We start from the raw sequence: 288,358 nt of genomic DNA, 5'->3' as shown, positions 1-288,358 counted from the left end.
CCCAAGGTCTCGCTCATGCTAGGCACACAATATGCCACTATATCCCAGGCCCTTCCTTTTTAGGCAGAACTCACTCATTTGCCCTAGGCTGTCCTTGAACTCCACACCCTCCTGCTTCAGCCTCCTGAGTGGCTGATGACAGGCCTCTGCTGCTGGACCTGGCTTTTGAATGTATTTTCAAATTTGGTCAGTATCGGTGATAGTGTCTCACAGATCTGCAGTGACAAAATGTCACCTTTTAATGGTTGCTGTTACATTCTGGGCTCTGACCTAACAATCTGTATAGAAAGTTTGTTCTTCCAAATGTCTCCTTTTATTCATATCGTTGGCTTTTACCTGCCAATGGAAGAATATATGCTTATCCCCTCCTTGCATGGAAATATTCTGATATTGAAAATTGAGATGTTAGATGTGGTGGTTTGAGTGAGAATGGTCCCCATAGACTCATATGTTTGTGTAGCTAGAGTTTTCCTGCCTGGCCCACAGTCAGGACAAATCTCTGTCATCCGCCAGTCCCACGGCTGTTCAGACCGAACCAAGTAAACACAGAGACTTATATTGCTTACAAACTGTATGACCATGGCAGGCTTCTTGTTCACTGTTATTATATCTTAAATTAATCCATTTCTATAAATCTATACCTTGCCACGTGGCTTGTGGCTTACCGGTGTCTTCACATGTTGCTTGTCATGGCGGCTCCTGGCAGTGTCTCCTCCCACCTTCCTGTTCTCTCAATTCTCTTCTCTGTTAGTCCCGCCTATACTTCCTGCCTGGCCACTGGCCAATCAGTGTTTTATTTATTGACCAATCAGAGCACATACAGGCCATCCCACAGCAGTTTGAATACTTGCCCTCCAGCTGATGGAACTGTTTAGGAAGGACTAGGAGGTGTGGCCTTGTTGAAGGAGATGGGTGTTCAAAAGACTCTGCAGTTCCCAGTTCTCTTTCTCCGTCTCAGGGACATGGTCAGATTGTGAGTTCTCAGCTGTCCCTTCATTCTGCCATTAAGAGCTCTGACCCTCTGAAACCGTAGACCCAATTAAATCTCATAGTGTTTTATCTTTTTTTTTTTCCTTTTTCTGGAGCTGAGGACTGAACCCAGGGCCTTGTGCTTGCTAGGCAAGCGCTCTACCACTGAGCTAAATCTCCAGCCCCTCATAGTGTTTTATCACAGCACTAGAAAAGGGACTAAGACATCAATCAAGAAAGCCTGAAAATCCACTCACCTCTTTTCCAAGGTGACAAAATGGAATTGTGTCTTCCAAGAACAGGAAGGGTTAATTTCATAGTGGAAATATTTTAGAGTTTTTCTCCTCAAAAAGTACTTACTTCTGCATGCAGCATGGCCATTTCTAATCAGCTTCCATATTAACACTTAGCACATAAGGAGAATAACACATCTAATATATTACTCTGTCTATAATTCATTGATTTTACTCCAGAACTAAGCAGAATGTTTAGTTACACTAACTTTTAAAATCTTTGTGTGTGTGTGTGTGTGTGTGTGTGTGTGTGTGTGTGTGTGTGTGTGTGTGTGTGAGAGAGAGAGGGGGGGGGAGATATGTCTATATGACATGTATATGTCTGCATAATGCTTGTGTGAGACTGTGGGCAGCACACACAAGCCGTGGCACATGTGTGGAGGCCAGAAGACTACCTCAGACGTGGGCCCTCATCCTCCACCTTGTCGGAGCCTGGGTCTCTTGTATTGGTCGATGTGTACATGGGGCTAACTGGCCCACAAGCTTTGGGAGGTTCTCCTCTCTGCCTCCTGTCTCACTGTGAGATAACTGGGACAGCAGCTGCAGGCTACTGTGTCTGCCTCTCTGTGGGTCCCAGGGATCTGAACTAGGGTCTTCATGCTTGCCTAGAAAGTGCTTACCACAAAGTTATCCCACCAGCCCTCAGCTGGCTTTAGTAGCAGAGCTTTATCAGGGTGGGAGCTGGCGCACTGATTTATAATGTCCCAAGAGCTTTAATATGATAGCCATCTCCTAACGCCACTGCAAGGAACACACATTAAGTCTAAATCACACTGGTGCACAATGGGAGCTTTCATAATGTATCAGTTCAGGCCTAATTGGATTTGTCAAAAAGTGAAAAAAAATCCAATTGTTTCCTCCTGTCCCTTCCTGTGTGAAGGCTAGAGAGACATCCATGTTAGTGTTCTCTGCATTTGTCACAACTGCTCAAAGCACACCTCCTAAGCTTGCGTGTTCCGAGTCAGATTTCCATATCATTAGAATACATTAAGCTACAGCCTTCTAAAGTGTCACTTAAGCTACTTCTTTGTCACAGAGTCACCCAATGTTTGCAAGCCAGTAAGGCAAGGTGGCACTCCTAGAACATCTCAAACACTGGACTTTAAGACCAAGCAACCCGAAGTGCTACTTTATATGTAGCACATGAAGAATGGAGAGTGGGGCGGGGATCCTTGGTCCTGCTCTGTCAGCTTTTGACACTCCAACACTCGGGGGTTTTGTTGTTGTTGATTGTATCCAAGTCCCACATAGGTTGGTAGGTTTATTTCTTCATTATTTCTACATATTGGAGCATAATGGGTTGAAGTTTGTATATGTGTGTGTCTGTGTGTGCGTGCGTGCATGCATGCGTGCATGTGTGTGTGTGTCTGTGTGTGCACTGTGTGTCTGTGTGTACGTGCGTGCGTGTGTGTGTGTGTGTGTGTGCGTGTGTGTGTGTGTGTGTGTGTGTGTGTGTGTGTGTGTGTGTGTACAGTACAGCACATACGTAGACATCCGAGGAGAACCTGCTGACTTGGTTTTTTTACTTCCGCCATGTTGAACCTGATGATCTAACTGGAGGTCAAACTGGACAGCAAGCGCCTCTACCCGCTGAACCCTCGCACACCTGACCACTGCGGAGACGAGCGCTTGTCGCCATCAGTTTCTCAAACCCCTTTCTGCTGCTGTCGGCGGTTTACTACAGCCACGCTCAGAAAGGTCCTGTCTTCTCTTGATGAAGCAGCTGGAGTGAAGGAGGGTGTCTAGTAATCTGTGAGTTACAGTTCATAAAATCAATACCAAAGTTGCCTCCCTGGTTTAACCAAAGTGCAGAATTTCAAACAGGCTTTATTAACATTTGAAATGATTTCAAAATAATCATTTTAATAACTTCACATTGATTTTTATAAAGTTTTGGGTTGCAATGATCAACTTTAAAATACTGCATCTTGTGGTCCCGTTCTATGAGACAAGCGCAAGTTCGTACTGGGAAGTTGCAACGATATTAAAATGCTGTTAAGGCAATGAAGTCCCTGGTTATACATTGCTCAATATCTTCTTTGGATTCTTGCCTAACAGGAACACTCCAATTTCTATGAAGATATTAGAAGATGTGATAGAGTCATCTTTCATAAGAAGCATTCAAGGAAGACATCTCTGGAATTCCTGTTTTCCTCCTGAAAGTACATTTAAAAACCAGTACGTCACAAACAGCTTTGGGAGGTCTGCCCTGCCCTCTACTGTTCCTCAAAGTAAATGCAGCCACCATCCACATTTACTTTATGTGCATGATGAGAACCAGAGTGTTTTGCCAACTGTGTGTTGGCAAACACCCAAGAGTGTTTGGGGTGAGCACTCTCAGCCTGTCAGGCAATGAGTAGACATACACCATCTTAACTCCTTCTTAATATTCATCATGATCCTATGAGACGAATAAAATGCTTTTGATCCTATTTCACATTAGAGGAACTCTGCCCAGAGACACTATGCAATGTGTTGAGGACACACAGCTAATAAAGTTCTGCAGCTCTGGTCCAGGCTGACATTAAAACACACAGTCATTCCTCTCTGGCTCATTGCCTCAACTTATAAGTAGTTATAGATATGTGTTGCCATCCTTGTTGCAGAACACCACACAGACACACATGCAAACGCACATGTTCAATATGGCCACAGCACACACTGAAGACAAGAAAGCCACGCAAATGCTGGCTAGGAAAGCAGACTTTGTGGGTATAGATAATTTTTTTCTGGTCAAATGGGCATTGAGGCCATGGCATCTTGGTGTTTCCAGCAATGGATATTGCATAGCAATTTCTTCTTTTTTTTGTTTTAAATTTTAAGTTAAATTTGTGTGGATGACATGGAAGGGTATGTGCCCCATGGTACAAGTGTGGAAGCCAGAGGAAATTGTCCAGGGCTGATTGTCTCCTTTCCACTCCTCGTGGGTCCTGGGGCTCAACTCGGGTTGTCAGACTGTTTGGCAAGCACTCTTACCCACCCAACCATCTCCTCTTTTCTTCTCTCTTGAAGACAAGGTCTCACTGCATAGCCTAGGCTGCCTTCAGCATTGTGCTTTTCCTGCCTCAGTCTCCCAAATGCTAGGATGAGAGGCTGAGAGATGCTCAGCAGTTAAAAGCACTGGTTGTTCTTCCAAAGGAACAGAGTTCAATCCCCAGCACCCACATGACAGCTCATTACCCACTATAACTTTAGTCCCAGGGGGATCCAATGTCCTCTTGTGGCCTTCGTAGGCATAGTACCCAGACATACATGCAGGCAAAATATCCCTACACATAAAAAATAAAAAAATTTTGCTATGCGGTGGTGGCATATGCCTTCAATCCAAGAACTCCAGAGGCAGAGGCAGGCAGATCTCTGAGTTCGAGGCCAGCCTGGTCTACAAAGTGAGCTCCAGGACAGCCAGGGCTTGTCTTTAAAAGCCAAAAGAAAAATAAATAAATAACAGTTTTTAAAAATTGATAGAATTATACACATTCACCCTATGCCCAGTTGGCTGACCATTTCTAGGGTATCATCTGGCTCCATTGATAGTGAATTTTTACTAGGCAATCACTTAACCAACTAAGCTACAAGGCCACAAGAGAGTGTGTTTGCAAATATTAGGCGCTGGTGTTGCTGTAGAAATTCAAAGGAGCTGCATAGAAACCTTCCATTGTTTCTAGAAACTCTGAGGTTGACAGATGAAATCCAGCACAGCCTGATGGGACACTTCCCAGGGTTATTTATGATCACAGGGACTAATTCACTGACTGATGTGCCCATGCCTTTGGGAAAGCCATAGGTTCCCTAAATGAGTCATTTCCAGCCAGCCTGGACTACCAACCAGAGCAGCTTGTTTAAGAGCAATAGTTATGAGATTTAACAATGATGAAGATGCCACTTTGTGTCACTGTGACTCACAGGGACCAGAGCTATGGTGTTCTGGGATCATAATTTTTGGTCTTTGTTTCCTATGTATTTGAAACATTTCACCAGAGAACAATGTTAGGTCATGGCAGGTGCAGAAACATCATTTATCATCTAATGCCAGGCTTCACTTGGTGTTTCTTAACCATCACGCTGTCAGGATGGAGTACAATATATGCAAATTTTTTCCAAGGGAAATTTCACTCCCAGTTCCCACCTGCACCTCATGAAAGCAACCTTCCTGTTTTGATAGCAGATCGCCTAGTGTCATTTACCCTCCAAACACATCTGCTAGCTGGGACAGCAGGGACTTTCCCAGCTCTGGGCTACTACTGGGAACTTCCATGACATGACATAGGGCTGTCCTAGAGCAGAAGCATTGGGGTGGGGGACAGGGAATGGGAGGGTGGTTTAAGAACAAGCACTGTAGAGTGGCAGTTCAGAGCTCTGAGCAGACTGCCCAGGAGGACTAATTCCATGACCCGATCTCTCTCTCTCTCTCTCTCTCTCTCTCTCTCTCTCTCTCTCTCTCTCTCTCTTCCCCCACCCCCGGTTTAAAATCTGGCCCAGCCCTCAGGATGGTCAAATCTAGTAGGCAAGGAGGCTACAGATTATCAGCAAAGGACAGTTGTTAGGCTCCCAGCAAGTTAGAGTGTAGGGAAGACACTATGAATAATGATTATGGGAACCTGCAAAGCATAGTGATACACCTGGACCTCACCAGGCAAGGGAGCCATCACCACTCCAGGCCAGAAGGAAGGGAGGGAGGGATCGAAAAGGAGAAGGAAAATGGACAAGAAGAGCTAAATGGGGTGGAGGAAACAGCACTGCTTTTCTATAAATTCAAAACCAATTGAGAGTTACACCCAGTAGTCGGACTGACATCTTGTCAAGAACTCCACCCTTATAAAAATGGTAAAGACAGTAGGTAAATAAATCTTCAGATATTAGCTAAAAGGACCTGACACTTCAGACAGTACAGAAAAAAACCACAGGCTCCCCTGTGGGGTGTAGTGGGGAAACAGTCTCATGAAGTAGGACACGGAGAAGCCAGTAGGATGTGTGCCCCATCTTCCCTAGGAAACCATCTCCCCAAATTGAAAGTTTCTTGGTTACACATGACCTTTCTGTCTCCATAACTTGCCCATCAGACACTCACTCTGTCTCTTCACTAAAGAAGGAATGAGTGAGTGAGTGTAGTGGGTAGCTGTTCCAGCTTTGACCTGGAAATACTACCCCCAGTGAGGCTTCCAGTAACTGTCACGCCTACCTATGGCCTGCCCCTGAGGCAGGACCAAGATAGAAGCCCTTAAGACTGGAGATCCAGATGTGCCAGTTCTCTTGGTTCCTGGTAATCCTGGATGTTCGATGGTAGGCCGAGCAGAGTTCTCCAGAGAACACCGCTGGACTGCACTTCACCTCTCCCGGATCCTGTAACCTATTCCTTTACGTGTTGTAAGTAAAACCCTCAATAAACCTCCCTTTTAACTACATGGAGTTGCCTAAATACCTCCCCCAATAAGTGAGTGAGTGTGTGAGTGAGTGAGTAGGTGGGTGAGTGAGTGGGGGAGGTGTGTGTGGGGTGTGGGTGAGTGAGTGGGTGGGTGGGCGGGTGAGTGAGTGAGTGGGTGGGTGAGTAAGTAAGTGGGTGGGTGAGTGAGGGAGTGGTGGGTGTGTGGGTGGGTGAGTGAGTAATTGAGTGAGTGGACAGGTAGGTGGGTCAGTGAGTGAGTGAGTGGTGGGTGTGTGGGTGGGTATGGTGATATTTTATTTGTACTGAAATGTGATTTTATTTGTATGTTAATAAATGAAGTTTGCCTAGAGATCAGAGGTCACAAGGTCACATAGCGAGCCATAAGCAGAAATCAAGAGTGGTAGCACATGCCCTTAATCCAATCACATGGCAGGCAGAGTCTCTGTGTGGTCAAGGACATAGCCAAGTGTGGTGACATGAGCCTTTAATCCCAGTACCAACCATAGAGACCTGGAGGTCTGTATAGACAGGTAGTGACAAGGAAGTCATGTGCCTGGACTTAGAACCAATGAGAAGGCAGAACAGAAAGGCAATAAAAACACAAGTCAGACAAGAAGAAGCTCTCTCTGGGGAAGTGACAGCGGTGAGGTGGTAAAATAAGGCAGTTGTGGCTCTTTGCTAGTTCTCTGATCTCTTTGGCTATTACCTCTATATTTGGCTCTGTGTTTCTTATTTAATAAGACTGTTTAGAAATTTGACTACATTTGGCACCCAATGTGGGGCATGAACCCATAACCCTGAGATTAAGAGTCCCATGCTCTATTGACTGAACTAGCCAGGCTGGCCTTGAACTCATGATCCTCCTGCCTCCACCTCCTTCTGGCCTGCAGGTAGGTGAGTGAGTGAGTGAGTAAGAGCCAGGCACAGAGTTCTAGAAAACACCCCTCCTGGTGGCAGGAGAACTAGATCAGTAGTTAAGAGCATTTGCTGCTCTTGCAGAGGACCCAGGTCCAGTTCCTAGCCCCTGCATGTTCACAACCATCTATATCCCCACTTCCAGGGGATCTGACATCCTTTTCTCACTTCTGGGAGCACCAGGCACATGTGCAGTGCACATACATACATGCAGGCAAACACTCATACATATAAAAATGAATAAATCTAAAAAACAAAATAATTCCCCTCCTGTATGGAAACACAGAGCAAGGAAAGAGAGGTGTTTCTGTAAGGGTCTCATCAAGGGTTGTTCACTGGGAGCCAGGGTCCCATGATCTAGTCTAAGTTTTTTTTAAGACCCTCAAATTTTTATAATTGTCTACTTAGTAAAGTTTTATTTAGAACCTGGTTTGTGCCGAGGAAGGTTATAAATTCTGGAAGATTCAAAGAGTAAAGCAAAGATGTTGCCTTCACATGCCATGGAGGACAGAGACTCGTTTATGATATTACAAATGATACAAATAATGAAGAGATCTGGAGAAGGGTGAAGAGGCTAGTCCTTCGCTACAGCAGTAGGCCAGGAATGTCAATGAGTCGAGCAAAAGAATAAGACAAAGATATCAGCAGGGACGTGGGAAACTAGAGACCACATCGCAGTAACATCTTTCGTTGACATAAAAGTATAGGTACTGGATAAAACTATCAGAAATGAAAGGGCTAGCAAGATGGCACAGCAGAAAGGGCACTCATGGTTCTTGCAGAAGACCCAGGCTCAATTCTCAGCAGCCACATGGTGACTCACAACTCCCTCTAACTCTAGTTCCAAGGGATCCAATGCCCTCTTCTGACCTCTGCAGGCTCTGCACCCATGTGGTACACATACATGCATTCAGCCACACACACTTAAAATAAAAACAAATATTTATTTAAAAATCTATTTCTCTTTCCTCTTATCCCATTAAAGCAACTAATCAGGTGTGATCTAGAGGGGTTAGGTCAGACAAGTGGAAACCCATCCAGAAGTGCCTATCAGGCTTCCTAGACTACAAATTCCACCCTTAGGAATCTATCCTGAGGGAATTAATCAACAGAAGCAGGAAGACGCTCATTGAAGCATTAATCATACTAACAAAATAATTAGAACTTGCTTAAATATCCAGCCATGAGGGAAAGGTTAATACATTATAATCAACTTGCTCAACTAAATATTATGAAGCAATTAAACGTGACAATTAGAAAGTCTATGTGACAAGATGGGAATTTTACTAATGTGTTACTGAGTGTAAAAAGTAGAATATAAAAATATGGTTTCATAGTAGTTAGCACTCCATAAAATTACACCATGTGAATGAGACAGATAGGCAACAAAAATATCAAAACAACTTGTTAGGGAAGGGGGATGCTTAAAATTTGCTTTTTCTTGTGTTTGGAGAATTATTAATGCATGTGTTGTGCATAAAATTAAACTTCCCCTGGAAGGGTCTTAGTTTCCGGTTAGAAAAGGTGATTTTCTTTCTCTGTCTCTGTCTCCTCTCCCTCTTTCTCTCTCTATCTCTCTCTCTGTTTCTGTCTCTCTCTCTCTGGTTTTTAGGATTTTTGAGACAGGGCTTCACGTGTAGGTCTGGCTGTCCTGGAACTCACTCTGTAGACCAGGTTGGCCTCGAACTCTACCTGCCTCTGCCTCCCAAGCGCTAGAACTTAAGGCATGCACCACCATCACCAGGCTAGAAAAAATTATTTTCAAATTAAAGTAATTTATGTGTATTTATTTCCCAACCATTTACATTGTGAAAAGAGGACTTCAGATATTCTGGTGTTTACAGCTGGTAGAAAGCGCAAGGATGCGCCTCAGTAGTTTCTCCAAAAAGGGAGAGGGAGAGAGAGAGAGAGAGAGAGAGAGAGAGAGAGAGAGAGAGAGAGAGATGGTCATGCTGGACGGCTCATTCCATTTCAAGATTTCAATAGAAAAATAAGGGGTTGGAGAGATGGCTCAGTAGTTAAGAGCACTGGCTGTTCTTCCAGAGGTCCTGAGTTCAATATCCAACAACCACATGGTGGCTCACAACTATCCATAATGAGGTCTGGTGCCCTCTTCTGGCCTGCAGGCATACATGCAGGCATACACGCAGACAGCTTAAAAAAAAAAAAAGTAAGGTTTGGGCTGACCGCTGGATTCTAGACAGTTGTGAAGTGACAATCATAGTGACCTCATTCTGACCCTGGAGAACCTGTTACTCTTTCTTTTTAAAAGATGTCTTTATTTTTATTTTATGTGTATGAGTGTTTTGCTTGCGAGTATGTCTGTACACCACTTGTGTGCCTGGTGCCTACAGAAGCCAAAACAGGATGTCAGATTGCTCTGGAACTGGAGTTACAGACAGTTGTGAGCTGCCAGGGGGTGCTGGGAACTGAACCAGGGGCCCCTGTAAAAACAGCAAGTGCTCTTAACAGCTGAGCTTTCTCTCCAGCCCCTGGGCTTTTTGTTTGTTTGATTGGTTGGTTGGTTGTTTTATTTTTTTTGGGGGGGGGTTTGAAACTCCACTTAAAATGTTTTAAACTTTAATTTTAATTTATTTGTGTGTATACATATTACATACACATACGTGAGCATATGCCCCTGTGTGCATGCAGAGACCAGAAGTAGACATAGGGTGTCTTGCTCTACCATTCCCTGCTGTATTCCCTTGACACAGGGTCTCTCATGAATGGGGAGATAGAAAGGAGGAGCCCTAAGCAAGCTGGTTAGTTAGTTAGACTAGTGTAATCCGTGAGCTCTGGGTTCAAGTGAGACCTTGCCTCAGTGGATAAAGTGGAATGCTATTGAGATTCCCAGCAGCCTCCACATAGGTACACCACACACACACACACACACACACACACACACACACACACACACACACACACACACGTGCATTTACATTCATACATGCTTGCATTCCCCCACCCCAAACATGCATTTACACATGCATGCAGAAAAGAAAGGAAAAAGGAATAAGAGGGTAAAGGTTTGAGTTCTCACTAAGACAGAGGAGGCCAGAGGATGAATTGTGGGTCAAAATGAGCAGCAGAGACAGGATGGCACAAAGAGGGCAGCTACAAACTCTGCAATTACGAAGGGAGCTGGGGTGCTTCTCGGGACAGGCAAAGTCTGGTACAGGCCAGGCCTGCAACTGGAGAGGTCTTTAGGTACAGACACTTGCCGGGTAGGCTTCCTTCGCTGCTTGTCCCTCCTGCAACCTGGTGGGTGCCCTGCATAAGACATGGTCTTTCCCGATTCCACGGCTCTCTGCCCATGCCCCTCCTCTTCTTATTTGCCTGCCCGCTGCCCACTGCCCGCTGCCCACTGCCCGCTGCCCACTGCCCGCTGCCCACTGCCCGCTGCCCACTGCTTTGGTCTTTTAAGGCTTAGCTCAGCCCATTCCAGCTTCTCCCCACCAGAGCCCAGCTGAGGGCTTCCTGCTGGGGTCCCCATAACTCTAGCCATGGACCTCCTTCCAGAAGCTGTCACATGGCTGCAATTATTTTGGATGCCTTTCTCTTACTAATCCTGAGCTCCCTGCGGGCAGGAACCACGTTCTATTCATGTTTTCGCCTTCTGCATGGGGCCTGACATAGAAGATGTGTTCAAAAAGTCAAGTGAATGAATTTAAAAAAAAGTTTTCCCCCCTCGGATTCGGTTGAAGAGGCAATTGCAGTCACTTGCGTCAGACAGGCTCCATTGTGCTTGAAAAACACTTTCGCTTCTCCTCCTACGACCAGTGACTCATTCTTGGGGCAGATTAACACAGTTGTGAGGTGCAGAACTTCACTTTCTCAAATCTTTTCAAAATCTGTTTTTTGAACATTCTCCTCCAAAGACAAGAACACAGGGAGATTTTTTGGAATCTTTGCACTCGGAGTTGACTGATAGAATACTAAAGATGTTTGGAACTTCGTCTCTGCAGAGCATCCAAAAGAGAACGGGTGGGCAGGTGGGTCCCAGAGCCAGGCATTCACCTTGGCTCCACTCATGGCTCATAAGCCTCAGGGCCATCATCTATCTCACTCAACATCCACAGCATCTCCATGTGTCCTGGCAGGTGAGGAGACCAAAGACAAGAAAACACGGTGCAATGATAGCCTGTTTGTTCTGGATTGAATAAAGGAGACACCCACTGAAACTGAGTGTAGATTCTATGTATGTATGTGATCTGTGCACATGTTCATGTGGAGGTGTGCCTTGGATGTGCAATTGCATGTGCACATGTGTGTGCATACATGCAGAGGCCAGAGGTCAATGTCAAATGTTTTCCTTAATTGCTCGCCACTTTATTAATTATCGTTATTTTGGAGTTTTTTTTATTTATTTTTTAAAAAAGATTTATTTTCATTCATTCATTCATTCATTTATTTTATGTGTATGAGTGTTTGCCTGCATGAATGTATGTGCACCATGTGCATGCCTGGTGCCATGGGAAACAGAAGAGGGAGTCAGATCCCTTGGAGCTGGAGATTGAACCCAGGTTCTCTGCAAGTGCTCTTAGCTACCAAGCCATCTCTCCAGCCCCATCCTTTTGGTTTTTGGGTCTCATACAACCCAGACTGACCGTGAACTACTATGTACCTAAGGTTGACCTTGAACTCCTGATCCTACTGTTTCTGTCTCCTGAGTGTTGGGCCTATAGGCATTCACCACTACACCTAGATTTCCACCTTATTTTTTTTTTTTTGATACTGAGTCTTTCACCAAACCTGGCACTCACAGATTCAGCTAGGCCAGCTGGCCAATGAGCTCTGAAATTGCCTGTCTTCATCCGTAACTCCCTATGCTGGGATTACAGATATGTGTTCTACATCCAGCTTTGACGTGGATTCTGGGATCTGAGTCCAGGTTCTGCTTGTGTGTCAAACACTCTACCCACGGAGCCACATCTAGGACATGGATGCCCATCCTTGACAAGGCCACATGTGGGTAAGGACAACTCACCAAGCCCAAGCAACCCTGGGCAAACATGGTGTTCTAGTTTCTGTTTTGTTTGTGATAAAACACCGACTGAATGCAACTTGGGGAGGGGAAAGGGATTATTTGGCTTATGGGTCACACTCCATCACTGAGGGAAGCCAGGGCAGGAACTCAAGGCAGGGATCTGGAGGCAGGAGCTGAAGCAGAGGCCACAGAGAAATGCTGCTTACTAGTTTCCCTGTGGCTTGCTCAGCTTGCCTTCTTATACAACCCAGGACCACTTGGCAAGAGTGGCACCACCCTCAGTGGGATGGGCCCTCCCACATCAATCATTAGTCAAGAAACTGGCCACAGGCCTGTCAGTCTGATGGAGGCAGTCCCTCAACTGAAGTTCTCTCTTCCCTGGTAACTCTAGTTTGTGTCAAGGTGACTAAAACTGGCCAGCACACACAGTTTGCAGTGAAGGTTATGATGAGCACCTGCCCCAACAGACAGCCTCCCAGCCACCAGCCTCTCCTCTTTCCCGTGTCCTCTCTGCACCTTGACTGTGGTGCCAGTAGCTTTTTCTCCTGTCCACCCCCACACAAGGACATAAAAGCCCCTTTCTCCTAGCTCGCTGCTTAATTACAACTTACTGCTCCTTGTCCCAGCACTGCCATGGCAACAAGTAGCATTGGTACAAGAGTCAAAATCGAGAAAGGTTGCCTAGCAACAGAGTAGTAGGATGCATTCAAGGATCCTGGAGGCCCAAGTTCTAGTTTGGGTTATGACTACCTGGGACACAGGAGCTAAAGACCCAACTCCTCTGTGCTTCGATTGGTTTTGTTTGTTTGTTTTGTTATTTGTAAAACAAAGGTAGTAACAATAGTCTCAGAGAACTATTGTAAAAAGCTCCTTCCACGCATTCTGGGTCATTGTTGTGGGGGAGAAAAACGGCGCACGCACGCACGCACGCACGTGGACTAAGTCAGAAAGGAAACAAATGTCAAAGACAGATTGCTATCTGATGACCGTGCCGCAAGAGTGGTAGTCTCCCTGGTGCCGTGGTCACTGTCCCTTCCTTACCGTCTCTCTGGTGCTGTCTCTTTGAGGGGTCACTGAGACTGTCAGTCATAGTTCAAATGTAGGTGTTATTTGGCTCATCAACTTTATCTCTAGAAATCTTGGTTATGGAAATGTTTTCAAGCTGAAAAACTGGACATGAACCCAGGAGGCCATCAAAGAGGGACACAGCATGACAGGCAGTGGAAGCAGGGGGCTACTGTGCAGGTTGAGAATATCATTTGTCCTTATTTACTATTTATTTATTTATTTATTTATTTATTTATTTATTTATTTATTTTGAGACAAGTTCTCAGGTACCTCAGGCTGGCTTCAGATTTGCTGTATAGTCAAGGATGACCTTGAACTTCTGGTCCTTCCTCCTACTTTCATCTGAGTGCTGGGATTCTAGGCATGCACCACCATATTCAGTATAGTGCTGTGCTGAGGATCAAGCCCAGGTCCTGCGCATGCTGGGGAGGTCCTATACCAACTGTGCTACATCCTCAGCTCTTAGGATTTGGGGCCACTGTATGCTGCTAATTAATCACTGTGATCCCCCAAAAGCCCTGTAAAAATGTGTGTCTTTTGAACAGCAGAATACTAGGAAATAAAATGACCATTATGCGTACATACACACACATATGTATATTTTAAAAAAGAAAACTGTCTAGGAGGGAGGTAATTCTTTTTTTTTTTTTTTTTTTTTTTTTTTTTGCAGTGGAACATACCTTTAATACCAGCACTCAGGAGGCAGAGGCAGGTGTATCTCTAAGTTTGAGGCTGCTCTGTTCCAGCCTAACCAGGGCTAATAGTAAGACCCTGTCTCTAAAATCCAAAATAAATAAACCTTTTTGAAAAAGGAAAAGAGAAGAAAAGAAATACCAACAGATGTTGTCTAGGTTACAGAGTGACCACAAGCAGGGACAGAACTAACTGAGCACAAGTGTCCAGGCGTGCAAATGCCCTCCTTTCTCCTCATAATTACGTTAAAGCGCTGGTGTAGATATAGATGAGAATATAGGCAGAATGGAGTCTTTGGTCTGTAGTAGAGAGCTATGACAGCACAGAAGGAGGAACGTGAGGCAGGAACAGAGTGAGAGAGGAAGGATTGCCACACACTGTATGGCTAGTTCAGGTCTCTTCTTCTTCTTCTTCTTTTTTTAATGCCAAATGCTGTTTATTGAAGGAGGGAGGAGGTCTTAAATACAGGCTTACAGGACAATGGGAGAACCCCAGAGGGCAGAAGTTCACTACCGATGTTTTACAATCTTGCATCTAAGCTGTTAACGCCCATTATGCAGGATACACAGACAAGGAACTTCCCTTAAGCATTCAGGAATTAGCATAGGGAGGATATCAAGGTCAAGGTCAGCAAGCAAGGCAACAGTTACCCAAAACGGAGGCTAGGGCCCTACAGGTCCCCCTTTTACTAAAAAATGAGCTTCTGACTTAGGTTGCGTGGGAGAGGGAGGTAATTCTTTATCCAGCAACACAGCAGGGGTCTCTAAAATATGATGTGTAGTGAATGAAGGCAAATCACAGACAGACACACTCTTCACAAAGATTTACCTACCAACACATCTCAAGAAGCCTGGGAGGACTTGTCACAGAGTGAAAACAGTTACTTCTTGCTGCTCCCAGAAGAGACGACAGATGCTTAAATATCCTTAATTTTTGCATATGCTATTCCACCCACCTGAAAAGCCAGTCAGTTGTCCTTCCCTTCCTGTGAATGCCTGCCTATCCCCCTGGGTTCCGGCAAATACCATTACCTCTCTGCCTATCCCTCAGGGCTCTGGCAGATACCGTTACCTCTCTGACATGCACCCGTGTAGTTCACATCATTCTCTATGTTCTCATTGTCTCTATCACAGTGTTGCCATTTTAATTAGCTGCTTGTGGGTTTCCCACAAGCCTCCCCAGTAGACTGTGCTTTAGGGCTGCAGAATCATCTTTTTATTTCTCACTCCAGGGCCTCCCTGGGCTCTCTAGGGAGGCATTAAAAGGAGAGGTTAAAACACGGGTGGAGGCAGCTGAAGCTACCTCTGCTGCCGTGGGTTCATGTCGACACAACATGTGAGTTTGTGTGTTCAACAAGCGCGCTCTAAAGCAGTGGCTCTCATCCTGTGGGTTGCGACCCTCATGGGCATTGCATAATCAAATATTCTGCATGTCAAATACTTATGTTATGACTTATAACAGTAGCAAAATTAGTAATGAAGTCGCAACAAAATAACTTTATGGTGGGGGGGGGGGTCACCACAACATCAGGAACTGTATTAAAGGGTCTCAGCATTAGGAAGGTTGAGAATCACTGCTAAGGGGAGAGTCAGAAAGCCAAGCAGGGGTAGAGAAGAAGCTGGGTGGAATCTGACCATAACCTGAACTCAAACTAACGATGTGGGTACGCCATTCACAATCTGGACAGCAGGTGGCGCACGTGGCCTAAATTTCATAGGCCATTCCCTGAGGGATCACAGAAAGAAGGATGTAGGTGAACCAGGAAGATGGAGATGTCATCCTCCAGCCCCATCTTTGTCCAGAGCCCAGTGAGTAACACAACGTAAAGGTGGACATCGGATCCTCTGTGCAGAGATGTGAGGTCCTAGCTTTTGCCTTCCCCACTTCGTTATCACCCCCCTCCAGTCTGCCCATGCTGCCCTCTGAAACCCCACTCTCCTCACAGAGCACCAGCACCCTCATCCCACAGTGACAGTAAGAGTGAAACTGTCCAAAGGGACCTGACAGCACTGACCAAAGGAGCAGAGGCTAGCCCAACACTCACTTTCAAGATGTGTGCTGGGATCATCTGGGAAGAGGGACCATCAATTGAGGAGTTGCTTCTTCATCAGATTGGCCTCTAGGCAAATTGTTGGGATATTTCCTGATTAGTTATTGATGGGGGAGGGCCCAGGCCACCCTGGGCAGGTAGTCCTGGGTTGTATAAGAAAGTAGGATGAACGAGCAATGGGGGACCAAGCCAGTTAGCAGTGTTTCTCCATGGTGGTCTCAGCTCCTGCCTCCAGGTTTCTGCTTTGAGTTCCTGTACAGTGTCCTTCATGATGGATCTGGAAATATCAGCTGAAACAAACCCTTTCCTCCCCAAGTGGCTTTCAGTCCTGGTCCTTATCACATCAGTAGAAGGGTATCTGATGGTGAGAAGAAGTGTTGGGCCTGTCAAAGGTGCAGGAAAACCGTGGGTAAGGAAAAGGAATACCTTTCCAAGAGAGGGGAAGAAGGTTCACAAAGAAAAGAGCCAGGCCAACAGTCCCAGCTGCCTTGGAAGACAAGGCAAGTTCAAAGGCTACTGGGGCCACAGAGAGGATTCAAAGCCCGTTTGGGAAGCTTAGTTAAATCTTGTCTCAAAAAGTAAAAAAGACAGTAGAGAGGTGGCCAAGAGGCAGAGAGCACTTACCTAGCACACGCAGGGTCCGTGGTTACCCCCAAAATGTTTCCAAAAGGAGAAAGTGGTCAGCTCAGCCTTATCAGTCCCCCATACCCTACAAAAATCCTTCTGAGTCTTGAGCTGTTGCTCAGTTGGTAGAGCGCTGGCCTGGCATGCACGAGGCCAGGGTTCCATTCCCAGTACCGCGTGAGCTAGGCATGATGGCTGTTTAGTCAGGCTTCCGACTGCTGTGAATAAGACTATAGACAAAAGCAACTCGGGAAAGGAAGCTTTATCAGGCTTACACTTTCACACCATAGTCCATCACTGAGGGAAGTCAAGGCAGGAATTTGAACAGGAACCTGGAGGCAGGAACTGAAGCAGAGGCCATAGAGAAATGCTGCTTACTGCCTTCTTTTCCACAGATTGTTTAGTTATGTTCTCATATAACCCAGAGGCACCTGCCCAGGAGTGGCACTGAATACAGCGGCCTAGACCCTTCTACATCAATCATTAATCAAGAAAATGCCACACAGACTTGCCTATGGGCCAAACTGATAGAGACATTTTCTTAAGTGAAGTTCCCTCTTCCAAGATGTCCCTGGCTTGTGTTAAGATAAAAAAAAAAATCTCACCAGGACAGTCACACATATCTGTAATCCCACAATTTGGGAGGTAGAAGCAGGGGGATTAGAAGTTCAAGGTCATTCTTGACTATATAGTGAGTTTGAGGCCAGCTTGGACTACATGAGACTCTGTCTCAATAATAATAATAATAATCCTTAGGTCCTTAATGACCTAACTGGAGCTATGTTGGTGGAATGTAGAACCAGAATCCTGGTCATACATAGAAGTGGGAGAGGATGGAAAATGGAAGTAATGAATAGAGAAGAGCCTCTGAAGAAGTGCTAGCAAGAGAAAGGGGGGGAGCAGGAGAGGAGGAGCTCACCATGGTGGCTAAGTCACCCATGTGGAGACCGAGGTTAGCAACATGGAGAGCAGAGATAAGTATAAGGGAGACCAAAAACCCGTTGCTGTAGTCTCCAGAGCGTGGGAGGTAGCAATGGTGGGCTGGAAGAGGATGCCATATGGGAGACACAGGCGTCGGAAGATCTGCTTCAGAAGTGGTGGGGCAATTCCAGAGGACTCGAGTGTAAGGCTTTGAGGGGATCAGAGTTTAGACCAAGGGCACAGAGGGCATCCCGAAAAGGATAGACTGCAAGGGATATAGAGGCTGAGATGACTTACAATCGAGTTCCTGGCTATTTAAAACAAGCCTGAGGAGAAGCTTCTCCAGCTACTCTCCCTTTGAGGAGGGTGGGTACCAGGTCTATTAGCTGCAGATGGGAAATCTGCTCTCCTCAGAAGCTCTGGGGCTAGCAAGCAAGACAGATGGACTGGAACCAGCATTGGGGACCAGCAAGATGGCATAGCTGGGAAGGGTGCTTGCCCTGCAGGCCTGGTGATATTGTACAGGCCTGCTGGCGCGCGTTCAAACCCTGGATCCCACAGCAGGAGAGAACCAGCTTCTAAAAGTTGTCCTGTGACCTCCATTGGCAGAGGCTGTGGCATGCCTGGGCCCTTATTCTCACAATGTACACACAGTAATTAAATTATTTTTTCACAAAAAGCAAACAGCCTTAGAATGCTGACCACACACTGTCCAGGCTGGTAAAGTCCAGGGAACTGAGTCCGTAACATAGAGACACTATTCACAACATCGCATCATTAGAAAGTGACCGCATCTCTCTACCCCGAGAATCAGGGTTGTTCTGTTTCCCAGCTTGCCTGCCTTCCAGATTCTCACAGACTCACAATGAACACACACTCTGAGACTGCCTTCCCCCAGCCTCTGCACAGCACATCAAGTAGTTTCCATTTTCCACGTTGTTTGTCTTAATCCCAGCCAGCTACCCTTGTGTGAGGTGAATAACTGCCTCACTTGGAGGCTCTGTTTTTGTTGTTTTGCACGAGTGTCTAACCTCATGCATTTGCACGCACGTAAATTATGCAGATATGCACACCTGTCTGTATCAGCCTACAAATGTATCTCAAGACCGGTTGATCACTTCTTAATCTTTCTCCTTAACACAGAACAATTATCAGCAAGCTAGCTGAAACCCTACCCTGTTCTCACCCACTCAGGAAAACAGGCAATTGAATGAAAATGGTGTTATTGTAAAAAATCACATTGAATCTACTCCAATTTATAACAAAAGCAACCCATTTGAAAACTCTGCCTTGGTTAATGTTCAGAGAGCAAATGGCATCCTGCAACAGTTTGGGCCCAAGTGTGGCCGCCAGCAAAGCATGGTGCTGAGGTTGGGGTCTGTGGGCTAGTTGGGAAAGGCAGATTTCTGAAACAGTATAGTGGGAACATGGCTAACCATGGAGGACACACATCTCAGCAGGAAGTGGCACCTGCCTCTTGTTGGAGGCTGCCACTCAAGGAAAAAAAAAAAGAGTCTATTTTAGATAGAGCAAGGTGCACAACTGGGGTTTTGGGGACTGCAGTCCATGCTACAGTGGCTTAAACCCGATGCACAAAGTGAAAATCCACAGATGCTGCTTGCCAAAAAGGCCTCTTGGGACCTGTGGAAGTTTTGTGACTGTTTGCATGTGTTTGGGAACCCAGGAAGGTTTTGAACCAGATGACGTCATCCAAATATACATTGGTTTGGAAGTTCCAGTGGAAGAACCGGGGAAAGAGTAGAGACTGGAGAGGGTGGTGGACGCCAGGCAGGGAGAGGTAGACAGCACCAATATGGTGGTTGACCATTGCAAACTTGGGGCCTGAAAGGAGAGGCAGTGGCCTGCTTCGAAGGTTTCCCCCACTTCTCTGGGCTGGGAGGTAGCTTGGTCACACGGGTGACCACACCCTTCCTGCAGTCTGTAAGACTGTCATCACCTCACAAAATGTCATCCTGTGACTAAGAACAGGGTCACTGAGTCAATGAGGTTTCCTAAAATGAGGGGTTTGGGGTTTCATGCCTGAAATTATAGTAAAAAACAGCACTTGCTGACAAGCCTTGGGACCCACTTTGAAGGCAAAGAGAACTGACTCCAAGTTGTCTCCTGACCTCCACACTCTCATTGTGGTAAAGAACACCCCCCCACACACACAATATATACACGTAAATAAACAAACAAATAAAAAAAATTTAAAAAGTAAATAAATGAATGTAAGTTAAAAAAAAAATAAGCAAAATCAATGTGAGGAACAGATTCCCTCGGACAACACTTTTGCCACTTAGTGGTATTGAATTAATAGGGATTAAGGATTCCTATGGGCTCAGTTTACTCTAGGATTCACTTTTAACCCTGTGACCTTTAGTGGGGGCATAGTTTATCTGGCCTCAGCTTTTTTACCTAAAAAAAAAAAAAATGGCATAAAATTTCTATCTTGGTACCTGTGGTAAAGAGTCAATGGATAAAACGTGCAGTGGTCCTGATGGGGTGCCTAGACAAGCCTCAGTGCATCCCAGTCTTCATCTCATCATCCAGTGAGGTCCTTTAAGAGTTAACTCCCAGAACGAAGGGACTCCAAACAGGCACTAGAAGTCATGGATTTGGAAGGAGAAGCTAGTGGGTAGACTTCCAGGCAGAGAAAGAAGTAGGATGAGATACTCCCCAATAATGCTGACTAATTCCCCTGGAATTAAGTGTAGGACAAAGGAGTGTAATTCAGTGGATCTCAAAGAAACAATGCGTGTGCCTGTGAGTCCCTTTCCAAAGCCTCACAGCCTCCTCCAACAGGGTGGGGCCACTGTGGGTGGGACTAAGGGCTTCTTAACAATGCCCTGAATTCTAATCTCACAGAAAGAGCAGGGAAGCTGGAGGGCAGAGTAGGCCTGGGATGGACAGACTTCCCTGTGACTCTCTAGCTTTGGGCTAAAGAGCTCAGGTTTGGGGAGGTTCCCAAGGTTCCTTGGCCAGGATGAATCAAGTGACAGCCTAGGCTGATTCACAACCCAAGAAGCTGGCAGCTTGCAGCAGACCAGCCGGCCGGCAGCCCAAGGGTGAGCTCATTAACCACAGGGACCCTAAGCGGTGCATGTTGCCCAGGCTGGCTCAGTCTGGGAGGCAGAGTGGCTCCATGCCTGAGTCAGGGCAGCACCAGCTTTCAAAATCACTGTCTCTAGGGAGTTCCAAAGGCACTTGTCACTGAGTTCTTGGTGGTCCCAGCATCCTGCCACCTTCCCTGCAAAAGGCAATTCATAAACAGGCTGATGGCAGGTGATGTCATTCTATCCGTTAGTGAGAAGAGCACATGACTATATTCATGGAGAACTCCAGCCATGGTCAGACACCAGGTCCCAGTCTGAGGTTTTGAAAATATGGCTGCCATTACCAAACCAGTTGGAGACCTTCCTGTCTGTGGTCCAGAAATCCACAAGGCACAGCTGGCCTGCCTGACCTCAAAACGGCTTCTAGCTGGCTTGCCTGCCTTAAAGAGCTTCTGTCCCTGGTGGAGGCACACAGCAAGACAACCAGAACACACTCATGCAAGGCCAGGGGCAATGGCACATACCTATAATCCCAGCACTTGGGAGGCTGAGGCAGGGTGATCAAAAGTCCAAGCCCAGCTTGTGCTCTACTCTGAGATACTGTCTCAAAAAATAAAAAAATAAAAGTTAAACAAAGAAGAAAAAAAGGCAGGAAATCATTCACATACACACACACACCATCTGTACACACACATGCATGTACACATACACATACAGACATTCACATAAATGTATATGTATATATATGGATATATATTATTTATATTATCTATAAAAACCAAAAAATATCCCTCTAAGGGAAGGAAGTCATTTGAGTTTCCATTCATCTGATGACCAACCGGGCTACAGAACATCAGAGATTAATGGTGTCCCTTACAGACAACCACACACTGAGAAGGTGCCTCTTGGGTGCAGGTGACTTGAAATAGTCAACATTTGCTATAACTTGTTCTTCCAGGGAAGTGTGGCAGCCTTGGGTGTGTGAGTGCGCCGTTGGAGTCCACACTTCTCCTGGGAAAGGCACCTGCTCTCTCAAGCATCGCTCCTGCGCTCAGAGTGCTTTGATGACTCACGTTAGTGAAGCTGCCTTTAAGATAAAGCTTGCTTCCCAGAATCCTCTTCCAAAACCCTGCCATAGGGCTGTCATGTCATTAGCCCTGCAGGGGCTCAAGAAGGCTGAATCCTGCATCCTGTTGGGTAACTTTTCCTTACTTATTTCCTTCTCCTCCTCCTTCCTTCTTCCTCTTATGGATTTATTTCTTCTGATGAGCATATGCCATATACTGGAGGGCAGGATGACATGGATCTAGGCGCTTTCCTGACTTCCTCCATGACTCAGGCGTGGTTTAGCACCCATCTTCCTAGCTAAGCTTGGTGGTGCAGGATGGTGATCTCAGCTACCTAGGAGACAGGCACTTTGGGAATGGAGAGCTGAATGACAGCAACTCCTCTGAGTCCCTCTTTATTAGGAAATCTCGTGTGCTTGGCTTTTATGTTCTTAAGAAATGGTGCTGGGGGGCGGGGGTTGGGGGGGTGGAGCATGACAACTTTCCATTCCAAACTAGATAAGGTAAAATAAATTTGTGTTGCCATGAGTTTGTGATTTTAGCACTTAATTTTGTCAAGACTAGGGTGCTAGACAAGGCAGGAACAGCATGGGTCAGCCTGGGCCATCACTGGCATTGCCTCTGATAGGCAGAAAAGGGTAATAAGCCCCTTTGACTGGTCTACCCCCCCAATACCCATGATTCCTGCCTCCTTAGGATTCCCAGACTATGTCTCACAGATCCTGAGACTATGGGGCACTCTTAGTGACTACAGGGGTCACCAGACCTTCATAAGCCATGTGTGATGTCAAGCACAAATCCTTTATGTAGGACTGAATCTTAGTAAGATTCAGGCTGTGCCCTGGTGCTGATATGTAGCTAAAGGGGTCCCTTCCTGTTCCTAGACAAGACCCAGGGTTTCCTAGACCCCAGTCATAGCAAAACCTATGGTTCAAGGCTAACTCTGAGAAGAGATCAGAAAATTGAGGTAGCTGGGCATGGTGGCACATGCCTTTAATCCCAGCACTCAGCAGAGGCAGGTGGATCTCTGTGAGTTTGAGGCTAGCTTGATCTACACAGTGAGTTCCAGCACAGCCAGGGCTATGTAAATAGACTCCATCTCAAAAAGAAAAAAGGAAAAACCACACACACACACACACACACACACACACACACACACACACACACACACACACACACACACAAAGTAAAGAAAGAATGAAAGAAAGAAAATTGAGGTAGCTAGCTCTAAGACAGGAGGCTAGGGAGGACCTGGGATGTGGTAGACAGAATGAGAGAAAGGCCAGGGGTGTCATGTAGTTTAAAGATGTTCCCTCCAAGTTGAAATCTTCCTTCCTAGAGAGTGGAGGGAAGAGAGAAACTCTCCAGATTCATGAAGCTAAGGAATAGCCTAAAAGTCTCTGCAACATCATGAAAATTAGCAGCCTCAGGAAGCTGAGGAGGTTGCAGGATTCACACACGCCCTCTCTGGGTTGTCCAACAGTCCATGATTACCAGGGAAGATGGTCTCAGGAAGCTGCCTGTGAACTACACTTGGAGCTCCAGGGATACAGTTTTCCAAGTTGTTATCGTGTGAGGGTGGGCCTTTGAGTCACCTGTGGTCCTGGAGGTAACCACAGTAGACTCACTGGTTCACCAAGTTAGTTTTGGGTGAAATGATTTCTTGTTGATGCCCTCTCTCAGGTGAACAGACATTTTTTCATGTCTTTCCGGGGAGGCGGGGGGGGGGGGGGGGGGGGGGAGGGGGAATATCACACAGCAGCTAAGGGCCTAGAAAAATGATTCTGACATTGGGAAGGGAGGAATCCTCTCTGAAATTAACAAGACAGTGTGCTCCTAGCAACCATCCTCCATTGGCCTGCCTGTCTTTAGAAGCTGCCAATTTATTGCCTATCTTCTCCCCAAGTTGCCACCTGACATCTGCTGATCCAATTCCAGGTCACAAATTTCAGCCAGTTACAAACTATTATCTCTTCATAGAGGCAATCTTGCCTAGTCCATGGGTTTCTAGAAAGGACTTTGGCTTCTATTCTTTCCCCATTGTTGAATGTTCAAAATAACTTTCCTTCAAGCAAAAGTGGCATCTCCCATGGAAACGTTGACTGACTTAGAGCCACTCTTGGAAAGTAGCTAGTCCTCAAATCTCAGTGCACACTGCATCTTGGGGACCATGGGCTCAAACAGGAGCCTGGCCTCCTTGAAGGCCTCCACCCACATCTTCCTTCCTAAGGCAAGAAGTGCCTGATTAGGGCTTGTTTTCTTTCTCAGTCAAGGGTTTTGTATTTCGCCTTTTGCAGAGAGAAGTTGCCATGAGCTAGCTCAAGGGGATCTCAGCTATGAAAGAGGATTAGGAGCCGTTAGGTTGGAGGCAAATGGCACATATCTCCTATCCAGAGCCTCTTAAGATTTCCCCCCTTCCTGGAGTTCTGCTCTCTTTCCTGTAAGATCCACAAGAGAGGCACAAAAGAGACGTAGGCAGCTTCTCTCTGGAGCATTCTTACTGCCTTCACATTGCAGTGTGCTAAACATCATTTGGGGAAAAAGTCCACGCTGTCTTTTTATACTTGAAGAAAAAAACAAACAAAAATCTGGAAAATAAAGATCAAAATCCTAGCTAAACATCAGGCTCCCAGCCGGGGTGGTAAAGTGTCTGAGATCCGAACTGAATCCGAGTTGACAACCTGCCCCACCGCCTGCCTTGTCCAGGAGAGGGTGAGCCAAGGAGTTTCTCTCTCCCCATACTTCAGCTGAATGGCACCTCAGAAGGGAGCCTTCAGACAAGGTACAGGGAGACACCCGAGAGGAAGACCAGGAGACAGGAACCAGTTCTGGCAGCCATGGCCCCGAGCCTGGCTCTTCCCCAGGGCTGGACTTCTGGCTGTGTTCTTCTGGGAGGAAGGGTGAGCAGACAGCTCAGCTCTGACTCACACAAAAGAGGGCTCATTGTTTTTCCCTTGGCCGCATAAGCGAACTGGAGCACAGAGGACAGGCTCCAGTCGGGCCGGCCTGCCGCATCTGGGACTCAAGTCTCACTTCACTACTTCCCCATGGTGGACACGTCAAGCCTGGCACCTTCAACTGGAAAAGAGGGCCAGCAAGATGCTGATTTAGCAAGTTGTTTCCAAGTTTAAACCAAATGCCATAGAGAAGAGAGCCATAGACCATGCTGCGGGGGTAGGGGCAGGGCTGGTAATGCTGAATTCAGTTTGCAAAGTTCAGGGCTGCTTTCATTTTTATCTAATTTTTACAGTTTCTAACTCTTTTCTTGAAGTTAAGAGGAGATATCTTCAGCGTCTTGGTATCTTCATCGTCTGCATAAGGACACACACACACACACACACACACACACACACACACGTGCACACACACACACACACACACGCACACACACACACACACACACACGCACACGCACGCACACGCACACGCGTGCACACACACACACACACACACACACACACACACACGGCATCCTCCAGGAAGCCATTTCGTTCATATCACCTGTTTATCTCCACAACTGTGTTCATGTCCTGTACCCCAAGAGCCAGGGTGAGCATTTCAAACCACCCTGCTTCGGTATTCAGCTGACACACTTTAGTGTTAAGGTCTTCAATTTCATTGGGTCTTTCTCAACCACCTCTTGTCTCACTCAAAAGGGGCGTTGAGGTCAGGATGCTCTCCTGCATGTGAGACTTTTGCTGGGATTGCTTCTTCCCCAGGGCCCTGCTCTGAGGCTTTGGCTGCAACCAGGACCCCAGACTGTCCCTCTTCTTATGCAGAATTCTGAAACAATCCACCCCCATTGTGACCTTGGGGCAGAGGTAAAAAATGTCCTCCTGTCCATAGCACAATCAAATTCTTACTGACATCTTCCTCCCTTATGAGTTTTTACCAACATGCGAAAAGAAATGGTGTGGGGCTTATTTGGGGGGGTTTATTTTGGGGGGTTTATATTTTTTGCTGCTGCTGTTTTTTGTTTGTTTGCTTGTTTTGCCCCTTTCTGTTGTCAAGTCTGGCTGCATTGCCCTGGCTTCTGGTTTATCTGTTTGGTTTAGTTTCATTCTTAGCGTGTAGCGGTACTGTCCCCAGCCATCTGTGGTGGTGTAGATGGGGACACACTTTCTTGTCACCAGGACCAATAAAGAGTTAAAACAGGATGCACACGCCCTTCTCTGGAGACACCAGTGACTGAACAGAGCCTGTCTGCTGGGGCTCTGCTCTGGAGGCCAGGATAAAAACACGCATGACATGCTCCCATAGCTCTGGGAAGAGAGCCGGGGGGTGCTACTCTCCTTAACTCAAGGATGGGATGCAGAGCACCTCTGATTCCTTCCCCATCTCTAGAAATAGGGTAGAAATAGGAAGAATGTGATGTACACATGCACATAGTGAATTCCTGGTTGAGAGAAATGCACATTTCTCACCAGATTCCCCAGAGCATTCAGGGTTTATGAAAAATGGGGCTGGGAACAGGGTTGGTTTTGAGGGAGGTAGTGACATGTGAATGAATCATGAGCAGTCACCCTTGATTCACTGGTTTTCTCTCTTCACATCCACTCTATCAACCACACTCTCCCTTGAAAATATACCGTGAATCCATCTTCTCCTCGTCATGCCCACCGGCCCCCTCCAGTCCTCTCCCTCTCTCAGCCGAAGTGTGCCTCATACCCCCCCCCCCACCTCCCTACTCCCACCCCCGTCTACACTGTTCTCACCCATAGAAACCAGCCTGAGGCTTTCAAACCAGCTTCTATTTCTTGGTGGTGTTGGGATCGGTCTTAGCTGCTTTTCTACTGCTGTAACAAAACGCCATGACCAAAGTAACTTGTACAAGAAAGCATTCGATCAGGCTTATGGTTTCAGGAGATTAGAGTCCATGATGGCAGAGCGAAGGCGTGGCAGCAGGAACATCAGAAAGCCCATCTTGGTCCACAAGTAGAAGGCAGAGAGAGAGAGAGAGCACTGGGAACTGCAGAGGTTTTTGGAACCTCAAACTCCCCCCACCCCATGGGGGCCATTCCTATTCAAACTACCACAGGATTCAAACTTAAGACCTTGCACAGGTACTAGGCAAGCACACAGCTGCTTGGCTCCAGCGTAAGCCTTGTAAAGGAGAAGCAGATTTTACTCCTCTATGGAAATGCTGACAACTTACCTGCTCATGCAAAACAATTCCAAAGGCCTTATGACACTTCAATCTGCTGGTTCCATGCTTGCTCCTTTTCTGACCTTGTCTCCACAGCTCTGCCCTTCTCTAGCCTCCTCCATAGCCCTAGTTACTTCCTGCCATTTCTCAAACACTCCCCACAAATGCCTCAGGACACTTGCACAGCACCACCTGCAGCTGCCACCCTTGCTCCCCAAATGTCTTGCCCATGCTAGCTAAAACAGCATCCCAACCCTAATTTTCTCTAAACCTTTGTTTTCTTTTTGTGTTTTTGCTTTTGAGGTGGGTTTCTTTGGTTTGTCTTTGGTATGGCGTTTGTTGTTGTTGTTGTCTTAAAAATTTTTTAAATCTGAAATTTAAGGTCCTAATATTTATTTATATTGTGTGTGTGTGTGTGTGTTTGTGTGGGGGGGAGAGAAAGAAACTAGGTATGTGTACCACATGCATGTAGGTGCCTTTCAGAGACTGAAGGGCATTGGATACCCTAGAATAGGGGTTGTGAGCCATGAGATATGAGTGGTGGGAACTGAACCCAAGTCCTTTGCAAGAGCAGCAAGTGTTCATAACCACTGAGACAACTCTCCAGGCTTTTTTTCCTCTTTTTTAGATAGATCTTGTTCCATATCCCTGGCTGATCTGGTTTTCCCTATGTAGCCCAAGCTGGCCTCAAATTTATGACAGTCTTCCTGCCTCTAACTCCAAAATGTAGAATGACAGGAATTCGTTGCCATATCCAGTTGTCTTTTCCTATTGGCATCAAATTATGTACTTTTTGTTTGCATATTTTTATGCATCCTACTCATGGAATATAAGTAAGGTCTCAGCTCATCATTGCACCTGCAAACTCTAAAACAGTGTCTGGCAAACAGAAGCTGCTCAATGAACAGTTGTCAAATCACAAAACGAATGAACCAGGCATTAAGTGCAAATGCAGAGAGGTAATTAATGATAGTGTTATCTATAAAGTGCTCAGAAGCACATGGGAGGAAAAAAATCAATGACTCTGCTCTTGGAAGGTGAGGAGAAGGCCTTGCTTTCAGGGAAAGCTTGTGCAGGCCGCCAACCCTTTCATCACATTAAAGCACTAGGCTGGGGAGTAGAGCTTTGGAGAAAGGGGAGGAAGGGGAGAGTGCAGGACCTTTAAAAACAAAGCAAAGTCAAGGAGCAAAAAGTAGCACCTGCTGGAAGCTACAAGTAGCTAAAGTAGCCACAAGTGGAGGAAGTCAGACTGTGGCAGGGAATGAGATACCAAGGCTCAGGCTGTCCTGTTGAAGACTCTGGATGTTATCTTGTAAGTGATGGGAAACCCGGGAAAGATTTTCAGCAGCATGGGGTGTGCGTAGAAAAGCTGCTCTTGTAGAGGATACAAGTTCTGTTCCCATCACCCACATTGAACAGCTCATAACTACCTGGATCTCCAGCTCTAGGGGGATCTGTTGCCCTCTTCTGGCCTCCATGAGCACCTGCACTCACATGCACATACCTACACACAGACTCACACTCATAAACAATGTCAAAGAATAAAACCATTACAAAGAAAAATGCCCAGTATGATAGCTCATGCTTGTAATCCCAACATTAGGCAGGCTGAGACAGGAGGATTATTACAAGTCTGATGCCAGTTTGGGATGCATATTGAGTTCTAAACCCTGCCCCACCCCTCATACCCCAAAAGAAGGAAGGAAAGAAGGAAAGAGAGAAAAAGAAAGCATGCAAGCTGGCCAGCCATGGTTAAGACGAAAGACAGAGCAAAGAGAGTCCAAACACCAGGCCCTAGTGTCTCCAACCCCTTTAACCCTTGCCCTCTGCCCTCTGAGAAATGACAGTCCAGAAACCTCCAGGCAGTGGCCCAGGCTGCTATTTCTAACTAGTTGGTTATTGTGTGTGCACAGTGTTGGAATAGATACCAGGGCCTTGCACAAGGCCTGTGAAGTGCTCTCGTGACAAGCTACATCCCCCTGCCTCAGTTGAGTAGCTTTGAAATTTAAATGTGAGTCTGTTTGTCACTACTGAAGGAAAGCTGCTGGAGTGAGCAGCAGTGTGGTTCTTTCATGAACTGAAATAGCCAGCCAGCCACCCATGATGCTCCTTTGGGCTAGAGTGTTTGAGGAGGAACTGTGGGAAGTAGGAGGGTCTATAAAGAGGTAAGAAGATTAACTGAGGGAGGGCTTATGAGTCACTAAAATCAATGGCATCTCAAGAGTCTGAGAGCTGACTATTTTTCTTATGCTTCTCTTGTTACACAGTCGTTGTCATTCAACAACCATCACCTGAACAGCTACAGTGTGTGACACTGTCTCTGGTGCTAAGCAACAGGCAACAGGAGCAGCCCCAAGTAGGAGGCTGTTCAGACTGTACTGTTGAGAGTGAGCACAGTGCTCACTTCCAGGGCTCAGCCAGAAAGGCAGACATGGCAAGCTAACAGACAGGAGCCCAAAGCACAGCAGCCTTGAGGCAGCTTGGAACTCCAAGTTTGTAAAATGGATCTGATGATACCTGGGGTACTGCTATGTTGCTTAACAAGACCCCAGGATGCTGTGGCGTGCCAAAGCAAGAGGCAGCCCTGGCAGCCTATCCACATGCTTGCTTTCACTGTTACTTGGTGTCTCATTTCATAGATATTTATCCAGGACTTTATCGTTGTTGCTCCATCTAAACCCATTATCCTCTGTCTCCATTTTTCAACTTCTCTGAAGAGAGGAAGGCGCAGAAGAGCATTCACCACGTCAGAACAACACCATTTGTTGACTTGCCTAGACATTCTACCCGACAAATAGTTCTGCTTTTCCCACAGAGGAGGAAATCCATCTCATCAAATCAAAGGACACAATGCTTTCTCCCTCAGCACAAAGCTGACACTGCTGGCAGCTCTTCTAGGTGACCACTAATGGCCGCACAGACCTGGGCAGTGCATCTGTGACATAGAGGTAGATCTGTCCAGCACCCCCAGCCCAGCTGAGGTCACATGTGTAGGTAAGACTCAGATCTTTCTCACTGATACCCCAAACTTAGAGAGCCTCAGCTCTGCCCTGACTTCAGAAAGAAAGATTGTTAGGTAACAATCTGGTACACATGTACACCACTGTGGTGGTTTGAAAGAAAATGGCCCCCAAGGGAAGTGGCATTATTAGGAAGTGTGGTTTTGATGGAGTAGGTATGGCCTTGTTGGAGGATGTGTGTCACTGTGGAGGCAGGTTTTGAGGTCTCCTTTGCTCAAACTATCAAGTGACACAGTTCACTTCCTGTTGCCTGAGGATCAAAATGTAGAACTCTCAGCTCCTTCTCCAACACCATGTCGGCCTCAGCATGAGGCAGTACCTCAGCATGCCGTGCCGCCATGTCCCACATGATGATAGTGGACTAAACCTCTGAAACTGTAAGCTGCCCCAATTAAATGTTTTCCTTGATAAGAGTTGCTGTGGACATGGTGTTTCTTTACAGCAATAGAAACCCTAACTAACACAACAACCTAACTACATACTGCAGTATATACTTGCATACACACCTGTACATACATACATGAGTCAGGATAGCTGCTCCTAAGCAAAGCCTTTCTACAGTGAACCTTGAGTGGATCCTGGCTAAAAAAGCTCAGAAACATTCTTGGTACAAGCAGAACATTTGAATGTGTGCAGAGTGTCAGATGATAACTACAGAATCAAGATTAATGTGTTATGTGTGGGGGAAGCACAATGTGAGTGGGAGAGAGGCTTAGTTGAAAGATATAAATGGGAAATACTTAGAGCATGTAGAAATTAACTTCAAACAGTGTAACAAGAGAGGAAGATGATAGATAAGTAGATAGATAAATGATAGGTAGATGATGATTGATATAAAGATAGCAGATACATAATCAGCAGATAAACAGATACACATATAATAGATATATGTGATTGATAAACAGATAGTACAAATATAGAAGGAGAGTTATAATTGTTAGATTCAAATCCAGCCTTTATTAGTCTATTCTTTTAATTCTTCTTGATATTTGAAATGTTTTCATAAGGAATAGAAGTGAAGGCTGGAGAGACTCAGGAGTTAAAAGTGCTCACTGCTCCTGCCGAGGACCTGAGGTCAGTGCCCAGCATCCATATCAGGTGCTCACTGCTCCTGCAGAGGACCTGAGGTCAGTGCCCAGCATCCATATCAGGTGGTTCACAGCTGCCTGTAACCCCAGTTTCAATGGATTTGATACCTTCTTGCCTCTGAGGGAAACTTGAATGCACATGATGCACATAAATTCACACAGGCACACACATATACACATATAAATAAAAAATTCAAAACATAAGGGAATACAAATCTTTAAAAAGAAAAAATAGAAGTGAAAAGAAAAATGAAGCATAGTTACAAAATGCCGAAAAGCTGAGCCTCTCATCACGCTGTTCATTCCCTTAATCTGCACATAAACAATTAGCTTGAGTGGGGATGGTGAAGAGAGGGATGGGAGAGATGTGCAGGTGAAGGGGCGGTAGCAGAACCACCGGCTTTCAACATGGTGAACATCACAGAGGGACCTCACCCTCTTCAGCTCCCTGCCCTCCATGTTCTCACACAGGCTTTACCAATAACCGACTCAATGAAGGGTGTCCCCTGTCTTCTACTTGTGTAAACTGAGGCAGCTTAACTAAAGCAACTGAGGTTAATGACCTGAAGTCACGTGGCATGTAATTGCCAGAACCTGGGTCAAAGCAAGTCTTCTGGTAATGGGCCTTGTGTTCTTTTCTGAGTATCATGTGTCTTCACATGAGTTCTCATAGGAGCAGATCTTGAGACAGGAGTTCAAATACAGTCAGGATTTCTGGGAGGCGTAGGGACCAGTACTGGGTGAACAGGAACCCTCCCCCTCCAGAGAACACACCCCCAGGAGCGTGCAGTGAGCTAGTTCTCTCAGTGGGTAACTAGAGCACAGTCTCCTGGGAAACAGTATAAAGTTCATGCCTCATAATTATCCCACCCAAAGGGCCAGGGAGCTGGGATATTTATGCTCCAATTACTGAGAACCATTGATTGAATTGAACCATTGGCGGCTGCTCCCAGAAGCCTTCATCTCCCAGCACTTTCCCACTGCAGCAGTTCTAGGGCAGGAAAGTTCTTAGACCCAGAGACACAAATTTCAGGTTGGCCCTAGGTACCCTGGCTCTGTGAGGTCTGGCAGATGTGCCAAGCATACTGACAAGGTGGCTCTGGTACCCACCTCCAATTCTTAAAAGCCAAGTGCAAGAAACAAGTATCTTCTCAGACTCTAAAACTATCCAGGGCCATGAGGGAAGACTTCTAGGCACCTTTTGTGCAGGTGGGACACATCTGTGGGTCATATTCTCAGAACAGCAGTCACAGACCCTGACCTGAAGAGCAGAAACACATAGACCTGTATGTGCGCCCCATATTACTGGGTTTGAACTTTGAGCCATGTAAGGTTAAGTATAAACCATTCTGAGAAACTCAACAGCTGTTTACTGGTGTGAAAAAAACAAACAAACAAACAAAACACATGAATGACACTCCTCATACATTCAGATTACCCGATGATGGCACTCAGGGTCTGAAAATAGCAGCCTGCAGTGAGAATGGGACCCAGTGGTGTGATCCAGCATCCAGCATCCCTTTCCCCTCTCATTATTTATGCCGCCTGCTGCTGTGCTGCAAAGCACCAGCCGGATCCAGCAGAAAATAGTTTACAAATGGGAAAATACTGGGCAACAAGGATTATTTAAAATCTGTTTTTAAAATCTTACAGCCATTAGAGTCTCAGTAGCACAACTGAAAATATTTCGCCCACAAGTCTGCAGCCACCAATAAATCACACTACTGTCATTTTTCCATGTTTCCTTCCAGGGAAAGACAAGACTCTGGAGGAAGTGAACAGTAAAAGAACACATGGTAGAAAGGGATAGAGGGAGGCAAGTCACCCAAAGGAGATTGATATTCAGATTTTTTTTAGAGAGGAATTGGCCAGTCTTCTTGGAATTTTAGTGAAAGAAAGTCTCAAAAGCAGACCTTGGCTGCTCTGCTCAGTGCCGACTCAGGAAGACGGGCTTTAGTCAGTGGATTTCAAATGTTTCCAACTCTGCTTGACAAGATCAGGGTATCTTAGTTCAATGATATTAGACACATAACTTCTCTAGCTGCGACCTCATGACTCCTAGTAGATCTGCTGACACAAAGATAACATTCCAGTCACTCACTGTGTCTAATATCCATTGTAACAGTGTCTCAAGAGAACCCAGGAGAGACATGCATGCGTGCGTGAATGTGTGCGTGCGTGCACGTGTGTATGTGTGTGTGTACATATAAGCTGCATACACCTGTGCACATGCATGAAGATGCTAGAAAAGAGTGCCAGGTGCCTGCCTCTGTATCTCTTTGCCTTATTGCCTTGAGGCAGGGCCTCTCCCTGAACCAGCAACTCACTGTTTTTCTCATAGACTGTGACTTTCACATCTGCTGTGGCTCCCTCTGCACCTTGCCTCTGGGGAGAGGAAGCGTCATGGCGCCAGGACAGACATCTGTTTTACATGCTATGTGCATCTCTCTTACTAAGTCTTTATGTTGGCACTCGTGTCTGTCCTGGGCCTTCGATATTTTTCTTTACTGGAAGATAGTGTCTCAACCCCTAGGGATTGACGAAACTGAGTTTCTAGGTCTTGAAATTGGGGGTCCACATTAGGAAGACCAAGAAGAGGTAACAGTTCCCAATGTAGCTTTCCCAGGCCTGGCTGGTGTGTGTGATTCTGTGAGCAGCTTTTTGTCTCTACCAGACTCATTATCATGAGTGTCAACTATTCTTTGAGTACTTAGAAGCTATTTATTGAACACATTATGTGTCAAGGTGCTTTTCAAATGTGGTCCTTCCTCAGGAAGGACCTGTCTGTATTAGGCAGGGTTCTCTAGAGGAACAAAACCAGTATCATGTGTATACATTATAAGAGGGATTCATTGGATTCACCAGCAATAAAATAGCAAAGGATTTGTGAAGAGCCTATGCACATTCTCTCACATGCTTGAGACAAACTCTGTATGACTTACATCCAATACAACTCCCAGATGCCGTGATTAAGAGTGTATGGCATAATATCCCCTTTAAAATATTCTCAGTCTATGGAAGGTACAGCAAATTTTGCAGTCAGATGGCTGATTATATTATTTCATTTCATCCCAACCAGCCTGTGTGAATAAATATTGCTATCCCCTACGCTAGCCAGGGTTCTTTAGAGGAACAGAACCAATGGAGTTAATACATATTAAAGGCTGGTTTACTAGGTTGGCTTTCATGATACGGTCTGAGAAGTCTCACCCTGGAGAGGCCAATAAGCCAGCATTTGCTCGGTCCATGAGGCTGGGTGTCTGTCTCTACAGTCCCAATCTAGCATTGACGGCCTGGAGGATTCCTGCAAAGCTGCTGGTGTTCAGTCTATGCTGGAAGCCAGAAGAAGCTGGTTCAGTGAAGGAATCAGCAGCAACGGGTAGATGAGCTTGCTTGCAGTGAGAGCCTTTAAGGACAAGCAGATAGACAACAAAGCTTCCTTCCTTCACCTCATTTTCATCTGGGCTGCCTACATTTAGGGCAAGTATTCCCATTCCAAGTAATCTAATGAAGAAAATTCTTCGGTGCCCAGCAGATGGCCTTTTAGTTGATTCCAGACCCAGTCAAGCTGACAAAGATCAACTATCATACCCTCCACCTATTTAATAGGTAAGAGGGCTTAAGTAATTGCCCTAAAATCATACAGTTGGTAAGCATGGGATTACTATTACTATATACCATTCTATCATGCAAATATGCCACAGTTTACCTAAAGGTTGATTTTTAAAAATTCTTCCTTTTTCTTTTTTTCTGACTGTCTGTTAAGTAAGTCTTCCTATGTAGCCCAGGCTGGCCCAGAACTTATTATATAGCCCAAGCTAAACTTGAGCTTGGAATCCTCCTCCAAAATGCTTGGGTGACAGGTGTTGCCATCATGCCCAGCTAGTTTTTGATTCTTTAACTCTGTAAGGAACACTTTAATGCATGCATCTTTACCTTTCTTTGGCATTAGCTCTTCTTGCTGTATTTCCAGAATGCCATGACCAAATCCAAGAGAATGAATATTTTTGTGTCTCACTGAAGTAGTTTCCAAAAGGCTAGCAGAGACAGCCATTCTTTTTTTTTTTTTTTGTTTTTTTGTTTTTTTTTTGAGACAGGGTTTCTCTATGTAGCTTTGCGCCTTTTCCTGGATCTCGCTCTGTAGACCAGGCTGGCCTCGAACTCACAAAGATCCACCTGCCTCTGCCTCCCGAGTGCTGGGATTAAAGGCGTGCGCCACCACCGCCCGGCGAGACAGCCATTCTTAAGCTCCATGTCAGGGGTCCAGGTGTGATGAGAATGGAAACCAAGGAAGCAAATGGTGAGGATGTCCATCTCTCCTCTAAGTTTTGCTGGTTGGTTTGTATTTTAATAGAATACTCTCAGTCTAACCCAAGAATACCCAGTTCAGCAGCAAGCCCTGTATTCCTCTGTGTGTCCTCTGTCACTGAGATGCCCTTTCTTCTGCCCTTCTCTTCTCCATAACCGATACCTACTTACTCTCACATCTAATAACCTTGTTGTGGTGTGAGAGCTCATAGTTGTCTCATGGGAGAGATGATCACACTGATCTATTAGGGAGTGCACTGTAACTTCTTAATATAGGTTGCTTGTAGATGTGTCTAAGGAACGGCAGAGCAGGCACTCAGGGTGGTATGTATGATGAGGGTGCTTCAGGAGGTGGCATTTATAATAGCCATGGTTAAGGAGCCTAAATGTCCAACAGCACAGGGTGGTTAAATTATAATGTACTAGACAAAGGAATACCATAGAACTCCAAAACTATGGTAAACAATAAAATGTTTCTTAGTTTGAAAGAGTCATATATACCAGTCAGTTAACCACTTACAGAACATTTAATAGGACTACATTAGAATCACATAAAAAGCATACATACATGTATGTCTGCATAAAAGTATGTGTGTGATGTATGTAAAATATCAGTAAGATAAAAAGATCTGGAAGGATAGATACCCAAGTGTTTTCTTTAGGAAAATGTGTGTAAGGATGATTTTTCCCCCTAAGCCTATTTTTTAAATTTGCATACATTACTTACATCATCTTTTAAAAAAGATTGGGTGCATACGCCTTGGAGAGAATGAACAAGCCAGTGGATGTTTCCAACAGTGCGGCAGGTGGGTGGGGAGAGAACGTAGAGACTAGGAGTAATGCTATCAACCCTCTATCCTCAGCACAGATCGGGGGTCCTTCCACCTATTCCCCTGCCCAGCCTCTCCTTGGTGTGTGCTGAAGGAGAAAGGGGCTCATACTAGCATGTCCCTTTGCAAATGGCTATAAAAAGCAAGTTGAGTTAGGGTTCTGTGAACTCCTACCTACTCTAACATATGCTGAGCGATTCTTTTGTGTGCTTTTGTTAAAAATGCCTCTTAAATGAGCTGGTGCCCATATGTCCCAGGAACTGAAAATGTGGCTAGGTAGGCTGGCACAAGCCCTGTTGCTATAATTCACTTCCGTGGGTTTCTAATGAGCTTGCTTAACCACAGCATGAGTTTTCCAGGCCAAGCCATGATGTTGACCAAGAATGAGGAAACTTCTCTCCCCTGGATACCCCAAGGGAGACAGGAAGAAGGAAGACCTCAGCTGATGTGTGTGTGTGTGTGTGTGTGTGTGTGTGTGTGTGTGTGTGTGTGTGTGTGTCTGGGTGCCTATTCTAGAGTGTGACAGTCATATGCTGATTTTGGAGACATGTTGCATAGTATGAAGAAGATGGAGCCTGGTGTGGTAGCATATGCCTACAGTCCCAGCACTCAGGGATCTAAATCAGATTCTGTGAGTTAGAGTCCATAGCAAGTTGAGCACATAGCAAGGACCAGGCTAGCCAAGGCTATATAACAAGACCTTGTTTCAAAATAAGAAAAACCAAAAAGATGAGTGATGAGTGAGAAATGAAGCCACAGATAAACAGAGCTCAAGTTGGAATTCTTATCCTGAAACTCATTAGCTGGGTGACCTTGGACAGCTTCCCGAATCTACTCTGTCCTGTGTCCTCCTCTGTAAAAGATGAATGGTCATAAAATATTATGTGCCCTAAAGTCACTGTGAGGATTGGAAAAGACTGTGTCTCAAAGGCACCCAGGAACGTCTGCTCATTATAGAAATGATGGTGTGCTTTCTCCAGTTAGTGATGCCCTCATGAGAGGCAAGAAGCCGCAGAGAGATGAGAGCCCTAGCAAGGGAAGGCTGGAGTTTTCTAAGAAAGAAGATACATGGAGGTCCAGCCCATAGACACAGGATAGTCAGGAAACACTACCAGGGAAACAAGGCATCAGTGCTAGGGGCCAAAGAACTGGTATGAGAGGTCAAGAGCAAGGGCAGAGGCGTGGGGGCAGAGGAGGGGGAGATAAAGGCCAGAGGTGTTCACATACAGGGACCTGGGTTCCTGAACTTATACTACCAACATTCTTGCAATATCACTATCAGGTAGATACTGTGATTAGCTTTGTTTGTCCAAAAAAATGAGACTCAGAGAGGTCCATTCATTTGCTCAACAAAACACAACTAGTAAATCATGGCCCATAATGCCTCAGTGTGAAGAAACCCTACGGTGGCTGTTCATGCCACGTTCATCACTCTGGTGGCCCTTACTCAGCAGTTTTCTTCAATAAACAAGTGCAGACTAGACTGGCCTCTAAAGACACATAGAAAATGAAGATATGGCAACCGTCCTTGGGGAAACCCACAGCCTGATAGAGGAAAGAAATTTAATAAGCCGTATTGCCAAACAGACTCTAACAAGCAATAAAAATGAGGGAATCTGTCCGGAATTTCGAGTCTTCTTGGACTCCATTATTGAAGCCCACTTGAGGAGAAGGAAGCTATTGCCAGATGGAAAGTGTCGAGCATGTGATGGCTCCCATACTGTGACTGGAGACAAGGAAGAGAGAAGCTGTAAAACAAGGGGCTGGAAACACAGTGTGGGACCAAGTCACAGTGCCAGTCTGAGAAGGGGGCACTTCATTCTGAAGATGAAATGGAGCCACTAAAGATTATTGAGGCTGAGAGGGAAGCTCAATGTTAGAGGGCTTGCTGAGCATGTGTGAGCCTTTGGGTTCCATCACCAGCACCACCAAAGAAGTCTTTTTTGCTTAGTTTTGTTAAAACAACAACAACAATAACAAAAAAACAAGGGTCCTGATTTGTTCTCTATACCAGAAAGGCCTGAAAACAACAGGGCTTTAGATAAGGGGTAGAATGTGAAGGCAGGTAGAGAAGGGTTGACCAAGGTACCATGTGTAGGAGCTAGGGGTTTAGATGTGAGAGAGAGAGAGAGAGGAGGGATTAAGGGAGCTCCAAGCCTCTACTTCCTCTGCCTCCATAGCATGCACCTGAGCTTGCATTCCAGAGGCAGATGCTCAGGAGGCTTTGGAGATCCTACTGTGCAAGCCGGGCAGTGGGGTCATGTCTAGACAGGCACAGGAACAGAGGGATATGACAGAATACAAATCTGTCTAGTCTATATGCCAGTCATCTGTATCTATCATCTATCTATCTATCTATCTATCTATCTATCTATCTATCTATCTATCTATCTTTCTATCTTTCTATCTTTCTATCTACCTATCTATCTATTATCTGTCTATCTATTTATCTATCATCTATCTATTTATCATTTATAATCTATTTATCCATCTTTCTTTCATTTATTTATCTATCATGTATCTATATATTTATATATCTACCATTGACCAACCAATCTATCATCTATATCTCTCATTTATCTACAATCTATCACCTGTATCTATCATTTATCTATAATCTATCATTTGTCTTTCATCTATTTGTCTGTCTGCTTATGACATGGAAGTAGAAGAGAGACTATAAGGAAGGAGGAAAATACCCAGAGGGAGTAGGGAACCAGATAGTAATAGGGAGAAGAAAAACAATATATAGGATATCTTCTCTTTTGAGGAATCCAGATTTAACAGCATATATGCATACACATAGGAAGAGAAATGGCATGGGCATAGGAGAGGGGCTACTTAGGGATGAAGGAAGGGACCAAGGAGAGGAAAGGAAGAAGGATACGGAAGGTACTAGTCAGGGCATATGTGAGACGATACAATGATATGTAAGTCTGAAAATGTTATAATAAAAACATAAGCAAAGGGGTAGAGAGGCTGGGCGGTGGTGGCACACGCTTTTAATCCCAGCACTCGGGAGGCAGAGGCAGGTGGATCTCTGTGAGTTTGAGGCCAGCCTGGTCTACAAAGCAAGTTCCAGGAAAGGCGCAAAGCTACACAGAGAAACCTTGTCTCGAAAAACCAAAAGGGGGGGGGGGGGGGAGAGACAGCTCAGCAGTTGAGAGCACTGGCTGCTCTTGTAGAAGACCCAAGTTCAATTTCCAACACCCACATAATGGCTCACAACCATCTATAACTGTCGTTCTAGAGGACCTGATGCCCTCTTCTGGTCTCCTGGGGCATCAGACACACATAGTGCAGGCCAACACTCACACACATAACATAAACATCTTCTTTAAATAAGCAGGAGAGCCAGAGCCTTCCTGCCCCACTTCACACCTCACTCCCTGCGCTCAGGTCCTGTCATCTCAGCTCCCTCCACACTGCACTGTGCTTAGCTTTGCAGACAGTGGAGTGGGTGGCCAGTGATTCATAACTACTATTTTCTCTCCCAGGAGCACTGCTTCCTCTGTATTCCAAGGCAGTGGCAACTTTCCAGTAAATACTTTTTAATGGTTTGATTGATTGAGCAATAGAGGAAAATATCCAGTGTTAACCTCTGACCTCCACATGAACATGCATAAAGCTAGCACATCTATACCGAACCCCCAACCCAAACACACACACACACACACACACACACACACACACACACACACACACACACACCTCTCTTTGGTTGGTGGATGGAGGGACTAGCAAACAATTTAGTAAATTTTAATAGATTTGGGGAATCTCATAAATACTAACCCACTAATGTCCTACCATAGAAGCAAGTATCCTTTATCATTATCACAAAGGTTCAGGGACAATCAGCACTATTCTAATTGTTCCCAGGCGGACACCACCTGATACAATACGGAAGTTTTAATGATTTGCTCAAGATCATAAAGAGAGTCAGTGGGAAAATCTAAGATAATGTCTCCAGTTTCCCACACCTTGTACTTTATCCAGGCTAATGGTCTTCACCTCTCATGTGGTACTAAGGAAGAAAGAGGCCCTTGGAAAAAGAAAATGCCACTAGCAGAAGAAATCCATCATTATAGATGCCCTCCTCCGTGTGCGTGCGTGCGTGTGTGTGTGTGTGTGTGTGTGTGTGTGTGTGTGTGTGAGACTTTGAACAAGTAATTCATCTTGCTGAGCCCCTGTTTTTCCTTCTGTAAATGCAAGATGACACAGCCCACCCTGAGGTAGGGAAAATGTCTCACAAGGATTGCTGCACCTACATGCCTGGCTATGAGAAGCTGAGTGTTTTTCCTCCCCTGTAGCACCTGAGATGGCTTGTGTGTGGTAGTCAGGAGTGGACTCGCCGCTGAGTGTATCACTAATGTCAGGCATCTTCTTCCTCTATCATTTTCCTTTTTTTTTTTTTTTTTTTTTTTTTTTGGAGACAGGGTCTCTGACTCAACCAGCAGCTTGCCAATTTAGCTAGACTGGCTAGCCAGCAAGACTCTGGGATACATCTGCCTCTGCTTACCCTAGCATTGGGGTTACAGACATATACCACCATGCCCTTTTTACATGGGTGCTGGGGATATGAACTCAGGTCCTTTTGCTCGGGCAGCAAGTGCTTTACCCAATGAGCTAGCTCCTCGGGCCCTAATATTAGCCTACTCTTAAATCATGCAAACACTTAAAAATAGATGAAATGAAGAGATCTTTTGGAATATCTCCAGCTTGGAAAAATAGCCTTTGTTCGCTGGGGATTTAAATGATGCCTATATATACATATGTATTGAGACCCAGGGACATATAAAATCTGACATGAACAAATGCTGTGCATGTGGAAATGCCAGCCACTCTGCTGTAAATCTGCTCTGGGGGAGGACAGTGACATTACCAGGAGATTTTTCTCTATTTGAAAATGTTACCATTCACCCAGGGAAAGCCGGAGGACGGCAATGGGGACAGTTGGAACCAAGTGCTCTGACATTTCCTTGCCGACAGACACTGTCAATGAATTTAGAAGCCATACTGCTTTATATGGCACTGAGTTAAGAAAATGGCCTATTACAAGGAGACCAAAGAAAGGCTGTCCATGGTTTCTGCTACATTTCTTTTGTCACAGACTACCAGAGAGAGGTTAGATGTAGAAATGTCAGGGGCTGAAATCACAAAGCCCATCCAGGGCTCATTTTATGATAATGGCTTCATACCATTGAGTTCTGTGTGCCCAACACAGGCTTACATACTCTTCTTGGGCAACATAATTGAGTCCCCACAAAGTCCTGAGAGAAATATCACCCCACTTCCCAGTTGAGCAAACTGAGCTGCCAGGAATGAAGTGATCTGTGGGCTCCCTGAGCCTGGGAGTAGCAGAATGAGGCTCCAACCCACAGGGTGGGTCAGGACAGCACCATCAAAAGCATGAGAGATGGGTTGGGAAGTGGGCAGCAGTAGGAGAGGGCCCAAGTGTGATGTGTAGGCAGCAGGGCTATCTGCCGTGAGGCAGCTCTGTGATTCGTCTGAAGCAGGAGAGTTTAGCAGTAGTAGCACCCACTCACTGCTTACAGACCCCGTCTTTTTTTTTTTTTTTTTTTTTTTTTTTTTTTTTTTTTTGGTTTTTCGAGACAGGGTTTCTCTGTGTAGCTTTGCGCCTTTCCTGGAACTCACTTGGTAGTCCAGGCTGGCCTCGAACTCACAGAGATCCGCCTGGCTCTGCCTCCCGAGTGCTGGGATTAAAGGCGTGCGCCACCACCGCCCGGCCAGACCCCGTCTTTTAAAGCGCTCACAAAACTATACACATGATGCTATGGTTTCCATTTTCCAGGTACAGATGCTGGTAACGCTGAGGCACTGACCTAGCACACAGTAGGTGCTCAGAATGTGGGAGTTAGCGCCCAGGTGCAGAGCCGCCTTCTCGGATCGCTCACTGTAGTCACTCAGTCAAGACCATGACACCTCAGGCTTTCCTGAGGACTGCTGGGCCCTTTGCTGCAGGTTGTCTAGTCTGCACAACCTGCCCGCCCCAGACGCTAAGATAAAATTTCCACACTGACCACACACTCCCTCTAGTGGCAGTGCCATGTACCCTTCCTCAACTACTTGGATTTTTTTCCTTTAAAAAATATTTATTATTCGTGTATATCATGCTGTTAGAATGTGGGCATCCCTGTGCCACAGCGTGCATGGGGCATTCCTTCCACTGTGGGATCGAACTTGGGTCATCAGGCTTGTGAGACTAGCATGTTTACCTTCTAGGCTGTCTGGCAAGCCCTTGTTTTCTTTTTCTTTTTTTTCTTCTTCTTTTTTTTTTTTTTTTAAGTTTTTTGAGACAGGATCTCTCTGTGAAGCTTTGTGCCTTTCCTGGAACTCACTCTGTAGACCAGGCTGGCCTCGAACTCATAAAGATCCACCTGGCTCTGCCTCCCGAGTACTGGGATTAAAGGCGTAGGCCACCACCGCCCGGCTTTTGTTTTGTTTTTCAATGAAGTATTAAAATGCAATCTTAAACTTTGGAGAAGAGATTTGAATAACTATTGAATGAAATATGTATGCTGCTGGTACAGCAATACTGATCATCAGAACTGGTGTGGAGACGCAGGAAGTGTCCTAAGAAAGCAGGATGGTCTCTGCTGACGACACCTAAATGTTACTGGGAGATACATGTGCCGGCATGACACTCACTTTGACCTGAAAAACTCCACAACCAAGCTTGCACTAGACATAACTACTGACCCCGGTTTTCAGATGTAAAATCGAAAACAGTGTATCTGGCAAGATGCAATGGCATCATCTCAGAAGCTGTCTGACCTGAACCCAGAGCCTGAGCTCAAAGAACCCTGAATCAATCCTGACATCTAGGATGCAAGCCTGTTCCTGACCTATAGAGCAGGGTGACCTGCACTGTGCTCTGAGCGCCACAGCTCCTGGGAAGTAGACTGCCACATACCCTCACTACCTAACAAGCAGGGCTGATTTATCTGCTTCAGATAAGACACAAAGGGTAACTTTCTCTGATTCCTTTTCTTTAAAATAAATATTAAGCATTTACTTTATTTGTATTAGTGGAGGGGGAATCGCAAATGCCACGGATTGCCTGTGAGCTCAGAGGACCACTTTCGGGAGTTGATTTTTTTTTTCCTTTCACTCTGCTGAGGTAGGGTCTCTCTTTCTCTGGTTGTCTCTTAATGGTTCTGTGCTTCCGGCTAGCTGGCCCACGAACTTCCAGGTGGTTCTCCTGTCTCCTCTCTCACTGTAAGAGTGTTGTGATTACAGATGTATGACTCCACACCTGGGATTGAATGCCCTAAACCTACTCTCCAGCCCCTGACCTGCCTTCCTTATCCACCTGTTGCTCAGTTTGTCTAGTTCTTAACCTGCTGTCCTAATAAAAACCTGTATTTTCCTGAAGCAGCGAGCACTTTATACACTCACAACCAGAAGAACAATTAGCTAATTTTGGACTTGCTTTCACTATAGCTCATAGGTCAAAAAAAAAAAAAAAAAAAAAAAAGAAAGAAAGAAAGAAAGAAAAAGAAATGCAACATAAAAATATATATTAAATATGTTATCCAGAAGGCGGGGTCCTCCACTGCATTATATCAATAGGTTCTTCTTAAGCAAATCAACTGCACTAGCGATACTAACACAAACAAAAGGCACCACTAATTCAAACTTTGCATTATTCATTAGAAAGATACCAAAATGTAGGTAATAATATCATGTGATACGTAGTACAAGCTTGTTCAAATGTATAGTGTAAGATATGTTTAAAAATAAATATCCAGATATGTACAAAAGATCCCTTCCTAATCTTTACTTAACTTTTATTTTTACTTACTTGTGTGTGTGTGGGGGGGGTAGGTGGCTATGGGTATGCCAGTGTTATGGTATGTGTGTATAAGTCAGAGCACACCTTATGGGAGCCTATTGTCTCTTTCTACCATGAGGGCCTTTGGGATTGAACTCAGGTTTTTGGAAGCAAGTGCCTTCATCCACGGAGCTATCCCACAGGACCCACGATTTGTTTTTCCTTTAAAGTTTGAGTACTTCTTCATATATCATATAGTAGAATGATTTTTGGTGCAAATATTTTCTCAGCATATTATTTGCCTTTTATCTTCATGTTGTTGTTTTACATTTTAAACTAGTTTGGTATTAATTATAGTCTCTAATTTTAAATGGTTTTTTAATATCCCTCCTTTGCATCAGCACTGAGACACTTGCCCCTGGGGAAGTGCTAACATTCTGTTTTATTTCCATTCACTCTTTTTTTTTTTTTTTTTTTTTGGTTTTTCGAGACAGGGTTTCTCTGTGTCGCTTTGCGCCTTTCCTGGGACTCACTTGGTAGCCCAGGCTGGCCTCGAACTCACAGAGATCCGCCTGGCTCTGCCTCCCGAGTGCTGGGATTAAAGGCGTGCGCCACCACCGCCCGGCTTCCATTCACTCTTAGGGGCTGAGTTTGTTCCCTTCAGGCAGGACGTTGCTACCAGCCTCCACTGTGGCTTTATCTTCGGCACAGCAACTGCACCTAAATCTACTGCCATTTCAGCCAGCAATTGCAACTCCGCAGTTATCAGCCTGCTTCTCTGGCAGTGGCCTGTCTGCTCAGGCTGCAGCCTGGTGGGAATTCTGTTCCCGCAGGCACTGGTTCTAAAGGTTGTTTAGTTGTGGTTAAAGGTAGTTTAACTAAATCTCTATTGTTCTATTTATAAATAAGACTAGAGATTCAAAGGCTGGGGTGAAAACCTGCTAGCTCAGAGAGTTGAACAGCACCTAGCTAACCTTCTCTCCTTACTGGTGTCTCCAAAAATCATGTCCTTCTGTTCCACCAAAACAAAAAAAGCCATGCCACTCAAAGTCCCTCCTTACTCCTTCTGGTGTGTCTCTCTATCTCTTCCAGATGCCCTCTGATGCTATATGATTAGTTTCTGTCAACTAGTTGCTATGACCCAAGGTTAATTTTATTTAATTAATGTAAATGCTAACTTGGGGTTCACAGCGTGATCAAATATCCCCCAACACTCCATTCCACCCCAGGGGAGTAGGTCCTTCTGTTTAGGGTACATGCTGCTGTTCATATCAGTCTCGGAGTGATAAAACAGTGGGGTTTGTGAAGATAGAGCTCTCAAATCAGAGCAATTGGCCCAAGCTCCCACTTCACATGAAACTAGGCTTTGGGTGCCAGCCCTTTGCTCCACTGTGCATTCTGAGGCAGCTTTCTTCACCATCTGGGGACCTCACTTTGTTCTCCTAGAGACAAGATGCATATGAATGTTAGGATATAACAGCCAAATGCCAAACTCAGCCTGGAAATTCCTTGCTTTAGTCCGATGTTCAAGATGATCTCATTTTTTAGTGAGTCAGGAAAGGGAGTGGCACTATATTCAACTTCTCTTTGTAAATAACAGTTGGCTAGATGTACCAGAAACTTGGTAGCTGGTAAAAGAAGACTAGAGTGCGCCTGTTTAGGGAGACAGAAGGCTGGCTTTTGTCTGTCTATCTTTCTCTCTTTTTTAAACTCTTTCTTTTTTCTTCTTCTTTTCCTCTTCCTTCATTTATTTAGTTTTTTGTTTTTGTTTGAGACAAGGTCTTTTATAGCAGTGGCTGACCTTTATCTTGCTATGTAGCTGGGAGTGACCTTGAATTCTTGATCTCCTTGACTCCTCTTCTAGAGTGCTGGGTTGACAGGTATGTGTCCTACTGCCTGAGCCTATTCCACTTTTTTTTTTCATTAGATTTTTTATGTGTATTTGTTTACAAAGAATATAAATGATTTTGCCTGGTCCTTCTCTTGTGAAAGAAAAGTGGGTGTAGATTGCAAACGGGCAATATGAGCAATAGTAGTCAGGTAACCTTGTTCGGGCTCATCTGCCTCATACTGCTGATAAATGTTGAGCTTTGGCTTGCAGGGAGGATGAGCAGACATGGAGTAAAAACCTCAGCAGGGAGCCCGACAGGTAGTAAACCCTCAAAACCACCATCTAAAGACGGGCAAATTAGGCTTTGTCTAAAACTGTTGGCTTTAAAGCACCAAACCTACATTTGAACTAGGAATACCCAAATATTTGATCCATTAAGTAATGCCTAAGATCACAGAAGCTTCCGGTTTCTAATGCTACATTCTTTGACTTGCTGGGTGTTTTAGGCACAAAGAGTCACACATGACACTCTGAGCAGGTGCCACATGTCTTACTTGTCCCAGCCGGAAACAGTCAATTGCTTTTGACATGAAAGACGATGGTGGTCTCCTAAAGGTGTGGAGGGTTTACTGCTGGGCTTGTATATCTAGTGATGGTACACTAGACAGGCTACAAGCCACCAGGCCTTAACCCAGTAGTACTAGTCAGCTCTCCATGTAGCAACTGCAGCATGTTATGATCCTCTCCCATGGGTGTGTTTTCAAGAGCCTTTCCCATAACACCTTTCTGCTTGTGTTACAATCATCTGTGGCCTAGATGTGAATGAGAGCATCACTGCTCTCACAACTACCTTGAGCCCAGACCTGCATGTCCAGAGCCAGCCAGCCAACTCCAGTAGCCAAGAGGGAAGCCAGTTCTGCAGAGGGTGTTCTCCAGAATTTGGAGCTTGCCTCTGCCTTAAATGTCCCACAAAAACTAGAGAGTTAGTTGGGCTAGCTCTTTCACAAGTGTAAAATTGTCACATCTGTCCTGTTGCTGTCATCAAAGCCTCATTCTGAATAGCTGTCAAAGAATCTAAAACCTTCTGGAAGGTGGTGCATAGGTGTTTTGCTTTTTTAAATGGCCTCTCCTCATAAGCCCTCCCTTGGAGCACATGTCATGTCAAGCCATCTTGACTCTGAGCTCTTCAATAACTGGTGACATTTGTCCCCTGCTCACTGTGCTGTCACTGCTCTAAGTGCTGGATATGGATCACATTATTGATTCTGGAGACAAAACTTAGCAGTGAAGGTCCAGTATAGATGAAAACCTGAGCTGAAGCAGCTTGTCCATGGCTATCCAGAGAGGGCAGACCTGGGAATCAACTTCCTCTTGCTTTTAAAGCCCACACTTTTAAAGAGATTTTTTTTAACTTTTTATCATCATCATCATCATCATCATCATTTTCATTTTTAGAGACAGGGTTTTATCTCTGTAGTCCTGGAATTCATTCTGTAGTACCCCAAGGCTAGCCTCAGATTCAGAAATCCATCTGCCCCTGCCTCCCAAGCACTGAGATTAAAGTCATATGCCACCATGCCTGGCCCTCTTTTTTTAAATTTATTTATTTACTTATTTAATTGTGTGTGTGTGTGTGTGTGTGTGTGTGTGTGTGTGTGTGTGTGTGTGTGTGTAAATGCCATGTGAGTGCAGGTACCTATGGAGGCCAGAAGAGGGCATCAGATCTCTTGGAGCTATAGCTCCCAGGGGTTGTGAGCTGCCCAGCATGAGTTCTGGGAACTGGTCTTGGGTCCCTTGCAAGAGCAGCCAGTACTCTTAACCTCTGAGCCATCTCTCCAGCTCAAAGTACATATGCTTAAGCAATATAAAGTCAAAATCTGGATGGTTTTAAAAGTCAAATCCCTGCCCCTCGCATGAGGCAGTCCCACATGTTCAAGGGGTGCTGGCTGACTGGCTGAGAAGCTGGAACTTCTTGCTCTTTCTAAGGACTGTCTTCGAACACCTGTTCCCATCCCTTCCATTGCATCATTCAACTTAATGCCAAAACACAAAACAACACAAAAGTACCTACAGAATTGCCTATCATTTGGCTCTATATATGTAGTAAAGAAACATGGACCTCTAAGGCAAAGCCTTTGACCTTCTGTATTATGGTCATGGCAAGTGAGCACAACACAACACAGAAAGTGTTTCAGTGGAGGCATTAGAATCTGGACGTTAGAATCCCCATAGACATGGAAGAAGGTGGTTAATCCTCCAGAGGGTGAGCGGCATTGTGCAGAGTTTGGGAGAAGTGATAATTGGCCGAGGTTCTAAAGTAAAAGGAGTTGGAAGAGCAAGTAGTTCCCAGTCTGTCCTGCTGAGTGATAAGGAAGGGTGGAGAGGGAAGTGGGGAGGGGCTGTCAGGAGATGGAGTTCAGGAGGGCTCTGCCCTGGTGCAGACTCTTTCTGAGTCTCAGAGTCAGAAAGGACTTGAGCAGTGAGGGACCAGGTCCTCCCCTCCTAGGGAGAATAGCCTAAGAACACAGTGGAAAAGGTGTCAGTGCCTCAATGGAAGGGAAAAGAAATAAGCTAGACTTTGCAGGAAAGAGCTAGATGTGGGCATTCTGACTCTTCGGACTCAGTGTTTTGTTTGTTGTGGTTATGATAGTATCGGTGTTGAGACCCATTGATGAGCTTTCTAAGTCTGCTTGATATGAGGGAAGCGCCTCTGACTAATCAAATAGAGGAATGTACTTCTCTGGTGATATGTCCCAAAGTCCAGTTCATATGAGAGTAATAAATATGTCTTCCCTGGAGTTGTCCTGAGAAGTACATTCACCACATTACTAAAGAACCAAGGAGTGGGAAGATGTAATGCCTCCTTTTATAGGTGGATCCTTTTCTCCTCTCTTCATGAGCTCAAAAAGATGGGATTTCAAAAGATCTGACCCCAGATTCAAGATGATGTGCTAAAGGCTTAGGAAACTGATTTTGGTAGGGTGTGGTACAGCTCAGTAACCTTCTGGCAAGGTTCTCTTCCTGGGACCATGTTCTCTGACTCATCATCTTCCACAAAGGCCATGGGTACATTTAACTGACCAATGGGAAGCCTCATATATGTGCAGGCACTGGAAAGGCACTAGTGTATTCTCCACATTCTGAGTGTGAAAACTGTGAGATGGGAGGGTATGCAATTGCCCCTGCACACACACACACACACACACACACACACACACACACACACACACACACCACTTGCTTATTGGTGGGCACTCAGGAAACATTTGCCAAAGGAGTGAATTAGAGACATGGGGAACAAGTGTGAGTCCTCTTGTATGTGGCCAAGTAAACTCGAACTCAGTGGAACTGTGTCCTTTCAGGTTGGTCTCTTCACATCAGAAAGCCCGAGGCAGTGAAGCCAGCTCCTTGTCTAGACTTCTTGGACCCAGACCCAGATATGAGAAGCCCAGTCTCTAGCCCTGGAATCCTGCTCTGGAATGAAAGTACAACCCCCAGAGGGAGATGAAAATCCATAAAGTGACCCCCTCCCCTGCCCCGAGGTATGATGTCACACTGTTGCTGGTCTTACTCTGAGGACATCCCTCTAGAGCTATGGACCCAAAGTGGATGTCTACTTTATAAAACATTTGAATTGATTGCCACTGTCCTTGTTTATAGGCCATACTGATCATTCAACAGACATACAACAGCAAGTCAATGGGACCAGCATCTGAACCTTTTACTCTGATCCTTTCTTTATAGCTAATATAATCTTACAGAATCTCTGCCCAGCTGGAAATACCCTCCACTCTCTGCAGCCAGTGAAAGGAAAATCCATGTTCTCTGAGAGCTGCTGTGTGCTGAGACTGTGTTAGGTTTGTTTTGTGATCTTTTGTCTAACACTGATTAACTTTATATGGAGGGCATTGTGCTATCTCGTAGTCATGGACACTGAGACTCACAGAGGTGCAGTCACATGTAACTGAAGAGCAACAGGACCCCATGGTGAATCTTCATGCCCCATTGACTGAGCTTAGAGTCAACTAGTGTTGCACTCCTTTGGGTGTGTCTGTGGGGACATTTCCAGAGTGGATTAACTGGGGGAAAAATCCTACCCTGAAGGTAGGCTGCTCCATCTCATGGACTGGGGGTCTAGCATAGCTCCCCCTTCTCTCCCTCACTTCCCCCTTCCCCCTCCCCTCTCCTGTCAGTAATGGTGTATCTCCACTCCACTGTGTCTTCCCTGCCATGATGGACTGAAACCACTAGCAAAATATACATTGTTCTGTCAAGTAGTGTGTGTGTGTGTGTGTGTGTGTGTGTGTGTGTGTGTGTGTGTGTGTGTGTGCGTGTGTGTATCTGTCTGTCTGTCTGTCTGTGTCTGTGCATGTATGTAGGTACACAAGTACTGATTAGCCTAGACTGGATGGTCAGCAAGCCCCGGACCCACCTGTGTCTACTTTCTCAGTGCTAGGATTACAAGTGTGCATTGCCATGCCCAGCTATTTACATGGGTTCTGGGACTCCAATCCTGGTTCTTACACTACTGGCTGAACCATCTCCCAGGCCCCTGTCAGGTATTTCACAAGAGTGAGAAGAGCAACTAACACTGGAACTTAGATTCAAAATCAGGTTGTTTGTCTTCTTACTATAACTTGCCTGAGTTCCCCCACCCCCAGGCCCACTGTTCAGAAGCCTTTGGAGAACTAGAGCCCCTGCCCAAGCTGCAGCCTGGTCTCCGTGGACTCCTGCCACAAATAACTGCCAGCACGACAGGAGTGCTATGTTGTCCCAAGTCCTGGAAATGCTCAGGCCCATTGTTCTCTCATTCACACACCTTTTCTCTTTCTCCATCTGACAAATTCCAGTTTAGACTTCAGAGTCGGCTCAAACATCCCTTCGCTACATAAATCTTTCTAATCACTGTCCAAGGAAAGAAACACCACTACCTGGATCTAGGAGGTTGTCAATTCCATGTTGAAGAATCCATTGCAGGGACTGAAAAGATAGGATCTGGTGACCTCTGACCTCCAAGGTCACCTACATAGACATGAAACACATAAACACACACAGGCATGCGTGCACGCGCACACACACACTTCAAAGTTAAATTTAATTAAAAAAAAAAAAACCCATTACAGGCACATCCTGTGTGCTGCCATACCTCCAGTCATTATCACTGCTAGGCAGATCCACCCCCTCTCTGTGAAGGCACACAGCGTTCCCTGCGATGAAACCAGGCAACTGTTTAAAGATGGCATCCTTTCTGGGTGGGATCCACCATCAGGTGAGCCGGAGTGTCTGCACAGAGCAATCTGTGAGAACGTGGGGACTTTTCTGGCTCAGCAGAAGGCAACTACATTCATTTTCCACCTATGACTAAGTAGGATCTATGCAATGCATGGGCTGTGGAACCTTGACATTAAATGAGCCTCACACTGTCCCTGCCCCTCCCACTCCCCCGTCTATGAATAGCAGGCTGTGCAGGCAGCAGGACAAGACAGGGAAAAAGGATAACACTTCCCTGGGGAGGCTGTGGCTCTGGGTTGGGGAACAGCTGGGGAGCGGGCCAGGGTCCTGATCCACAATCCACACAGGAGTGGGTGCATCATCTGTCTTCTGTTGATCTAGAATATGGTGTTGTCCCCTGCACTCCTGATTGAGCTGGTCACCAAGATAATTACTGTGATTATGAATCCAGTTATAATTAATTGCTTGCCATGTTCCAGGTCATTTTATATGCATCATCATGTTACCTTCACTAGGAACTCGTGAATGTAATAGATTTATGGTTAAAACATGGTGGTTTACATTTGTAATCCCAGGGCTCAGGATGCTGCGGTAGGAGGATTACTGCAAGTTTCAGGCTATTCTGGGCAACAGAGCAAATTTCAAGTCAACCTGGGCAAGAGAGTGAGACTCTATTGCAAAACCAAACAACAACAACAAACCCCAAATAAACAAAAAGGGCCGAGAGACGGTTCCAGGGGTAAGGGTACCTGCTGCACAAACACGAGGACCTAATTTTGAATCCTCAATACTCATAAAAAAGCTGGACATGACCTCCCAAGCTCCTGACCCCAGTACTGTATTGGGTAGAGATGGGAGGATTTCTGGGGCTTGCTGGTTGCCAGCCTAGCTCCAGGTTCAGTGAAAGACCCTGTTTCTAGGGAATAAGCAGACAGTGATAGGGCATGTCCTAGGTTCACGCCCTCCTAAAATTTAACAAACAAACAAACAAAAAAACCACTAAAACTGGTTCTATCAAGAGACTGATGTAGGTTTAAATCCTGACTTTCTACTTCCTAGGTGTGTGGCCTCTAGGCAAGAGGTTGTGACAAGCCCAGCTGGGTCTTGAGTATGTCCCTTGCACTGACCAAACTCTTGGGATGCGGTCTCCAAGATATACATGCCACACTGGGTGGCGTTTAAGGCACCTGAGGAAGACTTTTGCTCCTTTGACATTTAAACAGCTCCACTGTCCTTAGAGTGGCTGAACAACAAGTCCCCTCCATCCTTTCGTTTTGTTTTGTTTTTGAAACTGAGTCTCATGTAGCTTAGACTGACCTTGGACTACCTATAGAGCCAAGGATGACCTTGAACTCATGATCCTCCTGCCTCCGCTTCCGGAGTTCTAGAATCATAAGTCTACTCACCACTATTCATGGCATCCAACACCCTCCACACAGTCTCCACTCATCCAACCAAGTCTACTCCTTCACCTTTTCTTGATAGACTGCTTGCTATCTATACAGGAGTTTGGGGCATCAGTGAATGTGTCTCCCAGAATTTCAGTGGGCTAGAGGCTGCCTAGAGACCTAGACTGTACTATGTGTAACCACTGGGGTGGTCCTCTCTAAGCACTAATTCCCACAGACCCAGATCAGCAGAAATGGGTACCACTGCCTGTTCCTTCATTCTGCACCCTGAAAAGGCTTGGTTCTGATGGCACAATCTTTAAGAAGTTCTCACTGATCATCTATTAAAATTCTTAGCCTTCAGGCCTATTTCCATTTTCCCCTCATTCTGGCAGAGGCTTTTCCCCCAAAGACCATTAGCTCTTAGAGGGTAAGAGTGTGTTCAGAGAACTAGACAGCTCCACACATGTGCTTGGTGCAAAGTTTTTCCAAATAAAGGTTCTTAAAGTAGAGTTGGGTGCCAACTCTCCCTATAAACCCTGCAATGTCCTAGCATCTGGGCATGCTGTCTACTCACCACTATTCATGGCATCCAACACCCTCCACACAGTCTCCACTCATCCAACCAAGTCTACATGACCGGCTCACAATGCTTTCTAAGCGTCTGCCAAAGACTACATACAGCTGTTCTCCAACCCAGAGGTGCCCACCTCACCTTCAAATTTTTGCATCAAAAACATAACCAAGGTCGTGGTTGGCAGTTTCAAAGCCATTTGAGAAGGTGGGAAACTGTTTGCATAGCAGTACCTTCTCTTTGTTCTTTAAGACAGAAGAGTGGAGAAACTGGTATAGACTAACCCACCAGCTAGGCATGGGTCCAAGTCTTCCTCTCTATCTTTTCCTGTGTTCTACAAAGTCACTTCTTTTTTCTACCTCAGTTTCCATTTCTGTAGGCAAGTTTCATAATAATGCCAGTAGCACAAGGTCACCAAGAATGATACAATATGTGTAAAATGCTTGGGGCCCAAAGTGTGAGAAATGTTCCAGAAGCCTCAACTGCTGTAGATCTTGCCTGACCATCCACTTGCCTCTGACCTCCCTTCTGAGTTCTCACAGTGTGTCTACTGTGTGTCTCCCCACGTAGCTTTCCAGTGCATATTGTCTTTTGTTGCTCACTCATACCGCTTTAGGATTTGAAATGGATTCATTCATGTAACACGCACTTGCTGTGTCCTCAGTGTGAACCTGGGCTAGGCACTGAGGGTCAGAAGTGCACGGATATATGGAGCTTGGACCCTGACCTGGCGGAATTTACAGTTTGGTGAGGAAGATAAGACCTGTACAATAAAGAGCTATAACTTAATCCAGAAACAGTGCCACTGGGAAGGTAGGTATAAGACTCCCAAAGCAGAAAGAGCTGCCTTTTTCCAGGGTGACCAGGATGCAGGAAGTCTGGACCTTATATAGAGAGAGATGGCAAGCATCAGCTTTATGAGATGTTGGCCAGTTTGGCACGAAGTGTGGCAAGGATGAGAAGCTTCTCTGGGAAACTTGGGAGTCCAGTGTGACTTTATTTTGAGGTTTGTGCAGGGAGGGAGTGGGACGTGAGGAGGGAAGCGGTCCAGGATGAAAGGCTGGAGCTATGTGCTTAATTCCTACAGGTAGGGAGCAGCTGAGGGCTTGGGTAAATCTGCCCTGCTCAAGATAGCTCAGATTTGTGCAACCAGAAGGTCAACCCAGCAGGATGCAAGGAGACCATTGGTGAGACAACAATAATGTTTTGGGTATGGGAGGGAAGGCGAGATGGGCTCAGAGCAGCAGCTGTGAGGATGGGAGAGGGAAATAGAGGTGGCCAACACCCTGAAATGTGGAGCAAGCACGGATGCCAGTGTGGTCTTCACTTGATAGACTATTCTTCAAATGTAATCTCAGCACATAGGAGGTAGAGGCAGGAAGATCAGAAGTCCAGTGTCATCTCCAGATGCTTAGAGCGTTTGAGGTTAACCTGGACTAAAGACTCTATTAAAAAAGAAAAACAGAAGGAGAACAAGAGAAGGAGAGGAAGGAGGGAAGGATGAAGAAGAACATAGGAAAGGAAGGAAGGAAGAAAAGAAGAAACCCTCCAAAGGCTTCAGTAAACACTTAAAATTCAATTCCAAGCCGCTTCTTCATTGCTCACACCAGTCTGTAGTCTGGTCTTATCTCTTTGCCGCCAACCTGTTCCAGCCGCTCAGCTCTTTGCAGTGCCTCAGGTATCCTCCTGCCTCTGTGGACTTTTGCTCTGCTGTTCCCTCGACTCAGTGCCACATCTCCCCAAATGTTCACACACAGTGTCTTTCATTCCATTCTGGCCTTCACTCAGAACCCCTCAGAGAGACCTTCCCTGATGAAAACAGGCAACACCTCTCTACCATCACCTTACATGAGCTCCTCTCCACCACCACCTTACATGAGCTCCTCTCCACCATCACCTTACATGAGCTCCTCTCCACCATCACCTTACATGGGCTTCTCTCCACCATCACCTTACTTGGGCTTCTCTCCACCATCACCTTACATGGGCTTCTTTCTACCATCAATCACCTTACATGGGCTTCTCTCTACCATCAATCACCTTACATGGGCTTCTCTCTACCATCAATCACCTTACATGGGCTTCTCTCTACCATCAATCACCTTACATGGGCTTCTCTCTACCATCAATCACCTTACATGGGCTTTGTTTTCATTTCTAGCACTCACCAATTACAAACTGACATTGTAATACATCTATGTGTTGACTCTTGGTCACTTCTGCTGGTCCTTTATGTGTCTTAATAATTAATAGATAGTTAAATTAGTTGAGGACATCAAGGGGACCCCAGAATCTCAGCCTGGATAAACATGATGCAGGTGGAGCCACCAGGAACCATAATGGCAAACAAAAGATTTATTTTTTTTCTTTGAAACAGGTTCTTGCTATATAACTTATGCTGACCTTACTCTCACTTTGTAGCCTAGGCTAGCTTTGAACTTCCAATTCTCCTTTTGTGGACTTCAGAATACTGGGGTTATAGGCATGTGCCATCATACATATGTAAAGGAACATAAGGTTAGTTTTCAATTTTACATGTGAGATGCCAGCCTATTACCCCATAGGAGGAGCCTAGAAGGTAGCTATAGAAGGTCTAGAATCCAGGGGTCTTTAGCATTTAGGAACCCACTGTTGAGCAGGTGATTACTCATGACATGACATTGGGTGGCCAGAAGGACCCAAGACCCCATCAGGAAGCATGTCTGAAATAAGGGAACAGGCAGGGAGGAGAGGTTTTCAACAGCTGCCATTATTCCTGGGGGTAAATCCTATGCCCTCCAAGTCTCCCATAAGACCCTACATGATCTATCCCTTTGCCCATAGCTCTGACCTCCTCACCCCACCCCAACCTCCAGTTCTCCAGCTACACTGGCCACTTTCAATTCCTTGGCTACAAGGAGTTTCAGAGTTGTCCTTCCTTCTCACCCGACGAACATGACTTGACCTTGCAGATCTCAGCTTAAATCTCACTTCTTCAAATTGTCCTTCCTTGTTTTGACTGCTCCTCCCCATCTTCCTCTCTATTATCAGCTTGTGCAAAGCCACAGATATGAAAAGATACACCACAGGTAACCAATAGACTGCCTATGGCTATTTGGTGTCTGTCTTATTGAGCCATATGCTCAAGGAGCCAGTGGGCAGGTGACAGTGCCCGCGTAGTACACAACAGTATGGCTAGCACCTGACACATAGCAGCTACTCAGTGAGCACTTGTTGAATGAATGAGCTGAAGCAGTAGCAAGATATCTAAAAGGAGAACAAAACATGTATAAGGACTCAGAGGCAAGGCAGGTGTCCTAAGCAGAAGGAGTGTGTTGGCTACTATCCAGTCTTACAGCTGGGTGTGGCAAGCTATTGACACAGGAACACCATAGAATCTATGGGCCAACATAGCTGGGGCCTTAGGAATGGTTATATAAAGAGTTTCCACCAAAATTTAAACATGTCATGCTGCAGAGAAGCTCCTTAAGCAGGAAGGTAAACAATTCAAAATACTTCAGGAAGTCCCTGAAACTGACCAGATTCACTAGACTCCTCCCTGCCGGAATAAGGAAAACAAACAAACAAACAAACAAAAAACCTGAGAGTTTCCCTCAGACTGAAGGAAATCAAGATGCAAAGAAGACTCTTGGGATCAGATCAGCTGTCTGGAAGAAAGAGAAACCAGCCAAGGGGCCTAGAAGGGGCTTAAGTCAGTGTTACAGCTCTGAGGGGAAAGGTATCCTGGCAGCTGGGATTCAAGGAATATTACACCACACAACAAATCTCACACAAGAGATTTATTGGGAAAAAAACAGGAGAGTGGCTGCCTCTGCTAGGGAAAGAAGCAGGAGAGAACTGAGGGGGAGGCAGGCTTATATAGAGTTTCTTGGGGGCAGAATTTTCAAGGGTAAAGATTTCCAGGGTGGGAATTGGTGGGGTTTCAAGTCCTGAGTTTGGGGCGAGCTCAGGGATTGGTGGGATTTCAAGCCCAGGAATTGAGCTCGGGCTTTTTACCATACAGTTTATATCCATGGAGTCTCTTGGAAAGGACACTCTGCAATCTGTTAAGCTGCCTGCAGGCTGTGCAGTGTGCTCTAGATCGCCGGCTTTTGTGAGTTGTCACCCACACTGGGGTGGGCTTTGGTGATACAGCTGTGTTTGAGTCATTTCTGCTTCTGTAAGTAACCCCAGTAAAACTCATGGGTTCACCAAACTGTGCTCAGGTGGATTCCATACTTTGACCTGCCGTGTGTTTCCCGTGTAGGATGAGTGGACATTTGTGTCGCACCTCCCCAGGGAAAGTTTTGTCGCACAATAGGAATTCACTTACATGCGGTCATGAAAGGGGGAGAAGAGGTAGGTGAGGCCTGAAGGCCAGTGGTAAAGGAGAATGAGGACCGGAGAGGAAGAGCATCAGCCAGTGAGACCATGCTGTCAAGGGATTTGGCAGGAAGATTAACAAGAGAGGAGAATGCTGGCATGTGAACAGAAGTCCCTTTTCTTGGTGGTTCTTAGAATGGAGAATGTGTGTGTGTGTGTGTGTGTGTGTGTGTGTGTGTGTGTGTGTGTGAATCTAGGGGAAAGCAGCCCAATTAAAAACTAGATATCCATAAACAAATAGGAGGATCAAGAGTTCAAAGTCATTCTCAGCTACACAGCAAGCTCTTGAGCCAGCTGGACTTTATGAGACATCTGAAAGGAAGAGAGGGGAGGGAGGGGGGAGGGGAAGGGGAAGGAAGGGAAGGGAGGAGGGAAAAGGGAAGGAAGGGGAGGGGGAGGGGAAAGGGAAGGAAGGAAAGGGAGGGGGAGGGGAAAGGGAAGGAAGGAAAGGGAGGGGGAGGGAAAGAGAAAGAAAGCAAAGGAAGGGGAAGGGCACCAAACAACCTTGAAATCCAGGATTTTCCTACCTCCCCTTCAGAATCCTGGGATCATAAGGCGTATGTCACCATGCCTGGTGACAGGAAAGCTTGTGACCAATTAGATAACAAAGATTAAATTCAGGGATAACACCCTGTCATGGCTTTAGACACTCCTAAGCACTGTGGGAGGGAGTGTAAATGAGCCTACTTTTTTAGAAGACAATTAGACTGGAGCTATCAAAATACCAGAAGCAACCGTTTGATCCATGGACTCCACTTTTAGTAATCTCTCCCAAGAGAACTAGCCACCAAGTGTCTAAGGAAATTATGTGAAATTCTAAAAAATAAACGCTACCCAAATAGCCACGCAGAAAGGGATTTTTCAAATGGTGGGGCATACACAGCAGACCAGTAATCAGCAAGTGGGAAATTAAAGTTGCAGTTGGCCATAGCAGCTTGGCCTGTAATCCCAGCACTGAGAGGCTGAGGCAGGGGAGGGGGGAGTCATCTTGGGCTACATAAGAATTCTAGGCCAGCCTGGGCTATAGATCGAGACTCTGTCTCTAAAATGAAAACAGGACCAGTGATATGGTTTGGTGGGTGTGTAAGGACACTTACCACCAAACCTAACATCTGCATTTGATTCCTAAGACCTGCTTGGAGGAAGGAGAATTGACTCCCACAAGCTATTTTCTGATCTCCACATGTACGCTGTGGCTTGTGCATAAACACATGCACGCAAAAATGAGTAAATAAATGTATTATATTATTTTTCAAAAACCAGATCAATCAGGTGGGGTGTGGTGGTGCAAGCCTTTAATCCCAGCATTCTGGAGGCAGAGGCAGGTGGATCCCCATGAGTTTGATGCCAGCCTGGTCTACAGAGTGAGTTCTAGGATAGCCACAGCAACATAGTGAGATCCTGTCTCAAAGCAACAACAACAAACAAATTATTCAAACAAGCAAGACTCAAAGTTTCAAAAGAAAAGCGAGAGCTAGGAATCGGAAAATTACTTACTCTACAGTGTTGTCATGTGCTCTGAATCGGGTGGGTTTTGTTTGACTTTCCATAGTGTGCAATTCCTTCTTTAATTTAGAAGGAAAGGTTTGGTGTGTGTTTGAGAATGTGCAGGAGAACTCCAGGTGACACTCCGAGGGTGGAAGAGAGAGTCCACTTCCCTTTGTGCCTCTGGGACATGTGCTGTGACTTCCTAGGGTACTTCTAATCTTTGGAAGACACACACACACACACACACACACACACACACACACACACACACACACACAGAGAGAGAGACAGAGAGACAGAGAGACAGAGAGACAGAGAGAAAGAGAGGCATAATTTTGAAAAGTAAAATTTCAACTTCAAACATCTTTTAAAATGTATGTTCATTCACTGGAAAGTATTCATTGAGTATCCACGTCATGGTGCAGAATACAACCAGGTTGAGTCCTGTTCTTTTCAGACTGTTCTCAGTGCAATGGGAGAGGCAGGCACAAGGGGTAACTTACATTAAATCATTGTCAAGGGTGTTGAAGACAACACCAGGGCTGAGATGGGTGGTGTGGGAGGCTTGTCCAGGCAGGCGTCTTTGAATGGTTGTGTCTACACTGCAGCTTGGAGGAAGACCCAGCAACAACTTGATGAAGAGTTGGAGTGAAGGGCAAAGGCTTTCAGGAGAGAGAGAGGAGCATGTTACAGGCCTAAAAAGAGGGAAAAGTGTAACTGATTCCCAGAATGCCCCTCAAAATTGCCCTTTAGGGCTCTCTTTAGATCACCTAGCTCTGCTGGGGACCCGGGGCTACCTCTTGTACACACCTGCTAACTAATGGGGTTGCTATACCATTATTACACACTCACTCTAGTACTGTTCTAAGCCAGGAGAGAGAGAGAGAGAGAGAGAGAGAGAGAGAGAGAGAGAGAGAGAGAGAGAGAGGATGCTGCTATCCATCCTGAGCTTAAATGTAGATATTGGTGCACCCCAAGAATGTTACCCTTTAAAAATTGATTACCTGTTGTGATACACACTGAACATCACTGAACCACACTGAAATGTACAAGGGAGGATGGCACCCAGACTGGCCATGTCACAACTTCCCTAAAACATTTATCCACTCTGAATTGAACAGAGCAGAGAAGGTGAGGTAGAAACCCTGCTTCATGCCATTCAACACTATAAGCTTTTCCAAAGTCCAATATGGAGTAACTGCAGCTCCCTCCTGGGGAACTTCAAGCTCTCCCACCCTAAGGCTGATCATATAGACTAGTCCTGCACAAGGTAAGTACTGCTGTCAGAAGGCTGACAGAGCTCAGCCAGGGAGCCATGAACCTAGTGATGGGTGGGACATGCAAAAGAAGCAAGACCTTGTGTGGGCAGGAGAGCAGTGTTTGGGTCCATAGGACGGCACTGCAGGATGAAGGGTCGGCATGAAAGAAAGATACAGAGCTGGATAGCACAGTGTTTCCAGGAAGCAGCAGGTTCCTGTGGTTAGAGGACCAGGGCATGCCTGGTGATGAGGCTGAGAGTCCAACAGAGTCAAGGAGTGAGGAACAGCCTGGCCTGGGAATGACACTGGGGTTCCTGCAGGGAGGGTACCCTCAAAGAAGTCTGCCAGGAGAGAGGGGAGCAGGTCTGGGTTTTAGAAGCTCCTTCTGCTGCAGGTGCCACAGCAGAAGGTAGGCAAGATTCTTGTTTGGGACCTTCTCTATCCAGATCCGTCCCCACCCCAAACCCCACCCCCAAGCCTGGTTCCTTATATCAGTGAGTTTAACATCAATGAGTTTATAACAGAGAAAACAGTACCATCCGTCATTGTTCATCCCTCCCAGCATGGTGGACCTGCATTTATTTCCACTTGCTATTTTTCCAGGGATAAGAGTTTGGGTATTGATGCTATGGTCCCACCACGCCCCTTGCATACCTCCAAGCCCTGCCGAGGAGAAGCCTTCAGCTAAGTTAGAGCTGAGACCTGGCTTCAGAGTCCTTCCCAGAGAAGCCACAAAAAAGCTGACCTCTCACTTGCCCTGGAGACTGTCCACTCCCAACTGAGCTATTTCCTAAGCTGTGTGTTCTCCCTGACTTGATATTTCAATTTGAGAAAGCTCTGTTGTTCAGAAGCTGCTTTCCTAGCTGCAGATCAACAGTGGCTAACATGGAGCCTGGGAACGGGCCCAGAGTCCCCAAATGATTAATGTCCTGTGTTTCAAGACGTCAAAACACGGACAACCAGAGCCTGCAGATCGCTGGACAGCACGGTGAGATGGCAGGCCAGTCCCTCAAGACTTTTGGGAAGGGAGATGCCATAATTCCACTCACAAAGTCAATGAAATCGAATCCCTCACAACTGAAACCAGGTCTGTGCTCGGATATCCACTTCCAGGAACTGTCCCAAGTTCCCATGCCACTTGTCTGCTGCCCAGTGGTTCTGGAGAAGCCCATCTCATCCAGGTCTACTGACCCACTCCACCAACCCAGCTGGGGTGACAGTCACATACCAGTGGCTTTGTTTATCTGTCACACATCAGTTGCTTTGTTTATCTAATTGTCGGCCTGTTTTGGAAATACTCTCCTAGACTCCTGTGTGAGTCATAGGTTAAGGAGCATGAGTAATTCCTCCGGCACGCCTGGAACAGAAGGGAAGCCTTCCCATTTGATTTCCGGTCCTAAAAAAAGACAAACTAGTTCATCCAGGAGGCTAATGAGTTTTGACAGTTAGGGTGGCCTAGCTGGCCTGAAAAGTCACCTTCTGTGCTCTAGAGTTCAGAAATGTCAGTGTCTCCTCTCCTTCTCTTCTGAATTACAAAAGGACACCTGAACATCATTTTGCTGGGACGAACTGTGCCTCTGAGGCCAGCTGATGCCACTTTGTGAGCCCATGGAAATCGAGGGGTAGAACAACCAGCTCTGTCTCCTCTTGCTGAGTTGCTGGTGGGTCTGGCCTCCTCCTCCTCCTGGGTTTGTTGTTGTTGGCGCCGGTGGGTTGTTCGCCCCCTTCTTACTGAGCAGGGATAAACTCAGTAACGCATCCGCTCCCACTGGGTGTGGTTCTCTTTGTAGCCAGCATTGACTTCCTGGAGTGAGATGGAAAGAAAGTGGCTCCATCTGCCCTGGTTCTGAGTAAACTTTGGAGAAGCCCGGCTGCTTCGCGGACTGAAAAACCCAACAGCTTTTCAACTACAATGAAAAGATAGAGTGAACATCCAGTCCCACTCTAGGGGCCAAGTGATGGGGAATGTCCATCTTCTATTTGACATAATTTTGTACAGTTTTAATTTTCCACAGTGAGTGTGGCTGGAGGGGAAGAAACAGTCGTAACTGTTTATTTGGAATCGTTGCATTCCTTTTGTTTACTGATTGTTTCCTAGCAGCTGTGTGACTTTAGACAAGTCCATTCACTTCTGTCTCCTTAACCTGTGAGATAGACTTAACAATAGAGTGGTTGAGCAATGCGTGTAAGTGCTCACAGGCCTCGCTCCCAGTTGCCCTTAGGAGGTCGCCATGTGTTGTTGACACTGCCCGTCAACGCCCATCACCAATGCCAGAGACTCCTCTGAAATATGCTGCTGAATTATTTAGGCTAGAACCTTCATTCTTTTGACTGAAAGGAAGACTATCGGTCCTGATGAGGGAGGCGTTCCATCAGGAAGATATTGGCAGATAAAATTGAATTCACTTGGTTCTCAAGTGTCTCTCCAACCTGGTCTCCGGGAAAGCACTGAGAAGACCTCTGGGTTCTCTATACTTTCTCTAAGAGCAGGATAGTTGGGTGCACCTCACCAAGCCTTTCCGAAGGCCTTCAGAACACTCTGGATGAAGCTGGACTCCTTCCATGCCCTCTAGGTCCCTTACCACTTTCCCTGCCTAGCTCTCTTCAGGTCCTTCTACTTTCCTACTAAATGTTTGAGCCCTGTCTACTCCCATGGCTTTGCACTCCTCCTCCCCATCCCACGTCCACTGCTGTAGTCTATCATCACAGGTCTCTACTTAAGATCGCCTCCTCACAGAAGCCATCCCTGGAAGCCCCTCCAGTTATCTACAAAGTCCCTGTTCTGATTTGGGTATAAAAAAAAACCGCTAAAGCAGTAGGTCAACGCCCTAATGCTGTGACCCTTTAATACAGTTCCTCATGTGGTGCTGATCCCCCAACCATAAAATTATTTTGTTGCTGCTTCATAATTGTAATTGTGCTACTGTTATGAATTGCAATGTAAATATCTTATATGCAAGCTCTCTGACATTTGACCCCCAAAGGGTTGAGAACCACTGCCCTAAAGCATTATTAGTCTGAACCCTTGGTCCCCAGCTGATGGCACTGTTTTGGGAGATGGGGGCCTAGCTGGAGGAATGGGCCATGGGGTAGGGAGGTCCTTTGGGTTTATAGTCCAGCTCTGCTCCATAACCCATCTCTGCTTCGTGTTCCACTGAGTTGTGAGGAGGCAAGGAGGTCCCAGCAGCAGGCTCTGGCTGCCCTGTAGCTCTCCTGCCATGCCTTCCTTTCTACATTAGGCTGTATCTCAAACCATGAGGCAGAAGAACTCCCCCAATTAAGCTACTTTCTTAAGTATTTGGTCACATCAGGAGAAAAATGGCTTAGCTAGGTTTGCCCATGTTTTACAGCATTGGACAGAAGAGCTAACCCGGGGATCTGCTTCCTCCTGGCTCTTCCTCTCCCTCTTTCCTACTGGACTGAGGCTTCCAGGAGGGCAAGGACCAGCATATGGTAAGTGCTCAATAAACATCCCACAGTAAGTCCTCAAGGCTGAGCTGTGAGAAGAGGGTGGGAACAGAGAGGCAAGGAGGAAGGGGTGCGGAGTGGGGGGTGTCGCGAAGGAAAGGAAGCTAGAGACGGTGCTGAGAGGAGCAGACAGGAAGAGTGGACTTAGCCATGGATGAAATGTGCATTCAGCATGATGGTGCTGGGTCACTACACCACCACTAGAGCCAACGGGCAGGAGGGCTCCAAGCAAGCGACTGAGGAATGGCATTCAGTGCCCCAGAACACTGCTGGCAGGTGCCAGAGGCCACTTAGCACAGTGTCCCACCAATTAAAATTAATGAAGAAATGTGTAGAAGTGACAGTGAGGATGAAGGCAAAACTGTGAAGCTAATGGAGCTTTTCTCCCCTTCAGGTTTTCAGCTTTTGCTGTTCCCTTCCTAGCTGCCACTGGTGTTCCTGAGAGACGCTGTTGAGCAGAGGAAAATCATAAAGGGCTCTGGAGCCAGAGGGCCCCGAGTGCAAGTTACCTGCCTGTCACATGACTGGGGCTTGTCCCTCTCTCAGCCTAGCATGACAACATTGCCTCTCAGGTCACTCTGATTCTGGGACACCTCTGAAAAGACTGTAACATATAGTGTTTGGGGGGTGTTGGTTCTCACCCGCCCCCAGAATAAAATTAAATAAATGGCTTTAAAATCTGTTGAGCAAGGCTTGGTAGCTAGCACATGCTTTAAACCCAGCTTTAGAAAGGCAGATGCAGAAGGATCTCTGTGAGTTTGAGGCCAGCTTGGTCTACACAGTAAGTTCCAGGCCAGCCAAGGCTACATAGTGAGTCCCTATCTCAAAAACAAAATCTGTTAAGCAAAGATTATTTCACTCATATAAAATAACATTTGGAGCAGTCTGAGTGCTGGACATATTTTAAAAATTAGGGATGGCTTATAGATACTTGGGCTCTGCAGTGTCCCAGAGGAGCCCAGATACCCTTTACCTCTAGCCCTTAATGGAGCATAAAGGACCCTTCCGATCTGTTCTTCCTTAATACTGGGGAGCCTTTCCTCTGTAGGCTGAGCTGTTGGAGGTAAGGTAGCCTAATGGGTAGGCTATTTCTGCAACTATTTGTTGAACACTCACTGTGGATTGATTCTGAGAGAACTGTTGGGGAGCACAGGGTGCTCAGAACATGCATCTTGCTTCCAAGCCTCCCTTCTGTACTATTGTCTAGGGCTGGCTTATAGCAGGAGCTCCTGAACTCTAGTGGGGTTAGAATCCCTCAGAGCACTCATTTGAAATATGCCGTTTGGGCACACTGACAGTTTCTGACTTTGCGAATGTGAGTCGGGATCTAGGAACTTCCATTTCCAAGTTCCCAGCAGGGACTGCTTTGTGTTTCAAGGCTCACACTTGGAGAATCAATGGAACTTAGAATTAGAGGAGAAAGGGGAGAGAGTTTTGTTATTTTTGTTTTTTTCTGTTGATTTTTTGTTTGTTTTGTTTGCTTATCTTTTGAGGAAGATGCTCTGTGATGGTGCTGTGAACTTGACAGAATATAGATCCTCTTGGGAAGGATTATCTTGATTAAAATTAGTCTCTGAGAATGTTTTGGGAGATTATCTTGATTCCATCAGTTGATGTGGGAAGACCCATCTCAATTGTGGGTGGGAACATTCCCTGGGCAGGAGATCCTAAACCATACAAAATGGAGAAATTGAACTGAGCAGCAGCAAGCAAGCATTCCTCCCTCTCTGTCTCCTATTTGTGGAGGTAACGTGACCAGCTAGCTGCTTCAAGCTCCTGCTGCCTTCCTTGACTTCCCCACCTCAGCAGACTGGACCTGAACTTGAGTCAGAATCAGCCCTTTCTCCCTTAAGTTGCTTTGTCAAGTGCTTTGTCAACGGCAACAATAAAAGAAATCAAGGCAGTGCTTCTGTCTTCAGGTTAGCCTAAAACTGGTGCTCTGCCTGCCTCCACATCTGCAGTGCTCGGATTACAGGTGTGCGCCCCTCACACAGCTGGACACTGAGTGAGGAGAAGCTGCACCTCTTCATTCTAAGATGTGTTGCTTTCTTTGATTGGGGAGAGGGGTGGAGTTATTTCAGTTCACTGATTCCAGATGTTGGAAGGATAGAGGGATCTGAAGGCTTAGTGATGTGCTAGTTATCTTTCCAAGGAAGCAACTTAAAGGAGAAAGGGTTTATTTTGATTCATGGTTTGGTGGGACACAGTCCATCACGGTGAAGAAGACATAATGGCAGGGGTGGTTTGCAGCTTGGCAGGTGGAGCTTGCTCACACACTGGCCAATCAGGCAGGGAGGGGACTGGAAATGGATGTGGGACTATAAACCACCAGGCATCCCACCCAGCACTCCAGTTCCTCTAGCTAAGCCCCACCTTCCAAAGGTTCCAAAACCTCCCCCAAACAGTGCCACCAGCAGGATACCAAGTATTTCAACACATGAACCTATGAGGGACTAGGCCAGAACTCACATGCTGGGACCCAGGATTCCAATTCATCTCTTCCCTCCTTTCCTTCAAATCTTGATTCCAGTCAAAGCCATTCTTCCCTCCTTCCCCAGACAGAGTTCAGCTCTTCTTTCTCCCATAGCGCTTCATGCATCTCTTTATTATGACAACTATCTCTCTGGACTATTAATGTATGTATCGACCTATGTTCCCCACTGGACCATGAATTCTTTCATCAGTGGGTCTGTACTGTATCTCACTCAAGACTTAAATGTTTATTGACTGCCAGAATAACTGATTGGATAAGTGAGTGTGCTCGGTGAATATTAAACTATGTGGTGCAGGGAAGAACTATTAAAATTGATGCTGTGTGTGCAACTGGAATCAAGTGCTTTCTTGCCTCACAAAGAAGAGCTGGATTCTCTGCTCTACATTAGCCAAGGAATCTTAGATAAATCACTGCTCTAATTCCTCTGCAGTGTGCAGTAAATACTCGGGTATACAATGTGGCTTTAAAAAAAAGATATTTTTTATGTGTATGAGTGTTTGCCTACAAGTATGTATATGTGCCAGGTGTGTGCAGTACTGACAGAGGCCAGAAGAGGGTATTGGATCCTGGAGTTGGAGTTAACAGTTTCCCTTTCACCGCAGATGAACTATGACAGTAGATTCTTTTCTTTTTCAGGGCTGAGGACCAAACTCATGCACAGCTAGGCCAGCACTCTACCACAGAGCTAAAACTCCAGTTCAAGATCAATCTTTGCATGTATGTGAGGATTATCTGAAATTATAATACATTTAATATTATACTTGACACTAGAACATGTTAGATGAAATAAAATTAGATATGTGCTAGGACAAAGGAAAAAGAATTGGTTGGGCTGGGTAAATTAAACATCATCAATTAAAGCTATTTACAATGTTTGCTTAATATTTATGGTCTGTGACTAAGCAGCAAATCTTACTTGCCGATCACTTAATATACACCAAATTAATTTTGATGGTTCTATCATCAACACTAAGCTCAGTGCTGCTCTTGAGTACTCAAAGAGACTGAGCACTAAGGAAAAGCCATCCAATTGGTGTTTAGGAGCTCTCTGTTGACTTTTAGAATACCCTGCAGGAAAAGGGGTACCTAAGGATAAGGATAAGATTCCATAACATGAGAGACCTCAATGACAGACATATTTTTTTTAAAGAAGTATGGCAAGAAAAAGTGAAAAACGACATCAACTTCACTAATGAATATATCTATTTTAAAAATGTATTCATCCATGTTGCCAATGTTCATCAGATTTAAATGCAAAATACCAGTTATCCCTTTTTTTTAAAAAAATTTGTTTTCATTGTTTTTATTTATTTATTTATTTATTTATTTATTTATTTATTTATTTATGTATGTATTCATTCATTCATTCATTCATTCATTCATTCATTCTTTTTGTTTTTTTTGAGACAGGGTCCCTCTGTGTAGCCCTGGCTGTCCTGGAACTCACTTTGTAGACCGGGATGGCCTTGAACTCACAGAGATCCACCTGCCTCTGCCTCCCGAGTGCTGAGATTAAAGGCCTGTGCCAACACCAATACCCAGCTGTTGTTACTTGTTTATTTGAGACAGGGTCTAGCTTTGTAGCCTTTGCTGGATTAGACCTTGCAGAATCCTGCTTCTGCCTCTCAAGGGCTGACATTACAGGCATGTACAGCCAGGTGTTCTTAAGGAGGGAGTTATTTCTCTGTATTCTGTGGGTTGTCCCACTAGGGATGGGTTTCTAAATACCCCCCTCTCTTTCCTCCCTTCAAAAATTCCAAGTGTTTTCTTTCAAAGATCACACACAATGTTTCTATTTTAAAACTGAAGCTGTTTTAAAGGAAAAATATTTTAAAGCAGGCAACACCCTTGTGTGAGGGGGAAGAACTGTAAATAAATCAAGTTCTAATGACCCAGGCAGGACAGAGCAGGCATGACTTGGAGTTGCTGAATTGGTCTCAAAAACAGGAACACAAAGGAAATGGATGAGACCAAATTTAAAAGCACAGCAAAGTCCTCATTAATGCTGAGCATGGAAATCATACTTCAGCTTCAAATGTGCTGAAGCAGAAATAATAATAATAATAATAATAATAATAATAATAATAACAACAACAACAACAGGAGGCACTCTGGGCCGTCATCTGTAGAGAAAAATGTGAGTGATGCCCTATACAATGGCCTTCTGTGATCATCTGGACTGCTTGATTTGGAAGGAGGTTTAATCTTCAGATTCCTTCTCAAGATGAGCTCTTCTGCACAGACTCACCCAGTGCATTCAAACCTGCACCGAGGACCAGCCTACAAACAGGAGCTTGCAGTCTGAAGCTTCCAGCTGCAAGGAAATGCTTCTGCATCACAGTTAGAAACAGGGTTAGAAACTAAGCAAGAAAAGGAACTATGTAATTTATAATTTGCCTTTATTTTTTTTTTATTTTTTTATTTTATTTTTTTTTGGTTTTTCGAGACAGGGTTTCTCTGAGTAGCTTTGCGCCTTTCCTGGAACTCGCTTTGGAGACCAGACTGGCCTCGAACTCACAGAGATCCGCCTGGCTCTGCCTCCCGAGTGCTGGGATTAAAGGCGTGCGCCACCACCGCCCGGCTGCCTTTATTTTTATTTTTAGGGGAAAATGCATTTTTCAAGTTCAGCCAACCCGATAACTCCCTCTCCTCCTTGCATCATAAGAAATGAAACAAAATGTTTGTTTACATTTTGAAGACCATGAATTCAGTTTCAAACCAGATTCATTTTTTTCTTTCTATTTTATTTTTTAAAGATTTATGTTTAATCACGTTTGTGTTTTTGTAGAGGTATATGGGGAGGGGGCAGGTATATGCCCATGAGTGTGAGTACCTGTAGAGGCTAGAGGTGTCAGATCTCCTGGACCCAGAGTTACAGGTGGTTGTGAGCCACCTGTGGTGAGTGCTGGGAATTGAACTTGGGTCTTCTGGAAGAGCAATATGTGCTCTTAACAGCTGAGACATTTCTCTAGCCCCTATTCTGTTTTATTTTGGTGTGTGTGTGTGTTTGTGTGTGTGTGTGTGTGTGTGTGTGTGTGTGTGTGTGTGTGTGTGTGTGTGTTGCATGTGTGTACATGATGTATGTGATGTGGTGTATGTGTTCAAGTATGTAGGTGCAGAGGCCAGACAAAGGATGTTAGCTGTCCCCTGCCCTCCCCCTCTGCCTTATTACCTTGATACAGGGTCTCTCACTGAACTGGAAGCTTATAATTTTGTCTAGCTTGGTCAATCAGCAAGCTCTGGAGATCTGCCCATCTCTGCTATAAATGCTTGGCTTACAGTCAGGCACAGCCATAACATGCTTTTTATGTGAGTATTGGGGATTTGAACTCAGGTCCTCACACTTGTGGAGCAAGCACTTTTACCCCACTGAGCCATCTTCCCAGGCCCTCTTTTTCTTCCCCCCTCCCCCTCTCTTTCTCTCACATATTCCAGGTTGGCCTCAAACTCACTGTGTGGCTAGCCTTTAACTCCTGATCTCCTGCCTCTACCTCCAATGTCTGTGTCTGTTTATCTGTCTCTGTCTCGCTGTCTTTCTCTTTCTTTTTGTTGAATTTTGAGAAAGGGTCTTGCTGTGTTTCATAGGCTGGCCTTAAACACGTGATCCTCCTGCCTCAACCTCCCCATATCCAACTTTAGATCCTATTTTCTTTCTTTCTTTTTCTCTTTCTTTCTTTCTTTTTTTTTTGGTTGTTTTTTGTTTTCAAGACAAGGTTTCTCTGTATAACCCTAGCTGTCCTAGAACTGTAGATCAGGCTGGCCTTGAACTCACAGAGATCTGCCTGCCTCTGCCTCCTGAGTGCTGCCCATCTTAAGTCCTGTTTTCCAACTGTGATTATCCATAACTTTCAACATTGTAAACAACCATTTGTAAGATGATGCTTTGGAAACTTGAAAACACACTCTAATAATCAAAGAACATCCTTTTAAGTTGTTTTTTTTTTCTCGTAGGAGGAAAGTAAGTAGGAATAATATTAATAGGAATTGGTAGGAATTAGGGATAAAAATATTTTTATAAGTAGGAATTAGCAGCACTTTTAAAAACAAGTTTTTGTTTTTGTATTTTTAAAATCATGTCTATGTGTGTGTTATACGCACGTGTGTGCTGGTGCCATTGGCGGTCAGAAGAGGGCAGCAGATCCTAGGGGGCTGGGATTACAAGCAGTTGTGAGTTGCCTGGTGTATGTGCTGAGAACTGAGCTCACATCCTCGGCAAGGGCAGCAAGTGCTCTTAACAGCTGAGCCATCTCTCCAGCCCCTCTGCGGCTCTTCTTAAACAACAGCACTCAACTCTCCTCAATTTAAAACTGAGCTAGATAACTTCGTACATAGACATTAGATAGACAGACAGACGATTGTAGACCCAGTGCACTTAGTGTGCTAACTCAGTCCATGGCCATTCATCCCTAGATATGGAAAAGAAATTTCAATTGTGCACATGAAAACACGGAGGAGGAAGAGAGGATCGATCCAGTGTAGCCCAAACCACAACTTAACACACACACTTCTGTTGGTTTAGGAGGAATGTCAAATGTTGCCTATTTTTCACCAGAAGGCAAACAAGCTGCAAGTCTCTGCAGCCAGACATAGAAAGCATTGTTTTGTGGAAATGAAAGGGAGATCTCAGACATGCTGGGGCAGGATTATTCTTCCACTGCTTTTTAATTACAATTACCATACTAAAAATAGTTGCATTATCCTTCATTCACATAGCATTGCTCAATAGCCCCATTTGTGGACTATGAAAATATTTGATGCCTTACAAATGAAGACAGCTGGATGCTTAAAACTCGGTCTGAAGTTTTCAACACAGCAAGAATCTTAATGTATTCTTCCCCCTGGTACAATCAAATTGTTGTCCATCAACTATGTTTTTATTTCTGGGATTAAGCAGGGTAGGGGAAAGAAATTTTCTTTTAATACAGAATTTGTCAACTTTTTTTTTTGGTTCCATCTACTTACTTGAAAGTTAATGCTTAAATATTATATTTTAATATATAAAAAGAAGGCAAGGCCAGTCTTCCAAAATATGGCAACCTGGCCCTCTGTGTCAGGGGAAAGGAACAGACAGATGAACAAGGTGGAAGGGCATGAGAAGGGCTAGTCTAGCCTCATTTCTAGAACCTGCTGTTCTTGAGAAGCACGAAGGCATCAAGATGTTGGCTTCAAGGGAAAATGTACTGTTCTTCGTTGGAGCCAGCCTGGGGCCCTAGTAAGGGGATAGAATGTGGTATGCTAGTGTGGAGGGTGCTTAGCTCTGGACACTCCTGGGTTGTCAAGCTAAGGAAAAACCTGACAACGGTGCCACCTTGAACTCAGCCTGGACTTAGAAAGTCATTAGACAGTTCTTGGTGTTTCTCAAGCAGTCCACCGAGGTGAGAGGGACTCTGAGGCTTAAAACAGATCTCCTTGGAATTTTCCAGGGAACACAGCCACACCAGGGCAAGTCATCTCAGAGCCGTCCAGCCGGAGGGTGGATAACTGGTGACTTTAAAGAGAGAAAAACCAGAATAACACGAAGCGGTGCCAGAAAACACAAGGGGTGTTCTGGGATACTTGGCTCTCTTTGTTTCCTCTTCCAATTATTTTTATTATTATAAACAACTGTGCAGAAGGTTTATCCCATAACCTCTTCAATAAAATTCCATTATTGAGATATCCTTAGAGATTCTTACAGATTTCTCCTTATGTATACATCTTCTTTACAAGGTTGGAGTAAGTCTACGATGGGAGACTTACTTTCTCATAACATTGATTATTATATTATTTTCTTTGATTATGTATATACATTTATATGTATTATTATTTTTTTTTTTATGGAACAAGGTCTTACAATGTAGCCCTGGATGTCCTAGAACTCACTATGTAGACCAGGCTGGCCTCAGACTCACAGAGATCAGCCTGCCTCTGCTTCCTAAGTACTGAGATTAAAGGCATGTACCACTGCTTCTGGCTGTATTTTAAGATTTTTTTAAAGTTTATTATTTTTCCTTTTAACTCTGTGTATGTGTGTCTGTATGTACATGTATGAGTGAGAACCCTTGGAGGCCAGAAGAAGGCGCTGATCTCCTAAAACTGGGCCATCTCTCCAATTCCATATTTAAGATTTTAAAGGACGGTATAACGCTTCATTCAGTTGATGCAGAGATTTAGATTCTCAAAAAAGAGGGGATAGCAGGGTAAGGTGAAATAACAGGGCAGCTATTTTAGAATTGGAAGCCCCAGAAGTTGCCTCTGCTAGGGTGAGGGGTGCTGGAGGTGTATGTCTGAGTTCTGTCTGTATCCATAGAATGTAATGTGGCTTGCTTCCATATCCCTTGACTGTTTTCTTTTTATTTGTGCATTCAAACAGTACTGACTTCTGTGCATGTGCTATATTTTGGTTGCTATGGGAGGTACAGACTGACCCAGTCCTGTGTGGGCAGAACTGGCCTCATGGAGCATGGAAGACAAGAGCTGACAAATGCAGCTGGTGGGTTTGGAAAGAGGAAGTGCGGGGTGCTTAGGGGTGGATTTTTGCAGGAGGAGGTCAGGGCCTCACTGAGCAAGTGGCCTTTCAGCATGAAAGCAGGTGTGAGCCCACAAAGACAGTAGGGAATTTTCAGGCAGAGAGGTTCAGTAAGCAACATAGTTTGTGCTGATGACTTTTAAACTTTGCAAACTAGTCTGCTTCCAAGACTAAGAATGGGTTATCTGATGACATTTCTCTGCATCTCTGGCAGTTGCACAAATACATGACTCAGCAATATTCAAATAAAGGAAAAGGCCCAGCCAGGGGTAATAATAGTAATGATATAACCACATCAACATGATTCTGCTCACACTCAAGATCTGGAGATCTGGATCCACACTCAGTTTTGCTGTATGTCTTTCTGCTAGCAGAAGCACTCTTTGATACACAGACTCAGGGTCACAAAGTCCTTGAGGACCACTTACCAAAACTTGTCAATTCTGGTTCTATATTAAATGAAAATTCATATAACCTTTTGTTTCTAAAATATGACATATAACAAGGAGAGAGGGAGGGAGGGGAAGAGAGAAGGAGAAATTCCAAGAAAATGTATGCAAGTTTCATTGTCTGTATGTGCAAACTGATTCTTTGACAGTGAGGCTGGTATGGATGTGGGGCAGGACAGCTGCGGCCAGTTCTAGCTGCCTATACCACATTACAGAAAGCCCCGAGGTCCAAACATTCCAAACAGTGTTCTTTTTGAAGCTGTTTATATGGAGACTGGAGAGATGGTTCAGAGCTTAAGAGCATTTGCTGCCCACCCCCCACCCCCAGAGGACCTGAGTTTAGTTCCAAGCATCCACATCAAGAAGCTCACAATGGTCTGTTACTCCAGCTCCAGGGGATCCTATGCCTTCTTCTGGCCTCTGCAGGCACACAAAGACACACACATATACACAAATAAAAATCAACTGTTTATATGGGCTGGTGAGGTGGCTCAGTGGGTAAAGATGCTTGCCAGAAAAGCCTGACAACCTGAGTTCCATCCCCAACCCCACAGAAAGGTGGAAAGAGAAGGATCAGCTGCGCACTTTTCCTCTGACCTTCATATCTGTGCTGCAACACATGTGCTAAATACATGCATGCACACACATACTGTGATTTATATAATGGCTTATAAGAAATGCAAAATGGAAACAATGTAAATATTTTCATGGGTGTAATTTCCCCATATAATAAAGTTGGCTGCAGACACCATATATCATGTTGTAGAAGGAGGCTTTAAGGCCTGGAGAACGTTCACAATACATTAGCTTTTAAAACCTGGTTTGATGCTCCACACCTGTAATCCCAGCACACCAGAGATTAAGCAGGAGGGTCCTCACAAGTTTGAAGCCAGCTTAGGCTACACACGAAGACTCCATCTGAATATATTAACTTGTAAAGATCAGGGTACCAAGCAAAATGTCAGTGTAATAAAATTAGCTCAAAATACATAATTACAAAAGAAACTTGGCAATGAATATTTTTCTAGAGATTATACCAATTTCATGAAATGACATATTTTTTTTCATGTTTGTGTTTTCCAAACTTTTTGTCACAGACATGCATTGGTTTTATAGAGTGGATAAAAGCAATAGATATTCCTGTATTGTTTTGATTGTACATAGAAGGGAGAGGGTTAGGTGGAACTTCGGTTTGGTTTGGTTTTGTGGTACTTAGGGCTAGATTTAGGATATGAGGCATGCTATGCCCCAGATACATCTCCAGTTTTTAAGGTACTAAATTGGTTGCTTTTATCTGAGTGTAGTAAGGAACCAGCTCCCTGAAGAGGATGCATACAGGCTATGTTGCTTTATTTTATTTATCTGTTTCTTAGTGTCTATTTTATTTTTAAGTGTGTGTGTGTGTGTGTGTGTGTGTGTGTGTGTGTGTGTGTGTGTGTGTGTGTGTGTTGGGAAATGGGTATGTGTACATGAGTACAGGTGCCCGCAGAGACCAGAGGCATCAGATCCCATGAGCTTTTGAGACACCTGATATGGACGCTGAGAACTCACCAGTCATCTCTCCAGCCCTGTTTGTTTGTTTTGAGAGAGGTTCTCATAAAACCCAAAGTGGCCTCTAATTCATTTAGTAGAGGAGGATGGCCTTGAACTTTTGCTTCTACTGCCCAGAGCTGGGATGATAGGGGTGTAATACCATACCAGCTGTTGATTTTATTTAAAAACACTAAAGGAAAGACAGGGCCAAGGAGCAAAAAACCTTATAAAGAGTAAGTCTTTCCAAGAAGTAATTTTATACAAGGACAGGTTCAAGTAAAGGCCTTAGAGACACCACTTAGAGACCAACTGCTAGCTTTTAATTGAAATGTGCATGGTGTTTTCTGAGTAGATAGTATGTTTATGGTGCTGGTATTTGAGTGACCTTCTTGTTTATATGGTGTGTGTGTGTGTGTGTGTGTGTGTGTGTGTGTGTGTGTGTGTGTATGTGTGTGTGTGTGTGCGTGCTCATAAGGAACTGTTCATGGAGGTCAGAGGACAACTTTCAGGAGTCAGTTCTCTCTTCCTACCATGTAGATTCCAGGGATTGAACTCAGGTCCCCAGGATTGGCAGTAAGAGCCCTTATCTGCTGAACCATATCACTGGCCCCCATTCTTATAAATTGAATCTTAAGTACCTGTGGGCTACATTTTAGTAGAGAGATAGAGTTAGGAATGATTTTCATGGGTTTCCATATGGCTAGCCAGTTGTTTCAATGGCATATATTGAAAACTCATCTCATTTTATTTTTTTATTCTTTGAAACAGGGTTTCTCTATGTAGCCCTGACTGTTCTGAAACTCATTCTGTAGACCAGACTGGCCTCAAACTCAGATCTTCCTGCCTCTGCCTCCTGAATGCTGAGATTAAAGGCATGCACCACCACCACCCAGGTAACCCATCTCTTTTTAAAAATAATTTAAATTTTACTATATATTCAATTTTTTTATGTAGTATGGGTCTATTTCTGGATCCTTCTACTGGTCTGTTTTTATGCTAATAAAAGATTATTTCAATCACTTCTGTTGATTGTATTATTTGGTGTTCCTAGGGATTAAACCTAGAGCACCTTGCCTGCTAACTAAGCATTCTACTATAGGTCTATAGCTCTTTTTGCTTTTTATTTTGAGACAGGATCTAAGTTGTCTAGCCTAGCCTTGAACTCACTCTGTTGCCCAGGCTGGCCTGGAGCTTCCTACAAGTGTGTATCAGACTCCTAAATAATGTGGATTACAGGCCTATGCCATCAGACAGACCTGGCTAATTACCACTGCTTTACATTTTGCTGTGAGAATATGTCAGGTCAAATACACCCAACCTATTTTTTTTTTCAAAACCATAGTTTTATATTTTTGAGTTACTACATTCCTTATGTGACTAAACACTTGGGTTTGCTGTGCTAACAATATTCTTCCTTTCTTTTCTGTTCTAGAAAGAGCAATTTACTGCTGTGCATTCTAGAAAAAGGGGGCCAAAAGTTTGCTTTTGTTCTGAAGACTGTTGTGTGGAGCGTCTGTGAAGAAGTGAGGCAGCTGAGGGATCTCCAGCTTCTTTTAGCCACATGGAAAAGCCCCTTTCACACTGCAACACCAAGAGCTGAGTGTCTTGGCCAGGTCTGCTAACATGAGCTGGTCTTCAGCCTCATTACATGGTCTAGGACACATTCCAAATGAGGGATCCCTGCTCTCCAGTTCGGAGCTGCTGGGTCATTCCATTCAGAAAAGAACCAGGGAAGGCCTCTCGAGAAGCCTTTGATAGAGCTGCCAACACCTGTTAATCTGTGAATGCCTGATGTTTAAAAACTCATTTTTAAGTCTGGCCATGGTGGCACATACCTTTAATCTAAGCATTTAGGAGGCAGAGGCAGGCTTCTTTGAGTTCAAGGCTAGTCTCATCTACATAGTGAATTCCAGATGAGCCAGGGATATATGTGAGACTTGTTTCAAAACAAACAACTAAACCATAACCAAAACCAAACCAAAACAAACAAATAAAACCCAAAACTTATTTTTGTATATTTCACATGTCAGCCTGTAATTCCTTTCTCTCTCTCTCTCTCTCTCTCTCTCTCTCTCTCTCTCTCTCTCTCTCTCTCTCTCTCTCCCTCTCTCTCTCCCTCTCTCTCTCTCTCTGAAACACACACACACACACACACACACACACACACACACACACACACACACACACACACTTTCAACCTGGTCCGCAGAGAAGAGGTAACTATTCATTTTCTAATTTCCTCTTAAATAATGAATGTCCTCAAGCCATGGCTTCTGCCTGCTCTTGGCACTGTGCTTTCTTCTCATTCCTCCCTCTGATCTCCAGTTTAGGCAAAACTGGCTTTCCCAAGGTAAGCTCAGTGCCGTTTAAATCCAACCAAAGCCCCCCTTCTCCAGGATAATATTCTCCTTCACTTCACTTGTGTCTATTGAGACTTCCCTGCAGTTTTCTATTCCAGCCTCTTTGCTTTCTGGTTTCTCCTTTTGCTCACATCACCGTTTTCTCCTGCTCTGATTCTTCTTTCGCTTCCCTTGGCATTTGGAGAGCATGGCTCAGTTTGGGCTCCCTGTTGGAGGACTGCCCAGGCTCTCCTGTTCTCTGGCTCTGGTTGAGTATATCCATGACAGCTCCGCTCAGTGGGGTGGAGGGTGAGGCACCAAGAACAGAGCGGCAGCTCAGGTCTCTACCAGGACTTACTGCCTCTCACTGCAGGACTCCACAAGCTCCCATACCCCTTCCCTGGAAGCTCCCACTCTGCACATCTCCTCAATGTGAGAAGACATCTCACTCCTGAAGCCTCATCCTGGGTGTTCTCCTTTGCTTTTCCAAGGTTGATTGGAGATTTTGTCTCATGACACCACCTATAAGTTGGTGGCTCCTTGATCTATACACTCTGGCTCTGAATGATCATTGCCAGAGTAATTGTAAAAATGCAATTTAGCAAAGTAGAACATGAACTTTGAGACAGATTGTCTAAGGAATCTGGGATTTCAGGATGTGTCTGCACCTGAAAGATGAGAATAGAAATGCCTATTTGGGTGTGTATGGGGGGGCACTGTGAGACTTGATGGAGACGATACATATGAGGCTTTTAGAATAACAATCAACTCATTCTTCAACTACAGTAAATATTGATGCAGCCCAATCCTATTCAATTCCCCCCAAACAAATTTAACATGCTCATCTCAAGAGTCTCCAGCTTTCATGCTTATGTGATTTCTGGGTACTGCCATTGTCTTCTCCAGTCAACCCAGCAAACCTGGAATTTGATTTTGAGTGCTTGACTTCAGAGCCTAATCTCCCACTAGACCAGCAGTTCCCAAAGTAGATTGCATCTCAGATCTGAAAGATGTTGAATTAGATTCTGTCAGACAGAGCCTCAGGATTCTGTATTTTTACAAAACCCTTCCTTGGCAATTCGAATGGCTTTGGCCACTGCATTTGAAGGCACTGCAGATCAGACTATTCATCCTCACTGACTTCACCAATAAATCTGGAACAGCATCTACTTCATGCGTGTCAACAGTGATACCTAGTATAATCAGCTCTTTACTGTGCACCAGGAACTATGCTCAGGATTTCCACCTATCACCTCACTTACCTCTCATCAAGCCCCTATAGTAGATAACAGAATATCCCCCATTCCACATACAAAGAAACTGAAGTACAGAGAGATTAATCAGTTTGATTTACAGGGTCTAGACAGCAAGTATGGAGGGTAGGTATTCTAGTTAGCATTTCTGTCGGTATGATAAACACAATGACTGAAAACAGCTGGGGGAGAAAGGGCTTATTTGGCTTACCCACTAAAGTTCATCATCTAGTGAAGCCAGGGCAGGAACTCAAGACAGGAACCTGAAGGCAGGAACTGAGGCAGAGGCCACAGAGAAACACTGCTTACTAGCTTGTTCTTCCTTAGCTTTTTCGTACAGTCCAGGCCCACTTGTCTAAGGAAAAGTACATCCCACTGTGGGATAGGCCCTTCTACATCAATTAGCAATCAAGAAAATGTTTCACAGGCCAATCTAATGGCAGCAACTTTCAATTGAAAGTTGCTCTGCCTTCCTAAGTTCATTAAATTGACAACCAAGATTAGCTATCACACTAGGTATGTGAACTTTGGGGATTGAGATGAGGATTATGTTAAACATATTTAAAGAACTTGGTACACACAGGTGTTCACTAAATGATATCTTTTCCTTTCTTTATAGCCATGTGATTTTATTCATGCTCAGGAACTGTAGATTGAGAGCAATTACTTTGACTTTAGCTGTACTGAAAGAATTCACAAGTTCAGTGTTCTGGAAGGTAGAAAATAAATGTCACAGTGGGTGCCAATAGAAGATACTTGTGTTTGGGTTTCCAGCAGGGAGCAACTCTAAGGAAAATATAACTGAATATGAGAGAACAGGCCTGCACAAGGAGAGACCATCTCTTGTCTACTAAGGATAGGAAAAAGCAAGATAATAACTCTTAAAAGAATAATCAAGACACATGGAGGGCCAGGGTCTTAAAACAGGCCCTCTTACCTCCATGTGGCCAGCTGTTTCCTGTGTGGACCCTTTCTGTGATAAGACAATGTATCAAGGCAGATGCAGCGATAGTTACTTTAAAATTCTCTTTGTTGATTCCAGTGAATTCCCACCCATGTGACTTTCCTTCCATCCCTTCTGGGCCCCAAAGAAAGTCTAATTTCTCTTCTATTTGACAGCTCTTCAAATATGTGAAGAAAGTTACCTTGTACTCCCTGGGGCAAAAACTTCTGTTTCCTTTAATCTTTTCTTATGTGACATAGTTTACAGTCTCATTATATCCTGGTCTCTTTCCTTGTGCACAGTGATAATTTCCGTTTGCCAAGTCTTAATCGCAGACAGTACTCCATGTGGGTACTGCCCAAGATGGCCAGTCTAATAGCTCCTATCTGGCTTTCTATCAGACTTTGAGTGATGCCTTCTGAGATGGCATTCTTTCTCTGGGCAGCCACAACTCTTTGTGGACTCAGACTGAGTTGTGACTTAGGGTTCCCCATCTTGCTCTTTCATGAATCCCTCTCCCTCACCCTGTAGGCTTCCCAAGATGGGACCCCACACTTGCTCCCATTATGGAGACCTTTGTTTCATATCAAATTTAGCTGATGTTATATAATGTCTCTTCCTCTATTGGCTTTTCATTACCTGGAAAATGGAGGCAAATCTCCTAGTTTTTCATTCTGGACAATGGGTACAAATCCCCAGTCTGGGCCTAGTTGGGAGTCATATCATTTGGTAACTGGTCTGATATGGAGCTTTTAGAATGTAAATGAAAGCAAAACACATTTAAAACATGACTGACACTGAGTCAGCCAGTTTGTCTAATCTGTAGAACGGGGAAGGAACTTCTCTCTTCACAAGGGGGTTGTGAGGATGCAGGGAGAAAAAGAGGGAAAGCTTTTAGCACAGTGCCTGGCAACAACACAGTAGAGAGATGCTGTGGGATGCAGCAGCCTGCATCTTCAGGTTACTGGTACTTATCTAGCTGTGAGTCCAATTAATTAAGTCAGCATCCAGCCCACATTTCCATCTTGTATGTAATATCTTTTCCAATGCTGTGTTAAGCTTCTATTTACACAGAGTGGTCCCCTCCCCAAACGGGCCAGAGACAAAGTAAATCTGCTTTGAAACTCGGGGAAACTGGGAAGTTACTCATGAAGTTGTTTGGCCTTGAAACCCATCCACATTTGGACAAAGGTTGTGTGCCTTGCAAAGAACTAGAGATGGGTCACACGGCTTTACAAGCATTGAAATGCTGTCTTGAGTTCCAGGAACTTGCCTGGCTAGAATTCATTCTATAGTCACGGAGGCTGGTCCACTTCGCGTAACTCAGTCGACTGATTTAATGCCCTTTGTTTGTGGATCCAGCTCACATTTGCAGAGCACTTTCTGGGTGTCAGCCCCATCCCCGCCACTCCACCCAGCCCCCTCCAGCAGTTGCTAAAGGGGAGCAAGCATGTGTCAAAAAGTAGACAGTAGCTTTGTTATTAGGGAGTTCAACATTTAGAAGGTTTGCCAGTTCTTTGGGTTTCCCTAGTAAGCGCTGGGGAGGTAAAAATAAGACTTCTCCACACTTCCAGCGTCCAAGCCGCACGATAGGTTTCATTATTTATTTATTTATTCGTCTCAAAAATCTCTGCATCTCTTTCTTTCTGTCCTGCTCCCTTGATGCTTTTGCAAAGCAGATGCCTTGGCTGCTGGGACCCTGTCTGTAACATGTGACAGAATCTCGCTCAGGTCTCACCCTATGGCCCAGGCTCGCTTAGAACTCGCGACTACCTCCCCTGCCTCAGAGGCTTTCCCAAGACTGGGATTACGGATGTGCGCCACCACCTCCTGGAGACTTCTCTTTCGAACGGGATTGACAGCTCCACCGGGCGCTTGGAGGTCAAGACAAATAAAAAGAACGCGAGATCGCGTGCAGTCGTCGGACGGAAAAGTCTTCTAGAAACGCTGGGTATTAGTGCTCTGGTTCCGACTAGGGCAAACCAGGGGTTTCAGGAAGGTTCTGGCGCTGTGTTCCTAAAATGTGGTTTCCTAGATGGAGCTGGAGCGGGGTGGACGAGGAGATGCAGCGTTTACTCAGCGTTCTGCGAGCAAGGAAGGGGACGGAGAAGGACGGAGAGCTGGAAGGCAGGTACCAGCCCTGGACACGACCCAGTAGCAGGGGGACGACAGCGAGCGCTCGGAGTCCGAGCCGCTGCGGCCGCTGCGAGCCGGAGACCTGAGGGGAAAAACCGAGGGCTGGGGCAAGAAACCCAGAGAGCTCACCGATTGGTCCTCTTCTCGGGGCGTGCGTTTCTGTCCCCCAAATGATTGGTGAAGGGAAAGTAGCAGGTAAACCAGCCCTGCTGTCTTGTCATTGGTCAGTGGCTTCTCTATCGGCCAAACGATTGGCTAGCGCGACATGGAGCCGAGCGCTGATTGGTCCGGATTGGCCGCCAAGACCGCTCCGTTAGCGCGCTCTGATTGGCTGGCGGGAAGAGGCAGGTATCCGGGCTCCGCGGCTCCTCCATTGGTGGGCGGGGAAGGGGGGTTGGGCACAGCGATTGGTGGGCGGGGGGCCGGGCCTGGGCCGGCGGGGAGCGGATTGGTCGGAAAGTAGGTTAGTGGTGCGACATTTAGGGAAGGCAGAAAGTAGGTCAGGGACGGAGGTGCCTGTTTACCCGCGCCGGACTTGCCGCCGCCACCGCCGCGGGATCCGAGTGCGGGTGCGGGCGCGGGCGCTCGCGGCGAGCCACGGTGAGTGTCCGCACGGCTGCGGGCTGCGGCCGTCCCGGGGCGTCCCGTCGGGGGTCGCGAGCTCCCGGGCCGGCGCGCCGCCCCCGCCCCCGCCCGCGGCGCAGCCCGGCCGCCTGGAGCCCTGCCCGACGTGCCCGCTGCCGGCCTTAAAGGGCCCGTGCGACTCCCAGCCCCCACACGGCCGCGGGGAGGCTGCGCCCCTTAAAGGCGCCGCGCCCGCTCACCCCCATCTCTCCTGCCTGGGCTGCGCGGCGGGCGGGGGAGAGCTGGGGGGGGGGGGGCCGGGACGCTGTCGGTGGGCGCGCCCACCTTCCCCGCGCGGGCATCACCACCTGGCCCAGGAGGGGGCGGCCGGCGGCCTCTTAAAGAGACAGCCATGCCGGGCTGTGGCGATGACCCGAGCCCGGAACGAGCTCCGGGATGCGTCCCCGGGAGCTTCTGGGTCCCTGAAGGAATGGCTAGGACGCGGGCAGAACGATGCTATGCAGTGCCTGCCCAGCCAACCCCTCGGCACTTCCCTCCTCGGAGCTGGGTGGGGGCGGGGAGGGCGTCTCCGTCGAGTCGGGGCGTTCGCGTCCGCCCGTCCCTTTGGCCGGTTGTGGGGCTGGCGCGGACCCCGGTTATGCCCTGGCGGGCACGGACCAGGCCCGCTCCAGTGCGTGGACAGCCGTCGGTCCTGCGCCGTCCGGTACCTGGGTGGCCCTGGAGGATGAATCTTCCCTTTTGGGTCTGCGAGCAGGTGCCCGATGGCGTGGGGACGGTGCCCTGCTCCCGGGTGGGTGTCCGGGAAACCTGCGGAGGGCGCAGCGAGGCTGCCCTTACATGCGGGTTTGGCAGGTAATAGGGGAAGAGAAAGGTTTCCACTGGAGATTGCCCCGGCGTTGACAGCTTGGAAAGCTCGGGTTTGCTGGGAGAAGTGAAAGATAGAATTTTAACGCAGACTTGGGGCCACATGGCACCCATCCCCGGGGGTCGCAGAGCGGGTCGCGATCGGTGCCGGGGGAAGGAAGGGCTGTGTTGGACACGGGCGTCTGTTGTCAAGTTTGTGCTGGCTGAGCTGACATGATCACCCCTCACCTGTTCCCCCAGCATCTTCTCCTTCCGCCCTCACCTAGCCTAGCTTTGGCCCTTGCGGTCGGGTTCTTTTCTTGTCTTAAGTTGTTACTTTTCAGCAAGAAATTATTAGTCAAGTTTTTCACCCAGCTTCCAAAAATCAGATTCTGTATTCACAAGCAACTACTTTTTGACGGTACCGGTATTGCCATGATCTGCGTGTTTTCTTTTTTTGTTTGTTTTGTTTTGTCCAGGAAAATGGATCATTAAATGCCCCCCTTTTTTGTACAACCCTTGCTTATCATTTGTCCTTCTGACATTTGCTGCCGTGCCCCCTTTCAATCTATTTTTACTTAACAACTATTATTTTTATTCTTAAGTTCCCATTGATACCAGGATCTGTCAATTTGGGTTGGTGGATTTTCTAATTAATGTACCAGTTGAATCATGAGCTTAAAATAATCGTTGCTGCTCCTGAGCAGTTTTGAATAATCTCAGGCTCCCTGTGCTTGCAAGAAAGGGGGAAAATCACTGCTGTTAAACTGGATTTCCATACCAGGGAAGTTCCAAAAATAAATATTTTTTAAATACAAAATTTAATCTTTCAGATTCTACTTTGTTTCTGGGTTCACATTATTACTAAATCTTTAAGATGGTTTGTTGAACATATTTAGAAGGGTTAGAAATTTTCCAGGCAGATTTGAAATTGGGTGTATCAACGGAAGCTGGATCGGTAGCGACAATTTGGTTCTATCTTAGATGTCGCCAATGAATAATGATAATGTTAAAACAGCAGTTAAATTTGTACTTTGTTCCAATCTCTGCTGTTTAAAATGGGAGAGGCTCCGATAAGGTGTGGAAGAGCAGAAACCTGGGTTAGAAGGCATGTAGCTAGGTTCTAGCCCAGGCTGGGACTCTGATGGCTATGCCACTTGGAGCAAGTTACTGCGCCTTTCTGGGTTATGTTCGCCTCAGATGGAAAGTCTCAGACAGTTGAACTAAGGGATGTCAAAGGTTTCTACCAATCTTCAGTTCCACATGCCTCTAAATATTTAATATTTAGATATTATTTAATAGGGTAGGTATTTACCTCCCGGAGCTGCCAGATCATTTGAGCGAAAGTCCTGTTTTCATGAGAAAGTTAAGCATATCAACAGATGGTGTTTAAGAGGATCCATTTCAAAAGATTTATAATTGATGACGATCCACCCATATCTGCAATTTGCAGAAGAGGTTTACATGCCACGGGCCAGGAAAAGGAAGTGGCCATATTTTCAGATTTATTCCTTCCCCTCACCAGCCTCACTGAGATTCTTATATCTGAAAATGGATAAGTGCACGGAAAGACATGGCTGCATTAACAGTACTGCATATGAGCATGCAAAAATGCATGACTCTATCTACCTTTGGTGGGCAGCCTGTCTTCTATCCACGAGCTTTTTTCTTTCTGTGATTTTACCGTCACCTCACCGTGGTAGGAGAGCGTGAAGATTAAAGAACCCCTACCACTCCCAGCACTGGAGTTTCAGTGACTTCAATGTTATGCTGACTGAGGTAGGCATTTGCAGGGGAAATTGGAAAAGACAAAATCTTTTCTAGACTTTGAGGTTGAATGAGGATCTCAGGGACACAAGCCTGCCCTCCTCTCCCGGTCTTCTTTGTCATGGCCACTTTATCACAAGGCTCAGATTGACCCTAAATATCCTTTTAAATGAACTTTACTCCTCCCATCCACCTGCTCTGACTTAAGCTCCTCAGCATCGTTTTCCTTTTCAGAACACCCGATCCATTCCCCTATTACCCCCTCCCCTCTTCTCAGTTGGGAGAAGACATTCCTCCTCCCACTGAGCTCAGATGCACTGGAGCCCCTGGTTCTGGTGTCAGAAGGAGCCAGCACTTGGGTTGGAGGTGTGTGACTTTGGAGAAGTGTCTGACTTCTTTGACCTCGGTGCTGCTCCTCTGGTGCAGTGGCAACGCCTGCCTCTTGGAGTCTGTGTGAGGTTGACAGGACATGATGCATGTCAACTGCCTAGCACACAGGAAGCCTTTCCTCAGTGCCAGCTGCCACTCCCTCCCACCTCTGCCAGGCTCCTGTCACCAGAATGTCCTCTGTACTGTTTGTCCTCGGACTCCCCACCAGTGTCAGAGAACCTTTGTCTTGATTTAGGAATAGGAAGAAACAGACCTATTGTGAGCCTATTGTGAGTTTCCATGTATCCATACTAGGTGCCCCTGAGTCTGGATGTCTCCCTGATAGGTGCCTGACTGCCCCAGAGCCGAACATTCTCCTGCTCTGGCTTTTCCCCCTACATTTCTTCTTTATGCTTTGTATGATTTCTAAATCCTTTCGTTGAAATCCAAGTTGTTTTGGTCCCCTTGCAGCTTGATCTAGCTCACTTGTCTTGTCTTCTCTGGAAGTTACTCCTCCTCCTTCCTTTAGGCCATGCTGCTTTCTCGATTCTCTTTCTGTTTCTGCCAAAGATGAACGTCCATCTTCTGCTGCCCACCTGGCCCCCACCTCACCTGGAGTCCCTTATCTAGTTGTGCCCTGCTTCCTCTGCTGTAGCTGTGGCAGGTCCAGTAGTGTCCTGTAGCTAGCTCTAGTGGCCCTGGTGGTTACAGGCTTGTACACTGTCTTCAAGCCCCACTCCCCTGCATCAGCACACCACCCAGGAGCCTAGAACCCTTCATGTCCTGCTTCCCCAGTTGTCCAGCCAGGCAGTTTTGTTGCATAGTGTAGAGCCTCAGCTCTTTCCTATCCCAGCTTTTGCTTTTGACCTTCCTAACTGATGGCTGGCTTGCTTTTTCTCTGTATCTTGGCATCCTCCTGATAGGATCTCCCCTTAGCTCCCAGAGTTGCAGTGTGGGCTGAATGAGTTAAGATATGGGGCATGTGGGTCAAGGTCTTGACCACACTTTGCCGTGGCTCAGTGGTGTTGTTCCCCATTGCTCTGCCAGCTCCTCACTCTGTCATGGGGGACTCTCCACATCCAGCCCACATGCTGGCCTGCACTTGTGTACACAGGACTGTCCAGCCAAGCTGAGGGGTGGACCATTCCATGCACCAGCTCTAGGCTGGGTCCTCCCAACCTCCAAGTCTTCATATATCCCCTCTCTTCTGTTCCAGCTCAGGCACTTGGACCTTTAGGAACCACCTGTCTTGACTTTCCCCACACTTGGCTGCAGTGTCCCCAGCCCTTGACCCTTTTCTAATTCCTGGAGGTTCTACTGTGTTCTGTATCATGTTGGACTGTCCCTGGGACTCTGGCCTGTTTGTCCAGACTGAGCACTTGGGGGAGAGTTTCATTTTGGTTCCTCACAAATAATAGGCACAAGAGGCCTATTTGTATTTGTCTGGTGCCCATCCCAGTTGGAGACTGGAGAAGGAGGGATGCACACTTACTGCAGAGAGGTCCTGGGAAGGAGAGTTTGAGTTGGGGGGTGGAGGGAGATGACATGTCCTTAGTACTGGCTTCAGGGGAATGCTAAGCGCTGGAATGGGGGAATGTTGAGTGTGGGAATATAGTGACAAATGATTTTTACTTGAGTACATGCTGTCCTTTGAGTTCTGTAAACTCCTGTTTGTCCAGCGTGTTTGCCCAGTAAAGAAGGGTCTGTCTGATTTAATACTCTGGTTGATATTGTTTTGGACATAGACTGAGTCAAACGTTTGTATGTATTTATCCCTTTTACTGCTGCTTCTGTTGTGTGACCTGGACAAATTAGTGAATTTGAGTCTGATTGGCTTCAACTGAAAAAGAGGAATAAATAATTATGGCAGTAGTAGCTACAATTTATTGGGCATTTTCTGTGTGCCAGCAAATATGTCGCTTACCTTAGGCTTATTAATTTCATGTAGTCTTCGTCATTCTCTTGTGAGGTCACACCACTGTCCTTCTTTACAGATGAGGTGGCTTTGTAAACTGCCCAAGGTTACCCAGTTGCTAAGGGATGGGCCAGGGTTTATCTATCTGATAGACTCCGGTGCCTGCTAGGAGGGACAGGGTGTTAGATCCCGTGTGCCAGACATCATGCTTGGAGCCCTCTAGGCTTGCAAAGATTGGGGACCAGTCTCAGATGGCAAGCATGATGTGCACCATCCTTCTAGCAGTGCTGATGTCCTTGCCATGGTACAAGGGGCCACACATTTGGATACTACCCTAGTATCGGTTACAAGGGCTTGTGAGTTTCCTCCTACATCCTGTGATGTCTCTTTGCTATCTCTTGCTTTCTCCTGTCTTTCCGGGGCTCTCATGCAAGCCCCTGATGCTCAGCCTCTTCCTCCCCAGGATCCCCTGTATAAGATGAACTTCCTAAAGAGACTCACTAACACTGGTCCTGACAGAGACTTCCAGGAGCTCTCCCCAGGGAGAGACATCTCTCAGCTTTGTCCTCCTCATCCCAAAGACACACCCTCCCCAAGCCACTGCTGTACCCCAGCCTTGGTGGAGATAGATGTTTTTAATGCCAGTCGTTCCCTCTGAACACATTTAGATAGCAAAGGGAACAATGTTTTATGTGAAGAACCTGTTACATAAAAATGGATTATATAATGTTCAGCTCTATACCCCCCAAAAGTAATAATCACTGGCTCCTTGGAACAGCATTAACCTCAGATTGACAAATGTGAAAAGTGATGCTCTGCCCTCAGCACCTCCCTTTGAACTCTGCTGTCCTTGCTGGGCATCTGGAGCAGGCTGAGTGGGACTGGCCTGCATCTGTGAGACAGGCTGGAAGTGGCCTTTTGAGAGAGGAGATGCAGTGACGTCTTGGTGACTTTTGTTTCCCTCATGGCTAAGCTGCTTACTCCTTCTCATTTAGACCATCAGTACCACCTGTTTCCACTCTTCTGCTCTACTCTGTACTCCTTTGGGTTTTCTCCATTCAGTATGACCAGGCAGGGCCTTCTAAGATCAAATGCCCTGTGTCCAGTCTTCCTCTGCCCCTCTAGGCCACCCCTGCCCATCTCCAACCTCCATTATGAGACCCTGTGCCTGAGCTTCCATGCGACTGTCCGACTGTGTCAATCTCTCCTGTTGAATGTCCTGGCTCACGATCCCTTGACCAGAGAGGCCCTCCTCTCCCTCCCTTCCTCTGCCTACCTTGAATCTCTCGCCCCACTCCCTGCCTTTTGCTTTTCAGTCATTTATTCCAAAGCAGTGCTATTTCACAATTGGCGGATTGCCGTCTCCCGCCTAATCAGGATGGTCAGTTCTTTCACTTTTCAACAGATGATGAGCTGTCTTCCCCTCACTTCCTGTTCTCTGTCTGCACTCATCCATTCTTCCAGTGGGATTTCCTGGAGGCTCCCAGGTGAATAGTTGTTTTGAGCACAGAAGTGACCAGAAGGGGCTTCAGCTTCTGCAGGGAGGGCGGTGAGACATGCCCAGGAGCCAAAGGGAGTGAAACAGTGGGGAGCATGCCTCCTGTCAGGGAAGATGCTTTAGCAGGGTCTTCAGGGAAGACCGCACTGAGAAGGTGACTTGAGCTCAGCTTCTGAAAGATCCAGGAACAGTTTCCATGGAAGAGAGTCTGGCTGGTACCAAGGTCCTGATGTTGGAGGCAGCTTGATTGCCGAGGGAAGTAAGAGCTGGTGAGTAAGGGTCTGAGTTTCTGTGACCAGATGCTTTCTCTCTCCTTTCTCCTCTCAGGAGCCTTGAGCCTAGAGTCAAAGGCCTGCAAATATGAATTAGAGTATTTGCTCAAGTCATGTAACTAGTGGTTCACTGTTCCCTGCTTAGAAGGCCTTTTGTGAAATGCAAGGCATTGTTTATATGCTGTGTCACATGCAAACAAATTAAGGGTTGGGAGGGTTCCCTCATAAATGTGCTGCTGACAGGTGTCACTGACCGTTACCATTTTAATTATATTTAGTGCAGACTTCTGTATATTGTTTGATGTGTGTGTGCATGTTAAATGTTTTAAAAGTTTATTTGTAATGCAGTTGATGGAAGCTTGGTATAAGTTGGTCTATATTAAAAAGAAAGCAGCCAAACTAAATAATGGTTTAGTTCCCCATCAAGCTCAGAAAAGCCATTTAGGGACAGCTGTAGCCAAAACCGTATGGCTTCGTTCTAAAGCAACGTTAGCGTTAATTAAACTGCAGCTTGCACGGCCCTCGTCTGTGGTGCATTACAGTTATTTACTGCTGGCTTTGGCTGTTTATCTTAGTCACTTCTACTATTTCCAGCCTGACAGAAAGCTTTATGAAGGGAATTTTTTCCCTAACCTTTTTGCCCTTAAGAGTTGTTCTATTGTTTTATTAATGGGACAGTAGAACTCAGAGTGGAGGGCATTGTGAGCCAGTGTGGTAATGTGCTGAGGCTCTTTGGAAGGAGTATTCCTTTTGGAACTTTGATTTCTCAGGGTCTTCTCAGTTAGAAAATCCTGTGTTTTGAAAAGTAACAGGAAAATGAAACATGACCTTCATCGTGCATACCTGCTTGGAAATGGCCCCCTCCAGATTCTTCTAGAAGTACACGGCAGGGTGACGAGGGGAACTTAGCTCCCTTAGCTAGTGCTCATGGTTTTTCTTCCACAGCCCCCTACCTACCCTTATCTGCCTTTCTAAATGAGTTGAAAGGAATTTTTTTTCCTAGAATTTGTGGTCCAGATAAGAATTACATGTTCTTGGTCATCTAATCTCCCAAATCATTATGTAAATCACCTTTTCTTTGGACTCTTAGGGATAAACATGGTGACTGGTTTGTTTGCTTGTGAAATACACTTGTGAGAACCCTCAGGGACTGGGATGAGTTTGCAACCGAGAACAGAGCTAAAAGTGTGGGATCCAAAACAGTTTTAAATGTTAAATGCAAATCTATTTTCAGTATCCTGCTGGAGGGGAAAGGAGCCCAAGGCTGGAGATGATAGAATCGACTTCTGCTTCAAAGGGAAGGGGTTTTACCATAGTGGGAAAAAAAAAAGCCATCCTTTCACCAAGCGTTACCTCTCCCTTCCCACCTCTGAGTCCTGTTGTTGGCATCTTGGGTCACTCTGCCATTTGAGACATTTGATATTTAAGTGACGTTCGTGGCTGAGCTCAGCTGGCAGTGTTGAAAAAATGACTGAGGTGAGCATGCTGTACTACTGTCTGTCGTCGGTGCATTCTGGAGGGAAGAGTTCCCACACTGGGGTGACAGGGCACTTTTAGCGCTGCCCTGGTCTGGTCAGTTATGAGCAGTATGTTCATTTTCACCCCCTCACTTGAAGGCACAGAAGGAGTTTGTGCAAGGAGACACTGTGCTGGGAACTTCACTCTGGAGCTGGGGTTGCATGGAACCTCATCTTCTTCCTTGGGTGCTGGAATGTGAGCAAGAATGTCACCTGTTTATTCCCGCCATGTCCCAGGACCAGCCACTGAGTTGGTGTCTGTACAGATCAATTGCCCAATAAAAACCTATTTATTTAATCAACAGGTGAGTTGAGCTTTGTGAAAACCCCAGATGTTCCTGCCTTGCATATGCAAGGACGTATGCATGGGCTTGCTCTTATATGTACTTGAAAGTCTAGGTAGCCGTTTCCTCTGGACATTTGTATTTTTGTATTCTCCATGTTGGCTTGGAGATCAGTGCCTTTTAACTGTTGACGAAGGAGTTAACTGTTCAGCTACCATTCATCTTTATCTTGTCTTTCCTTGGCTCCAGAGCATAGCTTAGCAGTGGCTGAGCCTCATCAACTGAAAGGACACTTGCTGTACATTTATTCAGGCATAACAACACATTCATTATTTAGTCAACAGATGTCTGAAGGGCTATATGTCATGCATCAGGCTAGACCCGGGGGCAAAGCTGATTCCTTTTTTGACCGAGGAGCCTGCTGTTTTATTTCCTTAAAGAGCATCCTATGGGCTGGGGAGATGGCTCATTTGTAAAGTGTAGGATGAACATGTGTGAGGACCTGAGTTTAGGTGCTAGCACACAGATGAGGTTAGGCTTGTCCTTCTGAGGTGGATATGAATACAGCTAATTCAAAGATGGGAATGATGAGAGCGCAGTCAGAGATGGGCTAACCTAGAATGGAAGGTTCTGAAGTGTCAATTGAATGTTGGAAGATTATTACAGGCCTGTCTGTGTTTAACCCACTGAGTGACGGGGAAATAAGGAAGTCAGTGACAAGTCAAGGTTTACGTAGTGACCATTTAGATCCAGCTATCAACTCATACAGCCTAGAGTCATTTGAAAGGAGATCGCTGTTAATGGATTACCTAGATCATACAGCTATGGTTGTGTCTGTAAGGGATTGTCTGAATTGATGACTGATCTTGGGGCACCATCCCTAGGTGTAAGAAAGCTGAAGAGTAATACAGCAAGCACATTCCTCCATGGTTTCTGCCTGCAGGCTCCTGCCCTGAATTCCTGCTCTGACTTCTTTCAATGACAGATAATGTCCTGGAAGTGTAAGATGGAATTCCCAAATGGCTTTTGGCCGGAGGGCTTTACTACAGCACCAGAATGAAACTAGAACACCAGTGTGATGGTTGCTATTGATTGTCAACGTGGGAGTGGGGGGCTCTAGGCTCTCCTAGGAGACAGGCAGCTTGTGAAGGGTTATCTAGATCAGGTTAGCCTCTGGTTATGCCTGTGAGGGTTTATGTTGACTAGGTTAGTTGAGGAAGGAAGGCCCACTCACAGAGCTGGTACCATTCTGTGTGGAATTCCAGACTGAATGAGAAGGAGAAAGGGAGCTGAGTGTAAGCATTTATCTCTCTCTGCTCCTGAATGTAGATGCCATGTAACCAGCTGCCTCTCAGCTCCCTGTCATGAAATGACAAGCCAAAATAACCCCGTTCTCCTTTAAATTGCTTTTGTTGGAATATTTTTAAAAAATCAGCAGCAGCATCACCATTATTATCATTATTGTGTATGTGTTTGGGTGCACAGGCCACGGTGTGCACATAGAAGAGGACAACTTTGTGGAATCAGGTCTCCCTACTTCCAACTTCAAATGGGTCCCTGGGTTGAATTCAGGTTATCAGGTTTTTGTCATGCGGTAGCAAGTGCTTTTTCCCATGGAGCCTTCTCACCAGTCCCTTGGGAGGTTTTTTTTGTTTGTTTGTTCTTTAATCACAGCAACAGGAAAAGTAAAGAGACACCTATCAAAGTAGTAGAGACCATCAGGCAGTGGGAAGCCCATGAAATTATTTGTTATGACAATGATAATATTCCTTAACTGCTCACACATGAGCCCTGGGTGAATGATGTTGCAGTTCGAAGGAGCAGAGAGGACTAAATGCAGCAGAGGGCCAGATGGAGAGGGACACGAAGCCAGAAGTCCAAGTTAATTGACAGTTGTGTTGTCAGTTTATCTTTAGAGTTCTGGAGCATGCCAACATCTGCCAGTGTAAGTGCCTTTTAAGTGTGTGAATCTGCACTGTACTGTGACCAGATTCCTCAGTCCTGAGTTCTTCAGAGGCAAAGCATCATGTTGGAAGACAAACGTTCAAAGACAAATACGTTTTGTCTGTAGGGAGCACTGGAGTAGGGATGGGCTAACCTGCATTCTAGGCTGCTTCCACTACTTAACCACCATCCCTTAAGCAGATCACGGATGCCTCAGACTGAGCCTGCTTGTCTGTTGAGCTGATAAAATAATTCTTATCCAACCCTTCGCATCGTGGGTGGGTCTGATGCTTGAGAGAGATAATGGAAGAATGCAGGCTTTGAAGCTATCACCAGTGAGAGCGTGCTGGCCTTTACAGGTGTTACTGCAAAGCGGGGCTACCTCCAGGGCTGGCTGGAGGATGTGGCGCTGTCCACTACTTGGGTGCTGACTCATACTACTTGGTTGGCTAGAAACATTTTTGTTGTTGTTTTGTTTTTTGTTTCGAGACAGGGTCTCGTGTGCCCAAGATGGCTTCCAATTTTCTGTGTAGCTGAGGATGACCTTGAACTCCTGATCCTCCTGATTCCAGCTCCTGAAAGCTGAGATTGCAGGCATGTGCCACCACCCTGTTTGTGCAGTGCTGGGGATTGAACCAAGGATTTTGTGCATGCTGAGCAAGCATTCTGCCAACTGACCTACATCTCCAGTCCTGGGGCCATGCTTTAAAGATAGTTACTCATTTCGTACCCAGAGATGGAGAGCCAAATACCCAGACCTGGGTGGAAAAGGTAGATACAGATAGTCACTCGAATGTCTTCTCTGGGAATGTCTCTCAGCATAGTGATGGGCAGCTCCAAACCAGAAAAACAACTGGCCGGCCAGGCATTCTTGGATGGTTTGCCTGTCCTCAGGCATTAGGCAGAGATCCAGAAGAACCTCCATTAGCCTGCGATTAATAAATGAGCCAGCACACTGTCCAGGTAATATCCAGTTGCAAAGCCTGTAGCTGCCACGGCGCAGCAGAACCTTCCTTGGCGATCTGCCAGCTCTCGACTCCATCAGCATAATATATGTATTTGTAGGTATTAATAGTGGTGCCTAACCCTTGGCTGTTGACGTATGCTAAGCATCGTGCTAAGTGCTGACTAGTCTACACCTTACTCTTTATGACAGTCCTATGGAGTGGGCACAGAGTCTGACACTCAGGGGTGCCTCAGATGATGTGTGCTGAATGGGAAAACTGGGTTTTAAACCCCAGTCTCACTCCAGAGTCAGTTTTTTTTTTTTTTAAACAGCTGCAATCTTTTTTATTTCTTGAACTGCAGAATGCTTCCTATCTCAGTCTGGGGGCTTCTCACAGCACAGTGGGGCCCAGGAACCCTTTCTTTGCTTGCTAGACGTATCACCATGCAGTGGTCCCAGCTCACTGCAGCTCTCTTTTCTTCACAGCCCATGACTGATGTCCTGGCGGCTGCTCGGTGGCTGGTGAGCAAATGGATGCCAGTGAGGAACACAGCAGAGGGACTGCCTCTTGCCAGCTCTGCCAGCTAGTCCACAAGCAGCAACTGGACAAGAGATTTCTCTAGGTCTCTCAGAGTGGCCGGGCAATGTCTAGTCTGCTAGGGTTTCGGGATGGTGGTCATCAGAATCTTCTCTTAAAAGCCTTTTCCAGGGCAGGCAGTGATGGCGCACGCCTTTAATCCCAGCACTTGGGAGGCAGAGGCAGGCGGATCTCTGTGAGTTCGAGGCCAGCCTGGTTTACAGAGTGAGTTGTAGGACAGGCGCAAAGCTACACAGAGAAACCCTGTTTCAAAAAACCAAAACCAAAAAACAAACAAACAATAAAAACCCCTTTTCCAACAATGCCATCTAACATTCCCACCCGATTTGCTAAACAGTTTTTATAGGCCATGGCTCCTTTGGTCTCTGTGATGACCCCGGGAGGGAGACAGGTGTTAAGAGTCTGCATGTGTAGACTGAGGGGTTATTCTGGAGAGTGTGAGTCACTGTCCAGGGCCCCACAGCTGGGCAGTGGCAGACCCAGGCTTCCAAGCAGCATTTCTGACTTTAGCTTCCATTCTACCCAGGCTTACTCAGGTTTCCCCTTCCCCTTAAGTGTTCTGTAGACTGTATTTAGAAGCCTGTAGGACCTGCGGGCATGATTAACTTGATATGCTGTGTGCTATACTGTTACTGAATCAGTAAATAAAAGATCACATGAATGCTTCTTGTCTTGGATTCAGCCAATACGTACCTCCCTGAGAGGATAGATAGTATGCATATGTCCTTTACAGTAGATTCCTGGGCCAGAAGCCCTCCTATCTTAAAAAAAATTCCCATGGCTTTTATAGATGACAAAACATGATGTTTATATCATTTTTTAAAGAAGTTGACCATTGAGTTCTTGGTCAGGAATACAAGCTCCTGTGATAAGTTTCCATGGAGACGTTAGCCTTGGCCCTCGGTTCAGCTTGCAGTGCCTTTGCTGGAAATGGAAAAGCTGATTTCTTTTTTTGGGTTCTCTCAGTTTTCCTCTGATCAGAGCAGAACTTGCCTTTGAGGTCCTGGTAATGTGCTTTATTCAAAAGTTTTCCACGAGATGACACAGAAAGAACATTTTCATACATGGGTTTGGACACCCCTTTGAAGTGTTTAATGGCCATTAAGGGACTTTACCGGGGATGTATAGAACTGGTGTCATTCAAGCTACTTGGGCTGGTTCCTCTGTTAAGGAGACCCACAGATTCTACACTCCCACAATAGCTGAGCCCAGGTGGAGGGTGACTTCTTATGTGCCAGTTCAGAGTGAAGAGTGTCTAGGCCTGGTGTCATCAATAGGTGGCTTCCACTTGGTGGCTGAAGGTACAAACCTCATTTTCCCTTCTCCCGTGGAAAGAACCAGGGTGGGAGGGGTCCTGTCACTCTAGGGGAAGACCTTAAGTCAGTAATTCTTTGTCCCAGTGGTCAGATCTTAGTTCTCCGGACACATGTAAGGCTGGGGAATATCTTCAATTGGGAAATACGTTTAATTATGAGGCTTTGTGCCCAGCAAAGTCAATGGAGAGGAGCTGGAACATTGGGGAAGATGGTAGCCAGCCATTGTGGTTGCAATGGCGGGTGGGTGATAGAGTCTGGAGTGGAGGAGAGTTTGGTGTGGAAGAGAGCAGGGATGGCACCAGGATCAAGGACCAGAAGCTAGGCAGTCACTTAAACCAGGGCAAGTACAGCTATCTAGAGGTCAGGTTAGTTCACTGCTCACAAACTCCGCAGCCAGTTTGTACCCAGGCATCGGAAAGGGCTCTTGCTAATCCAAGAAGACTGAAGTTGTCGTGGAGGGGATGTAAGTTCACCAATGAGATGAACGTAGTTGAAAGATCCCTTGCTGAGGAGTCAGAGACCTGTGTTTGAGACAGGCTTTTCACCCATGGCCTGAGTAGAACATCTCAGTAAATGTTTTATCATCTATAAAAGAGGAGTAACTGTGATGGAGTAGTATAAGGCTAATGGATGGGGACCACTCAGCACCTGCAGCTCCAATAGAACGGATGGAGCATCTGTCTGTTCACTGTCGTATCCCAGTACTCCACCCCGTGCCTGGCACGGGCCCATTGCTGAATGGAGCATGGATATTACAAGAGGTGAAAAGGGCCTATGCAAAGGAGCTCTCCATCCTGCAGTCTTCTCTCAAAGAAGGATTCTGAGACTCTTTGCTGGTCAAGCACTCAAACCCATGTATAAAACTCAGTAGCCAGTATCAGAGCAGACATTAGAGCAGCTGTCAACTGGGTGGTGCAAGACACCTCTGCCTGTTCCACAGGATGTAACATAACTGAAGATAGAGTCCACGAAGGGGAACCAGCCTTTAAAATGACTTGGCCAAGCTGCTGGCCTTCCTAAGTTCACTCAGACTTGACTTCCTGCTTCAGAATACTCAGATGCAGTTATAAAATTCCTTTGATTTGAAAAATGTGGCTTATTTAAAACTTTTACTTTGAAGAGAAGATCTAGACAAGAAAATATAAAAATGAGCCTCGTGTTTTTATGTGATGAGAACTCCCACCCCAGAAGTAGTGGTGATTAGTTTTTATTTTCTGTTGGTAAATAAATTGAAGTTTATCAGATTAATTCATTTTGTTGCTTTTTTGTAACTTTATTATTCATTTTGTTATTTATTTGTTCACCAAGGATGAGCATCTTGCTGGGAAGAGTATGGAGTGATCATAGATGGGTTTTGCTGCAAGAAAATACGTTATTGAAATTTCATCACAGTATGCTTCCATCTCTTTCAAATTTTCATTAATAAAAAGAGGAAAAGGCACCAGAATATTAACAGTGCTTCTCACCTTGTGAGATCAGAGATGGTTTTTATTCCTATTTTTTTTCTGTGTGGTTTTCTTGGTTCAACTCTGCATGTATTGCTTTCATCATCAACGGGCAGGGGAAATTAGCCCTATAAATAAGTAGGTTCATACTTGCAAGCCTAAGATTTTTTTTGGTTTTGGCACCTGTCCTGGCTTATGAACTCTCAAGTGCTCCCAGCCTGATCCAGACTCCTTCCTGACTGAGGCAATGGGAACGTGTATGGTGACAGACGTCTCTCCTGCATAATAGCTGAGAATCAGGGCTTCTAATGCATAAGGAAGGATGTCCAGCCACACTCCTGGGATTTGGCCAGGCTTTATTGCAGTTGACTTAAAGAAATGAGTTCTGCACAGTCCCTGTTCCTTGGGTTAGTCTGCCTTCCTTCCTTCCTTCCTTCCTTCCTCCCTCCCTCCTTCCCTCCCTCATTTATATATATGTATATATATATATATACACATATATATATATATATTTATATATATTTATTTAGAGGCAGGGTCTCTCTATGTTGTGCAACTCTTTCTTCTGTACCACAGCACCCTGACTCCTGCACTGGGGCCCAGGTGCCCCTGGCTCTTCCAGGTCCTTTCTCTACATGGTCTTTCTATTCATGCTCAGCTTTGACTTTCTGATGGTGGCTTCTGAAGAGAACTCATTGTGGTCCTCCCTCCCCACAGTTTCCCTTCCCACTTTGTTGTTGCTCAGAGAAGTGGCCTGAGCAGTCCTGGGATAGGGGACACTTGTAGGCACTTGTGGTGGTATTGTGTTCCCCAAAATATTGTGCACCCTAATAAACTTATCTGGGGTCAGAGACAGAACAGCCACTAGATACAAAGGCTAGAAAATGGTGGCACTCACACCTTTAATCCTAGCATTCCAGAGGTAGAAATCCCTCTGGATCTCTGTGAGTTCAAGGCCACATTGGAAACAGCCAGGCATGGTGACTTACGCCTTTAATCCCAGAAAGTGAGCCTTTAATCCCAGAGAGTGATGGCAGAAAGCAGAAAGGTATATAAGGCGTGAGGACCAGAAACTAGAAGCATTTTGGCTGGTTAAGCTTTCAGGCTTCTAGCAGCAGTTCAGTTGAGATTCATTCTGGATGAAGACTCAGAGGCTTCCAGTCTGAGGAAACAGGACCAGCTGAGGATCTGGTTAGGTGAGGTAGCTGTGACTTGTTCTGTCTCTCTGATCTTCCAGCATGCACCCCAATAACTGACCTCAGTTTTGTTTTTATTAATAAGACCATCTAAGATTCATGCTATAGGCACTGACTGGAGAGGACATTGGGCTGCCCATCTCTCTGGGGCTTGGCCTGTACGTGGCATGGCAAGCTTAGATGTGGCTCTTGAAGGTGTCTGACTGGTGTCTGAAGTCAATTTCCAAGCTGTCGTTCATCTATTGAGATCCTGTAGTATGGCAGTCTCTGTTCCAAGTAGTGGCCAGGGTACAGGGATGAACCACTGACCTAGTCTCAGCTGAGAGGAGCTTTTAGGAGAGAGAGGAAGCTAACCAGTAGCTCAGTGAAGAAGATGATTACAGGCTATGAGACCGGCCCCAGAGGAGGTACAAAGTGTCTGTTAATAGTGGCACTGGAGGACCAGAGTTTGGATGGGAACGCAGGACTCTTAATTCCAAGGTCTGCGCCTCCCAGCTCTCCTTGTTGGTGTAGAACTGTGGTTCTCAACCTTCCTAATGCCACAACCCTTTAATACAGTTCCTCATGTTGTGGTGACCCCCAACCATAAAATTATTTTTGTTGCTACTTAATAACAATAACTTTGCTACTGTTATGAATCATAATGTAAATATCTGATTTGCAGAATGTCTGATATACAATCCCTGTGAAAGGGTCATATGACCACCGGAGGGGTTGCGACCCACAGGCTGAGAATCACTGGTGTGGAGGCATGAGATCAAGCTACCTCTCAGGAGGACTGAGTGCTTGACAGCCTGAGCCAGGCCAGGCCTGCAGGTGGAGAATCACAAGTTGAAGGCATAAGCTAGCTTAGCTATTCCAGGTGACTATCTCTGAGCTGCCCCTGGTAAGCAGCTAGCTTTTCTGAAGATCAGTAAGCCCCAGTCTTGATCTAAGAGTCCAGATTCGTGCATGCAGCAGCTTTGTGTGAGGCAGCCTTGTGTTTTCTCTCTGGTTATTTTCAGCATCTAAGGAGGCTCAGCTAGGATATTGGCTGGTGCCTTCAGGGGACTGTTTTTTTAATGAACTCCTCCCCTGTACCTCCTCATTGTCCCCAATCCCTTTCCTGATAGCTCAGATTTAGCCCTCAAACAGACTGAGAAATTACTACCTTTATTGTCCTTTCTGAAATTCTGGCCACTAGTGCTCAGAGATCTTTTGGGCATCACTGTGTACAGAGCTTCAGGTGACTCAAAAAAGCTTGATGGCAGGCCAAGGTCTGTGATTGCCCAGAGCATCTTCATGAAGTCTTCTAGACCTTCCTGTCAAATCTTGAGGCATGGTCCCTGGTCCCACTCTTTGGATTTGCTTTTCTTAGAAAGCCATTGGACCCTTAGCTTTATGGAGAGACAAGTCTTCTTTCCATAAACCTAGTGATGCTTCTTTAATAGCCAAAGAGTAAATAGCCTTGGAAACTTGTCTCATCCCTGTTTGATGCAGTGAGGAAAAATTTAAACTATTTCTCTCTCTCTCTCTCTCTCTCTCTCTCTCTCTCTCTCTCTCTCAGATTTATTTTTATTTCATGTGTATTGATGTTTTTGCCTGCATATTTGTCTGTGTGAGGGTGTCAGAAACCCTGTATCTGGAGTTACAGACAGTTGTGAGCTGCCATGTGGGTGGTGGGAATTGAACCCCGATCCTCTAGAATAGCAGCCAGTGCTCTTAACCGCTGAGCCATCTTTCCAGCTCAGTTATTTAATCTCTTAAAGAGGTTGGAGGAATCAGTTGACTCTAAGCTTTCTCACCCCCTCCTACCCACCTACTGTAACTTCTAAGTCGTTCATGCAGGGATGTTTTGATCCCCTGCTGGGCTGGAAGTCTCTGCTACTAAACAGTTGATTTTCTTGGTGGTGAGGGAGCTTGTTACCATTCGTGTTTGTTATCCTTATCTTCCAGTAAAAGGGCATCTATAATCACTGTGTATGTAGAAAAGAGGCCTACAGAAGATCTAGGGGAAGAACAATCCATTGAAAAATAGACTTTTTTCTCCTTAAAACTTTACTAGCCCAGATGTGTTAGGGTTTGTTGTAGCTTTACATTCACAGTTCCTTCTAGTTCTTAGGATGACTTTGGGGTTCAGCTGTATTCAGCAGGATGGGGGAGTTGGGTCTGCGTCTTCAATTTGCAGGCTTTTTGCTTCCTGTCTCCTACCTGGGGCCCTGGAGTTCTGGGGCCCATCTTAGTCACTGTGAGAATGTGGCCAAGAGTTTTGGGGACCCAGGTGTTGCTTAGCTTCTGGGTATCATTGCTCCTATTTGGAATGTGCCATTCACATTCTTTACAGCCCAAGCATACTTTCAGACCTCCCTTTATGGGGTCAGTATGTGGTGTGTGCATGTGTGCATGTAGGCCCTTGTAGACGCTAGAAGTGGAGGTCAGATCCCTGAACCTGAAGTTAGAGGGAGTTGCGCACTGCCCTCCATGGATGCTGGGAGCTGAACTTGGGCCCTCTAGAAGAGCAGTAACCACTCTTACATGTTGAGCCATCTTTCTAGCCCTTAGACCAGAGCGGAGCAGGGGGGTGGGCTCAGGGCTGGCGCTGTGGCCTAGGAAGCAATGCCACTGTTCCCAGACAAGAGAGTGAACCTCTGCAACAGTCTAGTCCACTTGCCCAAATCCACTGGGCAAGGCGGGGTAGAGCTGGCAAAATTGGAAAGCACACAGAAGAGCGTTCTAGGGGGATGAGGAACACTTTCCATGGAACTGGAGCTCAGCAAGGCCTGGTGCCTTTGGGGAAGGACAGGCTCATGTTTAGGAGCATCTAGGACCTGGGGACAAATAGCCAGAGCAACCAGTGAAGGGTGGTCTGTGTCTTCCCCCCTGTCACACCAGCACCCACCAGACTGACTTTGCCTTTCCAGCCCTGTGTGCTGAGATTTCCTCCCAACTTTCCTCTCATTTCCCTTGATTTTGACTTCAAGGATGGACCTGTTCTGCCCCAGCTGGGACAGCCTAGGTGCAGGAACCACCCTGTCCCCTGTCCCTTCAACATTGTATCTTCCTTTAATCTTTCCCCCATGCTTGTTAAAGATGGCTGCATACTATTCTATCTATCCAGAGAATATTTTCCGTGAGCTGGGAGCTTGTAATGGAGCAGGTTTTCGATTGCTTCTAATTTTTATTCTTTCAGCTAATGCTGCATTAAGCATCTTTGTGTATTACAGAATCATTTCATTAAGTTGGCGTTTATCTAGCTAATGGCAATGGCCCAAGATTTGACAGAATCGGATTTTCTTTTTTTCAAATAGAATGCTGTGAAAAATGTATTTTAAAAATGTACTTCATGCAGGAGCCAGTCTTTGTTGTATTTTTCATGAGTGAAGAAGCCGGGTAACTAATGTGAAAGGAGGTATAAGCAAAAAGTGGCCATAATTTATTTGTCTGTGTGGGGAGCTTGAATCAATAAATCCTCTTAAGGAGCAATCAGCCTATGAAAACCGAGGACGTTTTGTCTCCCTACACCTGATGCTTTGATTAAAATAATCATGAAATAAAGCATGGATTCCCTTAAGGGTGCTTTAAGAAATGCCCCAAGACAAGGAAGTAAATAAATTTTTTTTCTTGTTGACCTGTGATCTTCCTGCATCAGTGTCCCTAGTGCTGGGATTGCAAGTGTGGACCACCATGCCCAGCTGCAAACATCATTTCAGAGGGAAGAAAGATCACCCCTGAGTGAACAGGTGGTGGAGGGCACTGCACATGTGTGGAAAGGAAAGGCTTTGATCTTGGCTTTTTGTTGGCCATCAGGAAGTGACTAGGGTAAAACCAATAGACACCACGACTTGGTCCCTGGTACTGGGTTGAGCCTTAGGTCAACACTGGATTTGGGGTGTTGGCTTTGTTAATTTTTTTTCAGTACTGGGCTTGGAACCCAGGGCCTCAAATAGGCTGCATCCACAGTGCCTTGCTCCCGTTTCTGCTATTTCTGTTTTTGTGGACCCTGGCTCTAGGCTTTATGATTCATCTTAATCCAGCAAATGTTTACTGAGTCTACATACTAAGTAAGGTTGCAACGAGTAAACACTGGGGAGAAAGATCCCAGAACCCCTTGTTCCTGAGAAGCTTGTGACCTGGGAATGGACCCACACAACAGGCTGAAGGATGCTTATTCAAGAGATTAAAATGCCGGCCCACCCACCTCTTAAGAAAGGGAGTCAAGGAAGGTTTGTGGAGGTGGCTGATTTTTGTCAACACCTTGAAAGGGTGGGCTGAAGTGCAGGGTAAGCATTTCCAGCAGATGTAAAAGCTCAGGGAGAGAACAGGCTGTAAGGATATGAGCTGTGTTGCGGTTCCATCAAAATATTGGGCGTGTGCCCCAATGTTCACAGCTTGCACTTTAGGCTAACTCTTTTTTGGGTGCAGCTGTTTCTAGGTGTGATTCTAAAGCCTGTATGAACTGGCTCATATAATCCACACAGGGTCTCGAATGTCTGCCTTTCCATTTTACAGACAAGTAAGCTAAGACTTGTAGCAATGAGTTAACTACCCAGGATCACACAGCTAGTGGCCACGCCCATACACCTCGAGGCTCTGTGTTGCTAACCACAAAAGCTCCCTTCTCAGATGCCCTGATTGGGGAACAGTGGGCATGAGAGCTGAAAAGAAGCAGATGCTATATGCTTAGGGGTTCAGGGATGCAAGAGGAGGGTCGGAGATGGTGATGATGCGGAGTTGCCCGTGAGGCTCAGACAGAAGTGAGAAGGCCTCTAGGGAGGGCAGCAGGGCCTCTTCTGACGGTGCTGGGCACTGTTGGAGCACAGCCACTGGACTGCACTGTCCCATCGTGTTATCTGTAGAAAGCAGGGAGTAGGACAAGGGGGACAGAAGAGAGCCAGCCCTGCTCATTTGGCAGACCCAGGAGCTTTTCTGCAGCCTGATTACTTGGGAAAGCTGTTTTCATGCTGAGACCTGAGTGTGACTCCTCCCCCACCCCAAGTGCTGTGGCAATCGCTGTTTTTCCTCGAAAATTGGGCCCATGTGGGTTCTGTGTGGTTCCCTTTTTATAGCCTTATTACCTTGTCCCCATGATGTAAGAAGCTTCTCTCCCTCTTTAAGCTTTGCTGTGAAAATTGGTTCTTAAAAGGCGCAGAGAGTTTCTCATCACCTGGGTGGTGCTGTCTGTGGCAGCACTTTCCTGCACGCGCCACATGCTTCTCTGCCACCACTTGTCTTGGGTCCCTGATCGTCAGCAGTTTACTGAGAACTCTGGGTAACTCTTGAGTCTCACTAACTGTTGCCTGATTATTCCTGGGAGAGTTTGTGCTTGTAAATACTCAATCAATTCCTTCCTTCCTTCTTTCCTTCCCTCCTTCCTTCCTTCCTTCCTTCCTTCCTTCCTTCCTTCCTTCCTTCCTTTCATTTTTTTCTTTTCAAGACAGGGTTTCTCTGTGTAGCCCTGGCTGTCCTGGAACTCGCTCTGTAGACCAGGCTAGCCTCAAACTCACAGAGATCTGCTTGCTTCTGCCTCTGGAGTGCTGGGATTAAAGGCGTGCACCACCATACCTGGTGAGTAGGTACTGTGGCTTCCCTGCTTTTTGCAGAGAAATTGAATCATGAAAGAATAGGGAGGACAAGGGAGATGGCTCAGGAGGTAAAGTGCTTGAGAGCCCAGTTAGATCCCCAGATCCCATGTGGAAAAGTAGGTCATGGTGGTTTACAATGCTAATCTGAGTGCTGCAGAGTTGGAGATAGGCAGCTTCTTGGGGTGGGCTGGCCACCTTAGCGCCCTTGGCAGGTTGACCCTGTCTCAGAAAAGAAGGTGCAAGAGAACCAGAGGAACAACATCAAAGATGGTTCTCTGGCTTCCATAAACACGTGTTGACACATGTACTTGCAAACATTTGGGCTCTTGCGCGCGCGCGCGCGCGCGCGCACACACACACACACACACACACACACACACACACACACGGCTAGACAACCTTGCCTCAGATCACACAGCTAGGGGATGACAGAGCTGGGCTTCACCAGTCTTTCTACCCTGGAGCCAATGTGCATGCTTCATTCACTTAATAAATGGTTGAGTACCACATGCTGGGAACTGTTCTTGACCTAACGAATAAGGAAAGGAAGAAAAGAAGAGGGGCCCCCAAACCCCACTTCCAGCACAGGTGTAAGAGGAATCTACTGGGTCCGTATTGGGCAAAGGGTGTAGGAGGTCACCTGGGAAGCTGAACTCTGGGGTAGGGGCTGATGTTGCCAGTGACCCCTCTGGTTCCTGTCCCCTGTTGTGTGGCCACCAGTCTTGCTACCTCTAGATAAGCTGAGGGCACAACTGCTGGCAGCCTCAGTTTACCACTTGTGTGTGGGGGGTGTCCTTTCTCTGCCTCTGGCAATCAGTTCTAAAAGAAGGCTTTGATTGGCTTGTTTTGGAGGATGTGCCTATCTTTTGGACCAATCACCGATGGGCCAGGGAGGGAAGTGTTCCTATCCTTGTCCAGGCAAGCAGCCTGTTTAGGATCTGCACCAGGGCAGATGAGGTGAGTGTTTTGTGGCTTACTCTAACAGGTTTGGAAGATTGTATGGTACAGTAATGCAGGGATTCTTCGTTTAGGTTTTGTTAGAACCAGACCAGATCCTGTATGATATAGTGACTGGGAATCTGTGTATAGAGGTGGCTGGGATGGTTATGAGGCTCCAAGGAGGGCTGCTGGGACACACACACACACCCATGGCTCCTGAGTGACTGCATTTGAATTTTACCTCTAGTCAGGGGTGTCAGTTTCTGGAACACCCTTGTGGAGACAGAAAGGTAAACAAAATTTAGTGACCAGCTGGAGACTGAAAGAAGAAAGAGAGGGTTAAGAAGGGTTTTCACCCCTTGGGGGCTAGATATTCATGCTGTGGAAGGTGAGCCTGATTTTTGGACATCAATAAGGCAATTTTTGAAAGTCCTTAACTTAAGTAGTGGGAGATCCCATGTATCTCATGCTCCAACTGACTGTTTGACCTCTTACTGGTACTATAAGCTGGAAGGTGACACTGACTTCCAGTCTCTTAGTCCCTTCAAATGTTTCCTTTCTTCAGGAAGTCAGAATATGAGAGCATCAGGACTTCCAGGCCAAAAAAGGGATGATAGATAGTGGTTGGGGGGAGTGTGCATTGACCTGGAGACCCTGCTTGCCTGGTCACCTGCCCAGGGCCTTTAGGTTTAGAAATGCCAGTTCCTCCAGCATCCTTGCTGGGTAAACTTTGAAGGATTCAAGCAAAGTGACCTGATATGACTCATGTAGTAACAGACTTCTTCCTCTAATGAGAATCAGCTATGGCTAGAGGTGTGAATGGCCCTGAGGGTAGAAGTGAGGACCCCATTAGGAAGCTGTTGTAACAGTCTAGGATGGTGACAGCAGAGGAGGTGAGGAGAAATGACCATGCTAATATATGGGAATGTGAAAACACGTTTGGGTGACGATTGGATATGGAGGGAAAGGTGAGGCCTCAGAATGGCAGCTGGAAAAGTTGCCTATACTGAGATGCTCACATTGCCGTGAGCTAGTCTGGGAAGGATGGAGTTTGTGTTAGATGTGCTGAGCCTGAGATACCTGCTGTGGTTTACATAGAGCCCTGTGCCCTTGACCACAGCAAATGACTATTGGTCAAAGGAGAGGCCCAGGCTGGGAGAAAAATCTGGGTGAGCATCCAGTGCGGAGGTCATATTTGAATCAGACTAGATAGACCACCAGGAGGTGACCTCAGAGAAGAGAAGTAGGCCCCAAGGCCTCTGATAGAAAACCTGGGAAGCTAAGGAGAAAGAAGCAAAGAGAATGAGCCAGTGGAGTGAGTGGAAAACCAAGAAAGCGAGCAAGCCACGGCAGAGAGAGTGTCGAGCTAAAGTGGTGGTTGACTGAGGCCGAGAGCTCAGTGGGGGAGCAGGACCTGACCGTGGGTCTAGTGGCTTGAAGGACAGGTCACGGTCATGTGTTCTACCTTACAGATGGGTTTGTGTTTCTGCCCAAAGGGAAGTGTGTTCGTGTGTGCGTGCGTGCGTGCGTGCGTTTGAGTGTGTATGTGTGTGTGTGTGTGTGTGTGTGTGTGTGTGTGATTTAAGATGGATTGAAATGAATCTGGAAAAGATGTGACTGTAGGAGCATGGTACTGTTCAGCAGGGTATTCACTCATTCGTTCATTCATTCATTCATTCATTCATTCATTCATGCTTTACTAGGACTTACTGGTCCCAGGGGCTTAGATATAGTTTCCATTCTATAATGAAGAGAGTTCTGGAGGTGGATGGTGACAGTGGTTGTACAATATGTACATACTGAATACTGCCAAGCTGTATATTGCCAAATGGTTGAGATTATGAACTTTTTTTTTTTTTTTTACATGTATTTCGCCACAGTGTAAGGAAGAATCACACTTGAGGGAGAATTATGAACCTGGTATGGGCTACAGTGTTGGAATGGGTGGTATCAGCAGGTGGTCCAGACAGTGGAAGAAGATAACCCAACTAGAGGGGTGATGATGGGGCCTCTGTGTTTGAGGACTCACTGTCTGTCTTATCTTTCTGGACGGTAGGGTCCATCTGGGGAATCCAGGTGAGCTCAGGCTGCCAAGTGAGCCTGAGCCAGTTGGGCACAGACCTGACATCCTGGCTTTGATTCTGGGAGCCTCTGAAGGTTTCTGCCTAGGGGTGTGTCATTGTCAAGGTGTGCCTTTAGATTAATCTCATTAATCCTTCTGAAAAACTATCGCCTGTTCAAAGAATGAGACTGGGGCAGCATTCCTATGGTGAAAACCATGCTCTAGCAGAAGTTTAGAACCCAGGCATGTGGTGATGGACATTTTGTTTTCTCATCCATTTACACATTTACACCACTAAACGCCTGTGGTGTTCTAGACAGCAGATTCAAGAAGTAGGGTGAATTCTACAAATATCTCAGAAAAACCTGTAGTCCAGAACCCTTCAGCCCCCAAATAAGAAATCCTGCCATATACAGTGTGTCATGTGTTTTCACAGACATGTCACCAGTGTTCATGGAAGCTGAGGCAGGAAGCAGTACCTGGGATGTCAGGGAGGCCTCTAGGCCAATGAGTTTAGAGGGTAGGCTGAGATTTTCTAGAGGGAAGCAGAGCTGGCATCCTAGGAGAATGGCTAGTCAAAACTTAATGCACAGTGCCACTTGGAAGAGAACGTGGAACCTGCTCTTTTAGTGCTAACCCTGTATTTCCTTGCTTTCAGGTGGTGTTGGCTACAGTGTACGCTTTTGGAGCCAAATTTAAGATTTCAAATGTGGAACCCTAGGCCTTCATTGGTAAGTTTGATTGATGCCTTTTTACCAAATGATGAAGTTGAGGTTGTGTTTGGGATGAAGGACAAGCTTGTTATTATTGCAGGTACCCAGTGGACGTTATGAAGCCTGAGCCCCAGAGAAGTCTGTATCATGAGCAGAAAGGATAGTGAATTCTCACTCTAGGATTTTGTGTTTGGTATAGACCAATGGTCCTCAATCTGTGGGTCTAGACCCCCCTGGGAAGCTGAATGACCCTTTCACGGGGGTTACATATCAGATATCCTGAATATCAGATACTTACATTGCAATTCATAACAGTAGCAAAATTACAGTCATGAAGTATCAATGAAAATAATTTTATGGTTGAGGGTAACTGTAAGGTAAGGAACTATTTTAAAGGATTGCGGTATGAGGAAGGTTAGGAACTACTGGTGTAGACAGAGGTCAGAGGAGGAGAACCAACAGGCTTGGATGGATGCAGCTGACCTCACAGACAAGTGGTGCTTTGGCATTGTCTAAGAAGAAAAGGTGGATGGAAAACAGTCCGAGGATGAAATAAGATTTTCTGTACATGGCAATATGAATATAGGGTGTGAAGAAAGTGGGCCCATCCACAGACCAGCAGGAACAAAAGCTTTGAAGCAGCGCGGCCAAAACGTTTGGTGGGTCTGCTGCCATCTGACAATGACAGCCCAGGTCGGCACGCTTGTTCAATGAAGGACCAGTGCAAGTGGCCTCTGTCAGAGCTACTCAGCTCTGCTGGTCCTTGAAAGCAGCCAGGATGCTATGTAAATGAGGGGGTGTGGCTTGTTCTAGTGAAACCTTATCTACAGAAATGGGGTAGGCTGGATTTGACCTGTGATCTATTGCTTGTCAAGCCCAGCTAAGGCACTTAGACTTATTTCCAAGACAGCGGGAATCTGTTCAAGTTCTATTGAGGGAAGAAGTGACGGGGGGTGATAGTGGTAGCACACATGCTATCGTGTGGAGATGGGAGACTGCAAGGGAAGAGCCCATCTGACTTTCCGTCTTTGAGACTCCAAAGACGGGTCAAAGTTGAAAGTTGAAATTTGGTGTTTCATAACAGTATCATCAACAGAAATACAGGCACTGGGGCTGGGAAGAGATAGTTGACGTTGGTATTGATGGATTGACTGCCATGCTGAGGACTGAACCCAGGCCTTCATGCAAGTTAGACAGGTCTTCAGCCACTGAACTTCATCTGCTCGTCTGACACTGTTTTCAGAAATATTGAATTAAGGTGGCATTGGCTCATCCATAGGAAATGTCCAGTTTGCCGGTGGTGATCCAGAACTGAAGCCTGAACTGAGACAGTTACGTCTGGAGATGTAGAATGGACATCACAGTTTTGGTTGTGAGCCTTAGCCCTTAACAGCTGAGCCATCTCTCGAGCTGCACACGGTAGTTTTGAATAAGTGGAGGGCTGAGCTTTGGTAAACATGCATAACTTGGGGTGGAAGGAAGGAGGTGAGAGGCACCCAGAGGCCAGGCAAAAGGGTACTTGTATGCCAGAAGAGCCTATCCTGTAGCTCCGAGGCAGGCCAAGCATGTTGTGACCGGTCCTCCTTGCCTTTCTCGGAGCTGAGTGTGTTGGCGCTTGTGTGTACATTGGGCTTCCGATTGTGTTCTTAGGCTAGCTTTGAGGTGTGGCATTCCTAACTCTGCCACAACTTGCACTGCGGAATCCAGCCTGGGTTTGGACTCTTGCTGTGATCTGAGGGAAATGGTTGTATTCGCATAAAATGGAGGAGAAAATAGAGTAACTAAAATTAAACAGAATTACTGTGGGAGTCTGGACAAGTGTGTGGGATTTGAGGTTATTCCTCAGGCCACTGACCAGTTTGTGTTCTGTGCATCTTGACATATGCTCTGTGGTTGGAATTCTAAGCACGTTTTGACTTGGTTTGGATGAAGGTAGCAGGTCGAGACCAACAGAAGCAGTGGGTGTACCGATTGAGCCACCATTGACTGACCCCTCACCCTGTATCAAGAGCAGTCCTAAGCCCTCCATGTGCATCTTTTCATTCCAACTTTGCATGAGCTCTGCTGGGAGAGTCAGTATTCTGGTTTCAGCAACAAGGAAACCCAGTCACGGAGAAGTTGAATAGCCTGTCCAAAGTAACAAGGGATTGGGACCCACTTCTGCATGACCCTTGACATGTGCTGTTTGCTTTCTCTTAACTAAGTCTGGGATTTCTTCTCCCACTTATGTAGAAATAGATGGAGTCGGATTAACCATTGAGAGCATAGGGTAGGTATTCCTACTTTTTAGGAGCCTGTTAAAAGGGTGAGAAATGAGCCGGGTGTGGTGGCACACACCTTTGATCCCAGCACTCGGGAGGCAGAGGCAGGCAGATCTCTGTGAGTTTGAGACTAGCCTGGTCTACAAAGTGAGTTCCAGGACAGCCAGGGCTATTACACAGAGGAACCCTGTCTTGAAAAAACAGAGTAAGATATGTTTAAAAATCTGAAAGAGGTGACAGTCAAACCTCAAGCACTTAATAACATCCCAGGAAGATCATCCTTCAGTTGGAGAAGGTGGCGGTGCTGGGTTTGGAGAGAGACCGCCACAGAAGGCATGAGAGTGGAATTCCAGCGCTAGCTCTGTGGTGAGATGTCACGATTTTTCTGTTCGTGCTCATGTCAGTGTCTGCTCATCTCCAGCATCAAGCTGCAAAGGCAGGTCCCGATTTGTTTTCTCACCAGGTCCCCAGCAGCTAGCACAATCAGGCTTGGAGTATGTCATGTGCTCATTAATTATTTGTTATTTCCAGAGAACTGGGTGACATGGGATAGATACTGACTTCATTACTTTTCTCTTGCTGTGATAAAACACCATGACCAAACAACTTATAAAACGACGTGCTTAATTTGGGGCTTATGGTTTTAGAGGGGTAGAGTCCATAACTGTTGTGGCAGGGAGCATGCTAGCAGGAAATGCACTGGAGCAGTACCTGAGAATTTATATCTTGGGATACAACCACCAGGCCAAGAGAGCTAACTGAGAATGGTGTAGGCTTTTGAAACCTTAAAGCCTGCCCTGAGTGACATACCTCCTCCAACTAGGCCACACATCCTAATCCTTCCCAGACAGTTCTACCAACTGGGGACCAAGTTTTCAAATATATGCCGGGCCTTGATCTCAGTACCACAGTTATAGAGGTGACACAATATGGGCTTTCTTTTTCTTTTTCTTTTCTCTTTCTTTCTAAATTAAAAAAAAAAAAACCTTTTAATTGATTCTTTGTGGATTTTACATCATGCATCCCAATCTCACTCATCTCCTTGTCCCCTCACCTCTGCCCTCTGCCCTTGTAACCCCCCCCATAAAAAACGAAATGAAAGTATAGCCTAAAAAAAAAAAAGGAAAAGAAAATTTCGGCATGGAGGCAGTGGTGTGGCCCAGTGAGCCACACAGTATACCCCTTAGTCCAAAGGTCTTTACTTGTAAGTGTTCTTTGCAATGGATCATTGGTCTGGCTCGAGGCCTCTGACTTCTGCTACACAATCAATGGGCCCTCACTGGGACTCCTCATGGATATCCTGTTGTTGTTATGTGTCATCGAGATCCTGGAGCTTTTGATCTGCAAATCCGTCCCTTCACAGTATTCTAGCAGTACATAGATGAGGTGGATGATGGGATGGGCTAACTCATAGGCCTGATGCTGGGCCTGGTGGTAGCTGGGTTGGTCGGCCCACCAGCTTTCCCTCATCATCACTGCCAGGGCGAACTCTCAGCACTGCCTCAGCTAGCTCACCCAAAGCAGCAGGCAGCAGGGAGCAGGGCCAGTTCCCTACCTTTCCACACTCCCACTACCAGGGCCAGCTCTACTGTTGTGCCCAGACAAGGTATATGGCCCGCTCTCCCAATTGCTGCAGTTGGTAAGGGACAGGGCCGGCTCTTTGGTTCTCATGCTCCTGGGGCTGGCTCTCCCACCTGCTGAAGCTGACAAGGGGGCGGGGGTGGAGGACGTATTTCCCCCACCCATGCCACCACATGGCATACTAGGGAGGAGGCATGTGCCACTTGAGGTGGCAGGTGCCATTCTCCTGCTCTTATGTACACAGGACCGGCTCACCTGTGCCACCACTAACAGGGTCAGCTCTAGTGTGCTCTCCAGGCAAGGTGCAGGGCCTGATTTCCCGTGTGCTGCAGTGGGTGAGGGGCAGGACCAGCTCTCCTGTTGTTGTGCCCCAGGGCCAGCTCTTCTGCCCACTATAGATGGCAGGTGGTGACAGGGGAACAGGGTTTCTGTCATCACAAGGCAGACATGTCTAGAACACCAGGAATGCTCACAGTGAAATGTAAAGTGAGATAGAGAGTGAGGGGATAATTGGGCTGATAGAGGATTCAGGGAAGGCTTCTCCTACAAGCAAAGTAGGAACTGTGAGGAAACGTCGAAGCTCTTGGAGGGGAATGGGCTTGTCAGCTGTGCCCTCCACACCTCCTCTTGGTCTTTTGCTCATGATGTCATTGCCCATGCTTCCTCAGTCAAGGGCAATCTCCTGAGGTGTCTCTGGCTGTGCTCAGCATTCTGGCCCTGGGTCGTCCCTCTGGCCTACTGTGCCCGGGCTCTCCTTCCCCCTCTTCGGTCCGCTTGTCCTCTGCCCTCTTTCCATCTTTTGTGGAAGGTCCTGCTTGGCCCCTTCTTCATCTCCCTGATGTTTTCCTGGCAGAGCCCATCTGTACTCCTTTGTCCCAAAGCCCTGTAGACCTGCCTCACAGCCAGACTTTGCCCCGTCGCCCAACACCTGTCACCCTCCTCATCTGAGTGCCCCTTGCCTGGCTCCCTCTGCACTTCCAGACCCATCCTTGGCTTGTCCTTTTTCTCAGCTGGCATATCCAATGTCTCCTATGTTCTCACAATTTGTAAGACTCTTTATTTTATTCAGTCTGACTGTCTGTCTGTCTCTCTGTGTACACATGCATGCATGCAACTTGCGAGAATCTGTTCTCTCCTCCCACTATGGGGTTGAGGAAATCAACTCAGATTGTCATGTCTGTGTGATAGTCACCTTTACCTGCTGAGCCATCTCACTGGCCCTTGTCAATCATTTTTCTTCTCTTCCCCCACAGCTTTGTTTAGGATTCACAATTTAAAGGGGGATCTACCCCTCTCTTCCCTGTCTCCATATCTATCGCTGGCTCTGTCCTCTATCGCTGGTTATCCTATCCATCTTTCTCTTGCTTCATTCTAGTTCCCACTCCTGTCAGTACTAACTCACACATCTCATATGGCTTCTTCTACTTAAACCTCTCCCCAGGATCCTCCATGGCTTTAGAGGAAAGGCCACGCCCTCTCCAGAGCCGGTGGTCTTCCCGTTCCCTGGTGCTCACCACTTGCCACATTCTCACAGTTCCACCCTCAGCCCGGCCACCAATGGCCTTTACTTCCAGTGCCTTTGCCAGCTCTGGATCCTCCCCTGGGAATAACCTGGCCACTAGTCCCCAAGTCGGGACTCAGCTCCAGTTTCCCCTCTTCTACTGGACACCCCCTCATTTCCTTCCCAGACCTGGAACTGACCTTGCTCCTGCCTTCCAGAATGCCCTGCATGGCTCTCTGGTACATTAGGGCACTTAGAGGAGAGCTGTTGACTTATCTGTTATGCTCAGTAAACTGAGCTTCTTAAGGGTGGGGAACACACATACACACACACACACACACACACACACACACACACACACACACACACCCCTCCCCCTTTGTTCCCAGCCGGCACAGTGCACCTGGCTCAGGAAATGTTTATTGAAAGAGTGTGGATAGTAGAGTCTGTTTGCACAGTTAAACAACAGATTTGTAATGCGATCAGATGGACCTGGAATGGGAGGTTCATTGGTGGTTGAATTTGATGGGGCCAAACCCCTTCTTAGCTTCAAGTGCGGGGCAGATTGTTCCAGGCTGGAATTTGTGGCTGACTGTTGTGTTTCCCAACATCCTGGGACTTCAGGAGCGTTTATTCTCTATGTTCTTTGTCTCTGACTTTCAATTACGTTTTGTTGTTGTTGGTGGAATAATATTTGCAATCCAAAGTGAAAAATAGTCCATCAAGGAATTCTTAGGAATGAAGTCCACCCAGCTTTCTCTTCTTGAATGAATCGCAGATATCCTAATTAGCCCAGTATTGATTCTTGCCAGCTCCTCTCTGGTAGCCTTTCCCCCTAGTCTGGCTGGAGGGCGTGGATCCCTAGTAACCCTCTGTGGACATAGATGCTAAGGACATCCTTACTGCATCTGGAGTCTTGTGATGTCCTCTGTGAGTGTGTACTGAGGAGCAACCTAGACATGCCAAGACTCTGACCAGGCATCCCAGGCAAGTATGTGCATTCCTCCAGGAGCTAACACAGTGACCGAGTTTATAGCAAATCAATGCACATGTTTTTGTAGGGGGCCTTCAGCTTGTCTCCTTCGCTTCCTTCTTCTGTGTAGAACTGGGGTGATGTGCCAAGAATGCCGCTCTTATCTGTGTGCTCAAAGTTAGCTGGGAAGGCTTCCCAGAAGAGAGCTGCTCTAAACTCCTCGGTGCCTTGCTGACCAGGGTGCAAGGCTCTCAGCTGCTTTCCAGCCTACCAGACTGCCTTGCCATGCAGGGGCTTTCCACAGCTGCTCGCTCTGCATGGAAAGCATTTTCCCCCTGCCCTGCCCGTCCCACGTCTGTGTGCCCCTTGCGTTTCAGTGGATGTAGTGGAAAGCCTCCTTGACAAGAAAGCTAGGTCTGGAGATTGAACCTAAGGCCTTCACACACTAGGCGAGCTCTCCAGCCCTGAGCCACCTCTTCAGCTCAGAAGGCTAGGATGTCTAACCATTGTTTTTTGCATGTCATTACCCACTTAATTGACAGCTCAGTGTGTGTCAAACACTGCCAGAGTGCTTGGTGGGAAGCTACTGCATACAGAGGGGCTCAGACAATGTCAGCTGAGGTACTGTTGTGACTGCCCAGAAGATACCATGTGGGACACTGAGGCCGGGACGGAATCTGGCAGTGGCCAGGCTAGTGCCAGGTTCCAGGCTGCTCATGTGTGCTTGTGCCTGTTCTATGTCCTGTGTCATGTGTGCCATCCTCCTCCTTGCCAGCATTCATTACAGAGGTTGTCTTGCGTTATTTGTGTGTTTATTGGGCTAGTGGCTGTTTGTCCCTGTGTTGGGCAGCCCCTGTGAGCCCCAGGATGGCAACAGTACCTAAATCAATCTCTCTCTCTCTCTCTCTCTCTCTCTCTCTCTCTCTCTCTCTCGACAGAGTTTCTCTGTGTAGTCCTGGCTGTTCTACTCACTCTGTAGACCAGGCTGACCTCGAACTCCAGAGTTCTTCTGCCTGCCTCTGCCTCGCAAGTGCTGGGATTAAAGGCGTGCGCCACTGCCTCCACCACCTGGCCTAAGTAGGTGCTCCACACTGGGCTGATTGACAGCCTAAAGGACCAGTCACTCATCCATGGAGTCTCCCTTCCCGTTTTCTGGGTGCTGACTGTGAAACAGCCTGGCAGACCCTCTACTCTGTGGAACTTCTTTGGGCCGTGTCATGGAATCAACCCTAAGTCTCTCTTCCTGGGGTCTGCATTAGAACCTTCTGTCTGCTAAGGAAGCCTCTGGGCTTGGTGGAGTCTGTCCTTCTGTCCCCTCGTGTTATCTTTGTCTACCTTGATCCCCCTTGTCTTTTTTTTTTCTCTGTAATGAAAGGGGCCACTGGGCCTCCTAGGACAGAGACTCGTGTGTAGACCTGCACACACTCCCAGGGATGACTGACCATGCAAGTCATAATGACCTGTGTGCCTGCCGTCCTTGACCTTCTGGAGCCCATAAGGACCCAGGGCAGCCCTGGCTTTAGGGTTCTCAGGGTTCTGCTGAAAGGGCAAGGGAGAAACTGAAGCTACTTCCTTAAGAGCAGCTGCTTCGTGGTGCAGGTGTGTGCTGGTGATACAGATGTGCATGCTGCTGCTGCTGTGTGTTTTCCTTACATAATTTATCACTCAGCTATACCTCCTCCTCTCAGGGGACTAATGTGCCACTTTGAATAATAGATATAGCATAGCTCTTGGCTAAATAAATATTTCCTTCTGGCCCAGTCTGAAGGTACCCTCCTCCTTGCTTTGGCGCCTCTGTGACCACTGGCTCATGTGGCCATCAAGACTCTCTTCCCAGAGCTCAGTGATAGGAAAACTTCATGTAGACTCCAAGAAGCTTGTAGGGTTAGGCTGCAGAGGAAGCTGGGTTCCCCAGGGCACTTTACCAAGCTGCTAGGGCCTTCTAAGGCCAGTCTGGCTCAAGTCCAGATGACTCACACTGTTATTTAGTGTGGAAAACGAAAACAGCAGTGACTTCTGACCAGGTGGGGAAAGGGGACAGTGGGAGCAGGGAAGGGGCTGACAGCTAGGATCTGGGCCCCATTATTGGCTGCAGACTGAGATGTGCTGGAAGTGCAGATAGCCTCCAACACGCCTCCTTCAAAGACCACTCGGCACCCTGGCCTAGGCTGTGGGGACAGCCTGCTTGGGGTGTCAGCTGTGCCCTGACCTGAGACAAACCCTCAGGCTGTTCCTGTTCCGTAGGTGGGATTGTGACAAGAGAAGTACCCTTTGTGTGATTCGGACGTGTAGAAAACACCAACTGTCTAGTATCTGCTACCACAAGCCTTGTTTCTCGAAGTGTCCTTGTTAACAGTAGCCGTGGGAAGACGGGTGACGACATAAAGCCTCAGAGTCCAGCCGAAGCTGTGATGGGTCAGTGAGGTGCATGAGGAACAAGAATCACTGCTTACACCTCGCTATTATTGTCAGCACAAGTATATGTTGTTGCTTTGGCTTTGACAGAAATGACTGAGCCCTGTCATATGATGTTGTCTCGGTCTTCATTTTTCTGTCTGAGGCTGGTTTGTCAGACAGACCTTTACTGGCCTCATGCCCAGTGGCTGTGTGACCCACATTGGCCAGCCTGGGTGCCAAGTGCCTGGACAGCACCTGGCATAGAGAAGCATGTCCATGACTGCTGCTATAATTGACCTATTTTTTATGATAAACATTTAATACCCAACAGTGCGTTCCTCTGAGTTTGTTGGCAGTGAACCATGGCAATGTGTGAGCCTGAGAAGTGCTGTTCTCAGGTTGTGCCTTCGTCCACACTTTCACTTGCTGCTAGACCAGTGGGTTGACTTCAGTTTGGGGACTAGAATAAAGAAAGGTACTGTGAATAGTAAAAAACCAAAACCAAAACCAAAACCAAAAATCCCTAGCTTTGTGTCTAGTTTAGTAAAGAAGTATACAGTTTCAGAATTTGATATCGAGAACTCCTGTTATCTTCTGACATTAGTTAGAAATAATCTTTTTGTCTTTCCCTCTTCCGTCTAGTCAGGCATGGTGGTCTAGGTTGTAAACCAAGCACTTGGGAAGAGAATCACTACAAGGTTGAAGCCAGTCTGGTCTATGTAGCAAGTTCCAGGCCAGTCAGGTCTACACTGCTACCTACACCCTATCTAGAAACTACAGTAGCAAGAAAACGGCTCTCCAGGTTGTAGTGAAGGTTGGGGTGTATTGGAAAAGGTTATCAAGCAAGTAGGGTATTGAAGATTGAATAGGAGTTCAACAGAAGATAAAGCCATGAATAATTAATAGGCAATGCTGTCAATCAAGACAGCATCATTCTTTGTGTATGCACGTTAACTTCCTTTGATTTCTGTCAATATGTTGATATATTAAAGTTAGTGTGTCTCTTTCCTCTTCCCGTTTCCTCTCTTTATGCTTTTCTCTTCTTCCATCACATCCTAAAAAAAAAAACACAAAACACAGATAGAATTTCCTAAAGAATTTTCCCTTTTCCCTTTTCCTTTCTCTCCCCTCTTCCCACTGTGTCCCCGCTCCTGCCCCCCATTTTTCAACAAGGTGTCATATCATCTAGCTAGCCTTAGACTTGCTGTGGAGACAGGGCTAGCCTTGAGCCCTCGTACCCTTTGAGTAGTTTCTTTATGCTGCGGTAAGCCCTCAGAGGTCCTGTCCATCCGGGGGTTTCACCTGCACGTTCCCATAGCTGTCTCTCTCCACCCTTTTTCTTGCTAAGCACTCTTTGCTTGCTTAGCAGTGAAGAGACTGTCAGCGCCCCCCCCCCCCCCATGTTTGTTGTATGTCAGCCACATGTGCCTGGCCTTCAGTCTCCAGAACACCGAGCAGCTTTGGAAAATAGGCTGTGCCTTGCTCCCTATGTTTGAGGAAACTGAGGGTTAGAAAGGTTAGTGTAGTGGGCCATGCACAAGCGGCTGAAGGCCAGGCCCCAGTTATTTGCCCCAGCTCCCCCCCACCCCAACCCCCTTGCACTAGAGCGTATGTGCACTGTGTTGGATTTGGGCCGCTGCTCTTCAGCCTTCTTGGTGCAGGCTGCTGCTCTGCTGTCTTCCTGTTCATGGGCCCGGAGTCATCTAGAAGTGTTTGTTGTGCTTCACAATCATACATGACCACACACGTTCCTTTCCCACTCACGTTTTTCTAAGGTAGCTGTAGGCAGGGGCTGGAAACTATTGACACTGGTGGCCTCCAGCAAGTATGGGAGAGAATGCAGGGGCCAGCCTGGAAGTGGAGGGTCAGCTCCACTTCCCTTCTGCTGGGAGCTGCTCAGGAACTCTGAACAATCACCACCCTTCTCAGACTCATGCCTGGCTTTAGCTTCTAAACCCTGCCTACTGCAGGGCCCTGGGCCATAGATGAGGCTCTGGTGGGTGGCAGGAGGTATATTGGCATTGGTATCCTATTCTCTGGTCGTAAATGCTGTACTTCCCAGCAAATCATCTGACTTCTTTCGTCCCCCATATGTTGAGAAGGTCCAATACCTGCTTCCCAGCATCACTCCCAGAATGAAATGGTCTAACCTGGACTCTTGGTACACTGATTTTTGGACTCGCTGGGTGTCCCAGTTAGGGTTATCAATGCTGTGATGAACCACTATTAATTACCAAAAGCAACTTGGGGAGGAAAGGGTTTATTTGGCTTATGCTTTCAAATCACTATTCATCATTGAAGGAAATCAGGATAGGAACTCAAACATGGCAGGAGCCTGGAGGCAAGAGCTGATGCAGAAGCCATGGAAAAGTGCTGCTTACTGGCTTGCTCCTCGGGGCTTGCTCGGCCTGCTGTCTTGTCATACCCAGGACCACCAGCTCAGGGGTGGCCCCACCCACATTGATCTGGGCCTTCCCCCATCAATCGCTAATTAAAAAAAATGCCCTATGGGCTTGCTTATAGCCTGACCTTATGGAGGAGTTTTCTCAATGGAGGTTCCCTCCTCTCTGATGACTCTAGCTTGTGTCAAGTTGACATAAAACTAGCCAGCACAGTGGGTTTCTGCAGCTGGAACCTACGTACCTTCACCAGGCACCAAGTTCATCACACATCACCACCCCCTGAGATGCTCAGTGCTTAGATTTCTTGAAGCTCTTTGTTGGTAGAAAGGCCTCAAGGGAAGAAAGCATTCCACTCCATTGAGCATTATTAGTGCTTCCATCCCAGCGCCTGGCTTTGCAGCCTTTTCCAGTGCAGACGGCAGCTAGGCTTCGAGTCACGGCTGCCTGTGGTTTCTTCTCGGCTTCTCTGCAGCGAGGGCTCCATTCATCTAAATGTCCTCTCTGCTCAGGCTTCAGGTTAGGTGATGGGACCCAGAGGAAGAGGCTTGCCACCACAGTCTTGCAAAGGCTTGAGGGTGACAGTAAGGGACTCACAGGTGACTTTAGAGCAAGTCCACAAACATGAGTGCCAGTGTGCCAACTACATCCCAAGCAGAAGGGTCTCTGGGCAGAGATAGGGGTCTGTCCAAAGGTGACACACAGGGTACATGTCTGGGGCTAGAGTCGGCAGTGGAGCATCCAAGTTGCTGTGCTGGGGTAAACACACAGTCCACATATAGACACACTTCACCCTTGAGTCTTGGTGCCAGCCTGGACCTTGCTCCTGGGCCCTTATCTCACACACCTACATGGAGCCATGTTATCCAATGCCCTGGCCATCCCAGACCAATGTAGCTAAGCAGAAGTCCCAATATGTCCTTTAAAAGATAAGACTGACCCCCACCCAGCCTTGCTCTTCGTCACTCCTCCCCGTCTTCTCTGGAATCATCCAAGCCCCAAATATAGGAGTCACCACTGATTGTTCTTCTCTCCTTCCTCACACTGCCTGACAGCGCTTTTCCTCAGAGGTCGTCTGAAAGGCACCAGCCCTTTCCGCCCTCATCCAGCCCTTCTCGGCCCTAGTGACTCACCTCTGGCACACCGGTCCCGCTGCTGCCAGTGTTCCTCAGCCAGGCACGGACAGGCAGGGCCATCATGTCTCTTTCTGTTCCAGACTCTCCAGTGGCTTTCTGGCATGCTTAGAATAGAGCCCGAACGTCTTGCCTTCGCCTGCCCCCCCTTCATCTCCCCCTTCAGCACTCTCTGCTCACCCAACCTTTCGTCAGACTCTGCATCTCCTCTGATACTCTATCTTGCCTCAGTGTCACTTGCCGTCCTCTCACATTTGTGCCTGGCTCAGTGTTGTGTGACACATCTCTTCCTAGGGAGATGTAACACACATGTCTCTTCACCCCAGATAGGGAACCCATGACAGACCAAAGTACAGATACCATCAAAGTCCAACTTGGTGAACCAGTGAGTTTTATTGGGGTTACTTCAAGGAGCAGAAATGACTCAAAGACAGCTGCATCACCAAAGTCCACCCCAGCATGGGTGACAGTTCACAAAGCTGGGGACCTGGAGCACACTGCACAGCCTACACACAGCTCAACGGGTTGGAGAGAGAATGTCCTTTCTAGGTCCCTCAGTCTACACCTCTTCAGGCAGCGTGGCTGCTTTGTGATTCTTCCATGCAGCTGGTCTGGTCTCAGTCTTCTTTGCCGCTTTGCTTGTCTGAGAGTTTTCTTTGCAGCTTGGCTCTGCCTCATCTGAGAGGGACTCTCAGCTTTTATTGTTTACTCTGGTGGGGAGGGACCTAATGAATCTGGTTAGTTTCGGGGACTTCCTGATGCTATTTTGAGTTGTTTACCTTCCTGCTTGAGGAGCTTCACTATAGGATAGAATGTTTTAATCTCAGATGATTATGCAATACTCAGCCTTCTCCAGTCTGGTTTCCATTCAAGTAATTTCTCACCTGTCTATAAAAAAATGTCGTTCCCTTTCCTCAGCCCACCGACCATTGTCCCATCCCGCTATTTTGTGCCATTTCTGTTAGCAGTCATCACTACTTTGTCTTCTTGTGTACTGTGTGTTGAATTTCTCTAGAATAGAAATCCACAAGGAGGGACCTTTTTTATTGTTCTCACCCCTCTGGGGCCTGTGATGAACCTGTGGCTGAATTAGGGTATGCCTGCATGTGTTCTCAGACCTGGTGCCGTTCTGTCCCGCAGACATCTTTCAGGAGGTGAGTGATGTTGGTCAACACTTTTATTTTAGAAAGCCAGCTGGTGGCAATGTGGGGGCCGCGCTGTGGGAGGAATGTGGCAGGAAGTCTTCAAAGGCTGTTAGAATGGCCCAGGAAATCGATGCTGAGCCTATGCTGAGGGGACAGATGGTGGGACACAGAGATCCTCTGAGGACCTGTGATTGTATTGGGATAGGATGGCATGGAGGGGATGAGCTGGTGTGGAGAGAGGCAGCTAACTAACTCTCCCTGCTGTTTTGTAAGGCTATTGGCTCTCCAAGCATCACTCTGAGGAGCACTCTGCAGAACACTGGGCAGCACTGTATGGAGCACTCCAAGGAGCATTCTGGGAAGAACCTTTACAGACTTGAACTGTTTTTTTTTTTCTTCTAAGAACCCAGTCCTCTCCAGTTCTGGTGAAAAATCTCTTTATCTCTGAGTAAGCACACTCTTATGCATTCCACCAAGGTGTCCCTGGGTCTCCAACTGAGACTATTACCACACTCTCTCTCTCCACATCCCCCCCACCCTCTTGCAGTCCTGGGGATTGAATTTAGAGCTTCCCACATGCTAGGTTAGCACTCTACTACTGAGCCACACGCCAGCTCAGCTGTGAGACAGTCTGGCCGTAACTCATCCAGTAGTCTAGGTAGGTCTTGAACTTGGACTACTCCTGTATAAGCCTGTTGAGTAGCTGGAGTGACAGGCCTGCACCACTAAGCCTGGCTGCATCCCAGTTTCTTAGGCCTTGCTCCAGAGTCTCCATTTGTGATTCTGAGCCCTGTAAAGTGAAATGTCACTGTCTATAGAGGCCATCTCTCACCTCTGCCATGTCTGCTATGGGTCTCCATGGCATAGAGACAACATGGGCAGCTACATCTTAGTGCTTCCTGGGTGCAAAGCATGGAGTCAAACAGATCATGTGCCTTTTGCTTGCCCTTACCTTCCTTGAGAGTGTAGACTCAGAGTCAGGTTCAGAGTGACCCCAGCTCACTGTAGCCCTTGGGAATGCTGCTCAAGTCTCTTCAACTTCTTTTCCTAAATCTGCAAAATGGACATAATAGTGAGAGGTTCCATAGAGTTACTGTGAAAATGAAAGGAAATAACATGTTCCCAGGTGTGGTGATTTCATGCCTCTAATTCCAGTGCTTAGCAGGTGGAGGCAGGAAAATCAGGAGCTTAGGGTCATCTTTGGCTGTATAGTGAGTCTGAGGCCAGCCTAGGCTACACATGGTACTGCCTCACTCCCTCCACCAAAAACAAAACAAACAGAAAGAAGGGAAAGAACATATACTGGTGCTTACTATGAGTTAAATACTGTGTCACTAATAGCACATTGCAGATACGGTTATTATCATCACCATCAGTATCCTGGGGCTACACAGCTAAAATGCAGGGAGCACCCTGCCTTCTTTTTTCCCTGCCCCACACTGTTGCTCCCAAGCTCATCTTGTTTGAGACCTTCTGGTCCCCATGTTGGCGTTCCTGTTCTTTTTGGGGTGTGCCATTTATCCTGTCATAGCACTTGGCTCAAGCTAAGTCTGGGTAGCATCTCCACTCTGTATAGCCAACAACTTCTTTTCAGCCATTGATTGAGCAATCCTCCATGGTTGGGTTGTCCTTGCAGGATCTTGCACAGTTTTCCGTGGTAGTCATTGGCAACCCGTGTGCTGTGAAAAGCAGAGCTCTTCCTATGTGGTCGTTTATGTTAGTGGAAAAAGTAATATACAAGCAACAGCAGAAAGGATGGTGCTCCTTATCCTTGCAGGGTGTGTGTGTGTGTGTGTGTGTGTGTGTGTGTGTGTGTGTGTGTGTGTGTGTGTGTAGGATTATCTTGTGAATCTAGTAGTGTTTATAAACCCAACTCCCAATAGAAGAAAAAGTATATGAGAAAAATACCCACAAACCTGGCACTTTCATGAGCCATTGTCCTCAAGTCTGCCAGTTCCAGCTGCACCCCATGCCCAGGGTCAGGCTGTGTGCTCATCTGTCTTCATGCTTTTGCTCCTTGGCAACTGTGGAGGGCTTAGCGCTTCTGAAGGATGCTTGCGTCTAAGGGCCGCAGGACACCCTGGTAGTGTTTGGAAATACCTGTCTGATGACATTTGCTACTTGCATTTATTTCTCATAATTGGGAAATAGATTCACACACTAGAGCTAGCCTGGCCGTTTGGATGAGATGCACCTGCTGATTTGCACATGAATTCAAGCCAGAGCCTGCAGTTAGCAGACAGACTGGTGTGTGCGTGGGGGTGCTCGGCCCAAAATATCAGATGGATTGGAGTGTTGTGGTGTATAGATTATAATGGGGATAAACTTAGCTTCAGCAGAGATTAATGTTCTCAATTCATGTCAATACGAGTCTCCACTTGTCAACTTAGAGATCTGGGAGATTTCAATTTTAAAAACTATGCTCCCTTGTCTCCCTCTTATTATTCAAGTTTTTGGTTCTTGGTTTGGGGAAAGGCAATTCCAAGGACCTTACCACTGCCAGGCACAGACGTGCTTGCAGGCCTCTTCTTGGAACTTTTCCAGAGAACCGTGGAATAGCCTGCTGTTGCTAACAGCGACGGCTATGATGCCTGTCACTGCCACTGAGAGAAAGCCCCAGCATTCTCCATCCTGCTCTGGCTTTGGTTGTCAGTGCTCTATGAAGGTGGGAATGGGACTTGGGTTGCTGGAGCTGTGCCTGCCGTATATTAATTAGGTGGTTGATGGAAAGAAAGTTCTGATGAGTGGCTTACCCTTCAAAAGTTGTTACTCTTTGCTGTTTCTAGATTCTGAAAGCAGTGGGTGCTCACTGCAAAACCAAGCTCGGAGTGTTGCGTGCCTGGCTTTGAAATCCAGCTCCATCCCTTACTCATATGCCCCCCCCCCCCCCCGAGCAGATGGGCACCCTCCCTGAGCTATGCCCCCCCCAGCAGATGGGCACCTCCCTGAGTCTTGCTTTACCCCACTGTGCAGAAAGCCCAGACGTTCCATAGCATTGCCGTGGGGGCTCTTCTGTCCCAGACCCTTGCAGAGGTCTGACACATGCTCATTTCCTCTATGGGTATGCACAGAGGAATCACTGAGGGCCAGAGATGTTACTGCAAGTCTGCAAGGGGAACAGAGCAAGGCAGAGAGAGAGAGCACCTCTGAGCTAATGCTCAGGCTCTAAGCAGAGCAAAGACTAGTATGTAGATGTTATCAGTCAATGAAGAGTAGACCCCTGTACCATGAGGCGCAGTGGGAAGGACTACTGGAGATTGGAGGCTTCTCTGAGGCGCTTCCGTGCTTTGTGATCCCTGCTTCCCAGCATCCCTGCACGGCTGCTTTAAAAAGCCTGCCCCTCTAACCATATAGGTCTCAACTATGAGTTTCGGGGGCTTGTCCACATGCACATCTCTGTTCTCTTCTGGGAGATGACAGTTCACTCAGGAGCTGCCATTCAGAGAGGATGCCTCTGGGGTAGGAACTGGGTCCCAGGGCTTCTCATTGGTCTCAAGCGATGCCCTTTGAGTCCACACCCAGGTGAGCTCACAGAGAGCAGAGAGCCTCATGTTGGGAGGCAGATTGCTTCTATTCTAGCCTAAGCTCATTTTGCTTTACACTGCTTGAAGCATCCTTGTTTCTAAGGAGCTGGAAGTAATCACAGTGACACATGGCGCTCAGCAGACTGCTTCTCAAAGTGCAGTCCCTTAAGGGCTGTGCAGGCCTGGTGAGTGCCAGGGGCATTGCTGTTTGAACGGCAGATCAGGAAGCCCAGTACTGCATGCCACCTATGCTACCCTCTAGGACTTGTCGGAGGACCATTTACACCTCTGCACTGGGCAGTGGTGCCCCCTGCTGTCCAGGAAGCAGCTATGCAGCAGGGCCAGCAGTATCTGACTCACCTGTCATGTTGACAGCTGACCTACTTTTGTTTGACCTTGATTTGTTGAACACAATTAGAAACGCCTCTGGGACTGCACTTCAGCTGCCTGATTTTAAAAGTCTCCGTGTGACAGCCCTCCATCTTAAACAGACACCCAGTCCAGGCTGACGGATGGTTGGGTGCATAGTGAGTTTTGCAGTAACCTTACAATTGTATTCTATCACAAGGAAAAGGCTTAATTCAGGAACACGGAATGGTTATTTGGGACTGACTGTGAGGCCAGAGCAGCAGGCCTGGATTCCTCGCTACAGGGCAGCTTAATCAGGAAATGGCCTAGATGGCTGCCTTTCAAGTAGGTCCTTGCAGTAGCTTGGCAACAGGCACAGGGTCATAATTGGAAGAATTTGGCTCTGAGTGTCTGTGGGTGTTTACAGTGCACTATAGGGCAGGGCTTCTCTTATTTATAGAATATTTAGAGCAACAAGCAGCAGAAGGCTGAAAAGCCACTAAATCTCAATTTATTTTTAACAAATTCCATCTTTCCCTTCATCCCAGAAGGAAGACTGAGTTATTAAAAAAACAGTAAAAAAAAAAAATACATCACTGCAAAGCATGCCGAATCTAATTATGGGGTTGCCAGCATCAGCCTGCAGCCACACTTGGAGGGCTTTGTAAATCAGCCGACCATTCAGTCTGTGAACTTACATGACTCCGGCTCTTCATTTAGATGGCGAGCGGAAAGTATTGGCAAGTGAGGGCTGATCAGAAAAAGTTCTGCTCTAAATTAGGAGATAGAAGGTATAAATATAGAGTAGTGTACTTATACATTCTCAGAGCGAGATAAAATCATTCTTCATTGTCCGTTATACTTAGCTGCACACACACATATCCCGATATTCTAACTACCCATTTCAGGAATTTGGCTCACTGCAGTGCCAGTTCTGTGCCGCTCAGAGGAGCCACTAGTGTTGTGTTGTCTTCTGAGCCCAGCCCTGGATGAGAGCCCGTGTCTGTCTGTGGTCTTGTGGTGTTTAGAGCTGGAAGGACCTGCAGAGACCCCGAGGTTCAGCTACACCATACTGAAGTGGGATGCTGCTCAGAGCCTCAAAGTAAGTCTTGGCAGAAGGGGTACCTGGGGGGCTCCAAGCCTTCTAAGCTCCCAGCAGTGCCCTACTATGTGACACTCAGGACTGGTGATTAAACAGTTGAGTTTTGCATATCCTAGGGTCACAGTCTTAGAACACACAGACACTAAGATAGTTGAATAGTCACAAGGAGTTAAGGTGAGTCAATTACAGATGCACACAGATTAGTCAGTGTGCCAGAGACGACAAGAGTGGGAATTCTGGCAAAGGTGAATTCAGTTGCTTTTTGACACCCCCTCTCCCAGAGAAGCTTTATGGACACTGTAAAGTTTTCTCATGGGAACAGGTGCTGCACATTTGCTGAGCATGGGGAGGAGACAGGCATGGTACGGCAAGTGGGTGGGCATAGTGGAGACTTTAGAGGTGCCTGAGGGATTGCTAAGGGGATTTCTTAGGGATGTGGAAGAGAACAAGGGGGTAGTGCCCAGGCCAGGGTCCACTGGAATGCCCTTTTGTTAGACAGCTTGTGGGTAGCATGAGGGCTGTGTTCTCAGGCCTGCCACCCCACCCCAGGCAGAAGGATAGATAATTGGTTCTGGTCACCAATCCCAGTGGACTGGGCTGGCGTGTGAAGTGAAACCTGTGTCCCTTTCTTAGCCTGAGCCAGAGTGGGCCCTGAGGCTGAGAGCAGCAGAGGACCTCAGGAAACCTTTCCATGGAAGGTGACTATCAGAGTCACCAATGGACAATGCTGGAGGCCTGTGGCTTAGAGGAGGTGATAGGCCACACAGGAGGAGATAAGGGCCTAAATGAAGCCCACAGCAGTCATCAGGGAGAAAGGACCGGTGAGGGGAGGAGAGGCTCTTGGTGCATGTGGGATTTGGTTACCGTCAAATGGAGTAAAGGACAGAGACGTGCTGGGGCTTGAACTGTCCCTGCCAGGGGTTGGGATGGCAGCTGGGGGCAGATCAGCTGTGGGCAGATCTCGCAGCCTAGCTTTGGATTTCTGAGTACATTCTCACTCAGTGGGATTGTCGCCAGCCTAGCCAGAGGGTCGCCTACTGTCATCAGGTGTTGCCAGATTGCAGACGGAGTGCCCAGGTGTTGCCACAGTCGTGTCCATGCCTTCTTTTTCTCTTTCTGTCTGATACTCACAGCCACTTCCAGGTCCTCAGAGTTGAGATTATGTGAATGACCAGAAACAAGTACACAGAAAAGACTTGGAAAATAGCCTGTGAGCTATAGTTCAGGAAATAGATTTTTTTCTTGAATTGTATTGTTTTAGTACAAATAACATTTGTTGGCAAGTAGTTCCTAGTTCTAAATTTATTTTTAGTTTTATAGTTTATAAAGGCAGCAATGCTCCCTGGGTGCCCTGTGTTGGAGTAGGACTCTCTTCTCGCCCACCCCCCTACCCCCTGCCCTCCCCTCCCACACGCTCTTGCTGCTGGCCTTTTCTCTGTCTCTGACTTTTGCACTGTGCGTATGGGCCCAGAAGATCCCCACTGGTAAGATCCAGGTCAGGGTATGTGTCTGTGGTTATGCGATGAAGCAATGGTGGAAAGCCAGAGGTGAAGGACCCTGAATCCTTTGCCGAGGGGAGGCCATAAGCTGAGACAGCCCCCTGGCTTCTTGGGCTCATCATAGCATGTGAGGTGAGCTGACCGCTGTTTTGTACTGGAGCCCCTCCACTATCAGTCTGGCAGTGGTAACTGATGCTGAATTTAAACCCCCAAAGTAGGAAGACATCGATAGAACGATGTCCTAGCCCAGCCATCACCTGATTGCTGCCCCAGCACCCCAGTGGGTATTTAAGAAATGTGCTTGGTTCTTTGAGTCATGGCTGGTGCTGGTACCCCCTCCATTAGCACCAACTGATAGCAGAAAGTCAAAGCTCTGAGGGCTGTGTATGCCACCGCCAGTCCGAAGTCCACCCTTCTCTCCTTGAGCCTACCAGCCACACCCTTGGCTGTCCGTAGTTTGCCATTTATCAGAGCAATAGGTGCTTCAGTGCAAGGGTCACCCTAGGTCACTTTCTCTGGCCCAGGACTAGTCCAGGCAGGCCTGCCTATGTGGCACGCAATGAGCCATCTCCTGGCCTCAGGCACTTAACCACCAGACATCCTGCTTCCTCTTCTGGACACCTCTGGCATGTTGAAGTTTCTTCTTTCTTCTGACTTCCAATCTGTTTCTTGCCAGTGTTTCCTCAGTGACCTGCTTTTGCCCCCTGTAGCCACACAGAACAAAGATCTGTGAGCACAGCACGGCTCTACTTCAGAAGTGGGAAATCATGGCTCCTGGATTCATGCTCCTTCTATTCTTTTAAGATTTATTTTAAATGATGTGCATATATGTATATCTCTTTGTGGGTATGTGCATGTGAGTGCAGATGCCAGCAGAGGACAGAAGAGAGTTCTGGAGCCTCAGGAGCTCGAGGTGTAGGTAGGTAACTGAGTCATCCAATGTGGATTTTGGGAACCAAACTTGGGTTCTCTGTAAAACAGTAGTATATACTTTTAACTGTTGAGCCATCTCTCTGATCCCTTTGAAACTTAACAAAGAGATGTATTTTATTTTTAATATGTGTGTATGTGTATGCCTGGGTATGGGTGTAGACCTTCAGCCGTTCTTCAGATAACCTGCAGTCAATCTATTACTACTAAGGGGGCGGTAGCTGAATGTGTGCTTGCCCTGTGTGGGCAAGGTTCTAAGCGTTTTCCTCAGTGCACACTGTCATGAGCCTCATTTTACTGGTGAAGAAGCAAAGGTGCACAGGATTGGAGCTTGTCCAGGCCCACATAAGTAAGTGGCAGAGTGGAGCTGGGCCCAGACAGTCACTCCGGAACCTGTGCCCTGAGCACCGGTACCCCAGTAACCCACAACCTTCGGTCTGTAGTGCTAAAAATAGGTCCGTGATTAGGCTTGGGCTGGCCTTGCTTAAACTTATTTTGCAAGAAGTCATTTGAGAGGAGTCCGAGTTGAACCCTTTTCCGTGAAACCTCTTCAGAGTTTGTTTTGATAGAATGGACTGCAAGGGCAGAGGCCTCTGCTCTGTCAGCAGCAAATGGGGTCATGGTGGCTCAGCCGGGTCTCATAAGACTCCTGAAGTGATGGGATTAGATCGAGGTGACAAATATGAGCTCTGTCGGATGTACAGCAGGCCTCTTGTTAAAGTGCTTACTCATAGCTTTAGTGTCCGACAGCAGACAGCAGGGAGAGGTGTCGTGGAACAGTGTTCTGTTCCACGGAGCGACCCAGCCATGTCCAGACAGGTGGATTTGATGGCCATCAAGCTGTAAATTCTGTAACTTGGGATGCAGGTGCTTAATGTACGTTTCCTGCTGTAGGTCGTCCACTCACTCCAGGCTCTGCTGGAGGGTAGATAAAGTTGATCTGTAACTTCACTGGGAGCTTCGTTCCCTGTGCTCTGAATCAGAGGCCGAGAGGCCAGGATCCAGCCATCTTTCTCTTGGTGAGCTGCTTTCTGTGTGTTCCAGTCGGATTTCTAGACATCAGCCTTAGGACCCGAGACCTGGAGGGGAAGCATATGAAGGGCTGGCTGGGTGAGGTCTGACTTGCTGTCCCTACAGTGGGTCTCAGGGCAGGGGAGTACTTCCTGAATGCTGTGTCTACCTGAAATGGTGGGGTGGAAAGGGTGTTAGCCTGCAGCAGAGAGTTGACTGGGTACAATGGAAAATGACTGGGTACCACACAATGCCTAGTGGTTATGAGTGTAAATATTAGCTTGGTGACTTCCTTCTTCCTCCACCAGCTCTTCCTCTTCCTCCTCCTCTAGTCTGTCAACTGTTGATTGTTTTCTGTTTGCCTTGGGTAAATGGGTTGAATTATGAAGTTCTGAATGGGCATCTTGGAAATGTGTGGGTCATTTGGTTAGGTGCTGTGAGCAGACAGGGCTTCTGTGGGAAGGATAATCCTTCCAGAAAGTGGGATTGTCCATCCACAGGGCTGCCGAATGTGCGGTGGGCATTCTTGTCTGTGGTAGCCTGAGCCTGGAATCAGACTTCATGTTCCACAGAAGGGAATCATTTTTGCCCATTTTTTAATTTGTACTGAATTTTCTAAGACCTCCACTGCCAAATGTATGAGTAGCAGTGTTTTATGAAACGTTCCAGCACCTCATTACGTTGTACATTAATAATGCCTTGTGTGTAGATGTGTTTATATATTAACTTATAAAGTTAACCAACTGTAATTCATTTTCCCCTGTATTACAGACAGGGCATAGTATTGACTGTAAATATGTTTCTATAGGTTATATTATTGATAGATTTTTGTTTTAAGAGAGTGAAAGACATGTGGAAAATATTTGTGCAGATGTTGGGTGTAGTTAATCCCAGTATTTGAAAGGCTAAGATAGGCAGTCACAAGTTCAAGGTCAGCCTTGGCTACATAGTGAGACCCTGCCTCAATAGATAATAAACAAACAAACAACCCCCCCAATTTTGTATTGCTTCTTTGAAAGTAGGAAAGGAGTTAGCATATGTGTGCAGGTGTGTGCATGTATCCATATTTTATGAATTAGCTGAGGTAGCCATAGGTCAGACTTGAAATAAAAAGAAATGTTTTCATCTCTGTTGGAAATGTCCTTTTACTAAGGGTATGCAGAATTCAGAATACCTGGCTGTGCCCATTGTTTGTTGGAGACTACATTCTGATGTCCTCTGACACTTTAGAACCACAAATCTCAGCCTGAAACAGCCTGCCCTTGTCTCTGGTCATCTTTGTCATGTCTGTTTTCACATCCATGTTATGACATCCACGTGGAGGGATTCCCCCCAGAAAGGAAGACCCGCCTGCTCTCCTTTCTTAGGTTTCTTTATATTGTTTTCCTCTTGTTCTGCCTTCATTCCAGCAGAGACTCAGCCCTGTGCCAGCCTGAACATGGGACAGTGTGTCCTGAGGCCAGGCCCATGGTCACAGCTGACCCTTGTGCCCGCAGACCCACAGTCTCTGTGAAGATGACAGCCCTGGCCACAAAGTGTGTGTCGTCAGGAAGCCTGAGCTTCCCAGCACATCTTCCGGTGACTTTCCACAAGGCCTCTGTCTGTTGGAGCTGGTCTTGAGGATTTTCTGTCCTTTGTTGTTCTATCTTGCAAGTCCTTTATAGACGCTACATAGCAACGGGGTTGCAGCTAATCCCGGCATGTAATAGTAATACTCACTGTTCTTCTTAGTCCGGAGATAACATCTGCTTATTAGAAAAAGGTTCAAAGTGGATGGCAAACCCAAAGATGGAATCAGTACTCATTATCTCAGTCCCAAAGACAACCCCTGGTAAGATATTATTAAATGTTTCTATATAAGTAATTCATGTCCAACACTCACATGAAAATATGGAAAATCAAGTCTTCATAATAAAACAATGGACTCATCTCACCATTTGGATCAGTATTCTGCTGTCATCTCATCTTTTATATGTAGCTATGTAATAAGGTTAGGAATATTGTATATGTAATCTTGAGTCCTTTTAAAACAACATTTACAGGAGTATTTCCCAAGTTGTTATAGTCTTGAGAATAAGGAGTATTTCCCAAGTTGTTATAGTCTTAAGAATAATTTGAATAGTTGTTATAATATCTCATCTTAAATACCCATAATTTCTTTAAAAAATTTGTGTATGTGTGTGTAGTACCCACAGAGGCCAGAAGAGGGAATCGGAGTTGTAAACTGCCTGGCATGCATGTTGGAACCCAAACTCAGGTCCTCTGGAAGAACAGCAAGCACACTTAACTGCTGAGCCAACTCTCCAACCACATAACCCAAAGTTTAACTAACCTCTCTTTGTGACTATTTAGATGTTGTTGATTATAAGGCTGTACGAAAATCCCTATACATCCTTGGACATGTGTCTACTAAGTGAACATGTGCCATGTGATATCTTTAGATGGGACAGCTAATTTACACAAGAAATTACTAGGGCTGCTCTAGGCATGGTGGGTAACACATACCTTTAATCCTAGCTCTTGGGAAGCAGAGGCAGTCTGATCTCTGTGAGTTTGAGGCCAGCCTGGTACTGAGGAAGCCAGAGCTACTTAGTGAGATCTTGTCTGAAAAGAAAAGAAGTTACTTGGGCAAACAGATGACACCCCCACCCCACCCCATTTTTGTTGTTTTTGAGACAAGAGTCCTCTATGTAGCCTGGCTGTCCTGGAGCTCACTGTGTAAATCAGGCTGGCCTCGAACTCACAGAGATCCACCTGCCTCTGCTTTCCGGTGCTGGAATTAAAAGCATGTGTCACCACATCTAGTTTGGGATAACCCCTTTTAAAGCTTGGACATACACATAGTGCCAAATTTCTTCCCCAAAGTCCACACCAGTTTACATTCTGACTTAGGGTATATTGACTTGCTTTTTGAAAAATATTTATTTTTATTTAATGTGTACTACGCACACATAATGCCTGCCCATGGAGGGTATAGAAGAGGGTTTTGGATCCTCTGGAATTGCAGTTATAGACAGCTAGCTGCTACGTGGATGCTGGGAACTGAACCCAGGTCCACTGCAAGAGCAGCAAGTGCTCTTAACTGCTAAGCCATCCCTCCAGCCCTTGACCTGCTTTTTGATATTATCTTCACTTGATACCAGCTCTATCTTTAAGAGGTAGCCTTCACTAATAAAAGCAGAGAAAGTGACATCTCACTCATTTGGCCTGAAGAGGTTGAAGGTGTTTTCCTGTTCTTTGCGTTTTAGCCTCTGTAATTTCCTGTTCCTGTCCTTTACTTATTTTCCCATCAAAGTCTTTGCCTTTTTGTAGCTTCGTGGGAGATTCAGGGTCTGTTCTCCTTTTTCCTGCCATAGTCATAGCCAAGAGCACTCCTTCACCAGGTCTGTCTGGCTTGGGTTTCAATCCTGGCTGCCCCTTGGGGAGCAGAGGGAGGATATGAAGCTTCCTCCAGGGCACAGAATAAAAGCCCAGCGATATGACCCTGCACCCAGCAGTTTCTCAGAAAATACTCTGAGCTACATACAACTCAGGCGCAGCCTCAGACCCAGAATAGTCTCCTGCCGTAACCAACACTCAGAAAAATGAAACTGAAATTGCAAGAGGCTCCCCGCCCCTCCCGCCCCCCAATTTCTTTCAAAGGAAATCTGTTTCAGTTGGGAAGAACTTGTAGGGTCAGGGTTCATTCAGCCCTACCTGTTGGATCCGGGGCGGAGGAGACCGAGAGAGTCTGGGTTAGATTAAGTGGTCACACTCACATTGTGCTCCCAGGGCAGGCACTAAGCCAAGGGCACGTTGGAAAGTTCCATGTGTGGGGGTGGAAAGGTAATCTAGTTAACCTTTTGTTAATGGCTCCCTTGGACATGTCTGCTCCTTCCCCAAAGCCCTGGGTAATTCCTGGGTTTGGCAGCCTGGCAGCGTGGGCAGGGTCGGGGGGTGGGGTGGGGTGAGCCTGTCCTGCCCACTTCTACCACTTGGGACAGAGTTCTCGCTCAGCTCATCTTTGCTGAGTCACCGAAGCAGCAAAGTCTGTGTGGTCCTGGCTGTGTGGTTGGGCATGTCTGGACTCCTGCTCCCTGTCGGTCGGTCTGTCGGTCGTCCCTTCCCGGCTGTGTGATCACAGCAGGCTGCTTCACCTCACTGACGCAGTGCTGTCTTTTCTGTGATGTTGGTGAACAGTACCTTCCCAAATGATCTAAGGCCAGACTGAGATGTCAGGGCTGGCCATGCCCTAGGTACTGGCTTGCTGTTCCTGATGGGAACAGCGGTGGGGAGGCAGGTGTCTTGTCTGTCTCACTTCCACATAGCACTGTGTGCTCTTGGTAGGACTCAGACATCCAGACGTTCCAATCCTGCATGGCGGCGGAGGACAACGTTTTCTCTTCCTCCAGGCTTCATATAGGTGTGTTCCTGGCAAATGGAGTCCAGGTTGAAGACTGGGTGTTGCCCCATGCCATGTCTAGGCAGTCAGGAAATGATATTCCTCGTTTCTCCAGAATACTTGCAAAACTGACTTCACCATCCCACCATGTGCCCAGCCTCTGATCCTCTACCCACCCACAGGCTGTCATTAGCACCACTGTGGAAATGCACATAGGACCAGCCTTTCCTCACGCCCACATCACCACCTCTCCCTCAAACTCACTACCCTGTTTTTTCTTAACTCCCGCCTCAACACATACATACCAAAACAAAAACAAAACAACAAAGTGAAAACAGTCCTTTCTCACTCACTGCAGCAATCAGTGAAGCTGCTGGACCTGGTGGCACATGCCTTTAATCCCAGCATCTGGGAGACTGAGGCAGGAGGCTTCTCACAAGTTCAAGCCAGCTTGAACTCTACAGTAAGTTCCCAGTCAGACTAAGGTATAGAATGAGACCCTGTCAAAACAAAAACAACCCCTGCACCCAAACCTAAGTGGAGCCACGTGCTTCTCAGAGTCAAGTCTGGCTGTCTGCTCTCACACTGATGCTGTCCTGTCACTTGCGTCCCCTGGGCTCCTGTCCTCTGTCTACTAAACCTTGACCACCCACTCGCCGCCTCCTGTCTGCCTTGTCTTCCCAGGTTGTCTTGCCCTCCTCCCCTTATGCCAGCCCCACCCCCAGCATCCAATATAATTTAATTGCTCACTTTCTTTGCCTGCTGTCCTTGCCAGCATGTGTACCAAATGAGGACAAGGGGTGGTGTCCCCGCCCCAGACCAGCACTGCTGTGAAGGACAGTTCCCAGCTCTTGGTGCTGTCAGCAAATATTTGTTGAGAGTCGAATGACTGATCATGGTCCAGCATGCTAACGATGTCTTCACTGTTACAGAGTCACCCCAAAGTGAAGTTTGGTGGCCACATGTAGTATGTATGGGAACCTTGCTTTCTCTAGCAAACCTGTCCACAGCAGAAGTAACCTGGTTCTCGTGGGTGCTCAGAAGTGTATAGAGTGGGTTGCTGGAAGGTTTGCGGGGTGCTGATGTGATGTGAGGTACTCTGTACTTCCTGAGCATGGTGTTGCTCTGTCACTGTGGGGGTCCAGCCCACCACACAGCAGCAGTTACTCTCCTGGATTCACCTTCCTTCCTGTTGGCCCCTCTTCTCGAGGGAACCATTGCTTTTGCTGTCTCTAGCCCCTCTCCCTGAGCAATGCCGAGTCCCCTTAACCATCACCCACCGATGAGCTTCCTGATTTTCCTGGTCCCAGCTTGCCTTCAGGGGCTCCTGTCAGTGTTTCAGGAAACTCAGGGACTGGAGTGTGAAAACTCTGCTTGTATTTCTGAGTGCCCCATGTTTTGAATACTGCTACGAAGAGCTGACGCTCCGCTCCAGGTCTCTCTCCAGCCTTCCCACACTTGTCCTCACCCATCCCTACCTGGTTTCTTGACATCACTGTCCCTAATCTCTTCCACTTTAAGAGCCCCATGTCCCCCTGTCTTTCCATCCTCACCAACTCTGAGCTTCTTCCTCAAGTCCCCAGTGTGGGTCTGCTCCTTTGGCAAGTGCCCCAGCCTCTGAGCTCCTGATTACTCAGCCCCAGCTCTTCCGCTGAAGTAGGTGGCCAGATGGGCCCAGTGCTCCTCTTATGTTAAGCCCAGCCAGCAACAGAGGGGGAGTCCTCACAGAGGAGGAAACCACATCCATGGTGACCACCTGCCTTGCCCAGGACACTCAGCCCTCAAGTGACGGAGGTGAGATTTGATGCAGGAGGCCCCACACTGCCCACTATCCTGTCATTCCCGTCCCCCTCACTCAGCATCTCCTGACCCTGTGCCCTTCCCTTCTTACAGTGGTCCAGTTCAGGAGGATCCACCACTCTTCCTCTTCTCTCTCTTGCTGAGGAGTTACAAAGACCACTGACTAGGCCAGTCCTGGATGCACGTTTGTGTCCCACTGTCCCAGGAGACCTGCTCTCCAGCCCTCCACAAACCCCTTCTCAGCCTATCCCCAGAACACCCATGCACACTTTGGGTGTGCTGGAAAGGGGAAGGCTGCCAGGAGGGACGCTTCTGCTGTCCCTCCCGTGTGGTCCTCACAGAACTTCTCTTGTCTAAGTCTCAGCCCTTGCTAGACCCGTCCTTGCCTACCTGCCTGTCAGCAGCCCCCAGCCAGATGCGCAGAAGGCCTCGGGCTTGTCCACCTGCTCTCCCTCCTGCGAGCACCTCTCCTTTGCCACCAAATAACAGCAGTGCATTCTTTTGTTTCCTTAGAACAAGATGCAGATGTTTTCCAGAATTTTCTTCAACCTCAGGCAGTAAGTTTTTTTGGTGAAGAGTCTTTAGAACCAGGCTCTCTTCCCTCACTCCTCAGTGCCTAAACACACAAACCAACAGACAGAAAGCACTAGAAAAAAAAGAAGGGGCCAGGTGACAGGTCTTCAGTCAGCAGGCCTCGGATGTGACTCATCTATCTCCCATGGTACCCCGGGGCTCCTTGCCTGTGCCTCTTTTGAACACAGAGGCATGGTGAGGCTGGGGCTGGCTTAGCTTCTTCCCAGGGAGGAGGTGGCAGGGATGGAGGGATGTAGCTGACAGAGCCCACACGGGCGTCTCTTCATGCCAGGCTCTGGGTTGTGCAGAACAAGGCAAGGAACTCCTTTTTTAGCCTCATGACATTGTTATTCTCCAGGGAACACAGACCAACTCTGGGGTCCAGGTTGGCTGAAAAGGCTTTGGGGCACAGTCCTAGTTCCTGATGCTCAGGGAGTGAGCTGAGTGTGTGAATACCCAGAGGCAAAGGATAGTGTCCCTCGGAGTGGGAAGCCAGAGACCTCTCAAGTGAAAGCATGGAACCAGAACTTCAGAGTCTAGGCTATGACAGGGCAGCCACAAGGCTGATAAATAGTACTTCCTGGGAGGAGAATCAGTAGCAGGAGGAGGCAAGTCCCAGGGGAGGGGACTCAGAATCCAAGTGGCCTTATAGAGTAGAGTTTCCTTCAGTGTGTACTGTTTTTTTTTAATGATTTATTTATTTTTATTTTATGTGCATTGGTGTTTTGCCTGCATATATGTCTGTGTGAGTGTGTTGATCCCCTGAAGGTGAAGTTACAAGCAGTTTTGAGCAACCATGTGGGTGCTGGGAATTGAACCCAGGTCCTCTGGAAGATCAGCCAGTGCTTTTAATCACTGAGCCATCTCTCCAGCCCCAGTGTGTACTGTTAACCCATGACTGTTAAATAAAACATGGTTTGTGGGTGCATATATCTGGAGAAGTAGAGATTCTACTGTCCCTGGACCCCCACACTCTGGAATGGGGTACCTTAAATGTCCAAGAATCCCAGCAGAACAGAAATTAGCCTATTTGTCTCAGCATGTACCATCAAAGCCCTGCAGAATCAATACTCTGTGGCAGACCTTTCAGCAGGGCTGCATTGGAGCAGTTTTGAGTCCTTGTATACTCTTTTGTTCCTGGGGTGTGTGTGTGTGTGTATGTGTGTGTGTGTGTATAGGCCAGACACTGTTATTAGGTATCTTCCTTGATTGCTTTTCACCTGAATTTTTGAGGCAGGATCTCTCTATCAGCCTGGAGCTCACTGGTTGGCTGGCCTGAGTAGTTAGCAAGCTCCCAGGCTTATCTGCCCATCCTCACTCACCCCCTCACTCTCCCCCTCCCCCTTCACTCTCCCCTCCCTACCCTCATTACCCCCTCCCCATTCTCACTCACCCCCTCCCCACCCTCACTCACCCCCTCCCTACCCTCACTCACCCCTCCCCACCCTCACACACCCCTCCCCACCCTCACTCACCCCTCCCCACCCTCACTCACCCCTCCCCACCCTCACTCCCCCCCTCCCCCCTCACTCTCCTCCTCCCCCCCCTCACTCACCCCTCCCCATTACCCCCAGCTAGTGTGTGACTAGTTTGCGTGGGTGCTGGGGATTCAAACTTGGGTCCTCACGCTTGTGCGGTGGACACTTGCTTGGCTGAGCCATCTCTGCACCCACGTGTGTTTTCTTATTTTGTACCCATTTCTTCTCTCGTGTGGCAGACCGGACTGACCTGCGTTTACTACTGTCTCCTCAAATCTCAGCCTCTGTCAGGTTACTCCCTCAGACTTAGTTTCCTCTGTAACAAGGGAGATAGAACATTAGCCAATGAGAAAATAATCGCTCACACGAAGGGCTTGTTCCATGGCAGGTGGCATGCTGAGTGATTTATGAAACTCGTTGAAGGGGCGGGTACTGCTGGCATCCTTGCCCTGCAGGTCAGGAGGCCATGGCACACAGAGGCGAGGCCCTGTGCCCAGTGTTGTGTGTTGGACCCATGGCTCAAATGCCTGGTGGGATTGGGGTTTGAAGCCTGATTTCCATCTCCTCTCTGAGAATGCACTGTACACCTGCTTCTAGATCCCCAAAAGGCCATGCCCTTCTTAGATGGTTCATGGGTACTTAAACGGGAACTGGTGTCCCTAAGAATCCAAGTCATTCGGCGGTCCCTTTTCTCACACTGAGGAAATAATCGTCTCTCTGGCTGCTTGCCCACTCAGTTACTCCATTGTGGCATTCTGTCTGCTCCCTTCATCCTGGGCCACTTGAGTTGGGCAGCTGCTTGGCTGTCCATTGTATTCAGGCTGCTCCCCACACCCATGCCACTGGAAGGCTGTATGCCCACAGCCCAGACACGAGTCTTTCCTGAGTGCAGGGTGGCAGGGACCATAGCTTACTTAATCTCAACGTACTCCTTGGGAAAGGCTCCGGGAACATCTGTTTATTACTCTGCATGACTGTGTCCCTGCTGGGCTGGGAGCATGGCTTGCAGGAAGTTATAGAGCAGCCCATTTGTGAGGCCAGCCTATCCTGTGGCTCCAAGCCCTGACATTCTAGGTTAGCCCTCAGCGCCATCCAAGAGTGGAATTCTGTGCTCTTTCCTCCTTCCAGGGCATTAGAGGGCTTTCGGACAAAGGGGGGCTTTGTTTTCATCACACAGAGCCCTGTATTCACAAGTCCAGCCCCCATAGCTCCAAGTGTGATCTCATTTATGTTCAACCTCAGGGTTCCTGAGCACTTTGTGCTTCTAGTGGGACGGGGCATACAAGTGCCACAAGCGGTCTGTCCCCAGGACCTGCATAGCCAGTGCTTTTCAAGGTAAAGTACCCTGTACCTCTTAACATCTACCCATTAAACACCTGGTCCTAGGCACCACCCCTTCACCTTCAATGAGCTGTCACACCACACACACACACACACACACACACACACACACACACACACACACACACAACACACACACACACCCCAATAAGCTAATTATTTTCTCCATTCGGCTCATGAGGAATCAAAATGATGGGCTGCCACCTGCTGGAACTTTGTTGTAATGGCACCTAAGTGCACCAGCCCCTCCTGGAGTTGGCTTGTGCTGGGCCTGCCACCTGTTGCATTGGCTGTGCTGTCATGCATTTATTTAAACACTCGAATCTTTCCAACTATGCTGAAAGTGTCTTAAATGTAATGACTGTGGGTTTCCATTGTGTCTGCATTGCCCTGGCCTCTGCCAGAGGCGACAGCGTGGCTTGTTAAATAACCCTGGTAGAAATGTCTGTTATCTTAGGTTCAGGGTGCTGGCTTCACTTGGTGAATGGTTTCTGAACTTAGGTGTCGCCAAGCATGGTTGCTGGATTCCTCTGAGGCTGTCAGAGTATCAAGGGCCAGGGGGACTGGCAGAGGGGATAGGGCCCATCAGCCTCTGGCCTCTTCTCAAAGCCACCATCCTGAGGACATATCAGAGCAACTGAGCAAGTATCAAGGCAGACTGGCCTCATACAGTGGAGCGTGGGGCGGGGGTCACCTGCTGGCTCTCTAGCTGGGGCGGGAAGGCCACCCTCAGGAACACACTGTCAGCTCCTGGGAGGTTGTAGGCATGCAGAGGTGACGACAGTGCAGAGCCCTTCTAAGGCTCTCTAGGCTGTGGAGAAGATTAGCAGACATCCAGCCACTAGACATGGTAGTCTCAGCTGCCAACTCTCGTTCCTATTTTCCTACCCTGTAATTAAGCCCCACTATCAAAAGTTGCTGAGTGGCTTCACGGATCTCTTAGGAGAGCTCCATCTAGCTGTCACTCTGGGCGTGACACCGAGGGAAAAGGAAGCTGGGCTTTCACTGGGGTGGCTTTAAAGAGAGGCCTTTTCCAAAGCCTGTTTCCCCAGAACCACTGGGCATGCTCCATCACTCCAGCCTGTTCTCAAAAGACACCCTTCCATGCTTGGGCTTGTCCTGGTGAGCTGGTTTGTAGATGTCCTGATGTTAGCCACTGAAGGCTGGTTCCGGCTGCCCTGGCTGGCAGCAAGCTCAGAGAGAACGTGTTTGCTCTGTTCCTGGGGCTTTTCCGAATCAAGGTGTGCTCTGGTGTAAGCTCTCTTCATTCCTTCCCCAGGAGTGCTTGTTTCTTTCAGTGTTGGCTTTTTTCTTTGAATTTTGCCTTGGCAAATGGAATTTAGCAGAAGGATCAGCAGTAAAGCCAGATACCTACCTGGCTTTCAGGCCCCACTTTCTGGCTATACTTACTGAACAAGGCGACTCTGCTTTTCAGTTCTTTATTCCTTCCTTAGAGAGTCGGGTCCTGACCACAGTGAGTGAGTCATGTACAGGGCATGAGTCGTGTAAAGGTCAGTCTTGCAGGCATGTGGCTCTAAAACCCTGGTAGGTATTTCCTTCTTTTACTTTGCACCTCACTGTAAGACATGCAGCAGCAGTAACAGTGGGACCAGTCTTAGGGACAGAAGGGTCTTCTGAGATGCAGAAATGTCAGTACTCTGATGGAAACGGACAAACAGATGAGTTGGTCATTCTATTCTTTTGGGCTGCTATCACAGACTATCACAGGCTAGGGCGTGCAGAGTGAAAACAAGCTTGTTTCTGGAGCTCTGGAGGCTGGGAAGTTGACCCTCAAGGTGCTGGCATATGGTGAAGCCCCACCCCCGCGATGAGCAACTTCAGAAGTCTTTTTTTCCTCACAGTGCTATCCACCCAGGACCTTGGCTACAAGGAGGGCCTTCTGCCCAGGATACCTATAGTGTTAAAGGCTCCGTGTGAAGGTTCTGCTTGTCACCTTTGCTCACATTTGGGGGTAGGAGGGAGTCACATAGTCAGATCTGACACCAGGGTCCAGTGTTAAGCATCAGCTGGCTGGGGTCCTTTTGTTCTACCTGGGTAGAAACTGTGCACAGGCAGAGCGAAACTCTTTAAGCCTTTGGCCTCTCTCTGCCTTTGACCCCAGTAAGCAGTTGTGGCTGCAGGCAGGTGCAGCAGCAGGTGGGCTCCTGCAGGCCTAGGCTGCACATGCATTGTAGCTCTGCATCCCTAGGAAGTCAGGGCTCCCCAGCCCTTGGTAGCAGCTAGTGTTACAGCTTCCAGGCAGGTTTCAGCATAAGCGTTCACTCCTCAGCCCTTGACGCTGGCTAGTATTGCAGCTCCTGGGCCCGGTGTGTCTGAGACCTTGGCCCCAGCGACTTGACAGCTCTGATATTTCAGCAACCAGGGCCCACGGTTTCTCTTCTCCAGCCCTTGGCTGCTTTCTTCAGTCTTAGCGCTCCACCTTCTTTCTCCTTATACTTTCCCTCCTGTTCCCTGCTGCCTCCTGTTGCCATGGCAGCTGTCCTGATGGGCAGCAGCTTTGGCCACTCTTGCTGCTGCTGCTGTTGCTGTTGGCTGCTGAAACTGAGGCCCTGGCTTGTTTGCAGCTGGCAGTGCATCCAGCTGCAACACTGCTTTTGCAGCCTGACCTGCAGACTGCACAGCCGGACGACCCTTATTCATCTGTCGGCTAGGTGGCCACTCCCCTGCTCTTTGTTTGGGGTGCCAGCTCCTCACTGTCACCTCCATTCCATTGACTTCACTGTTGCTGCCACTCCACTATTCTGGCTGCTCTTCATGGTACCAGCTCAGTCTACTAAATGTCAGCAGAAGAAAACCATCAAGAAGAGCATTCTGTTAGGCTTAATGTTGTAACACCAGGAGAGACAGTGCAGGAGGTGGGGTGGGGGTGGGACAGGTGGTGTCTCCAGCTAGCTCACAAGTAAGTCAAACTTATGTGGCTGGAGAAGGGTGTTTGTACCAATCACAGCAAACTCCACATTCAAGTGAAAGCGTGTGTTTGCATCAGTCACAGTGCAAACCTCTGCTCAGCCACCAGGGAAGTGCTCCTTCCTCGGCTTAGGTGGGAATGGTTGTAGATTCACCTGAAGTTCACCGAGGTTTGTAGTAGTGAAAAGTCTGTAACAGACTGCTTGAAACTGTCCTGGCTGGGGCTGTGCCTTCAGAATCCAGAGCAGTTAACTGAGCCCACCATGCATACAGTTCCTCAAGGCATTCAGGGAGTGCTCCAAAGTGCCAGTGCTGGCAGATGGTCATCCGGCTTGCTGTTGACTGATGGTCCGTCCATTTGCTCAAGGTAGCCAGGGCAGCATGGGAACATCTACAGCTGTCCTTAGGGAGCTGGATCCCATACCCCAAATTCCTTGTTTATTTACAGGAAAATGAGCCACCAAAGTGCTGACTGTAAGGAGTTATCACTAACACTCCCCGAGTACTGGGGCCTCATGCATGCTGAGCAAGTGCTGTACTATTGAACTGTTTCTCCATCCCCACTGTAGTGATTTTTTTTTTTTTTTTTTTTTTTTTTTTTGGTTTTTCAAGACAGGGTTTCTCTGTGTAGCTTTGCGCCTTTCCTGGATCTCGCACCGTAGACCAGGCTGGCCTCGAACTCACAGAGATCCGCCTGCCTCTGCCTCCCGAGTGCTGGGATTAAAGGCGTGCGCCACCACCGCCCGGCTTGTAGTGATTTTAAAAGTGATTTGACCTAGAGAGAAGTGGGATGTCTTCATCGGTCTCATTAACATGAGGCAACTAAGTGTTGGAACATAAATGCAGCCTGCAGGTAACCTTCTGGTGTGCTGGGTAGGAGAGAAAAGGGCCATGGACACGTGGTCTGGATTGAGGGCTTGGATGTGGCTGTCTTCCTGCAGATGCTCCTTAAGGCTTGGAGTTTAGCATTGTCTTGCCCTGCTCAGAGAAACACTGTGTCTCCTTTGGGTGCCCACTAGTGGCTAACACTCCCACCTTGCCTTCACAGCTGCTGCAACCGCTCTGTGAGGGCAGCATGGGCTGCGACGATTCCTTCCGCCTTCGGCTTCTTTGGGTGGCACTCAGGGGTCTGTGGTGATATTGTGTTCCCCAAAATATTGTGCACCCTAATAAACTTATCTGGGGTCAGAGAACACAACAGCCACTAGATATAAAGGCCAGAAAATGGTGGCACACACGCCTTTAATCCTATCACTTGAGAGGCAGAGACCCATCCAGATCTCTGTGAGTTTAAAGCCACACTGGAAACAGCCAGGCTTGGTGACTCACACCTTTAATCCCAGGAAGTGAGCCTTTAATCCCAGGAAGTGATGGCAGAAAGCAGAAAGGTATATAAGGTGTGAAAACCAGGAACTAGCCTGCTTAAGCTTTCAGGCTTTTGAGCAGCAGTTCAGCTGAGATCCATTCGGATGAGGACACAGAGGCTTCCAGTCTGAGGAAATTGGTGAGGTGAGGAAGCTGTGGCTTGTTCTGCTTCTCTGATCTTCCAGCATTCACCCCAATACCTGGCTCCAGGTTTGTTTTTATTAATAAGACTTTTTAAGATTCATGCTACAGGGGTCCCTGTGCTCTGAGGGGCAGTAGTGGGAGAGGGTACCTCATGTTCTTTCCAGGCACACTGCACAAGTTCCCCCATTAAGTGCTTTCTCTGGCTCTCCAGTAAGATGTTCTCTCTACCTCTAGCACACTCTAGCTCAGAAGTGGGCATATGTGTGGCCCTGGACTGCAGGGCACAGGCCAGGCTCCAAGAGTGGCTTTCATGTGCCATTTACATGCTTGTACCAGGGAGAGGCAGGCCCTTTGAGCCCTCTGCCAGCAAAGGTCCCTTTTATAGGTCCCTGAGGCCTCGGAGAGCTCCCTCCCTGCCTCCTCTCAGAAGTAAGGAGCACAGAAAGATGCGGCTTTTGTCTGTTTGTCTGTCTGTCTGTCCCCTTTTGTTTTTTGTTCTTCTATCTAAGAATGCCTTCTTGGAGAGAGAGAGAGAGTTTTCTAAAAATAGTGTCAGTGTCATATCTGGCTCACTTGTCTAACATGGAAGGAACACCTTCTCAGTTTTGTTTTATAAAGATAATGACAACATCTAAGTTAGCAGTTATTATAATTTCTGTAAAGTAAAATTTAGTATTAGAAAAAAAATCAATCAAAGTGAGGTGTTTCGTATGGAGCAAGGAATTGTAAATCTGGTGAAACCTTGATTGGGGACAAGAGGGAGAAGGGACCTGGGCTTGTCTGCTCATGGGCCACTTGCAGTGAGGCATGGGGCAATTACAGCTCCCTGTAATTGAGGCCCTGACTGGAGGGTTCTAGTTGAGCAGGGAAGATGGGCAGCTGTAACAGCATGAAGGCCTTACCAAGGAACAGGGTGGGTCCCACAGCTTACCACCCAGCTCCCGGGTACCTGGATGTTTCCTCTTGGCTTGAGCCCTGGGCAGTATGTGGAGAGGATGGGCTAGCACTGAGTGAGGCCCAGTGTATCCTGCTAGGGAGTTTGGAATTTTTCTGGCTTAAGGAAAAATTTGGCTTAGAGTGCCCTAAGGGAGGCAGGTATTCTCTCACCAGCTATAGTGGGAGGGACTGAATCTGGAAAGAATGATTGAACATCTGACAGAACATTGGCAGGGGATACAGGGAAGTAGCTAGATCCATCCCTCAGAGGAGCTCTGGGGTGGTGTGTGTGTGTGTGTGTGTGTGTGTGTGTGTGTGTGTGTGTGTGCGCATAGGTATGGACAAGCCCAGAATGGCTTAGGCCTTGCTGACTTGGGAGTTGAGAAGACAGCGTTCCAGCTGGACAGGGATCAGATGGAGCTGGAGTTGCTATGTTAAGCCTGGAGACTGTGTCACTGTTTGCTGTTTCTGCCTACCAGCTGAGGTTTAGAGGCTAGAAGAGCCAGATTTCTAGATAGAGCGTTTGCATGTGCCTGGACTGGAGTTAACGGAGTTGGACTGTGAAGGATTCTGAGCCATGCTGCATGGAGGAGTCAGTGGAGAGGGCCTCCAGGACTTAGGACCATCGAGGCAGGTAGCATTTTCTGAAGACTGCAAAGTAAGGAGCCAGTGTCACGCCAGGCTCTCCGCTTTGGAAGGCCAGGAGAGCATTCTCAGTTGTAGTCCTGCCTGCAGCAGGCAGAGCAGCTTGGATGAGGAGCATGTAGAAGGCCCCTGTGTTCCTTCCACATCAGCTCTTCCCACACACAGGAAACTGCCATGGAGCTCCGACGGGCAGAGTGCAGGCCTGTGTCCTGGCAGAAGTAGGTGGCATCGTTGCCACTTAGCCGAAATGGGCCCTTGCAGATGTCATGCCCGTCTTAGCTTTGGATGTGTCTAGACATCTTGGTGTTCACGGGCATTTTCTTGAAACACCTGAGCTGGTCCTGCTGGCATTTGTTTGGGCTAAAAGGCCTCTGTCCCTTTCTGTTGCTCTGGACCTCTGGGTTCAGATGACTGCTTTCGCTTGCACTGAGAGCTGAGCAATTTTTTAAAAACAATTTTTTTTTCAAAAAATTTTTTGTGTGTATGTGTGTGTCTGCATGCAGCTATGTGCTCATGAGTGCAGTGCCCCTAAAGGCCAGAAGAGGGTGTTGGATCCCTTGGAGTTGGAGTTACAGGTGGTTGTAAGCAACCTGATGTGAGTGCTGAGAACTGAGCTCAGGTCTTCTGGAAGAGCAGCAAGCTCTCTCAACTACTGAGCTATATGTCCGGCACTGTTGTTTTGGGAGGAGGTCTCTCCATAACCCATTCCAGCTTTGAACTTTCTGGGTAGCTGAGGATAGCCTTGAACTTGTGGTCCTCCTGATTCTACCTTCTAAGTGATGAAATTACAGTCACGAGCCACCACTCGTAGCTTAAACTGAACAATATTGTTAGTTGCTTCTGGTCGCCCACCACTCTCAGTGTGACTTTGGCTAGTCTATTTACCTCTTTAAGGATTTTCCCTTTGTAAAATGCATGCAGCAGTAGTACCTGCCTCCTTGAGGGATGTTCATGTCTGAATAAGTTAACCCATGTAAGTCGATAAGTGTCTGATGTAAAATAATACCCGGACATTCACAGTTACTATGTAACCCAGTAAAAGAAGTAATAAAACATGCCTAGCTTTCCTAAAGACGTGTCCAAGAATCCATACTTAGAAGGCGTGGTTTTCTCGGGAAGCATCTGCCAGATTCATGCATTTGCAGCATAGGTATTACAGGGATGTAAAGATGGGCCAGTGAGTGTGGCCAGGATGTGGCGATGGATGGGCTGGGAGCCTGCCCTGTGTGGGTCAGGAGCTCGCTCTCTCACCCCCTTAGCTCACAAGAGACTGCCAGATTTGTTTATCCCTGTGTGACCTGTTTGGGTTTTCTTTCCTTGGGTCTCTACTGTAGGATTTTGGAAGAAGTTGACTGGCTGGAAGAAAGCTATAAAACATGAAAGTCACTTTGAGGTGACCAGCAAGCACATCGGTCCCTTGTACCTCCCACGCTGGATCGAAGCTTAAGAACTGTAACCTCAGGTAATAGCCCCTGGCAGCTGATGGTCATTGGTGGCCTTCAGCAGTTGGGTTGTTAAAAAGTGAGTCAGATCCCAGTGGCTCCCCAGGTCTGACATGTGCAAGGGGCCAAGGATCTGTAAACCACCAAGACCTGGAGGGTAGGGTGTGTATTCAGCCCTTTTCCTGCTTCTCTGAAGGTCGGTGTGAATGTCAGCAGTTATGGTGGCCACGCACCATGAATTTTATAAGATACTCCCCAAAGGACAAGCCAGAATAGCCAAGACAGTTCTGGAAACCGAGCCTAATAAAGGGAAAATAATTTGTTCTGCTGTGTATTAAGATGTGTGCGGAAACCACACTTGTAAGAACAGTGTGATGGTAGAATGAAAAGAACCGGATTAGGGGAACAGAATGGAAGAGTGGACCCAGCCTGTCAGCAGAGGAACCATGTTAGGTGCTTGGTAACAGGAAGCATGGTCTCTAAGAAGTAGTTCTGGGACAACAGTGCATCCACCCTAGGGAAGAGAGAAATGTCTAACCTTGAGTGGTATATCAGAACAGTTGCCAGAAGGATTAAATCGGTAAGTAAAAAAGGGAAATTAAGAGGCAGAGAGAAGGCCCAGTCAGTAAAGTGCTTGTCAGGCAAGCGTGAGGACCTGAGTTTGACTGGGTAGGGGCTGGAGAGATGGCTCAGCAGTTAAGAGCGCGTACTGCTCTTGTAGGAGACCTGAGTTTGATTCCCAAAACCCACACTGGGTGGCTCACAACCTCCTCTAACTCTAGCTTCAGGGGATTCAGTGCATCTGGCCTCTGTGGGCACCAGCACTCATGTACACAGACATACACATACTTACAATTAACAACATTGAGGGCGGGGTATGGAGAGATGACTCAGTGGTTAGAGCACTGGCTGCTCTTCCAGAGGACCTGGGTTCAGTCCTCATCACCTGCATGGCAGCTCACAATATTCTGTAACTCCAGTTCCACGCGATCCAATGTCCTCTTAGGACTGCCAAGAGCACCAGGCACACACAGTGCCTATACATACATACAGGCAAAGGCATCCATATACATAAAAATAAATAAATCTTCAAAAAAATACAAAATTTAAAGCTGAGTATAGAGGCATGCACCTGTAATCCAGTGCTGGGGAAGTGGACACAGGTAGATCCCTGGGGCTTGCCAGCAACCAGTCTATTCCAGTCTGTGAGCTCTGAGTTCAGTAAGAAACCCCATCTCAAGAAATGAGGTACATGATTGGAGAAGGCACCCAAAGTCAACCTCAGTCTCTACACATGTGCATGCATGTGCACACACATCTTTACACAGGTGCACACATAAACATGCACACACACACACATACACAGACTGAAAGTCCAAGCCAACATGGTGGTTTATGCCTGTAATCCTACCACTGGGAAGCTGAAGTAGGTGGGTCACTGTTTGAGGCCAGCTTGGGCTACACAGTAAGATCCTGTCTCAAAAAAAAAAAAAAAAAAAAAAAAAGTGAATAAAATAAATTAAAAGTTACAAAGTATTGGTATAAAGAGGAATCTTTGTGTTATATTATTTTGAAAATGATTTTTGTAATGTTTTAAAACTACATAGAAAATTCAAAAGTCAAAAGGAAATGAAAGAAAAAAGCTTACAACGTCTGTGATGAACACAGAACTGCTTTGTCATATGCAGATTATTTCACTCATTTCCGATGTCCTGTGGAACATTTCTGTGTGCCAGAAAGAGTTCTGCAAGCTGTGGGCAGTCAGTAGAGCAGAGCCCTTGCTCTCCATAGCTGACCACCTTGTAGGGAGGGCAGAAAGGAGATTGTAATAGGGAAAGGTAGATTCGGAAAACATAAATAGGGGTAGTGAATAGGAGAGTTGGCAGAGTTTACACTATATGGTCCTTCAAAGAAGTGTCACTAAGGCTATGAAAGCCGTGCTAAGAGGAAAATTCAAAGCTCTAAATGCACACATAAAGAAGATGGAGAAATCTCATACCAGTGACTTAACAGCACAACTGAAAGCTCTAGAACAAAAAGAAACAAACTCACCCAGGAGAAATAGACACCAGGAAATAATCAAATTGAGGGCTGAAGTCAATGAAATAGAAACCAAGAGAACAGTACAAAAAATCAATGAAACAAAGAGTTGGTTCTTTGAAAAAAATCAACAAGATAGACAAACCCCTAGCCAAATTAACCAAAAGGCAAAGAGAGAGCACCCAAATTAACAAAATCAGAAATGAAAAGGGAGACATAAAAACAGACAACGAGGAAATCCAGAGAATCATCAGGTCATACTTGAAAAACCTGTACTCCACGAAAATTGGAAAATCTGGAAGAAATGGACAATTTTCTGGATAGATACCACATACCAAAGTTAAATCAAGACCAGATAAACTATTCAAATAGACCAGTAACCCCTAAAGAAATAGAAACAGTCATCAAAAGTCTCCCAACCAAAAAAAGCCCAGGACCAGATGGTTTCAGTGCAGAATTCTAACAGATTTTCAAAGAACTAATTCCAATACTCTTCAAATTGTTCCACACAATAGAAACAGAAGGAACATTACCAAACTCTTTTTATGAGGCTACAATTACCCTGATACTCAAACCACACAAAGATGCAACAAAGAAAGAGAATTACAGACCAGTCTCCCTCATGAATATTGATGCAAAAATACTCAGCAAAATATTGGCAAACTGAATCCAAGAACACATCAAAAAAATTATCCACCATGACCAAGTAGGTTTCATCCCAGGGATGCAAGGATGGTTCAACATACGAAAATCTGTCAATGTAACACACCATGTAAACAAACTGAAAGAAAAAAACCACATGATCATCTCATTAGATGCTGAAAAAGCCTTTGACAAAATCCAACACCCCTTCATGATAAAGGTCTTAGAGAGATCAGGAATACAAGGAACATTCCTAAACATAATAAAGGCAATTTACAGCAAGCCAACAGCCACCATCAAATTAAATGGAGAGAAACTCAAAGCGATTCCACTAAAATCAGGAACAAGACAAGGCTATCCACTCTCCCCATATTTATTCAATATAGTACTTGAAGTTCTAGCTAGAGCAATAAGAAGATTGCTCAATAAAAGGAGATCAAAAGGATACAAATTGGAAAGGAAGAAGTCAAACTTTCACTGTTTGCAGATGATATGATAGTATACATAAGTGACCCCAAAAATTCTACCAGGGAACTCCTACAGCTGATAAACTCCTTCAGTAAAGTGGCAGGATACAAGATCAACTCAAAAAAATCAGTAGCCCTCCTATACACAAATGATAAAAGGGCTGAGAAAGAAGTCAGAGAAACATCACCCTTTACAATAGCCACAAATAATATAAAATACCTTGGGATAACACTAACTAAACAAGTGAAGGACCTTTTTGATAAGAACTTTAAATCTCTAAAGAAAGAAATTGAAGAAGATATCAGAAAATGGAAGGATCTCCCATGCTCATGGATAGATAGGATTAACGTAGTAAAATGGCAGTCTTCTCCAAAAGCAATCTACAGATTCAATGCAATCCCCATCAAAATCCCAACACAATTCTTCACAGACTTGAAAAGAAAAATACTCAACTTCATGTGGAAAAACAAAAGACCCAGGATAACTAAAAGAATCCTGTATAATAAAGCAATCTCTGGAGGCATCACCATCCCTGACGTCAAGCTCTACTATAGAGCTATAGTAATAAAAACAGCTTGGTACTGGTATAAAAACCAACATACAGACCAATGGAATCAAATTGAAGACCCTGACATTAATCCACGCACATATGAACACCTAATTTTTGACAAAGAAGCCAAAACTATACAATGGAAAAAAGAAAGTATCTTCAACAAATGGTGCTGGCATAACTGGATGTCAGTATGTAAAAGATTACAAATAAGCCGGGCGGTGGTGACGCACGCCTTTAATCCCAGCACTCGGGAGGCAGAGGCAGGCGGATCTTTGTGAGTTCGAGGTCAGCTTGGTCTACAAAGTGAGTTCCAGGAAAGGTGCAAAACTACACAGAGAAACCCTGTCTCGAAAAACCAAAAAAAAAAAAAAAAAAAGATTACAAATAGATCCATATTTGTCACCATGCACAAAACTCAAGTCCAAGTGGATCAAAGACCTCAACATAAATCCACTTACACTAAACTTAATAGAAGAGAAAGTAGGAAGTACTCTTGAACGCATTGGCACAGGAGATCATGTAACAGGAATCTTAAAAGTTCTTATTAGTAAAAACAAATCTGGGCCAGGTATTGGGGTGAAATGCTGGATGGTCAGAGAGACAGAACAAGCCACAGCTAACCTCACCTGGCCAACTTCTCAGCTGATCTTGTTTCCTCAGACTGGAAGCCTCTGTGTCCTCATATCCGAATGGTTCTCAGCTGAACTGTGCTGCTCAAAACCTAAAAGCTTAACCAGTCAAATGATTCTAGTTTCTGGTCCTCACGCCTTATATACCTTTCTGCTTTCTACCACCACGCCCTGGGATTAAAGGCTCGCTTTCTGGGATTAAAGGCGTAAGTCACCATGCCTGGCCGTTTCCATTGTGGCCTTGAACTTACAGAGATCCAGAGGGATTTCTACCTCTGGAGTGCTAGGATTAAAGGTGTGAGTGCCACCATTTTCTAGCCTTTGTATCTAGTGACTGTTCTGTCTCTGACCCCAGAAAAGTTTATTAAGGTGCACAATATTTTGGGGAACACAATACCACCACAAGATCACTTCCTAAATATAACACCAGCAGCACAGACACTGAGCACAACAATTAATAAATGGGACCTCTTGAAACTGAGAAGCTTTTGTAGGGCAAAAGACACGGTCAATAAGACAAAAAGACAGCCTACAGAATGGGAAAAGACCTTCACCAACCCCACATCTAACAGAGGACTGATCTCCAAAGTATATAAAGAACTCAAGAAACTAGACATCAAAATACTGAACAATCCAATTGAAAAATGGGCTAAAGAACTAAACAGAGAATTCTCAAAAGAAGAATCACAAATGGCTGAAAGACATTTAAAGAAATGCTCAACAACCTTGGTCATGAGAGAAATGCAAATCAAAATGACTCTGAGATACCACATTGCACCTGTCAGAATGGCTATGATCAAAAACACTAATGACAGTAAATGTTGGAGAGGATGCAGAGCAAAGGGAACACTCCTCCACTGTTGGTAGGAATGCAAACTTGTACAACCACTGTGGAAATCAGCATGGCGGTTTCTCCGAAAATTGGGAATCGATTTACTTCAAGACTCAGCCATACCACTCTTGGGCATATACCCAAGGAATACTCGGTGATACCACAAAGATACATGCTCAATTATGTTCATAGCAGCACTATTTGTAATAGCCAGAACATGGAAACAATCTAGATGCCCGTCAACTGAAGAATGGATTAAGAAAATGTGGTACATATACACAATGGAGTAATACTCAGAAGAGAAAAACAATGACAGCATGAAATTTGAAGGCAAATGGATGGAACTAGAAAATATCATCTTGAGTGTGGTAACCCAAACCCAGAAGGACAAACATGGTATGTACTCACTCGTAAGTGGGTTCTAGATATAAAGCAAAGAACAATCAGACTGCAACCCACAGAACCAGGGAGGCTATATAGCGGGGGAACCCTAGGATGACTGTGGCTTATACTAAGTTTTGGTTTTACTCAGTTACTGAGCAAGCCTCAATGAAACATTTCACTATTAGGATAAAAATAGTGTATACTGTATCAAACTGATAATAGAAAAATAAATAAATAAATAAATAAATAAAACAAAAACAAAAAACAAGTGTCACTAAGGAAGTGACATTTAGCAGTGACCTGTTCTGTATTTTTAATTCTGTGCCAATAAGAAGACCAATGGAGGGGTCAGGTGGCTTCTTGACTTGAAGCCTAGAAGGATGGAGACCACTTGATTACTTAGGGAGGCCTGAAAGGCTTGCTTGAGGGGACATAAGCGGGTCAATATAGAATCTCTGTCACATACTCAGGTGGAGATGTTAGGGAGATGGGTGGTTAGACAAGTCTAGAACTCGGGACAGCAAGGCTGGAGATAGAAGCTTGGGGTTGTCACAGTGTGGGTGGCATTTGAGACAAAGTAGAACTCCTAGGGACTGAGTATGGACAGAGACATTGGCCAGGGAGAGGTCAGCTCTGCCCATGCCACTGGTGGAGGGAGTGAGAGCTGGCCATTGGATCTAGAAAAGAATGGCCCCTGCTGAACTAGGTAGGGTAGCCGCAGTCTTGTAAAGACATCATGAAGGGACAAAGCCTGACCTGGGGGCCAGAGAGATGACTCAGAAGTTAAGAGTACTGGCTGTTCTTCCAGAACACTGGAGTTTAATTCCCAGCACCCACCCAGTGTTTCACAACCCTCTGTGACTCCAGATCCAGGGAATCTAGTGCTCCTTTTTGACACCCATAGGCACTAGGTGTGGTGGTATTGTGTTCCCCAAAATATTGTGCACTCTAATAAACTTACCTGGGGTCAGAGAACAGAACAGCCACAATATTAAACATAGAGGTTAGGCAGTGATGATAGCGCATTCCAGAGGCAGAGATCTGCCTGGATCTCTGTGAGTTCAAGGCCACACTGGAAACAGCCAAGCATGGTGACTCACCTTTAATCCCAGGAAGTAATGGCAGGAGGCAGAAAGGTATTTAAGGCGTGAGGACAAGGAACTATAGCCTGGTCAAGCTTTTAGGCTTTTGAGCAGCAGTTCAGTGGAGATTCATTTTGGATGAGGACTCAGAGGCTTCCAGTCTGAGGAAACAGGATCAGCTGAAGAATTGGCAAGGTGAGGTAGCTGTGGCTTGTTCTGCTTCTCTAATCTTTCAGCATTCACCCCAATATCTGGCTTCAGGTTTGTTTTCATTAATAAGACCTCCTAACAATTTGTGCTACAACTAGGCACACAAGTGGGTGTATAGACATCATACAAGCAAAACACCCACCTACATAAAATAAAGCAAAATTAAATTAAATTAAAAAAATCCTGACCCGAGTTAGATTATGCTGGAGACATAGACAATGGGACTATAGGAAGACAGTGTCCCAAACAGTTTATTTAGGCTTAGGGTGTTATGATTTATTACGAGTGGGGTGGTGGGGTGGGGGGAACATGCTGGTATGCTGAGCAGTTGCAGTGGTGAGCTGGCAGGCGATCCACTTCATGCGGACATGGTGGTGGCCAGTAATACACAATCCAGACACTGCATCCACGTGGAGAGTTTATTATAATAGAGAGATAAAGAGGCAGAGAGACAGAAAGAGGAAAACAGAGAGAGGAATGGGGGGGAAGGGAGGTGTGCATACCTCATGGGAGGAAAAACAGGAGAGATTTCTCCTTAAGAAGAGGCTTCTACATCAGGATGCAGGGTGGCCCCAAGGGGCAGGATCAGAATATTAACATGGGGGATGGCACAGAACCAAGGTAGAGCACTTGCCCAGCAAGCAAAGCCCTGGGTTCTATATTCTGAACAACAGGGAAAAATAATGTGTTGGCTGTTTCCCCTCCAAGATGCAGTATGACTGATGTTCATCCGGATGAGAACGATCCAGTTGTGTGGGGAGCATGGATGATATAAAATTGGGCAAGGGGTAGGGATCCTGGAATGATGGCCTTGGGCAGAGGAGAGCAGTAGGGCTCAGGAAGGCCTGAGGGAAGGGGGAGCCTCAGCAGCAATGCCCACTTAGATGTGGGTGTGTTTGCTGGCCACCTTTTGACTTAACCCAAGCTTGCAGGGCTGGGGGTGTGGCTCAGGGAGAGAGCATTGGCAGCATGCATGAGGCCTTGGCTTCAGATTCCAGTACTGCGGTGGGGGTGGTGTGGGAAGGAGAGAGAGAAAAAGGAGAAAAATTACCACCTAAAGTGAGAATGAGGGGGATGTTGGAAGTTGGACAAGAGAGACAACAGGAAGTCCCTGAGCGCAGAAGGGACACCAGGGGCCAGGTGTGGGAAGGAAGGCTGGCAGCTCCGTGTGCGCACGGGCCTCCGAAGTGTACTTTTCTGAAGCACACAGGTGAACACCGGGCAGAAGACATGTGGTATAGAAATGGGGGCTGAGTACAGACACCAGGGGAGACAAATGCCTACAAAGGGAGAGGCAACATCAGTAGTAAGTAAAACTTCAGAAACTGGCAAGGCCTCTTTCGGGGATAGAAATATCCAGAGCTGCCCACTGGCTGCCCTGCTTTTAGAAATTAATTCTGAGAGGTAACACATGGAGACACGTACATAAAGGTGTAGATTCCAGAAGTGTAGAAGTTGGCACTGGCCTGACCGGGAGGGGTTGGTTACTAGCCGCAGGGCATAATAGTGATTTTGTGAAGCAGCACTCACCCTTACCCTCTTGTTTTGCAGATGTGGGAACTCAGGCCCAGAGGGTGGGAGTGACAGCCCTAGTCCAATCCTGTGGAGCTTGGAGCCCTTGGCAGCCCACTGGGCAACCCCTCTGCAGCAGGGTTTGGAGTTAGAGTCCCTTACAAGGTACTTAGGACTTTTTTGAGTCAGCTTACTCTGTGCTTGTAAAATATGAACTCGGAAAATGGCTTGTACTGTCATTTGCAATGTCTTCCTTTAATTATGCAAGCAGATGCTGGGATCAAAGGGGTGGGGCAGGATGGGGTGGGGCAGGGTGGGGAGAGAGAGATGCCAGACCTTGCCTGGTAAGGAAGAGAGAGGAGCTATATTACCTTAACTCTGCAGTAGGACTTAGGCTTTCTTTTGGAGAATGACAGTCAAGACTGGGCCCTACTAACGTTGCCCAGGCTAGTCTTGAACTCATGATTCTCCTGCTTCCACCTCCTAAGAACTATGAGTGTACCACCATGCCCAGCTATCTATATACCTCTTATGTTTTGTGTTTTTCCACAATTTTTTTTACAACATCAATAACAAAAGTACAAAAACCAGCTTGTGTTTCATGTTTATTTCACTGGTTATATATTAATTAGAAGGAAATGAAGTTGCCTGTGTCTGAGTATATGTGGGATATTGGGTCGTTTCTCCATGTCCCAGTCTGGTTTAGTCTTCCCTTAATGTAGGTCCTAGGAGAAGCCACCAAACCTCTCTGGCACAGAGACACTTGCACAAAGATGTAGTGTCTTCACAAATTACAACTCTGAAAATAAGCATGAGGCTTTCCCCACTGTCCTGTGTGCCTCTTCTGGGCTGCGGGGTGAGTGATGCTCTTGCAGTAAACCAGACCCATGTCCTCAGGGTCATCCAGGCCCTGCACCACCTCAGAGAACATATTGACATAACTTTCCTGAGGTTGGCGATGGCTCATGCTGCCCTGCCAGGGGACCAAGTTCAGTTCCCAGCACCGCCATCAGGCAGCTCACAACTGCTCATGACTCCAGCTCTAGGGGGATTAAATGCCTCATGCTTCCACAGGTACTGCATTCATGTTCACACACACCCCCACACACATACACATAAGTGAGAAGAAAACAGATCTTTAAAAGTGAAGTGTTTACAAAGAAGTGTCCTCTTGTAATCGTTTTAGTACTTTCCTTCCAATGGCGGACCAGAGAATGGACATCTCCTCCACAATCAGTGACTTCATGTCCCCAGGCCCCACCGACCTGCTCTCCAGTTCCCTGGGCACCAGTGGCGTGGACTGCAACCGCAAGAGGAAAGGCAGTGCCACCGACTACCAGTAAGGGACAGTCAGCTCCCGTCAGGGCATGGGCACAGAGCCCCTGCCCACAGCTGCCGTTGTTCCCAGAGGAAGGTGTGGGAGACTCCGGGCCCCTCCAAGTGCTACGCATTTGATTTTGGCTTCATCTGCTCCTAAATGTCAAGCCAGGAAGGCCAGCAGCCCTGCTTATGTGTCTGTGTCCCCTGCTGTCCTCAGATTATTCCATGTCATGGGGGGAAAGAACAGCCTTATAGTCAAGTCCTGTCCCCCCACCCCCCCACCCCGCCCCTTCCCCTTTTCCTTTGCTCCTTTAAGTAGGAGAACTCAATCTGGAGAAGTGATGTTGGGGAGAGCTCACATGCAGCCTCTTTGAAGACAGAAAGGGTCAGCTGCTTAACTGCAGTGTATGGAATGGAGGAGTAGCAGCATGTCAACAGCCTAGGGACATTGCACTATATTAATTAGCATGTACTTGCACTGTTCAGGAGTATTTGTTTCTCTTTAGACTTGACTTTTCTATTGAGGAAGTGAGCATTTTCCTTCTCACCACCCACTCTCCTGTCCCCGTAGCCTGCTAGGGAGGGATGCAGGGTAGACCGTTCAGAGGCATGGTTCATTTCACTGAGGCAGATATGTGGAGTCCATTGAAGGGATTTTCTTTTGTTGAAATGAGTGAAAAATCTCTGAGGAGGTAGCTCCCCCAGCAGACGTCCTTTCTGCTGAAGTCCACAGGTCCAATTTGGGGAACACAGAGGCTGGAGCTCAGATGTCCCCTAGGAGATGCTATGATTAATGTGTAAGTGATCCCAGATCACTGAGAGAGCCCCCGGGGATGGAAAGTGGGTGACAACCGGGGGCTCCTGCCATAGCGTTCACTCCCCAGCACAGACCAGGGCGTTTTTGTGAAGCTTTGTCTTGGGCAAATGCTGATGAAGTGACTAACATGTTCTAAGATTTCTGTTGGACCTGTGATCTCTAGCCTCATCATCACCCAGTAACCTTCAAGCTTCCTCTGTGGACCCCAGTTTTGCAAATTTTTGCAAATTACCTTCTACAATTCATAGTTCTTCCCCCTGTAGTTTTCCTATATTAAGGCCATGGGCTTCTCACCTGGGGATGAGCTTGGTCACAGTGGTAGACACAATTCCATTGCAAAGGGGCACGTTTGTCTTGTAACCCATATGACTTCCTCTGAGGCCCAGGAACCTGCAACCACATTGCAACCTGTGGTGGCAATGCCTTGAGATGCTGCCCAGGGCTCTGCTCTTCCCTTCCCTGTTGCTCAGTGCTTTCCTTAGCTGCTCCTCACTTCATCCCCCATCCAACAAATAGACAAATGCACTAGTGTCTTTGGTGTTTGGTATGTTTAGAAATGGAGTAAATTTCATTTATCATCTATTCAGAACAGCTAAGGAATGAGGTGGCACAGATGTCTGGCTACTCTGGTTAACTAAGAGTCTCCTCCATAAACACTGTAGATTCCCAGTTTTCTAATAATCATACTGTGAACTAGTTTATTGAACAGACATACTCTATGGAGATTTAATAACTTTTGTTTGGTAATGCAGAATGCCTGTCTAGCCTTTATAATAGGGTCCACTTGATTGTGCTTGCTTGTGTTACTATTATACATCTGTTTCTGTATCATGGTTATTTGAGTTTTCTGGGTAAATGAGAGGCTTCTCTATGATAAGATGCTATGCTGCACGTCTGTATTGACATGTGATCGTCTGCTCTTGTTTTTGCAGAGAAAGTATGGACACAGACAAAGATGATCCTCATGGAAGGTACCATAACCTAATAACTTGCACTTCATTCTCTTTGCAAGTGAATGTGGGCTCAGGACTGTCTCTCTAATCCCAGTCTCTAGCATGGCTAATAACCAAGAACCCATGTGTGTCTGTAGAGAGGTGTCAGGGGTCAGGCAGGGAAAAAACAGAAGTGTGTAACTCTACCAGTCATCCCCAGGGGACTGAATTTTAATCTTTTGCATTCCCCTCCAGGTTAGAATACGCAGAACACCAAGGAAGGATCAAGAATGCAAGGTAAGTTCAACCTCTGATTTTGTCTACAAAACATTCTACTTTCAGTCGCTTAGAGAGCAGCCAAGGAGGCTCAGTGTATTTATTCTCGGTTGCTGGAGTTGTTTGGGCACTGTCACCTCAGGAAATGAGGTGGCAGCAGGTTTCAGCTGGTTGAAGCTTCTGCCCTTTGCTCCCCATGTATTGAGCTGGCCTTCACTTGGTGCTGTCTGTGCACATTTAACCTGGAGGAAACTTTGGAGGTAGCAGAAAGTCACCCCAGGCCAGAGTTCTCTCCAGTCTTCCTCACTCATTGGCCCTTCAGAAGACATAGGCTGAGATGCCATTCCTGGGACCTCTAACAGGGACCTTTATTGTGCTGCAAGTATTGTCTGAAGGCCAGCTCTTAGGCACCTCTGCTCCTCAGAGATCTCCTGACTTGGTCCTCCTCATCCCAGTCACCCTTGCTGGTGCCCTTCTGTTGGGTCTTCATGTCTCCCTGCCATCACTAACTAGGGCTAGTTGAGGTTGTGTCGTGGCACACAGAACCACTAAGCTGCACACTGGCTAACCTGACATTCCTAGCCTCTCCCTTGCAGACCAGCCTATGGCCTCTGCAGGTGGCTCCATGTTTCAGTATTGCTTCTCCATTGTTGATGTTCCTCTATGGGAGGATGGTCAGAAAACATCAGCTGCACATCTTGTAGGGAAGTGTCCTCATACCTAAACAAGCAGCCAGTTCAGGGGTAGAGTACGATGTGACATCCCTCAAAAAGAGCCCGGGGACAGACTGGGAATCTGTTATATCTATGTGGGTCCTGGTTGATCTAAGAACATGTTAGTACTAGTTACCTCCATCAGATAGACATGATGGCCTTAGCAGGCCACACAGTGGGCTGCCCACAGGTTGCACAGGCACATGCTGCGGGGCCTGGGTATTCTGTAGCTCTTTTGGATGCTTGGGTATGTGGAACCTCTACCTCCTTCCTTCCTCTTCCTATCCACATCCCCAAACCCTGGTCTTATAGAATCTGAAGAAAAGAACAACAAGGAAAAATAGACAATTCAGTTTGTTGTGAAAGGACAATTGTCATAGGTTTGTTTTGTTTGTTTTTTTCCATAAAAGATGGGGTAAGCATCAAAAACAAATAAATGAAAAAACAAATCAGTTACGTAATTCTGACTTGTCAATGAGACCATTTGGGGGTGATTTTTAGTATAAAAGTCTAGTTTGAAACATTCTACAGAGTCTAAATTTCCCATGTCAGAGAATTTTGGAAGCAGTCACACCTCACATATTTTTGTCAGTGTTACCTTGCTGCTGGCTTACATTGCAGATGAAATCATTCTCCTTCCCATGTTCAGGGAGGCCCACAGTCAGATTGAAAAGAGGCGTCGGGACAAAATGAACAGTTTCATTGATGAATTGGCTTCTTTGGTACCAACATGCAATGCGATGTCCAGGAAGTTAGATAAGCTCACCGTGCTAAGGATGGCTGTTCAACACATGAAGACATTGAGAGGTGAGATCTCAGGCTTCATTACCTTTATGCCCTTGACCACAAATGTGACCACCCTTGGCCTGCACTGTCCCTGACACAAATGGCAATTTCTTTCAGTATGTGACCCTAAGTGATACACCTGTACATCTCAGCAACAGATGAGGGCCAATCAAGTGATTAATGAGCTGATGCAGGTACTGGGGTGTAACTTGCAGTCATATAAACATAAGAGCTCAAATGCCTCTGTATGTATACTTGGCTTCCTGCCTACCGGAGAGGGCACCTCTCAAGTTCCCCTTTGCATGTGCCGGGATCCCTTACAGTGATCAAAATCAGAAGCGTAGGAGCACACAGGGAGGCAGGAAAGAACCTTGGACTTCTAAGAGAGAAACATACCCTGGTTCCCCTGATGAGTGAGTCACAGGTAGAAAGTCTTATTATCAGAAATGAACATTGATGATATTTTCATCTTCTTGGAATTTTCCCGAACTAAATTGACTCTTTGTGAGGGAGGCAGTATTTTCATTCTTTGCCAAGTGTGGGGAGGGTGAGAAAACAGAGGCAGGAAAGTAGAACCAACTTACCAAAACTGCAGGAGGAATCGGAAGTACATCATCCATTTTGGTGAATGTTGTTCTTGGAATTTTCCAGATAGTCTTGGGCTTGAAGGCAAACTTGGAAAGGGTGTTTGGCCCTATGTGACCTACATGGTGAGAGAGGCATGCCTTTGTATCCATATAAGGTCACTAGAAGTTACTTTTATTCTGACTTTTGATCATTATTAAAAATATAGAAATGTTTATTGTTAGCAAATTGGATGGAAAATTTCAAGGGATGTGGATTAAGACATGTGCCTTGTTAGTTGATGTGAAGGGCACAGATGTCCCCTTTGCCTCCTTCCTCGTGGTACCTTGAATTAGTACAGATGGGATTCATCCTAGCTCTTCACTGGGCCACTCACTGCTCTGCATGTTCCTGTCATTTGCAGCTGGCACTTGGCTTTGCTAAGCTATTGCTCTGGAGAATAGTAGATCAAGAGCCTTTTAAACAGAAGTCTGGTCCCCTCAGTCTGGGAATTGAAATGTGTGGGTGAGAGTGACATGGTCCCCAAGTTGCCAAGCTTATTAACTTGCCCAAGGAAGTGAACCCAGGGCCTGACAGCTTGGATGATTTCTCTAGAACCTGTGAAGTGGTGACTTGACAGAATTACTGGACAGCCCAGGACCTCAGACCTTTGGACCTCGGAACCTGCCCAGGAGACTCTTAGAGCTGTGGTCTTTGTGGGTTTTTTGTATGTTTGTTTTTGGTTTTTGAGACAGGGTCTCACTATGTAGCTCTGGCTAGCGTGGAACTCACTATGTAGACCAGGCTGACCTCAGTCTCAGAGATCTCCCTACTTCTGTCTTCTGAGTGCTGGGGTTGAAGGTGTGAGCTCCCATGTCTGTTTCCCCCCTTATTTGGAAAGTGTGCTTACTGAGTCTCCTGTGAGCAGTAGTGTTCTCTTTTCAATGAGATTTTTCTTGGGATGATAGGATTCTGTTCCAAGCCAGATCCACCAGGTTTTGGTAAAAGAAAAGAGATGGAACTCCTAGGGGTGGGTTCAGCCCAGGTTGCAGGCAGGGGAGTGTGATGCTGTCCAAATAGAAAAATTTGCCCACTCTTTCTTTTTCTCCCTAAGGTGCCACCAACCCATACACAGAAGCAAACTACAAGCCTACATTTCTATCTGATGACGAACTGAAACACCTAATTCTCAGGGTATGTGGCAGTTGTGGGAACCCTTTTCACGGCATTGGTTTCTTAATAAGTTTCAGAGTAAGTACAGCATGAGGGCGTCTGACATCTCAACACTGAATTCTCCTGGGCCTGCTTTCTCTCTCACTTCCCCCATTTTATCTTGGTTTCTGGACACATTTCACATTCCTTCCACGAAACCAGTCACTCACCTCCCTCTCATATCACTTAGGCAAAGAAGGGAAAGTCTACAGTAGTGTGATTTTAAGCCAGAGAAGGATTTTGTTAAAGATGGGAATGAGGGGCTGGAGCAATGGCTTACTGCTTTTGAGCATTTGTTGCTCTTGCAGAGGACCCAGGTTTGATTCCCAGCACCCACGTGGTAGCTGACAACCATCTGTAACTCCAGGGGATCCAATGACCCAGACACCAGGCACACATGTGGTACACATATATACATGCAGGTAAAACTCTCATACATATAAAATAAAATAAATCTGAAAAAGGAGGGGGTGAGTTAAGAGTCAGATTCCCTCATGGAACATTTAGAGAGGGTTGATTCTGGCAATGGGTGAGACCTTCTCTTCTAACCCAGCCACTGACACAAAAGCGCCATCTGAATCTTTAGATCTGAACCCATTCAGACATCAAAATCGCCAAAGAGCAGGCATGAAAGGGGGTATGCTTTCACCTGCTTGGCCTTCGTGCCCTCTCTGTCTTGCACATCTCTGCAGAGGGACGGCCAGGCTGGCACCATAGGAACTTAGAGCTTCTACAAAGGAGGCCTGCCTCAGGCTGCAGCTATGCAGAGTGAGGTGAACTAAGAAATCCAAAGGCGAAGAACCTGCATTCAGCAGCACGTCCTCTGGCACAGTGTAAAGAGAAAGAACAGAACTTTGTAACTGAGAGGTAGAATACCTAACCCCTCCCCAACGTGAAGGCTGACGGTGCCTGCCAGCCCCCACAGGATTGTGGCCATGTCTTTCAGCAGAAGTTTGCAAAGCCCAGGGTGGCTCCCACCTCTTTCCTGCTCAGCTTGCTCTCAGGCACACTGTACTGGACTGTTGGCTCAGGATGAGCTGCCTCAAGAGAGAAGCTTTCAGCTGCTGTGAACAGCCCTGATGGGTAGATAGGATTCTGTTTCTTATGTGACCGGTTCGGAGTGGGCCATGTGGGGGTGCTGTGATGGCTGTGGAAGTCTGCAGGAGCCAGACTCTCTCTCTGTTCACATAGCTGGCTAAGTGAGCACACTGGCTGATTTACTCCATATAGCAGGGGCTACACCAGGTCTGAGTAGTCAGTAGTCTTCTGTGTTAACTTGCCCTGCTTCTCCGGCATGGTCGTGGCTGTGAACTGATGTCCAGTCTCTTACCATTTCCAGGTGTCCACTTGCTAAGAACTTGCATCAACAGAAGGCATATTCCACTCACATGATATTTATGTTATTTAATTTCTTAGTGGGCAGAATAATAGGATCTTTATCCCCCCATTTCTTACTAGATCCTTTCTCCTCATTTTACTTTCATGCCATACACACAAATACACACACACACACACACACACACACACACACATATGTGTGCATTTTAAATCTGGATTCCACATATGAGAGCAAACATGATATTTGTCTTTCTGAGTCTGGCTTAACATGATCTCCAATCCTATCTATGGTCCTATTAATTTTAGTTTTCTTTACAGCTGAATAAATGATTCCATTACACACACACACACACACACACACACACACACACACACACACACACAGTTTTCCCCCTTTATCCATTCTACAAATTTTTTGATGAATGTCTGGACTGATTTAGATGATGTTGCGGTAATTAGCGGCAGGTCCTCATTCCTCGTGACTGGTGCAAATGGTCTTTCCTCTATGCCTTTACTAAGGATCTTATTCTAGCCCAGGCTGGCCTAGAACTCACTATGTAGCCCAAGCTGACCTCAAATTCTTGCAGTCCCCTTGTGTCGGTCTCCTGGGGGCTGAGACCTGAGCCACCATGCCTGACTTTCAGAATCTCTCATGAACAGAATGTGAGGTCAGTCAACCTGACCAGCTTATAATGTCCAGATACTCTACTTCCCTGCCTTGTGAACCTAGACTGACTCTACCCAGTACTTGCTCACCAGCAACCATCTCCTCTGAGAAGGAGCCAACCCTGGCTATCCTCATAGCTCTTGGCACTGGGAGTATCCTCACAAAGCTCTGCTCTCAGCTGTCCCCCAGGCCCAGCCTCTTTGCTTGGCTGTCTACTTTACAGAGTGCAGCACTGGTTGGAGCCTGCAGTGCTGACTGAATCCATGCTGATTTTGCCACCTACCTACCCTCCATAGAAACACTTGGCTCAGGTCTTGGGTTCAAGCCCGACTCTGCCCAGTGTTCCCACCAGGCTGTCAGTCATTTTCTTCCCAGGCACCTTTCATGCCACATCCCCACCTTAGCAAACCCTGGAGACACTTCTCCTGTGAAATATGACTGTAAGGCAAATGAGGAAGTTATTAATATCCTATTTTTTGACATAATGAGGCTTCTAGCAGATGGTGCCAGGAAAATTACTTCCCCCACGCTGTCATCCTTCACCCTGGCCCAGCTTAGGGACCTGAGCTTCCTTCCCATGGCTGGTGGCTTGACAGGTTCTCATATTGAGTGATCCTGCCCCCTTGTTCTTACTTTTCCATCCTAGGACAGTTGCCTGCTCTAGCCCTTTACATGTTAGGACAGTTGCCTATGCTGGCCTTTTACATCCTAGAACAATTGCCTGCTCTAGCCCTTTATGTCCTAGGACAGTTGCCCACACTGGCCTTGTACTTCCTGGCACTTGAGTTCATGCCCTAGTTCTTTGAACTAAACTATATTCTATATTCTAAAAGGCCTTCTTCTTCTTTGTGAAAAGAACAGACTTACCTTTTTTTTTTTTTTTTTTTTTTTTTTTAAGGATTTGTCAAGGACTTCTGAATGTTGCGGTAATTAGCAGCAGGTCCCTGTTCCTCCTGTGACCAGTGCAAGCAGTCTTTCCTCTATGCCTTTACTAAGGATCTTATTCTAGCCCAGGCTGACCTAGAACTGTCTATGTAGCCCAGGCTGACCTCAAATTCTTGCAGTCCTCTTGCCTCGGTCTCCTGGGTGCTGGGATTCCAGACCTGAGCCACTATGCCTGGCTTTCAGAATCTCTTAGGACCCAGGGGAGCGGAGTCGTAAGAGCAAGTGCATGAACACCCCCACCATACCACCAGAAGACTCCAACAAGTCTGAGTGGTCATCCACGGAAAGTTGTCAGGAACATTCAGACACATGTTGCTAAAACAACCTAACCCCTTGCTATTGCTCTGGCACCAACTACTTCAGTCTTTCTACCAGATGTCTTGTTTCCATCCTGGTCTTTGTTGGCACTTTAGATTTCACCTGAAGAAGGGGAAGGAAGAATTTTATGATGAAGGTTTTTTTTTTTTGGCACAAGTGGGACTCCAACCTAGGACCTCATGCCTGCCAGGCAAGCATCTCATCACCACTGTTGCTTGTTTTCTTACAACACAGATAGCTTAGCTTTGGATGGAGAGGTAAATGGTTAAGGGCAGTAGTTCCTGAACCTACATACATTTGAATTGTGTTTGTGTGTTGGACGCATGCATGGGGAAGAGGGGTGTAGACAGACTTTTCTTTGGGCCGCTAGCTCCCCAGTAATGATGCAGAGACTTATTATTAATTAATTATGAAAGCTCAGCCAATAACTTAGGCTTGTTTCTAACTAGCTCTTATAATTTTAATTAACCCATTTTATTCATCTATATGTTGCCATGTTACTCATGGCTTTTATCACTCCTCCTGCATGTCTGTTACCCCTGCATCTGGCTGGCAACTCCTCCTTCTTCTTCTCAGAGTCTTGAAGTCCCACCTATACCTCTTCCTGCCTAGGTATTGGCCATTCAGCTCTTTATTAAACCAGTCACAATGACACATCTTCACACAGTATAAAGGAATATTCCACAATAGGATAGGGGCCTTTGTTTAAAGGAACACAAGTGACCTATCTTCTTGCCAGGCCATCAGCAAAACCCCAAACAACTCCACTGTAGATGTTGAATCTTGAAGGTCTGGAACACTCTCTGTGAATGAGGGTGTTCAAATTCAGGACAGGTGGCAGCTGAGGTTCTCAGGATGGGAACCTGATCTAATCTTAAAGGGTTCTTGCAGTCTCAGGTTCTATGTTCTCCACAGTGGTTGTTCAGTTTCACTTTTATCTCTGGGTATTAAAAATACCCTGGCAAAGCTTCTCCAGACTCCTGCAAATTTCTGCAGCTTACCCTACAGTAATGGGCTTTAACCTTGCACCATGAGCTTAACTAAGCCCTTTTCTCCTAAAGTTGCTTTTGTCAAAGTATTTTATCTTGGTAGCATGTAAAGAAACTAAAACACTATCTATACCATAAAACTTTAGAAACACTGGGCAGTGGTGGTGCACGCCTTTAATCCCAACACTCAGGAGGCAGAGGCAGGTGAATCTCTGTGAGTTAGAGGCCAGCCTGGTCTACAAAGTAAGTTCCAGGAAAGGTGCAATGCTACACAAAGAAACCCCGTCTCGGGAAACAAAACAAAACAAAAAAACCCAAAAAACCAAAACAAACAAACAAAAAACTTTAGAAACAAGTGTCACTTAAATTCAGTTCAGTGGCATAGTTCACTCACAATCTCTGTGTATCACTGCTATCTAGTGACGCAACTGTTCCCTCCATTCACTTGGGACCCTTGGCATCTGCTTTAGTGTATCTAGTCCCATCATCATCCCTTGTCATTGTTCATGCAGGTTTCATTCTGTACCTTGGTTTTCATTTCCTTTCTACCTCTGTAATTTACTCTCATATTCTCATGACAGACCCAGTAATGGGGAAGAGGGGTGTAGACCCAGGGTCCTGTGCTGTTTCCTTTGGGAGAGGGGGCAAGTATGTGCAGAATCAACAACACAGATTCTGGGAGGATGTTGAAACAATAAACTCAGTTTATTCAGGAAGAAGCAAGCCTTATATACCCTCCACCCCGGCCCAGGGGAAGGTCTGATGAATATGCATCTGCTGGTGTGACATGGTTGCCTCTCATTGGTCCAAGTCATCTCAGATCATGTCTCAGCTATTGTTGCTAAGGCCCTTAGGCAAACCCTGAGGTTGGCTCTCAGGAAGTATCTTATTACTGGTTTGGGCCAGTGGGCCCTCAAGCCTGTTAGGAACGAGTCATCTCACATATCCACCCCTTTTTATTATTTTATGGGACATGCTCAGTGGGAGCTAGGGTGCATTGCCCTAACCTTGTTGACCCCACCTTAGGAGAGCTCAGCATGATGGACCGTGCCTGTTTTAGGTTGGCTTGCCAAACAAGCTCTTACCCATCATTGACTACTAGCTCTTGAAGAGAGTCAATACTAGAGAGCTGTCTGGGCAGAGGGCTTTAGGTAGTAGCCTTCTGTATCTCAGTGAGCCATGCGTGTATTAGCTCTCTAGGAAGACTTTGTTCTGGGTGTCTGAGAGCCAATAAAATCTGTAGGGTCACCTTTGTGGCTGCCCTCTATTGGTGAACCTGTTGTAAAAGACATTTGAACAGGAGGATTAGTCAAAAATTCAGTCTCAAGGACATGGGTGGAACCCTAGTCATATTTATTATGCCAACTGAAGTCTTTCTGATGATGCATTAACAACCTTGTAGGGGGTGAGGCAATTGCCTGATATCTAGGCTCACATGCCAGTCGTGGCATGACTTTTACTAGTGCCGCAGTAGCAGGGCAAATCATATATTACCCCTATGAAGCTTCTTCTTTGTCCAGAGTCTCTTGGTCTGTTGCTGGATGCAATCTCTGGAGGGTATCCATATTGGTGTGGCAGTATTCTGGGGAAAAATGTAAGCATACCCTTGCCCCTGGGTTAATAGGGGAATAGGGGTTGGCATTGAAGGGTGATGGGATCCCTCCAACACACCAAGGGCAATGGTGGGTAAGTAAGCCTGTTGTCCAATTTGGGCTTGTGTGACAGTTAACATATGGTCCTCAGCCTGTGAGCATCTCAAGAGAAACAGCGATATTGTGTTGTATATTTAAACGAGGCTGAGCCTCAGCCTGGTCATCATAGGCAGCTCACCAGTTAAGGAAGACTGCAGGCTCCAACAAAGCCTTCATCAAATGGTACCAGTCATAATAAGTCTGTAAATGCATTGCCCATTGCCGTAGGACTTGCTCAAAATATGGTGAGTCAGTACCCAGTTCATTAGCAGCCTTACGGACCAAGGACAGGTCTGCAAAAAGGGTAGGTATCCATGGCTGGTTGGCCGCATTGGGGCCCACATTAACTGGAAATGTCATGGTGAACATATGTGGCACCATAGGTAGAATAGGCTGGGAGGTAGCAGCTGGCTCAGTAGGCAAGCATCAGGCAAATCACTCCATGGATACTGCAGTGGGGGGGGTAGCCGCTTAAGGCATGGGTGGGGGAGGGGCAGAGAGAGGGCTGCCGGTGTAGGCTTGAGTGCTGCCACAATCATTTCTTCTCTTTTTCCATCCTTTTCCTTTACTTTATGCCTATTCTCATCCATCTCCTTGTCATCAGAGGTGGAGGAAATCTCATTCATGGACGGAACAAAGGTGATAGATAAGTTGGTGTTACATTGTTCCTGGCAGTGCTTATTCTGGGCCTTAATGACCCCCTCAGTAGAGGAGGACTTTAGACCAGCAATTATAGCCAACAAAATGGGCATAAAAAACAATTGGAGGGTTACTACCGAGGCCACTTCCCTTTTTCTGGCCAGAAACAGAACTCTCATCCAAAGATCAGGTTCCCACATGTTCTCTGAAGAGATTCATGGAGCAAGCACCACAGCCTCCATCCAAACCCTTTCTAGTTCTAATCTTGTAGCCCAGAGCCCCTGGCTGCTTAGGAAGAACTTGAGGGCTCCAATAGGGGCCTCTTTACAGTGAAGGAGGAAATTTCCCATAGTGATAGAAGGTGTGATAGACATCAGAGACCATGGTTCCATTTCCTGAGGGTCCAGCCCTAATATGGAAACATCAAGAAAGCCTGAATAAAAGTATGTGCCACCCTACTGTACAGACAGACTCACAAACAAGACAAACAACAAGAAGAAAGTGGGAGTCCCAGCACTTACCTGCTGAAGGGACCAAAAGCACACAATGTAAAGGGGCCTATTCACCGAAATACACCACTCAAGGGGACTGCTCAACCAGTGCCACATGAGGAAAGGGAGACAAACAGGTCCCTGTTCGGGTGCCAGATGTGGCAGGGTCCTGTGCTGTTTCCTTTGGGAGAGGGGGCAAGTACGTGCAGAATCAACAACACAGACTCTGGGAGGATGTTGAAACAACAAGCCCAGTTTATTCAGGAAGAGGCAAGCCTTATATACCTTATATACCCTCCACCCAGGGGAAGGTCTGATGAATATGCATCTGCTGATGTGAAATGGCTGCCTCTCATTGGTCCAGGTCATCTCAGATCATGTCTCAGCTGTTGTTGCTAAGGCCCGTAGGCAGACTCAGGTTGACTCTCAGGAAGTATCTTATTACTGGTTTGGGCCAGTGGGCCCTCAAGCCTGTTAGGGCTGAGTCATCCCACAACTGTCCATTTCTTTTTTTACTGATATCCTTAGTATTGTCTCTAAGCATCCTCTTCCTCTAATGCCAGTGAAGGTGTCAGTGTGTGACCTCATGTACTGGAGACTTAGAAAACAAATCCCTGATTTGCTTTCAGATCATGTGTCCTGACCTGTGATAAATTGATTATCCATTTCTCCTGATTAGGCAGCAGATGGATTTTTGTTTGTCGTAGGATGTGACCGAGGGAAGATCCTCTTTGTCTCCGAGTCTGTCTTCAAGATCCTCAATTATAGCCAGGTAACGTTGGAGCCCCTGCTAGCGGTTGCCAGCTTTATGGTAGTTAGAAGTAGCACCCCAGTTTTTCAGAAGAATTAAAGTATATGGGCCACATGTGATACCCTTCTTCCAAAAATTCTTAACTGCTTATCAGAGAGGCGAATTTAAACTTAGGAAGAATTTTAATGGGTCCTATATTTCCCCCAACTGGAGAAGCTGACTCTTGAGTTTTCTTATTGCTACAAAATAAAGATCCCACGTCTGTGGACTAGCAGTGGGGAGTGAAACTGTCTGACAAGGGAGAGAAAGGCAGACAGGTAATTAATACCCAAGAATAAGAACCTTGGAAACTTACTCCACAATGCTAGGAAGCTCTGTTGAGCCTTGGCATCCTCTATACATTAATAATAATGACCCAAGTGGTCTCAGTTTCTTGTCTTGTTGCTGTGATAAAACACCCTGACAAAAGACAACATAAGGGAGGAAGGGTTTATTTACTTCAGCTCAAAGTCAAGGTTACAGTCCATCATGGAGGGAAGTCACAGCATCAGGAGCTTGAGGCAGCTGGTCACATCACATCCACAGCAAGCAATGGATGCATGCCAGCCCCGCCTCCCATTCTCCATTTATGCAGTCCAGGATCTCAGTCAGGGAATGGGCCTGGCACAGTGGGTGGGTCGTCCCACATCAATTAACAATCAAGATTACCCCTAGCAAGCATGCCCAGATGCCCATTGTTCAGGAGATTCTAGATTCTGTTAACATTAACATTACATGATTTTTTTTGATTGCCTGTAGGATTAAATAGGAGGGGCATATGAAAGTTTCTTAAATAATCATTTCACCTATTATGTTCTCAGAATATTTGTTAATTTATTTACTCATTTACATCTTGATAGTTGTATAGAAGCATGGTAGGCAGATTTTAATCAAAATGCCATGTCTATAAATGAGAATTCATGTAATTTTAGCTTTCCCAAGATGTTTTACTTTTTTATTTTTCTTCTCAGGGCACTCATTAAGGGAGATTTGTTATCCCTGTGAGCAGATACAGGTGACAAAGGCACACAAAGATAGGACTTGGCTAGTTGGACTCTCACCCTAGTACTCAGGTGGCTGAGATAGGAAGGTCATGAACTTGAGGACAGCTTGCACTACATAGAGTCCCAGGCAAATTCTATGTCACAGGGAAATTCTGTGTCAAAACAAATACCCCTCAAAAAAAGAACAAAGGGGCTTAATGTTAGAGCTGGAAAAGGCCCACTCTCTGTGGTTTTTCTTTTTAAGGTCTACTGGGGAACTCAGGGGTGTTGGACAGGTGTCTCTTCCTGGTGTCTGTCTAGGCAGAGGGCTGGATGTGTGTGCAAGGTCACATGAGTGCGTGAGATGTTCGGGCTTACGAAGGCAGAGTAGAGACCGGGATTATACAGACTGTGAGTGCTGCTGTGTCTTCCGTATCTCACTGGCGCTGACTTGTCCATTCACATTTCATCCACAGAATGACCTTATTGGCCAGAGTTTGTTTGACTACCTGCATCCTAAAGACATTGCCAAAGTCAAGGAACAGCTCTCTTCTTCAGACACCGCCCCCCGGGAGCGACTCATTGACGCAAAGAGTGAGTGCAGGGGAGGCTCTGTGCTTCCTTATGCCCACCCATGCATGCCGCCACCACACGGCCCCACCAGTGCCCAGGCACAGAGAGCCTCTCCCGTCTTACCTCTCTGCCATTTTTCTCCATGACAGCTGCTTGCTGTGGCTAACTGGACTTACTTACAGTCACTTGGGTTTATTCACACTGTAGTCTACTTACAGAAGAGAAGTTTCAATGCCTGAACTTCGTGGAAGGAGGAACTGCTTTAACTTGATTCTATCTGATTTCTGGTCATTTTTTTTTTTTCCCAGAGTCTAGAACTTCCTAGTAGCATGCTCCTGAGGTGAAAGGGCTCACACTGTCTTGTTCTCCCAGGACAAGTTCTCTCTGTCTCTCTCTCTGTCTCTCTCTCTCTGTCTCTCTCTCTCTGTCTCTCTCTGTGAATTGCGCTTATGCATCCTCAGAAGAGAAACCTGAGAACACTTAAAATGTCATTGTTTCAGCCTGGCGGTGGTGGCGTATGCCTTTAATCTTAGCGCTCAAGGGGCAGAGGCAGGTGGATCTCTGAGTTTGAGGCCAGCTTGGTCTACAGAGTGAGTTCCAGGGCAGCTAGGGCTACACAGAGAAACCCTGTCTCCAAAACCAAAAAAAAAAAAAAAAAAAGCCACACTTCCTACAGCTTAGGGTCAGCATTTCTCTCTCCTTAACCCTTGTTCCCCACAGACATTCTCTGCTTCTCAGATCAAAACCCAGGAGCTGGCCCTGCGGGAGGCTAGGCACACATCCTGCCTCCAGCTGTCACTAGCTGTGTGGCTGTGAGGAAGTTGTTCACCTCTCTGTGCCTGTGCCCTCACCTGCGAAACAGACCGATTTCATTGGGCTGTTGAAAGATGAATGGTATTGACTTTGCTACACAAAGAATGTAGATGGTTCCCAGCGCATGGCAAGTGTAGCACTGAGATTGGACCCATCTGGGCCCAGGGCAGTCGGGCCTAAAGGTTTTCTTGTTTCTCAGCTCTCTGTGTTGATTGCTGATGGAGATGGTGTCAGAGAACTCCCCTCAAAGCATATTTGCAGGAAGTTGTATATCTCCATAAAGGCAGACTTTGGCCCTGGGACTTGTTTGTTGTCGTTTGTAGCCTGGCCTCGGCACCTTTCACTGACCTAAGGAGAAAAAGATGAATGACATTTTGTCCTTGAGACTCTTCTCACATGGTCTGGAGACAGGGACATGGGCAATACCCTGCACAATAGTTGTAGCTACAATAATGCCAGGCATGGAGCATGGGATGGGTAAATCTCACTTAGGTATGGACAGGCACCATTGAGTCTGGCACCTAAGGTGGGTTTGGAGAGATGGGTTAATGTATGCCAGGAGGAGAAGAGAGATGAGCAGAGGAAATGATCTGTGGATAGGTACCAGGTGGAGTCTCATGACCTGTTGCCTTTACAGCAAAATGTGCAGGGAGAGAGATACAGTGAAGGGAGCTGAACCAGTGGGGCAGGTTTGAATTGGCATTCTAGAGAAGTTAGTAGAGTCAGTGTTGTGGAGGGCAATGTGGAGAGAAGCCCTAGGCAGTGGCCACTACTTGGCATGGCTGTGGTGCCCCCCAGTGGTGTCTGCAGTCAGCTTTCACAACGATGAGTTGTGTAAGGAGGCGTGTGTGTCAAAGTCCCCCAGGACCTTTCAGAGTAAATTCATAGCCTGACCTCACAGAACAAAATGGTAGCTTGGTAGAGGCCATTAGGCCCAGGGTTCCATCTGCAGTGCCATGGTTAAAACCACAAGTCTATTTTTGGGTTTGGGGTAGCCACATGAGTCAAAAGTAAGAATAAATGCAAAGCTAATTATAACATCTTTCCTAACACAATGAATCTAAAATATTATCTTGATGTAGTTGTTACAAAGATTTAAAGATTTAACATTTTTTTGTGCTGTCTCTGGAATCCCGTATGCATGCACTCACACAACCCTTTTCAGTTCAGAAAGGACACAGTCCACAGCAGCATGACACTAGTGGCTGTCACCTGGAGCACACATCTAGAATGGAGTCTACGAATTGGGCCCCCAAGGGATTCTGACTCCAGTCAGCCTGGAATTTTAAGGTCATCCTGTGCCCCCTCCAATTCCAATATCCCAATCCTGTGCATCCTTTGGGTAGGACCCCTGTCCTTTGGCTGGGAACCAGGTGTCTGCCACTTACTTGGCACTGATTATTAAGTTTCCCTGTTTTCAGTCCTTGTTGGTATACCTCCATTTCCCTGTCTTTCCTCAGCTCCTGTTAGGCAGGAACACATTGCTGTGTTTCTTTTGCCCCCCTGATCACCCATGCCACGAGTGCTGCTCTATTTCCTGCCCACGTGTAAACGTTCCCACGTGAACACTGGGCTTCTCCATGCATCTTCTGACCTCTCAGCCCGAGAGAAATTTGATCGCATACCGTGGTTACCAACAGTGAGGCAGTAAAGGCTACTTTTGAGGTCGCACTGCCCCTCCTGACAGACAGCCTGGCCCTCATTTCACTCCATTTTGTGTTATTTGCAGCTGGACTTCCGGTTAAAACAGATATAACCCCCGGGCCGTCCCGACTGTGCTCTGGAGCTCGCCGCTCTTTCTTCTGTAGGATGAAGTGCAACAGGCCTTCGGTGAAGGTGGAAGAGAAGGACTTCGCCTCCACCTGCTCAAAGAAAAAAGGTACAACTAGCAGCCCTTTCCCATCCCGGCCTTAAGGAGGCTTGCCTTGGGTCAGGGCTTTTCAGATGGCCAGAGCAGCAGCTCCCAAGCTTGAAGTCAGGGCCTCCTCTCCCCTTATAGCCTGGGGCAGCTAAAATGGGGGTGGGGAGCCATGAAGCCCTGATGTGTTGCCATGGGCACAGATTTGTGAATAGGCTTTCTGTATTTAACGTCTGTTTAATCCTGATGTGGCTTGGAAAAAACACACTCAGCCACAGTTCTGTCTCTTGAATACCCACCCTTCTAGAATCCTCTGGGCCAATTTCCCCAGTGACCATGTGTTAAATGCGTGGGATGCTGTTCTTGCTTCTTGCAGCATTCTCTCCCTGGCCCCTTTGGCTGCCTCTCCTCTCTGTCCTGGGGCTGCTGTCTGTCCTCTGTCCACATTGATGTATATATATGTAATGTCACTCACAGGTCAAAAACTCCCAAGTTTACATTTCTAGCTCAGGCTTCTCTTTTGAACTCCATGTATGTAGGTTAAATCTACCTTCTTATAGTAAGTCTCAAGGGTATCTGCAGAATAGCCACTGGTTCCCTGACCTGGGCCTGCTAATATTACTGATTTAAGTTATGGTATTTAGTTATGCCCAGGCATAACCTGAGTTGTTTTTTTTTTTAAGATTTTATTTATTTTCATTTTATGTATATGAGTGTTTTGTTTTTGTGTAATATCAGTGTACCACATGCTACCTGGTACCCACAGAGGCCAGAAGAGGGCATTGGATCCCCTCGAACTGGAGTTGCAGATGGTTGTAAGCTGCCATAAGGATGCTAACAACCAAACCCTGCTCTTCGGCAAGAGCTGCAAGTGCTCTTCCACTCAGCTGTTTCTCCAGTTGTGGAACCAGAGATTTTAGGGAAAAGCCTAGGCTCCAGCAGCTGCAACAAGCCAGGTTAGGCCACTTGTCCCCAACAGAGAGACAGGTGATGGTGACAAGCAGAGAGAGATGTCTTCAGTGTGGCCACACTGGGGAGAGGAACAGATAAAGGGGTCCAGTGGCCCCGAGTCTGTCTTTTGGGGAACTGATGTGTGTTTAGGACTAAATAGAGAAAGAACTGGAGCAAGGGGCGAGCCAAGTTACAGTTGTGGTCTAGGCATGGTCTCGCTGAACACTGTCTCAGCTCGCTTCCTAAACAGTGGGCCAGATCTGTCCTACTATGATGTGAAGCGGCAAGGCAGGCTTGGGGGACAGTCGCTTCTGTTCCAGGGTGCAGCCTTGCCCTCATGGGTAACTGCCCTCATTTGGAGTGGACTGTTCCTCTTGGGTTTGTTCTTCCGAAGTCCAGGGTGATAGCAGGTTTGGAGCAATGGTTTACCTTTGTGCCTTCAGCCAAAGTAAAGGAGGCAATACAAAATGAAGGCAGAGAAGCCAGGCTGGCACCCTGCCTTGCCTGTGCTGCGAGTTACTCCTCTGAGGCCATGTTTCTCAGCCAAAGCAGCTTCTGAGAGCCTGTTTCACCTCTTGGAGCCAGCTACCCTCAGCTGTCTCAAGGCTGAGGTAGACACTGTGCTTTCTGCTCCTCCACACAGCTGTGGGGTGGTCCTTTAACAGTGAATCTTATTGTTCCCTACCTGCCATTTAAAACTCTTCATGACTTCCTGCTGCTCTTGAAGAATCATGCTAATTAGCATATGATGCAAATGAGGTCCCTGCCACTCCTCAGTACATCTGAGCCATGCTGGCTTTCCCTTGGGTACTGCCTGCCAGCCCCTTTCAAGGTCCGATGTCTACACTCCTCCCCACCTCTGATTGGAATTTCTTTCCAGTTTCTTCACCTTCTCCCTGAAGACACAGACTGCCCGAGTCTTCTCGTGGTACCCCACAGACTTCCTTTCTAGTGCTTTCTCACAGATTTTTGCAGGATTGTGTAAAGGGGGCCTCCCTGGCTACCAGGCCGCTCAGATGTTTTTATGCTGCCTGATGGGCTGTTCAGTGTTGAAGTCCCTAAGTGTAGATGTGTCTCAGTTAAAAATGTTTCTCTCTTTTCTGTCTGATCTGCGTTCTCTTCCCCAAATCGGTGAATGGCAGCAGCAACCACACAACCCTGAAATAGGGGAGCCATCCATGTTTTCTTGTTGTCCATCAGTATCTTCTTGTTGTGTGACATTCATACCAAATCCCAACCATTCTCAGAGGCAGTCTGCTTCCTACCCACCCTGGGATGTCCAGTTCCCATTGTCTCTTGCCATTTTCTGCATCTTGCCTGTGCACCTTGGAGCCCTCCTACTTCTGCTTTCTACTCTCTTTCATCCAAAGTGCTTGATTTTTCTGTTTCTACATTTACATCCTGCTGGAGACCCTCCATTTCTTCTCTGCTAAACACATCTGTTAACAAATAACTCAGGGTCTTTATAGGCCTCAAAGGCCCTGCTCTACCTTTCCCACTTTTTTCTCCTTTTACTAATTTATTGTGTGTGTATTTGTGTGTGTGTGTGTGTGTGTGTGTGTGTGTGTGTGTGTGTGTGTGTGTATGTGAGAGAGAGAGAGAGAGAGAGAGAGAGAGAGAGAATTCCATGATGTGTTTGTAGGTGTGGGTGTGGGGTCAGAGGACGGCTTTCAGAAGTTGGTTCTCTCTTCCCACCTTATTTTGAGGCAGGGTCTCTCTTGTTTCTGGCCGCAGCACTGCATACTGGCCTGTGAGCTTCTGTCTCCGCCTCCCTTCTTGATGTAGGAACGCTAGGATAATTTCACCCCACTAGGCAAGTGTTCTTATCCGGGGAGCCGTCTATGCAGTCTGCAGTCTGCATCTGTGCCTTTGTTCACCATCACACTGTAAAGACACGCCCAGTGCCCTGGCCAGCACTCATGCTCTCACCTGACCTACAGCATTGGTTTTTGGGGAGTCTTTTCCCTGAGATGGTCTGTTCCTCTTTGCTGTGTGCTTTGTCATGCCTTTGGTACAGGCTCTGCTAAGTACACATGACGCTGGGCCATTTCTGTTTGCTCCATGCACCAGGTGACTTCTTCTGGAGAGCGCAGCCTTTTTTTTGTCCATCTTTTGAGACTGCATCCCACTGCCAAGCCAGCACTGACACTCACCATGGGCTTTTGCTTTCCAGCAGATCGAAAAAGCTTCTGCACCATCCACAGCACAGGCTATCTGAAAAGCTGGCCACCCACAAAGATGGGGCTGGACGAAGACAACGAGCCAGACAACGAGGGCTGTAACCTCAGCTGCCTCGTCGCAATTGGCCGATTGCATTCACACGTGGTTCCACAGCCGGTGAATGGGGAAATAAGGGTGAAATCTATGGAGTATGTGTCTCGACACGCTATAGATGGGAAATTCGTTTTTGTAGACCAGAGGTAAGAGCCTACATCTCACCCTTCAGCAATGCAGTAGAGCAGTGGTTCTCAACCTGTGGGTCATGACCCCCTAGGTTTGAACGATCCTTTCACAGGGGTCACCTATCAGATATCTTGCATATTGGATATTTACATTACGATTCATAACAGTAGCAAAATTACAGTTATGAAGTAGCAATGAAAACAGTTTTATGGTTGGGGGGTCACCACAACATGACGAACTGTATTAAAGGATCGCAGCACCAGGAAGGTTGAGAACCACTACTCTAGAGTATTTCAACCCAAAGCTGAAAAGACTGGGTCATCAACTGGCTTTTTCTACTCTTGTTGGGCGTGTAGCTCAGTTGGTAGAGCATCTGCCTAGCATGCATGAAGCCTTGGGTTCTGTTCCAGCACCCTGTGCTGCTCGTGTGGTAGTTCAGGCCTCGAATCCCAGCACTTGGGTGGTAGAAGCAGAGGGTGAGAAGTTCTAGGTCATTCTCATTATATAGTGTTTAGGACAATCTTGGCTTACATAAGACCTTGTTTTACCAATAAAATAAATAATAATATTTTTTTTCTAAAACCTGAGACGAGTGACTCTAGGCCTCAGCTACCCTGTAATGAACACCCCATCTCTGGCTGCACATTTCTACATAGAGCAAGGGAAGTGAGAGTCCTGTCTAAAAATCAGGCTCATGAGGATAGCATGATAAATACAGATTCTTCTCAGTACTCTTTGATATATAGTGACAGTTAAGTGGGTGGTTTGAAATTCAGTTCTGAAAGGAAACAGAAATACAACCTACAGCTATGAAATATTCCAGGGTCATGATGTTAAGGGCAATATAAGATGTAAAAAGAGCTATTTAGACCTGAGCTTTCCAGTAGAGTTGGCCATGGTGGACTTGTCTGTGTATTTAAATTTCAATGTTATTAGTTAAAATCAAAGCTTGAGTTTCTCAGGGCACTCCCCACACACTCCACATGGCTAACAGCACATAGATGACTGCACTGCTGCAGAAAGCCATGTTGGACAGCACTGTTCTTAGCCATCCTCTTCATCTTATGGATGAGGACCTGAGGTCTGGCCTGTGGATCAACTTCTGCTGGACTCATAGCTAATTGGTGCTAGATCTAGCCTGTGAACCAGATGTCCCAAATTCACTGCTGCTGCTGCCTCTCTTGGGAATATTCACAGGCTAATAACTAGCTCCTAGAGACAGCCACTAGATGCCAGAAGAGTAGGCATCTACTGTTTAAGGCTTTCGTGGTCTCAGCTGTAGGAGTCTGGGCTTTAGCTGTCCTGGTACAAGCAAGCAGTGAAAAAGGAGCAGCCCTGCCCTGGAATTTAGATTTCTATCTTATTTTTACACCATTAATATAGTAATCTTGTCATTTAAAGACCTCCCGAAATTTGATTTCTGATGAAAGCCCCTGAAGTCATTTTTGCTTTGTTTTGCTCTGTTTTTATAACCCTGATTCAAGTTGGAAGGCTGGGTGGGTGGGCACCCACATATCTAATCCACTGAGAAGCATCTAGCTTTCTTGCCTCCAGCTTTCACCTTGCTCTCCTGGAGGCTGTGATGGGGAGAAGTGGGCTGTTCATCTTAGGAGCGGCCTTTTACTTAAAAGCTCTTGTTCTCTCTTAGGGCAACGGCTATTTTGGCATATCTACCACAGGAACTTCTAGGCACGTCGTGTTATGAGTATTTTCATCAAGATGACATAGGACATCTTGCAGAATGTCACAGGCAAGGTAAGCTGGGCCATAGGAGGAATGTGATGTTCTAAAGTGTACCCTGCTTCTTCACTCCACTTTCTCCTTCCAGAGAAAATTGCCCCTACTATGTGGGAGTCAGCTAGCCCAAGACTCTTCAGGCCACAGCATGTGAGAGGGGAAAAGACTGTTGGCTCCTGAACCATTTGTCCCCTCCAATGCTTGGCCCCTACTCACTGCACAAGGCCATGACTGTTTGTAGAGATATCTCTTGGTGAGGGTTCACTCTGAGCCTGTACAGATTTCATATGTCCTGCACTGATCTGATTTTCTTTCCATACCAGGCTGCATTGCCTCCTGTATTTTCCTTGACTCATGGTGTCAGTTTTATTTCTATTGCTGTGACAAAATACCCAGATAAAAAGCAACTTAGATGGGAGAGAAAGTTTATTTCAGCTCACAATACAGGGTACAGTCCATTGCTACGGGAAGTCACAGTGGCAGGAGCTTAAGACAGCTAGTCACATGACACCTATAGTCTAGAGTAGAAAGTGAACACGTGCTTGCTCACTTGCTTGCTGTGTTCATCTCAGTGTCTTTGCTCTTACATAGTTCAGGGCCCCACGAAGGGAATGGTGCTGCCCATAGTGGGCCGTGTTAATGGGATAATTCCACGGAGTCTATTTGATGGTCAAAGGAATTTATTCGGGGGTTAACTCACAACAAGAATAAAGGAGTTGGTCTCGGAATCCTGGAAGGGTGGGGCACGGTCCAATGAGTTTCTCAGGAGAGTTTTGCCTTGATCCGCAGCACCAGCATCCAAGACCACAAGGTAGCAAAGAGAAGAGAGGCGCGTGTATGTGCATCCCAGGTCTTAAGGGTCCCTGTCTGGGACACGCCAAAGGGGGCAGGTACCTAGCAGCTACTGCTGCCTCACTAGGGGCGGTGCTTCAGGGTATGGCACAGACAACCACCCACTACACTGTGTAAGTTAACTTTATTAACACAATTCCTTACAAATGTGCCCCAGGCCAGCTCACTGTACCCCTCATCGAAACTCTTTTACCAAGTGATCTAGGCTGTATCAGGGTGACAGAGCTGATGATCACAGATGATATGGCTACATATGCAGCCCCTCCCTTCACTGTTTCTACAAGAGCTTGTTCAGTTGCCTCAGACATCCATTTATGAAGTTCCCTATTTTCACTACCCCCACTGCCTTGACTCTGGTTCAAGCACTTGTGCTTGTGGGTCTCTTACTTCCTCTCACCCTGGGTCCATCCCCTGTAGTTATCTCATTTAGTGTTAAATAGATAGGACCTGATAATATCATATCCCTGTTTAATGTTCCAATGTTTAGACTCAACATACAACCACTTTCAACAGGCACCAGATCCCAGACTTCCCACCTCCATCTCCTGGCCCTGGCCCAGTTCCTTGATTCCACTTCCCAGATCGGTTCTGTCTGTGACCCTCTCCCTATTCCTGCCTGCTAGACTGACCCTGTCACCCCTTGGCCTTTGTGTGGTTCTTTCCTGCTCTTGGCTGGAGTGTTCAGTGGCCTTGGTCATTTCTTTCCAGAGGGCATGAGTCATATTCTGCCTCTTTTGTTTCTAATGCTTGGGCATGAAAGATGCTCATGATGTCTGTTTCTCAAAAGATGAGATCTGAACAGGTCAGTGGCCTCTGTTGACTCAGATTTCCTGGCCAGGGACTACTGCTCTTAGGCATTGTGACAGGGAAGGAACATGGCTGGAACATTCCTGAAAGCCTTCATTTTCATAGACTCTGGAAAGGGGTGGCACATTGACTGAAAGGCTATGAGTTAGATCCTTGGAAGCTGCCTGTCTGAGCACTGACCACGTGCCCACTTGGCTTTCTAAGGGTGATGGCATGGGGGCTGAGCATCTGGGATCAGGTGATCTGTTTAATATACTCACTGGTTTGAGGAAATGACAATAATCATGGCTCCTCTGCATTTTCAGTTTTACAGACAAGAGAAAAGATCACAACTAATTGCTATAAGTTTAAGATCAAAGATGGTTCCTTTATCACACTACGAAGTCGATGGTTCAGTTTCATGAACCCGTGGACCAAGGAAGTAGAATACATTGTCTCAACCAACACTGTTGTTTTGTGAGTATCTTCTGTGAGATATAGCCTTGCTTCAAAGGGTACAAGGGTACTGGGACAAAGGGTACAGGCAGTAGCCAGCATCCACATTTTAATGTCACCTTACTAGTGTCTTGTGTTAAGAGGAAGCCAGGAGGGGTTGTTAACCAAGGACGGGCATTGGCCCTCCTCCCATGTGAGCCCCAATGGTGAGACTTGCTCCAGGGAACAGCCAACCCTTGAAACCCTAACCCTAAACCTAACTCCACACATGGGCATCCACTTATGCTGGTGGAGGAAGGCGTCACCCATTGGTGAAAGGCTTACATAGGTACTAGCTCTTTCTGACCTTGGGTGAGGATGGGTGGGTCTCCATGGCAAGCAGGCTAGTGGCCCAAGCCTTGGCAGATAGAATACTCTCTCAAAGGCTTTTGCTGCCTGCTAAGCCAGCAAGGAGAGGGAAGAGCCTTCTTTCACAAGATCCTTCTCCATACCTCTTTCACCCACCTGTGGTTAGCGGCACACAGGGGCCTGGAGCTGGGTGAGCTGTCGGCAGGTAGGAGAAAAAGTGCTGTAGCAGTGAGAGGGGGCAACTGCAGCCACTTCTACTAAACCGTGTTGCATAGAAATTAGGGAGGCCCAGGTGGGCAGTGGGGCCAAAGGCCAGGATGCTGTCCATCATGTTTACAGAACAGTGAGTAGATCTGTTCAGCCACTCAGACAGACACTTCATTTTCTGGCCTGTCCAGGTCCCGAGTGGACACCGGACTCCTTGGCCAAGGTGAAAGGTGCACGGTTCTGAGCAAGCCTGACTCATGTTTCCTTATTGCTGGGATGTTCACAGAGCCAACGTCCTGGAAAGCGGGGACCCAGCTTTCCCGCAGCTTACAGCGTCCCCCCATAGCATGGACAGCATGCTGCCCTCTGGAGAAGGTAATTATGTCCTGCTTGGGTATTGGGGCTTGCTTACGAGAAGCTGCTTATGACCAGCTATCCTCCCTTCAAGTGTTCAGGGTATCCTGTTGTCATGTTCTGTGAAGCAGACCTTGGCTTGATGTGCTGAGTCCCAGTGGGAAGAGGGGCTACCGTCATCTTACTGGGATGTTGTGAATGTGTGTGGCTCTTCCTGCAGCCACCTAGACTCCTTGTTTTTCTGTGCTCACCTCTTCCTTGTTGCCCATCGGTTATGATTTGATCTTTGGTGATATACTGGCTCTTTGGCTTGGGAGAAAGGGATCTGTTGGAACTGAGCACCTGCCATATCCAGTGGGCACCTTCCCTGTGGCTCAGCATTGGTTCTAGTGTACTTGTCCTGAACCACCTCTGCTTGCATGTCTTCAGCCTACTTCTTCCACTCATGACTCCCACACCCACCCACTGCTGCCCCAGACAGAACCACAGAGGCACTGAAATGAAGAATATCCCAAGTTCATTTTCTGCACTTCCAGAATGATTGGTTCCTCTCATTCCTCTGTGCAGTCCAAATGCACTATTCTGTCCTTTTATCTCTTAAACTCACCCACTGCTTCTACACTGTGCCCTAACTTTAATTTCACTCTCTCAACCCCATACTGCATTCTACATAACACACAGCATAGCAACATTCTGGTTATCGTCAGACCACATAAGTGACAAATATCATTTTACCAACTGATGTCATAATCATTACCCTCAAACTTGTTTAGAGCCACAGGTGTCATCTCTGTGGTCACCTATAGCACAGTAACATAGGTTGGTAGCCTAGGAGCAACAGGCCACACCCTGTAGCCTGTAGTTGACACCCTGTAGACTGTTCTGTGTAGGTTTGATGGAGTCTTACACGACAAACTCAGCTAAGGCTACATTTCTTGGGCTATATCCCTGTCATTAAGTGACACATAACTGCAGCTTGTGCTCGGTGTGATAGACTTTTAGTAATCCACATTGCACCCAGTGCATTTTCTGCGCTAAGTCCCTTGGTCTTTACCTCTTGTGATCCTTTTTGATGTCGCCAGTACGGCATGATCTGATTGCTGTGTTTACACCAGTTCCAAACTTACAACCTAGTCATCCTCCGTGAACACCCTGCGGTAGACTTCCAAGCTCTGTCCTGCCCCAGTGCTCTTGCACATTGGTTCTAGGTCTGGGCTGCTTTGCTCTCGTGAACACCTATCAAGCTCATATATACTCAAGAAGACTCAGCTTGGTGACTCTCCTCCAAAAAGCTGCACCTGCTTGCATGAGTTGGGTGTTGCCCGATTCCCTGTCAACTCATCACCCTTTGCTGTCTTGTCTCTAGTCCTGGCACATGAAGGAAATTAGCTGGTTCATGTCAAAACTTTGGCCTCTGATGCTGAATAGACTCTTGAGCCTTCCCCTCTACAACTGTTTATCCTGACAAGGTAGAACCTCGATGTTCCACTTCAAGTGGATCGGGAGGTTTTCATTGAACACATGATAGCATTTCTTGCTCTGGTTTCCTCTTTCCTACTGTCAGATTCCTTTGTTGTAGGTGGCCCAAAGAGGACTCATCCCACTGTTCCAGGCATTCCAGGGGGAACCAGAGCTGGGGCAGGAAAAATAGGTCGAATGATTGCAGAAGAAATCATGGAAATCCACAGGCAAGTAATCCCTTTGGCTGCCTCTCCAACCAGTGGTGCTCAGCACTTCACACTCACCCTCCCAGGTGCTTCACAGTGTGTGGAGACACTTTGGGTCATCACAGTTGGGTAGAATGCTGCTTATACCACACAGGACTTTTCTGTTCCTCTGTTCCCGAGTCCAAATTTTAAAAAAAAAAAAAAATGTGCCTTAAATAAAAAAGACCAAACAGTCCAGAGCTTAAGACACTCTTGGGGAAACCCAGTTCATGACACTTTGAATGTATGCCAGGTAGCTTCCTAGTGAGGATGGATGCCCTGGAACATCACAGGTCTGGAGTAAGCTCTGAGTAGCTAGTGATTTGGGTCTTAACAAGAATACTTCTTCAAGCTACCCAGAGTCAGTAATAGAGGCCAAGCAGATCAGCTGGCAACAGAGGCAGTTTTCTAGGGTGTGGGAGCATCCTTTCCATGTGGAAGCAGAGCTTGGCAGCAGCTGCCTAGGATTCAATCCTGGTCCTGCATCCGCCTGGCTCTGTTTAGGGGAGCCATCTAATCTTTGGTATGCTAACTTAAGCCACAGAAGAGAGGTAGTATGTCTCTCCTAAGGACTGTGTTAGGATTGTGAAGGAATGAACAGCCTGATATACAATAGACACTCAGAAACTGTGAGCTCAGTCTGTTTTTAAACATACCCATTGAGAAGGAAACAGTTATTTATAAATCTGCTTGAATTTGGAGAACCAAGAAGGTGGTAACCAGATACTTAAAAATATAAACGTAATGGAACATAATTGTAAGGAAAGGGGTGGGGGGCCCAGAAAGACCAATATTTTCTGCAGCCACTGACTTAGACTGTTCTCTGCTCAGCCAGAGGGACTCTTGTCCCCACCCGAGTAGGTTCTACTCCAATCCATAGAGTGGTGGGTTTAGCTGCTTGCCTCCACCTCTGGAGAGAAATGAGGAGACAGGACACAGTATGATCAGCTCAGACCAGCCACCATATACCCTGGGCTCTATACAAGACCATCAGAACACAGTATCAGAGCCCTTCACCAGAACAATCCTAAAATCCATGAGAGGTCTATTTTCTTTATGATAATAGGATAAGTGGGGACTTCAGGGATTGAGGCAAGCAAGGAAGTGCTATGTTATACATTGTGGAAGCTCACTAGAACAGGGAGAGACGAAGGCGGGCATGCTTGCTAACCCAGGAATGACGCCTGTCCTACAGAGAAGTCAGCAGTCTAGGACCAGGTGCTGAAGGTAAAGAATGGTGAGAAGGCAGTTCGAGGACGGATAGAGCCTGGGGAAAGGGTGGCTTCACAGCCCTTCATCCTAAGTAGACAATGTTGGGAGAGACAAGGTTCTGGTCATCGGCTACTGGCCATCTGTATGTTCCGGTATTGTACATAATAGGGTTGTATCTTGAATTTGAGGAGCTTCTAATCCAGGAGACAGAGAACTTGCTTCCTCACAAATAAAGACAAGTAGTCAGTGCAGGCCAAGAGCCATTTCTCAGGCACAGAGACTTTCCCAGTGTGGCTCTAATAGGCTGTGTTCATCATGGAGGAACGGAAAGCCTGGTGGTCACACAGCTGCCTCCATAATCCCCAGACTCTGGCCCCAGCTTGGACATGACCCTAAAACACAAGAGGTAGAAGCAAGGATTCATGTAAGCACAACTAGCACATGAACCCCTGGTGCAAGCCACAGCTTCCCTCCCTAGGGTTACCAGCCTCCCAGGGGTACGCGCTTCCATAGTTCTGATTCTCCTAACAAGTCTACCCTAGTGGGAAGTCCAGAAAAGTCCCAGATCCATCTTTCATCCCTCGCTTCCCAAGAAGGCTGCTCCTGTTTACCTATTAGTGTCCTGTTTAGGTGTGGCTGAGCTGCATTGCTGCCTTCTATTTCCTAGGGGCACTCATCAGTAAAGGTTTGTGGGTAAGAGGACCTATCTCTTGTTCTACTTCCAACTCATAGTAACAAAGAGGGTGGCTAAACTCCTGAGGTCTCCACCTCATCTGTATTCTATGAAGACATAAAGCTGGCTCATCAACCTGAATCCAAACCCTAATCTAAAGGCTTGCACAGCTATTACTTTTGGGGTCTGCACTCCAGATTAGATGCATGCAGAGCAATCCAGCTGACCACTGGACTCTGGAAATAAGGCTTTATTGGAACACAGCTGTATTCATTATGCATTGCATGTGGACTACTGTGACAAAGACCAGATGGCCTACAGAACCAAGAGTTATCTGACCCTTACAGAACATGTGCCAGTCCTTAACCTAGCTCCTTACTCTCCCTACCCTCACTCCTTAGCATCTCCCTAACCCCACCACCCTGAAAGGCCTTGTAATCAGCTTTTCTCTAACAGGATAAGAGGGTCATCGCCTTCCAGCTGTGGCTCCAGCCCACTGAACATCACAAGTACGCCTCCCCCTGATGCCTCCTCTCCAGGAGGCAAGAAGGTAAGCATGATGGCTTAGACTAAGAGAGCTTCTACCCAAGTTCTGAAACACAGTGACTTCTGAGATAAGTTGAGACGTTCTTTCCTCCTCGAAATAAACACATCTATGTGTGGCTGACTACACAACACACTGGCGCTTAGGGAGGCTTGCTGGCTTGCTCAAGAGGATGTATTCCATGTGAATGCAGGAAGGCAGGAAAAACATTATGAAGAAAGAGGAACTGTCAGTCCCTTTGAGGGCACAATTCAAGAATTCCTGTGAGGGAAAGATTAGGAAGGACCCCATAGAACCTTACTGCCAGGAACTTCAAGTGAACCGAAACCATTAGTAAAAGCAAACAGCATTAGCCAGACTTCAAGTCAAGCCAGGCTTTCTAGCTGAACACTTGGGGATCTGTCACCAAATGTGTCCCTATGATGTGATAGCACCGGCCACAAGTACTTCATGAAGAGCTGTCTAGAAGATGCCACTAGAAACACTGGCTTTCATCTTTATCAGAGAGTTTGCAAACCTATGTAAATTATACTGATTGTAAGTTAAAAACCTTAGGTTAGCCAGGCATAATGTTCGAAAGATAGAAAACAGTAACACAATTTTAAAAAATTGTTTCTGTAATTTGTGGTTTTTCATTAAAATGTTTTGGTAACTTGTGATTTTTTTCCACTAAAATGCTTTAATTCATGTTGGTAATAAAGGGTTTATATTTCAAAAATCATATATATTATTTATATAATGCTTTTTAATTATATAATATATATTATTATATAAATATAGCCTACTTAAAAGATTTCTTGGGGGAGGCACACAGTCACTTAAAGAATGTACAGGGATCCCCACACTGCAAAGCTGAACTAGGAACAAACAAGTTGCAGCGCCATCTGCTGGCAAGGCCTGACACCCGTGTTTCTGAAACCCAGTGGCCACTGGTTCCTTATGGCTTAGCCAAGGGCAGGGAGCTTGGACCGTAGGGAAATTTTAAGACAGAAGATTTCTATTATGGAGGTGTGATAGCAATTATTATCGAATCTTAAAGACAAAAACTAGAGGTTACTTAATTTAGTGCCTACGGCATACTTGATGATCAAACATTAGTGTTTCATTGTTCAGGTGTTACTCTCTAAAGTCGTTTCTCTTCACAAATTGTTGCTGACCTCAGTTACTTCTTCAACAGTGTATGTTGCCATGTGCCACTCATTCCCTTACAGGGCAACCTGGGCTCACTGGTGTTTAAGCCTTTAACTAAATACAAGGGCAGCATGATCCTAGGGAGTTGATTTACCCAGCTTTTGTTATCTGCATGTACTGAATCCTATGTAGAGGAAATAGTTTAGAGTAGAGGCCGTTCCCTGTTATCATGACTGTTTTCTAACAGGTCCTTGTTTGGTAATGGAGAAAAATTAGGAAATTGAACCCATTTTAAGCACCCCACCCCCAACATCCTTCATTTTCTTGGTAGCACTGCATATGATAGGAAATGAAATTTCTATCTGAGTGGGAAACTTTACATTTCCCCCTTTTATTTGCAGATTCTAAATGGAGGGACTCCAGACATTCCTTCCACTGGCCTACTACCAGGGCAGGCTCAGGAGACCCCAGGTTATCCATATTCTGATAGTTCTTCTATTCTTGGTAAGTGGCATTATTATTATTATTATTATTATTATTATCTTCCATGAGTGACAATGAGCTTGCAAAACACTCAGCACAAAGTGAGTTTTAAGAACTGGCTACATAAAACACACTGGTTCTGAAATAGTTCGTAAGAACAATGTGGATGTTGAAATGTTTAACTACTTCTGCGATCTAAATCCCTCCACAGCAACACAGACACAGGTTCTCTCCCACATTTCTCAGAGGGAGAGCCCATGCAGCTTCAGAGGGTATTAAAAGTCACCAGATGATGACAGTTTGTTTCTCTCAGTCCACCAGCTTTTTCTCAATCTGTTTTCCTACCTTCTCCTTTCCTGGTTGCCATTATTTTTACAACCAATCACTGACTAATGGTTATCAAAATACCAAAATGGACTCAACTCTAATATTAACATTTATTGAATTTTAAGGACTTTGCCCCTAATTTTTAGATGTTCTTTCTGAAAAGCAGTAACAATACAAAGTTATGGCAGTGGAGCCCTCCAAATAACTCCTCCCCCTTGTTAAATATCATTTTCTTTTTTTTTTTTTTTTTTTTTTGGTTTTTCGAGACAGGGTTTCTCTGTGTAGCTTTGCGCCTTTCCTGGAACTCACTTGGTAGCCCAGGCTGGCCTCGAACTCACGGAGATCCACCTGGCTCTGCCTCCCGAGTGCTGGGATTAAAGGCGTGCGCCACCACCGCCCGGCTAAATATCATTTTCTAATTAGTGTGTTGAGAAGTTGCTTTCCAAATGTAAGTGTGCTTTGGTATTTCTTACTGACCAGCCTTTCTTCCTTCCACAGGTGAGAACCCCCACATAGGCATTGATATGATAGACAACGACCAAGGATCAAGTAGTCCAAGTAACGATGAGGCAGCGATGGCTGTAATCATGAGCCTCTTGGAAGCAGATGCAGGCCTGGGTGGTCCTGTTGACTTTAGCGACTTGCCATGGCCACTGTAGACACTACATTTTGCTTTGGCAACAGCTACAGTATCAAAGTGCATTACTGGTGAAGTTTTACAGTCTGTGAAGCTTACTGGATGGGGAGAGAACAGCTTTTATGTACTGACTCCATAAAAGCCATCTCAGAGCCATTGATACAAGTCAATCTACCATGTGTAACTTCAGACAAAGTGGAACTAAGCCTGCTCCAGTGTTTTCTCATCATTGAGTTTGGGCTAGCTGTGGATAGCTTGCATTAATTGTATATTTTGAATTTTGTTTGTGTTGAATTTTTTAATCATTGTGCACAGAAGCATCATTGGTAGCTTTTATATGCAAAATGGTCATTTCAGATGTATGGTGTTTTTACACTACAAAGAAGTCCCCCATGTGGATATTTCTTATACTAATTGTATCATAAAGCTGTTTATTCTTCCTTGTAAGAATCCTTTACTATAAATATGAGTTAAAAGTATAATGTATTAGACAGTTAAATATTTTTAATAAATGTTTCCCTTGTTCTATAAGTATTGTTCCCATTTTGAATAATTAGGGAGAAAATATTCACTTGCTGCAGGGCTGGTTCATCCATTTCAACAGTGGCTTAAACATACCCCTGCTGTTAGGTTTGCAGTGCCTTTTTGATCTCATACTAATACATAATTTCTCCTGTGCTACTATCTTAGACATATTACAAAAATAGTTCATTCCCAAATTATAGCCATCTCAATTTATATGAAAACAAAGATGTTAACTCTAATTTTAAATCCTTTGAATTCAAGTTCAAGATTACAAACTGGCTTCTCTAAGACCTGCAGTTGTATGGTGCTGCTAAAATCCTTCCCACAGGGAGACATAAGCAACACCTACCCTCCCTTCTATGGTCCCACTGTAAACCAAGGCATAATAATTCCACCAAACCAAAGTTCTCTTTAGAAACCAATGGCTTTACTAGGCTTCCTTATAGAGGGGTTCCCTAGAGGGAGACTCCTACCCCCAGAGGCCAGACTAGAAAACCTTTACCCAGAAGGGATAATGGCTTTCCCATAGGCATCCAAATGGAGCCATGACCCCTTTCCCAGTCTTCCCAAGCTTATATACTCTTAGCCCCTCCCTGAGGCCACATGCAGCTACGGTAGAGTTGTAAATAACAGGAGGTAGAAGAGCTGGCTATCCAGGTGAGGGTCTCATGATTCTCCCCATACCTCCCTGAGTAGATGTAAACAGTCAACTTGCCTAGCAAGCAGGCACAGCCGAATACTTCAAGATGGCAGTTATATGGCTTAGAGAACAGTCTTGTGCAACATATGGCTATAAATAGTTAAGTGACCTAAGACCTAAAGCACTAAAAACACTAATAATTCTTTGTTGTAGACCATCAAATATTTAAATAGTTTGCTGAACAGAGCAGCACAGGTTAATGGAAAAAACACTGAATTAAGAATCAGACAGAAACTAGCCATGAAACTTAGGGTTACTAAACACCAGAGTCATTCCATTTTCATATCCAGAAAATCCTGATCAACTGCTTTGGGTTTATAGTGACTTTTCTGAATTTACAGGAAATTTAAGTGCCTCTTATAAATATACTAAAGAGCTCTTTGGGCTACCATTTGATTTCTAGTTATACTTACACATACATGACACAGAATCTAGCCAAGGTATTTATAAAGTTGGTCAGAAACATTAAAACAATGGAATTTTATTTTGATGAAAAACTTGAGTTTACAATCATTTTAGTAAATGAAGAGCAAACAGTTCATTTTCCTATCCCATGACTCTTAAGAAAAAAAGCATTAGTAAATAAATATCTGAACAGATTAAGGGTAAGGCAGACTGGACAGCAAATCCCCTCTTGACATTCACCCTCCCTGCATATGACTCACTCTAAAAGGGTTACAGGGCTCTGGAGATGAGTGAACCAACATTATGAGCATCAAATCTCATCGTAATCATTCAAATAAACTCAAGATAAATATGTTTTTGCTTCTTGTGGGCCAACTACACATACTGTACTGAGGAATACTCTGACAGAAGCACTTATGTTATACTGTGCATCACAACTCTAAAATGGCTTCAACAGCTCCATTTAACCACCATCTCTAAAGTGCAACTCTTAATATTCTGCATTTTACCTGGGGCACGATGAGTATCAATCTATATCGAAAGTGCCTCAGCTGCCAATTCCCACCACTTCTGAGAAGATCTAGATGTGTGAAAAAGGACTGTCCCTGTACAAAGAACCAATTTCACAAACCTACTGGTAAACAAATACATTTATAGAACTGGAACCAGGATGCTAAAGTTGTACTCATTAAAAAAACCATTCAGCTACCTTTGGTCTTTGAAAAAGCCTACACTGCAATATCCTAAACATGTGCATCTCACAATGAAGAAAAGTGGCCTCGCAGTGCAGAATGAGGAGCACGACGTCACTGAAGAGTAGCATGCTATGGTTTCAGGAACATCAGCATCACAGCATTGGATTCTGTGCATCAGGATCGAGGTCATTACTGGCCGAGGCGGGGTGGCTGGGGAGGCTATCCAGCTCATCCACCTGTGGAGTAGGGTGCATGACTACCAGCTGGTCCTGGGGAATGTCTGCAGCAGCTGCTGCCAGGTTGGTGATAGATTTACTCTTTACACACTGAAAGTCTACATGCCGACTCTTTCCTTCCTCCTTCTCCCAGGACATTCGTATAAAGGGTCTTTGGACGTAGTTGTAAATGACTTCTGGGCGGCCCCCTGGCCTTTTCTTTACTTTTTCTTTGTAGGTAGGATAGCCTAGAGGAAAGAAAGGCATTTTTTTTTTTTAAAAAAAAGGACACACATGCACAAAATTTGTCATCCAAGTTAGCTGTTGAGAGCTTTTCTTGTGCAGATCCTGAACAAATGGGAATTAAAATCAAGAAAGGAAACAAATAGTCATCCACCCAGTCATCAATTTAACAGATGGAAACTAAAACGTTCCACCATTTTTTTTTCAGTTACTCAACAACTCAACCACCGTAATAAAGCAGTCTTAAATGGGTCTACGGAGGGCTGGGCCTCCATACCCTGGTATGTCATCTGCAGTAGATCTGGGCTCTACCTGTGTACCTGTAACACTTGCTCTCTTCACAGGATGACCGACCTTAAAGGTCTGTAATTTCTGGCTCCTTTAGCCCTCTAGTTTCCTTAAGCTTCAGTCTCATTTTTATATTGCTTTAGAATTTTCTTTTCTTTCTTTCTTTTTTTTTTAATTGGTTTTTCAAGACAGGGTTTCTCTGTGTAGTTTTGGTGCCTCTCCTGGATCTCGCTCTGTAGACAAGGCTAGCCTTGAACTCACCTGCCTCTGCCTCCCGAGTGCTGGGATTAAAGGCCTGTGCCACTGCCGCCCAGCTCATTTTTTTTTTTTTTTTTTTTTTTTTTTTTGTTAAATAACAAGGAATATTCAGCTTTCTAGCAGGTTCTTTTTTTTTTTTTTTTTCGAGACAGGGTTTCTCTGTGTAGCTTTGCGCCTTTCCTGGAACTCACTTGGTAGTCCAGGCTGGCCTCGAACTCACAGAGATCCTCCTGGCTCTGCCTCCCGAGTGCTGGGATTAAAGGCGTGCGCCACCACCGCCCGGCTCTAGCAGGTTCTTAAAGAGATTCTGCAACTAGCTCAGCAAGGGCAAGGGCAATATTTTAATCTCCTACATCACTTTATTATGACTGTCTCAACAGTGAATTACACTCGTATCTGTAAAGAGCTTTCCTTAATTATAACGTCTCTTTTGAATCATAGTCACTAAAAATAACAACTAGTAAAAACAACCCAAAGTTTCAGAAAACTTTTCAATTGTTTATCAGTAAAGAGATTTCTCCAAAGACACAAAGTCCTTGGAAAATACTGTACACAAGTCTCTTCCCTTCCCTCTATCAGTAGGAACTGAACTGGAGATAAGCAAACTTTTTCTGTAACAGGGTGCAGTACCTAGTTCAATCTTGTGAGCTATATGGTTTCTACTGAACCTACCCAACTCTGCCACTATAAAGTAAAATGAGCCACAGAGAACAAAGAAATGACTCTAAATAATGACATTATTTTTTTAAAAAGGCAGCAGGTTGGGTTTGGTCTGTATCATAAAATCGTATCAGAAAGAGAACCAGAAAGGCCTCAGACAGTAGATATCTTTAGTACTGTCTTAAGGGTGTGTACAGGCTATGTGGGACAGGAGTGAGGGAGCCTGGAGGGGTTTAGAGATGGTAAACAAAGCCATGGGCCTTCTCAAGGCCTAGAGAAGGCTTATCTCACACTTTCAGTTCCCAGCCACTGGAAGATACAGCCTCAGGAGGTCAGATGGGTTCTCCTTGGATTCCTTTGCTCTTGATCCCTCCTAGACCTTCAGAAAGTCTCAACTTCCTATGTGACTGTATTCCTATCTTTCTTCCACACAGAATCACCTCTCTACACAAACGGAATCCTAATGCACACTTGCTTTAAAACTGCCAATGGCTTTTTTATGCTTCAAGGAGAAAAATATGTCTCAGCTGTACAAACTGTTCTAAAACCTGGCTACAACAGACTCAATCTCAACTACCTTCATGCTATATTTCCTCTCATACTAAAGTTCTCAAAAGAGAATGATTACAACAAACTTTTCACTTCTCTCTGATCATGCTTTTTTGTTTTTCGCAATTGTTCTTGAGTTGGATTCCCTCTGGAACTTCTGCAATTCGAATCTTTTTTCCTCCCTTGGTAAAAACACTGAGTCCATACAGAGTTAATCATTTGTTTCTTATGCTCCAAAGCACCTGCAACACTAAATGGTAATTACCTTTTTGTTATGTTTGACTCCCACCTAAGCAGAGTTCTCACATGGCAAAGCCAGCATTTGCACCTCAATCTCCAGAGCCTAGTGTAGTACATAACATGCTGCAAGCAGTGAATTAATATATATGACATAATGAACTACTAGAACATAACAGTGATAGCCTCTTCCCAGATAGCTATCTTTTTCTTCCTATTTCTTTAAAAAATATGTGTATGTGTGTGCCAGTGTGCATGTGTACCATGTGTGTAGGTGCTAGAGGTGTCAGATTCCCTGGAGCTTGAGTTACAAGCAGTTGAAGCTGCCTGATATGGAAACTGAGAATGGAACTTGTCCAGTGCTCCTAACTGCTGAGCCATCTCCCTAGCCCTATTCTTCTTTTTACAAATAAAATCTGTCTCTGAAGTCTTCACTCAACAAGTAATGTTTAACAGCTATTGCATCAAAGAACTCGAAGTGCCAGCTGCTTTGAAGGTGTCTGTGCTCTATTGAGGGTGATGACCTCTATTCATAAAGTTAAAAACAAAACAACCCCCACCTCCAAACTCTCAAGAAGCACATGTTATATACACAGTGACATTCCAGTAACTTTCCTTGTGCTTGATCTTAATGGATGATCAAAAAGTAGAGGGAAATAGAGTCAGAAAGAGAACGGTATAAGACAAGCTACAGATGCAGGAACATCTAAGATGTGTTTGGCAGACTGAGACCTGGAGTGGAGGGTACTTGAAACTGGTCAGTAGCATTAAAAAGTAAGATTTGATCCTGTGGTGGAGAACTTTAAATACATGATGATGATGCAGTATTGAGGGTTAAAGCCAGGGCCTTAGGGTGCACATGCTAGGAAAGTACCCTTCCCTTAAGCTACATTCTCAATCCTAAATAATATTCTTTACTAAACAAAAAGAAGCTAAGGCTATTTTTTAAAGCTTAGTATGATAAAACTGTACAGAAGACAAATTCTACACTTTGTGACAAGTGCAATCCTGACTGTCTTGCCATTCCTGCTCAGAATACAAAGGGCAGTTAGTTTACAAGCTGTGTAATTAAGTAGTTTCTCAGTCTTCAACTTCCTGGAGACTATTTCAATACTACGATTTCAGGATTTTCCTTTTAAACTTCAGGCTTTGTTAAAAATCTCAGTTAAGTACTACGACAGAAGAGTTTTCCACCAAATTCAGGCACAGCATCTAATGATGAAGGCAGGCCACGGATGATATGTCTATTAGATGGAGTAGCAAACTCATGTGATCCTACACACTGACTTGAGAAGTCAACCCTTTGAGGTTGACAGATATTCCATTAAGAATATAGGAAGCACCCTCCAAAGATGCATGTTTTGATGGAACTGTGTTGTGGAGATTAATTAAGACAGGAATTATTTATATTCTCCCATCTTTATACCAGACAGTTTTGAGGTTCTTGTTGCTATTTTTGGTTCATTTTATTTTTTTACTAGCCTCAGTTTCATAATTGATGGGATCAGAGGTGCCACTATGCCCAGCACAGATAATTTTTTATTTAACCTCATCAGCTACCAATCTCCAAAATCTGTTGATCATTAAGTAGCATCCAATGGACAGGCCTGGCTATAGTAATATCTACACAGGAATGTGACTATGGGATCATGGAACTAAGAGCATTTTAAAAATAGTCTTCTAGCCTTATACCTATCATCCCTTCTCATATACTCATGTTCTCCTTGAACCTCCCCATGTCTCTTAGACACCAACTCAATCTAGCTCCCAAAGAAGTCAACACATTCAACACTCTAAACTCAGATTTCTTTTGAAAGCCTTGAAATTGGGAAGGCTGGAGTAGGTATAGGGGATGGGGATGACACTCCTATCTAGGATTGAGGCTATTTTTTGGTGTTTTGTTTTGTTTTGTTTTTCAAGACAGGGTTTCTCTTTGTAGCCCTAGCTGTCCTGAACTCACTCTGTAACTCAGTGATCTGCCTGCCTCTGCCTCCCGAGTGCTGGGATTAAAGGCTTGTGCCACCACCGCCCAGCATTTAAGGAACTATTTATTTATTTTATGTACATGAGTGCTCTATCGGCATGTACACCTTTATGCCAAAAGAGGGCATCAGATCCCACTATAGATGGTTGTGAGCCTCCACGTAGTTGCTGGGAATTGAACTCAGGACCTCTGGAAGACCAGCCACTGCTCTTAACTACAGAGTCATCTCTCCAGCATCTTCTCTTTTCTTTGTTTGGGGGAAGTTTAGACAGGGTGTCATGTAACTCAGGTTAGCCTCAAACTTGCTAATGGGCAAGGAAGCCTTGAACTCCTGATCCTCCTCCTCCTTCACAGGTACTGAGATTGCAGGTATGTGATACCATGCCAGATTCTTTCTTACTTTTCCAAGAAGAAAAAACTTACAGACTTGATGGGAAAGTTGAGGGTCTACCAATCAGTTACAAGAAAAAGATGCTTCAAAATCTAGCTGTTATTGAAATAAATGTAGGAGAGCCTAATTTCTGTCTCACCAAAGTCAAGATTAATGTACTTACATAAATTACCTGTAATGTGTCTGGACAAATATTGCTAAATACTGGCTGGCTCTTTAAGAAGAAACCTACTTAGTAACAGCTGTTTAGAAGTTCCTGATTGTGTGACATCACCAAGTCCTAGATTCAGGCCCCTGCTTTGTCATGTCTTCCCAGGGAAATCTTAACAGCTTACTTAACCTCTTATGCAGAAATAGTGTTGTATAATCAAGTGGACTTGACAGGGAAAAACTCTACTTCATAAAAGAATATTAGTTTATAAAGATAGAAAGAATCAAAGAATTACAAAATGACATTTTTTCATTTCCTAATGAGATTACTCATTCAATTAAGAATTATCCATTAGTTTTTATAATGAGGTAATGTTTAGGGGAAGAGTGCAAAATGACAAAGACAAGCACTGGTGAAAGTCACGTGTCTCAATTCTACTGTCCTTCACACAAGTCCTATTTTGGACATTCTTCACATGCTTAAGCAACCTATTCCTGTGATCCTTCAGCACTTCAACCAGGTCCTTAGCTAATACAATTATCTTCACCATCTGTGGTAGTTTGAATGTAACTGGCCCCTATAATCTCATAGGGAGTGGGCACAATTAGGAGGTATGGCTTTGTTGGGAGTGAGTATGGCCTTGTTGGAGGAAGAGAGTCACTGTGGGGGTGGGCTTTGAGGTTTCCTATGCTCAGGATACAGCCCAGTGTCTCAGTTGACTTCCTGTTACCTGCAAGATGTAGGACTCTCAACTCCAGCACCATTTCTGCCTGCATTCGGGTATGCTCCCCACCAGGATGGTAGTGGACTGAACCTTTGAAACTGTAAGTAAGCCACCCTCAATTAAATATTTTCCTTTATAAGAGTTGCTGTGGTCCAGCCCTAGAGAAACTAGGTAACAAGGAGGATCCAAAGAGGGATGCCTGGATTGCCCCGGGAAGGAAATAGATGAGAGATGAGATCTCTTGGGTAAAAGCAGGGGGGTTGGGGGGGGGGGATATGGTCGAGTTGGGGGAGGGATGGAGAGGGAAAGCAACGAAAGAGATATCTTGATAGAGGGGGCCATTATGGGGTTAAGGAGAAACCTGATGCCAGGGAAACTCCTGTAATCAGATTGATGACTACCCTAAGTGTCATCATAGAACCTTCATCTACTAATTGATGAAAGCAGATGCAGAGATCCACAGCCAAGCACTGGGCAGAGCTCCGGACGGGAGTTCAGTTGAAGAGAGGGAGGACAGATTACATAAGCAAGAGGGGTCAAGATCATGAAGGGAAAACCCAGAGAGACAGTTGACCCAAGCTCGTGGGAGTTCACGGACTCTAGACCAACAGCTAAGGAGCCTGCATGAGACCGACCTAGGCCCTCTGCATGTAGGTGACAGTTGTTTAGCTTGGTCTGTTTGTGGGGCCTCTAGCAGTGGGACCAGGATCTGTCCCAGGCGCATGAGCTGGCTTTTTGGAACCTATTCCCTATGGTGGGATGCCTCGCTCAGTCTTGATGTGGGAGAAGCGGGAGCTTGGACCTGCCTCAACTTGATATGCCATGTTTTGTTGACTCCCATGGGAGGCCTTACCCTTTCTGAGGAGTGGATTAGGTGGGGGGAGGTGAGGGGAAGGGAATGGGAGGAAAGGAGGGAAGGAAAACTGTGGTTGGTATGTAAAATAAATTTTAAAAATTTAATAAAAAGAAAAAGAGTTGCTGTGGTCATGGTGTCTCTTCACAGCAACAGTAACCCTAAGACAACATTATCACCACAAAAGCAGACTGAGAGCTTACTAGTTGGTACTGTTCTAAGTGGTTTTCTTGTGTCAGCTCATCTTACAATAGCCACTTAAAGTACTTATTAATGCTCCCATTCCACATAAAGAAACAACCTGGTATCCTTCTTGAATATTTGTAGTAGATTATACATAAAGAGTAAAGGCTCTGGAGCCAGATTACTTAAGAATTCATTGTTAGGCACTGGCTATAGCACTTAAACCAACTTCTTTATGTGGAATGAGAGAAAAAAATCACATTTTTGTATCACTGGGGATCTTAAGGAATACATACTAATTTCTAATGGCTTTCATGTATCCTCTCAAAAGAAAGTCTGTATCTATCATTTACATGGTTACCCCATCATCAGCCAGTAACTGTTTGTGAGGGCTCCCCCCCCAATTATTTAAACTACATAAACAGATCCATTTTCGAAAACCTTTTTTTTTTTTTTTTTTTAAGAAAATGAATTGAAAACATCTTACCTTCTATTCCCAATCTAATCTTCTTAAGACCCCTCTCCTTCAAAACTGATTTGGCCACATCTCTGTTTTCAATGTACTTGAAAAATCTATATAATTTTGTGCTATAAATAACTGGAATAAAACAGAAAAATATTTCACATTAGCATCAAAGTGCTTAAGAAATTAACTTCAATTTACCTTGCTCATCAAAGGGACCTGACATCCCTAAAAGCCCAAATAATGGATGCACTACTGCCAAAGGAAGACTAGCCAACATGACAGGACAATATTCAGTACAGTTAATGTAGAAGCAAATGTCTACTGAAGTGGAAACAAGAAAAGCTTCGATAACCAATCAGGTAACCCAATCCATAGGAAGGATCTCTTTCTCAAAGACATACATCCACTTATTGGAATGGGATCTGTCCCAATTTTCAATAAGACAACCAAAAGATACTGACTACACACTATTATCAAGCAGGCAGAGTAAAGAACTTTACTAAGATACCTACATGGCCTAGTCTGGAGGCAGGGAAAATGCCTTGTCAAAGAGTACTACACATTTTACATTTCATGGATTGAGCAACTATTAATAATTTCCCCAAAGGCAAAGCCCCTCCCCACAAACTGTTTTCCATCCAGGCAAAGAGCCCCATTTAATACTGATGTTAAATGGCAGATTCGAGCATGTTCTGCCTAGGTTAGTCTGTTTAGAGCAAACTGGCTTTGCAAAGGGCAGACAGTCCACTGACAACATGTTGAGTCTTCCAAATGTGCTGGGAACTTCAGGGAGTTAGATTGATGGGCCTTCCTCGCCTCCTCTCTCTCAGGTGGAGTTATCGCCCTTAAAAGGTGAACTGCAAGGTTTTGTTGAAAAAAGAAAAACACACTCACAAACCAAACATGCTGGTTTAAGAGCCAATAAAGGAAAATATGTATACAAATTTTACCCATGGGATCAATCTGTGCTTATCACTAAAGCTTTGAGACTACATTTTTTTTTTGGGGGGGGGGTTTCGAGACAGGGTTTCTCTGTGTAGCTTTGGTGCCTGTCCTGGATCTCGCTCTGTAGACCAGGCTGGCCTTATTTTCACAGAGGTCCGCCTGGCTCTGCCTCCCAATTGCTGGGATTAAAGGCGTGCACCACCACCGCCTGGCCAAGACTACTGATATTTTAGGATTTCCCTTTTTCTTTTTCTTTTCTTATTTGACCATTCAGAAAGGATAGTGTCACACTTAGAAAATCAGTCTGGCTAAAAAAGCTATCTCTGTATCCTCCTGGAATGCATCTTCTTTAGGATTGAATAGCTTGAAACAAAATGAATCATATTTAGACAAACTAAGTAAAAAAAAAAGTGTTTGTTCTCCTTAAGCTATGATGCTCAAGATTAAAAAAAAACAAAACAAAAAAACCCCAAAAACAGAAACTGAAATGAACTGTCAACAATGAACCAGGCAAAGCTGGTCTGGCTATAATCCTGTCACTACTACAGTGTCACCTCTGTCCTGTAAAATGCCTCTATACTCTTAGAATTGAACCTACTGAAAGCTAAAATGAAAAACAGAAAATAATTTAGTATATTTATTCTGAGTTTTGGTACCTTTTTGTTTTTCCTGCTTTGTTCAACTTTTTATTCTACATAATTGAGAAAAGTCATTTTCAGAAAAAGCCAAGGACTAAGGAAACAGCAACAGAGAAACTATTGTATCTTTACAAAAGACTCACAATACTAGGTGTGAATGTGATCAAAATATACTGTTTAAGACTCTTAAAGAGTTAATAAGTATTTTTAAAGAGAACCACAACATTCACAGAAGTCCATCACGTAAGAGAAAACTTGTCCGTCTGGAAGGTGCTACCACACAGTTGTCTGAGGAAAAGCTTCTGAAAACCTAAGTCGGCAAAGTGATCGTTTAGAGTCTTTGTTTAGTTTTTGAAAAAAGGTTCATAAAATGGAAAAATCAGAGCTTAGAGTTTTCCTATTTCCTGTATTCCTACAGCTTTTATTTAAACTCAATACAGTGTAACCCTTACAAGGTTAACAGGCTAGGCCATAAAACAAGCTGTTAGCTCACCCAGGACACTGTTTAAAAATGCTTATATTGGGTTCATAAAAACAACATAAAAGATTTTCTCTAACAAAAACATTCTAACTCCAAAGTCTGGAAGTGAAAAAAGAACCGAATGCTGCTCAAGATGGGCTAGTCTGGTCAGAAACAACTAGAGAACTATGGTTTGCTCAATAAAGCTTTTGGAAGGGTTACTAACAGGAAAACAAATGATTTTTAAAAGAAAATTGGAACCTAAAGTTACCTCCAGTCAACAAAATGCAAATCAGTTTCTGTGCATCACAGGCAGGGGTGGGCACACTTTTTCTCCACAGGCCCAAACAGTGAATACTCTGGGCTTTGCGAGCCATGCAATCTCTGTTGCAACTACTCAACTCTGCCATGATAGCACCAAAGCAGCCATAGGCAATACAAAAACTTTATCAATAAAACAGGCAATGGGCTGAATTTAACCCAGAGCTAGTTTGCTGGTTCCTGGTATATGAGAAGAGTCTGATGTATCTTTTACTTGTACTTTGTTTACTATTAAAAGATAGAGATAATCTATATAATGAATCAGGAAAGAGAAGCAAGCCAAAATACTTACTTTGTGAATATTCCTCTCCCATCTGTGGTGGATACTCCTCATCCCAATCAACTACATCATCATCTGTAAGTACCACTATATGGCACTCTCGTTCCCCACTCTGGGCGCTTGCTACCATGAGAGGGAGGATCATTTCTTCCAGATAAAATTCAAATTGTCTACGAGCACCATCATTTGATAACTCATGCATAAGGGCACCTGAAATGAAACCCACAAAAATATCTTGACTTTTTTTGGATGCTTGATAAAAGCAGAAGCAAAGGATAAACAAACAGAACACCAGGGCAAGTGGTTCTACTTTAGAATTCTACAAACTGGTATGTTGGTAATCCTTCAGCTATCACACTGTACCTAAAAAGAGCTCATACACAAAGTCAGAGACAAAAACGGGCAATAGTAAAGAGAAGTCACATTTGATAGATGAAGGACCAAGAAGCAAGTGAGAGAATGACAGACAGAAAAGCAAAGGATGTCTTAAGAGTCAGAGGAAGCGTTAACAGAGGTACTCAGGTAATTTAGTAGTAAAACCTAATGACAATAAATTAGCATTGTTCATAATCTTCCAGTCAGCTCAATGTTACAAAAAAGAAAGAATCTACTAAGAGTACAAATGATGCATACAAACAGGGCTGTGAGGAAGTTGAACACAAATGTACAAATTCAGTAACTTTCTTGTTTTAAAATTTTTTTTATTATATTTTATGTGTATGAGTGTTTGCCTGCATGTATATATGCACTGTGTACATGCCTGGTGCCCAAGAGACCAGAAGTTAAAAGTCTAGAAAGCCTTACTACACCTTTTTGACACAAAGACTCCTATCTCGAATTCCATGACAAATCAAAGATCTCTAACAGTGATAATGAATGGGGCATGATCGCAGACATGGGTAATGTCAGCACTTGATGGATGAAGCCAAGAGAACCAAGAGTTTAAGTTTAAGGCCATCCTCAGGTACATATTGAGTTTGAGGCTAGCCTGGGCTACATAAGATCCTGCACCCCAAAACACACACACACACACACACACACACACACACACACACACACACACACACACACACACACACACACTCACACACAGTGATTATCAGCAAATTATGCCTGAAGAACAGGAGAACTAAGAATTCTAGCTACGTGTATATGTGGTCTAGGAATGAAACCTTTGGTTTCTAATGCCAAGAATATCTTGTAAGAATTATTTTTACCTCCCATAGTGCTCAAGACACTATCTTACACAGAGTTTAAAAACAAATTTTTAGATGATATGATCTAAGTAATGAAAATAAGTCACACTTCAGGAAGTAAAGGTTACCAAGCTAGAACATATTAATAACAAATGATACAGAAAACAGCCAAAGAGAAAATCTGTAAGTTCATTAAAAAAACTTATTAAAGTTAAAAAAGGTTTAGAAAATAAAAGAGCTGTCTAGAACTCTATAAAGTTCAAAAAATACTTTTTATAATACTAGGACACTTTATAATTCAACTAAAACATTTGAAGTCTACTTAACACATGCAGGCTTCACGACACTATTAAACAAATCTCATACTTACTGAGATCTCTACACTTAATTGTACTATATTCAAAAGAGATACAAAGGTAATCGCATGCTTCTCTCAATTCAGGAATAGATATGCCATCAGGACAGCGGATGATTCCTGTCTTATAGTAATCCTGGAGGGAAAAACATTAGAAAAAATGTATTAAGTACCAGAGCACAAGTTAGTCCAAACTCATTAACAAGGCCAGGTTGGTAGCATTTTCAAAACTGATAGTGCCCTGATATTTTAAATTATGAAACAATAAAGTTAGATGGGACCTCAGTTTACCTAACAATCTTTAAATTTCCACTTCTAAGGATAACTCAGGCCCAGACATATAGCTAATTTCACTGAAATAAAATTACAAATATGGGCCGGGCGGTGGTGGCGCACGCCTTTAATCCCAGCACTCGGGAGGCAGAGCCAGGCGGATCTCTGTGAGTTCGAGGCCAGCCTGGACTACCAAGTGAGTTCCAGGAAAGGCGCAAAGCTACACAGAGAAACCCTGTCTCGAAAAACCAAAAAAAAAAAAAAAAAAAAAAAAATACAAATATGGCCTCTGTAATATTTGTGTAAAAATTCCTTAAAATAAAAAGTTAAGACTTCAAAAAGAAAAACAGGCTGGGTTTAATCCAAGCACATGGGAAGCAGAGACAGGCAGATGTCTGAGTTCAAGGCCAACCTGGTCTACAGAGCTAGTTCCAGGACAGCCAGGGCTACACAGAGAAACTCCTTCTCAAAAAAAAAAAATAAAATAAAAACAACGAAAGAGAGAGAGAGAGAGAGAGAGAGAGAGAGAGAGAGAGAGAGAGAGAGAGAAAGAAAGACAGACAACAACAAAAACAAGCTAACAAGAACAAAAAAATCAGTAAGTTGGGGCAGTAAATTATGGTTCAAGAAATCACATCTGACTTACTAAATATAAGAGAATTAAGAGAAATAATATGACTTCAGAAACATTAGAACTTAACATCCAAAAGAACTGCACATAGGGCTAAGAGATGAATCTTCATACCTTATCTTCCCAAGGCCAAAAGTTCACTTGGCTATATCATTTTATCCTTATGTACTAACACAAATATGAATTAAGAACATTTAAAGCAAAATAATAACCTATCTCCAAATAGAGATTTAAATACTTACTGAGGGTGGATCTTATTTATACCTAAGTGATTAACACATACAAGAAATACACACTCACCAAAATAGCTCGAAACACAGTAGAACCAATTCCTTCTGCCACCTCATATTCTCCCTTCTCATTGGGACGTGTGAAATTATGTTCACGGCCAGATCCAAACATCCTATAATATTAAGTAATTCTTAATTACACATCAGTGGGATACTTAAAAAAGGAAAATCAGTTTCACATACAGACATGAAAATAAAATATTCTTTAAGTATTGTTATGTCATTGTTTTAATAATCATAAGAAATTTATTTTGCCAAATGTTATAAAAAGAGCATAAAGGAAGAGTAGTATGAATTACCTTTAACATTAATAAAATCAACAGCTAAAGATGTCGCCCATTAGAAGGGCACCTGCCTTACATGCATAAGGACTTGGGCTCTATCTCCAGCACACACAAACTACTATCCTCTGATATAGGTATAGCAGCTCCCTCCTGTAACCTCATCAGAACACTGAGGCAGGAGCACTGCCACAGATTCAAAGTCAACCTGGGCTACATGGGGAATTCTAGGCTACCCTGAAACTATACAGCAAGAGCCTGATCACACCTCCACCTCCGCTGCCAAGTAATAATTTTAGAGAAAAGATGATTTCTATTCTCGGGGGGGGGGGGGGGGGGGGGTGCCCTTTCCATGAAATTATTATTCATCATAAAGTTGTGGAATATTAGCAGAACATACAGCAAGCTAAACTGGAAAAAGGTAAGATGATATATGAAAGTTAAGGCTATTTAATGTTTCACAAACTCCAAATATAAGTTCTACTCAGAATTCTTAGACTTGCATCCTAGAATTGAAAAATAAGCAATTAAGTGCCAAGATAAGAACAGAGGATGAGATGGACAAGGTAGCATATGCTTTAATCCCAGCATTCAGAACTCTCTGAATTCAAGGGCCAACCTGGTCTACATAGTGAGACCCTGTCTCAAAAAATCCAAAATCACCCAAACAAACCAGGATGGAGAATGGAAAGTTAAATTAAATTGCTGGGCACAGTGGTGCATGCCTTTGGTCTCAGCACTTGAGAGGCAGGTGAATCTCTGAGTTCGAGGTGAGCAGGTCTACAGAGAGAGTTCCGGTCAGCTAGGGCTACACAGAGAAACCCTGTCTCAAAGGAGCAAAAGGAGGGGAAAAGGCCTGAAAAGTTTAATTAAATGAGTAAAAAATTCTTAGCCTTCATTTTAACATAAGTAAAAAACTGGAATTCTATGTATTTCAAGATACTATTGGACCTTTCCTAGTAACTACTGAGAAAAAGAGACAACTTAAGAAGTTATTTTGTGGGCTTGAGAGATGGCTCATAGGTTAAGAGCACTGGCTGCTCTTCCAGAGGTTCTGAGTTCAATTCCCAGCAACAAGCATCTATAATGAGATCTGGTGCCCTCTTCTGGCATGTAGGCATACAGGCCAGCAGAACATTGTATGCATAATAAATAAACCTTAAAAAAAAAGTTATTTTGCAATGAAAAGTTTTGAACAGTACTGAGAAAAGAAAAATTTAAAAATCACTAATTAAAAATAGTTGAGCCTCTGAATTCAATGATACCACTATTTCCAAATAAACACTATTATTTCAAGTATTTTACCCAGTAGTTTAATTTAAATGGTTTATTCTTTTGTTATAATACAGAAATCCATGAAAAACAAAGCTGTTTTATTTTAAAGTTTCCAAAAAGAATGCTAAGTGCTTTCCAGTTCCTATGAATATTAATTTTCATCCCCACAGATATGCTTTAGTCAAGGGCCTGAACAGAAGCTTCCACTGACTGCAAAGCCTCTCAAGAATCAAATGTCATGCAATTTCCTCAAATGCTTGAACTTTTTACAAAAAGGAATGCTATTCTTTTCAGATCAATGTGAACACCAAAAACAAACAATAACAAAAACCTTTAAAACAGCTAAAGCAAAATTTCAAATACCTACTTTTTGGTTTCAATTTTTATGTAAAAATAAAGTAGAACAATGTCAAGACATCATGCCAATATCTTCATTAATCATCTCCTGATGATACTAAAAATACATATTCAGGAAAATGCATATTCAAGTCCAATGTCAATCAGAGAAATGTTTTGCTACTCAAAATGTATACAATATCACAACACCAGCATTTATTCTGTACTGAGCTTTTCTCTTTCCTTCTATACCCCTCCTCTGGAGAGCCCCTACAGCCATCATACATAACAATGTTTCAAGTTTCTGTCTCATGTAAATGTCTATTTCATTTATATCCTCCACTTTAGTTAGTTAAGAGACAAAAATACTGATCTTACACTGAAGTATTTGACCCTTATTTTAGGCATGTAGAAAAATCAATTCCACAGGCTAAAATCCTGACATTGTGGTTCCCATCACTACAAACTTGTAAGTACTCAAGACGACTACCAACTATATACTTTCAAAGGCATACCTTCACCCTGCCTTAAGTATCTACAACAAACTGACAATTCAAATTGACTTCACAGCTAATGAAACTGTTTTCCTTTAAACAAAGTTAGTGGGTATCCATCTGTACTTGGTGACTGGTTTTGGAAACTTGCTTGGGAAACACATCAATGCTAAGATTCATCTGGTTAGATTCACTCTATCAGATCAATTTGTAGAGATCCTTTAGTGCTCTGACTTTAATGACAAATTTATTTACTATTGCTACTGGTACTACAAGAGAACACTAGAAATAAAATCAAGTGCAAACTTTGCTATACCCATATTCTACTTGTATTAACTTAGACAAATAATTTAACTTCCAAAATCCAGTTCTTTCATCTATAAAATAGGAATGCTAAATCCTTCTCTACAGCAGAAAGTTTACTGTAAAACTTAACTAATAACCACAAAAAAATTACTGTGAAAAATGCTTTAGAATCAGTAGTCTAATGAAGAGCAATGAAACCAACCTGCCCAACATTGTATTTGGCTGTGCAGTAAAAATGGACGGGTCCACAACAAATCTGGTGTTATCCACTATCAGCGTCACTCGCTCAGATGTTCTCACATTCCGAGCCCCTTCTTTTGCGTTCTCATACACAAACACCATCTCCCCAGATGTCTTACAGCTACCATCTGAGCTTGACTGACTGCTGTTTCTGCTGCTGTTCCCAGCACTGCTCAGGGAGCCATTTGGGGACGCTCTTTGAGGACGAGGACTGCTTGGACGAGACGAACTATGATCTTTTTCTCGTTCTGCAACAAAAATGTTAAGGTCATACAAATTTTCTTTAAAAAGATTCAAGAACTGTATCTTCTAAACTGCCTGATGTAGACAAGTTCTTTTAATTTGCAGCTTTTTTGTTTTTCTATTTCAAATATATTTCAACAAATCCAAGAATAAAACCCAAAACATGAAAACGTTTTCTAAGATATTTTAGCTAACTGATGATAACCCAGCCAAATATCAAAGTTAAGGTAAATCTTTTATTATTATTATTCCACTGAAAAATATGGAAAAATCAAAATATTCTTACAAGTCATATATACATGAAAAATTACCAAGCTTTACAAAAATTAAAATTATTTTCAAGAATAAAAATGAAAGACTAACAAGAATATCAACTTGATAAGAGTTGTTGTTTGCTTCTAGTTTTTGTTTTTTTTTTTGGTTTTTCGAGACAGGGTTTCTTCTGTGCAGCTTTGTGCCTTTCCTGGATCTCGCTCTGTAGCCCATGCTGGCCTCGAACTCACAAAGATCCGCCTGCCTCTGCCTCCCGAGTGCTGGGATTAAAGGCGTGCGCCACCACCGCCCAGCTTTCTTCTGGTTATTATTGAGACAGGGTATTGCTACACAGCTCAGGCTGGTCTTAAACTCATAATCCTCTCCCCCCGGCCTTCAAAGTATTAAGATTACAAACAACCTATACGCAAGCTGAGAACAACTATTTAAAAATGGTCATAATTACTAAAAACAGCTAACATTATTTAGAACGTGAAGTATAAGCTGTAGAAATACATTATATTGATAACATCACACTGAAATCAGCAACTTTTCTCATAAAAAGATCTGAAAAAGAAAAAAATCAGTAGGGGCAGTAACAAGTAAGAAGTAAAAACAACAACAACCCTTTAATGACTACCAAATAAAGTGAGTTCAGCAACTCAGGGTCTACTGCTTTCTTTCTGTTTGTTTTAGACAGTCTCACATAGACCAGGCTGGCCTCAAATCCACTGTGTAGCTGATGATGACCTTGCTCCTCTGTATTTTTACATTTACAGGCCTGTTCCACTCTGCTCAGCTGATACACTTTCTTCCCAGCCTCACTTTTGCAGAAGAAAGCAATGATACAAACTTTATTTGACTTATAATTACTGTCAATAACTTTCATAACAGAAAATATTGTTAAATATTCCAATATCCTATAAAAGGTAAATAAAAACCAAGATTTTAAGGTAAGTTTTATTTAAAGGCTAGATCACTAAAATTTAAAGGTGACCTAAAAATGTACCTCCGTCTCATCAGTTTTTGCCAAATTTCTTCATGACTCAGGCTACTGAGAACATTCTGTACAGCATGCTGATTATATAATTAGCTCTGCTATAGCTCCAGAGCTATTCTGACACCCTCCTCCTTTAATTCCTGTTTCCACAAGGTTGGTAGCATTCCCAAAGCAAAATTTACCGAAGTGATAAAATAATTATACTCTGTTCTTCTTTCTCAGAGACTGAACTCTATGTGGAAGAGACCAATAACTCTTTTGTTACTTCTGTCCATTTCTGACTTATAATATTTGCCTGTCTTCAAGGACCTACTCAGATACTGTCAACTTTTCTGCCTAATAAGACCTAATTTAAAGGATTCTGATTTACAATAGATTATCAGAAACTATCAAATTTAGTAGTTTTGGGTGGGTGGGGGAGGTTTGCTGGGGATTGAAAGGGCCTTTGCACATGCTAAACTAGTATTCTACCCGAAAGGTGTGCACACGCGCACGCATGTGTGTGCGCGCGCGCGTTATGCACGCGCACAGCCTAAATATGTTCCCACATACACAGGTGGTGGAGATTGAGCCCAGGAATATGTGCATGCTAAAGTAACGATGATCACAGAAGCTATGCCCCAGTCCGAAATCAAAGTTTGTTACTTATACCTTCCCTAGGGGGGAAATTTTAGAAATCAACTGTTTCATACTACTTAGGCACATTTATTTCAGACTGTACTTTGCAGTCATACAGTGTGTTGTCCTGGGCTAACAATAATGCTCACATATGAGTAAGAAGGAAGGAAAAAAGACCCAAGCTGTTAAGAAAGTAAAACATACTTCTCTATTTTTATTATTAAATTTGGAACCCTGTCAAAAATCAGAATAAAACCAAAAGCCCACAACGCTTATTCTTTTACTTTATTTGTTACCATGATTAACTAACAAATCCTATCAATAATTTACCTTGCTACTATTTTATAATAAGCCACTGTATCTAATGAGGTATACATTAACTTGAAATTTTCTTTTAAAAGTCTGTGTCACATTTTCAAAGGCTTATGTTACTTTTATAAGACTGCTCCCAAACTGAAAATTCACCTTTATGTTTGATTTATAAGCTATCTTTTTAAGAATCAAAAATCAGATAAAATACAAATAACTGAATCTTAACAAAGACGTGAACCTTCCTCACGTGTCATGCACAACTGAACATCATCACAATTGTAAAAAGGACTGATGATGAGAACTGGTGGGGTACGATGATCTTACGTACCAACATGGTGCTGTCGTGTTGGTGAAGTCACATTGCGAATACAAGGAGTAAGCTGAGACTCTGCTCTCTCGTGAGATGAATCTCGTGATCTGTCACTTGACCTTCGTCTATCTCTTGATCTCTCATGTCCCCCACTAGCACCATGCAGACTCATTTTGGTGTGGTCGACTCCTCCCTTAGCAACACGTGAGGCAGTGCTGATAGATTAGAAAAGAAAATTAACCATAAAAGCAAAAGCAAAAGGGGGGGGGGGAGTGCTTTAAATGAAAACATGATTAACATATGACTGATATTTTTAAGTACATAAATCAAATGTTACTTTTTGATTCTGAAATCTGATTTACCAAGGTGAACCCCTAGGTTTGATAAATTATAGAGTAATGTATTTATAAAAACCATAATAAAATTCAATGTTTAATAGATGAGAAAATTAAAACCCAAAAGGGTTAACTGACTCTTGCTACAGAGACTCAGCCTCTCCTACCACTCAGTACTGTATTACAAGCATTCACTACCATGTATGGCATCAAGTGACTGCTACAAGTATGCTTAGTAACAGGAAGTATACAGGTATTTTAAATTTCTTTGTAAGGGAATCCTAGATGGAGAAAGCACCAAGTTCTAAAACACTAATAAAATAAAATAAAATAAAAAACTGAGGTTTGGGTAAAATAACTCTTCTTATCAAACAATTCTCCAGGCAAACAAGATGAACTCATTTTTAGAATTTCTTCAAATGTAATATTATTACTATTTTAATTTTTGAAAAGTACTTTCCTAAAATACGCTACTTTCTGATTATAGAAAGTTAGGGAATTAAAATTTTTTACAACATGTTACATAGACTAAGTCTTACTGTGAGAAGTAACTGGGAACATCACCATTTAGTTAAAATAGTGTAGTAACAGAATTCCCTTTCAGTATTATTAAATATGTACACTACTGGCACAACGATGTGTTAAACGACAACTTAAGATCTAGTATTAATGTCTGTTCTTATCAGTTTAAAGGCCAATAAAAAGAAGCTCTCTCTAGAGCTTACCCGTGCAGCAATAATACATTAATTATTAATGTATTAATTAATGTAAACAATTCACATTATCCAATTTCTGAACGTCTAACTACTAAATGAGTGACAGACAAATGCTTTAGAATCTCAAAAGACGGCGGCACTGCCAATAGACTAAAGTTAGGGAGCTGACAGGACAGTTTAGTGGGTAAGGGCACTCATGGCTGCCAAGGCTGACAACCCGAGTTTGATCCCAGAAACCATGTTCAGCAAACTGTTCTCTCACCTCCATGTGTGAGTCCCACAAAAATAATAAGTAGGTAGATAAATGTAATGAACAATTTTTAGATTAGAATTAGTCACTAGGTCCTGAAAAATACGTAAAATTTTAATAATGAAAATGGAAACAAAAAATAAAAATTAACAATGAAAATACAATGCAGGTATAGAAAAGGCAATGGTAATCACAGCCAGACCCAAGACAACTGGAAATGTAGCATGCTAGTTTATATGACAGCTCACAGTTTAAAAAATAGTATAGCATATTTGAGAGGTAGAAGGAACTCTTGGTTTTACAGTAATAAAGAGTTAGAGCCAAACTCTCCTTTAATAGTTACATAATAGCTTGAGTTATTTAATATTCTGGAAACAGGCCCCTATCTGTATGATGTAGGTTCTAAGATTCTACTATCTACGGTTGACGTTATGAGTAAGCCAGGTATAATAAACAGAAAGGGTAGCAAAGCACTGGCCACAATGCACCTCTTAAATGCTAGCTGTTTAGTTACAACAGATGAGGACAGAAAAGTTCAAACTTCCAAGTTTGTTTAGTCATCTAACACATGCCAAGATGGTAGTAACACTGTAAGCGGAGTCTTGCTTCATTCTGATGTTCCCTCCATGTGCAATGCTTTCTTTTTATCAAAACCACACTGGTTAAAATGTGATCTTACAATTCCAAAGGCAGATTTAAATCCTTTAGTGACTCAAGGTCACCTTTTTTGTTAGCTTATTAACTATACTGCTTTTGTTATTTTTGTGGTTTGTTTTACTATGGAAATCAATCACCACTCTGCTATAACAGAGACTAGAGGTACAGAAGATAAGGCAGACTTAGTTACTCCTAGGGAAATAAAGTCAGTTTGTTAGCAGCTGCAATCATGTTTCTCATAAGCCTTAAGAATAACAAAATTTTCCACTCTCATGTTCCTTCTAGAAAAAGAGGGGAGCAGTTATATTCTTAGAACATAACCGTTTTCTTCAAATAGAACCAAGAGATTCTACTAATGGAACAGGAATACCAGAATTTCTGGCTGACTTCTGAAGTAGAAAAAGGAGTCTATATTAATAGAAGGATCACATATGGGGGTGGTAGAGCCCCAAAAACCTTTATTATTCACACTGCTCGGTTTTAATCCTTTCGAACTACAAGAAAGCAAATTTCCTAAATATGATTTAGTAATTTCATAGACTGTCCAATCACAACTATGGCTAAGGCAAACACAGGCTAAATGTTCAGCCTGAATAAGCCAAGCAGACTAATTAAAAAGGTGTTTTTAGAAGACATCATTTTAGCTTAAAACAAATTAGACACTGCTAAATGTTCTACTGTAATATTGCCTTCATTTCTAAACTGCTTAGATTTTAAATAAATGCAAATGGTCACATATAACCATTTTTTCTTTATAAGCCAAATAGCATGAACCCTGAATCAGCTTCAGAAGTCAGATGTTACAGAAGACAAAATTATGTTCTCTTCTATTTGATTAAATAATTTTAGATCAGGAAAACACTCTAAAGACAAAGCAGTATGTGCAAAACAAATGACAAGGACAAGCAAGTTCAAAGAGACAACTCTGCTTTGGGATGCATTTAAAAGACTGTGTGCACTGTGTCAACTGAGACAGATAAGAAAGAAAGTGGGAGGTGGGGAGCGGGGAGGTGTTGGGGATTTAGCTCAGTGGTAGAGAGCTTGCCTAGCAAGCGCAAGGCCCTGGGTTAGGTCTTCAGCTCTGGGAAAAAAAAAAAAAAAAAAAAAGAAAGAAAGTAGCTCACTCCCAGTACCTGCCTAAAGGCTAAGACAGTATAAAGACTGCAGTTATTCTCGTTTAAGCAGCTTCACAAAAAAGAGCATAGCAGGCAAGATATAAGAGCTTGTGCATGGTGTGAGTCAAATTCAAATATGACCTCCTGGATGGAATCCATAAAGGAAGAAAAGTGAAAAGAGGAAATATGGAATAAGCGTCGGGACTTCTTCCAAATTTGATGAAAATTACAAAGTCACAGATGTGATATGAACAATAAGTTGCTGTGGTGGTTTGAAAAATGGCCCTCAAAAGGAGTGGCACCATTAGGAGATATAGTTTTGTTGGAGTAGGTGTGGCCTTATTGGAGGAAGTGTGCCACTGTAGGGGCAGGCTTTGAGGTCTCATATACTCAAGCTATGCCCAGCATACAGTTCACTACCTGTTGCTGCCTGAGGATCAAGATACAGAACTCACAGTTCCTTCTTTAGCACCATGTCTGCCTGCATGCCACCAAGTTTCCTGCCATGATGATAATGAACTAAAACTCTGAAATTATAAGCCACCCTAGTAAGAGTTGCTGTGGTCACGGTGTCTATTCACAGCAAAAGAAATCCTAAGACAATTGCCCATACACTTTAAAGAACAATGCAACAACAAATAAATTCCCCTTGGTCTAGAACAAAACTATCTTTCAAAAACAAGAGGAGAATACTGATATTTTAAGACAAAAAAGAAAACTGATCATGCGTATACATATCCAAAAGGCAAAAGGAAACAATTCTGGTAGAAGAAAAAAAATAATGCCAGGTAACAATGTGGATCTTACACAAGGAATGAGGGACCCTGAAAAGAGTAACTGCATGGGTAAAGTATTATTTTTCTTACTGTTTTAATCTTCTTAAAAGATTAGCTTAAACAACAACTATAACAATATGACATGAGGTTTATAACATACAGATGAGTACAATTGAACAAAACGTGGGATGACAGCACACTGCTGTGAGGCTTTATAACTACATAAGAAACAAAGAATTTTAGTTAAAATGTTAAAAACTGAAATAAAATGACCACACACACACACACACACACACACACACACACACACACACACACACACACACACACACACACACACTTACTTATCTGGGGCCAGAATGCTAGCTCAGTGGGTAAAAGTATTTTGCTGTGTAAGCATGAGGACCTAAGTTTAGATTCCCAGCATCCATGTAACAGGCAAACATGTAACAGGCAAATGTGTCTGAAACCTCAGGGATGGGAGGCGGGGTAGTTCTCAAAGCTCTCTGGCCACTCAGGTTCGGTGAAGAGATCTTATTTCAAAAAACAGGGAAGAGAGTGATAGAAGAAGATAATCAACATCAATCTCTGGCCTCTACATACCAGTTGATTCAAAAGATAACAAGAAAAAAAAATCAGGAAGATTGGAGGAAAAAAGGAATAAACAAAAATAATAGCAAGATAACAGACTTAATCATATACAAATTATCTAAGCCACTTAAATGCAAATGCACCCTAAAAGAGATTATTTGAATGGATACAAAAGCCAAACCTAACTATCCTTACTACAAGAAACACACATTAAATATGAAGGTACAGAGAGATTAAATAAAAAAGGATGAAGAAAGGCACTATGCTAGCATCAGCACAATGCCAGACAACAGTGCTCATTGTAACAGCAAAGTAGAGCTCAAAGACTAAGTTCTTTCACAAGGAAAGGGGGTAAATTCATTAAGAACACATAACACATAACAACTCAAACTATGTTTTTCTGTCTCAAATTATACAAAGTAAAAACTGATAAAATAAGAATAGCTAACCCCACAATTACTAGAGATTTTGACATCCTTATTTTTATATTTACTTACTTGATTACTTATGTATTATAGTAATAAGGATTAAACTCAGAGACTCATGTATAAGTGCACACTTCACCTCTGACCTATACTCTCAGGCCTACTGCAATGTTTAGTAGAGGAAGCAGACAGAAATCAATTAATGTGATTTTAATAACACTATCAACTGATTTGACCTGACATAGAACATGTCACAGAATAGCAGGAAAAGCATCCTTTTTATGTGCACATAAACATTTATAATAACAAACCATATTCTCGGCAATAAATCAAATCTCAATAAACTTAAAAGAACTTAATCATCAAAGCATTTTCTGACTACAACAGAATTAAATTAAAATTGAAAAACATTTGGAAAATACATTCAGAAATTAAATAAACATCTTTATTTAAAAGAGTGAAAAGAAATTTTAAAATTCCAAAAACAAAGAAACTAAAAATCATCAACTTGTCAAAAATCTGTCCCATGGCATGATACTATAGTAGTACTTAGGGGGCCTAATTCAACACTGACTCCCTATCGTAGAAAGAAAGGTCTAAGAAAATGACCTAGTTTGTATCTCAAGAAATAGAAAATTTTAATCCAAAGAAAAGTAGAAAAAACTAACAAAGAGCAGAGTGAAAACCAGTACAAATAGAAAACAGAAGAACAATCAAGAAAACCAACGGTAGCAAAACCTTAGAGGATCAGTAAGGCTGAGAAGCCTCTACCCTAGTCACTTAGGAAAAAGACTGAGGAGGAAGGCACGAACGGCTACTGTTAGCAATGCTGTGTTCAAATCTACTGAAATTCAAAGAATAGCTAGTAATAAGATGATGATAATACAAATAAAAGTCATTTCAAAAAAATTCAACAACTTGGGAAAATTACAAACCTACCACAGTTCACTCAAGAATGCAGATATGCTCCATATGTATTAGAGAAACTGAATTTGTAATTTAAAACATTTCTTCAAAAAAAAAAAAAAACCCTCCAGTTCCAGATGGCTCCACTGATGAACATTTCAAACAGAAATAATACCGACCCTATGTAACTCTCCCCTCAAACTGCAAAGATATAACTTCCCAGCTCATCCTTGAGGTCATTATTCCAACAAAACCAAAAAGTATCTCAAGAAAACTATAAACAGACAAATATTCTAAGTGTTTTTGATAGTTATTAACTAGCAATATGTGAAGACATAATAATACCACCAATTAAATGCAATTTATCTAAAAACCCAGGACTGGTTAAATAGTCCTATTAGTTATTGAAGAAAATAACATATATCTCAATATATAAAGAAAATACGTTTGGCAAAATCCAAATCTACTTTTGACTTAAATATAAAATCCAAACCAAACCAAACCAAAACCGTAGCACTTCATCAAGCAAATAAAGAGTATCTACGAATCATATTCAAAATACCCTTCCTAGGAAGAGAAACAAAGCACTAGTCTCAGTGTGTTGCTCAAGTGCTGTAGTCTGGATCTCACTGTCTCCCAAGGGTCCACATGTTGAAGGCTTGGGTCATTGGCCTGTGCACTACAGGGGTGTTGGGGGGTGGGTTGCTAGTTCAAGAAAGTATTGAGGGCATACTGGGGATACGCCCTAGAAGGGGAATTGGAACCCTGGTCCCTTCTTCTCTTTTTAGCTCTCTAGCATCATGAGTTAAGTAGCCTCTCACTGTAAACACACTATGGAGCCACAGATCCAACACAACAGGGCCAGGGAGTATGCATTGAACCTCTGAAACTGTGAGTCAAAAGACATGTTCTCTTTAGAAACTGATTATCATATGTAGAAAGTGGTAAACCATCCTTTTCCTCAAGACCACATGATCATCTATAGTAGATCCTACTACAAATGCTATCACAATCAAATGAGCTTAACACAGGTGCAAAACACTAGATCTCTATTTTAAAAGTCAAGTCTATTCCTATATACTAAGAAAAAGCATTCTTAAATTGAAATTTTTAGAAAGTCATTTATAATAACATTCAAAAGCTGACATGCTTTCCTGAATCAGAAGACTTAATACTGTTACAGTATTATTTCTCTCTATGCTGACCCCATGAATACAAATAATCCCAATTAAAATATCAAGCAGTATTTTGTTTTTTATTTTTGTGTATGGGTGCTTTGCCTGCATGTATGTCTATGTACCATACGCATGCCTGGTTACCCTGGAGGCCAGAAAAGGAGGTTGGATCCCTTGGAACTGGAGTTACAGATGTTTGTGAGCCACCATGTGGGTGCTGGGAACCTAACTCAGGTACTCTGGAAGAGCAGCCAGTGTTCTTAACCACTGAATCGTTGCTCCGGCCCCATTATGCTGGGCAGGTATTTAAAAAGTGACAAACACGCCGGGCGGTGGTGGTGCACGCCTTTAATCCCAGCACTCGGGAGGCAGAGCCAGGCGGATCTCTGTGAGTTCGAGGCCAGCCTGGGCTACCAAGTGAGTCCCAGGAAAGGCACAAAGCTACACAGAGAAACCCTGTCTCGAAAAACCAAAAAAAAAAAAAAAAAAAAAAGTGACAAACTCTTCTGAAATTTGTAAGAAAGGACATGGGGGTAGAGCTCAGTGGCATGCCTGTTTAGCAAGCATGAGGTTCTGGGCCCGATCCTGTGTGCACACATGGAATGCAAAGTGACTAGAATGTCTTAAGTGACTAATAAAAAAGAGTTACAAGACTGGCAACTTGACTCCAAGACTTATTTAAAAAATCACAGTTATGAACACAATGTAGTATCGGCATCATGACAGACAAGCAAATCAATGGCCCAGGAAAGGACCTATGTACATTTGACAATTTCAACAGCATTCAAAATCAATAAAGGGAGGAAGTATATTTTATCAAATGGTACTGGAACAGATAAGCAATGGACACTTGACTTCTAGAACTGGAAATAACAACATGATTCTGGTCTGGTCAGTAGTTCACATTATACGTAAGAGTTAACTCAAAATGGATCACAGACATAAACACAAAACTTTTAAAAATAAAAAGCTAAATTTGTATAAGAATGAAGTAATAATTGACCCTTAAAATTAAAAATTTTGCTCTTCAAAAATCACCATTAAAGAATAACAAAAAGGCACTGATGACACAGTAATTCTCAGATAGTTCTAAAGGACTTATACATGTATTAAATTCTCAAAATGGTAACAGAAATACATATATATATATATATATATATATACACACACACACACATAGATAAAATGAAGTGTATGAAATTATACTGAACATCAACAGTTATTAAGGAAATGCAAATTAAAATGACAACATATCTCAGGATGGGTAGACAAATGACCATGGGCCAGCAAAGTGGCTCAGCAGGTAGTGACAGCACACATAGACCTGTTAACCTAAGTTTGATCCCAGGATCCCACAAGGTGGCAGGAGAGAACCAACGTGAGTTGTCCTCTGACCTCTACACACAAAATAAATATATACTGAGTACTTATAAGGGCATGTATATAAAATGCAACTCACATACACCTGTGGAATCACTGGTGTGATAAAACCACTTTAGAAGTTATTCTGGAAAACAGCTTGTTTGAGAAATAAAACATATACTAGTCATATAATCCAGATACTTCATCTTTTATTTTATCTACCAAAAGAGATGCAGCAACATGTATCTATAAAGCTTAACCTGCATATACAAATAAATCTTCTATGTTTTATATGTAACCACTCAAAATTAGAAACTAGTAGATGTCTATGAGCAGGCAAATAAACTATTGTGGTATGCTCCTACAGCTGATAAGACTCAATAAAACATGAATATTTTTCATAAGTTATACAACTCACAGCAGGAGTAAATCTCAATACAGCTATGTCAACTGAAAGAGGGAGACATAAATATGTAAAATTCGAGGAAATACAGACAATGGGTAGAGTCAGAAGACAGCTTGGTAGGTGCACGAACATGCAGGACAGCAATTCAAAGAGGAGAAAAGAGCACTCAGGAAGCTTTTGGATGTGAAATATACGTCGTTATACTCATGTACTTAAGGTTTTATGGGTGCATAAAATATCTAAACTTATCAAATTGTACACCAAAACTGGCTTTCTGGTCACACAACCTGCCTGAGACTACCATCCCAGGAACCCACACATTCATCAAACATAGGTAATTTCAATCAAGCTTTTCTTCTAATAGTCTTTTCCTGATGGTACACATAGGTATGATTTGCTGAAGGAGGCAGAGGCAGAGGAATCACGAGTTTGAGGCTGGCCTGAGGTGGAACAGGTACCCACTACATTTCTTTCCATAGTTTTCTCACTGGCTCACACTAAAGTTTTCCCCATCAGCCTATACAGACTTGCTGCAAACCACAGAAATATATCGTAAGAACTCAGCTGGTTATGCAAAGTCACTACCTGGAGTAATCAGGGAATTCCTCCAGAGGAAGCCAAATCCCAAGGAGTTTTTGGTGTTACTTGGCTTGTTATATATCAGCTGTATTGTTATGAAAATCATATGTGCCTTCATAGTTTTCCCAATTGACTTCTCCCTAAGAAGGGCTAATAGTATGGACTGATCACTCTCTGGACATATACATTCCAGGAATTTGGAGAACAGCCTCAGGAAAGGCTTTCTCTGAAATCAGATTATCTCCCTTAGCCACTTTCAAGGACTACAGGAAACACCACCCAGGTGGGTGCCCAACTTCCGAGGACTAACAATGATAGCAGCCCACAGGCAAGTCTCCTGACCTAAGGTAAATTCCACAAGGAGACACCGCCTAGGAGAGGTGGACATTAAGTAATAGCTTTACACAATTTAGCTCGGACTCTCCCTTTATATACTGGGACTTCCAGAGCACAGGGGAAAAAAGAGAAAAGAGAATCAAAGAACTAGATGGGTAAGAACTTGAGAGGAACAAACTGAGATGGGGAAGAACTAGATTGAAGGGCTAGAAGAGAGGACTAGAGGAACGAGATGAAAGATGAGGAAGAGCCAGATGGGGAAAAACAAGATGAGGAAGAGCCAGAAGAGAGAGAAGGAGATGGGAGAGAAGCTGACAGGGGAAAGAACTAGATAGATGAGAACCTAGAAGAGACAGAACTAGATGAAGGAATTAAGATAGAACCTAGAGGGAACAGTAGATAAATATAGAGAAATCAGGCAAGAAAGGAGCTAGACAAGAGAACAGAACTGAAGCTGTGTATAAAGGATGTTATGCCAGAGGAATTAAAGCAAGTGGACTATAGAGCTCGGTGTGCTGAGATTCTATTTCCCAAAAATAGTCCTCGCCGTTAGTAGTTCTCTCTCCTGAGCCCCTGGGATGTATAATATTAAGGCTGGTCCCTCTAATATTATACAAGACAGACTCTTACACACAGCTGTATAGTTCATGGTCTCAGAAACCAAAAGCATTTATCTCAACAATCAGATTAAAAACAGCTACTATACCAACTGACCACCACCTACAGAGCTCACAGACACTATCCAACAAAGCTATGGCAGATACCCACATCAGATTCCTCAATCATGAATCCTTCCAGACCACAATTTTTTATCAATAAGGGACCAGTAACTTCTATCACCTCTTGCTCTATAAATAAACCCACTTTACATAAAAAAGTCAATCAAAATACCTACTTGCATTTAAAATTTTACAACTTTAACTGATAATGCTACTTATTTCTTTATATAATACTAATTTATTACTTAATTTCAAAAGGGCTCAGTTTTATACAATGCAACTATAAATTCCTACAACAGAACTGTCATACAAAAGTAATGTATAATGTGTTAAATGTCCAACTCTGAACACGGCTTTAAAATTTATGACCCAAACCACGATATTTCCTGAAGAGAGAATATGCCAGGGTACAGCTACACTATAGGATAAACTAATAAGACTAACTTTGTGAATGAATCTCAAGGGCATTATGTTGTACAAAGAAAAGAAAAGCTTATATACTATTTGATTGTACGTAGTTAATGGCTTCAAAATGGCAATGAGGGAGAAACAACTCATGGCTTGACAAAGGCAGAGCTGAGCAGTTTTTCTATGACAATGTCACAGTTCTGGATCCTGATATGGCAGTGGCGGGGAGGAATCACACATTAAAGAATAATAATGAACTCCTACATATTCAGAACTGTCTTAGTAACTTTTCTATTGTCATGACCAACACCACAAACAAGGCAGCTTATGGTAGAAAGCATTTAATTGGAGCTCAGGGTTTCAAAGGGTTAGAATCTGTGACCATCATGGTGGAAGAGCATGTTAGTCAGCATGCATTCATGGTGCTGAAGCAGTAGTTGATAGCTTACAACTGATCCATAAGCACCAGAGAGAGAGAGAGACAGACAGACAGAGAGAGAGAGAGACAGAGAGAGACACATAAAGAGAAAGACAGACTAACTGGGAATGGCAGGGGCTTTTGAAATCTCAAAGCCCACCCACCAAGTGACACACCTCCTCCAATGGAGGCCATACTTTCTAATCTTTCCCAAACAGTCCCACCAACTGCAGACCAAGTACTTAAATATATGAGAGTATGGGGGTGATTCTCATTCAAACCATCACAAAAAACTAGTCACAACAATTTTTAAAAGATTACTGCAGAATTGAAAGAAAATATCTGTAATATCCTCAAAAGAGAAAAAGGTGAGTAAATGAAAAGAAAATCAAACAAAATCAGTATTCATGCAATGTGCAGGTTCCTAAGGAAGGAGAGAGGAGTAGAACTAAGACAACAAAATTTCAGAAGCCATTGACACAGCAGCATTCATATCAGAAAACTGTTAGCACGAAAAACTATAATAGCTACAGTGTGACTAGTCTTCATTTATAGACTGTGACCACATAATATCTATAGTGTGATCACATAATATCTATAGTGTGACTGGTATTCATTTATAGATGTGACCACATAACATCTATAGTGTGACTAGTATTCATTATAGACGGTGACCACATAATATCCATAGTGTGATCACATAATATCTATAGTGTGACTGGTCTTCATTTATAGACAGTGACCACATAGTATCTATAGTGTGATCACATAATATCTATAGTGTGACTGGTCTTCATTTATAAACTGTGACCACATAATATCTATAGTGTGATCACATAGTATCTATAGTGTGACTAGTCTTCATTTATAGACGGTGACCACATAATATCTATAGTGTGATCACATAGTATCTATAGTGTGACTGGTATTCATTTATGGACGGTGACCACATAATATCTATAGTGTGACTGGTCTTCATTTACAGACAGTGACCACATAATATCTATAGTGTGACTGGCATTCATTTATAGACGGTGACCACATAATATCTATAGTGTGACTGGTATTCATTTATAGACGGTGACCATATGCAGCAGAGAGATCTGGCACAAGTACACAACAGTAGTAATTATTACTTAATTTGAAATATTTCTGTCTTAGTTAGGTTTCTATTGCTGTGATAAAATACCATGATCAAAGCAAGGAGAGAAAAATTTATTTGGCTTATACCTTCTGATCACAGTTAATCACTAAGGAAGTCAGAGCAGGAACTCAAGGCAAAAAAACTTGGGAGACAAGAACCAAAACAGAACCAGGAAGGAATGCTGCTTACTGCCTGGCTCCCTGTAGCTTGTTCAGCTTGCCTGCCCTATGCAACCCATGCTGCCCACAGTGCGCTGGGTCCTCCCACATCAATCACTAATCAAAAAAATGCCCTCACAGACTTGCCTACTGGCCAATCTAAGGGAGGCAATTCCTCAATGAGGTTCCTCTTCCTAGACAACTATAGCTTGTATCATATTGATAAAAATAAAAAAACAAACAAATGAACAAGCTAATTAACAAAATCATACCCTGGTATAACTTAATAACATCTGTGAATTCTAGCTGAAATTTCAGGATTATCTAATAATCTAATTACTTTACCCACTGTTGTCTGAAATCTGAATTAAGTCGGAGGTCTGAAATATGGCACAAAGCTCAATTTCAGGGTTCATGCTGCTAGCCTTAAGTAAGTCTGACTTAAACCAAGTTTAATTGCTTTACCAAATTACAATTTTCCAAATATCTGAAAGTAGTTCTTATAAAAATCCTTAATAACTGAGAATGGTGAAGAGGGAGGGGTATGGGGGAATGATAGCAGCCATACTATATTGTTGTTCTGTGTCATTTATTAACAACCACCCTCAGGACATTCTCCTACACAACACTAAAGCCACACAGTGGTGTCTAGCAGACCTTACATATAACCTTGGAATTCTTTACATTTAGTTCCCTTACCTACCTTACATTCAAGAGTATTTTACCAAAAAAAAAAAAAGGTCCAAACGTATTCCAAGGTTCCAAGGGTACACGCTATACTAGCTGCATAAGAGAAATTTAAAGTTAGTCTACTTTTTAAAACTCATTTCACATTTTTAACTGGTCTTCTTTAAGTTAGTCATACATTATCCTTCTCATTTCTGTTCCAAAATGTTGTACCTGCTTCAAAATCAGACCCAGAATCTTCTAGCAGTTCTTATGCTCTTATAAATCTTCAAAGATCACAAGAATTACCACTAATTGGAAGACCTTGATTGATGCAGCTTCTTCCTTGGATAATTTGCACCTTTCCCTTACGTCTCCTTCTACTGGTTTCCATGTCATTAGCAATGCTTGTTCTACTATCTGTTATTGGTGTTTCTAGCGTTCTTCCTCTCTAAGAAGCTTCCCAAACAGAGCTGAGGTCCTTCCTTCATTGTTACACACTATTATTACACTTCCCTGGACCTACCTTCTTTTATTAAATGTCACAGAAGAAACCCTTCTGGACAGTGCTCCCATTCTCTAATGTCTCAACTTGTTTGGATCCCAATTTTTCTGATTTTTATATGGACTTGTAAAAAAAATACTTTACAGCTTTTTGCTTCATTTCAAACACTGTGTATATCTTTAATGAGTTCAAGGTGAAATCACACCAAGGACCTTTTTACTGTCAAAAAAATTATATTCTTACTTAATTCCTTTTTGAAGAAATTTATAATATGAAACCATGTTAATCATTTCTCTGGTCATTTTTCAGAAGAACTACAATTAATTAAATGACAAAGTATATATAAAATACTGTGTAACTCAACTATGCTATAAATCACCATGACAGAATGTTCATAATTTTTAGACTATATCTTAAAAAACAGAACATGTAACAATATCTGGAAATCATTTTAAGTTTACATGAGATATATATTATATATATACATATATTCATATTTGGTTAAATATGCATTATCTAAAGCATTTTATTTTACTAGAAAAATAACATTTCTCCTATATGCTTTTCTGTGCTTATCAAATTTATGTAATGAATATGTATCACTTTCATAATAGGATAAGCATTATTATTAGAAAAGAACCAGCAGAACCAGAAAAAAGTATTCTACAAAGTGTAAGGTCAGGAGATTCAGCATCAAGTTCTCCTTTTACAATTTTATTATGATAACAAGCTAAAATCATTTCTAGGCCACAAGACACCTATATAAGATTGTAATATATATGCACACATATCACACATATAAAATCAATAAAATATATAACATACAATAATATATATATACACACATACATATATAGATATCAGGATAACTGAATGATCCTATTTTTAGAGACTAGACAGGGAAATAATAAGGAATATTAAAATAAGGCAAGGATGTTATAATTATTCACATTAGAACAAAGTAATTTTACTATACTGAATATACCAAAAATCCCTACAAAATAACTGTTAATGAAGGTAGAGGAAAATTTATTAACATGTTAAATTGTGCTAAAATTTCCTAATCAAGTAAGCACTGTCACCTGTGAAGATTTAAAATATCACAGCAAGAGCAATTATCCTGGTTTACAAATTTTTTATCTGGGCTAACATTAAATTACACTGACACAAAGACCATGTCCGGTGATGCGCTCTCAGTAGCAGCATTAAGATCTTCTGCTTGCATCCTGTACACTAGACAGTCATCTACCCAGCCAGGGCTTCCCCATTCAAACAAATTCAGTCTTGTAAAAAATTACTACATATAAACAGTTCCATTCATCTCTAATTCATTCCAAAGCAAAAATCTCCTTAATTCCATCTTCAGGTAATTATTTCATTTTTTTTTATCTTGAATTTTATTTTCAATGTTTCAAATTGCTTCAAAAATTGTTTCCTTAGCTAAATTTTGCATTCATAAAATATAATACTACATATAATGCATTCTCAGGTTACATGAAATAACAAAGCACCAAACCCATAAAAACAATAATAACATACTCCATTTAATGTGCCATGAAACTGAAATCAGAAGTATGGTCTTTTACATTTAGAAATGTAAATGCCTATTATGAAACAAAGGCCAACATTTCTCTCTACCTCTCTTATATTCATTCTTGTATATAGTTATAACCCAGAGATAGCACGTAAAAAATGAATACACACCTTCCTTTAGTATATGCCAGGGTAGACACACAAAAACAAGAAAAAAAATTTAAAATCAGAGTGTAAAGGGACTCTGCTTTTTCAAACAATGCAGCACTGAAAGCCAGGTCAGCATCCTTGGGCATTACTAGGAAACTTTAGTTCATCTGGTATTTCCATCATCCTCAAGATTCTTCTGAACAATCCAGTCTCCTCCTACCTCACCTGTCCACAGACTTCCTTTAGCTTTCCCCTCTCTACTGTGTAATCCTGCTGTTGCAGATAGTTAAGCTTTAAAGGTTCAGAGATTCAACCCCCTCTAAATATTAATTCAGCTCATTTTCTCACAGACACTGACTCAGCCGTGGGTTGTGCAGCACTGACGTTTCTAACCAAACAGCATCGTGTGAGCTGTGATCATCCCACTTCCCCATTCCTGAGCAGTGATTGGATATTGTAATTGATAGGCAGGTGGAAGAAAACGCAGGAGACAAGGGCTTAGAGATATGTAGATATGTTGCCAAATGCCATCTGTAAAGCTAATTCTAGCTCTGACGGCTTGCCAGGTTTTAGGAACTAGGATGCAGATAACTCCATTCCTTCCAGTATCAGTGTATCCCTTTTAGACAGTGAGCTCTTTAAAACCACAGGGAAAATACCTGCAACCTAAGAATCCACCCGACAACTATTCTGTTAAGAACCAAACTTTCCTATTCTAACTATTAAAGGGAAACTGCAAAGCATGTTTTTTTGTGTAGTCTCCAAAAAAATTTTTTTTAAAAATGAGTATGCGTGCTTCTGTGTGGAAATGAAACCTTGCAAAGTCTGATATTGGATGTATGCATTTATCTTTAGAAACCAGAACAGACTGCAGAAAGCAATTTTTACATAGTCATATTCTTTCAAATTCAAGAGCTTTTAGTGTTTCTTAGTCAGACATTTTAACATTTTACAAAAGAGGTGTTAAGTTTTCTTTTTTAAAATAGTAAAAAAAAATCCTCTAATTTGTAATTCAAAGAAAAGCTATCACATTTCAGGCCAAATACACTTCAGTTGAAATCACTGTTAACTTCAGCAAGCTAGGGAGTTCCTCTACATACATATTAACTATACTAGTTACATATATGTATGTAACACAGAAGCAAAGCTCACTGATTTTAACCTAATTTATTTGTATACAAACTACAGATCCATCATAGCAAATCTGCATTCAAAAAACACTGAGGGAATTATATATATGCATGAATTAACTGGTAAAAAAAAAAAGGACCATGGATTTGAAGGAGACTGGGGAGAGATATATCAGAGGGTTTGAAGGGAGGAAAGGGAAGGGAGACATGTTTTAATTAAATGATAATCTCAAAAATAAACAAAAATTTGTATTACCTAGAAATCACGATTCCTATACTAAGCCCTTAATTATCAACGAAAGTCAGTACACATACAGAGTAACTATTATTACTTTTATAAATCCACACTTATTTGATCATAGACAGCAAAGAAGGTGGGGGGGGCATTAAAGTAAAACTACTAAAAATGTAAGACTATTAAAAAATATATGTAAAACAGCACATTTAAAAAGACAACTTTTATATTACCTACTAAAACTGAATGAAGAAAACTATGCTCATTTATTTACTATTTACAAAATCTATTTATATTTTACTATTTATAAATTGCCAGTCTTCCTTGAGGCAACAACATACCTAAATTAAAAACTATATTTCTTTATTCTCAGTCTCCCTGATCTAGAGACAGCCATACCACTTATAAGCATATACCTGCTGGAAATTCCCCCCAAAGTTGATTTTTTTCATTCCCCTTTGTCTAGAAGATAAAGATAATGGCTAAGAGCTACAGATCAACCTTGTGATTGTGAGGGAAAAGTCAAACAAATCAGAGGATTTTGACCCTGATAAGCAATTATGATGCATCAGGTATCTCTTACCTCTGGATTTAATTATCAAAACCAACCAAAACAACAACAACAAAAACCCTTAAAAGACAGGGGTTTTTACTCAAATGTCAAAATATTTAAGAGTGAAAAGGGGGCAGGGATTGGTAGTGAATAGGTGGAGATACAGAGTTTAAAAATACCATCCATGAATTAGTAACTTCAGTCTGGGTGATAGGAAATGAATTCATTATACCTGCTCTCTCTGTAATGACAAATTATTTAAAATTTTAAAAAGAAAATGAGTAAGAATCATGTCCATAAATTAGATCTTTGTGATTACATGCTGGATAGTCTTGGGCAAGACTATTAACCTCATTTTTTTCATCTGCCTAATGGAAACAGTGATACTATTCAAAGCTGTGTCCTCAGATCCGGGCAAGGTAATCTCCTGAAGGTCCTGACAGATACACCCCTCATTCACTCTAATGCTGTAAGCGCCTCGGGACTAGCTCATCTTATTTTCCCCTAACTCAAGCTGACAATGATCCTTTCTCTGAACTTCAGTTTACAAGTCAGTGCCATGGTTTATGTGTCCTACAATTTTCTAACTGGTCCATATATGGATATTCAAGCACTCTGTAATAATGCCCGCAGGACCCTGGCATCCCTTGAATACACTCCTGAACTGAGGGAAGGTGTTTTGTTGTTTTTGTCAAACAATCCTTTTTTTACAGTGTCTTAAATGAAATTCCTTAAAAAAAAATCTACAAGTAAGCTGTTTTTATTTGGGTTTAATATAAATGAGCCTTAATATAAATCCACTCAAAGAGTTTCCTGGTCTTTTCCTTAAAATTAAAAAAATTATTTAGATGTATGCATGCATATCTGCCTAAGTTTATGTATACCATGTGCATGCAGGTGCCCTCAGAGGCCTGACTGAGGTCATGGGGATCCCCAGGGACTAGAACTGAAGGCACCAAATGTAGGTGCTGAGACCTGAACCCAGGTCTTTTCTCTAGTTCCCATTAACATTTTGTTGTTTTGAGACGGGGTTTCATGTAGTCCTGGCTGACCTTGAACTCCTGAGTCTCCTGACTTTACCTACCAAGTGCTAAGGCTATAAGCATGCACTACCACACCTAGCTTAAAAAAAATTTAAACCAATTGCTTCTTCCTCCTCCTCTTCCCTGCCACCCCCCAAAGTAGGCCTTAGTTTTTGTAGCCCTGAATGGCCTTGAACTCAGAGATCTGCCTGATTCTGCCTCCTGGGTGATGCCACTACACTACCCTTAGTATTTTTTTATGTCATATTTTAATATTATTATTCATTTTTATTTCATTATTATTTAATAAACTTTAATACTATTTATTTAATGTCTGACATTCAAACAATCCTATGTACTATTACTGCTTACCCTAAAACAGCATCAAAAAGTTGCTAACGCAAAGCTTAGTAGCAAAGTACTTCATTAACATATACAAAACCCTGTGCTCAATCCCCAGCACCACAAAAAATTAAAAATGCAGTCATTAAGGATATAAAAATAAAGAGGTTACTGAAATGAAAACATCACTATTATAAAGTTTTCCCACTGAACGCATGAACATTTCTACCCTTATCACTTCATTAAATAATGTACTATTGCACACCAGAAACATATCAAGAATTAGAAAGCATAACACAAAATTCACTTGAAACACACACACACACACACACACACACACTATGATACATACAACTATAGTCCCACACAATGATAAAATTCATATATCATTAAAGCCTCCAAAATACAGACAAAATAATTATCTAGGAAATAAATGAGAGTCCTACTTGAATGACATATACACAGAGAATAAAACAAACCAAAAAATATTTACACTGTGTGGCATGTACTTGTAAATTAATGAAATCAACATCAACTTAAGACAACATATGAAATTCTACAATATATGTAAGTATCCTGTCAGGTAGGAAGTTAGGAAGTATTTAATCATTCATATTTTCGAAATATATAGTTTAAGGTTTTCAAAACAGTTTTTAATATTACAAAAAGGATTTCAAAGTTATGGTATTATTTTCAAGAAAGTTTATATTTGTTACCAGTGATCAGAAGAAATTTTTTTATTTGAGTAAGCTAAACTTTCAGTATTATCTTCTACATAACATTCACAAAGCAAAATTCTCTATGAAAACATGCTTACATACCTGTGCAATGTGGAATTTAAGAGCTGTCAGTTAACATCTTAAAATATCAGATTACAAAGTGTTCCAAATGAAACTCTAGATTTTATCACACAGTGCAAAATCAAACTTAAAAAAATAACATAAAGGTAAGCATGAACTTCTGAGATCAATTTCATTTCATGCATCAAACTCAAAATGAACCAGTAGAGTCTGTCTAAAAAGATGAATTTTCCCATTTGATCAGTGTGCCTATGGAATACATTTGCATAAAGATGTCCTAAGGCAAATACTGACACAAACATATAAACTGTCAAGTGAAACCTGCACACATAATATATTTAAAGAAGAAACAAACTTCTTTTAAGCAGTTTCAAGTACATAAGAACTAATCTAACTTTGCCAGAATTCCAAACTGATCAAATTTTAACACCTAATTATGTAGTCAACTAAGATGTTAACATAATCTAGAGGCAAAAGTATTTAAAAAGCCAAAAAATACTAAAAAATTAAAAGAAACCTTTCTCTAAAAGCTATTTCAGGAGGAACAATCATGCATAGTGCTTTGTAAACAAGGTCACATCCTGGCAGGGCTTGCCACAATCAAATGAAGTAATGGTTTTTATAATTAGGTTGAACAGAGCTTGGATATGGGGAATATATATACATTTTCTACCTACCTTGAATGTTTATAAAGTTTACGAGGTCTACTATGCAATTTCCGATCCCAATTCTCTGGATCGCTGGAGTTACTGTCATAGGGATGAGGCCGTCCTGCCATCCCACTTCAAGTTTCCTCACACTACTGCTCTGAAAGCACACATGTAGCACCCATAACCTACATAAAAGAGTAGTGTTGACCTTTAAATCTCTTCCATGCAGAATAAAAGGCATAGAATTTTATATATTTGAGATTATTATGGTATACTGTAAAGAACTAAGTAGATCACAAAATACTAAACATATAAAATGTCATAAATCAGATTTAAAAAACCCCAGAATTCTTTTAAAGGTACTTTCCACTTGATACATCTGCTAAATTTGCTACCCTTGTGTTACAGTTTAATAATATAGTACTTACATTGAGTAAGTATACTTAAAACAATTATCTAAGTATTTCATGTTTCCAAACATCAATCAGTACCCCCAAAAGCAAAAACAATCCAGAGAATGATTATTTCACATAAAGTTTCACTTCGAATATATTACTTTTTTTTTTTTTTTTGGATTTTCGAGACAGGGTTTCTCTGTGTAGCTTTGCGCCTTTCCTGGAACTCACTTGGTAGCCCAGGCTGGCCTCGAACTCACAGAGATCCACCTGGCTCTGCCTCCCGAGTGCTGGGATTAAAGGCGTGCGCCACCACTGCCCGGCTGGAATATATTTCTTAATTGCCAAAAGTTTTTGTTTTTTTCTCTACCAGGGATTAAATTTGGGACCTCATGGAGGCTATTCAAGTGTTCCACCTCTAAATTACATTGTCCAGTGGCACAAAGCATCTTAAGACCAAATTATTATTATTTCCTTAACCAAATTGGTGCTAAATAGAAAGTTAATTTTTGCTGGCAAATGTATATATAAAGCTATCCTAAAGTTTCCTTACAGTGCAATTACTATAAAATGCTTTATCAATGAATCCTATCAATATCTTCTCCATATATACAAGGTTTATGACTACTAAATCTATCAAAGTTACAAAAAAACTCAAAAGCTTTACACAATACCTTAACTAAACATTTTAAAAGTATATCAAGTATCTAATCTTCCCAATCATCAAGATGATTGGCCTTATAATCTCATATATAGAACAGAAAATAACTTCAGAATTTTGGTAACTTTGTAGAAGTTTACAACGTTGATCAACGGTAGGATTAAAAAACAGTGATAATTTAGTATATAAAATAGTCCAGATCTTGAAAACCACACATTCATTTGAAAACAGATCAGATTTTACTTACAGGGATTGTGAACACAACCCCACCACCACCACCCTAAATGATAAACAAATATATATAACTTTGTACAAATTGTTTAGCAAAATTCTGTAACTCTGACTAGAACCAGGTTTCCTGACCCTGGCTCCAGCATTCTTTCGACACTCATTTCTAATTGGACTTGATGGAGTGAAATGAGGAGGAATTGTTCACAAACATCAAAGACAGGGCCAGTGAGATGGCTCCTTGGGTTAAAAAAAAAAAATCATTTGTGCAAGCCTTACAGCCTGAATGGGAGAACCGACTCCTGAAGATTGTCCTCTGACCTCCACATGCATGGGGTGGCATGTGACAATACTCACCCACACAATACTACTACCAATAATAGTAGTATTTTTTAAAAGTTAAAGATAAATATCAAAATTAGGGAAATACCTTCCTGAGCTTTATATGGCTTCATCATCTCTGTCTCTTCTATCAATTCAGGTCATCTTTATTCACCAAGTTCAAAAAACCTCAAGTCATCCTTGACTTCTCCACCTTCCCCTATCACACCTGCTTCAAAACTTTCTTATGATTCCTTCTTTCCTTTTATCAATAAAGCTGCTGCCCATTCTAAACCAACCTTGTCATCTATCAATAAGCCTCTTAGCATATTTGCTTCAATGAAATTTTAAAAAAACTCTAAAAATTTTTAAAGGCTTTCCATTTCCTCTACCTAAACTGCTTAGCTTAAAAAGTTCCTTACAAAAAATGGCACTTGAGTCCCATATCCACATCGCAGTAGGCAATCTGAAGTGTGCTATTGTTGGATCTTCAAAAGCAATTGCTGGAGTACTGAAAGGAGTTTCGAGAAAATACATCCCTGCTCATAGTAAGATAAAACAGAAAGAGTCTATGTTCCAAATAATTTAGAAATAGTCTATTGCAGAGGCTGGGCCTGTGGGTTGGGTCTGCACACTTTTTAAGGAAACTACCAAAAGTCAGCTGAGAGAAACTTCTATCTCTTTGATGTTATATAGAGAGGAGACAAAGAGAGCTATAACAGAAACCCCAGGACAACTCTAACATAGTAAGTATGTGCTCCCTGGGACACTATTTCTAGATAGTATGAATTAATGAAAATGATCCACAGAAGGACATTTTTAAAAAGTAGTAAGTATAAGGAGACAACTTATTATTTTCTCGAGGTATCAATGAACTAACAAGTTCCTATATTTCCTTCTACTTAAAACAATTTTAAACAGCTCTACATTATCCTGTTTGTATATTATGAAGAAATTTTAGAGCTAAGATTAAAATCCAATTTAGAAAAAGTTCCATGCTCTTTTCCAATGTACCCAGCACCTACATACACAGGAACTGATGTTTATTCCTTATTACCAACAGATGTCCCTTTAAATCCCAGCCCTCTTGTGTCTTGTCTATCCTTTATCTTTTTTTTTTTTTTTTTTTTTTTTGGTTTTTTCGAGACAGGGTTTCTCTGTGTAGCTTTGCGCCTTTCCTGGAACTCGCTTTGGAGACCAGGCTGGCCTCGAACTCACAGAGATCCGCCTGGCTCTGCCTCCCGAGTGCTGGGATTAAAGGCGTGCGCCACCACCGCCCGGCTCCTTTATCTTTGTAGGCTTAGTTTAAACAGAGTTGTCACACAAGAGCTTTTCTATTACAGTGAAATCATTTCTTTGTGTGTTTGTGTCTATGTGCACATGCATGTGGATAACAGAGGTCAATGTGGATTGCCTTCAACTGTTCTCCACCTTACTTTTGAGACAATTTCTCACTGTACTCACTGACAGGTTAGACTGACAGATCAGTGAGCTCTAGGAATTCAGCTGTCTCCAGTGCCTCCTGCACTAGCGTTACAGCCACATGCCACCATGCCTGACTATTTCACATGTGTGCCAGAGATCTGAACTCAGGTCCTCATGTTTGTACAGGAAGCAATCCACCAATCCGTCTATCTCCCCAGGGCTTACTTTTATCGTTCAAACTAGAAATTCAAGTATAATAGTTATTAGAGAGAAAGATCTTTTAAGCAAAAGAAAACAATGATGGCTGTGGGTAATGGTGCTTGCTGCCAAGTCCAAGAGTCTGGGTTCAATCTCTGGGAGTCACATAGTGAAAGGAGGAAATTGATTCCAGCAAGCTGTCTTCTGATCTACACACACACACACACACACACACACACACACACACACACACACACACACCACGGCAAACACATACCCCCCTTTCCCCACATAATACAAATAATCTATTTTTTTTTTTTTTTTTTTTTTTTTTGGTTTTTCGAGACAGGGTTTCTCTGTGTAGCTTTGCGCCTTTCCTGGAACTCACTTGGTAGCCCAGGCTGGCCTCGAACTCACAGAGATCGCCTGGCTCTGCCTCCTGAGTGCTGGGATTAAAGGCGTGCGCCACCACCGCCCAGCCAAATAATCTATTTTTTAAGAGAGAACAATGAAAGAATAGAAGGCTTGGAACTTCCAGTTAAATACAAAGCCAAATAAACTAAAGGTGTGGGTGACTGAGACTGGTAAGGACTAGTCAAGAAGAGATGTGAGTGAACTAAATGCCCGAAAGTAACTTCTGTATAGAAATAACCAATAGGAGCCAGGCAGTGGTGGTGCACGCCTTTAATCCTAGCACTCGGGAGGCAGAGTCAGGCAGATCTCTGTGAGTTTGAGGCCAGCCTGGGATACAGAGTGAGATCCAGGAAAGGCGCCAAAGTTACACAGAGAAACCCTGTCTCAAAAAACCAAAAAAAAAAAAAAAAAAGACCAATAGGTACAGAGACTACCCCAAAAAGTGAATGAATCACTTGTGATTGACAGTCAAAAGATACCTAGACACTCAGTTAATTCCTAACTAAATAGAAAACCTTACCGGAACTTAGAATAGTAATTCTGAAGGACCAGAAACTTTAAGATCATTTAATAAACTCCCAACTTAGGTATAGAAGAGACTGTAGCACCCAGAAAAGCAGAAAATACACAACATATATGTGGTAGTTTGGATGAGAATGACCCCTTAAGTTCAAATGTTTGAATGCTTGCTTGGTCTCCAATCGATGAACCTGTTTGGAAAGGTCTGGATGGTATAGCCTTGTTGGGGGAGATGTGTCACTGAGGGCAGGCTTCAAGGTTTCAAAAGACTTAAGTCATTTCTAAAGACAGCTTTTTGCATCAAGATACAGCTCTGACCTATTTCTGTCACCATGTACCTTTGTTTCACCATCACAGATTCAAACCCTCTGAAACAGTGAGTCCAATTAAATGCATCCCATCATATGCTTTGTCACAGCAATAGAAAATTAAGTAAGATGATATAAAAATCACAAATAATTGAAAATGTTCTAGAAAACATTTAAAATTTCCCTTTGATTAACACACTTTAAATATTCCTATGGAGGGCTGGAGAGATGGCTCAGAGGTTAAGAACACTGGCTGTTCTTCCAGAGGTCCTGAGTTCAATTCCCAGCACCCATATGGTGGCTCACAACCATCTGTAATGTGATCTGGCTCCCTCTTCTGGCCTGCAGGGATACATGCAAACAGAACACTGTATACATAATAAATAAATCTTTAAAAAAAATATTCCTAGGGAGTGTAACATAAATCCATAAATTAATTGACAAGGAACTGAACAGTCATATTTAGAAACATCAAGAACTGTACGATTTTTGAGGGACTTGAACACAACACATATAGTCATGACACGTGAAAATTTTTAAAACAAATGGAAATCCAAGGAACAAAAAGGAATTTTGTCTAAATGTAGTCAGGTAAACTTCTCTGGTTAAAAGCTCTGGGGTTAGATTTCCAGCACCAACATGTCACCAACGGATCACAAGCGTCTGTAACTCCAGTTCCAGGAGATCAATGTCCTTTTCTGGCCTCTGTAACACTAGGCACCCAAGTGGTACATAGACATACATGCAGGCAAAACATCCATATACATAAATTAAAAAAAATTTAAAGCCTATTTAAAACACTAGAAAATCTCAAAAGCACATTACAGTGAAAGAAAAGGAACAGAGCCTGAGTCCAACTCCTAGGATGAAGAGAACCAGGAAGCCAAGCAGCTCAACATGGAAGAGAAAACCTCAACATTGCAAGTACAAATAGAGAATTAAAACAGATATACGGGAAGTGGAGGTAAAGACCCAATATCTGAGCATCAACTTTGCTCAGATCATTAGTTGGTTGCCAAATTCTACATGCAGGGGAGAGAGACCCCAGATAACCCTGGTAACCTGGCAATAACATAATGTAGACCACAGAAGAATCTTCCCTAGGCAGAATCTACCATCAAAAATTACATGACAGATGAGTTGATATTTCTTAACTCAGTATATTCCCTAATCATACATAACACAAGTAGCAGAAAACGGAAACCTTTATGGTTAGGACGTCAAAGAACAGAGACCACTAGCAAATGGGCTGGAAACAAAAGGGGTATATCCCCCACCCACCGCCCAAAAAAGGACACAGAAAGGGTGAATTTAAAAATCTGACTATAATCTTTGCCCAAGTTCTTTGCTAACATCAAATAACAATAGGTGCAGGAAGGAATTCCTTCCAGATTTGCTCCCATCCTCACCCTCAACCCTAGATATGAAGCCAATGGGTAAAAATCTTGAAAAGGGAAGAACCGACAGAGCTGCTATACAGTGCAGGGGAAATAAGTCTGCCTGAGTACAGGCAAAATAGGCCTTAGAACAACAAACAACAACCCTCATGATAACAGTCTAAAAATGTTGTGACATGTCAAGAAACAAGACAGTAAAAGGGATCTGATAAAAATTGACTCCATGTAGACTCAGATGTTGGGTTAACAAACTTCAAAGCACTCTTTATAAACATATCCAAACAAAGGCCCACAGATCCAAAGATCTGAAAGAAGAAAACAGTCTTGAGTAACCAAAAGGTATCTCAGTAGAGATATGACAAGCATCAAAAAATAAACTGGAAATTCAGCTCGAGCTAAAAGGAACACTAAGATGAGAAATGAGAGAGCACAAGAGCAGTAGTGAACAACAGAGAGCTGGGCTGCAGAGCTGGAGCACATCTAATACCACACATAACACAGTGAGTATTTGCAGCCACTACTGACACACATCATGATTAATACAAAAAGTTTTAGAGAAGTCAGCTAAGCCAGATTTAATAGAATGTTTGGAAATATCAAGTAGAAAAATAAGAGGGAAATTCATTTTTCATTGAATCCCTTCTTACATTATTTGAATTTTCTAAATATGGTGTTTATAATGATAAATTAACAAAATAGTGTTAAACAAAGTATCTGGAATTGGCTTTGTCACAAATATTTTTTAACAATAGAATTTTTCTTCTTTAATAACTGCTTAAGTATAGTTTTGTTTTGCTTATGTACACATGATCAATATATACAGACCGCAAAATGTTTCTGCCATGTGTCCCTCATTATACTACAAGATCCTTGAGGACAAGAACAAAGTATAATTCATGTTTATGTCCCCACAGCTTAGTGCAGCTTAGTGTAACCTGAATGTAAGCATTTACAAAATGTTCTAATTAACTAATTAAAATGAAAGAATCTGATGGCATGTAATATGATCCACTAAAGCAGAGGAAATACAAAGCATAAATATTTTATAAGAAGCCTTTATAGTGTCTTGTCTTAAAAAGAGAATTATCATATAATTATACCTACAGTTCAGTCATGAAAAAGAGCTCTAATGGGAAAAATTATACACCAATTTCTAGTGACAATACCTGCTCATAAGCAACAAACATCAAGAAAGTAGAAACAGAGCTTTGAATGTAGCTCATACTTGTCTGGGTTCTATCTTAAAGCACACACACACACATACACTGACAGGGAAGGATGGAAAGGAAAGAGAGATAAATGTAAGGAGGAAAGTAAGTATAAATCCCTTGAAAATATTTTTAAAGATACCAACTGAACCCTAGGTTTCCCCAATATCCCTCTAAGATGATTATTTACTTCACACAGAAGCCCTTTCAATAGTCAAAGCTTATTCTTTTCTGATTTGTTGCAATCAAAATCAGAGTTTATTTTTACAGTGGTAGGGATCAAAGGTACGGTTTTATGCATGACAGGAAGTGCTCTACCACTGAGTTATACCCTCAGCCCCCAAGCTACTCTTTTATTTATGTATGTACTGTGTGTGGAAGACAGAGTTCAAACTTGGGTATAGCTCCTCAGGACACAGTTCATCTTGTTTTAAGACAAGCTCTTTCAGTCAACCTGGAACTCTATTACGTTACAAAGGCTGGCCAGCAAGCCCCAGAGATCCCCATGTCTTCAACTTCCATTCATTGGGATTACAAACGGGTATTTTTTTTTCTTTTTGTTAATGGGGTTCTGGGAGTTGAACTCAGATCCTCAGGCCTGAATGGCAAGCACTTTATTAACTGAGCTATTTCCCCACACCCAAAGTATTACTTCACAGAATTTGTATTAGAATTACTTTGCTTGCTTATCTCTCACTCTCTGCCTCTTTTCCTCCAGTGTCCCCTCTGCCCTTTCCTCCCTCCCTTCCTCTCCCTTTTTCGCTTTTTTCTTGACAGTAAGCCTGGTACTGGCAATGATGCCTCCATTTCCAAACTGCTGAGGCTGTATGAATGTTCACATTGCTCAGCTTGTGTTCCTTTCTCTCCCTCTCTCTGTGTGTACCCAAACATGCACTTCATTCACTTCTTAGTTGAGGTATTAATACTTTTTAAAAATGTCCCTGTCTTGTTTTAAATAGCACAATAAATGTTTGAAGATCTTTCTGAATTCCAAGCATTTCTAAATATCTGCTTAACATGGTTAGAATTATAAATAACTAGATGGTCTTAGAATGACGAATACTATGCAGTTATTTGTAAGTTCTTAAACTCACTAAAAGATTTTCAGTTAAAAATATCACTTTGTTATCTATGTTTATAATTCTATTTTTCTCTTCTTACTATGTCCAAATAGCTTTACCTTCAAAACCAGAAATATCCCAAAATCAAAGCAAACCACCTTGACATGTAACACAGACAAAATTCCTATAAGCTACCAAAATGCCTGAATCAGAGATTACATTCAACTCTAAGAAGCAACAGCTTCTAAATAACTTACAGACTTTTTTCTTTCATGATGCTTTTCCAATACTACAAATTTTTCAGTCTTTACTAATGAAGCTTCATTTTGACCTATTTATTATTACCTTCACCTTTTCATTCCTTTGGCATCAAGTGCCCTATGATGCCAAGTCTAGATTATAGTGCTCTACAACAGAAAGAACTGTATGAAAACAAAAATGTTTCAATCTGTGATGTCCAAAAAGTGGCTCTGGAGTTATTACGCACATGAAATGTGGTTACTACAATGTTCCTATATACTAGAAACAAACTGGGAATGCAATCAGGGAAACAACCTCATTCACAACTGCTTCAAAAAATAGACATAAATACCTTAGAATAAAGCTAACCAAGGAAATCACAGACTTTCTTATAATGAAAACGTAAGAAATTGAAGAGCATACTATGTGGTGGTTTGAGTGAGATATCTCCCATAGGCTCAGATGTTTGAATACTTACTCCACAGTTGGTGGCACTGTTTGGCGAGGTTTAGGAGGTGTGGTCTTACTGGAGGAAGTATATCACTGAGGTAGACATTGAGAGTTAAAACCTCGGCCGGGAGGTGGTGGCGCACGCCTTTAATCCCAGCACTCGGGAGACAGAGCCAGGCAGATCTCTGTGAGTTCGAGGCCAGCCTGGGCTACCAAGTGAGTTCCAGGACAGGCGCAAAGCTACACAGAGAAACCCTGTCTCGAAAAACCAAAAAAAAAAAAAAAAAAAGAGAGAGTTAAAACCTCTTGCCATTTCTAGTTTGCTCTCTACTTGAGGTTGAAGAGGTAAACTCTCAGCTTGCTGCTCCAGACACTCTGTCTACCTGCTGCCAGGTTTCCCTGTCCTGCTGCTGATGGACTCATATCCTTTGGAATCACAAACCCAAATAAATCCTTCCTTTTTTAAGTTGCTTTGATCGTGATGTTTTGTCATGGCAATAAAAAAGTAACTAATACACACTGAAAGATGGAAAGATCTCCCACAGTTTTGGATTTGAAGAATATTACAAAAAAATGGTTATACCATCAAAAGCAATCTACAGGTTCAATGCAATCACCATAAAATTTCAATGTTATTATTCATAGAAACAGAAAAGGCAACAATACCAAATCCTGAAAGATCATATGGAAGTACAAAAGATTCCAGATAGCCAAAGTAACCTGAGGGGGGAAAAATTGCTGGATGCATCACTATACCTGATCTCAAGTTATACTACAGAGCCATCATAACAAAACAAATGAAACAGTACCCACACCAAAATATGCAGATCAATGAGACAGAGAAGGAAGATAGAGATGTAAAGCCACAGCTACAGCCAATTGATATTTGACAAAGATGACAAAAACATACCCTGGAAAAAAACAGCCTCTTCAACAAATGATGCTGAGAAAACTAGTACCTAGATGTGGAGAAGACGGAAAATAGACCTCTGTCTTTCATGTACAAAATCAACTCTGGGTGGTGGTGAAAAACCCAGCAGGCGATGGTGGCGCACACCTTTAATCCCAGACTCGGGAGGCAGAGGAAGGCAGATCTCTGTGAGTTCAAGGCCAGCCTGGTCTATAGAACAAGTTCCAGGACAGGCTCCAAAGCTACACAGAGAAATCTTGTCTCAAAAAAAACAAAACAAAACAACAACAACAACAACAAATCAACTCCGTGACTCCATGAATCAGACCTAAATGAAGACTTGAAATTCTGACACTATTAGAGAGAAATGCAGGGGAAAATGTTCCAAGATAAAAGGATTCAGTTTCTAATTAGGACTCCAGTCACTCAGGAAATAACGCCAATTGACAATAAAGTTAAAAAGCCTTCTGCAAAGGACGGAAGCAATCAATCCAGTGGACACAGACTACAGAATGAAGAAAATCTTTGCTACCTATTCATCTGACAGAAGGTTATTATCTAGAATATACAACAAAAAAAAAAGGAAAAAGAAAACCGAACAAGAAATACAACAACCCAGTTAATGAAATGTACAGACAGTTCTCAAAAGATGAAATACAAATGGGCAATAATCATACGAAGAATCATTCATTTTCACTAGCCATCACAGGAATGCAAATCAAAACCACACTGAGATTCTGCCTACCCCAGTCAGAACGACAGTCATGAAGAAAACAAAGAACAAATGCTGGTAGGAATGTTGACAAATGGGAACGCTTACTGCTATTGGGAATGTAAACTAGTCCAGCCACTAGGGAAGACAGTAGGAAGGTTCCTCAAAACACTAAAAATGGACCTAACAGATGACCCAAAGGATTCCAAGTCAAAGTATGGTGATACATAATCAATGTGTGCATAATAGTGAAGTTATAGAATCAACCCAGTGTCCAACAGAGGAACAGATGAAGAAATTGTGGTCTATTTGGACACAATGGATATAATTTTTTAGTCATAAAGGGGCTATGTGGTTTGCAGAAAATGAATCCAACTGGGAGGCAAATACGTTTTCTCTCATTTGTGGTTCCTAGATTTTACAGAGATACATAAAATCATGTACAGATATACGACACTAAAGTAGAAGTGAGACTGTCTAAGAGAATAAAGGGACTGGGAGGGAGAAGAAGGAGAAAAAGAAGGGTAGGTGGGTACAGAGAGCACCTGCTCAATGTACAATAAATGTTTTATACATTTTTTTAAAAATAGGTGATGGAGAAATGCTTCAGTGGTTAAGAGCACTTGCTGCTCTTTCAGAGAACCTGGGTTCCATTCCCAGCATTCCCAGCTCACAACCATCTATAACTTCAGTTCTGGGGTACCTAGCACCTTCTCCTAGCCTCCATTGGTACCAGGCACACATGCAGTACACTTACATACATGCTGGCAAAACACTCATGCAAAAAATAAAAATGCTTTTTAAAAAATAAGAAAAATTAATAAAAGGGGGAAATGATAGTGTCTGTTTTCTTTTTCTTTTTCTAAGACAGTGTCTCATGGTATAGCCCTGGCTGTCCTATAACTCATTATGTAGACCAGGCTGGCCTTGAACTCACAAAGATCCTCCTACCTCTGTCTCCCAGATGAGATTAAAGGTGTGTGCCACCACACCTGGCTCAAAAAGACAGTGTCAATTTCAACTGAAGAATTTTAATTTTTTTATTTTTATTATTTTTTTTCTAGATAAAATATCACTATGTAAAGGCTAGCTTTAAACTTACTATGTAGCTCAAGTTAGCCTCTCTCAGTGATTCACTTGCCTCAGTCTCTTGGGTAACTCAGATTCCAGACTTCTGCCACCATACCTAGATGAAGTGCATCTTTAACTTACTCTTAAAATTAATTTAAATAGCCACATGGGCCTATGTTGTATAGCTATTTCTTTGGAATCTGACATGACCATGTTCTTGAAGCTGAGCAGCTGTCATGTTACCCACGAAGGCTGGTAGCTACTGTATTTGCCGGCACAGAAGCAAAATATTACAATATTTTTCATAAAGGAAGTTATTTTTCCCTCTTCATTTTAAACAATCTAAAATTTGCCCTGGGACAAAATACTTGATAACAGAAAAACACTCTCTAGATATCCCTATAACTTAGGAATCTGGGCAGTGTTCCATTTTGAGAAAAAAAATATATTCAAAGACCCTTTAAATTAAGACTGATTTCAGTAACTTACTTTAGCATCTATCACACAGCCAATTAAAGCTGGGCTCCGTATCGCTACAGTCAAATTTGGTGGGTTTTTCCCACTATAATGTATATCTCTCAGATTTAATATACAACACATCAAAATGCCAAACTCAGAAAATAAAAAGTGGTGGCATTTCAAAACACTAAGAGATAAAAAGATGACAGATAAGATTCTAAAACAGAAAAAGAACTTTCTTTCCTAATATTACCTTATTTCCCCAAGAATTCCAGAAAGCAAAAAGTTCAAAGTAGAACATAAAAACAAAGTCAAGGAAAAATAACAGGTGAATACTGACTTTCAGAATAAAAACCAAAACCACCAAGCTTCACATTTAAATTAAAAAACAAACAAAAATTTCTGAGCCTTGGGAGCTAGAGAGATGGCTCAGTGGTTAAAAGCACTTCCTACACAATCATGAGGACCAGAGTTTAGGTCCCAGCACCCACATAAACCAGGTATCCAACAAACACCCATAGCTCCAGCTCAGAAGAATGAGGCCCTCTTCGGGCCTCCATGTGCACACAGGCATGTGTACCTGCTCACAGACATGTGTGCGTACACTCAGAGACACATACAGACACACATAAACAAAATAAACCTTTAAAAAAATCCAGCAGCAATCTTTTAAGGCAAAGAACTCTAGAAAAACAATGTACAGTCAGGGGCTGGAGAGAAGGCTCAGTGGTTAAGAGCACTTCTAGAGGACCCAGGTTCAATTCCCAGCACCCACATGGCAGCTCACAACTTTCTGTAACTCCAGTTCCAGGGGATCTGACACCCTCACACAGACATACATGCAGGCAAAACACGAATGCACTTAAAATAAAAATAAATAAATGAAAAAAAAAAAAAGAATATACAGTGAATTGCCATATGGTAATGTTTTTGGCAGACTCCTTAAAAGCATCAGGGCCTGGAACTGAAGCTACAGACTAGTTCCCAAGAAGCATCAGATTAGATGACATAATAAGTTAAACTAAAAAGATAGATAACAAACTATAAATTTTATAAGATAGAGTTATTCTAAACATAGTTTTCTCACACACACGCATAGACACACATACACACCCCTAGCAAAGATGTGTTTGAATGATAACCAGTGGTGACTGAAGTATTGGGGAAATGGATACTCAAGTTTGTGAGATAAACTTTTAAAGTAGTTATCATATATTTTAACACAACAGTTCAAAACAAAATTCATAAAGTAAGTTTTTCATCAAAGCATTTATGGCAAAAGAGATGGGGGGGAAAAAAACCAAATTTCCAAAAGTAAGGAACTGATTATATTATCTGAGTTTCCTTTTAATTTCTCAAAGCAAAATTTTTAAATCATTCCTACAGAATGATTCTAATTTTGAGTGTGTTTAGTGTATTGTATGTTTGAATATATTTGTGACTAGTAACAATTACCATTGAATCACAGGATTATGGTGCTATTTTCTTCTTTGACCTTTGCTAAATGTCTCAAACTACATGCCACAAACATTACTTTTAAAATCAGGGAAAAAAAAAACCTCCAGAGAAATCTAATTTTACAAGAAGTGTTTCAAAGTTCTCAAACTACATGCCATAACCATTACTTTTAAAATCAGGGAGAAAAAAAAAAACAAAAAACAAAAAAAAACTCCAAAGAAATCTAATTTTACAAGAAGTGTTTCAAAGTTCTCACCATAAAACAATTTCAAATTAACATCTGTTTAGGGCTACCATTAGATAATATTCACTAGATGTGCTATAAAAATATAGCAGCTTTTACTCTTTCTTAATACATTTTGAGCTCAACTAACATAAATTATATGTATAATTTACATATCCTACCATAGCAGTATTACATATGTAGTACAAATATTCAAAAAAGAAAATGAAAAAACCATGCAGTAAAAACCCAATATATGCCAGGCGGTGGTAGCACATGCCTTTAATCCTAGCACTTGGGAGTCAGAGGCAGGCGGATCTCTGTGAGTTCAAGGTTAGCCTGGTCTACAGAGCAAGTTCCAGGACAGCCAGGCTACACAAAGAAACTCTGTTTTGAAAAACAAAAAAAACCAAAACCAATATAAATAGATGTTCTAATGTTTTCTTCCTACTGCATGATAAACATTTTCACACATCTCATAAAGTAGTACATCGAACTCACCAGGGTGGGCACTAGGTCAAAACACTCAGCAAACTGTCAATCTACATTATAGGCTCAGTCTTCCTATTTCTAGGTATTATTTACTATCTTAATCAGCTAAGAGGTCTTGATCCACATGTGCTTCAGTTTTCTCTTCCAAATTTTTAGAGCATTAATTATTTTACAGTACTTTTAAATATTATGGTTTGATAGTTCTGCTAGTCTCCAATAACTGAATATTCTCTTTTAAAGAAGAAACTAGCAATTTGGGAGAACTTAATAAAAAGAAATGAAGAATGTCCTACAATTAACTACCATATAGTAAGTTACAGGCTTCTATAAGCAGCTGTCCATGGCTTAGTGATGCAGCTCAGCAGTAGAGCCTGCTAGCATGCCAAAGCACAAGGCCTTGAGTTTGAGAAAAAGGGAATGTGCGCGCGCGCACACACACACACAACTCTAAATAAATGAATGAGTTAAAAGGAGTAGACAGCACCATTTGCTTTCTAGACATTAGAAAATTAAATTCAAGCACATACTCTGTAAAACAAACTGCCCTGAATGAAATAATTACTTTTAAAATAAGTCAGAACTTTGTATGTCCATCCAAAAACGAGAAAGATCATAAAAATTATTTGTTGCAAACTTTTATCTACAATTCCTTCTTAGGTAACTGAGATTTAAAATGTATTTTTGGGGGGAGGTGGGGAGGATGACAAGAGGGCTCAGTGGACGAAGGTGCTTGTACTGTAAGCTTGGTGAACCCATGTGACGGTGGAAGAAGAGTACTAATGTCACAAGCTGTCCTCGGACCTCCACATATGCTCTGTGGTATGGACACCCTCTACAACCCACAATAATCATAATTCTGAAAAATTACTTTTAAGTTGTCATTTTATATAGTCTCCAAGCAAAAATTCCAGAACATTCTACTCATTACAGGTGATAATGATCACTGATATCTTAAAAGTGGAAAATAAAATAATTTAAATTAATGAATGTTTTAGTTTTTAAAAAACATTCCAATGGATGATTTTCAAAACACCCACTCCTCTTCTTTTCTACCTGGCATTCAAATTATATAGAATACCAAATATCAGATAATGGATACCAATATGAAAAACAAGAAAGGCTTCCTACTGTTCAATATTTATTGGAATAAATTTTAAAAAAAACTTCTGAAATTGTCATGGAAAAATTGCACTGCCAAAGGCTGTAAATAAAAATTTGAACTTGTCTTCTTCAAATGAGCTGGGCAGATATGTGCATAAGTTAACTGATGGGTGTGTTTCAAGAACACAGGGTAGGTAGGCAGAGAAGTAGGGACAACAAGGCCAATATGCTATCTTCTGCACATAAATAAAGAAAAGTCAAAGTGCTAACCATTTATAATGATATACTGTCCTACTATTGCATAACATTTTAAAATACTCTTCCTTTCATCCTTAAATCCCTAACAATTATGTCCTATACACATTTTCATGTGAGGAAACAAATTTTTACAGAGATTAAGTAACTTTAATGTCAAAAAGCTTAACAATGAGCTTTAAACTCAAACCTAAATGATTCCAAAATAACTCAAGAATAAAAGTATGATCATAATTTTAAATGACCTTAGAAAATTATTATTCATAGTTTCTAATCAAGTAGTATTGTAATAAGTGATTCACTATGACATTCTCTCATATTATACACAGCCAAATACTAAATGTTAATTTTATGTCCCCCAGATACTAATACATCATTTCTTTCAACTACAAAGATAAAAATGAGTTGTCAACCTTCTGTATTCTCTGTGGTGATATTTTGTTTGTGCTCTAACAAATAAAGGTTGCCTGGAGATCAGAGTGTGGGGCTAGACAGTAGTTAACCATAGAAGCCAGGCAGTGGTGGCACACACCTTTAATCCCAACACTTAGGATCTCATGCCTTTGATCCCAGTACTTGGGAGACACACTTTAATCCCAGCACTAGGAAGGTGGAAACAGGAAGTGATATGGCTGGGCGGAGAGAGGAATATAAGGTGGGAGGAGACAGGAGCTCACCCCTTTCAGGCTAAGGAGTTGGCGAGGTAAGAGGTGGCTGTGGCTTGCTCCTGTCTCCCTGATCTTTCAGCATTTGTCCCGATATCTGGCTCCGTGTTTTTATTATTAAGACCAATTAGGATTCACACTACAATTCTCATGTTCAACACCCACAGATATAATGAACTCAAAGTTGTAGAGTTTTTGTCACTATCTTCTAAATACAGTAGAACAACTATTTGTACAGAACTTACATTGAATTAAGCATTAAATAATCTCAAGATCACTTAACATATACAGAGGATTTATTGTGTGTAGGTTATACACACAAATGTATACCACTAATCTTCCTGGGATATCATATAATCAGGTACATTACATTTTTAAAGAGAATACAATTAAATTATTAATAAAGTAAAGTATCTTTGCTTTCATTGGCAAATATAAAAGCAACAATACCTTACAATCTTCAGAAATTGTGACATAAGACTGCATGTTTAACAAAGTCTTTCCTCTTTAAGTTTTACTATTTCAAATACAGGTTAAGAATCCATTAACCGAAGTGCTTAGGATGACAAATGTTTCAGATTCTGGAGTTATTCAGACTCAGAATGTGATCACAGACCCTACCTATTCTAATCCAAATACTCTAAAGTTGTACTTGACTCACTGCATTCCTACTGCCTACATAAAAACTTTACTAAGCTTTTAATCTTTCTCTTGAAAGCATCTCTGAATTCCAATTGCTCATCTTCTACCTCTGAGTTCTAGTCTGCTACCTTCTTAGCAAGGAGGCATCAGTTTCAAGGACCACAAAGTAAACCAGCAGGCCATATTAAGGAAACTGAAACTTTAGCTTGAACCCTAATAAACATTCTATCAAAGAGAGAAAAACAAAACTCAAAAACAGTTTGAGTATCCTTATCTGAAATGTCTTGGACCAAAAGTGTTTCAGATTACAGATTTGTGGATTTTTTCCTAAAATTCTTTAATGTTTGCATATATGAGTATCTTGGGAAGGGAGCCCAAGACTAAACACAAGTTCATTTATGTTTCATAAACATCCTATATACATACTCTAAAGGTAATTTTACACATGAAACACCATTAGGTTGGTCAACAGGTGGCTGCTCAGAAGGATGCACATTTTCAGAGCATTTTAGAGTTCAGGTTAGAGTTTGGGATTAGAGAAAAACAACTTGCAACTCTTCCTCTACTATAAACGTCTGCAACTATCTCTTCCCCCAAACCCCACCTCTGCCATAACTTTACTTCAAACCAACAAAAAAACAAAATAAAGGAGTTAAGACAGATAAGGATTAAAAATATAATCAAAGTCACTGGCCAAATAGTAAATCACTTCAATTGTAAATTAAACTTACCCAGTTAGACATGGAGGTGTTCCATTTCCTTCTCCCTCACAGAGGTCCAGCCTGCTCAGATAAACCTACCATACAGATGAATATATTGAAAATGTATGTCCTAAGAATCAAGAGACCCAAAAACAGAACCAAAGGCAATGAGGACAATCCATTCAACCCCTTCTTCTAATCCTCCTTTGAAAAATCATTTCAGAGGGTGGGAGGAGGGGGGCAAAAAGCTACTTGCAAGAGAACATTTCCTACTTTATAAGTCACCATAGAAACATGGCGGGGAATGATGGTCCACCCCCCACCAACAGGTACAATCTGTACAAACATAAAACAAATCCCTAAAAAAAATGTTTTTAACTCTCAAATAGGAACATCTTTTAAATATAGTATGTGTCTTCTCTTTTCACCTCTTGTTCTAGAGAGATGCAGGGAGCTGATGAGATATTAGCAGAGCTGAGCTTGAAAAGATGGTGCTAAAAAGAAGAAAATCTAGCATATAAACCCCTCAAAAGTCCTGACTTAAAATACAATACCCTTTGCAGTCTTTATACAAATCATAATAAACTCAGCTGTGAAGGTCAGTCCTGTTTGTACAACTGCACAGTAACAGAGGGGTATGTAGCTCCTCCATCTTCCTTTTCCAAACTCTTCCTTACCTAGCTTTCTCTCATGCCTTTACCACGAAGATAAAGACCCTCACTCTGTAAGACCCATCTCTTGGGACTGGAGTCTGACCTATAAAACTCCTATTCCTCACAGCCCAACAAAGCATGAAGCAGATTATGTGATTAAAGTACTTCCTACTAATGGGTAAATGAGTTTTAATCCACAAGCTTTAATTCCACAAATGCTGTTAGTCATACAATGTATTAGGCACAAAGTTTAACCAAAGTACCCATTCTTCTTACAAGAAAAAGTAATCTAAATCAATGAACTTTCTTCATCCCATTGCCAACCTTCTTGTTCTCCCCATGTGCCAGGGGACCTGTATTTCCTTTGGTAAAAGTCAATGCCCAGGGACACAATGTGTAAGAAAGTACAACAAAAAATAAGTACTTGAATCCTGAAATGGACTGCCAAGGGTCTCCTGGACTTAATTTTACATATAGGTACAAGTATAATAGCAACCTTCTAAATAAACCAATTTGCTCTTAAGATACTTACAAATCTAATAATAAACACTAAGAAGTTTTTCGTCAGTTATTCTTATAGTAAATATGTTAATATAGTCCCCTCTTAAAAGTATATGTTCCAAGTTAAGCAGTAGATCTGAAACTGTGACTAGTACCAATGAATCACATCCCAGGTATTCTATGTTTTTCTTTACATAAACATACCTATGGGAAACTTCACTGGTTGGGCACAGTAACAACAATAATTAACAATAAAAAAGTAAAAAAATTGTAACAATATACCCTGGTAAAAGGTTCCGTGACTGCAGAGTTACACATCCTAGCAACCTTGGCATATATATGCTTTTTTCTTTCCTTTTGAGTCAGAAACTTTCACTTTTTTCACATACAAGAAGCACTTTATGGTTTCTTGTTGACATATGAGTTACTAACAGCACTACTTTTGTACCATGGGCCATCATTAAATAAAATAAAGGTTCCTGAACACACTGTGAACTCATCAGTCAGGCTGATAACCAAATCACTACTAAAGTGGCAAATGGATAGGTAGAACATTCTGGTCAGACACACCTGCATAAAGGGGTGGTTTATGCTCCAGTAAAGATGGTGGGAGAAACTCAATTTTATCATTGTACTTGGAACAGTATGCAATTTGAAACTTATGGGCTTTTTTTCTGGAATTTCTCCATTTATTAATTTCAAGCCAGTAATAAACTACAAAAGCAAAAGTGTAGACAAAAAGAGACTACTGCAGAAAGTACCCATTTAATTTGTAGCACTGTATTTAATGGGCATTGAACCCATCTTCTGATTTTAATTAAATCTGGCATTTTCCCCAGTTCTTCTAAAAGTTTGCAATTCCAAATTAACTGACATAGTTGATTTAAACCTTTGCTTCTAGTTATTAAATTAATTCTGGCCTATAATACAACTTTTAAACCAGATATAAGACATAGCTCTAAAATAGTTTCATATGTTAAAGATGAAAATACAAGTAGGTTTGGTTGGGCCACATGAAACTGTTTTTGTTTTACTTGCCAGTATTTTTAAAAAATCAGGAGACTATATTTAAAATTCTAGAGTTCCTATAGTCTTTTAAGAATGCTGAAGACGGATTCCACATTCATATATACAATTAATCAGGTGGATTTGAATACTGATGCCTCTCAGACAAGACAGAAGAAGCTCTCCAGTGCATCTGACATGCTCATTACCTGTCTAAGTACCCGAAGGCATGTGAACGTTACTCCCTCCTATCTCTCTGAGAGATGCATAGTATTTCCAATCACTTGTACACTTCAGTAGGCCATTTAAATGTTAAGAGGCCACAAGCAGACCACAGTTCTCTGTGATTTCATTTAATAATAGTTAAAAAAAAAAGTTATACAAGTCTTTGAAGAACAGAAAGAATGAAATTGAACAAAATTCAGACTGGTGGGAGAATAACATAGAGGAGGTAAAAAGTCCGACCTAGAAGTTTTGAGAGTGTGAAAAAATAACTCAAAAACATTGTTTGCAACTTTCTGAACTCATCACTCTGAAGCCTTACCATATGCTGTGTTTCTGAAGCTCTCTTCTTACTTTTTCTCCACTCATAAGAATAAAAGTTAACTAGATAAGCTCTATATTAGAGAAAATTATTAAGCATAAAAACTCAAAAAAATGACTCTCCTCAAAAACTTTACTAATTCAATGTTTATCTATTATAAGTAATCTTCCAAGTATTTTCTACCGCTTTCTGCTTAACATTCAGGTATCAGTCTTTGGTTCAAAGGCCAGGGTTGAATTCTAGATGGACTCTCCCATGCAGAAACTCTTTTTAGCTTTTACATTTGCGTGCTTTATTATATCTTTTATTCCAATTTCTACAGTCTCTTTCATTCAAAGTCATCGCTAACCCCCTCTCTAAAAAGTTTTGATCAGATCTGGCTAGTGGAGGTAAGAAAAGAGAGGGGAGCAGGGAAGAAAAGAAAGACACCCAATTGCCAATCAATACATTGTACTGCTTCATTCACATTGTTAACTTAAATAAAAAGCATGGAGACTCCTAAAGCACGGCTATAAAATAATTTCATATACTAAGTGCACAAAGTGGAAAACTGTTTTTAGCATGTCATGAACTCCAAATAAGGGACAAAAACCAGTAATTCTATCAGGGCCAAGATTCAAAATTCTAAAGAGAAAAAAGAAATGGGAATCCGGTAAAGGCCGAGGCTAGGCACACTGGCCGGCACTAACAAATTGCTAAGCGAAATCCCAAATACAAGAAGTAATAAGACTACACAAGTCCCAGAGAATAAATCAGAACCTTTTCTGGGCAAGTTAGAGGCAAACAAAGCTTTACCATTGTTGATACGGTTACAGGATAAAACCACGCAGCACAGTACAGGTGTCTCAGCCTCTACCCAAAGGGCGACTCCCCCACCACCTCATCCCCAAACTGGGAGCCTTACTCACCGCCCTATTGTGATGCGCCCCTCTTCGGGTTGTCGCTGCGGTGGCCCAGGGATGACAGGAAAGGGGCGGGGCACGGGGTTACTCTGCCCTGAAAAGGAGGTTGGAAAGGAGGTGTGAGGGATCGCCTTGTTCCCCTGGGGAAAGGCCTCCGGGCTCCTAACCCACATAAAGCATCACCCTTCTCCGCCTCTCCAGACCCGGTGCCGGAGCCGGCAGCTCTGAGCGCCACCCACGCTCCCCCCAGCCGCCGGGACCCCGGCCCCAGCAGCCAGCCTCGCCCTCGGCTTCCACCGCAAACCCAGCCGCCCGCGCCCAGCCCGCTCCAACCTTCCAGCCCCTGAGACGTCCACTGAGGGTCGAGGAGAAGGGCTACGAGAGCGACGCTCCTCTCCCTCCGCCTACTCCACCGGATCCGTCCGGTGCTAGGTGTAAGGCGGCCGCTCCACCAGCTGCGCCTACCAGAGCCGCCCCGGCAGGTTGCAGGCCGGCTCCTTAGCCGCTTCTCGCGAGACCTTGTACTAGGCAGAGGCGCTGCGAGGCGAGTTCTCACGCGAATGACGGCGCTCCGCCCATAGTGGGCGTGGCGCCGGGCTCCGTGACGGCTGAGTGGCGTCTCGGGGTCCTGGCTGGCGGGACCGAGCGGTGGGTTCGGTGCGAGGGCGCCTCGGCGCCGCCAGCCGGCACCGGTCTCAGGCCACCCACAAATCCTTGAGCACACTTTCTCCCCACGCTTCCAGTCACCGTTAGGCAAAAACGGACAGCATCTCCCGCCCAGCCAAAGCAGCGCCTGGGAGACTTCTTGCGGGAGCGCGTTCCCGTGAGCAGAGCAAACGCCAGGGTCGCCTCCGCGGGGTCTGCCAGCAGGTACGGGCAGCACGAGGCGCTGGCAGGCGGTGGTCCTGCGGCTCCCCTGCGGCCGCCCCGCCGCTAGATTTCAAATGCTCTCTTGGCGGGAACCGGTGCTCCAGCTGAAACGCCTGCGGTGGCGCCACCTCTGGGACCTGGAGAGTCACCTGGACGGGACTCGCCAAAGTAGGGTTCCGGTAGTTCAGTGTAAGCGAACCTACTGTGTGCCTAGTGTTAGGCTCTGAAGAGATGAAACAGTGAAAACGATACCACCCTGGCGCTCAAAACCCTCACCCCAGGGATTCAAACCCACAGAGGAATAGATAATCCCATTATGCTGTGCTAGGGAATGTACCCCACCCCATAGTGAGCTGTAGGAGCTTAGCTTATCTAACTCACTTGTTAAATTCTCAGAGGGTGTGGTGGGGCACACCAGTGCGCCGCCCCCCACCGAATCCGGTGTTTTAGGATTCCGGAGGGAGGCAGAAGCAGAAAGACTGCTGCGAGTTCGAGGTGAGTCTGGGCTACAGTGAGATCTTGTCTCAAAAAAACAACAATTCTTCACTAAGGAGTGACATTTGAGTTCATTCTTAAAGTAGAAGTCCCCCAGTTTGGAGAAGAGTGGGAAGGGCATAAACAGGAAGAGAACATGGTTTCAGTATTTTGGTATGAAACAGATTTGTAAAAAGAACTTGGTTTAAAATCTAGTCACTCTATGTGATGCCAAGTGTTTTCCACACTAACATTTATGCTAAGGAAATTATCATTTGAAGTGAAAAAGAGGATAGTGAGCATACTTTCCTCCTGAAAGGACTTAAATATCAGACACCAAAGGAAAACAAAGGTTATTGTCATATAGCATACTAAGTTTTCATAGCTAACATTCTGGTGTCTTGGAAATTGCCCCTAATTTTCAAAACTGTCTAAGAAAAACAAGCTAAACGAGGCTTGTCACATGAATAAAGTTTAGAGAAACTGCAAGAAAATCCTAAACAGTAACAAAATCCTCACCAATCGTGATATGTCATCAAAGTTTTCGGTAAGTTATCTCAAATTGGGTAACTGTAGCACAAGTCAGGGGTAGTGAGTGACTCAGTCAAACAGGATTTATTCATTCCCTTGTGTCTGAATTGAAGCTGTCATTTTCTAAAGAAAGGCTCTGACACTCAATGACAGCACTTGTGCCAATAGCCCTTTAGTCACATTTTTGTATACAGTTATGTATCCCATAGGTTTCACGTGGCTCACACTGCTCCCAACAAATAAGCCTAGCATGTAATAGGACAGCAGAAAGAAAGTCATTCTAGCTGTTGTGACCCAATCAGGTGTATGTTTAGTATAATTTACAAGTTCTAGTATAAATTCTAGGAATTTTTTAGAAAACAGTCATAACAGTATAGGATGTTAAATGAAATACGGGAACTTTAGTCCATGTTGGATTGCATTCAAATCATCTTAACCTGGAGTTCACTGTCTTTAATGATAAAAGCTTTCAAATTCTAAGAATAGCTATGTATATAGGAGGTAATGCCATTGATTCAAATAAACATAAATTTATTCTAATGATAACTGCTAGCTACATGGATTAAGGCTCAAACACTTAAAGTCTTCCGTAACACCAATACACAATACCAAAAAGCTTAATAGAGAAAGAAGTTTTCCTTTAGAAACAGTGAACAAATTCCTTTGTTGAATGAGCTATGCTAGTAACAGATGGACACATTTGTGTTTTTCCACAATATCAGAGTTGATTGAATATCAAATTCACATATTATGTCAATTTTGTCATCTTTAAGTAGCTTAGAATTGAAAAAGGGTGATGTATATGTGCCTAAGTGTTTGCAGTTGCATGTGTGTGTACCTGAAGTGGAGGCCAGAGATTAATGTTGGCATCTTCCAGTTATTCTCCACTATATTTTTTGAGACAGTGTCCCTCACTGAATCTGGAGCTCTTGAATTCTGCTAGGCTGGCTAGCCAGCAAACTCCAGGGCTTCTCTTGTCTCTGCTTCACCAGCACTGTGCACCATGTCCAGCTTTTAATGGAGAGTACTGGAAACTGAGCTCAGTTCCTCAGGCTTGTGTGGCAAGCACTTAACCAGTTGTGGAATCTCACAACCCTGGGTCACCTAAATGAACTGATTTTACTTTGAATGTGAGGGCTAAAGTGATGTTTTAAGTTTAAATTACTGTGCTTAAGAGGTCTGTAAAACAAAAAGCTGCTAACATGTAAGCTACACTTGTCCAAGGACAGGTAATCCTGTAAACCCTGCTGCTCAAGGACAGATAACTTCCTGGAATGCTCAGGGCTGTTCATGTATGACAGTGGTTCTCAACCTTCCTAATGGTGTGACCCTTTAATACAGTTCCTCGTGTTATGGTGACCCCCAACCATAAAATTATTTTCATTGCCACTTTATAACTGTAATTTTGCTACTGTTATTAATCATAATGTAAATATCTGATATGCAGGATATCTGATAAGGAACCCCTGTGAAAGGGTCATTTGACTCCCAAAAGGGTAATGACTCACAGGTTGAGAACCACTGATGCAAGCTAACAAGCCACACCTTTTCACTTCTATAAACAAGGTTGGTTGCCCAGCTGTAAATATGTGCTTAATCGCATGTAGGTGGGAGGTATGTAGGCAGGAAGTATGTCAGGAGATAGGCTTGCTCCGAATGGATGAAGGCAGGAAGTATGAAACCTTATGGGTTTTGCCTTAATAAGCACTTGACTAATGTAATTCATGGCCATTCTCTGGGAATTCTGGGTATGGACCTGGTCCATGTCTATCGTCCTGGCCAGTATTTAATAAAGTTTGCTTCAAATTTGGCTCAAAAAGTGGTGGTGGTAGTAGTATTATTCTCACCCAGTGGGATTATCAGGTACTCAAGTTTTTTGTATTTTTTTTTTTTTTTGAGACAGTCTCATACATATCTAGCTTAGGCTGGCCTGAAATGTACTGTATAGCTCAGGCTAGCCTCCAACTTGAAGCAGTCCTGCCTCAGCTTCCTGAGTGATGGCATTATAGGCATGACCCACCATAATCTGTCTTAAAACAAGGTTATTTTATTCCATTGCAATTGTAATTGCTAATATTAAATCTCAGATCACACATGTCATGTAGCCAAAAGATTTCCTGTGTCCTGCCTGTCCTGTGGTTAGGCCAAATCTCTCTCATCTGCAGTTCCGCAGCCACTTATAGAATAACCACTCAGAGGCTTAATATTAATTACAAACTGTAGAGCCCATGGCTAAGAATTCTTGCTAGATAGCTCTTTCATCTTAAATTAACCCATTTCTAATAATCTATGTATTGCCACGTGGCCTGTGGCATTACTGGTCTGCTGGTATGTTGCTCCTTGGGCAGCAGGCTGGCATCTCCCCTGCCTCTGCCTTTCTTCTTCCTGTCTCTCTCTTGGATTTCCTGCCTAACTATAACTTGACTCTTCATAGGCCAGAGCAGCTTCTTTATTAACCAATCATAGCAAGACATATTCACAGCATACAGGAAGACCATCCCACAGCAATGACACACAATGAAATATGAGTTACAAAACAGGAAAAGAGGAGTTAGAGTGTACATAGAATTCTGAGGAGTCTAACTAAAGGCAACCAGGCATGAGGCTGGTCCAAAAACGAAAGAGAATCACTGTAGGTAAATAGATAAGATAGTAAGACAAGGAACCCAATCCCAGAGCTGTTCTGTGGCAGAGCTGCCAGAGCATGATTGGTTCAAGGCCTCAGAGCTGGCTTAGGGCACAGTGGGTCCAGATGAATGGAAGTTCAAGTGGATTCAGCCCAACAGAGAAATCATTGCTAAGCTGGAGACAGTCTGCATTTTGTTAATAACTGTTGATTCTCCTGACACATACACATGCAGTGTCTTGATGATACACCTTTATATAACCCATGTGAGGGGATTACAAAATTCCTTGGTCTGGTGTGTTTGATAAACTCATAAACCTAGTTCCTCTGATAATGGTTTTTATACACATAGGTGTTTGTGTGTCCCTGATTTGATTTAATAAGTTTAATGGTAGCATTTTTTATTTTAAATGTTTCTTTTTTTTAAATGGGTATGAGTGTTTTGCCTGAACACACACACATATGTGTGTGTACTATGTACATGTCTGGTGCCCAAAAAGATCAGAAGAAGGCATCAGATTCCCTGGAACTGGAGTTATGGATGGTTTTGAGCCACCATGTTGGTGCTAGGAATTGACCCAGAACCTCTGTAAGAGCAACTAGTGTTCTTAACATGATAATTTTTTATTTGCATAAAGTTAGCAGTTTAGGGCTTGTTTACTTGCACAAACAAGCCGCAAAGTCATTCTGCCTCAAAATTGAGCAAACTACTGCTTTATAAAATGAAGTCCTGTAGGGCAAGACACAGCCTGAAAACCCAAGCCCCATTAATATGGAGTAACTTAGGACATATCCTGATATCCACAATTTGCCTCTGTCACAGCCTGCTAAGCCAGAACTGTTTCAAAGCAGAAGATACAGCTACCTGTTTACTTGCTTGGCAAATTAATGATAAACCATGGACTTAGAATCTATTTTATCATTTTTAAGTTGGTTTTGAGACAGGGTGACATATCCCAGGAAGGCCTTGAACTCTGTGTATCCAAAGATGACCTTGAACTTTCAGTCACTCTACCTTCATCTCACTGTTATTGACTAGATTTCAGGCTGTGCCAACACATTCAGCTTTATGTGATGCTGGAGATACAACCCAGGGCTTCATGCATGTTAGCCAAGTACTCTGACAACTAAGGTGCATTGTCCACATCTTATTTCAGTTTTAAAACCTGGGATTTGAGGCTAGAGGTGTAGCTTAATGACTCTACATTCACTCTGTAGTACCATTAAAAAAATTTTTTTAAACTGAAAGCCTGAGACCTCTTTACATTTCTTTTTTTAATTAAAAAACCTTAATTTATTTTTATCTTATGTGCATTGGTGTTTTGCCTGTATGTATGTGTGAGGATGCCAGATCCCCTGGAACTGAGTTACAGACGGTTGTGAACTGCCATGTGGGTGCTGGGAATTAAACCCAGGTCCTCTGGAAGAGTAGTCATTGTTCTTAACCACTAAGCCACCTCACCAGCTCTTATATTTCTAAATCTGTACACTGCCACCTTATGACAGAGCAGAAAAATCCAACAAATACAGAGAAATTCTAACCATATTCAGCAAACGTGTATTGTTGTTCAAGCCCCTTTGTAAGAATACTGAGAGACACAGACACTGCTAACACACATTGATAAAAATGAAGTGCATAAACAACAAAAGATGAACAAGTTAGGTTTTGGGAACAAGTAATGGCTATGGAGAGGTCAGAGATATGCAAGATTACTTCTAGGGCTGGGGATTAATTCAGTGGAAGAGTGTCTGTGTAGCATACACAGAGTCGCAAACAATGGGGAGAAAAATGGGTAGAGAAGGACAACTTAGTAGGCAACTGAAGAAAATGACTTGCCCTCCCTAGCAACCATTACTGCCAGTAATGTCTCATAGCTCCTCCATCATCTGAGACAGAATGTGACAGACCCCATCATTTGCAGGTAAGCATAGCTGCTGTGAGTTCAACTCCAAAGGTCTCTATGCTGAAAGGTCATCCCCTTCTATCTCCTTGTCCCATAGAAAGGAACCTCTGTCCAGGACAGAAAGAGAGACAAGACGGGCTTGAGAAAAGGGTTTGTTTTCTGGGACAAAGATGTGATGGTGAATCTTGATTCTCAACTAAAAGCCTTGCCTCTGGGCATGTCTGTGAGGACATTTCCTGGAAGGACTAACTGAAGGGAGAAGACCTGCCCACAGGGAGGGTAGCACCTTCCTGCTGCAGCAGCCCAGGTGCAAAGAGGTCTGAGAAGAAAGCAGGACTGCCTACCTTTGCTTCTTGGTGGTATGCCTATAGAGTGCTTCTGTAACTACTGCCATCCTTCATTGACATAGGAACTTTTTCAACCCTCTAACGTGATTGAAAGGCCAGCAGCTCTCCAGGAGTCACCATACCTTCAGCACCATGTTGGTATTACTAAAGCGTCCAGCCTGCTGTGCTGAGCAGCTAACCAGTTTTTCAAAAGTCTTCTCAGCATGCTGACAGCCATTTCTAGACTTCTTTAATGCTAAAGGTTTGTAGAACTTGCCCATTGGCTCCTCTCAAGTTAAAGAGAACCCAGCTTCCAAGCATGCCACTTAAGGATCTAGCTTTCAGAATTTGTGAATGGAGCCTCACCAGGTTCCCTGTGAAAGAGAAAGCAGGTTGTTATAGTGGTACCCCCAAGTTGAATTACCTAGCTTCTATCATATAAACCAATCTAATAAATGCCTTTTCTTAATATTATAATTATCATTTCATTCATTGAGTGATCCTTGACTTTTAAGAAACTGTTAGGTGTATTTATTTACATCAAAGCAGTTTTTTGTTTTGTTTTGTTTTAAGGCCTGCTCAAAAGAGAAATCATGCCTGGTACTGGAAACCTAGCCAACTACCAAGTCATAGATCATAGATCTTGGGGAGAACCTATAACTGCCATTTTACTAAACCAGCATAATTCTTAAGTGCATTCTAAATATTCTTGTACTCACAAATAAGTATTTTATGCTTCATCAAAGAAATATCTCTTTGCAACAGATGAAGATCATTACAGAAAACCAGAGCCAATCAAAATGCAAAGAACAAGTGACCATATGAATGCCCAACTCCAGCTGATACATCTGCAACACTACTCCTGTATCTAAGGCTGGGGGAGCATAGCTGCTGAGGGACAGAAAGGTGGTAAAAGCTTGAGGTGGTAAAATCCTCACCTGAGAATGTCAGAGAAGCTACACTCGTGAAGTCTCATGAGCATGCTGCCTAAGAAGACCTGAACAAGGATGACATCAATAGACATGCTAACATGGAAGGGAGAAATCTCATGGGGCCTCAACCCTAGATAAAGATAGGTAACCAAAAGAATGCTGAGAGTAGGAGAGATAGCCTTCCTCACGGAAGAGCCCCAAATTGATTATCCAATATCAAGTAGTCAGCTCTGAAATCATACATACAAGTAATATTACATGGACTGATCAGATTTTATATTTAGGAGAGAGAGAGAGAGGGAGAGAGAGAGAGAGAGAGAGTGTGTGTGTGTGTGTGTGTGTGTGTAACCACAATTAAAACATAGGGACCAGGAATTTGAGAGCATGGGAAGGGTTGGAAGGAGGAAAGGGAGGGGGAAAACAATGTTATTATATTTTAATTTTTAAAAAATTGCCATATATATATATATATATATATATATATATATATATACAGTCTCACTGTAGACCATGCTGGCCTTGAAATCACAAAGATCTGCCTGGCTTTGCCTCCCAAGTGTTTGGATTAAAGGTATGCACCACCAAGTCTGGCTAGAAAAAAATTTTTTTTTCAGAAAAGAATGTAAGGAAAGAAAGAGCACATGATAAAAAAAACACTTGGATTTAACAATGAAAAGAAAACATTAAAATTAAAGATGAAGAAAAATAGCTCTTTACAAATAAAAACAGCCACCCAAAGAACATAGGTTATTGCCATTGCTATTGGTTACCCTCTAGGGCTTTATGGTAAGACTTGCTGAAAACACCACACAGTTTGATGGCAGAATATAGAGAAATCAAGCTCATGCTCAATTGGAAGCATCATTCATTCTGCCTAGCTTTCATAGTGCTGGAATGTGTTTTGCAGTTTCCCAGGGGAGGAAAAGAAAAAAAGAAGAGTCTTACTCAACTGTGACTCCTGTAAACTCCAATAATCTATGGCTTGGCAGGACATGCCCATTGGTTCAATAGTGACACAGATTTTATTAAGTAACCAACAGCTAGTTGGACTTAAAATTCCACTCCACAGTTCTGTGGGATGGTCTGTATGTCAAATGTGTTGCTGATTGGTCAATGAATAAATCACTGATTGGTCAGTGGCCAGGCAGGAAGTATAGGCGGGACTAACAGAGAGGAGAATTGAGAGAACAGGAAGCTGGGTGAGGGAGACACTGCCAGCCGCCATCAGGACAAGGAAGATGTAAAGTACCGGTAAACCACAAGCCACGTGGCAAGGTATAGATTAGTAGAAATGGATTAATTTAAGCTGTAAGAACAGTTAGCAAGAAGCCTGCCACGGCCATACAGTTTGTAACCAATATAAGTCTCTGTGTTTATTTGGTTGGGTCTGAATGGCTGTGGGACTGGCGGGTGTCAGAGATTTGTCCTGACTGTGGGCCAGGCAGGAAAACTCTAGCTACACCACAGGCCTGGAGAGATGGCTCAGAGGTTAAGAGCACCAACTGCTCTTCCAGAGGTCCTGAGTTCAATTCCCAGCACCCACATGGTGGCTCACAACCATCTGTAATGAGATCTGGCGCCCTCTTCTGTATACATAATAAATAAATCTTTAAAAAAAAAATTCCCCCGCCGGGCGGTGGTGGCGCACGCCTTTAATCCCAGCACTCGGGAGGCAGAGCCAGGCGGATCTCTGTGAGTTCGAGGCCAGCCTGGTCTCCAAAGCGAGTTCCAGGAAAGGCGCAAAGCTACACAGAGAAACCCTGTCTCGAAAAACCAAAAAAAAAAAAAAAAAAAAAAAAAAAAAAAAAAAAAAAAAAAAATTCCACTCCACATGAGGGGACTCGTGTGTAATATAAATCTGGCCAAGAACCTGTGGTTGGGCAGGTCATAGACCCTACTGCCACTGTTTTATTGAAGGAACATAGTATCAAAACTGCCTTCTAAATACACCCATAGTACAGCTCTCAAATCTCATCAGAAATGCTTCTCTGTGCAATGGTGGCTAATATAGAAAACCACAACAGGCCCAACTGCAGAGAATAATTAACTGTGCCATGCTCAGCCCTGGACAGGACATCTCTATCTCACCTCCTAACTTTAAAAGGTCAGGAAACCTGGAAGAAAAGTGAGACAGAAAGGTTGGAAAATCCAGAGGCATGAGAAGATTGTTGCAAAATGTCTTTTGACCCTATTTCACTCATGAATTCATAGAACCTGTGGTTGCCAGCATAAAAAACTGTACAAGATCAAGCCAAAGTAAAGAGGGAAACAACTCATGAGACCCCCACCTCATAGCTGAGGCACTGTAGGCAGTTGATGCTCCTGGAATAGTTGAGGCTGTTTTCTTCAGTGGAGTAGCCTGGTAGGTTACCTATGCTCCAGTAGATGGCACCCTCAACCCGTGTGCACGCCAGTAGCACTTGTTAAACTTGGTGGAATATAAGAGGAAGACATCAAGTTGGAAAAAAGATGGGGCGGGGGGAGTAGTTGAAGGGAGAATGAGGGATGAATATGATCTAAATCCTATGAAATCATAATGAATTGCAAAAACGTCAAAAGATGAGAAAAAGAAGCTAATTCTAAATAACAACAAATTGGAGAGGCCTCTATGTGGGTCTCTGGGAATCTGCCAGATGGCAGTATGCTTCTAGCTGGACTTCCTTGGGTTTCCTACCATTCACTCTGGTGCTGTAAACTAGCAGAGTGCTGAGCCGGCCTGTTGTTTCGACATTACGTTCATTTTAGGAACTTCCCTTTTTTATTCAGCAGGAGCTAAGCTGGTCACAGCTTTGCAACCTGTGGAAGAAGGTTTTCACTTGAGAATCCTTGATTGTGTATGTAGGGGTGTCTAATATGCAAGCCAAGTAGTATCTCCTACATGTCTCAGAGAGCAGGAGGAGTAGAGATCTGAGATTTGTACTAGAGGGAGAGAACAGAGAGAAGCCAGCACTCCTGTCTCAGTAGTTTCAGATTCTGCCTAGAAGTCAATCACCCTGGGGGTGGGGGTGGGGGTGGAGGTGGGGGTATGCTCCGGAAATTAAGTGATCCAGTGTGCTTAGGCGCAGAGCTTTCAATGAGCAGTTTTCTGACCACAGGTTTAGGCTTATAATTCTCTATTGTGATCCTCGTGCTACTGAGTTTGCTCCTTGGTTCAGAGAGTAGAACCATCACGCCTTCACAGCCCAAGTTCCCTACTGTCTAAATTTCTTAATATGTCCACATCTGACCTTGCTTTTCTCCATGATGGTGTCTGGTGGCCCTCTCCCACCCCAAATACTGGCAGGATGACTGGGGAGTCCTTTCTTTAAAAGAGGGTCTGTGATTTATTTCTCTTCTCAGTCACAGATTCACAGGGGCAGCTTCTAATCTACCACTTTACCCGGAATATCCAAATGTCTTTATAAACATCCTGAGATCAAGATAATAAATTATGATTGGGGTATAATTCAGTGTTTAGAGCGTGTACTTAGCGTGTTTGTGGCCCCGAGACACAGCGGTCAAGAAATAAAAGGATGCCACAGTTAAGAGGGTAGCTTCTAAGTGTAGAACAGAATTTACCCTTCAAGGGTCCATACAAGCAGCCTTTGATGCAAAGAGGAGTTCAGACATCTCCAAAAAAGGAAGGGTGAAACTGAGTTCCAATAATCCAAGGTTGTCTCCTGGCCATAGAGAGTTGGAGACTAAAAGGTAGGCAGGGTAGTTGAGCTTGTGGCCTCATCCCAATCAAACAATTTATTATCCCAAATAATTCATATATATCACTCTGTTATATTAGATACTAACTAGCAAAAGACAAACAAACAAAAACCTTTAAAATGGGAAATAGGGGACTTAGTCATGGTAGATGGTGAGAAAAGGAATATGGGAAAAACAGACTCCATGATTTACAAAGACAGATATTTGAAAAAAAAATAGAATTAGACGTTCATTTTTAAAATGCCTATATATGTGGTTAACTAGAAAAAAACCAAGAGAATACATTAAAACAAGAATATGGTTTAAAAAAAAAGATGGTGTGTGATCAAAGAATGTACGTTGAAATTCTAAGGTACTGCAGCATGCTACTACATAATCTCAAGAGTGAAAAGTGGATGCTCATTTTTATATTTTTCTTTTAAAAAAGCAAGACTAGAGAAATAGCTCAGCAGTTAAGAGCACTTGCTGTTCTTCCAGAGGACCTGAGTTCAGACTCTAGCACCCACATCAATCAGCTCACAACTGCTTATAACTCCGACTCTAGTCATACACACATCCTTATACATAAATATAGTCTTTTAAACAAACCATATATATTTACACAAGATTGTAATAAATATAAACTTCTCTATTTATGAAGAAAAGCTTTGTATTCCAATGCCTTCTCTTATTCCTCCTCCCGTAGATCTCTATTTACCCTCTCATAATTCCGTTTCTCCTCTCATGTCATACAAATACACAAATTCCTACATCCTGCATATGAGATGCCTATCTTTAAGTCTGGCTTATTTTGCTTAACATGATCTCCAGTTGTATTCACTTGTAAAATGCATGATTTCATTCTTTGCTAACTTAAAATTAGAAGTGAAATATAAATTTTATATTTCAAGGATTCTTTCATAAAGGGGCTATAAGCCGGGTAGTGGTGGCACATGTCCTTAATCCTAGCACTCCGGAGGCAGAGTCAGGTGTTCAAGGACAGCCTGATCTACAGAGTGAGTTCCAGACTAGCCAGGGATACACAGAGAAATCCTCTCTTGAAAAAAAAATTAATAAAGTGGTTAAAAAGCTAAAAAAAAAACTAATTTGTGTTATGTACACTTAATTATAGGCACATAAAATATTTAATTTACAAAGTTAACATACAGGGAGTGGAAAGTATATATGTTTATAAGGAAAGCATTTTATAAAGTCCAGTGCTTCTTTATATTTACAAAGAGCCTTTGTAGACCCAGCTATGAAAGGGAATGTGATAGTATGTTAAAAGCCTTTTTTTCTGGAGAAATTATTGATATCACTTTTTAAAAGACGTATTTATTTATTATGTATAGAGTGTTCTGTCTGCATGTTTGCCTGCATGACAGAAGAGAGTATCAGATCTCATTATAGATGGTTGTGAGCCACCATGTGGTTGCTGGGAATTGAATCCAAGACCTCTGGAAGAACAATCAGTGATCTTATCCTCTGAGCCATCTCTCCAGCCCCTATTGATATCACTTTCAAGGTCAAGAACAGATTAAGGAAGAACAGTAGCATCCCTCATAAATTAAAAATAAAAATTATAGGTATTGGGTAAAACTATAAGAAACAAAGATGTGTAATGAGAGAGAAAAGAGATAAACGTGCCATTATTTTGCATGATCAATGGTCTAGAAAAATAAATTTCATCAAAAGATACACAATTTTAATTAATAAAGGAATCTCACAACATGTAGGAGAAAACTGAATATTATTCTGTACAAAAATATTCAACTAGCAAAATAATAAAACTTTAAGTGCCCTTCAGGATAGACACAGATCTGTATAGTATTTATTAATCAACATGAGCTACCTAAAATCCAGAGAAAATGTAACCTATTTAAAAAGCATAAAAAGAGATGAGAGTCAATTAGGAATCTTACAGTGCTGATGGACTAGATGAGATAATAATGGTAATAAAGATGATAATTTGTCCTAAAGCTAATAAGTAATTTTAGTTTTGCAATTGTGTCTAAAAAGATAATATCAGCTTTTCCAGGTCTGGCCCATTCATAGTATTCCCATACTCCTGGCTGCCTGGCATGGAGACAAACTTAGGATGATTTGGTAGAAGTGGAGCCCATGACAACCCTACAAACCTCTTCACATATCCAGTAGTCATATTCTGGTGATTTTATGTGAATAAATGTCTAGTTAGCAGGCATAGTGGCTCATGCCTTTCATCCCAGCAATTGGGAGGCTGAGGCAGGCATATCTCTGAGTTTGAGACCAGCCTGGTCTACATAGAGAGTTCTGGGACAGCCAGAACTACATAGAGAGACCCTGTCTCAAAAGAAACAATTAATTAATTAATTAGTTTCTAGTTAATTTAGGTGAAAATACTTTTGGTTCATTCTAATATCAATTTCATTCTCCAAACTAATTTAGATGCTTACTAGCATAAACGTGAAAATGGGAAGATTGGGCTTAGGTCTAAAAGACTGATTCCATATCTTGCAAAAGAAAATTATTCGGGTTGAGAGAATAAATAGAATGTGGGCAAAAACAGGCTTTGTGATCAAAGAAGGACTGACAAGAAAGTTCTATTGCATAACCTGACCAGTAAGTAGTAGCTGCCCATTTTATTTTTGTGAGACACTCTCATTATGTCGCCCTAATTGGGCTGGAACTTGATGTCTAGGCCAGGCTGGCCTCAAGCTTACAAAGTTTTACCTGCCTCTGCCTCTTGAGTGTTGGGATCAAAGGCATATGTCACCACACCAACCTTTTTAATCTTTATTTTTTTAAATAAAGTATACATATGTTTAAATAAAAACTTCTAAATAGTAAGTATTACTATTTGAAAAACAACAACAAATTTGTTTGATTTTTATCAAGGTATAGATAGTATCTAAATTATGGTACTAAGTGGCTAGAAGTGAAAACCTGTAGGTGTTTGGAGGACCTACAGCTTAGAGGTCCAATTCTGACCACAACCTGATGTTTAAATTAATTAATCAAAATGTTAAATCAATTTTCACAGTTATACTAGCCACATTTTAGATGAACGTGAGTGTGACTATCATTATAGACAGAAGAGTGTGGAATATTTCCATTTTGTACAATATTTTGTACAATATCACTTATCTAAATAAATATCATAGGCTCCATATTTTGCACCCCTGTAGTATATTATGTTTTTCATACTTAGAACTCCTCAAAGTTATGAATTAATGCTTAAATTTGGGGGCTCTATGGAGACAAGAACCATGTCTGTGCAATACAAGACAAATGGGTATATACCCATAATGGACACTAAATAAGGATTGGTAAATAATGGATAAACCCTGTATTTCTATTCCTTGCCATTTGGAGTTCAGAGTATAGATATACTCTGAGTTTATGTAATGTCAAATGCTTTGTAGTCAAGTCTTAGACCACTTTCTACCCCATTTCCTAAGTATTTCCTTGGGTTTCCTAAAAAGGGGAGAGCAATACCCAGATAGTGTGTATTTGGGGACCTAGTACTCTGGAATTAAAAATAGTCAATGTTCAAAATATAGAACTGAAGTAAATGAGTTAAGGACATTTTTTCTTGTGTTATTTTACAAATTCATGTCAATAAAACCATTTGGGTATATGTCATTACAAGAGACATGGGATTTATTTAGATTTTTTGTTATTTTAAATTATATGTATGTGCATATGAGTGTAGGTCCCTGCAGAGGCCAAGAGCATTGAATCTTCCTGGAATTGGACTTACAGGTGATTGTGAGCCACCTGATGCAGGGCCTGGGAACCAACTCAAGTCATGTGATTGAGCAGTATGCACTTTTAACTTCTGAGCCAGCCTCCAGACCTGAGAAATAGTTTTAACAAGTAAGAAACACTACTAATTTGATTCATGATCATGAAAGTTTTATTTTTTTATTTAAGGAGAGAAGTGGAAATGTGTAAGTTATTCTTTTATAAGTTCTGCAGTAACATGTTTTAAAAAGAAGAACATATTGAAATGGAATCATTGAAAGACCTTAAATGAGCAAAGATAGAATTGAAAAAAAATTCTGGATTTTCATTACAGTAGACGTATTAGCACTTGGTGATCTTCACGGAGCTTGAAAAGGTAGCAGCATATAATTTTGCCCCTTACTCTCTAGTAGATCAGCATTTATTGAGGTTTAGCCTTAACTAATACATCCACATCAGCTTTGTCTCCCTCTCCGAGACTTTTTGGATTGCCATCAACAAGGACATTTTCCTCCTTCTTGGTGGGCCTCTGGTAACCACCTTCTCTGGCTGCCATTTGAACTCCAAGGCTAACAAAATTGTGTACATCTTGCAGCTTCTTTCTCAGCCATTGCATCCTCTCCATAGAGGCCAGATGTTTGCCCAGGTTGTGCATAAGCTGTATTTCACTGACAGCTCTCTTCCTAGGAAGAACAGAAAGAGAGAGCCACTCCGTTAGCTCCATGTCCACATCATAAAAATCTACCACAAAACCTCAAGTCCACATCTTCCCAGTGCAGAATGGGCTGCAGCACTTACTTAACAGGTTTCCCATCTGTTTGGGTGAGAAGACAAACTGCCAGCATGATGATCATTAATTTAGCCATGGCTTTTTCAGACATCATCTTTACTAAAAGGAGAAACAACATTGAGATAGTTTAAGATACCATCAGTGTTCTAAAGTCCTAGTAGTTATTATTCATAGCCACCTAAGGAATCAGCAGTTAGCTGACGTCATAGTGATCAATTGAGTTGTTTTTCATGAGTCTTTGGAATTAGTCTCTTTATATAACAGATACATTAGTAAAATAACATGTACACCTAACTTAGAGAAATTGGATACATGGCTTTCTTAGGTAGCTTTCTGAATTTCTTGTACAAATTTTAACATGAAATTTAAAACACATGATGAATGAAGAACATTTTTTATCATTTCTTCCCATATTTATGTTGGCTATACCTAAGTGTTTATAATAGGCTTAAAATTCACTAATCTATTAATTAGGTAAATTATCACTGTTTAGTGAGCAAACACTGTCTTCATGATTAAGCTTATTTTCAGATGCTATCATAATAACCATAAATACTAAATTTGTAGGATTTTATTTTTATTTTTGAGATAAGATCATGCTATGTAGCCCAAGCTGAGCTTGAAGTTATGAGCCTCCTGCCTTGGTCCCTAGCACATTGGGGTTTCAGGCATTCACCACCATGTCAAACTATAAGGTTTAATTTTTATATCTTTACTGTATTAATAATGTACACACCTCTTACAATGAAAACAATGTGTCATGGCTAGGAGGATGCCTCGGTTAGTAAAGTGCTGGCTGTATAAGCATGGACCTAATTTCAGACCCCAGCACCCATATAAACATGTTGGGCACAGCACCAGTGCACCTGTAATTCTAGCATTGGGAAAGTTTCAAAAACAATAGGTGGTGAATGATAGAGGAAGACATCCAACATTGACCTCTGGCCTTCACATGCGTGCACATATTCACATGTGTATGATAATACACACATAAAAAGTATGTGTCAAAGTTTTTAAAAATCAATTTCTTCTATATTATTCTTGGACCTTTGAATGAGTGTCTGCATCTTATAACTTCAACTTAACAGCTATGGTTTAGTATAACTTCTAGTTCTTTATTCTTTCTCATAAATCAATATGCATATTTTTTGGCTTAATCTGTAGGTCCACAGTTGCAGACATTATTATTATAGTAGCATTTTTAAAAAACAGTAACTATTCTACTTTTTAAGTGACCCACACACAATAGGAATTAAAAAAAACCTGCATCCTTAAAAGTAGCATAAGAAAACTTATAGTCTGCAATATTTCTCTTCACTGCACACTGTAAGTTGTTGATGGAGTAACCAAGGAAAATCTGGGCTCAGTCAGACACAAGCACTGTAGCTGGTGAACAGGAGCATTGATGTCTAGTCCTATCAGTTCAGGTGACCTAGTGACATCTCTGCTTTATTTCTTGTTCTTTTGAGGAAGATGGACTTCTTATAGAGGAATGCCATGAAAAGAGCTCAAATGACCATAAAGCATCCTTAAACGCCTGCACAGTTTTAAAGATTAGAAAATGCTATTCTTTGTATAAGAGGAATGAATATTCAACAGTGAAAGGAAAATTTTGCAACCTTAGTATGCAGGCTAAGCTCCTTAGAAGCCATAAAATTTAAAATATAGATAAGGATACCCTACAGGAAAATAAACATATGCTACACATGATAAATTATTGTTGACTTTTTACATCAGGATTATTGTCTCTCCACCAGCCTATCGTTATTCCAAATTTTTGAAGAGTATCATGCTAATGTTCATCAATTTTCTATACTTTCAGGTGGCTTTTAGAAAAGGTATTCCAAAAAGCTTTCATCATAAAAATAGATGATTCATGACTTTCTTACCATAAATCTATTTTATTGCTACATTTTATATTAGCAAAAATCACCTCCCCTTAACATTTTACAATAAAAATTGGCATAATACTGGTAGAAAATGGTCTGTATTAAAAAACTTGTTCAATTATCTAAATCTCACAGAATCTAAAAGGGCAATTGAGAGATTCCTTACCATACAATGACTTCAGAGAAGATCCTTCAGGACAACCACCAACTGATGCTGTGTTAAGCTGGAGTGAATGAGACAGTGGATGAACTGGACTGCAGCTCCTCAAATCTGCATTTCTTATGTAGGCCTTTTGCTCACCAAGAGGAGCATTTTATTGTACAAGATGATGTCACTCCCAGTTCTTTGGATCTCAACCATAGGACCATGGTATGTGACCAGAGCAGTCACATACCCTCATTGGGCGGTACCCGCTCCTCTAAAGTTTCAGATAATTAGATAATAGAAGAAAAAGAGCAAGGTGCTGGATAAAGGACCTACAAAAGGAGTTGCAGCAAATACTAAGCATACCATGTAGAAAATTCTGACATGATTGATGATACTGAGTTTATATATTTTTTAAAAATGTTTCAGATAGAGTCTCACTATGTAACCCTGGCTGGCCTGGAACTCAATATGTAGACCAGTCTGGCCTCAAACTTACCTAGATCTACCTGCCTCTGTTTCATGAGTGCTGGGTTTAAAGACATTTGGCACCAGGCCTTGCCACTTACAAAGTTTTTATTCCAAGCATTTATGATAAAGTTATTCCAGTTTTTAAAAGTAAAGCCTAAATACTTGTTATTTGTTATAGCCACATTATAAATAAATACATTTGTCTTAAGAAATCACATAGCATGCTTTTTTTACAAGCCATTTCCAACTAATTTATATCACCTTTGATTAGCTTTCCAAAAATATACTTTATGTCATATATATAAATATAAATATATATATATATATATATATATATATATTATATATAGTTTTATTCCCAGAACCCATATAAAATCCAACCATCAATAGTACAGGTACTAAGATCAACAATTAATAAATGGGACCCCAGGAAACTGAAAAGCTTTTGTAAGGCAAAGGACACCGTCAATAGGACAAAATAGCAGCCTACAGAATAGGAAAAGATTTTCACCTACTCCACATCCAATAGAGGGCTAATATGCAAAATATATAAAAAACTCAAGAAACTAGATATCAACAAACCAAATAATTCAATTAAAAAATGGGGTATGGATCTAAACAGAATTCTCAACAGAGAAATCTCAAATAGCTGAGAAACACATAAAGAAACGTTCAACATCCTTAGCCATCAGGAAAATGCAAATCAAAACTACTTTGAGATTCCATCTTACACCTGTCAGAATGGTTAAGCTAAAAACCACAAGTGACAGCTTCTGCTGGTGAGAATGTGGAGCAAGGGGAACACTCCTCCACTGCTCATAGGAGTGCAAACTTGTACAGCCACTTTGGAAATCAATATGACGGTTTCTCAGAAAATTGAGAATCATTCTACCTCAAGACCCAGCTATACCACTCTTGGGCATATAACCAAAGGATGCTTCATCCTACCACAAAGACACTTATTCAACTATGTTTGTAGCACCATTATTCACAATAAACAAACTGGAAACAACCCAGATGTCCCTAGACTGAAGAATGGATAAATAAAATGTGATACATGTACATAATACTCAGCTGTTAAAAAAAATGACATTATGAAATTTGTAGGCAAATGGATGGAACTAGTAGCAGCAGTGGAGTGGAGCCAGCCGGATCCTAGAAGATAAACTATGTGCTGCAGAGGGCAGAGCTGGAAAAGTGACCCAAGCCCTTTGGAGGAGTCCAGAAGAGTGATCATGAGTGAATCCCAGGTAATTGGACATTGAGTTATTTATACTGTTGGAGTTTGATTTTGCTTGGTTCAGATTGTAACACTGCTCTGGTTCTTCCCTCTTGAAGAAGGTATTTAATTTTGATTTTTTAATGGAGCCCACAGCTGAAAGACTTGAACTTTTAAAAAAGTTTAGATATTTTAAAAGAGACTAAATTTTAATGTGTTTGGATTAGTAAAGACTGGGAATTTTTAAAATTGTTTATGATTTTAATGTGAGATCTTGGAGATGAAAAATAAAGGAAGGGATGTGACTTAATAGTGATGGGTTTGTTTGTCAAGTTGACAAGGGGTCAGTTGTACTGGCTGGTTTTGTGTTTCAACTTGACACAAGCTAGAGTCATCAGAGGAAGTAGCCTCAGTTGAGGAAATCCCTCAATGAGATCCAGCTGTAAGGCATTTTCTCAATTAGTGATCAATGGGGGAGGGCACAGCCCATGGTGGGTGGTGCCATCCCTGGACTGTTGGTCCTGAGTTCTATAAGAAGGTGGGCTGAGCAAGCCAGGGGAAGCAAAAGCAAGCCAGTAAGCAGCTCCCCTCCATGGCCTCTGCTTCAGCTCCTGCCCCCAGGATCCTGCCTTGTGTAAGTTGCTGTCCTGACTTCCTTCAGTGATGAATAGCAATACTGAAGTGTAAGCCAAATAAATCCTTTCCTCCCCAACTTGCTTTTTTGGTCATGATGTTTCATCGCAGCAATAGAAACCCTAAGACAGGCTGTAAACCACCTTCACAAAACAACTATAGATAACAGAAAACAATCACTGTCTTTCACAATGATTTCTTCAAGGTCTAAGTACTTCTGGAAAACAACTATTCATTCTGATGTTTACCCTAGGTACAGTGAAAACAACTATTTCATTCTAATGTACCCTAGATACAATGACTCTACTAGATTTCCTACTACATAGAGGGGGAGGAATCAATAAAATGATTCCTAATGATTGCTGTGGATATCGTTCTGTATAAATAAAACACTGGTTGGCCAGTGGCCAGGCAGGAAGTATAGGCGGGACAAGGAGAGAGGAGAATTCTGGGAAGTGGAAGGCTGAGTCAGGGAGACCTGCCAGCCACCACCATGACAAGCAAGATGTAAGGTACCGGTAAGCCACAAGCCACGTGGCAACTTATAGATTAATAGAAATGGGTTAATTTAAGATAGAAAAAGTAGATAACAAGAAGCCTGCCATGGCCATACAGTTTATAAGTAATATAAGTGTCTGAGTGATTATTTTATACGTGGGTTGTGGGACTGTGGGGCTTGGTGGGACCTGGAGAGAAATTCTCCAGCTACAAATGATATTTTGCTTTACTCATAAATTCGTGCCTAGACCAATTATCATCAGAGTGGCCTCCACTGGCAACTGATGGGAGTAGATGAAGAGACCCACAGCCAAACATTAGGCAGGCAGAGAGAGCCCAAATTGGAAATCTCCATCAGGTCCCTCCCCTTGTAGCTCAGGGAACATCTTAGAATAGGGGGAGGAAGAATTGTAGAAGCCAGAGGGGTCAAGAACACTAGGAGAACGCAGCCTACAGAATTAACTAAGCTGGGCTCATAGGGCCTCACAGAGACTGAAGGAGCAATTACTGAGCCTACATGGGTCTGAGCGAGATCCTCTGCATTTATGATATGGTTGTTAGCTTGGTGTTTTTGTGGGCTCCTAACAGTGGGAATGGAGGTGCCTCTGACTCTTTCACCCACCTGTGCTTTTCAAACTCTTACTGTGTTGCCTCACCCAACCTTGATATTAGGGTTTGTGCTTAGTCTTACTGTATATTCTTTTGCCATGTTCTGCTTATATCTCTGGGAGGCCTGCTCTTTTCTGAAGGGAAATGGAGGAGAGAATTTGGGGATTGGTGGGAGGACTGGGAGGAGGGGAGGAAGGGAAAACTGTAATTGGGATGTATTGAAAACAAAAAAAAAAAAAAAAGAAAGAAAAAAGAAAAAAAAGCCAGCCATGATGGTGAGCACTTGTAACCCCAGTGCTTGGGAGAAGGAAGTGGAAACAGGCAGATCCCTGTTAGGGTCCTAGAGCCATCCCACAAAAGACCACCATGTACATATGTAATCAGTAAGAACGTTTATTAGGTTAAGAGTTCCAGCATGCTGGGGCTGCACATCTGAAACAAAGGCAGAATGGCAACCCTGAAAGAAGCTTGAAGTCTCCATTTATACACAGCTAAAGGAATTTTAAGGCAGATCATTCTATCTATGATTGGATTAAGCAAGTGGCACCTATGTTAGTACTTTTCTAATTAGCTAGGGCTAGTAGGGGCTTGTTAGGGCCACAGTTTTAACTTCTTTCGGCAAGTTTGGTCAAGTTCCATGGGGGAATAGAGGATTTGCCCTTATTGATCATTGCCTTGAGATACTGTAGGGGCTGGCCCAGGCTCAGTACCTGCTATCTCCCTCATCCCTGCTGTCAGGGGCATTGAAGATTGATTGCCCTTTGTTTGTGGTTCTTTCAGAAACTGCTTGCTCATTCTTAGGAAACTGAAACTGAGGCCTGATCTCTGACAGAAGACTGAACAGCCTGTTACATCGTCTGCTTGGCTCTCTCAATCCCCAGAGCTTGCTGGCTAGCCAGTTTGCCAAACAGCAAGCTGATGTGTAGTAACAACATTTAATAAACACTAACTACATTTCCTACTTTGAACACATTATCCTGATAGTAGTTCTGGTAGTATCTTGTATCACATTTCCTACTTCACACACATTATCCTGCAGTAGTTCTTCCAAGGATGTGTTATTATCTCTGTTTTTACACAAGCAGCTTATGCTTATAGAAGTGGAAATGATAGAATTCAATGTTTTTATGACCCCCGCCCCAAGCCTCTTTAATTCTTATTACCTGTTTACTCTTAATGTAGTCCTTTCCACCTTAGTGTTCTTGACTTCAATTTACCTCAAGCTTTCTCTTGTCCTGAGGGTTCAGTCCTGATTCTCATGTTTTACAACTGATGACTAAGATCCTGTTCCAAAACCTAATGGGTACCTCATGCTGTCACTAGCCATGTCAAATGTTGCTTTTCACCTGTCTATAACACTTCAACATCCTTGATACAGCAATGACTTAGGTAGTTTGCCTCTCACCTAGAGAGCCATTTTCAAAATTAGGTCAGTTCTCTTGTCTCTGGTCACACCCAGGCTTTGTCTATCCTCTTACTGCTAACCATTGCCAAGGTATGACTGTACTCAGATAAGGATCAATATGAGTTTGAACAGTATGGAATAAAGGATGAGAGGTATGTTAGACATATGTTAGTGCTGTTCTAGAAAATTGTCTACATTGGGTAGGTCTCACTTGGAGTATGTTCCAAACTTCTCTTTAGAATTTATTAAAGACAAATTGGAATGTACCCTGAGGACATAAATTAGTTTGGTGAAAAGTTGAACAATATGGCATATGAAAGTAGTTGAGTGAAACTGGAAATGCCTTGGGATAATTATATAGCTCTATGTTGTTCTTTATAGTGCTATATAAGGAAGGAGTATGCCCTGGGTTTAAGAAGCAAAGACTGAAATTTAAAAGACGTTAGAAAGGATGGACAGACTCAGCTGATGGTTAATGATTTGGACATTATAATTGTCAGAACAGGGGATCATATACCTTCTTAAGTAATGTGTTTTCCAACAATGGAAGTTTCTAGTGATAGTTGAGCATTTGTTAGGCATTGTATAGAGACTCATGCGTAGTAAAGGATTAAGTTGAATAACCAAGAGGTCCCTTTCAACTATAAAATCCTTTTTGGTTTTTTCTTTTGTTGTACTGGAGACCAAATGGAGATCTCTGTGGTGCTAGCAAGTATCTAACACTGTACACCTCAACTCTATTTAGATCTTTTAAAATAACTCTTCTAGGACTTGGAATGTAGCTCCCTCCCCCCATGCATGAAGGTCCTAGATTTACCCTCCCCAAGTTCTGCAAACAAGCAAAAACTCTTTTGATACAAAGTGGGTACTCTTATGTGTTATTTTTCTGTTATGCTCTGGTGACAGAAAGGAGAACTTAAAAAGCACATAGTTAAGGAAACACTTTTGTCACTAAAACCATACTTAACATTCTGATTTTAGGAATTTTTCTCCAATTCTTTGGGTAAGTTTGTGGTAATTGACATAATCATGCTCTTAATCTTTCTCCTATCACACTTTCTTATAGAAAAGAAAGTCAACAGCATTATTAAGTTATTTTTACAGAAATATGACAATTTTGACAGTGACTCTCATTCATTATTCAAAGGCATTGAATATATACTCCCTTCCAGGGGCTATGTTAATTGATAGATGATTAAGACCTGGGCCTTAGATTCACCGTATAGTTTGACATAATGTGGCAGGTGTTCCTCTAGAGATAAGAACAAGGCTTATAAAAGCTCTGAGAGGGGGCCACTAACTTCTGGAGACTGTTTTACATAGCAGTATCTCCAAGGGTAATGATGGATTTTCCCATCAGACAGAGTGAGAAAGGATGGAGAAAACATCGTGTGTAGAGGCTTGGAAGCCGTGAAGACTGAAGATTGAGCAGATGGCAGTAGAAGGAGAGGAAATGGATGGTGGCTCTGTGGAAGTATGATGGGTACTGTCTGTGCTGAGTTTTGTCATCCAGTGCTCTCTACACTGTAAACTTGTGAGCATTGGCAATAGTGTTGTCCTTCAGGTGTTTTTCAAAGGACTACTTGATCTTCTTACAAATAAGAGAGATGGCTGCCAAGATTGGATGCATAATTTATCTAAATCATCAGTCTGTGGGATCTTAGGCAGTAGGGAGGACATCATGAGGGATTTGAAGACTAAGGGCTATGTGGGTACAGGAAGCTGATAACATGGTAACAGAGAAAAGCTGAGCATATGGTTTTTTTTTGCTTTGAAAACCTCAGCTTTTTTAAAAAAAATTATATTCTAAAATTCTCAGAAGTCAGGTTACCAGACTTAGTGTAGTTCTTACATTTTTGGTGAGATAAAGGACAATACATTGTGTTCTTTTACCTGGACAAAGGGATGTCCAGTTTGAGAGTGGTAGTGTTTCCTTGTGTTCATTCACTAGGAATTACTGTGACTGTGGGAATTACCACCAAGCAAGAGCTTCTAGGACTGGGAAAACACTAATATCATGCTTTGTGTGTAGATTGCATCACATCTATTTTTTTTAAATAAAAGATTAGTTGGAGTAAAAAAGAACTGCATTTCAAAGAGTTGCATATACTTAATATGTATAGTTTGATGATTTTTGACATGTGCACACAACACAGTTACCATCTCGTGGCCAAAGTAATGGACATATACTACATGTCTTCCTAATGTTCACTTTGTCCCACAATTTTTACTTGAGACAGGGTCTTACTATGTAGCCCAGGCTGGCTTCAAACAGAAATCCTCCCATCTCAGTCTCTTCCAAGTGCTGGGATTACAGTATTGCTCAACCATGCCTGGCTTCTCCCACCTTTTTTTTTTTTTTTTAAGAACACTGAGCATGAAATTCACAATTCAATATTGATATCCTGAGCCCTATGTTGTACATCTTCTAGATGTGTCTGTCTTCAACTGACCCACTGACTTGTCATGAGCCCCTCTATGGGTTATAAAGTTCTGAACTCTTTTTGATTTGACAGGAAAAAAAAAAAATGTTTCTCCCTGTGTCTACTCACCAGCATCCTAACTTATTTGTACTTAAAGACAATGAACAAATATTTAACAAGATTTAGACGATAATAGCTGATGAATTTTAAAAATTATTTTTGTAGTATTCTGTTTGTTTGCTCTTTTAATGGTGTGTGTGTGTGTGTGTGTGTGTGTGTGTGTGTGTGTGTGTGTGTAGAGAGAGAGAGAGAGAGAGAGAGAGAGAGAGAGAGAGAGAGAGAGAGAGAGAGAGAGGTCATAAGTCAATAATGGGTGTTTTCTTAAATCATTATCTACCCTATTTTCTGAGACAGCATATCTCATTGAACCTAGAGCTCACTGGTTTGGCTAGTCTGGCTTGCAGGCAAGCCGTGGGCATTTTCCTAACTTTTCTTCCCTAGCTCTGAGTTTACAAGCATATGCCACCATGCTCAGCTTTTACATGGGTACCAGAGATGTAATTTGGGTCCTCGTGCTTACACAGCAGGTGGTTTACTGACTGAGCCATTTCTTCAACCTGTTGTTTTATCTACGGCACAGTGGCTGTGTCTTAATCTGCTATTTCAGCCAGCAGCTGACTCTGCAGTTACTAGCCTGCTTCTTTGGCAGTGGCCTGGCTATTCAGGCCACAGTCTGGCAGGCTTTGGCTCTGCCGCTGCTGCTGCCACTAAAGGTAGCTTTAACTAAATCTCTATTTTTCTGTTTATAAATAAAACTCAAGACTCAAAGGCTGGGGTGAAAACCTGCTAGCTCAGAGAGGTTGAGTAGCACCTAGCTAACCTTCTCTCCTTGCTGATGTCTCCCCAAGAGAGTGTCCTAAGGCTCTGCCTAAACAAAAAAAGCCATGCCACTCAAAACCCTTCCCTACTACTTCTGGTGTGTCTCTCTGTCTCTTCCAGATGTCCTCTGATGCTCTATGATTACTTTCTGTCAACTAGTTGCTAACCTCCTGACCCAATATTGATTTTATTTAATTAACGCAAATGCTAACTCAGGGTTCACAGTGTGATCGAACATCCCCCAACATCAACTTCTGTCTTTCTTTCTCCATGTAACCTGTTTTTCTTGACAGGCTCTTGCTCTTGTAACTCAGGCTGGTCTTCAACTCAATACGTCAAGCTGGTCTTAAACTTGAAAACCTCCTGCCTGTGATTCCCAAGTGCTTAGATGACATGTGTCAGCACACCAGCTCTATAAGCTTTTATTGATGGTTATTATCAGTGTGTCTCTCTAACAAGCAGCATTTACTAGACCATAGATCTTTTCAAATTCATGAAACTGCTATAAATCTTATAAATCCTGGTATCCACTACACTCGGGGAGCTGTTTCAAGGTAAAAATATGCTGGCATCCTCATGAATAAAATACCACTTGTGGCTTTTATCCATTCTGTCAGTGAACATTCCGTTCTGCCCATGTCTTCCGACTTCTACAATCATGCTTGTGTGAACTGGACGAGTGGTAAGATGACCTGCACTGCTTGCACAGAAGTTTCTTTAGCAGCAGGGACTGTGGGGGATGGTGAGAAACTGGGCACTGGGGATGGTACACTCCTATTACAGCAAGGACTGTCTTGGTCTTGTCACATTATAAGCTGGGAGTCACTTGAGAAAGTCTTTATTGGATGAATGAGATGTAAATGTACAGATATTTCTGCAAAATTATCTGTGACCAGAGAAAGAAGGGAACATGCCCTCCATGTTTCCTAATTTAGAATTTCCCTCAGACTTCATCTACCCCACTGTTTCCTAAGGAAATGGAAGCAAAAGTGTAACCTCAGTTCAGAGTCATTCGTATTTACCTATGTGTTTGGGAACTAGAAGCAGGCTAGAGAACAAAAATAACCTTGCTGGGAAGGAAAGTCTCACTCAGTTTTTCAGTTTCTTTGAAACAAGCTGAACAGACCACTGAGACCAGTGCTGTACATTCTCATTGTCTGTTTGTTGAGAAAGGTCTCACTGTGTAATCCTGACTGTCCTAGAACTCTCTCTGTAGACCAGGATGGCCTCAAAGCCACAGAAGATCTGCCTCTGCTTCCCAAGAGCTGGGATTAAAGGCATGTGCCATCCAGCCCAGCCTCCTCTAGATTCTCTATACTCTTTCGTCTTCCTGTGAATGTAGTTACAAGAGTTCTAATGTGAAGTAGAGATAATATGATCTTCCCAGTTAAAGGGCCACAGAAGCTCTGTGCTATATGCTTGACCTTTGATAGAATGTCAGGATGTGACATAATTAAAACACATCTTTCATATACCTTTCCAATTGTCAATTGGAGTCAACGGAATGCTGACTCTGCTTCTTTCCATCATGTGCTTGAAAGACTGTGGAAAAACAGGCTGGTTCAGGATTGCCAACACTGCAATCCAAATAGTGTTTTCAGTTCAGCCAGGAGAGATATAGAAGCTATTTATCTGAATTTTATTTTCATGAGGTTTTTGGTTTTTTTTTAAGTATGCCATCTTAACTATTTAATATTTTAAATTCCCTTCTCCAAGTAGAATGTCCCCTTACCCCCTTTGAGTTATGAGCTTTCAAATATGAGTGTCATATATGCAAGTACTTTGTGGTTTAACTGGTGCTCAGAAATGTGTGGTGAACCTGGGGACCACAGAGATGGCTTAATCAGTAAAGTGCTTACCACTCAAGCCTAAGGACCTGAAGTCAAGCCTGTAAGTATGTATTTAAAAGCCAGACAATGGCTTATAATTCCAGCCCTGGAGAGGTAGAGACACATGGATTCCTAGGCTCACTAGCCAGCCAGTCTAGCCTAATTAGCAAGTCCCTCGTCAGTGAGATCCTGTCTCAAAAACAAACAAGCAAAACAAAATAGGTGGCTCTTTCATATGACTCCTGAGGCTGACCTCTGGCCTACATAAGCACTCACAAACATGTATATACATGCAGACGCATGCACTCTACCAAATGCATGTTGAATCTTAAATTTAGAAAAATAAATAGCCCCGGTTTATCTCTCAGATTGGTGCACTTTGCTCCATGGTTCTCAATAGTGAACACAGAGTGGGAATAACATGGCCTCATCTGTTTTCTGTCTCCCACATTTGACAGCCAAACTCCATGAAATACAAAGAATTCTGAGGCAGGCTGAGTTAGAAAACTTAGAGGAAACCAAATATATCTTGGAATTGTCAGTAGCAATATATGCTCATTGTGACAGGGGAGAGGATCCCTCCTGAAGTTAATAGACAGCCCTAGAAGTATGTCCTCATATTCACCTGACAGCACCATTCAGCAGAAATACACAGAATCCGGTTGGAATGTGTGTCAAATTCCACTTATTGTCCATCTCTTGACTGAATGTGCTAGGATAAGTCAATTTACATAAATTCTTAATTTCCACAGAAAATAGATACAAACTATCCCATAGTCTTGTTGAAAGGCTCATATAAAATGTTACATATGAAACTACTTTGTGGACTGATTTAATATTATTAGTTAGAATCACAATAATGACACTCATTTTCTGAATAGACATCACACTCATCAATCCTGTAAAGGTGATAGTGTTCCAGATGAGAAAAAATAAGTTGGTTATATTCACTTCATTCATTCACTTCATTTGTGTGTCACTCTTATCGACTGTGTGCATTTCAAACATTACACAATTATTCTAAAGGCTACTTCTACAACACTATTGCCTTCATTTTCTAAAATGAAAAGAAGCTTCAGCATCATTAAACTCAACAAAATTGTCCAGAAAGTACTTTTGCTTGGTGCAAAGAGAACATTACGTCGAGAGTCTATGGTTCCCTGCTAGGGACATTTTCTAAACATCTAGAGCCAAATAAAGTATGTCAAAGTTGCTGTGAACTGAATTTCAAAATGTACTCGGCTGATTGAACATTTTATCCAATCAACTAAAGGGAAGGTCAGAGTACAGGGAGCACTAGACTTGTTATAGTTTGAATCTGAAATGTTTCTTGTAGGCTCAAGTTTTGGGTGCCTTTTCCCTAGATGACAGAGTGGGCCCCTAGGAGAGGGCCTTTGGAGGTGCTCCCCCTGGTCTCAGCCTCACTGTTGGCTTCCTAGTTCATTGTGATGTATATGATCTCCAGCATATGCTCCTGCCAGCCTGTTGTGCCTTCACTGACTGAAGCTCTCTGAAACCCAGAGCCACAATAGGTCTGCCTTTGCTTAAGTTGCATCTGTCAGGCATTTTGTCATGGTGACATAGAAGTAATCAATACAACCTGGAGTCAGATGGCCTCAGTTCAGATCTTGACATAAATGGGTTAGACAGATTAGCAAATAAAAAGCCTAGAGCATCCAGTTAACCTTGAATTGTTTTTTAAATAATTTATGTGCAAGCATACTGAGATAAAAGATAAGTTTATATGGGATCTACCTGTTTAAATATTGATTCTTCACCCGAAGCAAGTCATAAATATCTACATTATATGCTTCTTTCAATTTTCTTAACGATGTTGCCCTTTTTTAACAGTTCTTATTTTACAGAATTTGTTCTTAATAGTCCTTATAGTTATACTCTATTTTCCAACTGTATTATATATAACACAGCTTCCATAGTGGTCACATTCAACTTATTCCTCTCTTGTGCACTGAACAGTCACTAATGAGAAAACAAAATCGACCATGTCATTGTGAGTTGAGCTCCTTAACAAGAACTGGTACAAAATTAACAATGCTGAGAACTGTTCCTTGAAACCGATTTAATGAGGCATGTAATCCCAAGTTTAATAGCATGAAATGGCTTTTTGTTTTCAGAATTATGCTTCATCTTTAAAAAAATATTTATTTTTAATTATGTGTATGTATATGGGGGAGGCAGATATGTGCATGCTAGTGCAGGTGCCTGCAGAAGCTAGAGAAGTTGGAGTTAAAAAGTTGTTGACAGTCCCCTGATGTGGGTGCTAGGAAATGAACCCAGATCTTCTGGAACAAACCACAGGAGCTCTTAAGCACTGAGCCACCTCTCTAGCCCCCATTTCTCATCTTTTGACCAGCAATCTTTTGAATAGCTATCTGACCACCAACAAAAGGGAACATTGTAATTTTTCTCCTCCTCCTTTCCCACCTTCCCACTCTTACAGTTTTGGGGATCAACTCCAACTTTGCATGTTAAGCAAGTGCTCTGACAAAGGTCTGCCTCTGTTCCAGCCCTCAGTTTTGATTCTGAACTATAATAAATGGAGATCTTAGTTGTTCCCAAGCTGGATCAGCACTTAGTACTAATCATGTAAAAGAATCAACTTTACAAGGAATGAAAACCATTTGAAAAAGTAGCCACAGCCATTAGTTTGTGCTTGTTTTTTTGCAACAAGGTCTCACTATGTAATCCTGGTTGGTCCAGAACTTGGAGAGATCAACCTACCTCTTCCTGGGATTAAAGGAGTGCATGTGCACTCATTTGTAATCTCCACTACGGAAGAGGATTGGGAATTCAAAGCTAGCGGGGTAACATAAGAGGCGTCTTTCAAAAAAGCAAAAAGTCGTGACAGTTTCCATTTAATGATTGTCCATACCAAGTTAGAATTTCTTTTTCTATTCATAAGTGTGTCTTCTTCATTAAGAAGAGCCTCACGAGGCCTAGTGACACACACCTATAATCTTAGCACTTGGGAGGCAGAGGCAGGAAGATGCTGTGTTTGAGGCCAGCCTACATACTGTTGCAAGACTTTGTCTCAGAAACAACCTGTAAGACAAATTCTTTCCCCAAGTTTCTTTTGGTCACTGATTATCACAGAGATCACAGTAGCACACCATCTTAGCACACATGACAACTAAGATGGGATCCTAGATGTGAAAAAGAACATTTGTAAAAACTAAGATCTGAACAAACAATGGTCTTAATGTTAATGTAAATATTGATTCTTTGGAAAAGATGTTAATAGTATAGGGAATTTTGCAGTTGTGTGATGGGGGTAGGTGTACAGGAACTCTATTCTATCTGCTCAAATATTCTATAAATTTAAAAACTTTTCTAAAAAGTAAAAGGTATTTTTTTTAAAAATTTGCTTGTTTTTGAGGCAAGGTCTCCTTACGTAGCCTGCCTGGCCTGGTGCTCACTGTGTAGACTAGGCTGGCCTTCCAACTTGCAGCTGTATTCCTGCCTCTGCCTTCGGTGTGCTCAGATTTCAGGCATGCACACCCACATATAAAATTTATTTTAAAAAAATCATAAATATGACAGACAAGAAAAAAATAAACAAATGAACTCTCAGCATGGAAAAAAAATGTTTAAACTTGGTGACTTTTCCTATTCTCCATGGAGTCTTTGCACAACACTTTTCATCATGCCGTGCCTATGGAGTCATCATAGATAGATAATACCTTTGATGTAAACATCATTCCTGTCTTAGCAGTGAGAATCTTAGACTTGAGATATTACTGAATCTGGCTTACTCCACTAGTAAAGGGAAGGCAGCATTTAAATCTGTGACTCTGGACTTATACCACATTTCTGTCCTATTGTCCTGCAAAGAATAAGATGAAACAGGGTGGTAGTGGCACATGCCTTTAATCCCAGCATTGGGGAGGCAGAGGCAGGCAGTTCTTTGTGAGTTCAAGGCCAGCCTGGTCTACAGAGCTAGTTCTAGGACAACCAAGGCTGTTACACAGTGAAACCCTGTCTAGAAAAAAAAAAGGATGAATAAAATGAAAGCAAAGAGCAAAGAATTCTGAGGTCAGGTTCCTGTTTTGGTAGGTTATGTGGCTATAGAGAAGGTTCATAATGGGTCCTGTCTTCGAGGAATGTATACTATTGTCGCGTCCGCCTCGACCAGCAAGGAAGACGCAACACCAGGCTTTTCTCCAAGCAGTTTATTCAGGAACCTTGAACAATCTTCTGACCCCAGGGAAAGCCATCTTCTGACTTTTGGGAAAGCCAGCCCACGCCCTTTATAGCCACTGGGCAAGCAACCCCATAGTGCCACATAGACAATGCCGATAGGGTCAGACATACGCAAGCAAGCCAGATTAGGTCCAGGTGCGCGGAAGCAAGCCAGATCCTAGCCTTAGCCAAATAAGGAGTTGTTTATCCCAGAGAACACCTGCCGTGCACGGCTCTCTACAGTTCCCCCTTTATTGTTTTAAGCAGCAGGCAAGAGCAGAGGTCTAATCTCTGCCAAAATACAACTTGGACATTGTACTGGTGTTAGTCCAGGTGTCATCCACCCAGAGAACACTTGACCCGTCCGATACCCTTTTTTGCAAAGGTGGGAATTAGGGTATCAACCCACATGCAATTAGACTTGCTCTTCTTGGGTTTTGCAATACAGCTAGACCCAAGTGCAGTGCACTAGTCTCGCATCCTGCGCGATCAAGCTTTTAATGCGGCCAGCCAGGCCTGGGGAGACTGTCCAGCCTCTATGGCTGTAAAGGCTTGGATAATCATGGCTGCATTGCGCTGCTGAGAAACCCTTAAACGAACAATGCACCACAGGCACATCAGGGAGACAAGTACCAGTAGGCCTGCCAGGGCACCTAATCCCGCCCACTCCTTTAAAAAGGTGATAGAATTTCGCAGCCAAGACATCATTTCCGCAGCGGAGGCCAGGTGCACACGGGTGGAGTTGACCGCAATGATCTCATTGCGCAGGATCTGGGTTCTGCTCCTGCAGCAAGTCAACTCAAAAATAAAGCAATACACTAGAATGTGATGTTATGGGTAAAGGGTATGGCCAGGCTTTTATAAGAGCCCTGAGTAGTCGATCCTCAGCTGCTCCTGCTGGCACACTTGTCAGAATCAGGACTATCAGGATCAGGCACATCAGCTTCCAGGGTGTCATCACGTCTCTCCGTCTGAGGGGCCCGTCACACCAATCGTTCAGGTACCCAGATAGGGTCTAGCCGGTCCTGTGGGAAAACACAAACAGAACCTCGTGCCCATGTCAGCGCGGGATTGGGGCCATGCCAGCTACCCGTGAGGATATCTTTCCACTTCACCATGCCCTTCATAGGGCTGTGTGGATTATGATGCCTATCTACTGATGAACTTCCCGAGGCATCCAAATTCAAAAAATTTAAGGTGAATAATGCCAGAGAGAGTCTTTCTCTTGGGGTTCGGTCACGACCTATTCCCCCCTTTTTGTTTTTGAAGAATTTCTTTAAGGGACCGATGCGCACGCTCCACAATGCCTTGGCCTTGAGGATTATAAGGGAGACCGTGTGTTAACTGCACATCCATGCGCTGACAGAAGGAATTAAATTTCTGTTCTGTGTACGCCGGCCCATTATCAGTCTTTAATTGCTGAGGTTTTCCCCATGCTGCCCAGGCTTCCAGACAGTGGGGAATGACATTCAATGCTTTCTCCCCAGTCATAGGTGAGGCATGTATAATCCCTGAACAAGTATCCACAGAGACATGCACGTATTTGAGGCGCCCAAAGTCAGGGATATGTGTAACATCCATTTGCCAAACTTTTAAGGGACATAAACCACGGGGGTTAATTCCCAAACTAGGGGGATGATGAAAAATAACACATTGAGGACAATCCATGACTACTTGGTGTGTATCCGCACGGGAAAGGGAAAATTTAGCCTGCAACGTGCGTGCATTCACATGGAATTCTTTATGAAAATCAGAGACTCGCTGTATAGCTGAAGCCATAAACATCCACACTTGTCGGGTACACTGATCTACTATGTCATTGCCTTTAGCTAAAAGACCAGGCAATCTTGTATGAGCACGTATGTGCTGAACGAAGAATGGATGTTTACGTAGCCAAATCAAACTTTGTAATTGCTGAAATAAGGAGCTCACAGAACTAGAGGGTTTAATCAGTCCTGCACATTCAAGATATTTCAAAGCATTAACAACATAGCAGGAATCTGGTATCAAATTAAAAGGAAAAGGGCAAGCTCTAAAAACTTCTAAAACAATTTGCAGCTCCACCTGTTGCGGTGTCCCTGGGGAAAATTGATGTATGACCGGTGTCCCATTATCCACCATATATGCTCCAGCACCAGTTTTAGAACCATCTGTAAAAATAATGCTTGCTCCCACAATGGGTTGAGCGGCAGTCACTTTGGGAAACACCACCGGATGTTCCTTGAAAAAGGTTAACAAGGGATGTTTAGGGAAATGACAATCAATGGACCCTGAAAATGAACAACGTAATATGGCCCATGCATCTATTGTGGCAGTTAATATTCTAATTTGATTGCTATCATATGACGTAATGAGTTCTTTGGGTGACACTCCAAAATGTTGCACACATAATAAGATTCCTTGTTGGGCAAGCTCTGCCACATCAGTGGGATAATGCTGTATAGTTTGTGCAGGCGACAACTTTGGGTGAATCCACAACAGAGGTCCATCTTGTCATAAAATCCCTGTAGGCTGTAAAAGGGTAGGCAATATGCATAAGCTAATCTTGTCTGGACTCTGTACTCTCGTAAGGAACGCCTTTTGTAGTCTATCTTCTACCTTCTGCAATGCATCCCTAGCCTCTTGAGTTAATACTCTTGGTGAATCCAAGGCCGGATCTCCATTTAAGATATCAAAAAGAGGCTTCAAATCATAGTTGGACATATGCAAACTCCCTCGGACCCAATTTATGTCTCCCAATAACTTTTGGAAATCATTAAGAGTATGAAGATGATCCTTCCTCAGCTCTACCTTTTATGGAACAACCTGATTAAAGGTTATATTAGAGCCTAAATAATGAGCGATCCCATTCTTCTGAACCTTTTCTGGGGCAATGCAAAGACCTTTCTTTCCTAATGCTTCATCCAAGCAGGAATAAGCTTCCTCTAATATTCCTTCATCTTTTGTGGCAAGGAGGATATCATCCATGTAATGGACACATCTTACTGTGGGAAAACGCTGCTGCATGGGCGCCAGAGCTGCAGCCACATAGATCTGACTCATGGTGGGGCTGTTAGCCATGCCTTGAGGCAAGACCACCCACTCATATCTCTTATCAGGTTCCTCATGATTGATGGAAGGGAGAGTAAGGGCGAATCTGGCACTATCATCTTGAAATAAGGGAATGGAAAAGAAACAATCCTTTATATCCACGGCAATAATATGCCAGGAGGCTGGCAGAGCCGATAGAAGCGGTAGCCCTCACTGCACTGGACCCATGACCTGCATCTGATTATTAATAGCCCTAAGGTCATGTAACAATTACCACTTTCCAGATTTTTTTCTAATGACAAATATAGGTGTATTCCAAGGGGACACAGAGGGTCATATATGTCCAGCCTCAAGCTGTTCTTTTACTAGCTCTTCTGCCGCTGATAACTTTTCAGAGGAAAGTAGCCACTGAGGTAGCCATACCGGGTCCTCTGTTTTCCAGGAAATGGGAATTCCTTCCTCAGTGGCCCCTATGAAAAACCCAATCCCTGCCTAGGTGGTCTTCTCTGCGCCTGAACTGGATCTTTTCTGCCTTGGAGAAACTTCCCCAAACCAAACCTAGGATGACATCCCATCTTCATCATAATTTCCTGAAACTCCTTAGAATATTCGTTACTCAATTTGAATCCCATAGATTGCATAAGATCTCTTCCCCAAAGGGACACTGGAAGCTCGAGGACGTAGGGTTGCATAACACCCGAATGGCCCCCTTCATCCTGCCACTGTAATTGTCCTGCACTAATATCTGGTGAATTGGTATATCCTAGCCCTTGTAGAGTTTGAGAGGAGACTTGCACTAGCCACCCACGGGGCCAGTCTTTACAGGCAATGATGCTCCGATCTGCACCAGTGTCCAGGAGTCCTGTTATCTTGGTACCATTAATAGTCAATTGCAAGGTGGGTCTTTGATCTAAATCAAGGGACAGAAAAGTTAAATCTGTCCCTGTGGATCCGAAGCCTTTATTTCCTCTGTTTCGATCAGCGGCTGGATAGGACTCATGTAAACTGGGTAATAAAACTAGTTGTGCAATCCTATCACCTGGTGAAATGGCAGTAATTCCTTTTGGAGACTCAACCATAATTTTCACGATCCCAGTATAATCAGGATCAATCACTCCTGGGTGTACTTTAAGACCTTTTATGGTGGTGGAGGATCTTCCTATCAATAAACCCACCGTGCCCAGCTTCAAAGGGCCTTTAAAATCAGACTCCACTAATTGTACTCCCATCTGTGGAGTCAGTATGAGTCTGGTGGTGGCACGGAGGTCCAACCCTGCTGAGCCTGTAGTGGCTCTCCGCGGTTCCTCGGATGACGGAGGGTTGGCCACTGCTCCGGGTTCCCGCCTTGTTCCTGATTCTCCACTGCGCCATATATTTGCGGGCCCTGAGGCTGAGGGTCCCGCTGTCCATTTTTTGAAAGATTGCCCATTGTTATAGGCTGACCATTTATGTCCTTGACTGACCTACACTCACTCACCCAATGCTTCCCCTTTTTATACCTAGGACAAAGTCCAGGCTGTGTAGGGCGTTGACTTCTCCCTATTCCTTGGTTACCTTCTCCTTGAGGGCAGCTACGTTTGAGATGGCCCATTTTTCTACACTGAAAACATGCCCCAGTGTTCCCTCCTTTCTTGTTACTAAGTTGCATAACTGCAGCCTCAAGACCTGCGTTAGTTAGAGGTCCCCCTAATTCTCTGCACACTTTCATCCATACTTCTAGACCTTTGTTCTTATAAGGGGTGATCACAGCCTTGCATTCTTTGGTACATTGTTCATAAACTAGCTGCTTTATAAGCAGCATAGCGGCATCTGGGTCCCCAAAGATTCTGCCTGCAGCCTTGACCATGCGGGCCACAAAATCTGAAAAAGCTTCCATAGGTCCCTGAAGGATCTTAGTTAGGTTGCTGCTCACTTCCCCTTTATTAGGTAGGGACTTCCATGCCCTTGTTGCTAGTTGATTTATCTGGTCATAAACCTGCTGTGGATATCCATTTTGTTGATTGGCAAATCGGCCTTGTCCCAGCAGCATGTCTACATCCCAAGCTGCTTGACCTCCACCTGCAGCCCTGTTAATCGCAGCTTGTTCACTGGCAAATTCTATCAAAAATGTCTTCCAGTCTAAATACTGCCCTGCGCTGAGACATGCTCGAGCAAGATTCATCCAATCGGATGGAGTCGTGCAAAATCTGTGCAGAGCCTCCACTTGAGCAACAGTATATGAGGCTGTGATGCCATAAGTCTGGACAGATTCCGCTAGAGACTTGATGACCTTAAAATCCAAAGGTTCATGGTATCTCTGTTGAGTCTGGGCATTGAGAAACACTGGGCAAGCTAGCTGCATTTCAGTTCTAACCTGTCTCCAAACCTCTGGGTTAAAAGAATTCCCCATAGAGACAACTGTAGACATGGAGGCAGATTCCAGATACGGTGGAGGAGCTGAGGGAATGGCTCCACACTCAGATTCACATCCTTTAATTCTTTCTCTTTCTCCTTTATTTCTACCCCTTTTCTTATTCTCACGCTCTGCAAGGTTTCACATAATGACTCTACATCATCAGAATCAGGGGAAGAGATAGGGGACTTGGAACACTCTAGGTCCAAAAGGTCAGGATATAACCTTGTTTTTTCTTACCCCTTTTTTGTTTTACTTCTGGTAGACGCTGCTTTAGCAGACATGGCCTTTTCTGATCTTTCCTCCTGCAACATTTCTAAGGCTGCCTGCCCATTCTCTACCGCATCGCTGTAGCGCTGGTCTTCGAGACACCCTCTCACTAATTTCCAAACTGGTCTAACCCCATGTTTAAGCGTCCCTTGTTCTGCAGCAAAGTCTAGATCACGGCCCAACTTTTCTCAGGAAGCTACCGTGAGGCTTCTGGAAACTGCAAACCAGGGTGCCATGATATCACATTCCTCTAGAAATCTTTCTAAAGTGCTCTTCTTAATCTCTAATTTCTTTGAAAGGAGCAGCTCGTTAAGAGCCAGAAAAATTGGGTGCGAAGAAGTTGCGCCCATAATACTAGCAGCACTTTTGCCTTCACCTGCTTTCACTTTCTTTAATTTTCCCGTCCACTTTTGTCGTGGCTCTACTCTTTAATTTTCCCATCCGCTTTTGTTGCGGCTCCACTCTTTAATTTTCCCGTCTGCTTTTGTCGCGGCTCTACTTAATTTTCCCGCTTTTGTCGCGGGTCCCCACCTTACCTGGGGACTTACCAGTGCACTGCCCTGACTGCGAAGAGTTCTGAGCCTTAAAGGTTCCCTGTACGGGCCACCACTTGTCGCGTCTGCCTCGACCAGCAAGGAAGACGCAACACCAGGCTCTTCTCCAAGCAGTTTATTCAGGAATCTTGAACAATCTTCTGACCCGGGGGAAAGCCACCTTCTGACTTTTGGGAAAGCCAGCCCACACCCTTTATAGCCACTGGGCAACCAACTCCGTAGTGCCATGTGGACAATGCCGATAGGGTCAGACATACGCAAGCAAGCCAGATTAGGTCCAGGTGCGCGGAAACAAGCCAGATCCTAGCCTTAGCCAAATAAGGAGTTGTTTATCCCAGAGAAC

General features: G+C 43.8%; 3 protein-coding genes across 11 annotated transcripts; 1 reads left to right on the top strand and 2 right to left on the bottom strand.

Moving 5' to 3' along the window:
- Positions 1-81,954: 81,954 nt before the first annotated feature.
- Positions 81,955-188,482, top strand: Bmal1 (basic helix-loop-helix ARNT like 1). 5 transcript variants are annotated; one of them, XM_052763442.1, is made up of 21 exons: positions 97,352-103,509; positions 104,379-104,483; positions 107,186-107,258; positions 145,970-146,097; positions 154,469-154,594; positions 155,616-155,768; positions 157,499-157,537; positions 157,754-157,795; positions 159,137-159,294; positions 160,952-161,031; positions 168,807-168,899; positions 170,377-170,494; positions 173,016-173,165; positions 176,269-176,515; positions 178,147-178,253; positions 180,200-180,350; positions 181,171-181,259; positions 182,818-182,926; positions 185,286-185,379; positions 186,906-187,008; positions 187,813-188,482. In XM_052763442.1, the coding sequence occupies exons 6-21, from the start codon at positions 155,629-155,631 to the stop codon at positions 187,971-187,973; spliced, it is 1,881 nt and encodes a 626-aa protein (XP_052619402.1). In that variant the 5' UTR covers positions 97,352-103,509; positions 104,379-104,483; positions 107,186-107,258; positions 145,970-146,097; positions 154,469-154,594; positions 155,616-155,628; the 3' UTR covers positions 187,974-188,482. The 5 variants fall into 5 exon arrangements, with proteins under 5 accessions (XP_052619405.1, XP_052619400.1, XP_052619403.1 ...); XM_052763445.1 differs by lacking the exons at positions 97,352-103,509; positions 104,379-104,483 and adding an exon at positions 81,955-82,070 and having other exon boundaries at positions 176,272-176,515; XM_052763440.1 differs by lacking the exons at positions 97,352-103,509; positions 104,379-104,483 and adding an exon at positions 81,956-82,070.
- Positions 188,483-189,641: 1,159 nt separating this feature from the next.
- On the bottom strand, positions 189,642-250,238 carry Btbd10 (BTB domain containing 10). 5 transcript variants are annotated; one of them, XM_052763447.1, is made up of 11 exons: positions 250,049-250,238; positions 249,722-249,809; positions 246,141-246,205; positions 228,624-228,781; positions 208,553-208,749; positions 205,762-206,047; positions 202,878-202,980; positions 201,689-201,809; positions 200,135-200,332; positions 197,500-197,610; positions 189,642-190,739 (listed from the first exon to the last, which is right to left on the bottom strand). In XM_052763447.1, exons 4-11 carry the CDS (start codon positions 228,722-228,724, stop codon positions 190,429-190,431), a joined length of 1,428 nt encoding a protein of 475 aa, XP_052619407.1. In that variant the 5' UTR covers positions 228,725-228,781; positions 246,141-246,205; positions 249,722-249,809; positions 250,049-250,238; the 3' UTR covers positions 189,642-190,428. The 5 variants fall into 5 exon arrangements, with proteins under 5 accessions (XP_052619407.1, XP_052619410.1, XP_052619408.1 ...); XM_052763450.1 differs by lacking the exon at positions 228,624-228,781; XM_052763448.1 differs by lacking the exon at positions 246,141-246,205.
- A 14,962-nt stretch (positions 250,239-265,200) lies between these two features.
- On the bottom strand, positions 265,201-265,663 carry Pth (parathyroid hormone). The gene is made up of 2 exons (XM_052761553.1): positions 265,578-265,663; positions 265,201-265,462 (listed from the first exon to the last, which is right to left on the bottom strand). The coding sequence occupies exons 1-2, from the start codon at positions 265,661-265,663 to the stop codon at positions 265,201-265,203; spliced, it is 348 nt and encodes a 115-aa protein (XP_052617513.1).
- Between the last annotated feature and the right edge of the window lie 22,695 nt (positions 265,664-288,358).

This window comes from Peromyscus californicus, unplaced genomic scaffold (genome assembly GCF_007827085.1).
Source record: "Peromyscus californicus insignis strain IS unplaced genomic scaffold, ASM782708v3 Scaffold_4__1_contigs__length_199733344, whole genome shotgun sequence".
In the NCBI taxonomy this organism is placed as follows: domain Eukaryota; kingdom Metazoa; phylum Chordata; class Mammalia; order Rodentia; family Cricetidae; genus Peromyscus; species Peromyscus californicus.
This window is presented reverse-complemented; position numbering and strand designations above follow the sequence as displayed.

Bases quoted from the DNA above. Each gene is read 5' to 3' on its own strand.
- Bmal1 (XM_052763440.1), top strand. From the start codon at position 155,629: ATGGCGGACCAGAGAATGGACATCTCCTCCACAATCAGTGACTTCATG. The intron at 182,927-185,285 runs GCAAGTAATCCC...TTTCTCTAACAG, and splicing joins GAAATCATGGAAATCCACAG to GATAAGAGGGTCATCGCCTT. The intron at 185,380-186,905 runs GTAAGCATGATG...TTTTATTTGCAG, and splicing joins CCTCTCCAGGAGGCAAGAAG to ATTCTAAATGGAGGGACTCC.
- Btbd10 (XM_052763446.1), bottom strand. From the start codon at position 224,010: ATGCCCAAGGATGCTGACCTGGCTTTCAGTGCTGCATTGTTTGAAAAA. The intron at 206,048-208,552 runs GTACGTAAGATC...TTTTTGTTGCAG, and splicing joins AACACGACAGCACCATGTTG to AACGAGAAAAAGATCATAGT. The intron at 201,810-202,877 runs GTGAGTGTGTAT...TTTTCCCTCCAG, and splicing joins CTGTGTTTCGAGCTATTTTG to GATTACTATAAGACAGGAAT.
- Pth (XM_052761553.1), bottom strand. From the start codon at position 265,663: ATGATGTCTGAAAAAGCCATGGCTAAATTAATGATCATCATGCTGGCA. The intron at 265,463-265,577 runs GTAAGTGCTGCA...TGTTCTTCCTAG, and splicing joins ACAGATGGGAAACCTGTTAA to GAAGAGAGCTGTCAGTGAAA.